We start from the raw sequence: 266,181 nt of genomic DNA, 5'->3' as shown, positions 1-266,181 counted from the left end.
CACATCTTGGAGATTAGTTGTGCTGTATTTTTCCATTTCTGATTAACAAACTGACAAAATGCTATTATAACCCAGGGTACTTGGGAACAGGGTTGTCTGCAAGCCAAGAAAGCAATTATTTGTTCCAAGCTGGCCATCCTAGGTCTCTGTAATATTTTTATGCCTCTCATTGTCATGACTGACAATACTAAGATTACTTTTCAAGACTCCTGCCCACTGAACTTTCCCAGCTAGTACAAGCAGGCCTTTCTGGAAGTACCCCTTGTCAGGGGAAAAAAGAGAAATTTGGTTACTCCCTTGATTTATCAGAACTCATAAATGACCTTTAAAGATAATTTAGTATAAGCCTTACTGGTCATTTACCAGGAAAACAACAAAAGACAGTCTTTATTTTTAGAGTCCGTGTAGTTTTAAGCTCTAAAGGCAGACACACAAGACAACAAAACACTGGATTAGGAGCCCCCTGTGAGCTTAGCCAAGGAAAGACAGAATAGCTCCTTTATGAGTCACAAGGCTGGGTGGGAAAGCCTGAAAAAAACACTTGGAGATGAAGAGCAAAAACTTCAGAGGGCAGACACTTCTGCTTTAATGAATAGAGATCCTCTCCTTTATGATGTCCTTGTACTTTCCTGGCTGTCCTTAACAGAAGTGCAGATGGGGAAGGGGCACTCGGTGTGAGTCTCCACTATTTGATCAAGAACACATCAGAAAGGGAGAACCAGCTTTGGTCTGGCAGCAGGTAGTTGTCATTGGAGACTGAGAGATTGACCTCAGCATACCCCAAATCCTGAAGAAAGCTCTGAGATCATCTCAGATCTCCTCACTTTGCTGCATGTGAATTTATAATGCAGCAGAAGTCACAGAATTTTTTTTTTCCCCCGGCAGGAGATTCTGGTGAACTTTGCACTGTGTTGCTTGTCCCTGACATGTTCAAAGGTAAAATAGTTTAAATCTTCTAGCACCATGCCAAAGATCCCTTCAGAGCTCATGGAAGAGGCAGCTGTAATGACTCTCATTTTGTGATGTCAGCTGTGTCTCCTCTTACATGTGTGCTGGGGAACTGGGTAAGATTTAGCTGGAGCTAGGCTGACATTCTCTGACTTGAAACTGGAAAAACCTGGAACCAAAACCAATGGAGGAAACTGTCCTCCCAGAAATCAGATAAATATTCAAAGTTCTCACTGTCATTGTTGAGTGACCTGTCACTACAGTGGAGTATGAAGGAGCAAAATGTCTTACTGATCAGGCAGATGGAGGAACTGCCTTATTTCTCACATGCTGCTGCAGAGGACAAATCTGACCAGACATAGGTACAAGCAATGAAGAAATAAGGAAGTTTTTACAGTAACACTGTACAGTCAAAAAACTCCAGGCAAGCCCTAAGGGCGCTCATTAGAAAAGAATATACCTCCCTTGGGAAGCTGAAGGTGATCCCCTAAGGGAAGCCTTTCTACAACATGATGGAAAATTTGAGTGATAGGAACAGAGTTCCTGTTCTTCAGCAGAGATGGAAGAACACTTTGGGGCAATCAGAACATAGGCAGAGCATCCATCCAGCACTGATCTCTGCCCAGGCTTGACTGGGAGCAGTTACACAGCTGGAAAAGAGTTGGAAAGCTGGCATTAGGCTCTAGATCCATTAGAAAGGATTAACATAATAATAATAATTTGCAAATTTCCAGCTCAAATCCTGCCCCAGTGTGATCTCCATCAGTGCAGGCTTTGCATCCCTGAGAAATTATCTCAGCTGCAATTGAGAAGACCCAGTCTGCAAACAGCCCTCTCAGGGAAGGTCCTCTGCATGGAATCAGGCAAAGGATTTGTTGGCAGTGGAGGCCCAGGTAGTTTGAACTATTCCCTCCTAGGGCAGGAACTTCCCTTGCAGTGCCAGAGTCACATCCCTGGGAGGACCTGCATCAAGCATCTCTCTGGGTGCTGTGGGCAGGGCAGATGGGAGCAGCATGCCTGGAGATCACAATAAGGTCACAGAACAGATCTCATGACTGGTGCTGGGAGTAACCAAACCATGCAAAGAGCACAAGGCCTTTATAGCCCTGGACTGTTTCACAAGGGCTGAAATCTCTTTTTCTTCCCTTAAGGCTTTCTGGAGTCCCTACTGAAGTCTCCAACAGGCTGTGGTGATTGTCAGACTTGACAGCAGCCTGTGAGAGCTGCACAGGGCCCTGGAAGCAGCCAGCTGGCTCTCCCTGTGGGGCTGGGAGCCAGCACACTTCCAGGGGAGCAGAGCACCTTGCAGAGCTCAGGCTCTTACATTTTCCCCAGGTTAGATGTTTGTATACCCAGAGTGGGAACGTGCAGGTGGACAAGCACTCAGACAAGGAGTGTATTCCTCCTTTCAAGAAAGGGCTGGTTCTCCTAGGGCAGGGCAAGCCCCCAGTGCTGACCAACCAATGCAAACCAGAAGTGCCAGTTTGAAGGGACAATAAACAGGCAGTGAAGCCTGCAAGGAGATACCTGTCTTACCTAACTCATGCCTGACCCACAACATGCAGACAGGAGATACAAACCAGACAGGACTCTTCCTTTTGAAATCAAAACACTCATTTCACGGCACTCCGTGAATTCAGCAGGGAAGAGGCTCTGAACAACCCCTACACACTCTTTAGCAGAGCTGCACCACAGCATCCAGTAACAGTACTTGAACAAGAGAAGATGGACTGTGGATGGGTGATGGGTCAGCATCCACAGACAGACCTCCAGAGTTATCTGCATTCACTTTCTGCTCCCCTTAATTGCCTTGGTGTGTAATGACCTTGCAGGCTGAAAAATCTGGGTGAGGCTCTGTAGTTCACTCACTTTGCAGTGAAATGAAATTATTTACCCAGAGAGAAAATCCTTGGCAATCCTGCCAAAACAGGAAGCAGTTAAATTACTGCAAGAAAAATCAAACCATTTACCACATAGTGTTACAGCTCAGAGAATACTGAAAGTTGGTGCCGCAGGGAGAGGAAGAAGCCTCCCTCCACACACTGGCACAGCATGGAGCGGGGACTGTGTGATGCACCAGGTCAGGAGCAAACACTGCTGAAAAATAAAGATTGTTTCTAACAAGTGCCACTTTAAAGAGGTGGCTGGACTGGCTCCAGTTAATCAATTCCAGCAGGCAGAGCCCAGTTCAAGAGCCAGCCCCAGGGTCTATTGTGCATCCTGCTCACCCCAGCTTCCCGAACTGTTTCAGGTCAGCACTTTCATTGATCTGCTGGGCTTGAACAGCAGGGCTATAAATAAAGAGCCATTGATCAACTATTTAAGTACCCTTTTTACTGAAATAAAGAAAACCCACAAAAATGACCTCAAGATGGGAAAAATCCAAATAAACAAGTTAGTGAATACAAAGATGATCCAAGAGAGCGCTCCCGGGAACACACTTGAGGAGGCTGAAGTGGCTCAGGGAACAGCCGTGCTGGGTGTTGAGTCAGACTCTCCAGTGCTCCTGCGCTGACTCATTCCCCTCCCAGCTGCCACCACACGCTGCTCAGTCCATTCGGCACCAACAGGAGTCACTTGCTCAGAGTTCAAGTGCATCTGATTCACCACGAGCCATCCAGCTTCTGCAGTCCATTGCCATTCCCTGCTCCTATTTCCCCTGGGAAAGGGAAATGTCAAAGAGACACCCCCTTCCCTACTCAAGTCCTTCTGAGTTTTCCCTTCTTACCTCGGCTCCCAGCTCTGGGACAGGAACACAGCTTACCGTTTAGGATCAGAGTAATGTGCAGAGGAAGCTACAAAAGCATCCCCATCTTCCCCTGCTGCTGCCTAGGGAGAAAGTTAGTGGTTTTCTTTTCCCTTCTCCAGACCCAGGCTGAGAATGAGTTGTGTAGCCTGGCTCTTGTAAAAAATGCCTTTCCAGAGGATGATGCTAGGCTCTCCCAAGAACTAGAACAAGAAAGAATTAGGTGTTTGTTAAACACCCTCTAAGAACACAACACTGTCTCTTTCTTGGGCACTTGCTCTTCACAGAGCCTTAGACAGAAGGATCCCACACCTTGCACCTCTGTCAGCCCTAAGTAAGAGCCTTGCTCTTGCAGTTGTCCCTCCCATGGTACCTGCCCCTGTGGCACAGCACTGCTCCATCTGGGATCTAGTGAAAAGCTGTGTTAGGCATACAGGATCCCGTGTCAGGAAGCAGACTTGCTGCATGACCAAGTGCAACTGGGGCACCGGGGACACAAGTCAGTGCAAAGCCTTAACCAGCAGCTGTGCTGCCACATGGCTTCACATCCCAGTCCCACATGCCAGGAGTCCTCTAACCTAAGACACACCACACTGATGCTCAGGAAACCCTTTTCTATTCCCCTTTTTTATTCCCCTTCTCTATTCTGCTCCCACGAATTTCCTGTGTGACATTGAACTGCAAGCTGTGTCTGCACAGCCTTAGGGTGTTGGTTTATCCCTCATCTCTGCTTTTGGCAGTAAAACTGGCTTAAGCTCCTTCCTTCCTCCCATGTCCACAGTGCTGAGGAATGAGCAAACACTGGCACAGGGCAAGAACAAAGAAATACTTTAAAAGCTGTTACATTGCCATGGGGCTCAGGAAGTTACACCCTCATTTTCTTCAGCTGTGAAAGGGGAATATTACAATCTCCTCATGTTAAGTGACATAAGACACGAAGGATGAGGACAAACAGGAAAGATTATGAGATGCTCTGAAGATAATCTTGCCACCTCTTGGATTGGTAAAGATACACTCCATAGCTCTCCTATTTTACCTGGTGAAATTGCTCAAAATTAAAAAAAAATTTTAAAAAAAGCCTATGAAATGTGTTGCAGCTTGACTTTGCACTTGGCAGTGTTAGGAGTGCGCCAGTGAACAGCTACAGCCAGGGGAGGAACTCCATTACTGCCCAAAGACAGCTGAAGGATGAACTGCAATGCTGGTATTTCAGAACAGGCTCCCAGCAAGGGAAGCAAACAACAGCAGATGATAGACAACAGGCAGAGGTACCCAGTGGCCAAAATCAAAGAACAGCTTTTATTGGCCATAATAACCAAGAAACCATTTTCTTCCAATAAACAAAACAACCCCCTAATTCAAACAGTGGTAAATCTTCACTAAGAAACCGAAACACCAACAAACCCCACATAAACTTAACTGTTCCTGTTCATCCTCTGAAGTATTCCTCCTCCTCTTAAAGAAGTTAGCTGTTCTCCTTAACCCTCCTGCACCACCAGAAGTAGGAGAATGGCAAAACTCAGTCATTTAGGACAAGAGAACAAGCACATGGGGAGGCATGAGACTGTCCACTTGAACACATTAAAGAGGCTGTTGGTGTTTGCAAACATCTTACATACAATTACTGGAAGTAGTAAGTTCTGTGTTTCTTGAGATACAAGCATTTTACTACACAAACTATAGTTTTATGTTTGGTTTTTTTTTAATTCCAGGATAACAGGTACAGTTGTGGCCTGTACAGCTTGTTACAACTCAGACACCACTGCAGTTTATCAGTTTACACTTCTCTTTTCAGAAAACTTGGAAGCTAAAAAAACATAAAAATTGGTTACACTGAGCTCTCAAGGCAAATCATCATTTAAAACTCTGCATTTACTCATGCCAGTAAAACAAATGCCAGTAAAACAAACACCAGAGAAAGCAGGTGTCTAAAAAAACCCTGCTCTCCCTGGTAACTGAAATCTTTGTGGAAAGAAAATAAAAAAAAGAGAGGGGATGGGAGATATGGCAGGGTGCAAGACACCAGTTCCAATGGAGGAATTCTCAGGAGTATTTTCACTAATTTCTCAATTAAAGGAGATACATTAACAGAAACCATTAAAAAAGAGATCTGGTTCATAAACAGTTATGCAATTTTTTTCAACTTACGTAAGTGAAAATTTAAGAAACAAAAAGGCAAAAAAAAAAATCAGTGTCTTAAAAAAATCTGATATTTACACACTGTGTTTCTTAAAAGATTCCACGTGTCTGCACTGAGCTGTGTGCTGTGCACACATCTCTGAGGGCGTGTGAGCAGAGACAGCCACAGCACTTCCCAGCCAGAGCAGGGAAGAACACTACAGAACTAATGGGAATCTCAGCTCATGGGAGTTACTAACTACTATTGTTGCTGTGCAGAGAACGGCACCGTGTGTTTGACAGAGGAATTCCACTGGAAACAGAGTCTCCTGTCCTAACCTAGACATGATTTTACAAAACATCTAATGCCTGTACTACACCTTTTGTAAGAAAATAGAGAGCAGCTTTGAGCTGCAGTTCTTCTAAACTACTGTAGGAAGGCTTCTCTAGGTACTTCCTAAATTGGCAACCATCTGAGGTAATCGACGATGCTGTTCAAACGAGCATCCTTCACTTCTCTCCGCCTCCACCAACTGTTGCCTCCTTATTGAGTCCTCTGATCGACAAGTCATAAACCACTTCCTCAATTTTCTTGACATCGTATTTGAGGCCATCGTAGCGTTTCCTCAGGGAGTCATTCTTCAGGTTGAGGAGGCGGAAGCCAGAATCCAGCTCGTTGATAAAGGCTGAGATGCGGAGAGGGCGGGAATAGTCCCCAGCTGTGACACTGTTCACTGCCAGCCTGGCCTGCGAGAGGAAACACCGGAGAACATCAGCACAGCACCCCCCCCACGTCACATCACTGTCCCCATCAGTTACTGTACCAAATGAACCACTTGTGTTCCAGGCAGTCAGATTATTTGTACTTAGATCTAACTCTTTACTGACCATAGTTCTGCATTTTCAATCAAATGACTAATGTAAATCTTAAAAGTATCGCTGAGGAACATGCAGAGAAGCATCTTGCTACAAGTCCAGATCAAGGTGTTGTGTATCATAACTTCCACGAACAACCCAGGAAAGCTAAAAAAACACATTACTTTTGTTTTTAAGGTCAGTTTCAAACCAAATACGTGCACAAGTATCTTTCTTACCAGCTCACTGGCCAGAGTTAATATGCCAGAAAGATAATCTTCAATGTCCAGGTGAAAACCCCGTTCCCGATCAGCTTCAACTGAGACAAAAACAGAGCAGTGATGAGGTGGTGCTGAGCACGAGCAAACCCAGCCACCTTAAATTGCATTTGTTTACTGGAGCTAATTTGAAATATCAAATTTATGAAATATTATTACAAAATAAAAGTCAGCCTTTTCCTGTATGTGATGGAATTACAGCCTCTCCTCAGTTCTCGATTCAGCATCTTGTACATCCTCAACTGTACCTCCAACAGGGTAACTCGATTTACATCTATATACAAGATGTATTTTCCTTACTTTTTTTCAAATCTTTTGCTCTGTGAAGATACAATTCTTTTATGACAAAGAATTTAATCTGTTTTATGCACTTTTTAAATACCAAAAGCAAGAATTCAGAGAAACAAGCTCTCATCTTTGTGTTATTCTTTTGGTGCATTTACACACTTTGAATGAATGACTTTCACTGATGAAGAACTTATTAACAAATAAATACTTTTGTTAACGTTAGGTTTGCCAATTTCCGTCTTCTGAGAATTCGTTCTTTATATAATGAAATCAAATACCAGATAAACTCTGGAACCGATTTCCCGGGAAGAAATGAAGTTCTGCCATTTCCCTGTACCTCTGAAAGCTACAATGTCTAAAAGGTCACAAGCTTTTTCTCTTCAGTTACAACATTAACTTACTCCCAAGTATTTCTGCAACAGCTTCTCGGGTCACCAATGTCTCTGACTCCAGGTAGACTACGAATGCTGCCAGGAACACCAGCCGCTGCAGCACAAACCTCCAGTGCTCATGAAACCTGCAGAAGAAACACCAGATCAGGGTATAAATAATTAATGTTTATTAATGGAACGTTAGACAACAAGCACACATTATGTGTGTGTTTTCTGCCTTTCTGCAGTGCATTTTGCAGTATTTTTGGATTATCAAAATGACACCAGCCAAAAGGCATCTCCTTGGTACTCCAGAACTCCATACCCAGGTTACCATGCCGGATGCTGACATCTGCTCGCCCCTCTCACATGCCTTCTCAGCTCCCACAGTTTTCCAGGTTGTGTTGCCCACAGACAGCCAGGGCTTTCCCTCCCACCCTCCCTCAGCAGATCTGAGCTGACAAGATTCTTATTCTTTGAAATGTTCTTGCCAGGCACTGTCCCCTTCTGGCAGCAGCAGAACGCAAAGGTGACAACTTCATTTAATGTCTGCAGAACCAAAGAGCCATTTCATGACAGATTTAGAGCTCTGCTTGCAGAAACGCCCCAAACCGAACAACTTAACTGAAATTAATGGAGCAGCAAATGCCCTGCTCCCAGATACAAGGGCAGCTCCAGCAGAACACCAACTTCTTAAGTTTCCCTTTTTATTTTTTAAGAAAGTTTCTAGAAAAATAGTTCAATATTGAGTATTTTTAGTGAAAAGGTATAGCGTTTGAGCAAAAGCATTTTTTATCTATGCTGATAAAAACCTTACACTTGTCTACCACAATGTACTTTTCAAAGAGAAAGAAGCATTCAGCCCATAAACCTTTACATTGTTATTCCAAAGCAATGATGACACATGCCCAAGCAATTCCCATATATATCTGTGTCTGGCTGTGTGTGATCCTGCACACCTGTAATACTGATCAGCAGGAAACTTGGTCTTCAAAGACTCCATCTGTGTCCTCACTGTACCAAAGTGCTCACGAGCCTTCTGACACTTCTTTGGGACTGAAAAAGAAACAGCACAGCATTCAGGGAATGAATACATTCAGGAAATGGAAATTTGACAGGCAACAGCAGTTTGTAAAGAGTTTTCCAGTGCAGACAACACTATTTATGCTTCTTTCTTGTCCAAGATAGGTTACTGACACTTGGAATCAATCTGAGAAGTATTCCTGGTCATGGTCACACCATGAGCCACAGAGGTAAAGCAGAAAGACTCCAGAATTCCAGGCTGTCTGACCTGCTCTGGGCATTTGTTTTGAACTTGAGCCAAGATGTCCCAGCAACAGCCAGATCCCAAGCAATGGAACAGCGCTGCACACAGCAGCTGGCCCCAAAGGAAACGCACACACCCCCCAAGCACTGCTGCCAGACAACTCTCACAGTCAAAGGAAAAGCAACTTTTCTTTCTCCACATTAAAATCTTATCCTGTTTTTTTCTAATCCATCTGAGTTTGGTTACATGAGGTGCAACATCCCTTCAGGAAACTGCATTTCCTGCTTTTTACGATGTATTTGAAGAGCCTGGGTTTCAGCCTGTCCAGAGTTACAGCTCTGCAGAGGAACGATCTCTTGTTCCTGTAGTAGCCACTGCCACCTCCCGTTTGCCGACAGAGTTACAGCCCCGCTGCACCTGCAGTGCCAGCGACCGACCAAAGGGCTCAAACCACAGCTTCACTGCAGCCCTTTCACAGATCCTGGTCATGAGCCAAAAAAGGCCAAAGATCAACCTGATAGGCCCTCCTGCATCTTCATGTACAGAAGCCAGGATTATTCACAGAACCTAGATCTAAAAGCTGTGATGGTTTTTACCAAATAAGACACTTAAGTGTGATTATAAAACTTCTTTCACTTAACAAAACATAATTTCTGTTTAAAAAAACAAAGGGAGGGAGCATAAACGCAAAAAAATAAAGAGCTTCAGGAGGCAGAATGTGGATGTGCTCCATGTGGCAGCCAGGATGAAAGAGCTGTGTGAGGCTCACTGAGAGCTACAGGGTTGCCTCAGTCGTGTGAGCCATCATGTGGCTGTGGGGACAGAGTAAGGAACACGTTCACATTTGGCTTCTGCCAAAGGAACCTGTGACAAAAATAAACAATCCTTACTGTAAAGGCTCAGAAAATGCCCAGTGACACACACAACCCCCAAATTCAAACTGTCCTCACACGTCCTCAGGTATCGCCTCTGATGTTCTGCTGTTGTGAGAGCAAAGACACTGAGTTGGCTCTCAGGCTCCGGAGGCCCTGCCTGTCACCCTGACTGGTATCAACAGCAGGATGCAGCACACGCTGCCCTGCCCAGCCTTCTCAGCAGTTCTCCAACTCCATTTGGGACAAGGAGCCAAGGAAGCCTGTGCAAGATGACATTTTCAAAGCCACTGCCTGGTATGAAAAGCTGTCCTCCATCAAACTTCCAATTATCCCGTGGTTCTGCTAACAGAGCTCAGCCCACACCCCTTACCCTTCTCTCTGGTAGGACAGATTCGTCAGCCCAGAGCAAACCCTTTCCCTGTTCCCACTGGCTCTCTGTTGTCTCCTTGAGTTTTCATCACTCCCTCTATTGAGGATGCAGGAATAAACAAAGGATCAACCAGGAGGCTGCAGGAAGAAGTAAATCATCTCCCACTTACAGTGGCACAAGGAGTGAGGAACGACTGGGAAAACAGCTCTAGCTGCAATTCAGGGCAACACAGCTACAGCTGTTACTCTGTCACCTGTGAACTTCAAGTAATTAACAGTATTTTTAGCTTTTAATTATTAGTTTGTATGGTTTATTCTCATTTAAGATTTTTCTAGTTCAATATAGTTTATTAATAGTGTTAATAATTTTCCTTACATCTTGGAATAAATAAGTATAAGGCCAAAAAAATCTTTATGTCACAAAGTACAGCCAGAACTCTGTTGCAATAAGAAAAATCTTCTTTCATAGTTCCAGGAATCATTATTTATCCCCTTTTACTCTACTAAGGAAGAATCATTCTAGTTTCTTAGTAAAAATGCTGTACTGCATCAAACAATGAGATGCTGTAGGAAGCCAAACATACATTTAAGGTACTACAGTGCAGAACTAAAACCATTATCAATCAAAGTGTAGTCTGAATATGTGACAACTGACAGGTGCTATTTATCCCCCAACAATGCTTCTGTTTATTTGCACTACATTATTATGCTTTAAACCTTTATTAATCTAAACGTTTCTTAACTTTCTTTACTATGCTTGTAAATATAACTTGATGACAAATTCACAGGTCTGTTATCACAAGTTAACTCCTGACCTATTAAGCATGAACTCATTATTTTTGCAAGAATTATAAGATGAGGCTTTGGGGGTTTTGCTTGGGGATTTTTTTTTGGTTGGTTGGTTTGTTTTGCATTTTTAGCTGGTTTTGTTCTTTGTTTTTTTCCTTTAACTATTCCAAATCTCTTCTCAGACTCCTCAAGTTACAGGACCAGCTCTCTCCAGGAATTAAAAATCAAGTGAAAATACACCAAGCTGAACATGGGCCTCTACTATCAAATGCTTGAAAATGACTCTGAAGTTGTTACCCACACAATGACCAGGGATTTTCCCAGGTTAGAAAACTGAGTGTCTGCTTGTGTAAATAACCCCTCAGCAGCTCTCATCTCCAGCACTGCCAGGTTTCCCAAGCAGATGGAACTTGCACTTGCCCGCACTGTTGCTCATGGCTAAACACATACCCTCTCCGAGGCCAGAGGAGCCCCAGGCCTCCAGCTCCAGCCCCACTGTGCTGAGGAACCTCTTCAGGCTGAAAACAACCAGTCAGCTCTACACGTGAGCAGAACAGCACCTGGGGAGGCTTGTTCTGTTCCCCTTCACAGGGTGGCGTGCATAAATTCCTTTCAAGAGTTTCCAGCAAAGTCAGAATGGTTGCTTCTTCTCACAAGATATTGACTGGAAAAAACCCAGCTCTTAAATGACATATTTAAGTTTATTCCAGTAGTTTTACCAGTAGGCTGAGAAATGAGGGAACAGAAAGAGCACATCTGACACCTGGGCCTGCAGAGCTGCTCTCCTGGTCTGGAGGAAACGGGCTGGCCCAGAAACATTCTGTCCAACATTCAAAAGCCTGGAACCAGGCTGGTGACAACCCAAACCTCCAAAGATGCAGAACAATTCCTGCTGTCACTCAGACATCAAGGGCAGGTCCTGCTTTTTTGGCCTTTGCAAATTCCTTTCACATTTTGCTGCATTAAGCAAAGTTTATACATGCACACAGAATCTGTTTGGCACAAACCAGATTAATGTGTGTTCCCCCCAATCCCAGTCCATCCTGAATACTCCCGAGTACTCAGGACCACAGCTTTTTGGGGTGTGGGGTGAAGAGATGGAACAGGGACATTGATACAAAGGCCCGACAAGTAATGATAAAACAGTCTATGTGCAAGCCACTTACAGGGAGACCTAAGAGCCAACTCAGCAGCCCAGGACGTGAACACCTGGAAAAGAACACAGTGCTCTGCACCGAGACAGAAAAGCACCAGGCTAGGGAGGGGAGAAAGGGATAGAACGGTGTTCCCTAAGACTGAACAACAGCTTTACTACTTGTGTGGCTTGAAACCTCCCAGCTGCGCCCTCCTCTTCCCAGCAGCCTCCGGGAAGCCCACGCTGGACTCCTCGGGAGAGCCTGGAAGCTGGAAAAGAGTTCCCAGTACAGGGGACCTCCGTGCTCCGAGGGGCACTCCCGCCCCCCGGCTGTTCCCCGCTGCCCGGGGGCGGCGGCGCGGGACTCACTGTGCTGGAAGCCGGGCCCCTGGTGCACGCCCTGCAGCAGCGTCAGGATCTCCCGCGCCGTCTGCTCCAGCGCCTGCACCACCTTCCGGATCTCCTGCGGGCACAGCGCGCCGTCAGCCGAGGCACAGCCCCGTCCCCTCCCGCGCCCGTCCCGCCCGCCCTGGCACCTCTCGGATATCCTGGTCCTGGCCGAGCGCTCCCTGCAGCGCCGCGAACATCTCGCTCACCGACATGATGCCGCCGCTTCCCGCCCACCGGGCCTTCAGTGCCGCTGGCGCGCGGCTGCCCCACGCACCGCCTGACCGCGCCGCGCCGGGTTGCCCCGAGCACCGCCTGAGCGGCCGGAGCAGCCAGGAATGGGCGAAGGGGCGGCTCCGGAGGGTGCCCAGAGAGGGCTGATGGCCCCGGGGGGGCAGCTGGTCGCCCCCAGGGCGGGAGTTTGTCGCCCCGGCGGCGTCTGTGTTTCAGGCCGCCCTCCCGTGCGAGGAGGCCGGGCCTCGTGGGGCTGCGCGAGGGCCCCTCCGCCCCGTTGCTGGGAGACGGCGTCTGGACGCGCGGCGCCGGCGCGAGGGCAGTGACGCACTTCCGGCGGCCGCGCGGAGGCAGCATGGCGGCAGAGGCGGCCATGGCGGCGGAGGCTCCTGCGTCCGCCACGGCCGTGAGGGCGGCGCCGCTCCTGGCGCTGGAGCCGCGGCTGCAGCGCCAGTTCCAGCAGAAGGTGCAGCGGACCCGCACCAAGCGAGCGACCAAGGTGAGCGGGGCGGCGCGGCGGCGGTGCGGTAAGTCCCGGCCCGGGCTGACGCGGTCGCTCTGTGCCTGCAGGAGGAGCTGACGCCGGGCGTGGTGTTCGTGGGGCATCTCCCGCGGGGCCTCTGCGAGCCGCAACTCCGCGAGTACTTCGGGCAGTTCGGGACGGTGACGCGGCTGCGGCTCTCCAGGAGTAAGAAGGTGAGGAGCGGCCGGGCGGCTGCCCCGGGGCTGCGGCCCGTGCAGTGCCGGAATGCGGCGGAGCGCTCGCAGCCGGCTGCCTGAGGCTGGGCCGGGCAGTCTCCGTGACCTCTGGGGCTCCCCCCTTGCCCAGCATGGGCCCTGGGAACGCGCAGAGGCCACAGCGCCCCGAGGCCCTCGGGAGCCCCACGTGGGACGCGGCGGGGCCGTGCCCGGTCGGACCGGCAGGGCCGGGGGCTGTCTCCGACTTGGAAGCGGCTGGGCCGCGGCTCTTGTGGTCCTTTCTTCCGAAAAGAAATTCACTCCAGTGAATTTACAGTGCCTGAGTGCACCAGTTCAACGTACAACGTGAAGTGAGTGCCTCTGTTCTAACTTACTTGTTGTTTTGTATTCGATAAATCTAATTTCTTCTCACTTCTGGGTTTGCTGTCACATTATAAGACTGCTGTATAAGCATGGAACAGCCAAACAGCAGCAAAGCAGGGCAGCTTTGTTTTTTTAACAAGTGTAGATACTGGTGAGCAGTTTGTTTTGTGTGCAAATACGTATTTTACAAATAATGTCATACCAGTTTAGGACTAAATCTGATGCTTTTCGCAATTTCAGTGAGCTTTCTGAAACTACTTGTGGTTAGCTGAGAATGGGCTATGACTTTGGAAGAATAAAATAATTTTAATAGAGCTCTTCAGGTAGCAAAGCATTGTTTCAGGTTTCTGTCTCGTCACTCACAGACTGGAGCCAGCAAAGGCTATGCATTTATGGAGTTTGAGTCTGATGATGTGGCCAAGATTGTTGCAGACACAATGAACAACTACCTGTTTTCTGAGAGACTGCTGAAGTGTAAGTATAAGCTGAATTTTAAGTCCTCAAGCATGCAAAGGAAACTTGTAGTTATTTCAGTTATCTTTTTCAACTGTGCATAGAGTCTTAGGGTTTTTTAATGAAGTTTTGTCCCAAAAATCTCTTCTGCGGGGCTGAGCTTTTCATCACGTGTAAAGAGCATGCTCAGCAGCCTTTTGGTCACTACTGCTGTCTTTTTCTCAGGGCTGATACTGCTCTTAGTGTGATTGTGTAGCATGAAATCTCAGGGTATGGTTGGGTTTGGTGTAGAGGCAAACACAGAGTTCCTTTCATGTGGAAACTCCTTGGCATTTGTACCTGCTGCAGCTGTTGTCTGTGAGGTTTCACATGAGGGGCTTTTTTGATTAAAAGGTTGATTAAATCACTGAGTTTCTCAGACATGGTGACAGTAAAACTTGCTTTGTAAGGGGTTATGAATTACGTGTTGTTGTAAAACAATTTTCTCTGCTCTTTCTGGGTGAAACTCTTAAAGTGTTTCATCCATCCATCCATCCATCCATCCATCCATCCATCCATCCATCCATCTCTCTTACTGGCTGAGGATGCAGTGCCCAGTTCAGTGTTCCTAAATCGCTGCACCAGCACGGTGTTGTAGCCATGAATGGTGTTGTGTGAGCGCCCTTGGCGGGAAGGGGAGCTCTGCTGTAATCCCATGTCTGTCTTTGGTACAGGTCAGTTCATACCTCCCGAAAAGGTCCATGAAAACCTCTTCAAGGACTGTGACAAGATCTTTCGGAAGCCTTCTCAGCCGGCTGTCCGGCGCTACAACAGGATCCGCTCCCTCGTGGAGAAAGCCAGGATGACCAAGCGCCTGCTGCGGAAGGAGAGGCTTCTACGGAAGAAGCTGGCTGAAAAGGGCCTCGAGTATGACTTCCCAGGATTTGTAAGTTTGGTGTTGTTTCGATGAGTGTGTTAAGCAAGGTGTGTTTCTAGGGTTGTGCTGAATACATGGAAATCATGTGTTTTGTGTGGAACTGGCAAAAGCACTGGAGCCCCAGGGAAGCTCATGTATGTTAGGAACTGTATAGAAGCTCCAGGAATTCAGTGGGGTGCTGTGGCTGGGCTGCACTCCCATGTGCCTGTAGAGAAGTAAATAAGTAACAACAGAGGGGAGATGTTCCTTTTCTTCTGTTGGTACAAGCAGTTGGATATTCTGTGGTTTAATACTGGAGTGCAGATCACCAAAGAACAGAGGGGCTTTGCCCAAGCCCTGTGGGAGGCTTTGGCAGGGTAGGGGGTCTGAAAGCAGGTCCCAAGACCAGAACTTCCATCCACAGCCCCTGCATGAGTGCTTGGGTCACGTACTTGAGTTGTAAGCAATTAATGCTGTTTAATGTGGAGTGTTTTTAAAATGCACAGTAGCACCTTTTCTTGTGTTGCTTTGAGTGTTTTTGTTCGAACCAGACCACCTCTGTGTCAGTCAGTTTATTACTTTAAACCTATTTGCTATAGCAAAGACTTCGTAGCTATGAAACAAAGGAACCTGTGAGCTGTTAAGTGTTCGCATCTTCACACAAGCATGTAGTGATCCACCTGATCTGTCTTGCTTCCTAGGCTGCACAGGCACTTGCCAAAAAGAGAAAAAAAGTTAAAACAGCCAAGAAAGCAAAACTGAATGTTTCTTTGAGCAGCCAGGTAAGACGGACCAGTCCTGGTGGTGTCCAGTACCACCATTCACACTGGGGTGGATGTTTAAAGTCTTCAGCTGGCACCTTCATACTGATTTCAGCACACAAAAACCTTGACATTGTTTGCTTGAGAGATGTTTGTGCTAGAAGTAGCTCCTTTGAGATGTATTAACACTCTTGAACCGGGGAGGGTGATTGAATCCTCGTGCTTCTTTCTCCCGTGGGAGCATTCAGCAGCAAAGGCTTCTGCTCAGCACATTGTAACCAGTGCCAGTCCCTCGGTGTGTCAGCCTCTACTCCCTTGAGGCTGGGGGAATGCAGGGTTCTGGGGACAGGCACCTGTACACCCCCTGCACCTGTGCTTTGAACTGACATGATGTGATCTCCTTGACGGAATCCTTCTGTTGGACCATGTTACAGTGCCAGCCTGTTTTGATCAAAAGAAAGTTGAATTGTTAATGTAGTTTAGTGCTGTCTGTCCCCATTTCCATACTCTACTGTCCCTCCTACCCCATGCTCTCCATGCATGGTATTTGGTGTTTTGGAAACAAATCCCAGGGAAAAGTAGCAGTAGAATGAAAGGGAAGTTCAGATCATCAGGACTGAGATTTGGGATACTGACGGTCTAAAAACGCTGTAAGGCTTTAACCTTTCTGTTCTGTTTCATCACTGTTGTGAGTTTGGGGGGGCGGGGGTGTTTGTTTGGGGATTTTTATTATTACTGGATTTGCTTGTGATAATTGGGACGTGGCTGGTTGTGAGGAAGACAGGATAACTTAATACATTCTCTCATCTGAGTTCTGAGGACTTAACTGAGGTAATGAAGCTGGGATGTTTCAGCTCTGCTGTGAACTTGAATGTGGCATTTCTGTATGCCAGGCTCAAGTATACTTTCCCCCCGTCCCTTGCCCTGATTCTCTTCCACTTGACTTTCTTGATGCTTTGAGTCAGGAAATAGAAAGTTTAGAAAGCAAATGTGCATTACAACACGTTAGAAAATGTGAATTAATTTCCATTTGCCGTTCACATACACTTCTTTGAAGGTGACACTTCTGTCCACAGAAATAATGTCTACAAAAGTAGCTAGTTATAAAACTAAAACAATTTCCTGAAGGAGAGCTGGGCTGAGCTGTCTTGCGGTAATACAGGGCCAGTGACAACTTTCTCTGGCAGATGGCTTTGCAGTGAACCCTGTTTTTCTGATCTCTTCAGGATCCTACTCCAGTCTGTACTCCAGCAGTGCTCGAGCGCCGGAAAGCTGCTCAGGTGGATGATGACACGGAGGATGATGAAGTAACTCTCAGGCTTCCCTCTGCCAGTGTTAAGAATGCTGTGCAGAGACCAAAGAAGCAGCCAAGGCAAAGACCAAGCCTGAAGAAACAGAAACAGACTTAAAATTTTTGCGGCTGTAGCCATGTTTTTCTCAACTTAAAAACTATTGAGCTGGAGCTTCTACAGGGTCTGCTGCCCTGGTTTGGTTCATCCTGCCTAGACTGGTTCAGTTTTTCTTAGGCAAGGACTCTGTTCACAAATCCTCTCTCTCTGGTTTAGCCATGAAGGGACCTATGGTCTTCTCTGACTACGAAGATTTTCTTGACTTTGTGCTCACAAGTGCCCATGCTGTGACACAGCTACAGTCGTGCCAAAACCTTCAGTTAATTTTGTAACTCGTGTCTAGTGCTCATTTTTTGAAAAGAAAATGTGAGGCTGTCCATTCAGAGCTTGCTAATGCAAGCAACTGTATCTTAAATTTATAATTAATGACAAGTTATTAAAAAATTTACCATTTTCCAACTTTCTTGGCTCTTGGTAATGGTTGTTCTGTTTAACTGAATGTCTGTGTTTTGTGTGAGTTCTCATATATTCACAGCAATTGAGGCTCTCGAGAAGATGCACCAATAATCAGAGCAGTCTGGGTTCTTCTGCTGGCAGTTCTGTTTGTCACTGCATTTTAGTTTCACTGCCTGCATGAAACAAGGGTATCTTCTGCTCCAGGGGGTGATAAGCACATTGAAATACTGTAATAACCAGGAGTGCAAAGGCAGGTTTTTGTCAGTAGTAGTATGAGTTCAGAGAACTGAGCGTAGCTTTTTGTGATGCATTAAGATTCATTCTTGTTCCAACTGGCTTGTCATTGCAGATGGCAGATATCCAGTCCTGTTTGAACAGGCAGCTTGACTGTGCAGTTAGAATTTGGATTTTAATACAAGTCTGAGATCTGTAGAAATCCCATTTTGGGTTCTGTGCACATACTTAGCCTTCATCTTTTGTTGTCTGAGATTAAACACTCTAATGCTGTTGGCTGCTGGTCAGGCTTGGCAGAAGATTTCAGAGGAAAGCCCAGGTGACAATAACCAGCTAGGTAGGTGGCTGGCACTAACTCCTTGGCTATTTTAAGACTTGAAGTCCTGGCAGAGAAAAATTAATCTAAACCATTGTCCTTGCTGATTCTGATCTGTCTGGCCTGATCACTGGAATAATCGTGGGGTCATAATGACATTGTCTTGGTGACTCATTAGATCATTCTCCTTTGTTGAGGAAGCCACTTGGATGAGTGCATCTCTATGCCAAATGCTTGTCACCTTGGGCAGGCCAGGGAAATCTCTTCACCAACCTTGCCTTTTAATGGAAGTGTTGCTGTGTACATCTGCAGGCTTCCTTCCCTGTGCGTTGTTTCATGAGAAGCAGGCAGTGCTTGCACCCCAAACCCGTGGGAAATACATGCTCAGCCAAGGTTTGAGATATGCATGATCACAATGGTTGGCAGAAATTGCTTACCTGTTTGTATCTGATGTGTAGCTCTGGAAAAACTTCTACCTTGATGTCACACAGCAGAGAGCAGCAGAAAAGAAGCAAAATGCATCTGCCCAGAACAGACAGTTTTCTTTTGGAGTCCGTGTTCCTGACTTTGTGTTGGGCACATAAAGATGGCTGTTGGGTCAGGATGAACCAGAAATGTGGCTGCATTTCTCCTGGTGGGAGCTGCCTCTCCTGACACACGACTCAGCTGTGTGGACATGCTGCAGCACAAGGGTTGCTGGGCTTGTAAGGAAACCCGTCCTCTCCAGGCAGAGTGGAGCGAACGGCTGCACTGGTGTGACTCACGAGTCTCTAACACAGCTTGAGAACACACGAGAAACCTGATACTGATCTTAACCAAAAATGCCCATTTCTGTGCCACAAGTGCTCCTTCCTAGGCTGCCAAATTAAAGCTGCTCTTAAGGAAACTTAGTTTATCTAGAGTAACTTCTCTGGTGCAGTTCCACATTCCCCGAAGCCTGAGCATCTCCATTCCTGTGCTTTCCATTGCAATGCCTTGGCCTGCATTTTGAGCCTGTAGTTGCTTTCTTCCCACTCTGCTTCTGTTGCTGTGCTCCTCTCTGTGCCCAGTGTTCTGCCCCTGCCTGTGTCCACTCACTGCTTTCTTCCATGTTTGACTCAGTGGCTTCTCATGCTGCTTGCAGTGCCAGGGCCGTCCTGTCTGGCTGCATGAGCTCCTGCGTGTCCTGCATGAGGGACTTTGGCTTCTGCAGGTCTCTAGGAAAGGTTTGTGCCTTTAAGCTGAAACCCTGGCTGCTGCTGGCTTTCCAGAGTCACATAGCAGTGCGAGCCTTGATGGGAAGACGTTCAAGAAAACTGTGCTTAACAATAAGGTTGCTTCCTGCCGTAATTTTTCTTTCCTTTCCTTTTGTTTGTTCATCTTCCTTCAATTGAGATCAGCTTAGATGGCAATTCTGAAAAGCAAGGAAGCAAAAGTCTGTGTTGTTGGAGGAAAGCACAGCAATACCTAGGCTACAGCAAGGAACTCTCGGCAGAAGGGCAGCTTTTCTTGGTGATAGTTTCTGTTTTTAGGCTGCCTGTGTTATTAATATACTGCTGTCCAGGGAGATGTACGTAAGCAGAAATTCAGACACCTGATACTTGCCAAACATAGTTTCCATAGCAAGTGGACAGATGTGCTGTGTCATGAGTTATGCCTCAGTCCCTGCACTGATTTTTCTCATCTCTCCAGTCATTTGTTTGTACATCTTGGACAAACACAAACCTCCTGGCCACTGATTTTAGGGCAGGCTCTGAGTTGTTTTTACTGGGATGCTAGGAGTGTTGAGGCTGTGGTTTCAAGGCATGACTTGCAAGTGCTCTGCCTTTCAGTTATGAATGACTTTGTGGAGCTGTTTTGCTGAACACTCATGTATGTGCTACTGCTTTCAAGCTTGAGAAACTTAGGTGCTAGCCAAGCCTGTTAATTTGCACTCATTTATTACAATTTCTCTGTTTTGCAGGAGGGAGCAGGGTTTAAGAGTGTTCACCATTTCCTGGCACATGAAGTACTGGAAGTAAAAGAAGAATGGGGGGGTAGGGAGGGTGGGGGAGAAAAGCAGAATTGGCTGCAAGATAGAGGGGAAAAAGGAATGATGAAACCGATGCTCACCTCTCAAGAAAAAGATACTGGTGAATGTGGCAGGGTTAGACCGCTCAAAATTAAATATGCAGTTTTATGTTTTCCTACTTGTTTTGCCTTTTAGATGTGCTGTGGGATGCCCAGGCTGCACAGAGCATGAGGAGTGTGCTGCCATCACAGTCCAAGTGCTGCTGCTTGCTCATGAGCCAAGTGAAGGAGGAGAGCAGGCTGGGCAAGTGACACTTGCTCTTGCCAGTACCAAGCCTGTTTGTTTGCATATCTGGCTTTGGAAATGGCTGCAGCCCTGGGGGACAAGTTTAAAACCTGTCTGCAAATGGCTCATGGTGCAAGGCAGGACTTGGGCATGGCTCTGAGGGGTGACACGCTCTCCTCTCCAAGTAATGCACCAGCGAGGCAGAGGGGAGCTCCAGCAAATTCCCCCTCTTGCAGCTTTCCCTTCAGAGTGCTGGCGTGTTTGGCTTTCACTTTGCTGTGCGATGCAGCTGGCTGGGGTGGGCTGTGCTTTGTGAGGTGCTGAGCACATCCCTGCCCTGGGCAGGGTGCTGCAGGTGAAAGCTGGGCAAGCAGATAACAGGAGTACAGTGAATGTGATCTCCATTATGTGTTTTCCAGGAATATCCACAAATCCTCTTGGACCAGACTCCTTCATTGTCCAAGGTGTTCAAACACATCCTCTTTTCCTAAAAACATCTAAACTCCAAATTCTTGAAATGTCTAACTCTGGGCACCAATAATGTGCACTTCTTAACCAGAGATATGCTGGAGACGACCCCAGGGTGCTGCTGGAACAGTGGGGAGGCCATTCTGTGTGTCAGGCTGCTGCTGGCACTGCTAATGCAGGCACATCCCTTCCTGCCCAAGGGCAGCAGCTGTCAGAGCAAGCTGAGGAAATGGTTAACTGTATGAGTGAGAATTCCTAAAGTGAAACACTTTATTCCGTGCAGGGTGCAGCAAGGCCTCTCATCACTTCTGCCACCCAGCATTAATTAAGCATATGGCAGGAACAGAGAGATCTTGGCTGTCCTGGGAGGCCTGGAGTAGTTGCACAGCTGTGTGTTTGCGGGCAGTAACCATGTGGCTCTCTTGTGCTGGGAAAGGAAAAGCTACAGAGAAGCTCCTACACAAGTTTTGGCTCCAATCAGGGAAGAAGGTGCTGGTTTATAATTGTCTTCACACTTGTTGTTGAAGAGAGGCAGAACTGTGAGGGCTTTGACACAGCGAGGTAAGTGTCTGCAGTGAGCCACAGGCACTGGGGTCGCTTCCTTTCCCTGTCTGCCCGTTTGATCCATCATGTGGAGTCTGGGGCTTGGCCTGGATTTGAAACTTGTTGTTTTAAAGAACAGGAAGGAAAGAAACTACTAAATCCCATTTTTATGATAGTGACTTTGGAAAGCCCTGTTCTTTTCTGTGTGTTTTTCCAGTGCTGACTGAGAGGAGCCTTGGTGAGCAGGTGCAGACCTGGAAACTGGGCTGCTTGCTCTGCAGTGAGGCATTGCTGCCAGTTTCCCACAAGGGCTTGCACAAACTCCCAGTTTGCTTGTGTACTGGTTTTTTTAAAACAAGCAGGGAAGTGGAGTTACTGCTGTCAGGGTGGCTTCACGAGGCTGAGAGCATTGCAGCATTTTGAGGGTGAAGGCAGGACTTGCCTCTCTGCTGTGCTTGCTCAGTTACTGTTTCTCACACAAGGCAGCTGTGCAGTGGGGAGTGAGCAGGGTCTGTGCCAGCTGTGCAGCAGCAGCAGCAGCAAAGCTGCTTTATCACCTGCAGTATTTTTATTTCTGTTGATGTGAGAGCTGGAAGGGCTTTGGTGTGGTTTTCAGGTGCTGAGCTGCATTTTCAGGTCTGCCTGTTAGAAGAGGGCTGTGTTCATCTGCCCAGAAGTGATGGCAGAGGAAATGTAAGACAAATCTATAAAGTTTTCCTTCAGCTGTCCCACACAAAGACTGATGTTTGTAGTTTATTAACTGGACAATGCTTAAGGTGTGTTCTGTTGAACTATATCCTTAAAAACAAATTCCAGGTTTGGAGCTGCTGGAGCTTTGTGACTGGTCTGGCAGGAGCTATGCAAGTGCAAGGGACTAATTTCAGAGGCAGTATGGATTCCTTCAAGGCAAACCTGTCTGTTGGTGTAATGTTAGTGCAGCCACATCAGATGAATCACAATCTAAGTTTTTATCCTGAGAACTCCTACCTCAGCTTTTCTCCCCCATCAGCTCATAATTTTACAAGATGAAATCCTGCCGTGTTAATATGTAGTACAGAATGAACCAGTTGGTTGTTAAGACTCATTTGGAGTTGGTGATTTGGACAGTTGGGTTTGGGTGGGCTGTTTGCTGTGTTGCCATTAAATGTCAGCCCCCTCATTGCACTCTGTAAGAGCTTCCTTTAATTTCAGTAGAAATCTGCATTTGGGGTGAAGGGTGACCTAATCTTTAAAAGGATCTTAATCCATTTAGCCTCTCTTGCAAAGCTCAGCGTTTTTTCCTTGTCGGGAGCAGACTGCATTCCTAACCTTGATGTGTCACTTTCCAGTTGGCTTAATATTTGGGAGAGGATAAAAAGGAAATGTTTTCAAAGATTGAAAGAACCCGTGCTGGTAAGGTATGCACACGTGTGATGTGCAAGTATAAAAAAAAAAAGGAGATATGAACATAATTGTGTTTGGATGGTGGAAAAAAGATAAAATAGTATCACGGATGACTATAGAGAACAAGCACAGGAAGAGGTAAATCCATTTGAAACAGTGTAAATGGGAAACTAGGAAGGAAGCGGAAATGGGGATGAACTGTTGCTTAATGTGAATTTAAGTGCAAGACAAAAATAGGACTCTTGTAAGTTTGACGTGTAAATGTCTCTTTCCAGAGGCCTGACAGCAGCCAGGAAAAATACAGTCTCTGATGCAAATGTAAGACCTGGTGCCCATGCCTTGGTAAGACCAGAGGTGATCTTCCAAGGCTAAATCTAGCACAGCTCAGAAAGCATGGAAAACTGTTGCCAGTAGCCTGTATTCGGTTTTGGGGGGTTTCAGCTTAGGCTCTGGTCACAAAGCAAAGAATGCCAAAATTAACACTAATTGGTACCTTCCCTGATATTTGGTCAGGGAGAATGAACCATTGCCTGCCTCCCTGGAGGCAGTCACTCCGTGTCAGGGGAAGAAGCCTGTGGGGATGTTGCATGGCTCACAGGACCTTCCTGCCAACGGGAAAGCTCGAATCCAACCCAATTCACACTGCCTGAGGACTACCTGCTTTGTACAGGATGTTTCTCCTTGGGTGGCCAAATGTCTGCAAGGAGTGAACACATGCAGACGTGCCCGTGTGCACACGATGAGCCTTGAAGCCATTTGCTCATTTCCCTTTAATCAAAACCTTCTGCTCTTGTGTTTTCTTTTCTGTTTGGTGACTGAAGCGAAGCTTCATGTGCCTTCACGTGGGAGTTAAGTGGGTCAGTGGGATGCTTTGTTCGTGGCAGCTCTCACGTGGAAAAAGTCCGACGCAAAACGCTGAGGCTTGGCAGGAAAGTGCCAATTAAAGATAGCGGTGCGGGAGCACATTGTGTGAGCTGAAAGTGCTCAAATCTGGGGCTGTGACAACTGTCATGTGCAAAGGAAAGAAAGAGGAATTATTAAATTTCACGTTGATCTGAAGTACTTGTGCTTTCCCTGTTTCAAGTGTTTGTTCTCACACAGTATGGACGAGGAGTTTATTCCCTGTTTCCCAGGTAAGTGAGGGGTAGAAGAGGTGAGTCACATAGGGGGGCCTGTGCCAGAGTGGGATCAGCAGCACTCACAAGTTGGGTACTTGGACTTCACCTCATGTTGGCCCATGGTATTTGTGCCAGCAGCAGTCCAGCCTTCTCCTCAGCATGGCACAAGGCTGTGCAGGTGATGTGGCAGGAGATGTAAGTGCCAGGAGATGGCAAAGGGAGAGATGCACTGCTTCGTCGAGTCAAGTGAAGCTGTTCTCGCCCTTAGCCATGCAAGTATTCAAGCTGGGACAGCACATAAAGGAACTGTGGCTTTCTAAGTCTGCATAGCAGAGTACTCAACTCTAGAGGAGCAACCCAGGGACAGACAAGCTTTGACACTGCTGTCCTCTCTTGTTATGGGCAGCTGCCATCATCATACTGTCATTCATAAATAAAAACATTTCTCCTTGAAGCACCAGGCTCTCAGATTCCTGAGCAGATGTTGTGCAAAAGGGCTCTGAAGGAAAGGGGAAGAGCAGGTCATTCAGGTATAGTCAGTGTTTCTGCTGAAATAGAGCCAGTCCATCCATCTGCTTCTCACTAGTTTTATTGATGTGTTTTTATTTGAAAGAGCAGTGTTGGTAATTGAAAGCTAGACTATCCCTACATTTCGTTATTTTAAAAAGCTTCCCGACTTTGCTTTGCCCTTACTTAGATGTCCATAGTTAAAGTTCATCTCTTTTTTCACCTTGCAGATGGGCTGTGCATTGTTGTGCACGTGTATAAGCACACAGCTCCTTGTGTCCAAGCAGAGCTTTCTCAACAAGCAGGGAACAGTGTGCTTTGCAGGTGGACTGATAGAGAGATACGTGCAGCTTCACTGGGAACAGTATCCTCTCAGGAGACTTTTCCGCTGCACTGGTCTCTTTGTTTTGGAGACAGGTAAGTAAATGGAGATCTTTCAGAAATCAGAGCATAGTAAAAAGTTCCTTTTTTTAGGTATGTTATGGATAAGGGTACTGCCAAATGCCTGCTGTTGAGCCACTGGTAGTGAAGGCCTGGTCAAGCAGTCTCTTATGATGGTAGCAGCTCCTGGGGTTACTTCAATTTCCTTCATTTAGAGAGTCCTCCCTGCACTCCAGGATGAATCCCCAAGGACTGCTTAGCAATAGCACAGTTGTTACCTGACAATAACTTTGGAGAAGCTGAGTTATCCCTGCAGACTGGATTCCATCCAGAAGCTTAGATCTGGTTGCCCTTGGGGTATCCTGCTGTGCCTTCACGGTGGGTCTCCATTGGGAGCTGTCGCAGGCGATGGATGTGCAGGTCTGTCACAGGTGTGCCAGAGCTAATGCAGAGTGATGGCCCTGGGAAAGCTGAGAGGCTGCGCCGAGGAATCGAGAGCAGGATTAAAGAATCCTGAGATTAATGTCAAGAAACCTAAAGGGCAAGAATCAGAACAATGCTTTCACCTCCTACTTTTAAAATATTGGAAGAAAACCTGCAGGTTACAATGTATTTTGTACTTATTTTCCTGATGAAAACGAGGCTTATGTGACCAGTCTATCTGTTCGTTTCTATTCAACTGCCAGGCTAACTCCCTCCTTTTTCCTTCTCGGTGTTTAGGGGGGAGGAAACAATCTCAAGTTTCATGAGCAATGGAAGAGAGAAATAATCATTGCCAGCCTCAGGGGAAGGCAGGAGGGAGGTCGGGCGTGGTGTGATCCCTTGTGATGGAAGGCTGCCCTTCCATCTGCACGCGGATACAGCCCTGGACTAACCCGCCCGTGTCCCCTTGGAGGGGAGTGGCACAGGACACACAAAGGAAGGTAGGGCTGCTGAGAGAGCAGGGCGGATTAGAGGGACAAAGAACAGAGACCTGTGAGAAGCCAGGCATCATTAGTGCTGCTGCTCATGGAGCAATTTGGTTGTCTTAAATATAGGCATAAACTGTTCTAAAAGTCTCTGGAGGGAGCAAGGAAACAGTCATGTAATAACAGGCAAAAAAATCCAAACATTAGAGCTGATTAGGTGACAAATTTGTTTCTGTGTAGAGACTTTACCTGCTTTAAATAAAAATGTGAAGAAAACACATAGAGAAAGACCATGTCCACAATCTGTCAGTTGCACAATGATGAAACTTCTAAGTTTTGTGCAGTTGTTGTCTCCCGAAGTCTTGTAACCAAAGGGAGAATAAAAGCCACATTTTCTGTGCAAGTTTTATCTAGGAGGGGAAAAAAATACTTTAACCTATGCCAGCTGCATTTCTCAGCATTCCTTTACAAAGCTTTAGGCTGCCAAACAGTGACTGTAGAATCACCAGAAGTAAGAATCTGTGAAAAAAGGGCAAACATGTAATTATATCAGAAGGCAGTTTGGGGAGATTTCCAAAGCAAATGCCTCTTTATTGTAATACTGAAGAGAATAAAGTCACAGCTAAAGTGTGATACGCAATAAATAATAAATGTGTGATGCAAAGTTATTGATTTCTTACTGAACTAAACTAAATATTGCTTATCATAATTCACCTAACTTAGAACTATTCAGGTTTTATCTCATTTTCTTGTTCAAAATGAAATGTGAAGGTATTTGGGAACAGAGAGGGAACTGTCTAGACTCTCTGAGAGAACTTTGCCTGTAGTTCTAGCAGATCCAGATGAAGTGGAATGATTGGTCCTTTATTAATGTTCCCATGATCTCTGTCCTCAGAGATCATGTTGCCCTCCAGTTGGGAGAGTGCAAAACAGGAGAAGGGCAAACCACTGGAGGAGTCCTGTTTGCAGAACTGCCCAACCAGGGAGGGAAAACACTCGGCACATGGGTTGTGTTTCCTCTGGGAGCAGATAGAGAGTGAAATGGGGACTGGGTAGCCACAATAGTTGAAGCAGAGCTGTTGTGTCTCTACTGTGGGTAGTAGTGCTTAGCCAGTTAGGGCTCTCAGGAGATTAGCTACTGCCTGGGGGTAAGAACCATGGTAATTTCTAAAGCTGGTTTGTAATCACCTGCTTTCAGTTTACTGAGAGCTGGCATCCTTTTAAGCACTAATATCCCCAGCTTTCTCTTGACATCTGTGCAGCCTGTTCCAGACTTTACACTCAGCCTGTGCCGATGGCTTTACCCAAAGCAGCAGTTAGGTATTGCTGTGGAACCTGATGGCAAAAAAGAACAAACTGGCAAATCTAGGATTATTTGGAGGGGGCTTGCCAAGAGTCATTGCTGTGCCAGAGGCGCGAGCCAAGGAGAAGGGCATTATTATTTCACGAAGTTATTAATGAAAGTCAATCACTTGTTCCGCATACAGCTCTCCCATGTTTTGATGGCTCAGACTCTGTGCTCGTTGGGAGCTGCAGTGTTACGGAGGTCAGCTGCCTTCTGCAGCACAGAGGACGAGGACAGTGGTAGTTTGAGGGGATATGGAGATTCATTCCCCAACCAACAGGAGAAAAGCAGTCATGAGCCCAGGCAACAAGATGGTCAAATACATCTTGGTAAAGAGCTTCTGCACAGGGCATTTGTTTCCCAATCTCACCTCAGTTTTATAGTGGAAGCGCTGGAAATCTTTCCATGAAGGAGAAATAATTAGTTACTTTTAAATGCAGCTTTTTAACTAAGGCTGTACAAAACAGAGAGACATGGAGCACGTCCAGTGGAGGGCAACAAAGATGATTAAGAGATTGGAGCATCTCTGATATGAGAAAAAGCTGAGAGAATTGGGGCTGTTCAGCCTTGAGAAGAGACGACAGAGTGGACCTCATCCGTGTGTATAAGTATCTAAAGGGGGATGCCAAGAGGATGGATCCAGGCTCTGCTCAGTGGTGCCCAGCAACAGAAGAAGCAACGGGCAGAAACTGATGCACAGGAATTTCCACCTGAACAGGAGGAAGAACTTCTTTACTGTGCAGTGACCGCGCACTGGAACAGCTTGTCCAGAGACAGGGTGGAGTTCCCCCCACTCCAGAGCTGTGTGGGCACAATGCTGTGCCATGTGCTCTCGGATGGCCCTGCTGGAGCAGGGAGGTTGGACCAGGTGACCCGCTGTGGTCCCTTCCAGCCTGACGCACTCTGTGGCTCTGTGGAACAGTTTCCCTCCCCGGGGGCTCCCTAAAGGAGGGCAGTGCGCGGCCACGGCCTCACGGCAGCACCGAGCCCTCGCGCTCTCCGCGCGCAGTGCGGGGAATTCCTCTCAAAGCGTTTCGGCCTGGCCGAAGCAGCAGCCGGGGGCGCCGCAGTGCCTGGAGGCCGGTCAGCGGGGACGGGGCCGTGGCATTCCCGGGAACACGCGTGGCATTCCCAGGAACGCGCGTGTCCGCGCTCCCCGGCCCGGCTCCCGGCGGGCGGAGTCGCCATGGCGACCGGGCGCGCGGTAACGGTCCCCGCGCATGCGCACGGCGCGCGCTGACCTCACCGCGGTACCAGCGGCCGCAGGGCGGCGCCGCGCCGGCGCGCGGGGCGGGGCGGGGCGGGGCGGGCGCGGGCGGCGCGTGCGCTCTGGGTCCCCCATTCTTCCCGTGGTCAGCGGGGCGCGCGCGCGGCCATGGAGCGGAGCGGGCGCCGCCGCCGCCGGCACTGAGGGAAGGAGACGCGAGAGGGAGAAGGGAGCGCATCCGCCCGGCCCCCGCCCCGCAGGTACCGCCCGCGCCCGCACCGCGCGGGGGCCGCGGGGAGAAGCGCGGCCGGGGGGGCTTTGTGTGCGGTGCCGCCGCCGCCGGGTGACCGCGGGGAGCGCGGTTCGGGGCGGGGCCGACCCGCCCGCGGCACCGGCCGGGAGGAGCGCGGTGCCGGCTCTTCCAGCGGCGCGGTTCGGGAAGGGCAGGGGAGGGCGGTCCGGCGGGACCCGGGGTGCGGGGGCTGCCGGGGCCTGGCCCGGGGCCGCCCCTCGGCCCCCCCGCCCTGGGGCCGCCGGGCACCGGCCGTGCGGGCGCGGCGGTGCCGGGGCCGTGTCAGAGCGGGGGGTCCCGGTGAGGGTTCCCGCTGGAACGAACAGCTCCGTGAAGGGAGGGAGGTGCGGCCGTGCTGCGCTCAGCGAGCAGCGCGGGGCTTTGCTAACGCTTGAGGCTGCTGTGCTCCCGAAAGCATCGTGTGGTTTGGGTGGGTTCAGCCCTTGCGCTTGGCCCCTTTGTGCACGTGCCGAGCTCTGCTTCGTTTATATCTGGCTGCATTTTTAATGGAAGTTGGGTCGGAACTATGAGTTTGTCCGGAGAGGTGGGTTGGTCATTAGACAAATCGTGCAGAAATGCTTCAGAGGTACTGGATCTGAGTACATAAAATGTAGTTGTGTGTGTTACAGGCCTGTGTGGGCTCTGCTTAAGATATTTTTAATGCTGTACGTCTAAAGATACTGGTGAGGAAGGGAAAGGCTGCCTCCTTCCCCAACACCCTGCACAGCCGCTTGACAAGGTTGTGGGAAACTGAGGTAGGATAACAGGCTCAGGGTTGTCTGGGAAGCCTGTGGTGGAGTAGCACAAAGGCTCCCCAGGTGTGTGGGTTGTTTTGACCAATAGATCTCTCTGCCCCATGTGGACTTATTTCATAAGTCAGTGTTTAGTAAAGGAGACTAGGGTTAAGTAAAGTAGCATGTGCCAAGTCAGTGTTAATAGAGCAGGGATGTGGTTTCCAGCCCAGCACTTGTGCCAGCATCAGAGACAAATAAGTCTTAGTCCAGTCTGCTGCTGAGCAGTGCAGCCCATTTCTCTGCATCTTTTGGGCAGTTGCATCTCTGTTCTGTACTCCTCTTGATGCTGCCTGGGCACTGTTGAAGACAAATCAAAGTATTGTTGCTTGATACCTGGAGACACAGATCCACCATTTAGAGCTTAGGTTAGTTCTTGGAAAGGTTTTGGAAGTGCAGGTATTTGCTTCCATGTGGGATTCTGAATTGGATTTAAGAGGTTTGCAGCTGGAGAGGGGATACATTTGAGAACTTGGAATCGGAGTGAGCTTTCTCTTGAGAAAAGGGCTACACCCAAGTGCAGGATGGAACTGCAGTACTGTCATATTCAGGGTCTTCCTTGTCGTGGCAAAACAGCTTGATGTGTGGAATAAGCCTTTGTGCTGCAGTCCTGGGCTTGGTAAAGTCGAGCCTTTGCTTATTTTCTCTGTTGAACTCTGTCAGTGGGACTGAAGCCTGGAAGTTACGAGAGGGACAGAGGAATGACATGTCACCATGGGCAATTCTCTGTGTATTTCATAGTCTCCCTTGCTTAAATTTGTTTTTAAATTGTTGCCAACATAAATAGATTTTTTTCATACTGATGCCTGCAACATTCCTATGAAGTCCTTAGAATTTGTCAAGCAGCTTCAGAAGTTTCTGTTTCAAGAAGAAAAATGCCATGGAGTTATACACTTCAGCCTTGCTGCACTTAGCTGATAACAAGCGGTGTTAAAAGTGATAGAGCAGCAAGTTTGGAAGTGGAAATGTTTCTCTGGTTCACATGATGTTCCCCAGAAGTACAGCTGGAGAGAGTGCCTGTGATTGAATGAGTTGGTCCTCCATGCATCTTTGAAGTTCTATAGGAATCTTAAATCTATGCTGCAACTTAGGTATTAAGAAAATCGTATATTTAAACAGCAAAAGTCAAACTGAAATGATTTATCTGTTTCTCCCATGTTAATCCTTCTCTATCCATCAGGCAATTTGGTCAGAGCTGTTGGATGTTAGAGGATGAGAGTTGACAGCAAGTCTGGCCACTTCTGTAGTGATTTACAACATCACAGAGGAGGATGAGGGCGATGTCCTCTACAGAGGAGCCCTCAACTACCTTTGTGTCAGGGGCAGGTCAGAAGAAGTTTCAAGAGGCTGGACACAAAATGCTCAGATGGATAAAGTAGTGACCATCCCTGCATGTACCTTACCATTTCAACATCTGTGTGGGTTTTTGTGAGAGGAAAGCTTGTGGACTGCCATTACAGGTCCCTTCTGGCCTCAGATGACTTTGGCTCAGGCTCATGTGTCACCCTGAGCATCTCATTATCTCAGGCCTTGCCTAGACTAGGGCTGGAAATCTTGCTGGCATGCCTGGATGGGGCTTACTGCTGTTCATGCCTCCTTGGCTGGCAGTTGTAATTGAAGCTTCTCCTGGATTCTGACAGCGCCTGCTCACCTTGGAGCAGTGATTGCTAGTGCAGTGGAGAAAATGCTGGCAAGTATGGAAAGGTCTGTCACCCGAGTGAATAAAATAGACTGTCCTTGTCTATTAATTTCTTCAGACTGTGACTTAAGTAAATTCTAATCAGTCTGACTTTGAGGGGTTTGCTTCTTTCCTTGATGGAGGTTGATGTGACAGTGATGTGCAGCTTTACCTTTACCTTGCTGTTTGATGGTGTCCATTTCATGTTGGACTTTGCTCAGTTGCTCCATTTCCATCCCTCTATACAGTGTTGAAGTTTGCATTATGTGTTTCTTTAGAGCTCATTCAGTGGTTTGGATCTTGTCCATTGGACCAACCTGTTACAGGTTCTCAAAGCTGTGTGAAAGCCTGACGTGAGCTGGTTATGAGCTTTGCACAGTGGGATACTGAGGAGCTGAGCACATGCGTGTTCCTTGGCATTCTGCACTGCACTGGTGTCTGGCTCTGTCATACATGGGAGAGTTCACTTTCTCCTCTATTTGGCAGCATTAGCACTCTTACACCTGAAAAAAACCACACGACAAAACCTAAATGAACTGGGTGGAGTTGTAACTGCTCAACTTATAGAAGGGCAACAAATGGGTTTTGTCCAAGAGGCTGCAGGTGCTCCCCAAGAGATTTGATCTCAATTCATGGTTAGTGTTTGAGTTCATCTCGCTTCCTGTTCTGGCCTTTAATCAAATCTCTGCATGTTTGGCTCTGCAAGGAGGGAGATGTCCATTCTGCATCCAGAAACAAGCATGCCAAGTAGGAGCCACAAAATTAATAATTAGACAAGTGTCATCATCATTAGTTTATTGTGAGTGGGAAGATTTAAAAATCTCTAATTTGTTTCCACTGACAGCAAGATAACAGACTAAACAGCCTGACCAGGCCAGTCCCTGATGCAGCGTTTCAGTATTTCAGGATTAATCTGTGGCCCTTTCTTTACATTTTGCTTGTAGATGCTTTAGATTCCAAGATATTTCAGAAAGCCAGATTTAACCAACAGTAATTTGCTGAGGCAGAGATCTGATCAAAATAAAGTCAAATTTTTGACAGGTGTTTCAAAGTGCTGCTGAGCAGAAGGAAGGAATTGCAGATGTGTCTCTGCCTGTTACATGCAGGTGGTTTTGTAGGGCAGAAGTTCTCTTAATTCTTACTAAGGTTCAGCCCAATTCATGGTAGTGTCAAATAAAACCTCTTCTGCTCCTCCCTGTCCTGTGCTTCCTCCACCCACTGTTTTATGTACCTTGAAGTGTCATGGTGGCTTTCTGCACTCCTCTGCAGCCTGTGTTGAGGGATTTCTTTGGCCATCCACTTTGATGCAGTTGCAAGTGCCAGGCTGAGTAGAATCTGCTTAAGCCTTAATGTAAAGGGTAACCCTCCTTCCCCTCTCTGGAGCTGAACTGATTATAGGTGCTGGCTTCTACTCCCCTGTCAGCAGCTGAAATCCTGCTGCTGCTGAGTTCTCTCCTTGGCCAAGAATTTCCATGGCAGCCCTGGAGAACAGGGGTAGGCAAAGACCCCTGTTTTGCCATGCAGAAAACTTGTGCTTAGAGTCACAGAAGAGACATGGGCGTTAGCTGGGGAGCCTGAAGAGAGACCAAGAAAATAACCTTTTTCTAAAACTGTTGACGTGCAAACTGCTGCTGTTGCATTCCACAGCCAGTGTCCCTTGAGGGCTTGCACCCAAGGTTTGATCTTGTGTATTATTTTTGCGTTCCAACCTGTCATTTTACTATTAGCACTTGTCTCTCAAGTACTTCCTTCCAGGGTAGTTCTGGCTTGGACTTCTACACAAAAACTTACTACTGTGTCACTAGCCAGTTAATTATCAGTAAGAATAGCAAGGTCCTGGAGGACTGGAGTAAGAAATTTATGTCAAACACACTGCTCTCTTTAAAATTCAGTTATTCAGATCTTATACCAACGTGTGATGGTGTCAGTTTTTTCTTTTCCCAAGGTGTTCTCTCACCCTCAGTTACCACTGCCACTGGAGACTTGTTTTGCAGTGACTCTGGGGAAGGCACTGAATTCCTACCTTATACCTGCCTGTAAAATAGGAAGGTGGTATCATACTACTTTTTTCTTCAAGTGATGTACACAAAGGAGATGCTTTCCATCTTCAGGACTGCCTGAATTAGTAATCTTAGCCCAAGGGACTTCATCAGTCACAATGCAGAGAGAGATTATACGATTCAGATGTTCTGTGAAGCCACTTGTCCTGCCAGCAAACTGCAAGTGATGATGGGTCACTGCTCTTATTCTCAGTGGTGCTCTACTTCAAACCTTGCTAAGCATTTTACCCACAAAAGTCTATTCTTTTTCTTTTCTTCCCTTGTTGTTTTCCAGATGATCCAGTATTGCTGCTGGATTGTGGAGGAGAGGGTTAGGATGTGACTGAAAGATTTTTGGCCTCACTCCTAGTTGCTGTAGAAAGGGGGCTGATGCCACTTCCATTCTTCTGGATGCCACCACAGCCCCTTGGGGGGAACTTTGCACACCAAGCTGGAAGGTTGTAGTGGTTTGGTCCAAAATACTCATTACTGTTTAATGACTCTCTAGGCATGTAAGAGTTGAAGAATGGGTGTGTCATGGATCTTAGGCAGCTGCTTTGTCAGCTTGTATGCTGTTCAGCTCCACCATGGGGCTCTTCTGGGGTGACGTGGGGGTGTTCGCTCCTCGTCCTTCAAAGCCCCTCGAGATGTCTTCAAAAGTCCTGCCCTTGGTCTCTGGCTCTTTGAAGAATGTGAAGACAAAGAAGATGACCAGGAAAACAAGGAAGATGAAGAAGACATAGGAGCCACATAGTTCCTCTGCATAGGGGAAGAGCATTCCCACCAAGAAATTGGAGGTCCAGTTGGAACAACTGGCCACTGCCATGGCTGCAGGTCGTGGGCCCTGGCAGAAGAGTTCTGCCACAATGAACCAGGGGATAGGGCCAGGGCCAATCTCAAAAAGAGCCACAAAGCCAAAAGTGGCAGCAGTGCTGATGTATCTGATCCAGTCCACGATGTCCTTTAGAGCTAAAGCTACAGTCATAACAGCAGCACGCGCAGCCATGCCAGCCAAACCAGCTAAGTGGAGGGTCCAGCACCCTGCACGCTCCACCAGGAACAGTGACACCACAATATAGAGCCAGTGCTGTATGGTTTGTGTGCCAGGGTCCCACAGTGTCAGAGCTGCAGTCTGCAGGCTCTGAGATAAAGTTAGATCTCTAGAATGAGGGACAGGGAGGATATTTTTATATACATAAACCCAAAACTCGGGTACTATTTACAGAATTAAGTGTCATGATGATAGTCATGTGTCTCTGCTGCCACTGGTCCTATAGGCCCTTAATAAGTTGCTTGTAGTACATTACCTTGGAACCATGAACTGAGATGTCTACAAGAGGGAGTCTGCACAGAGCAGCTCCTGACATTGTATGATTTTGAGCTGCATCTTGATACTTGAACTGTTAAAAAGGAAGGAGACCTTGAAAGCTCATTCTAGACTCGTCCTTGGTCTCAGACAAAGTTAAAACCAAACTAATTTCAGAGAGGGGTTGTATTAGGGAAACAAAAGATGTTAAAGCTCATCTCATTTTCTACTGTACTCTGGAAGGGTTACTCCCCATTCTGCAAAGTGGTTTCGTTAGTGTAGGGTATTGGAGTCACATTGAGTGACCTGCGAGTTGTCTTGATTTGCTTCAGCTTCATTACTGAAGAGATTTTTTTTGAAGATTGTTGCATTGCTGAAATTGGTAGGTCTGTGTGAGGTGTTCAGCTACCCAGGCAGCAGTGTAAACCTTTAGTAGAGGCATAAGAATTTCTATTATCTGAAGCTTATCTCTCGTCTTACCCAGGCTAGGTAATGCAACTTTCACAGGCAGCATCTGGTCTAGAAGGACTGTGTATGGGGGAGAGGGCCACAGTTAGCTTAAGCCCTGGAAATCTTTCAGCTGTCTTCGTTCTAGACATCTGCCTCAGTTTTCCTGATGGCGATGGAGTTGTGCCCTGCTGGAAGTTGCTTACTGTCTGTGCTTGTGAATATGAACCCCTTAAGAGACTCTAGGCAAGTTTGAAGACCAGCCAGTATTTAGCAGAGTCCTAGCAAGCCTTCAGACCTGGCTCTTCTGAGGATGAACTGCTTGCAGCAGTAGAGTTTTACAAACACTGCTTTAGTATGGCCAGTGCTGTGGGAGGAGAAAGAAACCCTCATTTGAAGACCTTCCCAAAAAGAAGCTGCATCCACCTAGGCAGTGCTTTGCTTATCAGCAAGGTTGGACTGAGAAGTGGTGGCACGGGCACTGTCTGAGGACAGTTAAAGTTACTGGATGGGCGTGGAAGAAGTGCATCAAGTGCCTCCAGAGACACTTGGTACAGGGAGATAAGCACCGGGCTGTCCCTCCAGCTAATTAGACAAGCATGAGTTGTCAGTCTGGAAATCTAAGATACCATCTTTGGATTAGGGGGAGGCTTAAGTATAGGGCAACACTAATTACTGATTTAAAACAATCACAGTGATTGTGTAATATTCCCCTGGCACTAGAGAAGCATTATTGCCTACTTATGGATACAGGTGAACAGTGGGGAGAGCCCATCTGTCAGTTGCTGGGTGTTTCCTACAAACTCAGTTTGGCTCCAGAAAAATGTTGCTTTCCTCTTCAAGTAGGACACTTGATGTTATACTTGCCACCTCCTTCTCTCAGAGTTTGAAGAGTATGAACACTTTGAGCTGCTTTGTTCACGGCTGCTTGAACACCCGAGGGAAGAGTAGGTTTGATTGAGTGCATGGTGACTGTAATGCTTTGTAGAGGCCTGACCTCTGGGGAGGGTATAGCTGTACTGGTAGAAGCAAAAATAGAGAAGTGGACAGAGGGCTGAGAACTTCCACCCACCCTTCCTGCAGAGCTGCAGTTTGATACTGCCTTGCTGATGAGATCTCTGCTTAGTCTTTGCGGCACGTGGGTTCCAGGTGCTGTTCTAATATCTCTGAACTTCTTGCCCAAGGGGCTTGGCTGGCAAAGCAAGTTATGTTGTTTACACTGCCCACCTTGCAGAAGTGGTGAACTACTGCAGGTTGGATGCCTGGTTACTTTTATACTTGAAAAAATTGCTCCATGTGGTTAGGATGGAGATCTCCTGAAGGATCAGAGTTCTTTGTTGTGGAAAGTCAAGGTCTGTCGAATATACCTTGAACTAATTTTAAACTGAAGTGACTACACAATTAGGTCCTGAGACCTGTGAAGAAGGAGACTTGTTGGTACAGTTGTGTTGCTGTGTTGTTTCCACAGCTGTTGGGCTACAGCTAACCACATATACAAAAAAAAAAAGGCACCAAAGGAGTGTGGTCATATTTACAGGTTGGTTATAAATTAAGCTTACTGGCTGGAAGTTGAGAGATACCTTCAGGAAGATGACTGGAAAGAGCTGGTTATTGAATGGTGCTGGCTCTTGCCTCCAGTGATTGTGAGTGGCAGCAAGAGGCTTGTCTCTGCATGCTTGTGTCTGGAGCGGTTGTGTTTTGAGCAGTTGTCTGGGGAGGTTATGGACTGCATTGACTTTTTGGCAAATGAAGATGACAGTGAAACATGACAAAGATGATAATCTGATGTCTAGAGCATAAGAGAGTGGAACATCATTTTTAAGGTCAAATAGCAATACTGGAAGAACTCCCAAGGATAGGCAGGACCCTAAGAGAGTAGTAGAGCATTTTTAATGTGCTTCAAGTTCCCTTCCTTGAAAGAAGGAAGGAAATCTTGAAGATGATTCAAAATTTCCTGTAATGTTATCCTAAGATAAAGTCTTACTTGAGAATTGCAAATCATGCACTTTCACTTAGTCTGAGGTCAGTGGTGTTTTCCTAAGTGCTGAAAAAAATCATTGACTTAGGTACCTGGTTTAATATTGCCACAGCATCTTAGGTAACAAGTCTTTCCTTGTTACTGTTTGGATTAATTTATTCTATGTGTTGAGCCAGTTGCTTTACTGTGAATTCTGTCGGTTTTTATGCTGTTATGATGGTAGTATCTAAGCTGAGTAACTTTGGGCTGTTTGGTCTTTGTCAGCTTTCCCCTTTAAATTCATAATTTTGAACTCCAAGGTGGCATTAAACATAAACCTCTTTATAGTGGCTTTCTGCTGGACAGCTATTGATGGAAAATTTGGGTGTTACAAAGCACATTGTTTTGATGGCTCATTAGTGAAACAGAGCTTCTTTTCAGTGACAGAATTGGGGTAGTTTTTTCTCTTGGATTATTTTGTCTACATGTTGAGCCTAGCCTGTCTCTTCAAGGGCAGACTATAAGGCTTGGAGGAGGACTGGAGAAAACCCTTGCTCTGGAACTTACACTGGCAACCCATCTCAAAACTTGGAGGAGCTCCAAACACAGGACCTGTGCCACTGAGTTATTAATTTTGAATTCTGCATGGCTGTTCTTCTGTGGGAAGAGGTTGTACTCAACATCCCAGTCCAACCAAAGCTGTTTATATCTTGTAACACTGGCTACCCGGAAGGTCCAGGAACAGAAGTAGACCACTGGGGCTGAGATTGTGGCTTAGTGTTTTTCAAAGATTGTTATGTGGGGAGCATCTGCCCAGATGATTGCAGACTTGATGGGATGCAGCAGCCATATGCTTCATTGTCTGAGAAGTTAATTTTTTTGTCAGCTTGGGTCTTGTTTTGTTTTTCTCAGGTGTTATTTTTTCCACTTCCTCCTGTGGGGAAGAGGGGAGTCAACAAACTTCCTAACATTGTAGAAAACTTTTTTTTTTTGAGATGTGCTACTTAAACACCTGTTAGCTGGTAGATGCAAGCTACATTGAGCTTTTCCTCTTGGCTTCCTATTACTGTTTTCCTCAGGATTGAAAGATGTTTCTGGCTCTTCTTCCCTCTTTGCATTTGATAGTGGTGCCATAATGTATAGTGCATCTTCTTTAGACTCCTCAAGGTTGTGGACAAATTTGTTCTTCTGTAGTGCACCGTGATTTTTATCCTGTGCCTTCCTTCATGTGTTTAAAAAGCGAGGAGTGTGGAGAGAAATTTGTTTACAATAGTTTGCTTTAAGGATTGCTTCTGTGCTTGTAGGCAGAGACTTCTTCAATGAAAACCACATAGAAGACAGACCTGAAACTTTGAATGCTCCTTTCTCATGGCAGTATGGCCAGCTAATGGTTTCTGGACGTGTTGGGACTTGCCTCTGTGTGATGTTAATAAAAAATGGCTATTCTGTGGTAACTAGCACTCCTTCACACCCTTCTGTAATCTGAATTTTCAAGTTTAAGCAAGTTCTGCATTTCCATTTTAAAAGCAGTTAAGACTTTTTTCACCATATTCTATCCAGTTTAACAGAAGAGTCCCTTTCTGAACATGTGTGCAGCTTCTGGAGTCCGGAAACAAACTCCTCAGCTAACTTGAAGGGTTTCAGCTAGAATGTGGTAGCAGTTTAATACCAGTTCCCTGTCCCTTCTCCAGTAGCTCCGTGCTAGCCAGATGTCCAGTGAAATGCTTCCCTACTATGTGAAAATCCTTCCACTGAATATTTAGACACTGCTGTGTGTAAGACTGTCTCCCGTAACTGGAGTGTCTGCAGCAAAGAGCAAGACCAGCCTGTGCTGGAGGGCAGGGCAGGGGCCAGTATTCAAAGCTGCAGACAGGGAGACCTGGATGAAAACATCTGCTGTGCTTGTACAATTGTGAAGTGGCTCTGGTTTTGTGCCTGTACTGCCATGGGAGTGAGTGCCATGTCATGAACATTTTGGTTGAGGATGGGAAAGCTCAGAGTGCTTCTTTCAGGTTTGGTGCTAAACTGACCCAAGTGAGAAAGTGTAGCATCAGTAGAAACAGCAATAAAAAAGGCAATGCTTCCTTCTAGTTTGGAGTTTTCATTTAGAAAGAAAAAAGGTGTTAAGAGTAGTGATTGGAGGAAGTGTTGACAATTTTAGAATTTAAAATCAAATCCGTCTTGAGGTGACTTGAAACAAAATGGTGGGAGTTTTGAGTGTCCTTGAGATGGTTCAGGTTGGGGTAGGGGTCATAACCAGTAATCTGTCACAGCACTAACTTAAAGCTTGAGGTGCTGTGTGTGCAGTTGCAGCCAAAGCTTCCTTGCTGCTCTGGAGGTGAGTTTTTGCTGGCGAGGAGGGAGCTTAGTGTACAGACAAGAGCAATCCCTTCTGGCTGAGGGTAGGATTTTCCCAGCAGTTGGTTGAGGTGAGCCCATGGGTGTACAGAACCAGTTTTGATCCCAATCAGCCAGCGGGAATTTGAACTGGTTGCCTTGAATGGAGTGACCTGCACTCTGGTGACTCCTGCACAACCAGTGTGGGAAGCTGGGACACATGTGGCAATGCTTGTAGGGTTAGGGAAATGCTTGGAGGTTAAGCCCTCAGAGTTGAATCTAGATGCTGTGCTTGGTGGTGGTAAGATGTGGCCAAAGAGGATGGGGGTGACATAATGAACTGAATAGTCTGCTGTGCAAAGGGTGCTTTTGTTTCCAGGCTGGGGTTCTTATGTGCATCTCGTCTGTGTCAGGTCTACTTTGTTTTATTAAGACTTTTGTGAAGGCTTTATTTGCTCAAACAGAAGGTATTTAGATTTGCTGCCCCAGTGCTTCCAATTAGTGAACTTGTGCCTCCAGCTTCCTTCCAGTTGTTTATTGAACCAGGTGTCTGCTGCACAGTCTCTTCCCTTACTCTGAGCTTGACCTGCTTTCCTCATGTTGGCAGAAAAAGTAGGGCAGATTTCTAGCTTTGAGTATTATTAGCCAGGAAACAAAAAGATGCCCTGGGTTTTTATCACCCCCTTCCTAAAAGAGCTAACCTGTGATGAGGGACTGCTTCAGGAAGCACTATGGTGATGCCAGGAGCCCTGGTCTGTGAGCAGGTGGAGGACAAACCCCTAGTCTGTTCCCTGGCCATCTTGTGGCATTCATTTGGCTGCAGGTGGAGGGACAAAAAAAGTCCCTGATGAAGTCCATGGACAAGAGAGTTTATAGGGTTCAGTTTAACCAGAGCCCAAACACACGGTAATTTCTTTTTTCTTTTTTTTTTTCTTTTGCATAAGCCAAAAGCTTCTGAGGTGATACTGTGCCTCTGAGTGGCAGCAAAGTCTGGCCTGACCTTTCTTGTTGTGGCCTTGGTTGTCAGAACTGTGTTTAGAGTGTGCCAGTGAATGCTCTTTCCTGGAGGTGTGTAGTTGGGATGTAACAGAATTCAGCCTGGAAACAGCTTGAGCACCTAGTTTTTGAAAGCTGATCATTTTACTTTCCTGGAGCCCTGTGTTAGTGCTTTATCTTGCTGACCAGCTGATGACATTGATTGCTGAAGGCCAACAGTCAAAACAGCATCCAGACCTCTTCCTGCTTTCACTTAAAGTAGATAGGTTTTCCTGGTGACCTGTTTAAGGATTTTGTCCCCACCTTTTTGGGTGGATGGTGGCAGTTGCAATAATACTGATTATTAATCAGTAGTTACTTTAGGCCACAATTTTATTGTCTGTCACTAAAACTTCCAGGGACCTGATGGGTAACTGCTATTGTAAAGAATAACCAAAGGTTTTTGTCCTGACCTACCTTGTTTGATTCCTTAAAATAGACCAATGCTGCTTGTATCTGACTTACCACAGCTTCACAGCTGTATATGAATAACCTATTTTGTGACATGCTTTCAGTCTTTTTTTTTTCTTCCAGTCTTAATTTAACCTATAATACTGTTCTTTTTCATTTCTTTCAGAATGGACTGCTGAATTGGGATTTATTGCAGACTCAACTGTACAGTGCTGCTCGTTGCTTCATCTATTACCAGTTATTTAAATTGGACTTTTAATATCCTGCCAGCTGCTGTGCACACACACATGCTGCATTGTTGCCATTCTCAGAATTGCATCTTTGAAACCCAGGCCCTCAGTAACCTTCATCGAAGAAAGAGGCGACCTCCTGCGTACGTTTGTAGAGGGAGATTTTGGCCCTGCTGCCCTCTGGCTTTCTGGCTGGTGCTGTATTTCTGAGACACCATGGAGCCCAGTATGGAGTACTGCTTAGCGCAGGTGCTGCAGAAGGATGTTGGAAAGAGACTTCAGGTTGGCCAGGAATTGATAGATTATTTCTCAGATAAACAGAAGTCAGCTGATCTTGAACATGATCAGACTATGCTGGATAAAATGGTTGATGGACTGGCCACTTCTTGGGTAAATTCCAGCAATTATAAGGTAAGACTTTGTCATGTGGAATGTGATTACTGTCAGATGTTTTGATGTCAAGTGCTACTTGATCTAAATGAAAGCTGTATAGTAGACATTCTATTATACTGTTCTGTAAGCTGGTAATTACACTGAATCAGTGATTGTTGTTCCAAATCTTGGCAGCTGATAGCTGCTATGATATTGAGGACTCAAGGCAGTAAGAATTCAGTAAATGGTGTTTTAAGCACTAGTGGATTTACATTTGGTGTTCATAGATTGTGGTATCTTGGTTTCTTTGTGTACCTTGTTAGCTGGTGGCACTCTTTAATCATGCCAGTAGTTAGCAATGTTGTTGATTTCCTGCCATACTAAAAGATTTATAAAACTGAAAAAAGCATATATAAACTGCACTTGTTTTCACTGTCATTAAACCTTGCTAGACTTCTTTTCCTATTTTCTGTGGGCAACACAGTAGATCAATTGTACTTGGCTCAAGAAAGGTAATGTCTTTGTGAGTCTTCTGTTGAGTTTGATAGTGTTGAGATGAGCTGGTAGGACACGGAACTCCACTGCCTTGTTATCCCTGTCATGTTACTTCATCTCCCCACAGGTTTAGAGAGAAAGTCCTACCACAGCCATGTACTGTGGGAGTGGGGAGGGATTCTCAGCTGTGGCTTGAAAAACTCCTGTCCTGGTCTGTTCATGAGGCTCTCTGTAATAGAGTACTGAAGCTATTATATGGGATGTAACAGTGTTCCTTTTTGATGAGTCCAGAAGAATCTCAGAGTGAAAGTTCCTACAGAGCTGAGCCTGAAGATATTTCACTGAGGGTTGTACTGGAGTTCACACCTGTAGAAGTGAAGGAGAGACTGGCTGTATAGGTTGTAAGTGCTCTGGAGCTCAACATACTCAAATTAATTAAAATTATTTTTGACAGAAGTTATGATTGGGAAGTGGTTGTGAGATTGCAGTGTTCTGCACAACTGCATTTCTTTCTCTTTGTTTTTGTCAACAAGCAGCTGCTGTAGAAGCTGTTTGGCATGTAGGGGAAAAAAACCCCAAACACTAAAAACACGATCACCAAACCACCAAAGCTGATATGGTCTCAATAGAGGATCTGTTCTGGTAACCTTAGAGCACAGGAAGAAATTCTTAGTTTGCTGTTGTGAACAAGCAGTATACATATAATTTTCTGAGAGTATTGCATATTCTTATTGCCCCTTTTCTTGCTAGTTGGTTTTCTCTTACAAACTTCCATGATTCTGGGTAGAAGAGTAACCCAAGCACAGTAAAATTGAAATTGTTACCAAATGTGCTATTTGCATGGATTTCATGAAGTGATGTGAATCACAGAGCTGTGCAGTGCTTTGCAATCCCTGTATCCCACTTAGTTTGCAGAATTTCTATTCAGATAACTTGCTCGTCTTCCCAGTCTTTAGTCTGTTGAACTACACACTTATGATGATCTCTGTGGTATTCCTTTTCCAGTAACAAACTGGTGGCACTTCTGTACTGCAGGGACTCTGTTCCAGAACTCATGCTGCTGAGATGGCTGTTCATTAATGTGTGTGTTCTATAGATAGCATTTGCTGTAATTAATAAGTTCTAGTAAGCATAACAGAGACATGTCTCAGATGTCTAGAGGGTGTTTTCTCAGTGAATGAGTATAATAGGAGATGTGAAGCTTTTGAGTGGGGCAAGCTGACTGTTTGGAGGTCAGTGATGTGGTGAAGTCTACTTCAAGATCCAGCCAAGGCTTAGTGCACCCTCTTATGCCAATCTCTTCCTTTTGTTTTAATGCCTGCATCATCATTGCCTTTTTTCCTGACTGCTTGTGGGGTGTGGTTTGGAAGCTCTGCTTTTTCTGGTGTGACAGAGCACAGGGGAGCTGGTATCTTTGATCCAGTTCATGGATTAGTGTGTCAACTTTAGGAGTGAAAGGCCAAGCATCACTGCTCTAGGATAGCCATCTGGAGAGCTAAACTGCAATGGTCTGGTCACAATGGAAGAAGCTGAAATATTTGTAGTCTGTTCTCACCTCAGTCTCTTAATTTGAAAAGTATCAGCTTAAAACAAAGATTGAGATCTGCATGATTTGAATTTGATTTGATTTGAATTTGAATCTGATTTGAATTTTCCTAATACGTGAGTGATAAAGTGTGTGTTCTCAGAATAAGACTGAGTGTGGATAACAGATCCATTATCTTGGGACAGCATGCAGTTGATTCATGGCTCCTGCCTGTCTAGGACTCCTCTAACTAAACCCTTGTGCTTATATGTTATCACTGAGGAAACATCAGCAAACAGAGAAGTGACATCTCTAAGGCAAACTAGTTCAGTTTGGATTAAAAGGAGCTTGAACTGATGATGAAATTGCACCTTTACAGGAAGGGCTCGAGCAGTGTCCCTCATTGGCATACAAGTTTGATCTGTGTATGTCATGGCCATCACTGACCTTTGTAGGCTTTGCTGTTTTTCTGTACATTGTTTCTATTTTTTCGTGACACTATTTTATGCAGCCCTTGACCTCAACACAATGACTGTAGACAATGGAGTTGTCTTTTTCAAGAGATTCAGGAAGAAATAGAATGAAGGAGGGCAGAGATGCTTTTCTTTGCTTGGTGCTGTCCAAGTCTGTTAAAAACATCATGTGTAAAACATAGTGAGGCTTAACATGCTTCTGATAGCGCTCAGTACTCTGAAACTCCTCTAACAAATGGTCTTGTGACCTGATCACTGGTTCCTCCTTTGTACCAGGCAGCTGCCTTACGTGCAGAAGGCACTTGGATAGTTCAGGATAGTTCAGCTTTTCAAGTCAAGGAAACATAAAGGTGATTATATGAAACAAGGCACTGAGGTCCAGTGCAAAGCCATTTGCATGTTTGTGCTTGCCAGCAGTGTGCTTGAACTGCACCTAACAGCCATTGCAGGCTTGAGTTTTCCCAGCAGTACTTACTGGTGGGTAGAAGACAGACGAATGGGGCAGAGTAAAAAGATGAATTCTCTTTGAGAGCTCTTACTCTTCTTTGGAGCACAGTTGCTTAGAGCAGACAGCCTGTGTGTGGGCACTAGGAGTTTTGGATTACACCAGTGAGGTTGGGCTGGGGAAGGTATAGCAGGATGCTGCAGACCAAAGAGGAATTCTGCCTCTGGTCTGTTTCTTCATTTTGTGCTTTGTTTGCTTGGTCAGTGGTGTTTCAGGATGGTGGTTCTGCTTGACTTATTTCTTTCCCTGATAAGGATACAAGAGAATTATTTTGGTGAGCTTTGAATCTGTGAACAATAACTAAGGCCTGCACAGAGCTGTCTGTCTTGAGACATGAGGCAAAACAGCACAGCAGTGTCAGAGGCTTCAGCCTGCCCTCTCAGGTACACAATCCTATGGCAAGGGGAGAGAGCTGAAATCGTCGGTAATCCCTTGGTGAGCCATCTCGCTTTGAGCTGCTTCTGCAGTATTTAGTAATGCTGATGTTAAGTGTGCAGCATCTCCTGGCTCATCTGTGGCTGATGAGCCTTTCTCAGTACCCAAACCATGGTGTTTCATATTAAGGTGTAATGTAAAGTAATACATACAGGATCTTAAAGTAGTTTTCAATCAGCCTGATACTCTGAGAGGTGAACTGAGAGTGTTCAGCAGTGACCTTCTCTCGCCTGCTTCTCCTCAACAGTATTGGGAAATGAGGTTTCTTGCACGTTTCTTTTCCCTGGGATGTGTTGCCTGTGCTGTTTGAGTTGAGGTTTCCAGTGGAAACAGCCCTTGTTACTGCAGGGTTTTTTTTAGACAAACATCCAAGATTGAACTCGGAGATCGATGGTGACAGAGCCTTCAAGCAGGTCAGGGTCCAACATACTGAAGAGAGATTCTATTCAGTGTTTTCACATGTTGCGGAGTGGTAGGAGAGGCCAGTTTGAAGTGAAACTGGATGGAGGTTTGCAGTAAGGAATTGGATGAAGCTTTGTATTTTTTTCATGCACTTTGGCAAGTAGTGAATTTTGGTTCTGCACTGCTCTCACTGGACAGGGTTTGCTTTCCAAGGAGAGTATCTCACCTCGCATAGGATGGTCCCTTTGTCCCAGTGCTGCTGGGTCTGTGCAAGGCTCTGTGCCCAGTGGCCTGCAGGACTGGGTTTTGCCTCCGAGAGGCAAGTTAGGAACTGACATGGTTAACAGACCCCCAGGTCTGAGGACACATCCACAGCCTCCTGCTGTGCTGGTAGACTCAGTCTGTCAGGGCAGGGCTGTGTCCTGAGCTTTGTTTTTGTTTATGTATGCAGCACTTCAGATTTGATTTGTTTAGCTCCCAGCTCATTTTGTTACTGAGAGAGACATCATGGTCTTTAAAGTAAAATGTGAGATGTTAATGAGAATTTTCTTGATATGGTGAAATATTGCATGGATATTTTATTTCCCCTGACAAAATTCCTAATAGCATTAGAGAAAGCAACCTTCCATTCTGATGTGTTTCTGAATATCAAGCATTACAAGAGCACGTTTCACTGAGCTAAAGAGAAATAAAACTTGCATACATAAATTAGCTGGCTTTCTTAAACTGTGTTTTGAATAATTTTTTTTTGCTTGCTAATTGAAGGGTAGAACAGATGGTGCAGGCTTAGTTTAAAGTGACGTCCATTAGAGTTACTTAAGCTGATGAATGGTTGTTCACTATAAGCATACATTTGTTCTCTATACCATGTTTATTTTGGTTGAAATTCGGTAGAAGAAATCCAGATTTAAGAAATAATTATCATGCATGGTTATGGGCTGATATGATAATTTGGTGAGTGTGTTTTGTTGAGTGTTTAATGCATGGAGGAAAAGGGCTTTACCATCTGGGGAAGAAAGAGAGACTTGTAAAGGGTTTCCAAGCAGCTGCTGTTAGCTGCTGAGTTTTGAGCTGCTGGGGGTGCATGGAGATCAGTAATGTATACATTCATCTAGCACTTTCATCCCTTAAAACCTTTTTACCATGAAGCTGAAATTGCTAATAAAAATGAATTAAATTAGTTTAGAGGCACAAAAGATATGAGAAAGGGACTGTGAAGGAAAAGTGATCTTGAGATCTGGACTTGAGAGTAGAGCCTATTCCTTGCATATGCCCATATTGCAAAAAGTATCTTGGCAGAAACTGCTTTTGATGACTTTCCTTGTGGGGAGAAGAGTTACCTTAGGAAGGAAACTCATTTGGTTTGAACTGCATTTGTGGAGTGTGCCCAGTCCTTATTTTTAGGCTTCTATGCTGGCATGCTCCTAATAGGTGGGTTTTCCTGCCTTAAACTTGTCCAAGAGCAGTGTTTTGGCTTCAGGATATCCAGTTTCCTGTAGGCATTGATGTTAATTCCCAGTCCAGCTGATGAGTTGTTTTCCCTCTGGCTCTAATAGCTGGACCTGCCTTCCCAACACTTTAACTGCTCCGTGTGGTAATTCGATTGGATTATGGTGCAGCTCTTACCTCTGGTACCAACAGTGTGGGCAGTGCCACAGAGGGTGCAGTGGAAAATAGAAGATTGTAGCGGCTGGAGTAGATCAAATTCAGTACTAGCTTCAGACTTTTGTATTCAGGGAAGGGGAAGAACTATGTGCTCTAGCAAGTCAGCATTTAGAATTTCCCTGTGGATTTTTCTTCATACTTAAAAGGTAATAATGACTGGTGTAGCAGGATGGATTGTCCTTTTCTGACTGCAGTGGGAAGAACTGGAGTGGAGCAGTAATGCTTTCTTGTTTTATGCACAAATGTGGATGTGCTACTGATGGCATAAAACAAAAGGTTTGTGAGTCTGAGTGTACCAAAGAACTGCATCTTTCAGTTGTTTACCAAGGTATTACCAAATAAAATATAAATAATGAGAACCTACAGGATCTCAAGGGAGTGTGAAGAGTGAAAACAGTGTTGAAATAATGAGGACAGAAGTTTGTTTCCATAGTGGCACATTTATGCCTAACCTCTTTTCCACTGGCTTTAGAGCTCAATATCCAGAACTCATTCATGAAATGGAGGGGAAAATAACCCCATCCCTGAGAAGAAATGTAGCTTTTGCAAACCGAAGTGTATTTTCTTTGGGTCAGCTCTTTCAGAAGTAGTTGAAACCTGGAACAGAGTCCTCAGGCGTCCCAGAAGTGTCTGCAACACAGCAACCTTACAAACCCTAATGAGATGCTTTAGACCAACCAAGAGTTTCACATACAGTAAAATTCCTCCAACCGTTTTACCTCTCTTGTTCCCACCAAAGCAGCCTAATTGCAACACTTACATGGTGTTTAATTAAAGACAGCTTGATATCCTGTCTTTTGGTAGCTCGTAGTGGATGGTGAGAAATAAATGGAAAAACGGGATACGAAGTAAAAGTCTCCCGTACCTATCACTCTGGGCTTGTAGGGATTTGAGTCCCTGATTTTGTTTGCTGACCAAATTAAGTTCCCATAGGATTTGAGTGCTGGGACTAACAAATGTTGTCTGTGACTGTTTTTTTTTCTTCTTTGTTTGGTGTATCAGTGTGGGGGGTTTTTTGTTTGTTTTTTTGCATTTTTGTGTGTGTAGTTTTGGTTTTTTTGGTGTATGTTCTTTTAGGGGGTGGGGTTTTTTTGTTGGTTTTTTTTTGTTTGTTTGTTTTGTTTTTGTTTGTTTGGGTGTTTTTATTTTATTTTTGTTTTGTTAGGTATGTTTTCTCTTGGGTGTTTGGTAGAGTGACTCCCTCAGCATTGGCAAGGGCAACAGGCTCTAGTTTGGGACTGGGAGTCTGGGTCAACACACAACAGACTGAAGCATTGTGGTTACTAAATTGAGAGGATAAAGCTATTCCTTTAATGCTGGTGTAGTGTTTCATTTGCAGCACTTCAGTGCTTGTCACCAGGGTTTATTAGAGATCTAGCACAGTTAGCCAGCGCTCAGAAAACCTTGGTGTGTATTGCTTCACTGCAGGCTAAGGGTCACAGCTGATGCATTGGTGGAAAAGGCAGATTATTGGGGATTTATTTTCATGGGATAAGGGTGTACTAATGCTATTGTAGAGTGCCTTATTGGGCCCTTCTGTGGCATGTGTTGTACAGTTCTAGTTGCCTGTCTGTAAGGAAGGAATTCAAGCTGGAACAGGTGCAGGGAAGGGCTAGTGGGGTGTGCAGGGTATTGGAGAGCCTGCCTAACCAGAGGAGACTAGAGGCTTGGCTTGTTTAGTTTACAGTATGAAGACTGACAGGGAGTATGACTGCTGTCTATAAATACATCAGACGGGTGACCGTCAGGGAGGGGAAAGAACTCTTAGATTTAAAGGGCAGGGTTAGCACAAGAACGAATGGGTATAAACTGGCTGTGAGTAAATTTAGGCTGCATGTCAGATGAAAGTTGCCTGCAGAAAGATCATTGTAAAATTTGTGGAGCTAAATAGATAAGGACAAGACATTTGGTTTTAGGATAGATCTTGGGATGATTTTGAATAGTTTATGTGCAGTGTAGAGTAACAGGATTATGCACAGTGATAAGGAAGTTTCATTTCAGTCCTTTGTGTGAGAACATGTATGATACTGTGCCTGAAACTGCTTGAAGACTTTAAGTAAAATATTTTAAAGAGTGTACTGGTTTTGGTCCTCAGAAATCCCAGAGTGACTTACAGAGACTGTTCATGTTGTGCCTGTTACCTATGGAGTAAAATTAGCAGTCATTTATATGCATGTGTGACCCACCTCCCTTCTTGTTTAGTAGGTAGCAGGGTGAGTAGGAGTGAATCCTCACTTTCCCTGACATGACCTGAATGGAAGGTTAGTGTCAGTGCTGGATTTACTGGCACGTTGATTTCTTTGCTAGGCTCTAACTTGTTCAGTGGGGTTTTGTTGTTCTCTTGATGCTGAAAGAAATATTCATCAACCCCCAGGGTCCTCCCACCAGCACCAACCTGTTAGCTTCTCCATTAAAAAGTATGCACATTCTTCCATGTCTTCTTTGTGGGATATTCCTTGAAGTTGTCTTAAAAGCTGTTCTTGTCTCACCCTTTGAACTTCCACATGAAAAAATTGTCTACTGAAAAGTCCCACTGTCAGTGGGCTCTAGTTGCCTCTGACTTGGTCTAGTTTTAATTGAGTCATTTTGTAAGCAGGGAAGTTGTATGAAGCCTCATTTCCTTTGACTTTTTCTATGTAGATTTGCTGGTATCTCTTGCTTTGGTTTTCCTCATGCTGAAGTCTGTGTTTTAGTGGAATCTCTTTTGGTTACTGTATTTGTAAGAGCATATCATCTTTGGTATCTCTGTTTTCCCTACCATGTTAGGTTGAAGTTTGGTAAACTTGGCTAAAACTTTGAGAAGTTGGGAAGAAAAAAGAATATACAAATGTTAGATCAGCATTTTAATGATCTCTTCCTTAAAAATGGGACTGAAAAATACCCGATAATACTCTTTTTTTAACATTCCAGTGTGTTCTTAGCATTAAGTGCACCTATGGGATTTTTTTGGAGGACCAGCTCATGGGACCAGGTAGTCTGCTGCAGGGTTACCTCTGTGTTTCAGATATGCATTTCTGGCTCTGGCAGCCCTTCTTTTTCAGCAGGTGCCTTTTGGAACTGAAAGGTAACGTTACCTATATGGCAGTTGGATCAGCTCTTAGGATCACAGGGTAATTCAGGTTGCAAGGGTCTTTGGACTCACCATCTAGTTCCATCCACCATATCAGTGTATACTGTCAAGGCCCTAAAACTTATTTCTTACTTGTTTTTTAGAAGAATTTATCAGTAGGTAAGTGTCCCAGTGTCAGAGGTGCTTACATGAATTGACTCCTGTGTAAATGTTTTTGGGATGCCAGTGATGCCAGCAGTTTTGTGTGCTGAGTCACCCAGGGTACCAGTAACAGTTTAACTGAGACTGAGCACAGTCAGATTTGCCCTCCTGCTTGCCTTGCTCAGAGCTGATGGTTGGAATTGTGCTTTGTGTGAGTCTGTATGAAGCTGCCTTGTGTAATTGTATCCTGTGTGTCGTCTGGTCTGTGGCCATATCATTAAATGCAGGAGGGAACACAGTGGAGACATGTAGTCTCTGAATTTCTCCAAATGAATGTTGCCTTCCACAAATCATTCATTACTTTCTTTCTAGATGAGATCTCTTTTTTTTTAACTAGGCAAAACCTACTGAGTTCCTCATTTGTGCTAAACATGGAACTTTAAAACAAAGCAATATTTGACTATTCAAGAATCGGAGCAAAGACTCCCAGTTATCACACCATGGAGAGCCTCGTAATTTTTTATGGTGTGGCTGGGATTTTAGCCAGAGGAGAAAATGTGTAGGGCTGAATCTGCATTAAGTGTGAGAAGAAAAAGCATTAGTAGCCACAAAAATTTTCTATCCCCAAAAGTAACTCCTGGAGAGAAGTTTGTGGAAATGATGAAAAATTGCACAGTAGAGCCCCATTCTGATGTAGAACCATAGCATGGCTCTAAGGAACCTTAAACATCATCTGGTTCCAGCCCCCCTGCCACTGGATGGGACACCTTCTGCTAGACCAGGGTGCTCAAACCCTCATCCAGCCTGTCCGTGCCCTTTGTGTGGCAGCTCTGCTCCTACAGGCAGGATGTGTGCACACAAGCACAAAGGCTGGCAAGATTTCTTTGGGGTGTGGAAGCATTGTGAGGTGAACTGTGGTGGTACCGCTTTGCCAATGTTAAGAGTGTTTGTGCCAGTCAGCTGGTAGTTGAGAACCTGGTAGCAGCAAATGGGAAACCTAAAGTTGCTTCGATTCAGCATGTTACGAAATTATATTATCTGAGTAATATCTGCATTTACTGTGAAATGTGTATTAGGAATCAGCTCTTTGTGCTAATTTTCTTTGTCTGTTAGAACTATACTCCATTAAAAGACAGCAAGTTTGCCTTGTATTGCCATGACTCTCCATTTGACTAATATCAAGTGACATAGTTGTGTTTGGTCTAATTGGAAATCCTGCTGCAAATGGAGGCATCAGCGCTTGTGCAGTGACATGGAACAAATGTCTGCTTTTAACAGTTTGGGAGGACTTCGTGTCTCCCTGTTGGGAGCTTAGATAAAGGGTCGCCGCTCGTTCAGTGCGGTGCAGAGCTGGACATTAGACTTTTACTGACGTATGCCCATCACCAAAGTTGTCTGATGGAGCCAGACCTGTTAATACTCCAATTTCTGTAATAGCTCTGTAAAGATAGACAGCTCTAGCTTTCACATTGGAATAAAAACTGTACCTGAGTTTTGGAAGGAATTCTGTTTGCTCATAGCTGATGGAGTCCATCCTGATGCACCAAACTGTTTAACCCAATACTCCCTAATAAACTATGTATTTTTGTGTGCTCTCATCTGTTCGGAGTGCTGTGGACAGAATGATCCTTGTGCAGATACTGCAGTACACTCCTAGTTTGGTAAATTAACTCCTTGGAGAAGGCAGTAGTGTACTGTGATTAACTCTGAGATGCTCAGAGGGGCACTGCAGTGTTGTATCCTGAGGCATGAAGGGTGCCATTGCTGTGCTGCTGTTGTGTGCATGGCTGAACTGCTTGACCTCCAAAAGGAATTTCTCACGCAATGATTGGATGTGATATGGAAAGCTGAAACTGTACACAGGTTTTAGGAGGTACATGCTCTTGCAGATTGGAATACTTTGTCTGTCTGGCTTGAGCTTTTCTTCCAGGCCTGTATGGGTAGCTTTCCTGGTTTTCCTGTCTGCCTCTTCTACCTTCTTTCCCTTAGGTCTTTGGAAAGTTGTTACCTGCATAATTTTGCTGGAATGTGAATAAGTTATGTGAGTACGTCTGCTTGTGAAAGACTACTAGCTTCAATCTCCATCAAGACCTGAACGTTCTTGTTGCCTTCAAAGAGCTCTGCTTCTTTCTTCATGTTGGTCAGGTCTCATTCTCTCCTTGCAGTTTCATCTGTTTCCTTCTGGAATTTCCTGTTCTATAAGCCTGCTAAAAGTTAATGAGAACGTTTCCTAAGAGCAGGAGGGCAAGTGTGGAGAAAAGTGCTGTGGTTCTTGTTTGAAAAGTTGCACCTAGAGGTGATGTGTGATGGGAATTGGTATTACAGATGGGTGGGAAGGCAGGATCTTGGACCAAATGACAGTGCTTCGAAGGTGAAGATATGAAACATCAATTTGCAGAACAGCTAGAGAGGGATGGTGGTGTGAAAAGAAGGATCATTCATGAAAAAAGGTATCACTGTAAGATAATTCCCTTACAGCAGTAGTGTTATAAATGGGGCATATATTTGGGAAAGGTGGAAGGGAAAGGATGTGTAACAGCAGAAAGGTGAGCTGCTGAGAACCATGTGAGAACTTCAAGCTGTTTTATGCAGATGGGATAGGCTGGATTTTAGGTCTGCATGAAATACTGCAAGTTTAAACACTTAGTAAATTTAAGAAGTATGTTTCAGATTTCTATCAGGGAGACCTCTTAGTTGAGTACTAGGTACTAACATGGTCTTTTCTCAGCTGTTGATCCTTCATTGTGCTATCACTGAGGTATCTGGGGCTGATGCTAATTGATGGCTCTCTGATTGGCATTTCTGAGTTTTCTGATGGCCATTTTCAGGAGGAAGTAGTGCATGAGAATTATAGCAGAGTGTGCTGAAGCTGGACAAACACTTAAGAACAAGGTGGTAGCTCTGTTACAAAACTAAGTCATGTGAGAGCTGGTGTGAGGGTGGCTTGCTGGCTCTTTGGTCTGTGGAAAGCAGGTTTCTTGTGATGTAGTAGTGAAGCTGTGTAGGTCACATTGGTCCCATGGGCTCCCCAGTTCTTTCAGCTAACGTAAAGGAGGGAAATAAGGTGAAGGGAAAGTTGATCTAGACAGGAGAGCCAGGATAAATTGCTGGAATATGTACTTTATACTCTTTGTGGGTACTCCAGACTTTCATGTGGTGTTTTCTGTGTTTTAACTAGAATCCAAATTTATCACAATTGTTTTGCAGGAGTGTGTTCTATGATTCCAAGATGATAGGTCAAACATCAATATAAGCATATTGGACTAGGCACAAAGGGTGGCTTTGGTGGTCCTGCTGTTTTCATGTTCCCAGTCAAAGGGGCTCATTTGGTGTGGCTACAGCCCTTGAACACTGCTTAGCAAAGGCTGTGCTTTGGATGGGTGAGGCATGGAGTGAGAAAGCATGGGGAGCTGTGCAAGTGTCCATGTCTCAAAGAACCAGTTGTGCAGACAGGTTGATCCTGGCAGTTCAAAAGGCCTGGATAAAGCCCTCTGGGAAATCTGAGCAGAGGGCTCCTGCATGAGCCAGGAGCTTGGAGAAGAAAGGAGCTGCTAATCGGGGAAAAGATGGAGCTGTGGGGAAGGATGAGGTTGGGATAGACTCTGCTTTCCCTGTGGGAAGATAACCAGTGGTGACTCTCGGGTGGTAGTCTGAGAGGAAGAGAGCAGGAGACATTCTGGTGTGTCTTTTTACATTGGGGTAAGGAAAGCATAGGCAAAGAGAAGAGGCCAAGGGCAGGACTTTTAGATGGTGTTCATCAGGGTGGGAGTTGAGCCAGGAAAAACTTCTGGGACGTCAAGTAGATGCCCTGAGCCTGTTTATCTTCCTTCTGTGTTTACTTCATGGCTGTCACCATTGAAGTCTGCCATCTTCAGACTTGGAGGATGGAAATGAAATGTGTTACTGGGGAGTTGTTTTCCAGGGATCAGAGGGGCACTTGTGATAAATTAGAGCAGCAGTTCTGGTAAGTGAATGTGTGCTATGAAATGGCTCTACAGCCAAACTTGGCTGAGGAACAACTAAAACAAAAATGCTCTAATAACTGCATTTTTTAATCAGGAAAGGTGTGGTAATGTTGGGACAATGGGAAGTCTGGAACTTAATTAAGAACCAGATCCTGCTGCCACTGAAGTTGGAGAAACTCAAATTGACTCCAACTGCTGCAATATGCCATGTGCAGACTCTCTGGAGATGGGACATAATTTTGGATGAGCACCACAGCTAATGTGGGGAAGAAGGGGTCTGTTTATTTTTAGTTTTAGCTCTTCAAATGCTGTTAATAACATGCCTGTGTTACTTGTGTGTATGTTAATAAGGATTAATTTACATTTGGATTTTGTTTCTTATGGAGATTTTTTTCTGGGAGACATTCCTTTGAGGCATACCTTCAATAATGGGTAATTGGGGGATAACTAATCTTGTTTAGTCTTTTGTTATAGAAGTCAGAGTTAGTGATTGAAATTTATGATTTGCCACTCCCGCTATTTGAAGCTTTTGAATCTGTATTTCCATGTGATAGTTTCAGTGATTTCTAAGTAAAAACACATTGGTAATTCTTTTTATAGTCAATTATATGTGAATTTATATCAGAAATTTTGGCTTCTGTGCTAGTTACTTTGGTATTGTGTGACTGTGGCATCTTCTAAACCTGCTGTTTTGTATAAAGCTTTTAAACTATAGAAGATGGGGAAAAAAATCTTGGGCTATTATTGTTTTTTTGTACTGCCCTAGGAATGGATATGGGAACAACTCCAGCCCTCTCTGCTTCTTTGCACTCTGGCTGGGGTGCACCACTGTTGAACCTGTGAGCTCTCAGCCATTTGGAACTTGGTTTATTGTTTAGGGAGCTATAAAAGATAACTCGAAGGAAGTGAGGCTGTTGTCTGTGGGCTTGCATTTGGACTGTAGAGATCCACATCCTTATTAGAAAGTATGTAGATCACTGTATGTTTCAGAAGGCTGAAAACTATTGCTTGTGAATTGGGGGTGGGGAATCCTTTTTTGGCAGATGACAAAAATGCTTATGTTTTTCTGCATTTTACAGTGGTGTATGCAAGGTCTGTATCTATAACAAAAAATAAATTGTTGGTCAGAATTCTTAGTTCTGATTTTCTTCCTTTATTTGATTTAAAGATCTTAAATCAGGTTAAACCCTAACGCTGTTCCAGAAGAAATACTTTATTCATAGAAAATAATTGGTTTCAGTGCAGAGGGAACTGCTTGGGATTTCACGAACTGTATTACATAGGATATCAGATTAACTGATCTAATGAGGCCCTCTGCCTCTAAAAATCTGTTAGTGATGCAAATAATGTAGGATAAAGAGATCATAGTTTCTGCTGCCTGTATTCTTTAAAATTATGTAGCTTGATGATAGACAGATATTGCTGTTTTCAATAATTTTTTTGTTCTCTTGTCCTTGCTGTTTCCTTTGCACTTCCTAGATCAGTGTGAGGAGGATGGTTCCGTCTGCTTCCAGACAATGCTTGTTTTGACATCCTAAAATCCGCTCTTGGTTATTTTGGGGGAAATGTGCAATCTCCTTTGACTTGAATAGAATCATTCTAGGTATAAGCGTCTGAGGAGAGCAGCTGATTAACCAACATTACAAGCTGGATTGTGATTTGGAATTAAGGTTTCAGTCACGAGAGCTGTCATTGTCCAGAACATTGGTTGCTTGGGTTCCTGCTGTGTAATCAGTTGGGGGTTGTGTCTTTGTATGGAAAGGGTTACTGTTCTGTAGCAAATACAAGAGCTGAGAGTGAGGTATTTGGAAAAGCTGATCAGCAGATGCTTGGTTGTCCCAGGACCTGTGGTGGTGTCCACATTCTTGCAAGAACTTGAGGGTCCATCCTTCTCCTCTGAGGCTTGGCAGGGAGGAAGATAAGGATTGAACCCACATAGGGCTGAAAGAGGTTCTTTGCCACAAGCATTCTCTTTCTCACTGACAGGTTCAGTGTTTGTGGATGACATGCTTAACCTGCATATGGATATTGTTTTCATCTTTGTGCCTGTTTTGAATCTCTGCTGTTCAGTGCTCATTTTTGGAACAGTTGCATACCTGTGAGATGAATCTTGTTTTTTCCTTTTATCTGGCATGAAAAGATTAAAAGGAAACTTGAAAAGAAGCATGTGTGCTTTTATTTGACTTGCGCAGCTAATTTTCTCCTTAATGCAGTGAGCTTCAACTTGCTGCTGAAAGCAAGTTTGTGCACATGCACCAGGAGTCTGCAAGAGGAGAATTACAGGGAGATAAATGTGCAGTTCCTGGGGAGCTGTAGATCCCGTTTCCTTATGCTCTTTTGTTAGTGATGAGCTGTAGGTGATCTGTCTGCACTGTGGACAGTTGAGCCTCATGTCAGTCTTTGTCGTTTTCAAGGCTTGGTCTCAGGCTGTGGTGGTGGCCCATGCCTTGCATAGTGCCATCTTTCAGCAGGGGCTGTGTTTGTCCAGAGTATTTGGTTTGGAGCATGGACTCCTTCAATAGAGATAATGCTATTTGGTGGCTGATGTCTAAAGCTTTCACTAGAACCAATCTGTATGAAACTTCCTGAAAGTCCTACTTATTAGGAGGAACCTCCCTGCTTCTCCCCTGATCTTGCAAGATCTGATTTAGAAATATTTAGTGCATGTTTTTGCTAAATATACTGTAAGTAGTTGGTTTGGAGGTTCACTGCTCTTCTGATTGGCAGAGTTAATGACATACATATCCTGAAAGTCTTTGATGCTGGATCAAAAGAAAATAAAATGATTTTGGAAGAATGAGATTAATATAAATTTTTAAATTCTGTAGTGCATTTCATCTGAAAGTATCTGGAATTACTTTTCAGACCAACAAAATGGCTAAACCCATCATCGAAGCCTGCTGCTCCTACCTGCCTGAACAATAGACATGGCATAAATGTGTTGCTTTCTGTCAAGAGAATTTGACTGGTTTAAATATTGATGCTATGTTCTTTAGTCACCAGCCGTTCAGGCAGAGATTGTATTTAGTTCCTAGTTCACAGATAAAGTAGCAAGGCAATACTACAGGGAAAATTTGGCAATGGTCTTGCAGTGTACTCTGCCTCCATTCTGCCCTCTGAATGGGAATGAAACTGCTCTGAAGATTTAAGTGTATTTACTGCAACATTGGGTCCATGTGGAGCTGTTCCCCCTCCCCTGATTGCTGCACCAGTAGGTGTGTTAGGTAGCTTGGCTCTGGGGGCACGTTGGTGCTCTGCCCACCACAGCTCTGGCAGTCTAAAGGTTTTTGCTTACCAGACTGTTCTGGAGCTTCCTTGGCCTGCGCTGGTGTGACTGAGCACAGAGCCTGGTGTGCAGTACTGTCACTGGGAGAGGTACAGACCCAGGGTTAGGAATACGTTTGTACCAGCCATGGTGGGAGGGAAACCTCCTCTGTCTGCAGGACTGAAATAGGCTGGCAGGCAAGGTGACTCCATAGGGAAGAGGAAATCCTTGGATATTTTTCATGCTCTTCATTTTCTGCCTTATGTTTCTATGGAGCTGTAAGTCACTCCCCAAAGTATGAAGGCTGCTCCACAAATTCCTGGTGAGAAGGATTCCTCACTGTGTGGAAGAGAGGCTGGGTGAGTTGCTTGCCAGTCTTGGCCCCTTCCATGTAAAAACACAATTAAACTACTGCAGGTGGGTTTTGTGTGTGTGTGAGAAGATCACAGTTACGAGTTAATCTGTCTGTGTTGCTGAATTGTGAGCAGATAAGTGGGAACTGGGTTTCTGCTGGTGTAAAGATTTGCTGGGAAAGCAGGTGCCTTTGCAGGGATTAGCTCCAGGGGAAAAGGTGTTTTCTCTCTTGCTGCTATATGCAGGTGTTCTAGCTAATGCCACATGCAGATGCTTCTCGTTCCAGATTAATGATGCCTTGTTCCCCCAGGTCTCAAGGAGGCTGTTTAAAGGAGGGAGAAGTGTATTGACAGGATTCAGTTGCTGAGTCTGGTCTGTTTGCCCAGTTCCTTAAACCATCACAGTGAATTCACTTGGGAGCCACGGGAAGGGCTTAGTTGCTGCTGAGCTGGCAGCCCTGGCTGCAGGTAATTGCAATTGTGCCTTCAGTAATTTGGGCTCTTGGGAAATGACTGGAGGGCAGAACCTTGCCATTCTCCCCAACCATATTGTATAGTCCAGGTTTGAAAGAAGAAAACTTCTCTTGCAGATCCTTGTCAACCAACCAGTACCGCTTCCAATCTGACCAGTGAAGGAGCTGTGTGGGTTTTGTTTGGTGTCAGTAAGAGGAGAGTGATAGTGGAGAGTGGTTAATAGTGAAGAGCCTGCTACTGACTCAGCTTGCAGCAAACCCTTCTCCCTCCACTGGGTGCTGAGGCTGTAAAAGAGAGGTGGTAGTGTTAAAATCCAGGTTTGCAAACCACAGGTCTGCACCACAACCAAGCTCTTCTGTGCAGGGAGTCAGAATAGTAGTCCGGTGTATTTGCAGGTGGCTCATGGGATGAGGCTTTAGATACCCTGCAGACAGCAGCAGAGTTTTTGGGCTTGTTTCCGTCCTGCTTGTGGTGTTTGCGGCCAGCAAGGAGATGCAGCCCCTGCCTGTAGGAGGTCATGCTCTGCTTAAAGGCTGCAAGAGAAGACACAGTTGCAGCAGCAGTGCAGAATGCCTCAGTTGGAAGTTGGTTGCCCATTTTGTTCAGCTGTGTTCAGGAGAAAGCTCTGGAGAAAATATGTTGAAGAGTTTCAGAGGTTGCATATGAATTTTTAGGAGACCCTAACCACAAGCTAGGCCATATTTTTCCCTGTGGTTTTAGGATTGATAAGCATTGTGATAATGTGATAGGAGTTCTACACATTACTGTGTAAGACTAGCCTGTAGTAACTAATGTGTTTTGGTGGTCTCTGCCTTTATGATATTCAGGCTACCCATAGAAGAAAAAAAATCTGAGATAAGGTTTTAAAATAAAGTTTCTATTTCCAGGTAGTCTGGGCTGTTTAATATCCTCTCTTGTATGAAGAGCAGTGAGTCTGTTTCCAAAGCCTGGGAGCACAAGTTGTGAACCTCACATCTGGGGTCAGTGGAGGGGCAGGGCTTGTGCTTAATACTGGAACTGGGCTGTTCTGGACTTGGATTCAGTATACAGTGTCCAAGTTTATAAAGTCTTCCCTTCTTCTTGAGTCTCTTACCTGTTACTTTGGGAAAATGTTTGTGCTTATTAAATTGAGGATACTGGCCCATTGTAGTGATTTGAAAATGGGGGTGATGTCAAGACCTCTGAAGTTGGGGGAGCATTTCTAACTTAAGATCAGCTTGTTTCTTGTCCCTTCCAGAGCCAACAGCTAAGGAAGATGTGGTGGTTTTTAACTACCTGGTGGTAAGACACTTTCTGTATGGTCTGGGAAATGGTGCAAATTTCTTTTTTAACACAGTTTCATGCAATTTAGTTTGAACTTCTCCCTAATGAGTAAAACACTGCAAGCCTAAAGTAAATTTTCTATTGCTTTGAGTAGCCTAGAGACTTTTTTACAAGGTTTAGCTCACTTAATGTGGCATAAATGGGTTCAATTTAATTGGGAAAGGGCTGGTCTGTGTGTTATTCTGGCTTTGGTAGCAGGTCTTGCAAAGCAGCACAACTGAGTCATACTGATACGGAACCCAAGACAGAGCATGCTGAATATGCTAAGGTTGTTTCTTTTTCATGCAGAGTCCAGTGTGTTTTGTGGAGTTAGGTGTATGGGTGGTTAGAAAGTTGTTCTGAAGAGCCAAAAGTTTGTTAAGACCTATTGATTGCTGTTGAATAATGAATGTCACAAATATGAGGAGTTTTACTGGGTCTTGGAGCAGCTCAGCATGACAGGATCCAAATGTCTCCTTGCATCTTACTTGCGGTGAGGAGAAAGCTCTTTCATGTTCCCTGAGTGAGCACTTCTCTAATCCGTTATTCCAGGAAATCTCATGATGTACATGCTCCATATTTCTCAAAGCTTGGCTCAAAGTAAGTTTTGTCAAGAAGAAAATTGTATTTCTCTGTGTGTGTTTAAGTTGGGGTCATTGGTGTAGAATTTGCTAAGGATCCTCCAGGGGAAGAAAGGATGGATATGGTCTGAGTTTCAGACATAGGAGAGGGAGTCTAAGGTTCACCGTAACCGTTATACACTTCATGGTTGTACATTAATCTTGATTTAAGCCAGTATTGGAGAGTTTATTTACCAGGGTGTCAACCTTACCTTGGGGAGTAACTTGGATTAGGCAGCGTAGTGTATTTCTACAGAGGATTGCTAATAAGAGTCTATCACTCTGCCTTTCATTGTTCATAAAGGATGTGCACTAACTAATAACTTATAATGCTGATAATGTGTTTCTAATGGCAAGGAGGAAATTTGGAGGCTTTGTAGGTATTGTAATATAACGGACTTCAGGAAATAGTCAAATCCAGTTTATTGTTCACAGAAGACAAATGAATGTACCCAGATGTCTTCTGTCAGATATTTATCCAACCTATGCTTAAAATACATCCTTTGAAGATTTCACACTCTCCCAAATTAGTCTGCTCCAGTGCCCCTCTGCTCTGCATGTTTAATTTTCTTTCTAGCTAATCTAAGAGGATTTCTCTTTATCCTTCTCCTGGAGGATATGGGAAAAGATGATCACCACCTTTGTTCAAGTCCATGCTAGCAAAATCTCTTCAATGTGGTTTTCACTACAACTGTTAACATGTGCCAAATGGGGCTGGTAGTTTGTGCCTTGTTCTGCAGTGTGTTGGCAGAGCTTTATCTGTGCTGCTGGATCTGGTGGGATTCTGGGAGGGAGGGCACACCACTCTTTTCATCCCAGAAAGGTGCTAAGTAATTGAAGGGTAGAGAAGAACAAAACTTCTCTGCCTATAGGTAGGTGTGTGTGCTCAGAGGCCTTGCTTATGCCTTCTTTTCATTGAAGGGTCATGTGCCCTTGGAGGTGTAACATCGTCATTATTTAATGACGGTCTAAGGGAATCTTTAGCCATTTTACGGTAGCTGCTCTGGTTTCCAGCTCCAGTTCTATAGCAGTGTCATTAACAAAGAGCTGGGGGGAGATGTGGGATGAAGCTTTAAAGGCATTGTCGTGGGCAGAGATAGTTTTTTGTAATCTCTAGAAAGGCACAGCATGTGGCAGGGAAAAGAGCACGCTGGCAGATGGGGTGAGTACAGCTACAGTCATACCAAGGAAACATTGTTGTGAGGCTTTCATGCTGTGGCAGACAAGTGGGTCACAATGTTGATATGTCACTCTGACTGGGAACTTCTGCTGTGATCAAGAATGTGATTATATGAATTAAGGGCATTTCTGGGAAGGGGACCTGTAGAAGAGGTAGTATTGCTGTGTGCATGGAGAATTTTGCCCTTGGAGACAGAGGGTTCAAGCCAGTCTCCTGTGGATGAACTTGCATGTACAGCCTGAAAAGCAACAGTGGAGAAGAGAAACAGTCTTGGAGGCTGCAGCAGAAATGTCCTGTACAAGTCAGCTGGGCTGTAGTTTCCCTTGGTGGTCACCATGCTTACAGAGCATCCTACAGTCATCTGATGTACATGGCAGAAGTGATGGGTGGTGTTAATGGTGTTTTGGTTTGTGACTGTGTCTATTTAATGCTCGTAGTCTTTCCTGTCCATTCCTTGGTGGAGCTCCCTTTTTTGGTATTCTGGTTAGCTTTGCAGCCTCAGGAAAAGTGTGCCTTTCACGTGCACTGTGGCTGCACTGCAGTGTGCTGCTGTAGTGAGGGCTTGCAAGAAGCAAGCAATGGCTTTTGGGCTTGCCTCGGAAGAAGTTCTTGAGCTGGTGAGCAGAAAACTGGTTTGACTTGTGCTGCTCTTTTCTAACTTGGTGAAGAGAGAGGGCTGTGTCTGTCAGCTCCCTGCTGACCATGGCTGGTGTTGGGATTGCTCTTTGCTCAGTGTGGCTGTGAGGCAGCTGTGGCCCGATCCACATCTCTTGTGTGGGGGAAGAGGTCCTGACCAAAGGCTTTGGAGGGCAGACTTGGGAGACTGATCCTACCTAGATACAACTCCTGTTCTGTGGTGCTCAGAGTCAACTGGGAGTGCACCAGTTCCTTCCTGTAAAGTCAGAGAATTTCTTCAAGTTCTTGCAGAGACAGTGTAGGCTGGAAGGGTGCTGTTTGCATGCATGCTGCTTTATACAGGTGAAAGGAACAATAAAACCAGTGCTGGTGTTGATTACTGTTATATGCCTTCTCAAACCCTCCTAAGGAGGGATTTGGGGTTGCTTTCCATTGCTATTTTTCCTGGGACCTTGTATTTCTTGCTGGGGAGAAGTGATAAAAGGGAGGTGTTAATGATGCTGTATCTTGACTCCTAGTCCTAATTATCTAGTGATCAAAAAGAATTTTATGGAAAAATTCTGTAACTGCATTAACCTGTCCTGCAAAATAAAGTTTTCACTATCTTGTATTATTTAATGAGTCACTTAAACCGTCAAAGCCCATGTAAGGTCAGCACATAATTGGGCAACTCTTCAAAGAGCATGGGATCTCCCTGGTAGACTGAAGTAGCTTAGTGGCTAAAAATCTGGAATTGTTTTTTCCCTATCTGATAGAATTTAGGTGACTTTTTAAGGTCTGAATTAAATCATCAAAAGGAGAGAAACATGCAGTGACTGCTGATTTCTCTGTCCTGTTTCTGGAGAGAATGTGAATGCAGGCAGCTGGCTCAAGGTTCTGGTTTTGTGCTAGTCTCATGGGTCAGAATCTGGCCTGTAGCAGCTAATCCAAATTCCTTACTCCTTTGGCTGATGAAAATGTCAAGATATAGCAGAAACCACTGCAGGGCCTGCATACCTCTTGAAGTTCTTTTTTTAAAAGAAAGAGTTAATGAAGACTCTGTGCTTTGTTTCCTTGTTGCTTTGTGGTTGTGGCATCTTCTTTGATGTATGAATTTGGAGACAAGGAACAGAATGTATATGTGCACACTCAAATTCCCAGTCCTTTGAAAGATGGAGGTGAAATCTCTTTAAATGGTGATGTGTGTGTATGAGTATGTCTGTGTGAATATTTTTTTTTTCCTCCATGTATAGATCTTAGACTGAACTACATTTGTTACTGGACTGCATGCTGGCACAGTCCCAACACTGCAGGCAGATGTATATAGAGAAGCCAAGTAATACTTCTTTCCAACATACAATCCTGCTAGACCTCAGTGTGACAAGTTTATGATAGTAATAATGCTCTGTAGTTCCAGATGAGGATATGAAAACCCATGAAAAACACCACCTTGTATTTCCTGTCTTGCTATGGTGCAGGAAAGTGCTATTAACCTACAGGAGGAAAAGGATGAAGGGCAAGAAGAGGCATAACTGTAGCTGCATCTGCTTCTGAATCAGTTTGTGGTGTTGATTTTGTGGAAGATTTAGCAACTTACTTGCTTGACTTCTCTTACAATGTCTGTTCTTAAGGAAAAGCAGCCACTTGATCTCTAACCTGTACTACAAGCAGTGTTATCTGGAAAGCATATTATGTTTCTTTGTGTTATCCTTGGGCACTGTCATATTTTAAATCCTCTAAATTATATTTTCTAGCCTGACATAGTTACTATCTGTGAAACTCAATCTCCAATTCAGCTGAAATAGCCTCTGTGCTGTAGACTGCAAGAGACTTGCCAGCAGCAATCCCTCCTCCTTCCTGAATCACATTGCCACTGACAGACTGATAGAGAAATAGTAATTGAAGCCTATCGCTGTGTGACTTTGAAGTTTTTACTTTTATCAGATGATGTCAAGTTAAAACCTCCTAGATAAATGAACCAAAAGCCCAATACCATTTCTTAGCTGAAAAGAATGTATCAATTCCTGCTATGACTGGCAGTATTTCACCTCTATGTGTGTGCGTATCTTTCTGCCTTCTTCGTGTTGCAGATCCTTTATTAACTTCATGAAAAACTGTTGAAGCCCAGGATTGTCATGGGTCAGATCTTGTAGCTGGAGTCTTTGGGGGCTACAAATTGTTGCCTGACTTATATTACTGTACCTAGAGAAGGATTAAAAAAATAAAATAAATTTTTCTGTTTCACAGTCTGTCAGCAGGGTCTTACAGGTGGTGACACACAAGCTCATTAAACCTGGTTTTGAATTGACAGAGCCGCTTCTAACTAGAATATATAAAACTGTTGCAGTTTTTAATGACAAGGTGAAGTCAGTTACAGCTGAAGACCTTTATGTTAAGAATCAAATAAACCAAAACACTTTCTCTAGAAATGTGGCATGATTGATCTAATTTGAGCAGTGGAGGAGGCATGGTGTTGAACTAATTGGCCTTTGGAGACAACTTCCCACCTGCATTTATTGGTGAGCCCCATTCTTATGCTAAAAGTAAAGAGTCACTGTTTCATTTAACTCTGTTTGGAGTGTGCAGTAAAGCTGGCTGGGATGGGAGGAAGCAGTCTGGCATCCTTTTCATGCCAGCTTAACAATGGCACACTATCACATCCAGCATTCTGTCTGTCTTCTTTCAGAATTCACAAGACATCTGGTTTTAGAGTTCTGAGAGTGACCAGTCTTTACCATCTGTGTGAAAGTTCTTGCTTTATTTAAAGCAAGAAAATAATACTAATGGGACACTTCAGTTTGGAATAGGTGTCTCAAAGGAAATAATCCACTTCTGAAGTTACAGGAGCTTCCATAACTTCCAACCTGTATGAATAAAAAGATACGGGATGGTGTAGAATGAAGAACTTTCAAAGGTATGGAGGGCACACTTTTAGAGGTATAGTTCCCTCTGGGTGATGCGTATTTCAGTTAGGGCTGGCATCTAATTTGTGCTTTAGAAATCTCCACCAAGCCTCCCTTAAAATCCCTTGGAGACAAAAATAAGTAAACCTACCTTTGAATGTTTGTGTGATGACCACAGGGAACAGCTGAGTCTCAAGTAGTCTGTTCCGTAGCAAATTACAAATATTTCTATGTTTCTTTCATAAAACCTGTTGATTTTAATTAGAAGGAAACATCTGGAAAATTGTTGTTCCTTTTCTTCTCTGAGGTGAAATGTGACTCAAATTCTGCAGGTTGCAGTTACTCTTCTTCAAAATTGCTTTTCAGTGTTGCTTCAAGGTTTTGCAGTGTTGGGGCACTAAACCTCCTCCCTCCCCTGAAACGTGACACAATGCCTTTTACTGAGTTATATTAAATTAGGTTTCTGTATTTTATAAGGATATGCTGTGCTATTAACTGCTTGCATGAATATACAGCATATCCTGTTCAGCAGAAAGCAAGAAGGTTGATCTTGTTAGCAAGTGTCCAGTGAGAACAAACTTGGGAGAAAAAATAACAGAACTACAAAACAAGGCATCAATCTTCTAAAATAATGAAAAGGTTATTTAAACACTTGATTCAGTTCAGGTATTGTTATGTTGAAAATAACGATAAGAGTTGTGAAGGAGAGCAAAATGCAGTGAAAGCATTGTGAAAGGTGAGTAGAGCCTGTCCAGGAGGTACCTGCTTGGTCTGGCTGAGCTCCCCTGGGGTGTCAGCTCTTTGTGTACCTGTGCCGAACCCTGAGTGGCTTCTTTTGTTACACTTACAGCTTCTGTTCCTCTGATCTGTTTCAGCTCTAAAGAGTTCCATTTAAGATAATTAATCCAAGAACTAATGATTTAGTTGAACATTTAATGAATACCTTTCTTGTATTAATCCACAAGAATTTGTGGCAACCTCTTAATGTGAGGGATGCTTGTTTGTGTAGCTGTGGCACTAGAGCATTGATAGGAGCTATTTGCCTGACGTGTTTAAATGTGTTTCTAGAGCTGGATATAGAAGCCAAAATGTATGTGGTTTGTCCCTATAATTTTCCAATTGGTTTTCCACTTGTGCTGTCAGCTGCTCAGATGGCTTGTTCTTTTCCCTTAGGAAAATGCTGGCTCCTTCAGGCAGTGCAGGATTTAGAATTCCCTTCCCTTCAATTGTTTGTAGTTGGGTTTGTTGGGTTGGTTTGGTTCCCCCCCCCCCCCCCCCCCATTTTTTTTTCTGTTTTTGATTTTCGGGGGGATGGAGGATTTGGTTGGTTGTTTCTTTGGGGTTTGTTTTTGTCTGTAAAATGCCTGCAGTTGAATAGGTCTGGAGACTGGATTGCTTCAGCCACAGGAACAGACATGGAACAGGCACTGCTTGATCTGTCTTACCAGTGTCAGCCCATCCATGTGTCCCAAGCTGAACCTTGAACCAGGATTGCCAGGCTGTTCACCTCGCTCTGCTGTGGCTGGGCTTCCCGGGTGCCATTTGCAGGAGTTTTTCATAGGTGTGAGTTTCCAATGTGACTACAGTAGCCAATAAAATCTCTCCAGGCAGATTTTGTTGAAAAATTGTCCCATGGTGACAAGTGTCCCCTCTTTCAGATCTGGAATGTCAGGGGAGTTGGTTAATGAGGCGTGTTTTTTGTATGGAATTGGGTTTTCCAGACAGTTTGTTAGAAAAGTCACAAGTACACAGCTGAGCTGCAGTGGGACTGCACAGCGCTTGGTGCACGTGGTGTTTGCTCCAGAGCTGTTCTGCAGACATTGCCAAGGCAGGAAAACTACCCTTGGTGTGTGCAGGTGTCCTGGATGCTGGATGCTTGTGGATAGGTAGCCTGCCTGAGATTGCAAAGCCTTTTTGGGTTCCTGACCACATGCCAGGCACCCATGTGGCCCAAGGGTGTGCCCTGATTTTAGATGCATTGTGCTTCACTATGCTGTCATATAATGGAGTATCTGCTGGACACAACTAAAAAGGCATCTGTTTTCAGTCTGAGGGAAGAAAACAGATGTTCTCTTCTCTTGTGAGAGCTCACAGTGATGCATCAGCTGTTGCTCCAGATCTCAATGATGACAGCCAAAAAGGCAAAGGGAAAGACACACAGGTCAAAAGGAGTTGAGGAGAGCAGCATTAAATAATTTTTATTTCCTGTGTGTTAAGTGACATGTGGGGTTTGGTTCTGAAACATGTGGAAAGCATTACTCTCTAAGCTAGAATTAGCTTTTAAATGGGCAGGGACAGAATCTTTTTTCATTGGTTTCCTAGACCAGATAGATCAAAGTCTTGGAAGAGATCTAATTGCCAAAAGTTAAAAAATATTAAAAATGATGCCTGAATTGATCAAGAACTGTGCTAAGTAAGACATAGTTGCAAGAGGCATGCACGGGCTACAGAGTGGTTGGAGCTGCTGAGCCAAAAGCTGTGTAAAAAGGTCTGCAGGATGGGTGCTAGGCCTGGGCCAGTGGTGTCACTTCAGTCAAATGTGCCTGTCACTTGCAGGATCAGACAGTGGCTCAAGCAGAGAGTGCACGCTGACAGCTGCCCAGCTTGCAGGTGAGCACTGGTACAGATCTGGTGATGTGAGGTCTGGTTCCACCTGTATGGGAAGGCTCAGGTGAGCAGGTCAGCACTGGGACTGTCTCCTTCTGTGTTCTCGTGGTGCTGTTCTTTCTGGAGTCCTGGTTTTAGCTGGAGTGTAGCACTGATGGCAAGCCGCTGGAAGTTTTCCCTTTAAGTTGTTTGACATGAATTGAAAACCAGCAATTAACAGTACCTTGGAGAGGGAGTAAGAGGGAATGGCAAAAGAAGGAACCGGTGTAGTCAACAGCTTAAGTCAGTAGCTCTCAGTCTTCACTGACCTTATTGAACAGTAAGCTGTGGAAGCATCACACATGCTGTATGGGCTGTGCTGGATCTTGTGGCTGCTGTCAGTGCTGGGTTAGATCTAGCTCACCTGCACCCCTCACTGGTGTAGGAGAGACTGGAAAGTGTTTTAACCCATGTCTTTAAGGGTCATCCTCTGGGCTTTTTCCTATATGGGTCAGAAAGAGTATGGGTAGGATTCTGGCTGAAGTGGTGCCTTCCTTTGTGGAGGCAGCATTCCTTCTTCCCACCTCTTGCCCCTTTTTCTACCTAGCACCCATCTCTTCACTTTCCTGGGCTATTGTGTCTTTCTATGGCTGACAAAGGCATCTTGAACCCTTCTTCTTAGTGGAGTTCTTCATTGTTGTACCATTAGGCTGTTGCTGATTGTGTCTGGAGACACTTCAAAAGGCATAGGACTGCGTGGTACATGCTGAGCAGGCAGTCTGTGCAGGGTGGGAGGTGATGTGAAAGCTTTAGGTCTTAGGGTGTCACCAGAGTTTTACAAAGACTCTGGCTACTGAAAATGCTATTGCATTCTTAATTGCATGTGTTCCTTTCTTCCCAAACAAGACAAGAACAAAGCTTCATTAACTACAACCTAGCAAGAGCTGTCAGCATCTAGCAAGTGTCCTACTCAAGTTGGCTGCTGCCTATTCCTCACCACAGTGGCTGCTCTGCCTCCCTGATTGATCCCCAGCTATTTTCACGTTGCCAGCAGCTGGTGGGACTTGGCTGTGTCTGCACCTCTTTGGTGCCTTCCTCATGAGGCTGTCCATGTGTCCTGTCATCGTTGCATTGCAGTATTGCTGTTCCTCATAAAAGCTGGTGTTGAATGGTGTAATCTGGAAGTGCAGATGTTCAGAAGCTTGGAAACTAGTGATCAAGGAGAGTATCTGGATATTTGAACATCCTCACAGTTCATACTAGACTTTGTGAGCCCTAAGAGAGCAGAAGATTGTCGGTGATTATCTGCTAGGTTGTGTGCTTGCCTTGTTTTTTTTTCCAGATGCTGTCTAAACCCTCAGAAACACTTCTGTTTCAATTTTAAAATATGCTGAGCCTTTCTATTCCTGTAGTGTTAGAGATGGAGTTGGGGTCAGTGCTTCTGTGCTAGGAGCTTTTGAGGTGCTCCAGCTAATATGGTTCTGCCTCCAGGCAGATTCCCAGTGTCATTTCTCACTTGCTCTGTGCACTGTAGCAGCCTTTTGCTGCTAATGGAGGGGAAGGCAAGGTTATTAGCTAAAGCAGCCTGGTCTGTTAATAAGGCACATCACCGTGCTGGCAATTGACTAGTTGCCATAATAAAGGCTTTCCATTTTCCTATGAAAAATGAAACAGAGCAATGCAATGGCCTTTTTCTTTTCCTTGTCATATTTTTTTTGCTTTTCTTTAATAGCACTCATTGTATGAGGCTTCATTATGCCTTGAGCTCTGAGATGCAACTAGTCATTAAAGCTACAAGGATGTAGTGGTCCTGATCCCGGGGCAAGTGCTCACAGAGCTATATTCATTTTTCCTTCCTGGCTGAGGACCTGGCTATAAGTGTAAGTGCTCAGCTGGGGGCAATGGAAATGTACGGAATAGTGGCAATGTTTGTGACTAAGACAGTTAACTGCTTTGTGGTGAGGAACCAGAGGCAATAGCAGTTGGTAGTGCAGGTGTTTTGTTTTGATGTTGTTTCACGTGAAGACACTAAGCATAGAGTGCTGCCATGCAGGTATCCATAGCTGTAAGGTGCTGCGTAAGCAGGACCACCTTTCTGAAATAATGCTGCTGCTGCTGTTTTTCCAGCAGTGTTTGGGGTAATTGAGATGTGAAAGTGTGAAGTAAGTTGTAACTCTGCTTTCAACTGCAAAGTCTCCTGTTGTATTACCATGAGTGCTCCTTCCCTGGAGACTGAGCAGACTGTAGTTTGTGTCAGTGGTGATTTACCTGCTGTGCTGTCTGGAGCTTTGACCTTGCTCACGGCAGAAGAGCCTCCTGTACTCCACAGCAGTGACTCTGCAACTTGTGCTTCCCTCCATGTCCTTTGGAGAGAGCCCAGTGGCTGTTGCTCTTCTCATCATATGCAACCACTCAAGGACCAGTTCAGAATCTTTGCAAAACAGGGTGAACTACTGTTCTTTGGAACTCCCCCCTTCAATTTCCCTGAGCAGAGGCAGAGTAGGGAGCAGTGTGGCTGAGGGCTGACTTGGTCCAGCTCTTTCACCTGGGACATACTTGTCAGCTCTTCTGCAAGCAGATGACCGCATTTTAGGGTGATCGTGTTCTTTTAAGCATCATCCTGTTAGTCTTTGTGGAATTTTTGTAGTGATAACTTTTTGCTCTGTGGTGCATTTCCTTAAATTGCTTTGAATTTCTCATGGGTTCTACCAAATCTCTAGCTTTTAGTTTAAGAGACAACGGAGGGGCTTTTGTTGGTGTTTTTCTGGATCCAGAAGATAGTTACTGGAATGTTTTGCTTTTGCACAGGAAAGGTGCCCTTGTGTCCTTACAGTAGCAGTAAAAATACAGCCCTGTAGTGATCATTTCTGACAACCTTTTCTTAATATCTCCCAACATTTAAATGACCTTAGTTCTCCTGGAATTTATTTCACTGTAGAACTATGCATTTTTTACTGAGTTGCTCATCTGTTACCAGGCTTGTAAATGAAGAAGAACTTTAAATAACCAGGTTTTTGCTTATTTTACAAGTGCTAGTGGTTTCATCAGGTGTTTTGGTTCACGTAATTCCATCAGGGAATTTGAGGATTTTAAAGGTGGTGCCTGTGACAGAATGGGAGGCATCTCATCAATCTAGAGAAAGAACCCAAGAATATATATTTAAAGTTTTCCCCCATTCAGCTCTTTCACCACAGCTTGTAGTCATGCTAGTAAAACCAGTTGTGCTACTGTTGCTGCCTTTTTGTTTGCTGGTGTTGGTTTTGCAAATTGTGTTGTACAAAAAAACCTTACCATCTGTGTAAGGATTGTTGGGCTGGGGAGATGGACTCATGCTTCCAGTGCAGATGTGATCCTGCCTTGGAACATGGAATGTTAACTCTTGGAATGGCAGAATTAGATTGTCTCTTCCAGGGTGGGTGTGGTTATAGTAGTGTACAGGGGGGATACAGCAGTCAGCATTTCAGAAGCTGACTCCATGTTTCTCTCTCTGCCAGGACTTCAGTTACTGCTTGCTGACCCGAAATACCTGACTTCAAAACTAAATTTGCCAGTATCATCTAACTTCAGCTTGGTCTTGAGTGCCCAGTTCAGTTGTGGTGGATGTTTCATGTCACAAGGAATTAGAACTGATCCCTCTTTGACTGATCAGCACTGATCAGACCAGCAGTGATGTGAGCCATCAGTGCTTGCCTCGAGCTTCTCAGTGTGTAATCTGAAGTGTTCTCCTTTTTTCAAAGGTACATTAAATTTACTCAAAGTATGCAAGCACTTCTCCATGTTTTTGCTTATGAATCCAAAAGATTAAGCAAGTGTTCAAAAAAAACCTGGTTGAATACTCCTACGATTCTTTTTATTCGTGTTGAAGTCTTGTCTTCCATTTCCCATCCCTTCTCCAAGAAAAACCTCTCAGACAGACTTCAAAGTGAAATAGCTAATCTGTGTCACCAGTGGTAGTGAGCATGTTGAAACAGCATGAAGCAAGCTGGTGTCACAGCTGGTGTAGAAGCTCTCTCCAGCATTCCCGTTTAGGTCCCAAGCTGCCAGGTGTGGAAGGTTCAGCAGCAGGCCAGCAGAGTGCAGTGACTCTGTGGGGATGTACTGCTCACTGCTGTTTCCCTGCAAGATGGGGGATGAAGGTTCATGCAGCAGCCACCACATCCCTGCTGTGTCATGGTGTGGTGAGTGCAGGGAAGGGCTCGTCTCTCCCCCACCCCGTTCATCCAGGCTGTCAGGGTAGCCTGAGGCTGTGATTCACTTGTGGTCACTTTGTGCTGAATCAGCTGCTGCTGGATTGTGCCGCTTCTTTACCCTTTTTACGGGAGTGTGTTTAGGTGTGTCTTGTTTTAAAATGGATGGACTTACTTGTCTGCCATGCTTGGTGACCACATACTGCCGGAGCAGATGATGGTGGGCTGTCTGCTCTATGATATGGGAAGCTGCCTGCAGGTCTTTCAACTCCACCCAGATATTAAAGGACAGATGCTTTGAGTTGTTTTTGTTGACCTCTGAAAAAAGTACTGTCTGTATTGGGAAAGGCTGTGTTGCATCCTGGGAACTAACAAGAGACTTCTTTACTGGGAGTGATGACCTGGCAGTTGGAGAGAGGCAGGAGAAGGGTTTGCTGACAGCCCTTGTCACCTACAGAAAGTACTCTGAGACAAGACAAAGCAGCAGCAGATGCCAAATGAGCTGAATACTGGGTGGCCCAACTTGCTTTATTGACTGTCTTGGGGAACCTCAGGAGTCAAATGAGCAAAGAGGCAGAGCCTCAGGCTGAGGGCTGTCATTCTCTTTCTCATTCTGAGATCCCTCTTTTGGGGGCCTGTGTAAATAAGGAGGCTAAAAGATCTGTGGTGATGTAAGGCCTGGAATAGCTCTGTAGTTATCAGCACTGCAGCATTATCTGGAATTTTGGATGAAGAGCTGCCCTTCCTGTGCCTTGGTGTGGAGCTATGCCCACCAGCTGGCTTCCCTGGGGGGAGAGGCCTGCTTCGGGATCACAGCAGAGGGGTGGGCTGCTGACAGGGCCCATCACTGCTCCCTGTGTGACAGTCTCCCTGTTCCTGAGGTTCCTCGCGGACCTTGGTGTGTGTTAATTCAGGCAGAGCTTCAGTAACTGTTTCAGCAGTGAACGGGTGGGCTCTTCAGTACAGGCAGTCCAATGCAGCCAGGGCTGGAATTCAATTAATTCTTTGTTTGTTTGCCAGCCATGCCCTCGTTTGTCTGTTATCTGTCTGTAGCGGATCTGTTGACTCTGTCAATCCATACATGATTTCTGCTTTCTACCTCTGACCTTCTGAGGCAGGTGTCACATTGGAGTTGATAAATGAATCCAGCATAGTTGGGAATAAATGAATGAATCCAGCATAGTTGCTCACCCCAGCTGCTGTTCCCTCAATAGCTGTCCAAGCACCACTGTAATCATTGTGCTAATTAACTCTCCATTTTTATAAGGACAACAGCAAAAAGTCGTGCAAGGCTTAGCTCATCCTCCTGGCTTTAATCCCGAGAGTGAGCTGCAGGGTATGTTTGCATTGTGCATGTGTTTCCTTTCATGTTTGAGCGATGAGTTCCCCTCACTCTTCCTGGCTTGCAGGCAGTTTGAAGAAGAGATGGATTCCTTCCTCTCCCGGGATCGAATTTATCCCCGGGGCACATCTCTGTAATTGCAGGCAGCACACTTATCTCTGTGCAGGATGCTGCCGTGATGGGACTCTGATCAGACAGCTGTGAATGGTGACTGGCACTCAGAGTCCCATTGACTTTCCCTAAAAGCATCTCCCAACTGATGAGGATCTGGTGCCCACCCTCTTGCTGGGGCTCTGCTGCCGGACCCCAGCCGGGAGGCTCCCAGTGAGCTGGCAGACGCAGGCAGCGATAGGGCTTAGGGCAGCTGGCTGAGCATTTGTCAATGGTAGATTAAATCCAGTGTGCAAGATGAATGTGAAAATGAAACACGGCTTAATAAAAGCACGAGGAAAATTCTCCTTTGGTGTATGAATAAATGACGTTGAATAAAAAATTGACAGTGTTGAAGGGTCTGTTACTGTGAGGGGAGAAGAATGCAGGAGCTCTGTGGAGCAGGTGAAGTTGTTATGTTGGGAGAAGTTAGGATCCAGGGGCATTTATTTAGGGAGGTTTTTTTCACAGGAGACTTGACGTGGAGTAGCAGGCCGTTTTCCCTGTACACCACGCGTAGTTCCCTGGGTGCTGTGGAGCCGAATTTGGAGTGAATCCATGTGACAAGCTGAAGGTTGTTGGGACTGACCGTTAGTGCGCGAGTAACGTGAGAGGTTAAGCGGAGGGCGGCACAGCGGGTGCCCCGGACGGGCTCTGTTGGATGCAGCGCTCGTTGAAGGAGGGGGAAGTGGGAACGGGAGTGTGTCAGCGGGCGGTGCCGGGAGGCCGGGGGAGCGGTGTCGAGAGACAGCAGCACCGCACGGGTCCCGCAAAGAGCCGTCAGACTGCCCGATTGGGCTCAGGGCGAGCGTTGTTGAAGACGCGCCGCGCATACGCCGCGGTGCGAGGTTCCAAAAATTGCGCCGCGCACGGAGCGGGCGCTGCTGTGTTGTTCAAGGCGTCAGCAGGGCTGCTCTCGCCATACGCTCATTGAGCAGCCTCGCAACCCCCAGATAAGGACGGTTGGCGGCCACTGGGGCGCGCCGCCCGTAGGGGAACGCGAACCGCGCCCGAGGTCCCGGCGAGGGGCGGCGCGCCCCCGGCCCGCCCGCGGCCCGACGCCCGGCTCGGGGGCGCGCACCGCGCTGGGCCCGGCGCGTCCGGGCGGCTCCGGCCCCGCTTTGAGCCCTTTTGGCGGCGGCGGCGGCGCTACCCAGAGTGCTCCGCGCCAACCGGCGCTGATTTGCATAGGGGGCCGGGCCGCCGCGTGGCGGCCGCCGCGACGGAGCGCGCCCTCTGCCGAGCGGCCGCGGCACTGCGGGGCACGGCCCCGGCGGCGCTCCGGGGAGCGCGCAGATAACGCGCGTGTGCGGGTGTCTGTGCTCCCTGCGTGTGCGGGTGTCTGTGCTGTGTGCGGGTGTCTGTGCTCCCTGCGTGTGCGGGTGTCTGTGCTCCCTGCGTGTGCGGGTGTCTGTGCTGTGTGCGGGTGTCTGTGCTCCTGCGTGTGCGGGTGTCTGTGCTCCCTGCGTGTGCGGGTGTCTGTGCTGTGTGCGGGTGTCTGTGCTCCTGCGTGTGCGGGTGTCTGTGCTCCGTGCGGGTGTCTGTGCTCCCTGCGTGTGCGGGTGTCTGTGCTCCTGCGTGTGCGGGTGTCTGTGCTCCGTGCGGGTGTCTGTGCTCCCTGCGTGTGCGGGTGTCTGTGCTCCCTGCGTGTGCGGGTGTCTGTGCTGTGTGCGGGTGTCTGTGCTCCTGCGTGTGCGGGTGTCTGTGCTCCGTGCGGGTGTCTGTGCTCCCTGCGTGTGCGGGTGTCTGTGCTCCCTGCGTGTGCGGGTGTCTGTGCTCCGTGCGGGTGTCTGTGCTCCCTGCGTGTGCGGGTGTCTGTGCTCCTGCGTGTGCGGGGACAGGGAGCACGGATGGGCGCCTGTGCACACAGCTCTGTGTGTACAGCGAATATAGAGAGATATATATACACGTGTGTGCATACACACTTGTGTGTACGTACAGGGAGTATAAATACATGTATGTATGACAGTATTATAGAATATCCTGGGTTGGAAGTGACTCAGAAGGACCATCAACTGCAATTCCTGGCTCTTGCACAGAACAGCCCCAACAATCCCATATGTTCCTGAGAGCCTTGTCCAAACACTCCTTGAGCTCTGGCAGGCTTGGGGCCAGGACCACTGCTGTGGTTGTATGTGTATGTACAGGGAATATATGTCTCTATGTGTGTATATCTGTACACTCGTGTGGATGTACAGGGAGTATTGATATATCTCTGTGTACACTTGTGTGGATGTACAAGGAGCTGGTCTGTGTTGGAACAGCCCCAGTAGCACTGCCTCAGAAGCCTGGCTGTCCCTAATGCTTCCGAGTATTATTAACCTTGGTGCTTATCCAAAAACTTAGGGAGAAATGTCTCATACCAGCACGATCATGGTCCGTAGAGTCTTGCCAAGTGTTTCATATACAGGTTACACAGTACATTCAGTATGTGATGTATCTTTTTCCAGTAAATAAGCATAGTTAATCAGAGTGGGTTTTCTGATCTGCAGCCTGTCATGAAGCTTCTCAAACCAGGTGTCTTTGAATTCCAGTTATGTCATAAAAGTGCTTGGTTTAATTTCTGCCAGTAAATAATTAAGCAATGCTTAGTGCATACCATTTTCTAATTGTAAGTGTAATAATTACAATTAATTAGAATTGCTAGTTGCAGCAAACACTGAAATGGTTTATGCACATCGTTTGTGTACCTTGCACATCTATGCATATGAATGCAGCACTGAGCAGCAATTACAGTTGCAGTGCACTCTTAATTCATTGTCTGTCCTGTGCTTGCAGGTGGTTCTCCTGGGCATTGACATCATCTCTGCACTGGTGTCCCGCTTGCAAGATCGCTTCAAGGCCCAGATTGGCACAGGTGAGGGGTCTCTGTGTAAATGTCACCGTCACTCTGCCAGCACCTGCTCTGGCTGCTGGACACAAAGCTGTCTTCTCCCCAGGAGACCACTTGGGAGGCTCTTGGTGGTTTTCAGGCTCTGCTGAAGGGCAGCAGGGCCAGTGCCTCCATTGGCAGGGGGAAAGGGGGAGAGCAGAGGGGCTCTGCCACTGTTACAGTTTTTTCTGAGGGATTTGAATGTTCCTGTTTTCTTTCCTTAGTGCTGCCAAGTTTGCTTGATAGGCTGGGAGATTCTAAGGACTCAGTGAGGGAGCAGGATCAGACCTTGCTGCTGAAAATCATGGAACAAGCTGCTAACCCTCAGGTATGTTCAACAGCCCTCCACAGCATGAATGACTGGCTGTGTAAAAAAAGGAAACCTTTTTCTGTCAGGTTTTGTCTGCCATTTTTCTGTCTGAAATGGCTTCATCTCCCTACACCTTGTTATAAGATATTTGCTTCACTTGGCAAGGCTGTTGCCTGGCAGGATAACATAGGAGTATGTCAGTGGATTTCCCAAGGATGGGATGGGTACATGTCAGAGTTATTGTCCCAGGTCTTTGGAAGGTACTTGCTTTCTGTAAGTATGAGTATTGTTTTAGGCAATGGGGAGTTACTGTGAAGTCAGCACAAAACAAAGAATTTGATCTAGAAGTATCTTGCTACTTCTTGTCCTGTTCTGCTTGGATGGGTGTAAAGCTTATATTTGAGCTCAGGGGTGGTGTTGTGTATGTCTGCTGGAGGACAGAATCTGCTTCTTACCCCATCTCCTTTTTTCTGTTTTCTGCCTTCCACAGTATGTGTGGGACAGGATGCTAGGAGGATTCAAACACAAGAATTTTCGGACAAGAGAAGGGATTTGCCTCTGCCTTATTGCAACACTCAATGCGTAAGTCAAAACTTTCTGCAAACCTGTGTCGTGTACGTGAGCCTGGTCTGTGATTCATAATGGTGCTTTTTGTTCTTTATTCCCAGATCTGGAGCTCAGAGTTTAACACTGAGTAAGATAGTGCCACATATATGTAACTTACTTGGAGATCCAAACAGCCAGGTGAGCTTTTGCTGTGAGTCATGTCTAAAGGTGGTGCTGGTTGCCTTGTTGGTGAATGAGCTAATTGTGCTGCTGGTGGTGAGCTCTGAACAATGCTGTGCACGCAGAACCCTTGGTTGGTTTTGGAGAGGTATAATTTGAAGTATGTCCAAACCAGCATATCAGTTACTCCAAGGGTTCAGCAGCACAATATGAATCTTCAGGTGAGATGAACAGAAGAGGGAAACCATCGAGGGAAGGGATCTCCTGTGCCTTGGAGCCTGAATACAGGGAGGCTGCAGGGATCTCTCTGGGCTTCAGAGAGAGGAAAACCAGTCTGGGCAGGGAGGGAAAATGGAACCAGTCAGACAGCCAGGCCATGTGCACTGCCAGAAGATGTACAAGGAGGTTTTGAATAGGGGGTGAAGACAATCTGTACCAGGACCTTCAATCAGCGATTGAATGCAAATGAAAATACAAGTGGAATAAAATGTGTTGCTCCTAAGTGCTTTTTGTCTTGTTTGAATTTAGATGCAAGTATGTGGGGTTAGCGAGAAGTGGGAGGTGGGAAATAGGGTTCAAACTCATGTGTAATGTGTGGTAGCAGTTTTTGAATAATGCTGTGACACATATGTGTGACACATACATGATCCAGGTCTGGAGAGGGTGTTCAGCTGGAAGGAGGTGTGGGGTGTCCAGCTGGGGAATGGGTTTATGTTGGCTCTGGGGAGTTGGCCATATTTCCATGGCTGTCAGGGTCTCCCCTTGCTAAGAGGACTGAGAGTGAAGCAGCCTTCCCTTGCTGCTTGGGCCAGTTACTCCAAGAAGTGTCTGAGGAAGTTTAATGTTTAGGGTCCCATGTAGTTCTGAGCTGGGACTAAGCAAGCTGTTACTTTCCAAGGAAATCCTGGGTTTACAGCTTGGACTTTGTCTGACAGGTGCCTTGGTCCTGCCATAGGTGAGCTGTTGAATGAATTGGAAAGTTGGGGAGGGCACTGAGACAGTTTCCCTGAGCGCTGCCTCTTCCTTGTGCGTGGCACAGCTCGTTCTCCTGTATCCAACTGCAGAGGGAAACAAGGCTGATCTCTTTCCCTTTCTCCTGGGTCTGCTCCCTCGTCCCCAGAAAGCCTGTGCCTGAATTGGTCAGACACAAATCCCTGTGACAGTGGCTCTGGGTAAAACAGTGCCTGCCCCGGGGCAGGGGCTGGTCCTGGGCTCCCCTGGAGCTGCTGCTGTGCTGCTGGTGCCTCCTGAGCACTGGGAGGCTTGCTGGGCTCGGTCACTACTGCCCTCTCTTGGAGAGAGAATCGAGGAACAGTTCCAGGTCAAGTCTAGTTTTTTTTCTTTTGTTGTGGATGTAGAAGCTGTGGCATTAGAGCCTTTTCAGAAATAGTGCTTTTGTTGCTTTCAGCTGATGCGATTGAGTAACCTGCTGTGCATCTTGTGTGACAACAGTACTTAAACTCTGGTCATTTTCTCAAAAATAAAATTACTAAAGCTTTGTTACTGCTGTGGTAGACTAAACCAAGTATGATGGTAGGGGCTCCTTGCCTTGCCCAGTATGGGATTTACACAGTCCTGCAGATGTGCCTGTGCTTAACTGTACACACAGAGGCAATCCTTGCTCTGCACAGTCTGGGTTGGCGTCCACGTACTCAGAAATTTGGGGCACCAGAGTCCCCATAGACTGCAGTGTTGGTAGCAAATGGGGCTGATGGGCAGGGAGAGGAGAGGCAGGAGCACCGGGGAAGGGCTGGCGTGAGGGGAGGAGGGGTTTGGAGGCTGGCAGTGGCCAGCTGAGTGGGAAGGCTGCAGAGCAGGAGAATGGGGTGACACGGGTGTGAGTCAAGTGTTGGGGTTTTCTTTGGCTAGGAGGCAGGGGATGTGTGCCTGCCCACATTTGACTCCCACCTACAGGCAGTTCTAGCTTGTGTCCTCAGGATATTCCATGTCTAGTCCTGGGGGCTGTGTGGGGGTAGCTGCTGGGCCATCTTCTGAGAAGCTGTAGTGCACAGCTCTGTAGGTGTTTCTGTAGGCAGAGCAGATAGTTTGTTTACCTTCTCTGCCTGCTGTTTCTAGTGGAGGAGGGGTTTAAGTACAGAGAGGTGACACTTTAATCAGATTTATGTCTCTTGTGTGGTCCGGAGGGAAGGATGTGCTCAGCAATTTCTCGCAAATCAGTTTGGAAAACATGCAAAATTCATGGTGACTCAGGTGATTGATTACTCCTCCCTTCCTCCCTGTTTTGCTGTCAACACAGAAATGTAAGTTTTTAAAGACAGCATTAAAAATCAGTTAATTTTATACTATCCCAGTAATATAAGGTCTCTTTGTGTCTCTATCCTTTTTTCATCCAGTAAATGTACCTGTTGTACACAATGGGAGGAGTTTGGCAAAGGCAGCCAAGCTCCTTCTGTATGAAACCTTTTGTCTTACACCTTCACTGCCTTTTCAATTCAATTAACCTGCTGATACTGTTAACATGTGAAGGGCAGGGTTGGAAGCTCCTTCATGAAGTGTGTGGTAATGTGTATAGGGGCAACTGTTGTTGCTGAGAAATATGCAAATTTAGTTGTCTAAGGTAGGACATATTAGGGATTGATTAATTTAAATTGTAAAGATGTTTGATTTCTCTCATCTCTCACATCCAGGTTCGAGATGCAGCAATAAACAGCCTTGTGGAAATTTACAGACATGTTGGTGAACGTGTAAGGGCTGATCTCAGTAAAAAAGGATTACCCCAGTCTCGGTAAGTTGAGAATGTCCTTAGGTCTTCACTATTTTTGGGCTGCTCTTTATTCCCTTCCTTCCTTCAGAAGACTTCAGGAACTGCATGATTGAACCTTTTCCTGGGATTGTTGTTTGATTTTTTTATTTTTTAATCTGATAAACACTCAGTTTTACTTAATGCAGATGCTGTATCTTTGCCCAAGTATTCCACAGCATCTTGGAAAACCACTAAAATTACTACAGATGTTTAGTTAACTGATTTAAGATTAAGTGAATTAATATTTTTCCTGTATGCTCTGCATATATAGGGAGGAGACACTTCAGAGTAGCCTCTGTTTATGCAACTTAGGCTGTCATAAAGAACAAAAACCCACAGAAAAAATAATCAGTTTTAAGATTTTATGTTAAAAAGGCAGCCCCCCCCCCCCCCCCCCAAAAGACCCAAAAACCAACCAACCAACCAACCAAAAAAATCCCACAAAAACAACAAAAAAACCCCCAAGCCTCAAACTAAAAGCAACAAAACCTGTGTCAAAACCAAAGCCACGTCCCTTTGCTTCTGCCATTTTAGGTGTGTTAAGAAAGCTGCTCTTCATCTTGCCTCCAGTGTTCAGGGCAGAGCATGGTTAGACCTGAGGATGGAGTAGATGGCAGCTTGTCAGTGCTCAGAGGGAAGAGGTGGTTTTGGAGGTGGGCTGCATGCAGGTGGAGGCAGCACTGTTGCTTCCTGTTCTCCAGTGAAAAATAGGAAGGTGTCAGGGCCACAGACAAATGCTGTGTCGAGTTGGTTTTTAGCGGTGTGTTTTGTGGTATTTCTGCAAATAGTTAAGATAGGCAGAGTGGTGATGAACTGGAAATGCATCTACAATTAGCCATATCACATCTTCAGTAGTGTAGTAGTTTCAATTATATCTCAGGTTTTCCTATCAGCTGTTGTGTGTTGATGTTGGGGATTTTTAATTTTAAAATAACTTCCATGCATTGACACTTTCTGCTGACATTTTTGACAGTGCTCCAAATGACCTGAGCGAAGCCAAATTTGTTCTATAACATCATGAGATGTTAGAAGATGGCTGCCCAGGGAAGTGGTGGAATCACCATCCCTGGAAGTGTTCAAAAGCTGTGTGGATGTGGCACTTAAGGACATGGTTTCATAGTGAACGTGGTGGTGCTGGGTTAAAGGTTGGACTCGATGGTCTTAGAGGTCTTTTCCAACCATAGTGATTTTATGATTCTAATATTTCTTAAATTTAAATTCAGTTGTTCATTGCGTATTTCTTTAACTTTCAAACAGGTTGAATGTAATTTTTACAAAATTCGATGAGGTCCAAAAATCTGGAAACATGGTCCAGACATCAGTTGGTGAGTAGAAGTACTTATATTCTCTTTTTGGTGCTTTTAGCAATTTTCAATTGGTGAGGCATTCAAATGGATATATAGCAAGCATTCTGTTAGGGAAAACAAGTATGGTGACTGTTCAGAAATATGCACAGTGCTTTTGCAACAAATAAAATGGGACATTGAATTTATCTCCTGTATTTTTGTAGTATCAGAAGGAGAAGGAAGCATATGTTTTGAGAAGAGAAGGTGGTGCTATAGCCGTCTTCTTTTCCTCTTGAGTTACATTAGGGAAATGCATCTCCTGTTCTCAAGTCCACGTGCATGTAAATTGTTCGTAAGGTAAATAGAATAGTAATTTCAGAGAAGAATTGCCTTTTCAGCTTAATGCCCTAAAAGGCACAGATTGTACACAATAATGCAGCAGTGCTCTGTTTAAAGCTCACATTCTTTGTATTTTGCAGTTCCTAAGTTTGCATATTTTGTATGTTTAGGACTGATAGCCAAAGACCCTTATCAGAGCCTTAATTCTGTCTGTCTTGTCTGACACTAGTATTTTGCTTACTGTAATAACAAGTGTTTATTACTGTGTTTACAGATAAGCTTACGGGCTAGAAAGTAATTTTAATAGGTATCACTCCTTGTTTAAGAATAGATTTTTGAGAGAATTCTTGGTGAGGAAATGCATCTTTCTGCCAACAGTTGAGTAGAGCAGATGAAGAACCTGAGTTCAGTACTGTGGGTTCGTATGAAGCTCACACCCTCTGCAAGGCCAGGAGCAGGGGAAATGACGTTCCCAGTCATTCCCACTATGCTCTTGGAAATCAAGAGAGCGGAGAGGTCTTTGCTCTTTTAAATTGGAAAAAATACCTTTTTCACTTCTGGGCACTATTCTCCTTGCCATAAACATCTTACAACACAGTAAACTTCATCCCTGCAGAAACAATAAAATTAACTGATTTGAAAATCCTGAAGTTATAGTTTTAATTATTCAGAAATGCGATGTATTCTCTTGTATGTTTGGGAATGATGAAGACCTAGTACAGGCTCCTCTGTGGTGGAATGGGTTAAAATTACACCTTTGCATAATATGGGGGTATTTTGTCTCTACAGGTGGATGAGGCTTACAGGGGTAAAAAAAGTGCAGCTGAGAAACAAATGTCCTTGTTCTTTTTTAACAGGTGGGAGGGGAAGTAAATATTTAATCCCTTAGCACACTTGTTTAGGTTCCCAACTTCCAGGTGATTTCTCTGAAACCCTTACTCAAACTGAAAGAGATTTATTGCTGATTCAACTTCTTTGCTTTCCACTTGGCTAGGCTAAGGTGGAATTTTTGTCTTACTAGCAGTGGAATAGAATGGGCTTTCAAAAAAAGATAAAGCAATTTGATGCATCATTGTACTGTGTAGATTGCTGTTATTTGGTGTTTTGAGGAGGCAGACTTGTGATCTGAGATTTATTGCTACATCTAAAGCATCGGTCTGTATCAAATCTACTTTTAGGCTTTATTGAAAATTATTTTTTCTTTTATACCCCTTTGTCACTTTCAATGGAAAATGTATCCTTTTTGTGCATCAAGGTCCTGAGACCCTATGATCCCCGTCTCCTGTCTTTGACTCCATGGACAGGCTTTCAGTACTTCCCAACACAAGTACTCCTGTATTCTTCACTCTGCTTAACCTGATCTTCCGATGTCTCGCTGTTCTCGCTCGTGCCTGGGGCAGGATGCAGTCCCTGGAGTCTGTGTGTGTGCTAGGATTTCTCCGTGGTAGAATCTGCTGTACGGACATTGAGACAAAAAAAGTAGCCTGGGGGAAAGGGAAGAGCGGAGGAGTGCTAAGGGTCAAAGAGAGCAAAGGGTAGGGTTTCTTTTTGTTCTGCCAGAACCTTTTCATCTTCCCTAGAAATGAAAAAGTCTATAGTTGCAGAATTAAATCAGTTCTCATTTGTGAAGATAGTAATGATAACATTACTTACTAGCATCTTTTGTGTGTGTTTGAGGGGAGAGTTTGGTTTCCCTTAGCGCCACAGGCTGGTTTGTTGCTTCTTCCTTGCCCTCCAAGGACAGTACAAATACAGTGTTACATGCTCATCCTATCTCTTGTGTCAACAGCTCTGTGCAACTTTCAGTTTATCTTTTTGAGGTTGTGTCAGCCAGCAAAAGGAGGCTTATCTTTACCCATGGTCACAAGTTTATTATGGCCTAAAGACAAGCTAAATTTGTCAGGTTTCTTGTGTCCCTGACACTTTCTGAACAAAGGTGACACTTTCAGCAGTTGTCAGAGTCACCAGGGAGGATGGTGATAGATATTGCACATGCAAAAGATTTGCCTTTCTCAGGAAATAGTGGAAACAGCTCAGTCTTGTTAACCCTTTGAATCTGGCAGAATGGTTGGATGGGTGAATATGTGAATGTGCTTCTCTTGTGGGTAACCAAAAGGAGGCTGTTGGCTGAAGGGTCATTCATAACTGAGCACAGACTTAAGCTAATGACAATGAGACTTGAAAGTGGTTGTCAAACTTGTCTTATCACAGAACACAGGAGTACTGGGCAGTTGGGACAGCAGCTGTGGCTTCTGCAATAGTGGAACACAGTAAAAACTGGTCTCTTGGCTCTGAGACTACTCTTTGGGATAACAGTTTCCTCTACCAATTCACTGAGTATTCAAGTAAAAAGAAGGAATTGCAGCAATGCTATTTGTATATCAGGAGTACTTTGGAGATTAGTAAGTTGCTGTAAGTTGTTAAAGGTTTCATATCTAATGGTTCCCAAGACACAGATAAACAGAAATCTTACAGAGACTACTAGAAAAGTTGCTTAAAATAATAAGACATTTTCTTAACCCGAAGAAGAAATCTAATGAATCAACTCTAATCGGACTGCGAATTTCAAGTCTCTGAAAATAATTCATCTTTTGTATTTGCTTATCTTTCTCTACCGTGGTCCATTAGTGTTTGTTTGAGTTTATCTTAAATTGTTTGATTTTTTTTTTTTGGCTAGGCTTCGTTTTTATCATTTAGTAACACAAGAATCAAATGCATAGTGGGGTGGGGGAGGTTTGCATAGTAATCTGAAGTGTTTCATTAAGTCAGAGGAGGTTTTGGCATGCCCAAGTGTGCTGCTTGTTGCTAGGCTACCAGCAGCCCTTATAGCTAGAATATGAAGTTAAAATCCATGCTGGATTTCTCGATGATTCTCAGTGCATCTCTGTTTTGTTATGTGGCATATAATTAGTCAGCCTCTTGAAGCAAAAATTATAGTTTTTCCCCCTTTGGGTTTTCAGCAAGCTAATTATTTTCTGTGTAACTGCTTTTGCTAATTATGCAGATGCCTTATTCCCCTGGGACAAATACATTTTCAGCATGAAAGAGCCAGTAATTGCCAGCTAGTCTGCTGCTGTCTTATATTGGCATTGTGTGATGATCTTTAGTTGGATGTGATACAGAGAGAGGCTATTGGACAGACACTCCAAGAAATTCATGCTGCATGGGTTTCCTTGGTATTATCTGGAAGCACCTTAACATAAACTGTACAGATTTTCCATGGATTTGAGTTCCAGAAGAGTTGATAATCAAGTTTCAGTACAGATTAAGAATAAAATAAAATTTCTACTGAAAAATACAGGCTGATAGGAATCGATGACCCAAACCAAAGCTATTAGCGACCAAAATGTTCCAGTGGGTTTTTTTAGCTTTTGATCATTGTGATATCCTAATATGATATTCTTTGATGTAAACCTTCATTTTTTTTATATAAGTCACACAATTTTTGGGAGATGCGTTTATATTTGTGCATGAAGGGATAGTGGTGGTGTTACTATGGACAGGGAGGGCATTGAACTTCGTTGTTGATGCTGAATTTTGACTCAGAAGAAAAAGATTAGGGACAGTGGAGGTGGTAGTGGTCTTGGGCTGGAAGGAAATCAAAGCAGGAGATCTTAAAGCCAGAATTCTGGAGCTGAGATCTCTCCCCCGCGGATACTTGCACAGAGTAAGGTGAGGGGAGGATGCAATTTTGGTAGTTGACTGCATGGGTGTGTGCTCTAAGAGTAAGCAAGTTAATTAAAACAGTGCTAAAATAAAATATGCGATAATTTCAATTACTGAAAATCTATGAAGAAGGAAAATGCTACTTTTCAGTAGATCTACTTCTGTATTTGGGAGGGTGTATAAGACAAATACGCTATTTACTAAATGAATTCTGTTTGTGAAGTTGAGAACTTGGATGCTATTGGATGAAAACTGGAGCTATTTTAGATTCCTGTGTTTTGCTGGTAATAAAGCTGAGTCATTGGAAGCTATTTTGATATTTATTATACAGAGGAAAATCACCCACATTTGCCAAGTAATGCCATGCATCTGAGGGTGGAATATTGTTTGTTTGTCAACACACATCCAAGCAGCAGAATTGCAGACGGGAAGGAGGGACAACTGTCTGGGATAACAGAAATATTTTGAACCAATAAATGCTGCACTGTGCTTTTTTGCATTTATACCTCCTTGTATAATTTAATTTCCATTATGGCTTGCTCTCTATTAATACAGTTTTCAAGTTGAAATAGGAAGTGAAGTAGAAAATTGATTTCATTGGCTCAGCATTTTTAGGGCATGAAAAAAGCAAGTAAATGCCTCTTCACCTGTGTGGGAGCTGTGAGAGCAGTAATGTCTGAGTGATATTTGAATGAACACCATTAACCGATAGTACATCCTTGTGGAAGGTGGAAATGGACAAGAGGAGCTCTACTCCCTTTCTAACAGCTTTGTAAATAAGCATATTGCTGAAATTCTCAAGTGTAGAAGGGGAGGGGTGTGAGCAAACAGGCACAGGGGGGCACATAGAGCTCAGATGAATGCTGAACAGGCTTTTATTTTGGAGGAGACATGGCAGTCGCCTGCTAGGTCACACAGCAAAGTGGTGTAGGAGGGTGGCGAGTTTGCTGGTGGTTAAATTGCTGAGAGACATGTACTGAGAGACATGTACTGTGGGGCTGCTCCCGAGCACAGTGCCCTTCCCCAGCAGCTCCCCAGCACTGCAGAGAATGACTACCGGGAAAGGTAGGTGCTAATGAATGTGCCACAGGGATGGATGTGTTTATTTGTTAGTGTCTGAGTATTGACTGCTCCGTTTCTTTCTAACGGTGTGAAGAGACTGAAGCAATCTTGCAGTAAAAGTGGAACTTCAGAAAAATAGTCTGCAAGCATCTGTAGCCTGGTGTCATCAAGCTCAGTTTAAGATTCTATAAAATATGATAAATGATCTGTTCGATGGGATAAGGGAAGAGGGTATGTGCATATATAAGAGACCAGAACAGGCTGAGAGAGGTGAAGGACATGAATTTTCAGAAACCCTTGCTGGTCTGTGTTGTTTTTGAGTGATCATTGAGACTTCCATTTCCTAACTGCTTCCTTTTGCAGCATCACTTGGGAAGATTATTTAAATTGGTTGTGAGTACTTTTGAATTAGCATGAAATCACAGTTCCAAGAATGTGCCAAATAGAGACATCACTTTTTTTTTTAACTTGTATTTTTGTGTTGTAACTGCGTTTCTGTAACAGAAAGGATATCTGTGGTAGTCGGTGATGCTGGGGGGGACTAGGTGAAATGGAAAGGCAGAGGAGCTCTGTATCCCTTCACCTGTGAAGAATTAATTTACAGGAGAGAAGCATATATTGTATTTATTTTTGCTACATAAGAAGCCTGTGCTTTTCATCTGAGCTTTCAGAGATGATTTCTGTTACCCATCTTTGCAAAAACTGCATTTACTTTCTTCCCCTTTTTCTCTCGATTCAGTGTACCTGTTGTCTTTCTGAAATCCTTACTATACTGTGGATGTAGTAGACTAATTTTAGGAAGTCTGAGTAGGTCAGTATCTGAATTTTATAGACCTTGATTTTGTATTGGTATTTATTGTCTGAAGGTGTGAGTTAATTGGCAGCTCTTTTTGTAAGAGAACATGGAAGTCTCCTGAGCAAATTGAATGCTGTGTAATGAATACTGCATACTACAGTATGTGCCATTTCTATGGACAGATCTTTATTTTAACCTTTTAGAACATTGTTTTCCAAGGCAATTACTGCATGTATTTTCAGAGGAAGCATGTGTGTGGTGTTCCTTGTTCACCATCAGTAAATGCCTCCCAATGCCAGGAAATAAATACGGAAACCTGTCTGGGCTGGTTCTCCTCCTCCTCCTCCTCATGAACTGCATCACCTGTCAGTGGATAGTGTCACCGTGTACAGCTGAGAGACCTTTGCACTCTGGCTCCTCCTGTCCAGGTCAAAAGAGGACTTGAGAATAATCCATGATTTTTCTAAAGCTGGAATTGTGTTGAATAATTAATGTACTTCATTGCTTATTAAAGAAAACAAGCATGTATTTGTTGTTGTCAATGAAGCATGATGATTTCATCATGCTGGGAACTTCTCAGCTTTAAAAGATCAGCTGGTGGAATGAAGAGCCTGGGGCAGTAGTCCAGCTGGTCTTATCAGCTGAGAAATGTCTGACCTCCAGGCCGCTGTTGGTTGTCCGAACTGTCACAGCAGCAAATGTCAGAAGAAAAGTAAGTGTGTAATTTGTTAGTGTATTGTGAATTCAGGATTGAATCCAAAGTACCTTGACCCAGGATTTCCTTGCAAAGAAGACCAGAGTTACTCTGGTTGTGTGTGTTTCATCATCTCCCCTAAGCCTGATGGTTTTATATGAACACACAAACGCTCTTTTGCCAAAGCTTTGGTGTATGTAAGCAGAACCACTTTACTACCAGCACCACTAACAGACGTGTAAAATACAGGCTAAAGGAGTGGGCAGCTAAAGGATGAAATGCTGCTGTTTAGTGTGGGCTTCATGAGTAGAAGATGAACATGCACCATTCCATTACTACTGATGGAAGTTAAATGCATGAATGTCCTGCACTTCTGGAGATGAATTTCTTCATGCAGGGCCTATTCTCTTCTTCCCCATTGGTAAAGTATCATGTAGATCTGAGCGACCCCAGTGGTTGCCTCAGAGAACACATGCATCTTAGAACACATTGCAAGGATTAATTTACAGTCCAGTGTTCATAAAGAATTAGAATGAAAAATCCTACACCCTTCCCTCCCATGGAAACTGCAGTAACATCTGGTACAGCTGCGGAGGTGGTCACAGTTCAGGAATGCTTAGTAGTTGCTGTTTTCTCTGCTATGGTCTTTTCCTTCAAATTCTTTCATGTGTTTTTGTGTCAGGCTGGTTTCACCTCTAAAACAAAGCCTTAAATTTGCAGTGGTCATTGTCTTTAAAACCTCTGCACCAGTTTCCTGGTATCTTCTGTGCTGTTTTTCCCAGCTGGCTGGCTCTCCTTTGTACATGTTCTGTTAGAAGCAGCTTGGGACTAAAGCTGGAGCAGTATTAACTCCAATGACATTTCTACATGAAAGGACTAACTAAATCTTATGGTTTTGATTGCTTAGCTTTGTCATTTATGGTACCCAGAATCTTCCAGGGGCAAGTTTATTAGTAGGATGGTTCATACACATGCCCGTGCACACACACATTGATCACTGTGAATATAGCAGTGATTTTAAGTCAGCCTTTTAATTCTCAGCAATTCTCTGAGAGATGGGACTACAAGTTATTCAAATATCCTAGAGGAAGACTGAGGGCAATCTGGTGTGAGTAGAAACTATTCCATAGTTGTATACTGTGCAGATTCATGAAGTTTATTTGGGTTGTGTTTGTGTTTCACACATACTGATTTCAACACTTGTTGGGGGTGCACAGTAGAGTACTTCAGTGAGCACAAGTGAATGTATCACAAGCTTTCTGCTGCTATGAAAATAATCACAAAATTGTTCTTGACATAGAAGTCCTTGCCTGAGGCTTGCAAATAGTTCAGTTTCCAAGAAAGTGGTAGAGGAGTAGGTGTCTTTCTTTCTCCTTTCTCTATGCTGGCTGGGTGCTGGGTTCTGGAGAGTAGTCTCCTAATAACTACTTTTAAATGAATGAATGCTCTGGGCTGTTATTATATAGAAACACTGTCCCAGTTAGAATTCAATTGCTGTCCTTAATCAGCAGCCTCAGTGGTGCCCCAAAGACTGCTTGGGGAAGAGATTAAATTTCTTGCACCTCTTGTGGAGCACTTTGATGAATTCCTGTGCTGCTGCTCTTGTTCACTTGATGAGATTTGTTTTCAGGTTGAGCGTGTAACAAGTGGACTGCGTTTAGCGGCTGTAATTAGCAGCCTCTGAGGAAAGCAGTCACTCTATGGTAATTGGTGAAATACAGGATAGGATTTTATGGGCAATAGAAGTACATGGAATGTGTATTTCTCCTACCAGCAACAAAGAACATCCCTGTCCTTGTATATTGTAACCACAGTAGCTGCAGCTTCCATAACTGTGAGGTTTTATTAAAGTGTCTAGACTGAAGAGCCCCTGGTTGATTTCTAAAGATCCTGAGACCAAATGCTTGGAGGCTTGAACATCTTGTACCTAGTTACTTTTCATTTTCAGATCATTGACCTTAGGCTGGATGAGATCAGACTGCTGAGTCCATTTCTGAGGAAGACTTATTAATACAGATGGTATATCCAGTTTTAACATGCAGTGATAGAACAAAACCTGCCATTACAGCTATGTGAGTTGGGGGCACGAAGAGGAGCTTTTTCAAAATGCAGGAGTGGACAAGTGTGGGTCTGTTACTCCAGTGGGAAGTACAGTGAAGGCATTGTCTGTACTTGGCCCTGGTCTGGCATTACACTGCCTTCCTCCTCCGTTATGTTTGGCTGAAGTAGTTTGTTTGTAGCTCAGATACAGTGATGTGAAATAGAACAAAACTGAGCTATAATAAGTAAATGCATCCTATTTTTGTAGTATTAAGACAGCAAATGCTGCATAATGGCTGCGTTTCTTCTGCCTGCTGAAGGAATTAATTCTGCCCTGCTGCTCTGTCAAAAGAATCCTTTTGTTGCATTGTGCAAAGCAGTTTGAGTCTCTTTTTTTGTTTATTCCCCTGAAGCCCCAAAGCTGCAGACAGCCCTGAATAATCCTGGCTAGGTTTACACCCCACATGTAGCCTGCAGGGATCTCACTGCAGACAAATCTTCATGAGGAAAGCTGCTAATGGCTGCTGCTTTGCAGTTGGCCTTCAGAGTCAAGCCAGGTGAATTTTATCACAAAGAACGCACCTCAGAGGAAGAGAGAAATACCTTTGTTCACTGTAAAGTGTCACCTGCTTTTTTCAAGCATGACAAAACCTATAGCAACCACATTTCCAGAGCTGCTCCCTTTACTGTCACAGACCTCCCTTGCCTTCCCTCAGAGCTTGTCAGTGCCCCACAAAATCCCTTAGATGCTTGACATGGATGTTTCTGGTATTAGATGCAGATGCTGATGTCTAAGGAATATGAAGCGTATTTGGGCTTCATTGCAGACAAATGCTTGAATGCAGAGGTAGAAGAGTGAAATTTACACTATTTTTTTACTCCAGATATGCTCCATTTGATACTAATGAATTCTTTATAATGATTTCAATGGGAAATGAACAGGCCCCTATGAAAATTGCTGGTAGACTATGTTGTAAACAGCCTTGTTATGAGTATTTTAGGCATGACTGCTCCTGGCCTTCCAGAGGGAAGGGGGAGATAGAAGTTTTAGGTATGAAACAGTGTTGGCACTGCTTCTGCTAGTGTTTATGCAGTTGGCAGCATTGGTGCTGCCTTCACCCCCATTTAATGAGACTGTTCCCTTTGGCTGTGGTGTGGGTAGAGGAAAGATGTATACATCTTTAAGAAATGCCTGTCTTCCACATACATATCTCCTGAGTAATGGGACTCCTGTCTAGTGGAGCGCTGGCTCATAATAAGACCTGACATTTCTAATTAGGGCTGCTTTATGAAGAATGGGTACTAACTCTGTTCTCCATCATTTATGGTTCTTCCCCTGAGCTCCCCCAGCTCCTGCTGGGATCAGGGGCAATCCTGGAGGCAGACCTGGGGAGACAGGGCTGGGCACGCCTCTTCCTGCTGCAGCTCTGCCAGTGCACTTCAACTCCGATTTATGCTCCTGCTGTTTGAGCTCTGTGCTGGGCAGGAGCTGAATCTGCAGAGGGTTCTAATCACATGGAGCTTCTGTGATGTGGAGGGACAATCATTCTCCTTTTCATTGGAGAAATAAGATCTGATCCCAAGCTTCCACAGGCAAAATACGTATGCACCACCATAGTGAAGCTTATTCTCTGCTCCCTCCCCCTTAAGAAGCTCCATACTTGTCTCTAGTGCTTTCCTTAGATGTCTTTTTTTTTTTCTTTCTTTCCTTTTTTTCTTTTTGATGTGTGCACTGGATTTTGTCTCACTGCAGTGGGATTTCTCCAAAGACTCTGTATTGGGTCTTTGTATGCACATTGTGCTCCTTGCTTGCTGCTTCCCTTCATGTTGCTCCCTGAAGCCTATTTATTATCGTGGGCTCTAAAGCAGTCTTGTCCCTATTTTTATCCTGTTTCTTGTTTGTAGCAGCATAGTATGAGGAGCTCTGTTCACTATGCCTGAAAGTGTGGGGGGTGTGGCAGGATACTGGGGCCCTGGGAGCTTTGTGCCAGAGGTGGACTGTGCCAGGTCCTGTGTCTTTTGTATAAACCAGGCCAGGCACTCCATCAACTGCAGCAGGATGTTCCCTTTAGGGCCTCCAGTGTGAGCACGTGATGTTTGGTCCTTTCCACAGCTTCTTCCCAGGAAAGCTGGATCACAGAGCCATCTGAAACAGCATGTTTTACATGCCCTAAAAATGGTAAATAGCTCCAGGTAGAGATGAGAATGTACCTGAACTGTGTTTGATGGCACTCTGCACCCTTGGCCAGCAATGGTCTGACCCAGTGTTTGAAAGCAGGTGATCTCTGCTCCCTAATGGCATGGAAGGGGTTTCTGTGAAACTACACACAGGGCAAATGCCAGTAAAAAGCTGTGATGAGCAGTTCATCTTTTAAATTTTGGGCTTGAATCTTGACTTTCCTGTACCTATAGTGCATAGACCACTAATTCCAGAAAACCTCTGAATTAGAAGTAAGATTTTTTTTCATTGAGGGATTTTCAGTTGGTCTTAATGCAGGTTCCAGTAATCCACGAACTAGAGGGACTGAGAGGACAGCCCTATGCTTGGGGGTTTTTCCCATGAGTTGGTATTTTTCTGCACTTTGAAGATAGTAAGTGAAGCACTGGAAGAGGTTGCCTAGAGGATCTTCATCTGTGGAGGTTTTTAAAATTAGTCTGGATGCGGCCTCGAGCAATACAACTTTGTCAGCCCTGCTTTTGGAAGGAGATTGGGTCACTTGACCTTCAGAGGTCCCTTTTTACCTAAATTATGCCATTATTTCATTTTCCTCCTATAGGAGGCAGTAGTTACGGAAGATCTTCAAATTGGTTCAGTGTTTTTTTTACTGAGTACTTTCTAGCTGTGTGTTTGTCAGTAAGCTGAAGGCAAGGTTTGCCAGTGTCATTTGAGATTGTGTCTGTCATCCAGCACTTCAGTTTATCAAGGGTGGTAACAGGGCTAAAGGCAGAAGAGAATGTGACCTCAGCTAACAGCACAACCTGATGTCAGCATGAAAAGGCTGCAAGCCACAACAGAGGCACTTCTATAAATGGCAGCCTGTATCATTTAATGCACATCCTCTGCTGATTTGGTGTTATGCTAGAATGGGTGATAAAGCTTCACTTTAGTTTTATTGGTCTGTCATCAGTGTGACTGTCAAGTTGCAAATGGGCATTTTCAGTGAAGCATTAAGATGCAGATTGATCTTTGATTTTAATATTAAGAATTTAAAGCTTGATATTTAAATGTGGATATATCCTAATTGTTTATCAGAAGAGCAGTTTGCTACAAATTAGTAGTTGAGCTGTAATTTGTTCCATTTAATCTTCATGCTGTTCTTCAAAGTACTATTATTAGTAGTCTTTTGAACCTTTACTTGTAATGATAAACTTTATTTTGCAGATAGAGCTCTGTATTCCTCTTTCCTATGTAGACAACCTAAATACTTCTTGCAACTCAGGATGTTTTAATGCATTTTCTTCATCTCAGTAAAGTTTTTTACTTTCTTTCCTTATAATATTTGGAAAAGGAAGCTAAGTAAGCCTGGTTCAAATGCAATCTAGATGACTAAGAACCAACTCCCACCTCAACAAACCCACCCCTGTTCCAGGCAGGAATTATCAGTGGTTCTTTGTGTCAGTGGGAGGGGGTTTTCAGATGAATTAGAAGGACCCTGTTCCAAATATTTAAAAACTAAACACAAAATTACTATAAAAAAAGAGGAACTGGAAGTTCTCCAGCCCATTTTCTTGGTTCTGCTTTTCAGTGAAGACTTCATCAATTCAGTCTCCAGGTTGTAAAGAGGAGGGAGTGCATAGTGGGGACCCTTGAAGCTTTGCATGGAAAAAGAGGCAAGGCAAAGAGTTTGAATTTATGCTAATTGAAGCATTGACTTCTAATGGGCGTGCTTATGTAAAGGTGTTATTGAAATTCATTCCTCCCAGTTAAAAAAACCTGATCTTACTTGCTTTCAATCTCTGAGCAAAACTAAAAGTGAATCTATAGTTGTCTGCTACGTGCTGTGCTTCACGTGTGCCAGTTCCTCTGTTTGCTAATTCTTCTTTAAGTGAAGGCAAGCACAGATGGTTGTTAAAGAGAACCAGATGATTTGCCAGCATGGTGGTGTGTTTGCAGGAGTGGGACTTGGACAGGCCTAAGGCTGATTTGTTATCATTGCTTTGAGTTTGAAATTTTAATTTAGAAAGTTGAAACTCCTAAGTTTTGCCACCATCTTTAGTTTGTGGTGTGGTTCATTTATGCATTTTTCAATTCTAGCAAGATGCTTGTTGACCTTTCAGTCATTTTTGTTAAGCCATGCTTGTTACCTGTTGAGCCTAAACGAGAATGGGACATGAATCAGACATGAACAGACAAGTTCTTGTAGGACGTGCATTAATTCCGTAAGAGACTTAGGGGTTCCTTTCTCCGTAGTGCCAGGAGGCAAAGTTTTTCTCATCCCTTCTCAGACTCTTCAGACTAAGTCATGCCAGGAGACTTTCACCAGAGGAGCAGCATGAGTGTAATTTCATCTTTTTAGCTCAACTGACATAGTTTAGCTGGACTGAAAGCCCCTTGGGTGCTTGTTAGTATGCAGGCTAATGGTTCAAAGCTTGCTTCCCTGGCTGGCTTGTGGCTTCTAAGCATGGATTCAGTGTTTGATAGCATCCAGGGAGCTGATAGGATGTACACTATATCCAATGAACCAGGATGCTGCTGGTCACTGATTGCTGCAGGCTGCCACAGTAGTACAAATAGTAAATAGCTGTTGTATAACTGAGACATTTAATTCCAGTCTGGGCAAAATAGTAATTCTTGCTACTTGAAATTAAGATAAGTGATCTGTAATGGAGGTGAGCAGTTCAGGTGGCTCAAGCTGGTTAATGGTGTGAACTTCAGATGAACCAGGCTGATTCTCTCTCATGTTTTGGGAGGCCTCAAATCTTTTCTCTCTGAATAAACTGATACCTGGTAAAGCAGTTGGCCACATACGAAGAATAATCATGCCTAGACAGAAATCTCTTACTTCTATAGTACCTGCAAGTTTCCAGGACCTTCAGCACTCCTGCTTGTGAAAAGACTGAAGTGGTCAAGCTGTGACTGGTACTTGCCTTCTCTGGAAATGTTGAAGGTTTATGTACATTTGAGCATAGAATTTGGGTTTAGGGATTTGATAAGACATTATTTTCCCCTACATTTTATTCCTATTTCTTCTGAATTTTGTTTGCATCTGGAGGCAGGGTGCTGTGAGCTGCTCGCTTGCCCCTTGTGTTTGGTTTTCAGTAACAGCTGCTGACAGATGGCATTGCCCTGTGAGCATTCCCTGTTATTTGTGTTAAACAAGTCAGCAGCAGCCTATATTGCCTGCTAAAAATTACTGAATTGGGTGGAGAAAGATTTATGTGGCTTTTTCTTCTTCAACTTGGTCTGCTTGACATTTTCTCATGTGCTACTACTGATACACTTCTTTGTTTTCTTTATGTTATAGTCAACTGTTCATGCAAATTTTTTTAATGTTCTTACTGGTTCTTCAGATAGTCTAAGCAATGCCTGGAAACACCTGCTAATAAAAAAAACTTGCTAATTTGGTGCTCATATCTGCCTCTGCTTTCACACCTCCTCTGTGCTATTACCACTTCCATACCTGATAGTGTTTAAGTCAGGGAGTTTGGGAGCATTTTTCAATGTGTCAACAGATAGTAATACTGCCTGTCAAAGCAAGTATTAACACTTAGTCACACGGAGCATAACACATGGTCACTCCTGCTTCTGATTTGTGAAAATGTAAAGCAAAGGCGTAAGAGGGAATCTGACTATTGATCTTTAGCAGTATTATAATTTTAAAAGAAATTTACTTGTGCACCAAGATCCTTTTACTTGGTGAATGAATAAATAGAAATAGTGAGTCTTAGCTCTCAAAGAGTTTTTACAACTGGTTTGAGTGTGCCTTGGGACAGGTGTATTTGCAGGCCTGTGAGTCACTGTAAAAGCCCCAGAGTTGAAGGTTCAGAAATGAAACTCGCAGATTAAGCCTGTAACCAGTTGTTATCATTTGAAGATGGGTTTCAGTGTCTCTTCCAGCTCGTGGAAGGAAGGTGTTGGTGTCACCTGGAATCCTGATGTTGCTACATAATTAATAAACACAAACCACCAGATATTTGTTACTTGTATATAATACAAGTGCATAGCTTTGCACATATGAGTGGGAAGCTGTTGTGAAACGAATGATGTAGAGGAACCATTAGATTTTATTCTAACACACATTTCATTTTTAACAACTTAGTCCCATTTTTAAAATTCTCTCCGTTCATGTGTCTGAAATGAAATGTATTTAAAATAAAACATTTTAATTCTTTGCCATGTGTTATTTTCTTTAGTTCCTGCTCTGGAATGTAAATTCCGGGTGTGTCTGGATACCTTACAGCCCATGAGAGACAAAGTACCTTTAATAACCTTGAACTTAGCCTTTTTTTGCTACGCAGTACACAGATGTATTACAGAGCGTTGTCATTTGAGTGAGGACTGGCAGGAGGGGGTTCACTGGATGAGCTCGCCCTTACAAAGAAAAATCATCTATTTTGCCTCTTGTGAAAGAGTAATGGGGCTCTTCTGCACCTCCTCTGAGTCATGCCTTTTCTCCTGTACAAGAATGTGAAGTGAGTGGAAGATGACAACAAAATGATCTAAAAATGAAGACTTAGTAAAATGGGGATATAAGAAATCATGCAAATGTGAGGAACCATCATACTCTGATTTCAAAGGTGCTTCAAAGAGCTTTCCTTCCCTCAGCTCTTGCCACCTCTATGACCTGATAGCAGCTACTTGTGTTGGGCTCATGATCTTCATAGCAAACTTAGAAAACAAATTTCTTCTTCCCTGTCATCACTTACAGTAAACCTGGGTTCAGGGAAAGATTTCATCAGCACTACTGCACTGTAAAAGGCCCAATAAGTACTTGAAGATCATTATCTCAACCTGGGTACCTGTTGCAGAGTTTCCAAAATAGAATGTCTCAGACTTCATCCCTATTTTAATTTGTTGAATTACCTTGAAAGAAGCCTGTTTAGGGTTAAAGCAATCTATTAATTTCTGGTTTTACTCCCGATTAAGATTTTTTGCTCAAATGTTGTGCTACTTGCTTTTGCAGTTGGTTGCCCATGTGCTCTCTTCTATTCCTAACTGGTAGGATATTACAATAATATGGATCCATTTTATCTTTATTTCTGTCTGTTCTCCCACACCCCCTGAATACAGAGGTCTGTGTCCTGTAAGTCCTAGAGAGCAGGTGGACCTAAAAGTCTTCCTGCATTACGGTACATGCCATAACTGAACAGGAGGAAAGTCTAAGTTGGTCATCCTTGAATCACGCTAGATAGTTATGCTAGGCTTTGAACTTGTGTCTAGCAACTTACAAAATACCACCCAAGAAGCCATTGTTAGTGGGAATATTAGGCATTTAAATTAGCTCTTGGGTTGATACTGTTTTAGTAATATTTTATTTTGACATCAAGCTGTGGGGAGTGACTTTATAGTAATGCGGAATAAGGAATCATGACTTCAGTCACTAGGAAGTATTTAATTGAATTACTGGACTGAAAGGGATGCCTGACTCTTGCTTTTTGAGTGTGATGTGAGTTGCTCTGACAAGTAAGAAGATGCATATGCACCAGTTCCTGGGATGGCTCACAAAGCACACAGTGTGTGAACTCCTGTAATATGTGTTTTGTGAGGATTCCTGTATTCCCTTCTCTACTCACTATCCCTCCTTCTCTGTGTGTTGTAGAAATTTAATCTCTACCGCTCCTCTGTACTTTCCAGAGCTATTTCCATCTCCCCAAACTGTAACTCAGGCAATGTGCATCAAGTATCATAATAAGCTCTGGTTACTTAGATTTTGTCTGTGCTGGGTAATGCGTGTTTCAGGGAAGTAGTGAAAATCCTTGTAAGTTTTAAGGTTAATTAGTTTAAGCTTTAGAGTGAATTGTATATCCTAGAACTGAAATAAGAGTAGGAACTGTTCATCTCAACGTGTATTTATACTCATCTTTGCAATTTAACTAAGCAGAAACACGGTGTAGTGGAGTCTGTGGTTCTCCTGGTGACTTCTATGTTTATATCATAGGCAGCCTGCTGAAAAGGGGACAGCTTGCTTCTAGGAGCTGAGCCTTTACAAGGACTGCACTTTACAGCTTGCAGTTTAGGAATAAAGTGTAAATGTTATATATGAAGGGACGTGGCTCTCTACAGCATAGACAAATCAGTGCAAGGGGGAAGAAGTTGCTATCTAATTTGTCCATTTGAATTATCATTGCAGTCATCTTTCAGGGTCACAGATGTACAAAGTCACTGTGCCAGCCAGACTTGCCTTAGGGAAAAGGGAGATCTCAAGCTCGTAGAAAATGGTTCCTTGTATTAATAAAGTGTTGTCTTCTTTTTAGTTTTGACTTGTTGACTTCTTTAAGTCTTGCATGGAGGCAGCAAGTGTGCCTGTCTGAAACCAGAAATCTATATAGATGGAAATCAGTTGGGTTTAGGTATCCTGTGATGATAATGATTTCAGTAACTTTTCCGAATAAGGAGGGACTTATACCAGCAGTGCTCACTACTGTGTCTCAATCTTGTTCCACATCAGCTTCTCTAAGTTGGCAGAATCACCTCTGAGAAGGTGTCAGTGCTAAGGAGAGATGAGTGATTTTGACTTTTTTTTTCCCCAGTAGTTGTGAAAATGGCTGTGCCAGGCTTTTTATGCAATCAGCATTCCCAGCTTTTGCATGGGAACCTCCTTGGTTTTTAAGGTCTCCAATTCCATTTAGGTCAGCATTTGTTTTGTAAAGTCTTTAATGAGTAGATCCAGAGTAAGATGTTTAGCTGGGTTGTGATTAGTCTTTGTATTCTTTGTGCTAAATGTGAATGATTCTGCTTGGCTTAATTTTCTTTCTTTAGGGCTAAGTTAAATTATATTACCTTACACTTGGCATAGCTTAATAGCATCTCAAGGGCTGTTACTTTGGCTCAGCTGGTGTCTTATAACTTGTTAAGCAGCAATAATTTGATCATGCGTCTGAGTCCTGAGGCAAAGTTGTCCTTCGTTTTCACTTGACAGACTTTGCCCTTGAACCAGGGGAGACCTTCTGCTTGCTTGTAAATGTTTATTCAGAGCTTCCACCACCTCTTACCAAGTTTTGAACTTGATTAAAACTAAGAGATTAAGGTCAAAACTAGTCTGCCCTTAGTCCCCGTGTTTAGTTCTTCTTATGGATAAGTTAGAGTCAAGTGGTACAGGAGATACAGCAGAGAAACTGGTAAAGTTCAGGTCAGATTCACTGAGATTTTACTGGTCTGCCACAACACATTTTTTCAATTTGAATTTCCTATTTGATCCTGACATACTGTTATTTGATGCAGAAAGTAGCTTTATGTGGGAAAACTGATTTCTTTCATCGTTCTTTCTTGGATAGAACAGCTGTGGAAGTCTTCTACTGTGCGTACAGTATGTGGGAAGAACACAGGATGGTTACTAAAGAAGTCAACCAACTGTGGTATCAGAATCAATTATTAAGTCCAACTTTCAGCCATGGCACAGATGGTTTTGGATGGCTGGACAACAGGCTTAAGTTTTACCTAGATGCAGGGACCTGAGGATGGTTGAAAAAGGGTGCTGAGCTATGGGGAGAAAGTGAACAGCAGCACTGACTGAGGCCAGATAAAAATGGGTCGGGCAGGATTGTGTTAGATAAGGACATAACTACTTGTTTCTTTAACTACCCTTTTTCTTTAAAAAGAAAAGGAGGAGGATATTAGTGCTTTTTTTTAATAAAGTCTGAATAATAGTAATTATTTTTATCCGTGCTATGACTGCATTATTTATATTGCAAGCACTTTGGGAAAGACGCTTTCTTCTTTGTAGCACATTAGAGTTCCCCTGCTTGCTCGGAGTTTCATGTTGCCTCTGAAATATGAATATCAAATTTTATAGGCTGAAGTAATTAATGACAAAAGGCAGGAACATTTCAGCAATGTCTTGACTCTACCTTTTTATCTGCTTTTCTCCCTCTGAGTATGACTGCTCTATTTGCTGTACCTAATGGTGATTTTTTATAGGGAAGAACGTGGATAAAGGAGCATAGGTCTACCTTTTGTTTTGAAGGTGTTGGGGAGTGGAGGAAACAAGCTTCAGGAAAACAGAAGCTGTGCTCAGTGTTAGTATCTTATAAGCTGTGACATGTTTTTGGCTTTGGTGCATTTTTCCCATGACTTTTTTCCTTGAGCCCATGGTTTTCTTAAATTGAGGCTCTGAAGGAGGGGTGAAGAAGGCCCAAGAAATGGATGTATCTCAGGAATTGGAGTTTTCCACTTGTAAATCAGGCATTCAGACTGTGCTTATATTTGAAGCTCTATTAAATATCAGTCTGGTTTTTTTAGGTTTTGTTAGCCAACCATGTGGAAGCCATGTCCTATACTGAAGTATCTATCAAATAGGCAATTTAGTACATCAAATTGATGTACTAAAACCTCTCCATGCTCAGTTGAAAACCATACAGAAGAAAATCTGAGATAATAGCAACTTTAAAAAAAAAAAAAAAAAATCCTACAAAGTTCTGCATGCTCTTGGATTCACCTCCATCCCAAATGTATGGAGCTGGAAGCAGAATTTAGCCTAATGTGATGGTGATTAAATAAAGGAAATCTTATACTCTGATACATCATGTGCTCTAATTCTGATTTTTCTGCATGACCTGGAATCATCTTCCTCATGTGTACTTGGCCTTTGTTTCCATCGCATCAAAAAACTGGAACTAATCCTGTCTAGATAATACACAAATCTGTGCAGAGTAGTATTGTAAGTTATTGCCAGTGAACACCCATTCTAAAAATTACTGAAAAAGCATTTTTTCACTAAAAGTAAAACCTGTCCTATATTATCTACTGTTTTCTGGTTTTGCATCTTAAAACCATTTTCTATGCTACCTTTGAAGTCACTGGTCTTGAGTGATCATAATAAATACAGTAAGATTTTTCTGCAATGATCCTGAGAAAAGTGAGATGCTAGCTTTTCATTTACTGTGTTTATTCTCTTTCGAGACGCTGGGGATAAAAACCAAATGAGCTTGATTGTCAGGAAACCATTGCTTCCCTCTGCTTGTGTCTGCCAAAAGGAGCGTGGTGTGAGTGGGGAATAGGTATTTCTCACCAGCTCTAAGGGGTTGCTGCTCTAAGATCTGGCTGTGGTCGAATATCCTCGTGTAGATACCGCAGAAGCTGGCATGGGCTGCAAACATCTGCACGGGTGTACTGGTGCTGAAGCATGGTTTGTAAGATCCTGTGTGCATGCAGCTTATCAACGGCTCTGCTTGCTCTCAGGGAGCTGAATTGAAGTGGTGGCGAGGCTAGAATCTTCCTGAGTCCTACTTTTATTAGTTAGGAGTAGGCAGAAACTCGTGCTTTTTAGTGCATCAGGAGAGTGCTGCAGCAGCCAGACGGTGCTGCTGAATACTCCAGAGAAGCGTCAGCATCAATCTGGTTTCCCATCCCTTTCCTTTGCTGACAACTGCAGTGGATGCTCTGGATATCACAGAGCCAACTCTTTAACTTAGTAGCCATTGTGACAAGAGCCCAGAGGCATGTCAGACCACTGTTTGGTAACCATTTCTAGCTATAGAGCATAGCCTGGATCATAAAATTCAACTTTAAATTATTCTTAAATGAACAAAACTTGTCTGTACATTTTTCTTGTATATGTGTCTTCACAGTCTGTAGTAATACGCATCTTTATAAAGATGAAGCATTTATTTATGGTACAAATTCCTGGTCATCATGCTGGTCATGCCTACTTTACTAGTTGATAATCTTTCTCGAAAGGCATGTGGGCTGGGGAAGTGTTGCTCCCTAGTTTCCCTTCTGTGGTTTTCCTTTTGTCTCAACCTCCTGCCGTCTTGGACATTCTTATCTCACGATTATTGCCCACTGAGCATCTGACAGTATTTTAAATGGTCATCTAATTAAAGTATATTAATTATGCATCAGGCCGGGCATGCTGGGTTGGAGTTGCTGATGTGTGATGTGTGTAACACCGTACAGTTTTTGCCAATGTAGTACCCGTGTTCTTGCATTAGCCCTTAACCAGGCAGAGAGCCTTGGGACAGAAGGCTCCTCTTTTCTGTGGCTGTACAGGCTGTAGGTTGACAGCCTCATTTTTTCCTTCATTGTTCAGGGATAACTGCACCTGTTTTGTTTCTTGGCTCAGAGGTGGCTGCTTGGAGAGTTTAGGATGCCCCACCATCTCGTAGGAGGGGCTATAAGAGGTGCTGGGCGACCTGTCTCTGTTAATGATTGTAAATAAACCTAAATGAAGGTACTGGAAAGGGTGGGTTCTGCAGCTTCCCCAGGTCCCTCCAGCACATCTTACTGTCTTAACTTCACCGACCCAGCCATCCTCTGAGACTTAACCTGAAAGGAAACAAGGCTGCAGCGTGGCGTTTTTATCTCCTTGTAGATATTTCTAGAAAGCTTTCTGCTGAAGGACTTATGTGCAGTAGCAGGCTTTGCAGGATGTTCTGTGGTGGCTGGAAGTGGGATCTGCAGCATTTCTGCCCCCCCAAATGTGCTCTGTGTAACTGGAGGCAATAAGATGCCTTTGCCTTTTTTTGTAACAGCTCTTTGTCCTAAAAATGTCAGGATGCTCTTTCCTTCTGAACACAGCTCTGCATGCTCCTTGTCAGTATTTACACCTCAGTGTTCTGTGTGTGTAGAGAATGAGGATCCCTTCAAGAAGTGATAAGTGATAACAGTAGAAACTGTAATTTCCTTGTGTTGACAATGATGACTGTTGGGGCAGTCAGCATCGAGGTGAGCTACACTGGTCATAATTGCCCGAGGAGGCAGAAGGATCTGTGCAGGGAATGCCATTTGGGGAGTGCAGGCTGGAGAAGTGCCTCACCCTATGATGTCATGGCAGCAGATGGTGCAAATAGCTGGAAATCTGGACCTGGGCTGTGGGGCTGGAGTCACTTGCCCTGCCTGCACATGGGGCTCCTGCCTTTCGCTGGTGAAAATCACTGTCCATTTGAAGGCTTCACATTGGTGGTATGCCTGATAATTAACTTACATAGGGTATAGGCAGTCCAGGTAAGACAAAATATCACCTCTCGATTCCACAGGTATCTCCTTGATCCTTCGGGTTTTGGCAAATAAGCCCCAGGCCACCGCCAGCAGGTGTCTCCCTGGGAGCTTGGTTTAGTCTTGGTTGCTGTTTTCCTGTAGCAGTACTGGGCACCAACCCTGGGAAATACAGAGAACTCAATTTCAGGTGTGGCTAAGCTTCAAGCAACCTGTCAATAACAACTAAATTAAAGAGTATTTTTTACTAATATGTTGTGATGTGATTTCTACTTTTCCCAAGCCATTTGCAAATATCCTTTTTTGAATATGCATATAGCAGTTTTGAAGATAATATTGGGAAAATAAAAAAACGTTTGTGGCACTGCTTGCATCTTTAGTAGGAGGAAGAGAAAGGGATCTGTACAAAAAACTGGTCAGGAATTAGAGCTTAATCTAGGTCCTGGCAATGCCCTGAAGTCTTCTCACCCTTGAGAATGTCCCTCAGCTCTGTTTCAGTTTACTCACACATTAAAATAACAAAAAATACTTCTTGCTCTTGTGGAATGGCTCTGCCTTTTACTCACATTTACATAATTTTTAGAGCAAATACTGTGCAAAGCTGATCACAGACCCGGTAAAGGAGGCTGTTGCCTCGGGTGCTTGTCGTATGGATGGCCAGCAGCTGGGTGATGCTGATGCCCACTTTGCCTGCTACCTGCATCCTGACATTTGCTTGCTGCAAACACAGGGAGTCCAGGCTGTTGCCATAAGTTTTCCAGCAAATGCAGAGATGGAGGTGAGAGCAGGGAGGGGAAAGGTTCATTGATTGCTCTGTAACCTGACACATCCCTGCCATGTGTGCATATAGAAGTGGCACCTGAGGGAGCTCCTGTGCCTCTGCAGAATGGAATTTTCTGTCTTGTGAATGAAGGCAGAAGAATTCACTTTATTTTATATAATTATTTGCATAAATAATTAAACTTCAGTAAGGATGAGGCAAAATCTTAACATTGGCACTGCAGTGCAGCACAGAGGATTAATATTAAAGTGGAAAACAGTGTGGTTTATTGGCAGTTCAGGTATGAACAGAATGCTGTGACTACGGGCTAATTCCCGCAGCTCTGTAAAAAGGTGTTTTCTGACTCTGAAAGATCTCCATGAGCCATCCTGCATCAACAGCCTTTCTCCTTGATTGGTATCTCTAGGGCTCAGGGACCCACTTTGTGTCTTTTATCTCTGAAGTTTATGCTAATGAGAGCGCTGTCAGGAGGGATTAATAATGCCGTGCAATTTAAAGGGTATTTTCAAGGGTCCTGAGCAAAACTGGGGTAGCACCCCCAAGGACAGTCAGCAGGGAAAGCCACGGCAGTGAAACACAAAAACAATACCTTGGTGTGGAGTGTGTTACAGGCTCTGAAATAGCTGGGATGTTTGTGAAGGCTTCGGAGATGTATGGACAGCCTGGCAGGGAATGGAGGGTAGGTGTCTCGCAGGGCATAATGACAAACCTCTGGGCGACCACAGGGGTAAGTGCAGGGCAGGGAAAACCTGGTTTTGCTCTTTAAATTGAAATTTTATGTAAATCCATGGGCTTTCGGGGTGGGTGTGTTTTTCCAAGGTATGCACTGTGGATTTCCTGATGCTCTTGAGGTCTGGGGGAAGGCAGTGTGGCTGGCTGGAAAAAGCACTGTGGGAATATTGTATTTCCAAGGATTACTTTGAGGAAAGCAAATCCTTATCTCTATCTCTTCTCCACTTTGATTTTGCCCTATGTACATGTCTGCGTCTGTCTCTCAATTACTGAATTTTTTAAAATCAGTATGGGGTAAAGGTTGTGTCTGTGCAGCTCCTAGCACACGGGTGTTTGATTCTTGTTCAGGTGTCTGTATGGACCATGGTAAAGTAATTGGTGAAACTTATAAGTCCTAGCTCTTAATGAATTTCAGTTTTTGTTGCTTTTGTGAATTCTTTTGGCTGTTTGAGCTGGTGCTCTTTCACTCAGTATCGTAGCTATTACATTGTCTCCTCTTGATTTTTAATTTAATAAAGCTTGTAGGAGTGTAACATTTGTACCACCACTTTTCTACATCGACTTAAAGCTAATGGAAACTTTCATATGGCTGAAAACTAAGTGACAGTTTCCCTAACTCTTACAAACTCCCATTTCCAGGCATGTTAGCTTCATGAACAGGAGTTTCTAAAAACTTCGTGTGCTGTGTTCTTAGCTGTGCTAATGCTCATATGCTATTAGAGAAGGCATGCTATGGCTTGTTGATGTGATGGCATTACTACTGTCAACATTACAGTTTAAAAAGTTGTATTTTGAAGTAAACAGGTTCATTAAATCCTTTTTATTTGTCTCTTGTTTTCAAGTCTTGAAAGCTCCTGTTCTCAGTCATCCCCACAGCCATGTGTCATGGCTACATCTTGAAGCCATCTGATTCCAGGATTGAAAATGTTCATGTCCCTCAGAAAAGTAACTAAAATCATCATGAGTTGCATGATTTCAGATCAGTCTTCTGCAGGACGATTTTGTTTGACTTACCAGGCCAGTCCCTGAGAACAGATTTTGAATGTTGCCAGGGCTATTACTTATTCTTGCAGATTGAATTGGAATTTACTTTCCATATGCTTATTGTGTCTGCCTAGACTGGTGTTGGATGTGGTCAGGTCGAAGTGTACAACAATTTCCTCATACCAGTTTGGTAAAGTTAATTTTATCATACTGGTATGGGTTTAATAAATACAGGATTATTCTTCACTAACAGAAATGTGCTTTTTAATGATTTCTACTGCCTAAAAGTTGTTGTGCTTACAGAGGGATGGCAGGCATGAATACTGTGAAATTGCTGTAGTTGGGTGCTTGGGACTAAGCAGAACAACTGCCTATGTAAATACAAAGTATTTTAAGCAGAAGACAATTCCACGTGCTACTTCTTCAAGGATTCTTCTTTTCCTTTGTGATAGGAAAGTTGAAGACCTATTAGGTTCATTAGCTTGTGATTAGACAGAATGAGGCAGCAGCCAAGATGATGAGTGTCTCCTTTCCTGGCTAAGGAGGGAAAACTGAAGCATTTGGGATTAAGGAAAAGCACGTGGTGTTACAAGAATTATTAAAGCAAAAAGCATTTTGCACTTACCTGGCCTGACATTCTTGGCCTGGGTCTCTAAGGACCCCCTTACCTGTGGCTGATGTACATTGACTAGATTTGCATTGTTGAAACCTTATTCAGAAAAACTCCCACCCATAATGATGCAGATTCTAATTTAAATAGTGTGGTATATAGGGTGAGATAAGAGAAAAAAGCCAAGGTACTGGGTGATATTCATGCCCTTGTTGTTGCTCAGCCCTTGAAGCAGTTCCTGCTGAAGTCAGGTTTTCAGAACTCCACTTTAAAGCCAGTTGTGAAGGATGATGAGACGGTTCAGCAAATAGTGCCAGAAGGCAGCAGCTGGGATGGGCTGGGACTGGAGCTGGTGACTGGGTTGACCTGGGATAACTGGATATGATGGGAGAGAGGGGGGCAGGTGGCATTGGGGGGGCTGACCAGGGTCACTGAGCCCAAGTGGGCAGCATTTAAAGGCTCAAAACACTGCCTGGTGTGGAGGGTGGGAAGGAGGAGCTGTGTCTGGGGCCAGGGGAGAGCAGCTGGGACATTGGGAGATGGCCAAGCAAGAAACCTTAATGACGTGCTGTGCCCGTGTGTACTTCTGCTGGTAGCTGCGACTCCTTTGTTTTTAAACATTTAATCCTGCTGAGGAGCATATGCACAGTCCTTTATCTCTAGTGGGTTATAGACTCATTTTCCTGGAGAAACCTCTACAATGCTTATGTGGGAGTTGGACAGGCTTGCAGGTAAGCCGTGCATGGGTTTCATGTGTGCTAATGGGAAGAGGCATTTAACCTCAGCTGAAGCTGTCTCCCTTGGACACCCACAGAGGGTGACAACAGAACTCACAGCTGGAAATGGGGGTGCCAGATGCTGCCCTGGGGGGAGGGCATGAACTGAGATATTAAAGGGGTGTCTGTCTCAAAAATATGGTCCAGTGCTCATGGACTTGTGTCTGGCAGAAAGGAGTAAAGAGGAACACACCCTGTTTTCTTTGCATTAGTAGTTTTGCTGGTGTGTGTTCTGGGCTTTTAAAGGGCTCTCAGATCTTCAGGGAGCTGGGCTTTGCCCACCTAGTAGGGGTTGAGCGTGGAATTTGGAAATGCTGTAATGTATGTCAGCTTTAGCAGCTACCTGCCTGCTCCTGGTGGAGCATGCCATAGGGAGGGTGAGGAGGCAGGTTCCTCTGGTGTCATCCACTTTCATCTGCACCCAAAAGGGGGATTCTTCTGAGATTGATGCAGGTGATGTATGTAAGAAGTACCCATCTGCACTGATGCTTGGAAATGGAACAGATGAGGAGTGGGCACAGTGGGCCTAGGACAAGTTTAGGCCTTTGCACAGTCTAATCTGAAGACCATAGCGGGGCATTTTTGTTAGGAACAGATATGATGGAAAGCTTTTTTCCCAGTCTGTCGTCACTGTGGAATAGCTGTCTTCTCTAAAGCTTACAGACAAATAACTAAAAGATTTGGATCTGACACCCTAAAGTTTTTAAAAGCCAGAAAGCATCTTTTTTCATTGGAAAGGACATTTGAGACTCTGTTTTAAAAGGTCCCAGGCTGGTGGTGCAGGCAAGGGAAGTGCTGGCCCTTGTTTACTGTGGTTTCTGAATAGCTAGTGCAGCCTCTTCTCCCCACTTTCACCTTGCCCAGACCTGAAGGGGTTACGTTTTAAAATGAATAATGACTGAATTTATTCGTCATGGACAAATGATGACAGCTGTTGAGATGCTCCTGTTAGCGCTTCCCAGGGGATAAAGTCAGGCTGGTTCCTAGTGCAAGCCAGCCGAGCCAGGCAGACTCAGCTCATCTTCATCCTGGATTATTTGTCCTGGGTTCCCCTCACTAATAGGGAATTTCCTCCCTAGAAGTGAACCAAAGTTTCCTGGGCTGAAATGGGTGTTGATAAGAATCATGCAGATCTGCAGCCATAGAGAGAGGACAGAGGCCATGGCTGTTTAAATCCACGTGTGAAGACAGCATGCTTAATGAATCCGAGGGGCAATGATTGATTATGTTCTGGACTGAAAGCCGCGGCGCTCCGTGAAGCACTCTTACATCTGGGCACGCTATGGAAAATATGAAGGAATGTTGAGGAAGCTTATTTGCAGAAGGATATGTACTTGTAAGCAATTTTTTTTTTCTTCTTAAATAATGTAAAGGAATTGAAAAACGTAAAGCAGATTGTCTTCTCTCTTTCTCTGAGACAGCAGAGTGGCGAGCAGACAAAGGCCTCTTTTATAGGGGCATGTCTTTGACAGAGAGTACTCTAAGGTCCTTATAAATGAGCACTGGGGGTGTCTTGGGATGGGAGAACATCAATGGTTATTTAATGTTAGAACAGGGCACCGATTCCGCTTCAGTGCACCTCAGCTGGTGTCCTGAGAGTTACACCCATGCTGAATTTGGCATTTGCAGATACGCTGAAAAATACGATCCCAGTTCAAATGATTATTATGAGCAGGAATCAATGGGTGGCAAAAAGAAAGGGGTGGGGGGTTTTAACAATAATGTATAATAGCTTGGTTTTCTGTTCTTTTCTGTACTCCCATGTTCAGGTTCCTTTCTGTTCTTTGTTTCTCTTTCTGTTCTGCACACGTGCTGCTGGCAGACTTGATGTGCAGTTCTGGTGTTGTCATTCTGCACTGCTCAGATGAGAAAATGCTGTTGGGTTATTGAAGGGATATTCTGGTTTGATAAATACATAGTGCTTAGTTTGCAGACTTAATGAACAGGAAGATGTGATTATAATCCAGTCATTCCCAGAACTGTGGGTGGACTGGTTGGATTTTTGGAGTGTTGTATTTTTGCTAATGCTCAGAAAAGCCTGTTTTAGAAAGAAATGATAGTCTGTTTAGTTGCTAAAATGCTACAGGAGTGCAATGCTTTTAATATCTGGATTTTTTTAGTTTTGATTTATTTATTATATGAAATAGCAAACCACACCCTCTTCTCCTTTCAGAGGGCTGAGGCTTTAAAAATGCATATAGAAGAGGAAGTGAGTTAACTAAGGCCGCATGTAGATAGCCTGAAATGCAGCTGATGGAGGATTTTATTACCTGATGAGAAAGGTTATGAGCTAGTAAAAGTATCTTTTGTTTCAAATATGACTGACTTTCTCCTGGCTGTTAAGACACATATGGCAAATAATAGTTTGCTAAATATTTACATAGGAGCTTTTAAAATAAGTGCAACTGGGACAAGTTTGGCTTAGAAGTTTTTGAATTGAATGGCTGTGGAAGTCTTTCTGAATCACTTAAACCTCTTCCTAGAGGCTTCAGAGATTACACATTTTAAAGTCTATTTTGATCTGCCCTGACCTTGGTGCAACTCACACAAAATAGTGGTTTTTGAAATAATTCGTGTTTGAACTAGACTGTGTCTTTTGGGGAAAAAAAAAATTCAATTTTGATTTTTAAGAACTGCCTGTGGTAGAATTCACTGGGTGACACACCTTGTAACTCAACAGTGTCAGCCCTGTGATTATCGTAAAAAATGGGGGGGGGAGCAGGGGGGTAGAGAGGAAAAAAAAAGGCAACTCAGAATTTAATTTGTTTTTAACCTCCAGCCAGTTGCCTTGCTGTATATTCTTCTGTTAGGTGAGAAACAGTATTAATAAATCATGTTGGAAAACTGCGTTAATAAATCTTCAGTAGCTGTGTTAACACAGGATATAATCAAACAACTTATTAGGAGTCTGGCTAGACTAAACAATCTCTTGCAGAGAATTTTCATTTAATTGAATTAAAAACATATTTTCTAATCCTTTAATCATTCTCTTGATTGTTCCCTGAGCTCTTTTCAAATTATTTTTGAATTACATATGTCGGAGCAAGACTGGTGTCAATAGGGAGGCAGCACGGTCTCCATGGCTGCCTTCAGGCACTGTGTTAAAGAGACAGCCCACATCCTAATTGTGGCTTATATTCTCTTTAGCTGTGTGACCTGAAATTTATCTAAGTTAAAGTTCTTGTGTTCATTTTTGCCTTGTTCACTTTTACCTGAGCAACAGCACAAGTACCAGTTATTATTTTACCTCTTTCCTTTAGAGCTGCTTTTTTTTTCCTAGCCCTTTCCCATACCCCAAGACATCTCGAACATCAGAATCAAGGGGAGAGATGTCCTTTTCCACCTTTTTAAACTTTTTGATGCTTCTGTGTACCTGCCATGTCAGTGTTGTGCTGTCATTGGAGTATGGCATCGTGTGCAGAGCTGCATACTAAAAATGGGGTGTGTAGGTTTTTAGATGATCTGTGAAAGTTCTCCTGTGTCCAGCTGCTAATAAGCCAGTGCCACTTAGGGCAGAGAAAAATGAAGGTGGTTGGACTGGGAACAAAACAGGCTTTTCCTTCTGTTCTTTTGCCTCCCCTAGAATATGCCTATACTGTTACCAAGTTATTTTTTTACTTTCAGAAAACTCAGCCTGTATTGAATTTCACTCATTAGTGTCTAGCTAGGAGCTTGTATTTGTTACTAGATGTTCCAGGATGCTTTCCTGAGCAGGGATGGATTAAACCACCTGCTTGACGTTTTGCCAAGTGAAAATTGTGAAGGAAATGTTCCTAATCGGGTGGAGAGTAGGTGTGTACCTCAGGCTGTTGGAGAGGGATGGACATGAAGCAGCTCTCAAATCTTGAATGGAATGTTTGTGTTGAGAGGCCGAGTGATGGGGGCTGAACTGGCTTTCTGGCCTCAATAATTACATGTTCCATCTATATCAACTGCCCAACTGCTTTGTCACCTTTCAGCCTAAGGCTGTTTTTTCAAGTGAATTAGCTAATCTGTGTAAAACTGCAACATAAGCAGTCCTTTGGAATTGAAGTGACCTTGACTGAGAATACAAGTGGCGGTAATTCATTTTAAGTTAATTTGTGTTTGCGTTTGGTGGTAGAGGCTAAAGTTGGATGTACACAGAAGGTTCTATAAGGTTTAATGCACCTTATATTTACGTTTTTATGAATTTGAGGAAACTTCTTGTATTTCCTTATAAGGAATCTCTGGTGTTAATTAAAGAGTTTAAGGGGATTTGTAGCTCCAGATGAGTCTGTGATTAATGGTCTGTGATTTATCAACATCATGGGTGCTGCCTTGTGAACTTTTCTGGGTTATCCTGTTTATCCTTGGTCTGGTTCAGGCAGTTGGCAGATGTGTGACAGGGCAGCCTCTCCTGCCTGGTCCCCTCCACATTTGGATCTTGGATTTGCTTGTGGTCTTACTTTCACTACAGTCCATGTCAAAAGAGCTCTTGGAGGCATGAACGTGAGAGTCTGTCAACACCCCAAGTGTTATCTGGGGCTTGCATCTTTCTGCTGTAGATTTGAAGTTCGTTTCTTTCATCTGAATGCATTAATTGAAAGAGTTTATAACACAGTGGCTGCAATAGTGAATTCAGGCTTGGGTTCAGTGAGCTGGTGGTATTCCATGACTAACTGGATTTCCAGCATGAGGATGCTGCTGAGATGAGGGCTGGCAGAGCAGGCTGGAAAATGTAGCATGTTTGTCGTAACACGGGCGTGTTCCTTGGGACATCCCTTTGCTTCATTGGACTTACAGCTGAGTGTGGTTTTCGGCAGATAAAATTTTTGATGATGAAGACTCCGTGGATGGGAACAGACCTTCCTCAGCCAGCTCCTCTACATCTTCAAAGGCTCCTGCAAATTCACGCAGAGTTGGGATGGGCACTACCCGCAGACTTGGCTCTGCAGCTCTGGGCTCCAAGTCTTCAAGTAAGCCAATAGCCTGTATGAATTGATGTGTCTGTGAAGTATGTACAGTGTTTATATTGAGCTTGTTGCAAGCACTTCCAGACTGGCCCCCAGAATCCAGTAACAAATTTTTCCCTATGCAATCATTGTGTTTGTGTTGTCTGCATGCCACAACCAAAGTCTGGTAGGATGAATCTCTAAACAATCCCCACATACCTGTAATTTATTTTGCATTTTGTGAGAGGTTGCACCTGTGTGGTTGTGCACTGAGGGCTATGAGTAAATCGTGTTGGTGCTCCCGTGTGTAGATTTTTGCCTTTGTAGTTGCAGCTCTATCTGAACTGAAGCTGCTTATAGCTACACGCTAAACTTCAGCCCTTGCAGTCTAAACCTAGCACATTGGCTTTCTTCTGAGACCTTTGGGCATTGCTGGTAATGAAGGTGCAGAAAGAAAACAGAACAGTCATTCTGAATGTGAGCAATAATTCTACATGTAGTTCTAATTCTATATGTGTCCTAGGGAAATGGAGAAAGTTCCCTATATCAGATAGTCTCTAATCTGATTAGTATTCCAGAGACTATTTATCTTCCTTATCATTCGTCTGTTTGTGCACCTGTCAGATCTCCACCTTCATCTATTATAGATGGGATTAAATCCTTTAAAATAAAATCTCCCATATAATTAAAGTAAGTATTTCCTTTCATCTTTCAGACTGTGTCCCCTAACTGTTGAGTGACTACTGTAATGACTTCCCTAATGTGCCCTCTGTGCCTATGAGTTGAAGGAAGCCATGAATGTCTAGCCAGTGCCTGGCATTGAATTTCCCTGCCTCTGCTTTCATTACATCTGCAGCACTCAGAGGCTGCATGGGTAGTGAACTTTCTCCTGATTAAGTGCCTTGATAGCTGGTGGTTTCTTAATTGATTCTGTTGTTGATAACAAGATTGAAACGACTTTTTCATTTGTGTGTCAGCAGCCAAAGAGGGAGCAGGTGCTGTGGATGAAGAAGACTTCATTAAGGCATTTGAAGATGTCCCAACAGTTCAGGTAAGTAGAATTACATGTTAAACCACACTGTACTAAAAATCAGAAGGTGGATACAGGATCTCATGCTAATCACTGGCAAATTGTGCTTCATTGTAATGTTAGCAAATCTTTAAGGGGAAAGCAGGTTAGAAGTTGAAGGGAGGCAAGTTTTAAATGGTGGTGTGTGCCAGTAGTTTGTGTGAAACCCTCTGGGAACTGAAAGCAGTCAAGGTGACTTGTGTCTCAGGGATTGCTGCTGTTTGTGTGACAACTGGACTATGCATGTTTGCTGATTTAGCTGGATAGCTGAGATGCATCCCGTATCCCCTTTCCTTCACTGGAGCTTTATAGTTGGGACAGCTGAACAGCACATGTGTCCACTCATGATCTTCTGTAGGTTTTGACTAATATAGCCAGCAGTAACTGCAGGAATGCTGCTTAAAATTATGAAACTATAGAAAAATAATGAAAGATGATCCTTTAATCATTTTGTGATAATTTTTAAATTTTTGGTTGCAGGCAGTGGGTGTAAATTCTGTGCATTATGCAAAGCCAGTTGTGTCCAAGGCTAGCACATGATGTTTAAGCATTGAGGAGCAAAGGACAGAATGTAGTTGGGAAGTGATCTGATTTTATGGAGTAAATCCTGCATTACAGTGCTACTCTGTATTTCAATCTGTAGATTTATTCCAGCCGGGATCTTGAGGAATCCATAAACAAGATCAGAGAGATCCTATCAGATGATAAACATGACTGGGAACAGAGAGTTTCTGCGGTAAGTAATGAATTTAGATAGGATCTCTATTAATATAAGCTTTTTCTGTGCTGAGCTTAACCCCACTGAGGGTACTGAGAGAACCTCAGACTAAGGCTGGAATGTAGTTTTAGTGGTGAGCACCTGTTATGTTCCCCCAAACTTGAGGGAAATTTATGAGAGTGAATTTAAGCCACATTTGTGAGGGAAATTACTATTTAATATACAAGAGTCTGTTGAGACAGCATCAGGTTGAACTAGAAGTCATGCAGCAAATCCAGATGCAAAGCTAGAAATTTGCTAACAGGTGCTAAAATCAAAATGTCAAGTCTTATTCAGAATATCTTAAAACTTACCTGATAAGGCAGAAAATTACTTTGCTTACAGAGAACTTACTTATACTTCTGCAAAAGGAGGTGTAAAATAATTCAGCAAGAATTTACACACTTAAGTTTTGAATAAATAAATGACTGTGGGAAGTGTGAAAGTGGAAAATTGGATGTTATATGCATGTCAAGGCCGAGTTTTATTTACTGAGGTGAGCTGTGTTTTCCTGATGTAAATAGATGCATGGTCTTGTCTACACAGTAGACTTTCATCACTGGTGTTGTAGCTTTGCCATGTCTGTCAAACCCTGTATTACAGATCTGAGTGGCAGACTGGGCTGATTCAGCTTGCTTCTGTTTAATTTTATTTCTGTACTGAGTACCAGGGGGCTGAAATTGAGGCCATATGCAGATATATTGGTGCACGGGAGGGCCTGTGAAGGTGTCAGAGGATTTTCTGTAGGAAGAGATGGTGGTTCCTGTAATATGAATAGGAAATTTCCCATTTTGTTGGGGTCAAGGTTCCACTTCTGTTAGAGCCAGATAACTGTTTTAATGAAGTCAATGGACACATTCTGGATATAAGTCGGTATTACTCAGGCCTGAATGTGAACCATGCCCTTTAAGTCTAGGTATCTTTTAAACACAAGAGTCAGCTGTGAGATTACCTAAACATTACAAGCTGTAATAAAGATTACTAAATATTTACAAGCTGTTGTAAATAGGGGAACAAAGGGGAATGTTTAAGGTACCTTTTGGTTTAAAAAATAATGTTTGGGTTATTAACGATACAGTTTGAGTAGCTGTATGCAACACTTCTGGATTTCTGTAAGTTAGAAAGGGTGTTTAGCTTATTGTACTCAGTATGCTAACTAACTATGGGTTGAATATAAGATAGGTAATAATAAAATTGGACATCAAGAATCAAGTTCCTCAATGTGTATTGAGGAATAATTGCACAAGTAACCTGGAACCAGGTATTGGTCCTGAACATAACTGTCCGTATATTTACTGCTCATTAACAGTCACTGATTTCTTTTATGCTCCTAACAGTTGAAAAAGATCCGCTCCTTACTTTTGGCTGGAGCTGCAGAATATGATAACTTCTTCCAACACTTAAGACTTTTGGATGGAGCATTTAAATTATCTGCTAAAGACCTGCGGTCTCAAGTCGTACGAGAGGCTTGTATCACATTGGGGTAAGTTTATTTTCTACATGTACTTGAAATGTGGTACAGAAGAAAAGGAACAGGCACTGGTTAAAACACAATTGGGATGCAGCTTGTGCTGCTAGTGCTATATAGGTAAAGGTAGAACATGATTTTTCTGCATCTCTTTCAAACCCCATCCATGTAGGCCACTAATTGTAATTGTGCCGAGCTGTGTCCTGAGAACTAAACAATGCTGGTGTGGGATACACAGAATGAATGAGCAAGCCATGCCTTCATGCACAAGTAGGGCAACATTGAACAATAAAGCTGAAAATGTTTGTTTTGTTGTAGTTTGTATGGAGCTAGTTTTTATTTCTGATGATCTATCCTTTGTGAAATACCTCAAGAAAAAGGGTGCTACAGTGTTTCTGACTTTTTTTTTTTTTTAAGTTTGTGCATATTTAGGCAAAATAGGGAGCTTCAGAGAAGTTGAAATATAAACTAACAAAAAATACTCTATCAACTTGATCCCATTTGTGTGATAATAAATTTTTAGCTGTGCTAGTTACTTTATTTTATGCTGACCTTACTGTTCCTCACGGTTCAGATGAGTATAGAACAAAAGTTTGAAATGAAAGGAAAGGAACTGTTTTTTGAAACATGGTGTTATCTGTCCTTTGGAGTTGGAGAGGAGGAGACAGTTGCAAAGATTGAGATGTCAGATGTGCTTATGTCAGATGTTCTGTACAAGTCTGACTTGCTTAATCTTCAGCTCACTTACCAGCATGACTTCATTCTGTTTTTCAGACATCTGTCATCAGTTCTGGGAAACAAGTTTGACCATGGGGCAGAAGCCATCATGCCAACAATTTTTAATCTAATTCCAAATAGTGCCAAAGTCATGGCCACTTCTGGTGTTGTAGCAGTTAGATTAATCATTCGAGTAAGTATACCTCAAAAGAGAACAGTGTTATAATTTCCAAATACTGCAGTGTTTCTGATGAAAAATGAGTGCTGCTGCAATGAAAATTAGATTAAGTGCCTAATCTACTTTTCTGATAGTGCTGGGCTTGGCTGTCTCAGATGTTGTGCAGCCTTGTGCAGATGATGCTCGTTAAGTTCTGCCAAAATAGTAGGAGAAATGTTTCTTTTTGCAGGGCAAGATATTTCCATCTGTCTAAGAGCTGAGCAAACGTTTTTCTTTGAAAGGGTTTTAGACCAGCCTTGCAGCACAGACTCATCTTCTTAATTATGCTCTAAAATACCTCACAGACTGTCCATGTTTCCCAAAACTATTAGTTCCTGGTGGTGACATCTGCCTAGTGATTCATTGGGTAAGCTGTAGGTAGCCTGATGTCTCTCAGGGTGTCTCCACTGGCAGTTTAGATCCTCCTGCAGTGACTTCAGCTCCTTGACTCACTAGAAAGTGTCATTATAGAAGAAAATCAAGTATCTGTTAAGTATTTTAGCTGATAAATCGTAAAATACTGTCCATATCTGTTAGTGTTCCTTTATCTAGCAGTTCTGTTTTTAAGAATTGAACAACAGTAAGGATCTGCATACTGAGCTCAGGTGGCTTAAGGAGATGGTTTTTCATTCTATGGAATTGTTGTGTAAAGATTTCTTCCTGTTCTTGTTTGTTTCCTTCCAGCACACGCACATCCCTCGGTTAATACCCATCATAACCAGTAATTGTACCTCCAAGTCTGTTGCAGTTAGAAGGTGAGAATTCAGTTTGTCTTTACTGGTTTTTAGTAGTAAATAGGTTCATGTGTGCTTTCTGAAAATGTGAGTGTATTTTTTCTTATTCGTGAGAAGGGTTGAAACACACACTTACTTCTTATAACATGAATCTCATTCTCCTCCATGATTTGAGTTCAAATTCAAAGTCAGCTATTCTGTATAAACTGCATTACTGCAAAGAGGAAAAGGCATTTTTCCACAAAGGCTTTTAAATTACTAATCCTCGTCCTTACATATTGTTATAACAACATATTATTTTGGCATTTTTGCAGACACGTTCCTATTCCCCACTGCTACCTGTTATAGTGACTTGTTTTCTTAGAGCCAGTAAATCAGTCTTATGTGAAAGCATCATCTGGAAGGGAAGTTGGACTGCATGGTCTAATGGTCCTGTCTGCACTTAAAATCTAAGTGCTTCAGCCCACTACCTCACTGGGAGACACTTGCCTCCTCCATATACATTAACTGGTTCTCTTTGAGTTAGACAAAAGGAAGGGCTTTGTGGTTGCTGCATTTGGTGACAAACCTTAAACACATTTCAGCACACTTGTGCCTTAAGATTCTTGAAGTGAGGAAGGGAGATTAAAGTTGGAAAGGTAAAGGTCTGTCCCCACATGAAGCTAACTGTGAGGTTTCTGTGTGAAGCCTGGACTAACAGGGACAGAGTATTGGTGTGAATCTTCTGGGCCTATATCTTGTTTGATAAAAAAGGAAGCTTCTGGGATCGTTTCATATCAATCCATCTCTTCAGGCTTCTGTATAGTGAGCTGCCTCCAGTTAATACTTCAGACTGTTTATTAATGGTGTTGTTAGAGCATTTTTATTGGGGTCAACACTGAATTTTGATGTCCCAAAAAGCTTCCTAAGCAAAGATGGCTGTTGTTTACGAGTCAGGTATGGCAAAGCCAGTGTGCCCCTGTTAACTTAAACCTAGCATTTCTCTCTTCTCAGGCGCTGCTTTGAGTTTTTAGACTTGCTATTGCAGGAGTGGCAAACACACTCCTTAGAAAGGTAAGTTCTGAATACAGGTGAGTTTGTTCTCTCCTACTTATCTGGGCAGGTTAATTCTGGAGAAAGGATCATTTAGGACACAAGATTATATTATGTAGCTGTAGCAGAGGTATTTTTGCCACCAAAAAAAGCGTGTGTGCACATACACCATTTGTTCTGTAGTTCTGTCAGAGTTTGGTGAGTGTGTCTCCTATGCTAGCCTTGGAAAACGTGGCTGAGTAAATCCCTGAACTCAATAATTTTTGTTTAACAATTTTTTTTTTTTCCTTTTGCATCCTGAAGTGAGATGATGAGGTGAAGTCTGCTGTGTCTTATCAGGAGCTTCTGAGGCTTCTACATTACTTCACACTAATGACCAGTTAAAGTAATTGTGCGAGGAGAGACTGGGACACAATTTCTGTACCCCTAGACTGCACCATATTATTTAATGCTTAGGAGAGTGTTCTTGAATCCAGGCAGTTTGGATAGCTAAGTACAGACCTATGAAGAATGCTGCTTGCTGTTTCCTAGACAGCAGTGTGGGTGAAATAAAACTGATTTGTAAGAATAAATAAATAAAGGTCATAAAGGATCCTTGATGATAATGAAAGGATGTGGTGAACTGTTTGTTCTCAGACACCAAGGCAAAATCAAATTAGTCATTTGTTTACAATCGTGGCACATCTTTCTGAACTGCTGGATAATATTTTCTTTCTTTTTTCAGACACATATCAGTGTTAGCTGAAACAATAAAGAAGGGAATTCATGATGCAGACTCTGAAGCCAGGATAGAGGCAAGAAAGTAAGTGGAAGCTGTTGTTGGTGTCTCTTCTTCCTCCCCTTCTTTTTCCCTGTTTTGTGAGTCAGTACTGTTGTATGGTGTCATAGGTTGAGACAAAAATCCAGACGAGATACATTCTCCTAACTTGTCCGTTGGTGGAAAAAAGAGGGGCCAAGGGCTGACCATTCTCTACAGTTTCCTGAGGAGGGGAAACAGAGAGGGAGGTGCTAATCCTTTCTTCCTGCGATCCAGTGGTAGACATATGGGAATGCTTTAAAACTCTGTCAGGGAAGTTCTGACTGGATGTCAGGAAGCATTTCTCTACCAAGAGGGTGGTCAAACACCAGAACAGGATTCCTGGAAAGGTGGTCAATGCCCTGAACCTGTCAGTGTTTCAGGGGAATTTGAACAATGGCCTTAACAACAGGCTTTGACTTGTGATCAGCTCTGGATTGGTCAGGCAGCTGGACTAGATGTTCCTTGCAGGTCCTATCCAGCTGAAAGAGTCTGTTCTATTGTTATTTGCTACTCTTGAAATAAAAGTCCTTGTGCTAGTACACTGCTAAATGGTATCCTAAATTAAGGCAGTATTTTATGACATTGAAATTTTTTTTTGTGTTTATCTATAAGAAATTTTAATATTTGCAGTTGATTTTATTCTGTTGAAAGTCTTATGCATTTCCATTAATATGATCATACTTATGGTAGTATGCTGGTATACCAGGATCATGCTCTTCTGAACAGAACACTACAGGAACATTTTTCTGCAGAAAGAGAATGATGTAAAACATGAAAACAATGAACAATAAATTTTATTAATCTAAATGCTGTGTTATAAGCAATGGTGTTTCACAGTAGGACTGCTTAAATCCTTTTGAAAGGCAGCATGTCCATCACTGAAAATTACAGTAGTCACTGAGACTTCACAGCAGGTGACTTGTTAAGCTGAATAGACAGCAAGGAGAATGGCATGGGACTTCAGAGAGCATGCTTAATTCTCTCTTCCCATGTTTATTAAATAGCAGTGTGGCTGATTATGAGACAGAAATTTGTTTTCTTCTTGTGATGTGAGAATGCATGTGGCTTCTCTGAGGACTGGCTGTCACACACAAACAGCTCTTGACTCATTTGAGCTAATGATCTTGCTCTTAAACTGCCCATTAGTTGCCCCCTGAAAAGTACTGAGAGTCTTCATCTCCTTTGTGCTGAGAGTGAATGGTGTTTAGCCATCAGCCAGGAGGTTTGGACCGTAGAGGAATTCTTCCCTCATCTTAAAATACTCTTTTTATTTTCAACATGGCACTGATTTGAAGTCCACGTGAGCATCTCTTTCCCTTTCCTTGTTTCTTTCCAAAAAGACAGTCACAAGCCTCAGCTCAGTACAGAGGCTTGTCTCTAACAAGCAGCTCTCCAAGAATGCTGCAAACTTAAGGAAGAAAACAGCAGCTGGTGCTTTCCTGAATCAGGCCCATGCATTCTGCCTTTGGCATGTTTTTGAAGTAGCTACTGCACACCCCGTCCCAAACTAGTGTCAGTCTGGTGGGCCTGCAGTCTCCTGTCTACAGTAGACAGCTGGAGGGATGAGGGTTTCTTCCCTAATAAAGCTTTGTTAGCTACTTGTGCTTTTACAATAAATGCACCAAATTGTTCTTTCATTTGGTTTGTCTTTTTGCGCAGCTGTTTGAGCAATACAATGGTTGAAGAAGTGGTTTGTCTTAAATGGTGCAGGGCAGTAGGTGGCTGAAATGACTGGTCTGACAAGCCCACTAATGGTGATAGTGAGAAGGGCTCTGGCTGTGCCTTTGTGCCACAGCCCCCTAAAATACGACAAGGGCGTGTTCACAGTGCTGTGCCTTGTTTCCAGATGCTACTGGGGTTTCCACAGTCACTTCAGCCGAGAGGCAGAGCATTTGTACCACACCTTGGAGTCTTCCTACCAGAAGGCCCTGCAGTCGCATTTGAAGAACTCTGACAGCATCGTGTCCTTGCCACAGTCAGATCGCTCCTCCTCCAGCTCCCAGGAGAGTCTCAAGTAAGGCTTTCTGTGTCACTACCTCTCCATTTACACAACTGCTGACAGACAGCCCCATTGAATTGAAGGGGGCCATCACACTGCTTTGTCTCATCTGGTCATTACTTGGACTCTACACTTGCTTACTCCAAAATATATATATGTTTTGGGTTTTTTACCTAACACTGCATGAAAATAAATGCCAGCAAAACCCTGTACTGGCTTTAAAATACAATCGTTATCTTGACTCCATAAATAATTTTCTAGGAAGCTATTTGTGCTCAGCAGATACTGTTAGTTGTGCTTTTCAGGTGCTTAAAACAGTGCTTAGATTGAAGTTCTGCGTTTAGCATTAATCCTAGAGGTGTAAGTCTGTCTCTTTCCAGACAAAAGAAAAAAAATGACTAAATTAAACTTGAGTTGTAAGTGCAAAGTCAGTATGTAACTCTTCTGCTGAATGTATGTATTTTAGCTACTCTCAGATATGCAGTCAACTTAGACTCCAAATGTCTGTGATTTATGTGTAAGACCTATATGAAAAATATCCGTAACTTACTGGTATAACTTTTTAAATCCACAAAAAGTGTTCTTAAAAATCTCTTTTTGCACAAATAATGAAAATACTAATTTATTTCTTAATACTTTTATAAATAATTTCATGGTGGTGCTGTATTTATTCTTAAACAACAAGCTTTGGTAGTTTATTCCTGCATATAAATAATTTCCTATTAACTTAATTGTGTACTGAGGGAACAGAATTGTACTGCTCTTGATGACTGTGGAATATAACTTTTGTTCTAATAAATGTTTGTTTTGACTTCCAGCCGTCCACTGTCTGCCAAAAGAAGTCCTACTGGAAGTACAACATCTAGAGGTGAGAACAGGAGCTGAAAAATGTGCTCAGGTGTTGCCAAGGAAGTGTGGCATTGTGATATGCAAAAACCAACTTTGATCACAGTTTACTGCTCCCTAAAATGGCAGCTCAGGATGTAGAAATTTTAATTACTTTTGGGTTTTACACCGTATTCTGTGCATCAGCTGCTGATAAAATAATGCTTTTAAAAGAAGTTAGTAAATCAGTAATTTCTTACACCTGAAGGGAAGCAAAAAAAGCCTTGAAAATTGTTGCCAAGGTATGTTTAGGTTTGTAATAGTCTGAATAAACTGCTGCTGATGCTAAGACATGCAGCTACATAGTCTAATAGTGCCTTCAGTTTTACAGTTTTTTGTTATTTATACTCCGTGGTTTCATCACTTACTGGAGGTGTCTGCACGCAAGTCCTACAGTGTTAAATTCCATCTCATTGCTAATCTGGTTTTTTTTGTCAGATGGAATATTTAGCTTTTCTGTCCTAAGTAAATGCATACAATAATCTAAATAATACATTTTAATATAGAATGTAACAAACAAAACTTTATTAGTAGAAGATAAGCTGCCTTTTACACCTGACCAAGGTTGGGTTCTGGCTGGTTTGTCTGTAACTACAACCTGTTGAGACCTTTGATTCAAGGACATGTTGCTGTGTAACCTACTTGACTGTGCGCACAAATGCATGTTTGCTTGCAGCCGAGTAGCCAAGCTTCATGCTTAAGAGGGTGAGCATCAACAAGTGATGGGAACAACGATCCTTATGAGAAGATGAGGTGTTGGGAAGGAAGTTATTAGAACCTGGACTGAAGGACCTGCAGGTCTGTTTTGACCAGCAAATCTCACAAGCCAGTGATGGCTACTGTGGTTGAACTTTCCCATCTAGATTCTGTTAGAAATTTCTTTTTACTGGCCTGACAGCCTTTTTGATCTTATCATTTGGGCTTGTGTCTGATAAAGTTCTTAGAAGTAGCATCAGGGCAACATTGATGAAATATCTTTGCAGGCAGTGTGGGGAAGCCCACATTGCCCTGATAAAGCATTCTTAGTTGAGGTATTTCAGTGCCAGCAGTGAGTGTTAAAAATAGTACTTTAAACTGCTTGTCAGGCTCTTTGAAGCACACAGCTCAAAAAATTAATCTTCTTTATTCTGGATCTCCCACTCCCATCTGCAGCATCTACAGTAAGTACAAAATCTGTGTCAACACCAGGATCTCTGCAGCGATCCCGCAGTGACGTCGATGTGAATGCAGCAGCTAGTGCCAAGTCAAAAGTGACGTCTTCTGGAGCATCCACCCCCTTCAGTTCTGCTGCAGCCTTGCCCCCAGGGTCATACGCATCACTAGGTAAATCTACATGTTCTACTCTTGCAGTTAGAGTTCTTTAGTAGCAGAAAGTGCCTCCCAGTTTTATTGGAATAATATACTCTGCCTACAAGAATGTACCTCTGAGATAGTTACCAGCTCTCCAGGATCGGTGTGTGATCTCTTGCCTTTTGGGATTAAGGAAAAAAAATACAACAGAACTGACTTGAAGCAACATTTTTGAATTGTGTAATAATCTGCGTCTCACTCGTCTTTCTGGGGAAGAGCAGAACATACTGTGGTTCTGGGACATTGCTGAGGACAATGCTACTCAATTCCTTTTGACATGTTTCCCTGTCTCTCTTCCTTCTTTTCCTTCCCTCCTTTCCTGAAACTGGTTTTCCATTAAGTGTTTTATGCTTTGAATAGTACATCTTAGTTGAGTTTGCTCCCTTTCTGTTTCACAAAAGAGAAAGATACAGAAACAAAAGGGAGGTTGGCTTTGCCATGTCACCAGGCAGGATATAAGTATCTGTTCCTTATGCTGACTCTTTGGATTATAGCCACATGTCACATTATTCCCTCAGAGCATTGTATGTCACCTTCAGATGTCTCAGGGTTTCTTAAAACAGACTTTGCATTGCATCTTTCTCTCCTGGAGTTGCCATCAAAGGAGTCACAGAGGAGGAAATGCAAGACAGTGATTGACACCGTATTTGCTGAGCTTCATCTTGGTTGTGAGCAGAGCTGATCATCTGAGCTCATTTCTCATTCTGCTGGTTTCACACTAATCCAATTCCAGACTTGTTATCGATTTACCCTTACAACAGGGAAGAAACTCAAGGGTCTGTGGTCTTGATTTAATCTGTGTATATGGTCTTCACTGAGTCACTTGAGGAGTTTCTTCTTCTTAATGTAGGGCATTTGCTCTTTAATCTGTTAAAATGTAAGTGGTGAATTACGTAGGGATGGTTTTTATGGATTCCTTTTTTGGACAGGTTTCTTTCATATCTGAAATATTTTACCTTGACTTAGATATGTTGGTTGTATTCAGTGCAGAAGTTGAATTCTTATCCTGATTTAAATTGTTCATACTTGGTTCAAGATATAGGTACATTGCAGTGGAAGTGTAATTATGGAATGTGAAGTTGATAGTGGGCTTACAGATGCAGCCACTTTTGAGTTGTGCTGCACTCTGGCTTCAGTGGCTAAACTGGCTTCAAACAGTCTTATGTCACAAGAAAGAACGAAGAGGGAGGAAGTATCTACTGAAAACTTACTTGGTCCTTGAAGCTGAGAGACTGGATCCAGTGTCAGTCGTGTTCTTAAGCCAGGCTGTAGGAAAAAAGCAGCAAATTTGTGCTCAGTGATGCAAACATGGCTGCTCCTGAAGGATCCTGCTTCCTTTTTAGCTAGTAGGGACATTTATCACCTGCACGTTCCCATGAGAGAAGTGGTGAGGCAAACAACGAAAATGGAGTTGGGCAAAGGTTGGTTGTTGCAGGAGAGAAATCCTGCAAGTGTTTTCTTCTGATACATCAAGGTTTGATTTGCTGCTTGGTCAAACTTCTTTCATTTCTTTAATTGTATTAATTTTTTTTGCATATTTATGTAGCTAATATATAGTGCCCACTTCTGTTGATGTTACTGATTTTTCCCTATTAACCCTTTCCTTATTTTTCTTTAATTTGCCTAAAGATGGTACTACCAGTAAAACCGAGGGTAAGCAGTCTCTCTGTGTAACTGAGGTGTGTCCACAGTCGTACTACCCTACCTGGTCTCTGTTCTCAAAGTGTTACCTGGTTCTCATCCATGTTCACTGGTGACCTGCATGAAGTGTTGCATGGTTGTCCTGCTCATTTTGATGCCATGGGGTATTTTTCACTTTCTCTTTGAGCTCCTCCCTGCTAATAACCATTAGTCTGCTTTTATGACTCTGGTCACTAAGTTGTTATGTGGGTTTTCTTTATTTAAAAGCACTGCTTCTGGTTGAAGGTGACCCATGTACAGACTAAAAAAAACCCCAACAATAACCAAAAAACTCCCAAACAACGCAAGGCTTGTGATTTCTTTTCTCCTTGATGTGTAAAGGTTTTCTGTGTTTTTCCATCCAAAGCTCAGGCCACAACTGCCAAATGCTTTCGGGAAGAGACTGGGCAGTGAGAGAATTGAATGAGATGATCACATGGCAGAAAAATGAGGACAGTAAACAATGATCTCTAGGGAAGGAATATTCAGTCAACCTCTTTAAACCTGAGCTCTCTCTTTTTGTTGTTAACTGTCTGAGTGAGAAGGCTTACACCAAAGACAGTTGGAGGGAAGACTTTTTTTACTAGAACACTGAGCCTACTAGTTTGGGAAGGATCCCAGTCTGTTTTTCTGGCTCATTGTCAAAACTTGTTCTTTATTTCTTATTTCTTCAGCAAAAAAAAGATCACTGGGAAGTCACTTTTTCTGAGGTAGACAGGAGTTGAAAACAAGAATGTTTTCTACACGGAATGAAGATACCACACTCTCCAGCAAAGCCTTTTTTTTCCCAGTGCAAGTCTCTTTTCAAGGGATCTATTACTGTCCTGTGGGACTGTGCTCGTATCTTTGATAGCTGCTTGTATTTGGCTGTGGTGGTCTGAGAAGTGCCACTGTGCTGTTGTGACATCTGTGTTATTTTCCTTACTATTAGTGATGCGTTATTATTTAGGGGGAAAGGTCTCTACCATTTTTGGAAATGGTACTTAAGTGTTAAGAGATGAACTGACCTCTGCATCTTGAGAAGGAAGTATTTGTGCTTTGTGATCTGTCAGTGATAAGGAGTATGAAGTTGGCCTGAAACCTGTATTTCTGAATCAGTACTGAGTTAGATGAAAATTCCAAGTTATTGTAATAACAGAGCTTTTGTTTGTTTGTTTGTTTTAATGGTTGACCTTTTCTCTTCTTTCTTTCTTTCTTCTTAGTTCTCAAACCTATCTATTTTGGCCTACATTTGAAATGTTGAAGGTTTAGAGTTTTATATGAAATACCATATGCAGCTTTCAATCCTCTCCTTGGCTATAATAATGTTTGGAGAGGCCTGTTACAACAGCTGCCCTGTGGAATACCTCTATTTTTAGTTTATTAAATACTTTATTGTCATGATGCAAAAGGGTGGGTGTTTTATTTGGTTATTGTTTTCGATTCAGTTACATTAGGAGCAGATTGGATTTGGTAAAAATCTGTGATGAGAGCCAGCAAGTTGCTTGGGGCAGGGAAGATTAAGCTGAACTTTCAGAAAGTGAGTTTGCTATCCCCTAAGTCTTAAATACCAAGTCTTATATCTTCTTTTTGCCATATGATTCTCTCTTTTTTGAGAAGGAAGATCAGGGAGAATTAAAACTACACAGTACACTATAGCCAGAGTACTTCAAGAATGAGTTTAATCACTGTTTGAAACTCTTCATCTTTGTTTTCCTTTGAGATAGGTCAGGGAAAAAAACCCTTTATTCAGGATTCACTGTGTCCTACACTGAATGATGAAGCTGAGTAAGGTCTTCTGCCAACTCTGTGATCTTGCAGGTTGAGTCAGGAACTACAGGGAAGACAAAACTTTGTATTCTTGACATCAGTGTAAAAATTTAAGAGGGTGGGGGAAGAGAAAAACATCCTCTTGCTCTGGAAACAGAAGGAAACAGAACATAGAGCAGAAACGTCATCTACGCTTTTGCCCCAGTGGTTTGTTTTGGTTTTTTGCAGGTCACCAGTAAGTAATTTAAGAGAAAATTCCTGTGTCTTTTTGTGTGGTTCAGCTTGACATTAAATCTGCAGTCTGGTTCCCATCATGGCTTTCTGTATCTACATTGTAAAATTCTGCTCATTCCCCTCAGCTTGGAGCCAGCATTGTGTGGACTTGGCAGTTCCCATCTGCTTTGCCCTTGGCTCTCCTCAGTGGTTTGGTTTGGAGTCAGGCAGCTCAAACAAAGGAGCAAGATGGAGTAGGTGATGCCAGTGGCAAGAATGCCAACTAAGAGCTGAGTATCAGCCCTTTGGTTTTAAGTGTGACATCCCAGTTGGCAAATGCTGTTGAAATGCACTTCCTTATGGAAGGGTAGGTGAGTCTGTATGCCAGTGAGGTTTGTGCAGGTCTTCATGCAGTGCACAGGTGTGCCTTGATTGCCCAGACCCTTCATGTATGGGGATCTCTTGAACTGCATTAAGGGCTTTATGCACAGAAAGCTCAAAAGAGAGAAACCATTATAGTCTTGATGTTCACAGCTAGTGCTAGGGAGGTGGCATTTGTGCCATGTTTGTTATACCTGATTAAAGGGAAACCTTAGAAAAGTTTCTGATTATTTTATCATGAAATGGCTTTTCAAGGAATATTTTAAAAGGGTGCATAATGCTGACTTTCAGTCAAGAAGAATGGTTCAAAGCATTTCTGCTACCTTTTTTCAAAGCAAGCATAAAGTCAAGCCCTTCAGACAAGCCTTTCTCCAAAGGGGCGAGCACAAATGCTAGTTTGACCTGAAACTGGCAGGTTTAAAACAAAATCAGCAGTTTGCAGTCATTGGCACAATTTTTAATATTCACCAGAAAGGCAATAAAATGGGGTTTGTTACAGTTTTCAGATGACTTAGGCTCAGGTGGACACCTTGAGTGCATTATCAAAGGCTTTGGGAGCAACACAAGTTTAAAGAAATCGCCATTCCTGTTTTCTTCTCTGCCTTAAAGCTCTCCCCTGTCCTTAAGGGCAAGACTTGATTCAAAGTGATGACTGACAGTGGAACCTTACATGGAACTGCTCAGGTAGTAGGTTTCTTACTCCTCTTGGTCCATCCCTTTGCAAGTGCTGAGTTGATTTGGCTGTGTTTGTTTGTGTAGGGCAAAGTGGACTGTTGTTCACTGAGCCCTCTGCCTTGGAGGGAGATCTCGTGTAAAACCCAGAGGCAACCACAGCCTGATGGTTTCCAGTAAGGATCAAGTGCTTCTCATGGAAAATCATGGTGCAGAGTCAGGTCTTTCTAACATTGGAGAAGTGCTAGATATGCATGGAAGCCATTCTGATGGTAGTTATAAAAAGTTTTTTAAAGATTATCTATAAAGCATGTTTTTAATTGATCACTGTGTGTCTTCCATGTCCATTTGTCAATTAGCAGTGGTACAGCTAGGGCTAGAGGCTCTTTCAGGAATGTTTTTCTCCAAATGGGATGAAAACCCCAGTGCTGGGTAACCTAAATGCATTAACCTGGTTCCTGGAGAGACCATCATCGTCCCAGTGCATCCATGTATAACTTTTGTGGTTGTAGGTGTCCCTATTCACAGCATGGAACTGATTAAACTGAGTTGTGGAGCTGTTATATAATGTTTCTAGACTCTTTGAAAACCATTTTCTTCAGTGTAATACACAGAGTGTCATAAAGCCTATGACTGTTCTGAGTGCTGGGGGTGGGGATGCTGCAGTATCCACCCAGAGAGCTCAGAACAACCTGCCAGGTGAAGCCTCTTGTAAAGCCAAATGTTATCATAGAATCTTCCTTTGTTGTTCCTTTTCTAAAAAAAATCCCAAAATAACCTTTCTAGGTTTAGGCATTTGTTAGACATTTCAGGGTTGATTCTGAACCATTGTTGTGAAAATGACAATAACTTTAAAAAATACAACTAAAACCTCCTAAAAAATCCAGAAGTGGTTTCTTAATACAAAGCATTTATGTGGAGTCTTTGAAAGTCTTTTCTGTACCAACAGCAATGTGTCACATGTCATATTTAGATCAAGGGCTTTTTTATGGAAATACTTTTATGGTTTTTGGAAACTAGTTGGGGCAGTCTTTATCTGTTCATTTGCTGTGCTGTTGTTGTTAGGATGCAGTAATGCTTTTAGAAGCAGCAGAAAAATAATGGTTATGAAATATGGATTGCTACATCTGTAGTTTGAGCTAGATATGGAGACAAACCCACTTGAAAACAAAGAAGTTTTGGGAGGGGAGGTGTTTGCTTGAATTTAGTAACAGCAAAAAAATCTAAATAACTTCCTTGATATGCTGTTTCCAGTTCTGCTTGAAATTAGTTTTTCTGTCTGGGTTAGAGTGATAGAGATAAAGCCACACACATAGTCCTATGTGCAAATAACTCTTGGATGTGAGTGCAGACTCTTGTTTGCAAACAAAATTCCTGGGGGAATGTAGAAGACACGTTTTGGTTGTATGGATTAACTACTATATATGCATGCTGTACTTGGTATAATATATATTAAAAATCCATTTGCGCAATGCAAATCCAGTGCAGTGTTAGTTCAAATGCTCGTCAGCATTTTTAAAAGGATGAGAAAACCAGTGTCAGTTTTGGGACTCTGAACAGCTTCTCCTCTCACATTGTTCTCTCTGACACCCAACAGGCCTAAATCAGTGTGCAGATGTACCAGTCCAAAAGGAAGCAGAATTTTGTTCCTGGTCATTCATTCATTCATTCAGAAACTGCTGAAGTTGGTAGGAATCTGTCCACCAGCCCTCAGGGGTTTCAAAATAGGGCTGAGTTCTCAGTTTCCAATCTTGCTGATAATCACATGTCAATTAAGTTTGATGTGTTAGTTCAGTTTTATTTTTTTAAAGCCTCTAGAATTGGTTTCAGAAGCTAATCTCAGCTAATCTCTTTATATATTCTTTTAGGCTTTGTATTTCTTAAGGTGGAAGAGTGACACATGCCAGTTTTCCCTTTCTTAGTCACCTACTGATGAAGATGCAAGAAAAAATAAAAAAAAGCTTTTTGTAGATGCAGAAAAATCCAGGAAATTCTGAGGATCTTAAGGGGCCTTTGTGTAAGAGGAGTAGACATCAGTCCCTTCTCACCCATTTGTGGCCCACACACATCACTAAATGTGTCTTCCGGTACTGCCTGTTACTGTGTGTAGTGTTGAATTTCAGTTTGATTTCCCCCTAGCACTGCCTGCAATGCCAAGGCCTCCCATTGGCCTTCTGGAAGGATGTAAAGGAATTGCATTACTGGTTTCCAAGACTGGTCAGGTTTAACTACTTGTCCTACTATGATGCCCTCCTGATAGAAGTGAAGGGAAGCCTTGAGGCTTGTGAGAGGAGAGCGATGTCTGTCTGCCTCTTTCCCCATGCCCGCCTGCCTTGGAGCCAGCCTGTGTCAGGCTTTGGGTCCATTCCTTGTTAGCAAGTGGCAGAGTGGCTCTGCTCATCTGTGTGTAGCTGTGCCAGGCTTGCATGAGGTGGGATCAGGCTGGCAGAGAGCTCTAGAGCTGCCTCTGGTGGTGCATCAGGCTGACCCTTTGTAAGGGGCAAGAATGCCCTAGAGGAGAGGAATCTGCAGCCTTGCTCGTGGTAAAGGAGACATCAGCAGCCAGTTTTATGGCTGTTGGACCCACTTGGGTGTGCTCAGAGTTTGTTCAGCTGAGCCAGTGGCTAAAAAGCTTTGTTTGTTTTATGTTGATGGTTCCTTCTGTGTCTTGTCTATAAACAATCGTTTGAAGGTACATACCTGTACTTTGCCTACTGAGCTGTTTTAAAACTAGGTGCTGGTGGAGGGTTTGAAGTAGAACTGTCTTGTAGGCTTTTCCCCTTGCAAACAAATTTACCCTTTTTTCTCAAAGTTAGGCATCTCCTTGTCACTGTGTCTAGCAGAAGCTTGCAGAACATGTTATGAATATTTTGAGAGCTCAGAGAAGGAACACAGCTCCCAATCACTCCGTCTGGGCTACTTGCCATTGTCTTGTCCTGCGTGTGTGCCTTCTGTGAAGTGGGTTTTTTTGGGTCAGAAGTGTGTGTCTCCCTGTTCATATTTCTCTGTATGCTTATGGAGGAGACTGAGGGGAGGAGATGAGTATCTGTAACCAGTGGGTGCAGTTGTCTAGACTCTTCTCTTACCTGTGGTGGGTTTTTTCCCTTCGTTATTGTGCCTGAAACTTGAAGTCATCCTCTGAATGCAGGATAGCACTGGCATGGGTCCTGAGAAAAAAACTTCAGATTTGGCTAAGAACTGACGTGTTGAAAAGTGTTGGTAGAGGCTTTCTTTGTGTTACTCTTAATTACCATTTCTTTCCCGTTAACTAGAGACAGATAATTGAAGCTTAGCACTGGAAAGAACATGCTGTAGGAAACAGCCCTGCCCCGGGAAGGTGATGAGCCGATGACCCTGTAAGCTTTCCTAGCTCAAATTTCTTTGGCTTTTTCATGAGGAAAGGACAGAACAAGGACCAAGAACACTTTGAGACTTTATATCCATTCTCTGCTTAAATAAAGAGAAGGCAAACAGAATCTGTTTTCCTCTTCACTGATTGTGTTAAATAGGGCTCTCCATTACAAGTAAAGTTACACTGATCTCTGGATAAATGTGAGGGATCTGTAAACAGCAGGAAAAATTCAATGAGCCTGAAATAAAAGTGTGATCAGACTACGTTGACAGACTGTCACAGGAGTGCATGCCAGCCTGCGCAGGTGGAGCAGGATATAAAGCACCAGACAGCTAGCTGGAAATCCCAGTGATGGAATTTGGGAGGGCATCTGTTACATCTGTCTCTGAAAGGGTGATCACCTTGTCAGAAAGTAATAATTTGATACAGGAAGCTGCATTTAGGAGAGCTGAAATTTTTTGTTGTTGATCCTCTGTAAAGAAGCTACTATAGAACAAGGAGCAAAGGCTATAGAGAGGTAATATTTTTAAATTAAACTGGCTGATAGCATTACAGAAAGCAAAGAAGTTTTTGGACTCATGGACCGTGGCTGTTTCTACTCCCTCCCCTGCATCTCAGCCAGCCTCATGAAAGGTGTTGCCTCTCCCAGTAAATTTCTTTTGTACACTGGGTAATTGTGTGTATAGTGTGTTAGATGCTGCTGCTGCCTTTATAAGAAACTTGTTAACAGTCTTTTTGTCTTTGCATTCCTGCAGGTCGGATTCGTACCAGGAGACAGAGCTCTGGCAGTGCCACAAGCGTCACCTCAACCCCTGCTGATACTCGAGGCCGCAGCCGGGCTAAAGTAGTTTCCCAGTCCCAGCGTAAGAACTGCTTTATTCCTGGGGGAGCAGAGCAAAGAGTTATTAATATGTTTCTCTTGAATTACAGTAGCATCAGCAGAGAATTGGGCTCACTTTGGACACGTAATAAAACGGATCCCCACCTAGCCAGTGTGTGCTCCTGCTGAGAAACAGGGCCCCAAATCTGAGTGCTTAGTTGCTGCCTTTTTTTACCAGTCGTGCAGCAGAATTTCATGTCGCTGTGATGTGTAGCTCTAAATAACTGGCACTGGGTCCTGCTGAGACACCCCCTGTGCCTGTAGCTGACTGCTTGCCCTGCCAAGCTTCTCCTGCTTATGTGACACTATTTCTGTATGTGTGAACACGTGAGCTGTCTAAAATTAATGGGGTTTGGCATAGTTGAAAATAGGACATTACCTATTTTTTGTAGATATGAGAAAAAGGTTTCTGTTTTGATTCACATGACACATCTGCGCTCTCTGGCTTCCTGGCAAGGCATGGTTTTCTCCTAGGAGCCACACATATGGTGCTGGTGCATATTTGTCATGTGTATCTGGGGAGAATTTTGTCACTCAGATTTTAAAAAAGAACCGGAGGGAGGGAGAAACTCCCTGTTATGAGGACCTCAGCCTTGTGAATAGAAGATTGGGTTTGTGGAAGGACCTGTCTGTTCTGAGGACTTGTCTTGCTATGTACCCCTATTTGAGAGCCCTTCTCTGTTCATTCTTTCATTGCTTTGCTCTGTCATGCTGGAGGGATGAAAAAGCAGTTTATAGCCTTGTGTTAGGCTGGGAGAACTGCAGAAAGACATAGTGTATTGAGCATGGGGCCAAATGGAAATCTTTACATTGAGGTCATAAGGATATATTTGGGCTTTGGGATGCTAATGTAAATTGATTTCTTCAGTGTTGAACCTAAAACTGATCCAAGGCCAGAAGTGTCCTTTTTTCCCTAAACTTAGTTTGGGGAAAAATGGTCAGACCAGATGAGACAAGTCTCAGAAGTATTTAAAGAATAGTTAAACATTCTTTAAAGGTTTCAAAGATTATGGATCTAATATTACTATAGAATGCCTTATGAAGATTTAGGATGGTCATATCTGGACCTGCTGCCTTGGTCTAGTTTGCTGAGTTTCCAGCCTAGCCCAACCAGATGTGATCTTTGTCCTTACACCAAACGTTGCATGGAATAATTTATGAAATCAAATATAATGAGTTGGTCACAGAACCAAATTCTCCATGCCCACACAGTGAATAACCATGTTGTAATTTCGCAGACTGGGTTGGGGTGCAATTTAGAGCAGAATTTGGGTCTTGGTGTCTTGGTTGACATTTTGCTGAGAAGCTGGTCAACCTTGGGAAGTTTAGTTGCATCTGCACATTAACTCACTGCATTCTGCAGAGGCTTTAGGAGTGACATGTTTGTAAATAAATCTGTCTGTATTGTGTATAGCACAAATCGCATGCTGAACGCTGTATTGTCTTGCTGTCTTTTAATCCACTTTTTGCCTGTCCCTTGGTCTGCCCTCATAATCAAGGATCCAGATCAGCTAATCCTGCTGGTGGTAAGAAACGTTTTCCCTTTCTTGCTTTTTCACGTTATTTCCTTCACATTTTTTAACTGCTAAGCTTTTAGCTTCCCTCATTCTCTCCTAACTGTAAGACTTAAAAAGCATTTTCTTGAAGTCATAAATAAAAATGTGTATGGCAGGTGATTTTGCTTTCTCCCTGTAGTCAAACATGGTGAGTGTACACTCTGATGTTGAAGCTGGCTCACTGCTGCAGCTCAAACCCCGGGGCTGAATTCTTCTCTCAGTTACTTCAGTATGTCCCTGCTGACATCAGTGAGGTGACTTTTAGATCGTGGTGCTGTGTGGAAGACTGGCACCTGTCACTTTGGGGTGGGGAGAATGGAGCCAGTACCACATACAATATTGGAGTATATTTGATTGGTTCAGAATGGCTCTGGCCAAGAAATTGGAGGGGGCAAGTAGGTTAAAATAATACATGTGCTATGGTATTGTTTATGAGACTAATAGAGTTGCATATCTTCTTAAATTAAGACAGAAGAACAGTCTTGAACTCCTACTAGTTGTAATAGTATCTGGAAATGAAATTTTTGTGAGATGTGTAGATGCATTTCAGAAAGAAATCAGCACAAATATTGGTTCAAAATGTGAGCTTGCCTGAGTATGTTCTTGCAACCTTTTCAAATATACTTTTCTTGGCTGTTTCAGCAAGTAAATTGAATGTCAGAAATTGCAACAGCAGATTTTCAGGGACTGACATACCTGAAGAAAAAAAAAAAGTCAGTCTATTACTCTTACAGTTATTTATGATTGCCTTTAATCTAGCATTACTTAATTTTCAAGCGACTTACCAAATGAAGACTCACAGCAATAAAAAAAAGTGTTAGTCATCTCATTGAGTTAGCCAGCAAGAGTGTTTCAGATAGAAATATCTACTGCAGCTGGCATGTAAATATGAAGATAAATCTTGGTTAGTAGATTCTCTTGCAAACAAATGGCTTAGAAGAAATGCGAAGTTGCCATGGACTATTCAAAGAGACAAGGAAAAATAAAACAGGCCAACTATTCAACTTGCTAAAAATTTTCATCATCTGAAAAATAGCTTAGGTTTAACCAGCCAGACCTAAGTAAGCCAGCATCTCTACAAATGTGAGAGGCTCATGTGATTTACCCATTATTGTGCTGATCTGTTCAGATGTGGTGGATTTTTTTGTTTTCCTTCCCTGAATTATTGCAGAAAAGCAATGCCACCACTGCAGTGTATCACAAAGCTGCCTGAGCTGCTTTGCAGCACGTGACCTGTGCCAGAAGCACTGCAGCACAGCTCTGCACACAGCCTGGTTGGTGTTGCTTTGTGAGGAGGTGAGGCAGGCTGGGAATCCCTTGCAGCTGCAGCAAGGCTGCTCCAGCACCTCCACAAGCTCTGCTAAAGCCAGCTGGGGTGTTCATACGCTGCAGTGTCTGCTTTGGGCTTGATCTCTGTGGGCAGCACAGAGTTGCTGATGTCAGTGTTCATTGTCCACAGGCTTTCCTCAGTCTTGTTGAAGGCTTGTAGGGAACACTCCCATTAGTTTTCTGAGCGATTTGGATTAAATTCTTACATAGAGCTGATTGTGTTCCAGTTTTGCTGTCAGTGTGTTTAAAATCTTGGGGGGGGGTTTAATTGTTTTTTCCTTATTTCTGGTTCTCTTCTAGCTGGTAGCCGGTCTAGTTCTCCGGGTAAGCTCTTAGGAAGCTCCTATGGTGGTGGCCTGAGCAGTGGAACATCCAGAGTCCAGGCAGTGCCATCATCCTCAGAGAAGCGCAGCAAGATTCCTCGGAGCCAGGGATGCAGTCGGGAGACGAGTCCCAACAGAATAGGCCTAGGTAAGAACAGTCACTGCAGTGACAGGCTGGCCAGCCTGCTTGAAGGAGGGGCTTTCCTGCTGATGAGGAAACTGTTCATGTTACTGTTATTCTGCTGAGGTTTTCAGCTGACAAGTTAATGTGATTGTGGTTTATAGGAGAGTAATTTTAATTTTCCAGGTTGAGTTCATGGTTTCAAAGTAAGCCTAAAGATGTCATGATGTGTTTTCTGTTTGAAATTCAACATGAGCAATGTTATTAGATCAGGAAGCAGGAACAATTGTTGTGAATAACCATCACAGCAAAAAGACCTCATGTAAGCTTAGTCCTAAAATGAGTTGAGCAGTCTTCACAGTCACTTGGAATTAAGGGCAAAAAGCACCTTCTTGGATTATTTTAGAAAATTTGCATCTTAAATGGTTTGCTTCTCTCATCCTTAATATCCTGGAGCCATGTTCTTAGACCATGTTTTAGAGGTATGCATTAACTGTTCTGCTTTTGATACTCTTCTCTCAGTGACTGTTATGTAAATATTCTGTAATAGTTTCTATTTTCAAATTTTTCAGCAGACTTTTTTTTTAAGTCAGGTGAGTAAATATCATATATATAAAATTTTGTGTATCTGAGTTGAAGTGAAAAGGTATTCAATGTGCTGTCTGAACACTTTCATTTTTTAGTAGAAATTATTTTATAGGTTTGAAGCTAATGTAGAAGAACATTTTAAATGATATTAATACTAAATTGTTTTTTATGTCCAAGGCTTCACTAGTAGATTGAAATTTATTGAAATTATAGCCTTACTGTTGGCAATTAAATTTATACCTATTGCCTTAGCAATAGTTTTATGTTTTACATTTGAGCTGCATTTTTTTTAGAGGAGGTTGTAATAAAGAAGTATTTTATTCATTCTTTCCAGTATACTGAAATGAATTTAAAGCACCTGAGTGTATATGCCGTTATGATTCATAAAAAACACTGCATATTCATTGTGACTGCTTTTCCAAATTGTGTTCTTCTCATGTCTGATCTATTTTATGGCCTCTATATGAATACATTGTGCTTTTCTGTTCGTTGCTTTTAAAATGTAAAGCCTCCCAAATACTAGAGAGAATCGTTCTGCTATCACTGTGTAGAAGGGCATTGATTTTTAGGAGGAAGCAAAGAATGGTGGATGGTACCATGAAACATGCTTAAACTGATCATCATGTTGTGTGGTCTGATTTGAAACATTCTTGTGCACCTGAAGGGAAATTGCCTTGTGTGAAATCCTCACTCTTGGGTTTCCTGCTTTCAGGTACATTACAGGAGCCTTGAATTCTTTTGAAAGAGTAATTTGTATCTCATTTCTCTGATGTGCTCCCTGAGAACACAATCAGTGCTTGTTCTTTGAGAGTGGGAGAGAGCTCTGACATGTATCAGATGTGTGGCTTTCACCCATTTCCGCCAGGTTGATGGACACAGCCAGGGTTGAGCTGTTATGGGAACAGGAGTGTCTGACACTTTCCTGTTCAGCTGCAGAAATTCTGTCTATTTATTGGATCCTGAAAGTTGTGATACTGACCCAGATGGAGATAGCTTTTGAGCTGTCAGCTGTATACCATTGTATTTATTCCTTTGTAACATAGTAGCTAACAGTATTTTATGCTTTCTTATTGTGTTGCTTCAGTCTCTGTATTTCTTTGATATTTTATTTTGTTTGTTCATTTCATTAAATAGACTCCCACTCACCTTGATTCCAAATACAGAAACCATCCACTGGAGTTTTTCAGGCTCTCCTGGGGCAGTAGCAATAATAGAGCCCTTTGCATGTGGATGCCTGTTAGGATCAGTAGCTTGCTGCTAGCTTTTATTTCCATGATGACATGACTACAGGTATCCATAAAGCAGATTCCTTCTGTGTGCTGGGAACCTTGATAAGTTATGTTGTTTTCCCAGAGGCAGCACAACAAAGCACATTCAGCCTGCTGAGGTCTTGTGGGGTCACCTATATGGCTCTGCTTGTGACACTTCAGTATTAAGCTTGCCTCTGCTGTCTGCTCAGTGAGATTGGCTAGTGATGATACCCTGTTGGGAAGGAGGAGTACAGTGCACTTAATTCTGAGCTTTTCTTTGGGCCCTTTGAAGGAGATCATCTGCTCAAACGGGTGATGTCCATTTTCCATGGATTGAAAATTATCAGCCTGAAGTTAATTCTGTTGAATGCTCTGCAGATTGTGTGGCACAGCTGGATCTGAAAGAAGTGACAGATTCAAGGTAGCCATTCTCCAGAAAGTGGTGAAGGCACAGCTGTCAGTTTCATGCAGCAGCACTCTTTCTGGTTGGGATTATGCTGTGCATGTTTACTGGAGATCTGAAGGCAGTTCTTGACTTGCCTTGACTGGGTGTTCCCCACTGCAGAGCTTTCCTTTGGCTGTTTGGCAGAATTTCAAACTCTTTAAAATGCTGGTATTGATGTAAGAAAGTCTCTGCTGATTTTTAGTCTCCACTTAAGAATCATTAGAATTCACACCCTAATGAAATACAAGTTTCTTCCAAGTGGTAGACTGGTAAACAGGGGCACTTTCATGTTCTGCTGGTGATATTTGCATCTGTTGAGTTCCACTGGCGTAAGACAGCTTAATAGTGTGTTTTAATAATGGTGTGAGCCATGTCCAAGTGCTCTGACTTTCCAGATGAAATTGGTAAAACTTAGTTGTACAGTACACATTAGAAAGTTGGAATGTTACTGAAAACAACCCGTCCTTATCCTGTCCTAGACTTTCTCACAGCAGAGCTGGCTGCGGACACACTGTCTACTTTCATGCTGCCTACTCCTCTTAATCCATTTTGCTACTCATTCACTTGATTTCTGTCCAGCTTTTGGGGGTTTAGAATTCTCAAATTGAGACTTGTGTCTGTTCTCTCTGCTTTTGCTCCCTGTGCTGCAGAGACAGGCTGTCACAGTGTGAGACACTTACTTAAATGACAACACTGCTGGCCTTTACTGCTGGCAGTGTCTAAAGGAAATAGTCTGAGTAGCTGATACAAAATCTTCTCTACACAACACAGTGGTGAAAGTGTGAGGCAGGTGCCTGGGAGTCCACAACAGACTCATCCTTCAGTTCCTTTCAATCAATTTCTTTTTCTTGATTTTCTTTTGTATCCAGTAACATACAACCCTTTTATTTGACCATTAATCCTGAAGTACCCAGTGTTTGGTTTGTGCAGTCAGTATTATGCTTCATGTGTAGCATTGTCCTACTACTGTGTCCTCATGCAGTTAAAGTGCATTTTCGTCATCCTTCATGCTGCTGCTGTTAGCTGGTATGGAAGGAGAATCTATTGTGTGCATCCATCAATTTTTTTAATCATTCACATCTCTCCCTCTCTAAAGAGCCTTTACTGGTTTTAGTAGGGTTGTATTATAGAAAAGATGGGCAGATCATTTCTGCATAAGAGAAATGACTGCTTGTGCAAACCTGATGTTAAGGCTGCCATTATTTACATCTAAGCATGAGGCCCAAGAATGAGAAGTTTGCTTGTAGACAGTCTGCAATTTCAAGCCAAGTATTTGTGTGAAGAACTTCAGTGTTACTTTTACCTGTAGTTCACCTGTAAGCTTTTTCCCTTGTACATCTGAGATGCGATTATTGTACTCATGGACCCTAATTTCATCCAGTTCTTATAATTTAGTCTGTCTTATTTATTGTAAGACCATCTAACCCCGTACCATGAGACATTATGGTGATCTAATCAGCTTGGTTAATAGCTCATCTTGCATTGTCTGACATCAGAGGTCAACCATCAGAACCATTAATTCTTCTGAGAGATGCGAACTGGGTTTTGCAAAACTGGGAGGGATTTGACAAAGCAAAAATCTGGCAGAAGTCTCTATTTGAATTTTAAAGTCTAAATATGAAGGTTTCTATTTTGTTCTGTACTGTTTTGCTTGAAGGATGCTAATATATCCAGTGTATGTGAGAGCACTGAAGCCCTGTAGAGGAATTTCATCTTGAGTCTAGGCTTTTAAGTTCTGTATACAAACCAATGGAGATTTATAAGAATATATATATATATTCTGAAGCATGCAAATTACATTATTTTTATAAATATGAGGATACAGTCAAAGTGTTAGCACGTTCATGTTATGCATATGTACCTCTGCTGTGTTCTCATCAAAGCTGGTAGATTAGGTTTTATTCTGTGCCTGAGAAAATTCCTTAACAGCAATTCCTGAACACTTGAAATATGCTACTACTTTTTCAAAACAGCAAGGGAAATGCCTCTTGTCATTAAATTCTCCTGACAATTAACTGCTGGTTTTTGCCCTGAGAAAATACTGTATTCTTTACCAGGCATAAAGCTTGCTAAATAGCTTTCTGCAAACATTTTAAAAGCACATACGGTCTCAAACGTCTGCAAGCGTGTAGGGTTTTGTCAAACTAAAGAATATAGTTTAAAGCTCCCCTGAAGTGTGCATATATCTCAATCAGTATGCACATAAAACCATAAAGATAAGTTTTTAGAAATGTCTGAAGAGCAGAAGTTAGCTTCTGTTAAATATCTGAAGCTACTGTTCTATTAAAATTCAAATCACTTTTTAACCTGTCTTTCAGGTATTCAGGTTCTTAATGTTTTTCCCAGTATCTTTCATTGGAGAAAGATATCTCTGCAAGTCTATGCATACACCTTCTTTTTTCCTTAGGATATTTGTTCAAAAAACTATGTTGTGAAAGGCAAATCTATGTAAAAATAGATTTTGGTATTATGATTACTTTAAAAAAATTTTCATCTGCTATTTTGTTCCAGAAGGGTGTTTCTTTTATAATTAAGGAAGAAATATTCCGGAAGGGTTTCTTTCAACCTCATCTGTTTTGCAACAGTAGAGCTTCCCTAAATGATTGAAGATTCCTGCTCTACTTGAATAACAAAACTTGGATTGCTTAAGAAAAAAGCAGACTGTCAGCCAGACATTAATGCTGCTGAAATTTCACATCACAAACACAGCTCAGCATGTAAGGTAGTTGGTTTGTAAAGAGCCTGAGCAAGCTGCTGCAAATTGTAATTACTAATGTAATAATTACCATAACTAACAGAAATGTGACTTGACTTTGAGCTTTCTGTCCTCATTAAACTTGTTCACCTTCTCTGAAACTCTCCATGCTGCATGCTAGCACGGAGCAGTCGTATCCCCCGACCCAGCATGAGTCAGGGGTGCAGTCGTGATACCAGCCGTGAGAGCAGTCGAGATACAAGCCCTGCTCGGGGCTTCCCTCCACTTGGTGAGTACATGTAGGTGTTGGAGCTTTAAGGGTCAATTTTTTTTTTCCTTTTTCCCTTGTGATTGCCCTTTCAAGACACTGCTAGGTGGAATGAGCTCTTTTCTGTCCTCTGGATTCCTGACACTCCCCGTTTCCAACCCCATTTTTTTTCCACCCTCTGTTTTCTTCTGCATGCTTCAATTCTGGTTTTCAGCATTTCACTGTTAGCAGGGAAATAGCTTAGTTTCAACTTTAGCAATTTTTAGTTTCATTTGAATCAGCTTGTATGGGGCTGCTGTGCTTCGCTTAATAACACTGATGGAAATCTGTGGGAGGGCAAGCCTGGATTTTCTAGGTCACAGTGAAGTAGTTTTGTAGCATCATAGCCTGTTGTTGAGTGACTCTCAATTGTTTATGATTCAGTTTTCTTACAGCTAAGTATAGTTACAGTATGTAATTTCTATCCTAAATGCTCCAGTGGAGATAGCAACTCTCTTTTTGTAGAGGTTTTACAGGACAGTCAATCATCAATTAAGTTGCATATGCTGTTTTGTAGGCAACTTTGTCAGGCAGCCTAAAACCATGGAAAGACTGAGATTTTAAAGGAGCATCATTAAAGTGCAGCTTAAGTGTACAGTACAAATAGAAAATCTCATTACACTTACCATATGCAGAAGTTTTTCTGCACAATGCTGAATACAGCAAGATAGTTAATGTTTCTGATCAAATACCATATCATATATTCAACCAAATACATTACTTGTTGTATCAAAACTTGTCATCTCAGACATGAAATACAGTTGATCTCCAGGCCCTTTTCATTTATGTAGTAGTTTAATGAAGAATGCTGTTACAGGATCTCTTTTGCACGTAGTGACAAAATACAGTTACATGATGTAGTGTGTAAATGGAACGTAGCATTAATTAATATTGGAGAAACTTTTGGGTTCAAAGACTTCATTATATTGAGCTATAAAATAATCTGTTTACATTAATATCTCAACTTTTGGTGAAAAGTGGAAGGAGTTCACCCTCACATTCATAACTTGGTTCATAGCTCTTTAAGATAAATAGATTAACTTTTTATTGATTTAATGAAGCTGATTTCATACCAGAGCTAGAAAAAGACAGTAGATCCACAACTGTATCTTATTTTTATGGTTAACCTGCCTAGCTTCAATTTTGGATGAAGCTTTTTTCCTCCAGCCAGAGTATATAAGCAGGCTGGATTTCAGTGTTAACTCGTCAGTGTTTTATGTCACTGTGCTGTGTTTTGTTTATTTTATTGAAAATACAGTAGTTGAAGTCTTGAGCCCTTATTCTGAAAAGCAAATGCAGTGTATTAGAACCATGGATGGTGTGAGCTTTGTAGACTCCCACCAGTGCTGAGTACGACTCTTACACTGACTGTAAAATCTTAGTTACAGATGTGTTTTAACAAACTGTGAGGAGAATGTCTTCTCATTTTAGTTCATGATATTTATTTACCTGAAGAGTAATGCATTTCTAGAAATACATTGTTATTAGGTCATAAAGGTTATGTGGGGAGGAAATATCAATGTAACAACAGTAACCCAATGTAGTTGTTATCCTATTACCTTTTTCTTGTGTTTTCATTGAAATACTTTAAGCTCAAATACATTCATGAACTTGTTAATTATGTAGTGTGTAATTCATATCAAAGAAATTTTTATATGTCAATTTAAGCCAAAACAGTGTGGTTCTCTTACAGTATTTTTAGAACCCAGTTAATCTTGCAATAATGCAAAGGTAATTTAATCCTGCTGTGCATGGTCTGGTTTTGCTTATAAAGATTAACTTGTATATTTGTGAATTGTACTCAGAGTAGCTGTATGTAAATGACAAGGTTCTTGCATTTAAGGGTATTATGGTCAGAGTCAGCACTGACATCCTTACCTTGTAAATGTTGGTTTGCAGCTTGTTTTGGGGCTGCTGTGCAGGTATGCATGTCTGTGTGTCAAGAGTCCTGCTTCCTAAGTTAGTAAAAACACTCAAGAGTGAGTCTATACTCAGCCTCTTTGCAGAGATGTGGGGTTTTTTTATTTTTTAGTTATTCTTTTTTCTCCCTGGGCCTTGGTCTTGCCCAGTGGTGTCCGCAGGGGCACAGTCGATGGCTTGGGAGAAAGCAGTTGTGACCTACGAACCTTAATTGTGAGATTCAGTCCATAATCCTGCACTTATCATGCAAATCTTTCATGAGTTTACTTATGATGTCAGTGGGATTGTTCTCTTGAATAAGTGCATGTGTTCTCCATGGTCAAAGATCACATTGCATATTCTGTATAGCTTTTACTGAAGTTCTCCAAGTTAAAAAGACCACAAAATTTTATTTTTCTCACTTTGCTGATTTCTATTTCATTATATTAGTATTTGTGTTTATGAATGCTTTGCCTTAAACAGAAGACTTTCTGCTGCACACTTATGTGCATAATTGACAAAGCCTATTTGTATTGTAAGGTGATTCTGCTTTATTTTTTCAGTTTCTTGACAGTACTAGTTATGATGCTAAAGCAACAAGGCCTTCAGTGAGTCTGTGGTGATGAATTGCTTAAATGAACAGTCGGTTTCTTGGGTCAGTTGCTTTGAGCTGGTGAGCATGTCATTGCTAGACATAGGGAAAACTTCTTTAGAAAGACAAAATTTCTGTAATTTGGAAATGACTGGGCCCATTTTTCATTTACTTTCGTAAAAAACTTACTCGTATGCTGAATCCAAGAACTGAAAACCTCTCCAAAGGCGTTTTGTGATTGATGTGCTGCTAACAACTGGGAATTGGGAGCTATATTTGGCTTAGGCTCCTCTGCTACTGTGTGTGCTCCGTTGCTTTTAACAATTTGTATACATGTGTCATTCTGGATAGGTGTGTGATGTGCATATTCTCGTTAGCTGTGCATGTACATACTGAGGTTCAAGAAACATGTATGCAAAATTTGTTAAAAGCAAGAGACCTTTGGAAGTAGCAACACCTGCAATATGTGTGTACGTGTGTTTACTTGGAAAAGAAACCAACCCGAGGACCTCTGCAGTGGTTGGTGACCTCCCTGTATGACTCTTTCTACTTACGTGGTTACGCATTCTCTTTGTTAACGTTGGTTTTATTATGCATAGGCTAGAATGTTGTGGAAAAATACCTGCAAGCACAATTCGTAACCATTCCTCATGGCTTCACTTTGGGGTTTAGATCAGACACATCTAAACCCTTCTCTGTAGTTACGTGCTCCACGTTCTCGTGACGGCTGCCTGCCAGACCTGCGGGTCTGGAACGTGGCTGATGTGCATCAGGGTGTTTTTGCTGAGCTGCACCCGGTGTGGGACTGCTCCAAATGAGTTTTGTCATGCATCGTGTTTATGCTCACGAGGGGAAGGGGGAAGCTACAGGTGGAGGCGTCGCTGTGGGGCTTGCACTGTACCTGTTACGCATCCACATACAACGCCATTCCCTGTCACTATGAAACACCCTTGCCGGTAGCGGTCACACGCATCCCCTTTGGATTGTGGCGTTTTCTGTCTCAGGTTCAGTGTGTGTTAATCCTGTGGGTGTTGCCATTCCTTCTACTTGCAGCTTCTCGACGTCATTCCAGGTCCACTAGTGCTCTCTCCACTGCTGATTCTGTTGGGCAGTCAGGTGAACAAGCGCTAACTGCATGAATCCGCTTCTTATACGTAGTCTTGTTTTACACCATCTTAACATTTGCCATCGTGTGCATCAGCCAGCACTCAGCATGTGCTTCTCACCACTGCGGGGCTTTCTGTTCTGGTTTTGTTCAATGTGGCTTTTTGTTTTGAGTTTCATTTATTGGATGTTTTTAATTTTATGTATTTTAGGAACATTGTGAACAGTGTTTAAACAAAGGGTGATCCAGGGCTTTCTCAATTCTCCTGTAAATTGGATCAGTTGTGCAGCATGGGCTAAATCCTGACTGATGCAGAGTACTTGCAAATTCTGTTTCCTCTTTAGCAATGTAGCACTTTCCAGTGCCTAGGAGTCCCAATGGGTTTCACCCCATTTATTACTAAATATTTTGGACTCCTGTCTCTGTTAATGAAAGTTCTTTGTGGGATCCCCTCTAAAATACACAAGAGCAGCAAAAATTAAGCACGTGATGAGCTTTCAAGATGAACTTTGGAGCATAACACATGCTGATCCATCGTTCATGTAATTCTGAAGGCCTTGTCCAAAGTACATGGAAGTTTCTGAAAAAAAAAAAAAAAATCCCTTAATTTCACTGGGCTTTGCATGAGGTGACTGAGGGTTACATGTAATGAGAATGCAGATTCCAGTTGCTTCTGTCCCACCACTGTACTGGATTTGCAGTTATAGAGAACCTATAATTCCTTTTGAAATAAGGATGTTTTACTGGGAATCTTAAAAAGAATTGAATGAGGGCTGTTAGCTTTGGGACAACAGAGACTTAATTGTGGGGACAAAGATAATGTAGAAGATGAGGGCTTCAGTGTTTCCTTGGAGGCTAAAATTGTGCAAGGAATTTACTGAAAATTATTTCGTTAACACCCTTCAAACAGGGAGTGAGAAATACTCTGTTTCTCATGAGTCTACTTAAATGGCTACTATTTAGCTAAAACACAAAACATTTCTCGACAGAAATTATGCAAGCTGATTTGACTGGTATTTTTCAAATAACGATTTGAATTTGTATTTAACCAAAATAATTAAAAATACCTAAAATAGCTCAGTTGTAATACAGATTTAAGCTTTGTTTGCTTTTGGCTTCCTGAGATAGTCACTTCATCTGTGGCTCCTGTGGTTTGGTACAAAGCATAATCAAATTTTGTATGGTTACCTGTGTACTACAGAAGGCCAAAATCTTCTGAAAAATAGCAAAAAGTAGGATTAATAATGGTGTTTGCAAATTTTCACCAAGTTTGTAGCAAGTATAATGAATCTAGCCAGGGAGACAAGGGAATGTGGCCAGAGCATAATCCACAGATTTCTTGCCCAGTAAGATTGGGCTTGGCTGTACTGGTTATTCCTGGAGCCAGATGTGTTCCCAGCCCCACATCAGAGGTACATTGAGGTCTCTCCTATGGTCTTATTTCTGCACCTAAGTATGGCAGCAGTGTCTTGGGGAGAAGCCCAGACTAACCTGGGTGTTGTGAATTTAAAAATCACTGAACAAAGTGGTTTAGAAGATTTCTGATAGCCATTGAGATAGAAGCCAGCATGCCACACTGTACTTAATGTGTTGAAAAAGCTCAGTTTTGTTTCTTTATGCTGGGCATTTAAACTGATCTACAATTGAATTACTTTGTCATTTTGTTCTTCATTAAAAAAAAAAAACCAAAACAACTATCTTCCCTTTTCTAATGTTCTAAATTTATTTGAAAACAAATGACAGTGGTATTTTTCATGCTATGTAGTTTCAAAAGTTAAAGCCAAATTCTCATCTCAGTAACACTTGAGTAATGTAATTGAGTTGGATTTAAATATAAAACCAAGACCAGAATTTACCTCAACATTTACAGCCCTTGTACTGTACCAGATCTCATTTACACTTAGGAAAATGCTTGTCTTCTGTACAGCTTTATAGTGTATATATTTCTGTAGTGGTGACTTTAGTTTCAATCAGACCTAATGCATTATCATCTCTGTGCTTCTGTTAAGGGTGCACAGATTTTTCCATTTTAGGAATAAAGCACTATTCCATCTTCATATTTGAAGTGATTCTTCAACCCAAGTGCATTAAAAAAGGGGATAGTAATAACACATACAACTTTTATTTCTTTGTGAAATGTCATGATTTGATTACTTTTTGGCAGTAGTTCTAAGAAGTTTGTTTATTTTTTTTTCCTTTGTAATGTGTTTTGTAGAAAATGTGCTTTTGTTGTAAATCAGAAATGTCTTGTCTGGGTATGTAACTCTAAGAAACATTAAATTTTGACAGATATCACTTCTGTTTGAAGTAAATACTAGTCTGCAGGGGGTTTTTTCTTTTCAAAATACTTCAGATTTTAAAAATCTTCCCTGTTTCCCCACAGTAGCTTAATCTCGAATAAAGCTTTGTAATTAGGACAGTAGAACTGGCCGACTTCAATCTCTGATTTAAATTATGCATGTCAGTGTGAGCTAATCCCTGAAAGATTTTTCAGTGCAGTAGGTTCATAAAGAAGAAAGCAATGAAATTTTGTGATATGCAGTTTTTTTCCCCAAAAACACATTAAGCTGCTGAATACCATGTTTGGCCTCAGTTTTGAGCAAATCTGTGATACAGTTCAGCAGTATTTTTCCACTGTTAAATTAAAATTAAAAGACCTGTGTGACTTGACCTCTCTCTCCTGCTGCTTGATGTGGATCAGCTGAAGGTCTCTTAGATGGGTTCATGCAGCTTGATCCATGCTCCACTGAATTTGCTGGCAAAACTCCTGTTGGCATGTGTGGGTACAGGGACAGAGGTGTAACCATATGTTCCAGGAGGGATATTCTAAGTCCTTCATGAGCAAACACAAGCCCACAATGAAAGAAAAACTTGGAATGTCATACCCAATCTTTCTGCTTGTGGACCAGAGCCAGGATCCCAGTATCTGGTATCTGATCTGCCCCCCTCTGGAGGGAGGGCTGCAAGAACCTGGCCTGTGATACTTAAGTTACTGATTCTGTCATATCTCTGCTAGTAGACCTTTCTGCATTTGGCTTTGCTAAAGAAACTAATTTCAGTAACTTTTTTGGTAGACTGGGCAAATGATAAAGTAAACTAATTGATGTTAGGAGTGTAAGTGGCATTTTAGACTCAATGCCATTGCTTTGGATGCTACTGAGAGCTTTGCCATCAAATTCAAAGGGAAAAAATTGATATTGTCTACTCAAAACCAGTTTTGATATAGAGCTCTGGAATAAACTGCTTCTCAAGAGCAGTACTAAACAGAAATTGGAGTCACTTCACAAGTGAGTTATAACTTTATTTTTATACCGTAAAGGTGTAGGAATATATTTCACTGGTTAATCAAGCCTTGAGACATAAAATAGGCTAATCTGGTGCTGCTAGTCTCACATCCCTGCCTGAGAGAAAAGGCTGCAGGATAGATGAGTGCTCGGGTACTTACATGTTCTGACACTGGGCATGGTGCTGTCTCTCTGAAGTTAATGAGAGGCTTTCTCTTGATTTCTGAGACTGCCAGATTGGGATGGGCATGTCTGTCTCTGATATTAAAATAAAATTTTGAGACAACTGAGTAAAAAGAAAATAGATACCCTGATTCCCAGCTTAAAATAAATAAATGCAAAGTTGCCCTAAGGATCCAAAATTGCCTCTTAACGCCCAACAAACAGTAGTTTATTTCTCAGCCTTATGGCAGACTCTCTGGAGCTCTGGGTAAAAGGGTGTTTGATGGAAAAGCACTGTAAGTTCCCAGAGTCCGTGGGGAGAACTGCTCGGGCACCTGATCAGGATTCCAAATGAATGTGAATTCATTTAACAATCCCTTTCACTGTTGTCTTTTGTGCAGACCGGTTTGGACTTGGACAGCCAGGCAGGATGCCTGCTTCCGTGAATGCCATGCGAGTCCTGAGCACCAGCACAGATCTGGAGGCTGCTGTGGCCGATGCACTGGTAAGAGGAAAAATTCAAAATGCTTCCAACACCGGAAAGTGGCTTAAAGTTACCTGTACGTATGTTCTCCTCTTTCTAAATAGCTTTGTTCTGATGGTGCCAGTGGCTGATGCTGTAGAGTTAGCTTCTGCTGTTTTCACCTTGGGTATACTGGCAGCAGTATGTTTTTCCTGATTCATGTCAGTTCTCTGCAGCTGTTGTCAGACAGACTGCCGTGGCTTGGTGCTACAGCTGCAGGGTGGGTTGAATCAGCTGTTTGCCTTTCACTTGGCTGGCAGAGGATGTGCACAGCACTGTGACGGTGCTCGGCACTCACGGGGTTGGAGATTTCCATCAGTCCTATTACCTGCATGAAGATTTTGTCAGAAAAACAGTGTTCTGTGTTAGTGTTAATTTCTGATCAGGTTTCAGCAAGAAATGAGAACTTCACAAGTTTCTGCCCTGTGTTATTTGCACCTGGGTAGATACTCAGAGAGCTCATAACTTGGCATGCATGGAATCTGTGCCATCTCATGCACTTAAGTTGTAAGTTGAAGTGTATTTGTCTAGTTTGTTGCTAATACTTTCAAACATTCACTGCTTTTCCTAGTAAATTTTATGTCACTTTAAAAAATGTTATTGTCCTGTATAATCTTATTGTACTATGGTATCTCTTGGCTAGAACCCAGAAAGTGTCTTCTGCTCTTCAGAACACACATGTTAAGCCTTTGTATGTATCTCAAATATTTGGGGGAGAGAGGATGTGTAGAGGCAGGAGAAATTATTGTAGCGTGTTAGCTGGGTACCCATGGGTCTTCTCCAGCTCTAGACCTGAACGAGGGAAGGATTTCCTGATGTATCTTGAGACAGATCTCTCAGAATCTGTCTCAGGTGCATTTTAAGGAGGATGAACTATGTCACCAGTGTTTGTGGTAGATGACCTTTCTCCATTTCATAGTTCACTTTCCCCAAGGATGGCTAATATTTTCCTTTTTCTGTCTGATTATCACCCAGCTCATGGCACCTATTAGAGTACTTCTGGAAAAATTGCCCCTTTTACAAAATTTACCTTTCAAAACAAAGAGAGTATTTGTGAACAAAGAAAGGAGGAGCAGTATATAATGGATGCCACTATTGCATTTAGTGGGCTGAATCACTAGTGAGCATTTTTATTACCAAATGTAACAGCCTGTGAGCCGATTTCTGCTCTCAGCACCTCAAATTTGCTACCAGAGCAGTTCAGGACGTAATTACAGACAATGGTTTGCCTGTGTAAATGAAATCAGGCTTCATCCCTGCATATGAGCAGCTGCTGAATGCAGGTTTCTTAAGGGAGGAGAGTGTCACAGTGTTTCAATTGACTGCTGAGCCCTAAGATTTCTTTGGGTGTGACTTAATCTTCAGCTAGATTTACACAGTGCTCTTTTAAATATTCTGTCTTTGAAGTTAAATAACACTAAACTGAAATGTTAAAATTTTGAAGGATTGAACACTTAAAAGGGAAATACTTAAGCCTAGCTGCAAGCTAGCTGGTGCTGCTGACTTGGTTGATCAATCTGACTTTGTACGGCTTCAGGAGATGCAACGCAGTCTTGTTGGTCCATTCTTTCCCATCACCCCAGTTTTCTCTTTTTCTTCATTGCCTTCTGACAACAGGCAATTTACAAAGCCTGTGCAGGCTCCTTTTGAGAGAGTGTTGTGATGCCAGCTTTTACCCAGTAGCCTTGTTTTCAGAGAATTGTCTTTTCCATGTAGTAAGAAAAAAGAACTTCTCCAAAGAGGGTTTCAGCCAAATTCTCAATTGAAACAAAACATGGTGGGTCATTCTGTGACCTCTACTCCCTCTGTACAATTCCAGTTGCATCCACTTCTTCTGTTTGAGCTGGACTTGGCCTAAACCCACGGTGTCTATACTGGGAATCAGTGCTCGGATCTGTCAGAAGAGCTCAAAGGGTGATGGAAACTTTGCTGTTAAGTAAGGCCTTTAAGCCAGTGGTGCCAACCAGGGGGTCTTAAAAGAAGCTAATCTTCAAAACAGTGTGGTGTAAGAACTGTGGGTTGAAAGAGAACTTGGCAAGTGAAGTTGATTAAATGTGCTGTACTGAAGATAGCGGCTTCCTCGTATCAGAATTTCTTTGCAACACTCTAAAATGAAACGTTGCTAGTAATATGTGGGGAAAGAAATCATTACCAAAATCTCTGGTACCTTTCATTGCAGATTTCTGAAAAGTAAACAAAGAGGTGCTGAATATAGATCTGTTCCTAAAAAAGTTTTCAACTGATATTCTCACTTCCAAGCTTCCTAAGGGAAATCATGGGCAGTATGACTAGTGCAGCAGTTAGGAGATAAAGTCAGGCATTATTATACCCACTTTTACTTTGCAAAAACTGTATTTTTTTTTTAATTTGCTAAGACACATTTGCTATACGTTTTTGTTGCAAAAACAAACCCTACATAAGCTTCTGACATAATTCTCTATGCTTTTTCCCACCCTTCAATATTTTCCTGCCTACAGCTGTTAGGAGACTCCAGGAGCAAGGTACTAGTGCTTTCTTGACTTTTTATTTCTACTTTTCAACTCTCCCCACCCTGTTGCTAACGCCCATGATACTGCACGTGAGTTAATTTCTATGCTTCAATCCTCCAGTCCTAGTGGAAGCAAAACTCTGCTGGCTTCACAAGTCCAAGACCTGCAGGACTGGACACTGGAAGGAATTCTATAGAAACACTTCAGAATATAGATGATCTTTTTCTGATACATTATCTTGTCAACCCTGTTCTGTTAAGGTTTATTTAAGAGTTTGTTTTGCTGCCATAATTATGCTACTATTCTTTCTGTAAGGATCAAGGCTGTCAAAGATGTACCTAAGGGAATTAGGTCCTCTAATGCCATGCTATGGAAATGACTCCCTTAGCAGCCTCTGGAAAGAATCCTAGCCCAAACTAAAAGTGAAATTGCCATCTCCTATACTCAGTGCATTTCTAGAGTCACTTCAGTATCAATATTAAAGTGACTGGGCATGCCAGCACTGATTCTTTCAGCTATTTCTTCCTTATCTTTGTTTTTTTTTCTTTAAAGTAGAGGTTGTATCATCATAGCATCTGTAACAATGGAACTGACCATTATTGCCAATAGAACATTTCTTGTATTTAATTTAATTTAATTTAATTTAATTAGCAGTAACTTAATTCTCCTGGGCATGAATATCTTGCTTTCATGCTGGGCAAGGCAGGCCCTCTTCCCCTTAGTCACTCAGTCTCATTGAAATCAGTGAGGTCTGTCTTGCTCTACTGTGAGAGGTAAGCAGGCAGTGCATGGTGACATCTTTAAAACACTTCAGTCACTGTAACAGTAGCACTAATCTTCCTTTTAGTGATTGCAAATAGAATGTTTTTCTGTTGGCATCGATGTAACTATATATAACTTGGTAAGTCCGAGTTTCCCCTTTTCCAGAAAAAGCCAGTGAGAAGAAGATACGAGCCCTATGGGATGTATTCGGATGACGATGCCAACAGTGATGCATCCAGCGCTTGCTCGGAGCGCTCCTATGGCTCCAGGAACGGGGGCATTCCACACTACCTGCGGCAGACTGAAGATGTGGCTGAGGTTCTGAACCACTGCGCCAGCTCCAACTGGTCTGAAAGGAAAGAAGGGCTCATAGGTCTTCAGAATTTACTGAAAAGCCAACGGACACTGAGGTGACTTCATAGTTTTCTGGTGTCAGTAATTCATGAGGGGTGGCTACAGCCAGAAGCCAGTATTATTTAACTGCCTTATGGAGACAGGTAGTGTCTTCATGGCTGTGAAGGCTTTGTCTCCACAATGTGGGATTGCAGTTAACTTTTGGAAAGGTTTCTGCTGTGTCATCAGGGTAATTTGTGGCAGTAATGTAGAAAGGGCTCAGGTAAGCATGCTGTCTTCTCTTAGCCTTCATCCATCTCATGAAGACCTCCAATGGTAGGTGCTTGTTGCAGCACAGTGAGATTTCCCACAGTGGTGCTATTGTAAACATGCTCAAGGGGTGGTGCCATTTTTACATTAGTCTGTTTGAACCTTCAATATTTTTTTCCCATGGCAATTTAGTTGATGAAGCAAACACTGTACTTACTCTAAAATGACTCGGGGTGTGGGTTTCAAAGCTGAGATCAGACGATGCTGGCATTGGCTGTACTTTGATTCTTTATGAAGGCTGTGTTAGGTGCAATTATATATCCTGTTTAGAACTCTTGAAAAATTTTATATCAGAAACCTGTGTCCTATAAATGGTGTAGTGTATAATGTAGAGGGAAGTTTCTTAGGGCAGTGAAACTTTGCATGTGGTAGGAGAGGAAGACCTTTTTCCCTTCTTGAGAACCGTAAAACCCCTTCAAACACCTTTGGCACATCACACATTAAAAGAGGTCTTAGAATTACCCAGTAGATCCCAGAATTATCCAATAGTCATGTGGAAATTCCCTGTGGCCACAGGTCATATTAACTAGACAACTGGCTCAGACATTTCACCCTTAGTTTATGGAGAAAATGTTTGAAACAAGCTGTTTATCTCTTGGCTCCTTTGAAGATAACATTCACAAATAGCTGTGACAATTTTATTTTCCTGTTATGAATAGTATGTATTTAAATTATAGCCAAGTTTGTAAGTGTTTGTTGTATGGTTTAGAGCCTCCCTGCTTGGGTTTGTGCAATTGTTTCCATTTTAAAAGGGCTTCACACTGGCTGAAAATATTTGATGGTTCATGCTAACAGTCTGAATGAAAATGTACTGAGAGCAGGCCTGAAACAGTTGCTTTCTTGCCTTCATAAAAATATTCTAGCACTTCACATGATGTGATACAGGCCTTAAATGCGAAGTGCTCCACATTTTTAAAATGGGTAGTTGGAGTCTCTAGATCAGAGATGCTTTTTGATGTAGTCTATTTCTGAGTCTCTTAAAAGACACTACCACCATGTGTGCTGTCTTTTTTCTTTCTCTTTAACGAACTGTCTGGAAAAACTGTGGCACCTCATTACTTGTATGAAAAACTTAGGTGAGATTTTGATTTTGCCACAAAAGTGTGTGAGGATTATAAACAAGGTTTGGAGTGGTGCTGGGGATAGTTGCAAGGGAGGAAGTGCTGAGAAGTTTTGGTGATGGGCTGTTTATCCAGGTCAGTAGCTCATAGCAAAAATGCTGGTGGAATTAAACTCTTGATTTCAACCCTGCTGGTTGTAGTGCTTGAACTCTGCTGTCCCTCCACCAGTCCCTCAAACTAGAAAGTTGTCTTAGCTTTAATCCTGAATAATTCTTAAACCTGTCCCAGAAACTACACCTCTGCACAGTTATTTTTTTAATTTGATACTGGGTTTAGTTCTCTATATTTCATTTTGGTTTTCTTTTGATCTGCTTCCTCCTTGGTTCAGAGTTGATTTGGTGCCTGTTCTGATGATTAGATTTTATCATCCTGTTTGTTCCCACGGCATCTTAAGAACATCATCAAGGTCATTAGTCCAAGGGGCAAGTCTTGTCTTCTAATTAAACCTGATACCTTCTGTTGTGGTATAACACATTAATAAAAGGCAGTGATGTGGCTAGGTTTTCTTTAGTATTCCGAACTGGAAGATGGCTGATCCTGTATTAGCTGGGATTTGCATATCCAGAGATGTGCATGCAAAGTGGAGTGGCACTTACCCATCCTCTTTGTTTCCTACAGCTTCATGCGGCCCTACTTTTTTAAGGGCTCTCCCCATAAGGTCTTCTAAATAAAACAAGGCAAATGAGTCCCTTAAGGAAATGTTCTTCTACTGCCTGTTGCAGTTTAGTACTTGCATTGTTACCTTAGGTCTGAGAGCTTTTAGAAACAGACGTACTTATACTTGCTGACTTTATATAACGTTTGTCCAGAAAGAAAATTCATTAGCACAATAAATAGGGTTTCATTCAGAGAGCTGCAATCTGCATGATATCAGGAGAGTATTGTAGTCATTTTGAGCCTGTGCAGCCTCTCCCTGAATTAAGCTGGCAGTTTTCTGTGATGTTTTTACAAAGACTTTTCCTTCCCTACCAGACTCTTAAACCCATTGGTTTTGTGCCCTTTTAAAATTTAATCAGCCTTTCATGCATAGATTTATTGGGAAAAAAAAAAAGTCCTGTGTTACTTAGAAGCAATAAAACATAAAATATCTGTAGACTACTGCCATATTCTGGCCTGTTTGAAGATTATCTTTAGAAAGAGAGAAGTTGGTGGATTGTAGAATTAGTGCTGGTCTGGAAATACATTACCTATAGTCAAAATCTTCAGTAACTCTTCTCTGAGCAGTCAGTACTCATTTCACTAGTTGCTCTGGTTTCATTGTAATTGTGAAAAATGCCTAGTTGCATCTGTAGTATGCAGGAAATGTAACTTGACTGCCTTGCTCTGTTTTTGTTTGCACCATAAACAAGAAGAGCTTTTGTATTTTTTGCCAGTTTGCCTTGCAGGAAAGCTAAGACTTTTATTTTCAATACATTGCAGATAAGAGCTTTGGCACCAAATGTTTCTGCATTTGACTTTAACTCAGTATCTCATGCATCATTCTTTTTTCCCCACTGCCATAAAAAGAGCACTGCTGAGCACCTAATAATCTTTTGCTAATAGGAACTTAGATTGTTCCCTGATGTAATTATCTTCTGATTTAAGAGATTGCCATTTGTTAATCTGTCTTCCATTTCTATATATTTGTCTCCTCAATGTGCCTTCTGTCAGACTTTGGAGTCAGTTCTGATCTGTTAATAGTCTGTGATTGTAGACTGATACTACTGAAGCAACTGGGAATTTAAACCAAAATATTTAATTAGTATATAACCAGAAACTTCTGATTTTACTTGAAAATTTGAAATCCTTGACACAAAGGAGACTTGAAAAATCTATTCTTAAACTGAAAAAGATGCATAATTCAGTGATTCAGCGACCTTGACCCAGGCAGAAACTTAGTGCCTCCCAAACATGCACATTTTCAAGTTGTCTTCTGTGGTACAGAATATAGAAGAAAATAAAAGCAGCAGGAAATACAAGTGTGTAGCTTAAGATTTAAAAAAATAAATGTTTATTAGATTCTTAATGTAAAACTGGTGATCCCAGCAGTTAAACTGGAGTGCCAGTAAAGGCTTTGCCTAGATATACAAAGTGTTCAGAAGTGTGACTGAAGTAACATTTAAATAAAGAAGGTTAGTTCTTTCAGCTGTTAATATTTATTAGCTGCTTTTTTTTCTTGCTGCAGCAAAAACTTTGGCATTAATGTTGTGTTTTATTTATGTATTTTAGCCGAGTCGAGTTAAAAAGGCTGTGTGAAATATTTACTCGCATGTTTGCTGACCCTCACAGCAAGGTAAGATCACAAAAGCCTTGGCTCACTCTCCTACATTACCATGTGTACACATTTGACCCTGTTCCAAGATGAGTGGTTTGTATTTCTACCCCTGCCATCTGCCAGGGAAAACTGGCATTTATAAATCTCCTTGGCTTTCATTTGTTTTACAAGGAGGGGATGTGTTTCGGTCTCTCTTATGTTGGTAGGAACTGGTTACTCCATGCTTCCTGAGGAGCAGCCTAATGCCTTTCAGAGGTCACCTCCTGGAGTGAAAAGTTCAGTTTGATTTGCACTTCTCTGGGGTGTATTTTTGGTGATACACAGGGAAGAGTGGTCCATGATGGGTCATGAGCATCCCAGCCACTGGGGTTTGTGTGTTGTATACACCTGGGACCAGATGTCTCGCCAAGATACTATTCTGAATCTCATAATTATGATCTTAAATATAGCTACTTTGCCTTCTTTATAACACTGACCTTTGAAGTTAAAGGCTGTGGCATGAATTTACAGACATTTCTTAAGGAGAAGTGGGCCACAGAATGGGGAGGTAGGGCTCATAGGCATGTTCAGAACCAGTGGCTTTCTATTAACAGCTAAGGGGCAGCAGGGAGAAAGGAATAGAGAAATTCATGCCCTTTTCTGAGTTTTGCTAGTTGGGGAAAACCAGTTTAAAAGATCTGCAGTTGGGTTAAATGCAGGTTGAGAAAGAATAAGTTGTATAAATCTTTGTACTTCAAGACCTCTTGGTAAAACAGTTTTAATAAATGATTGTCAGGTGGAAATTCCATGGGCAGGCAGAGTAGCCTGTCACAGGTCTTGCTCAAAATGTGCATTTTTGACCTTAATTATACTGTAGACCAGCTGTCCCGTAGGTCTCACCAAACGTGTAGTACCTACCTGTAAGTTCTTAATATTTTGGTTCCCCAAGGTATGTGTAGTGGAAAGGATGGAGGTGTAATTATTTGCTTGCAAAATATCTCCAATTTTTGAGTAAGGTGGGAGTTTATTGCACACTGGGCTCAAATATGTCCTTTGTGGCAGCAGTGATCTGTCATCTGCACTGCTTTTATAGAATTACTGATACAAACTCATTAGCTGTGGTGTTAAACACATGTAGCTTTGTTCATATAAATGTATATAAACATATGTTACTTTCTTGACTGAGGAGACTGAATCTGATCCAAGGTATATAATGTTTTAAGTAACTCTGCTGAGAAGAGATTGTGTTTTAAGAAAATGTAAACTTTCAATGAATGTGTCTCTTATCTGTTGAGAAACTGCATCCTTGATCACTCTGTGTGCTAACGAGTGGTTTGTTTTGTTGCATGGCCTGCTTTGCCGTGGAATTCACAACAGAGAGTAAGTGTTTCCTACCCCCTTCCTTCATTCGTTACATGTGGTATTTTAATACAACACATTTTAGATGTCTTGTGTGATCTTTTTTTCCAGAGCAATGTAGTCACTAAAATCATTCATTCATGAAACTTTTATAACAAAATCATCCTGAAACTCAGACTGTAAACCCCCCTCCCCTTTGAATATTTTTATTTTAAGAACTGTATTTCTTTCTTTGACACTTGTTTTGTTTATAGGTCTTCAGCATGTTTCTGGAAACCCTGGTTGATTTCATCATCATTCATAAAGATGACTTGCAGGATTGGCTTTTTGTTCTCCTGACCCAGTTGCTGAAGAAAATGGGAGCAGATTTGTTGGGGTCTGTGCAGGCAAAAGTTCAAAAAGCTCTGGATGTCACCAGGTAGAGTACTCAGATGGCAAGTGTTGTGGAGATTTTTTCAGGATTACAGGAGGGCATAAACATTTTAGAAATCCAGCAGTGCTGTGTATTTTGAGGGTTCAACCTTGATGAATATAAGAATAAAGGAGAACAAAGTTATGTCACAGTATTTCAAGTATTGAATTAAAATGGCCTGTCTCTCTTCTAAATAAGTAACTTCAAAAAATAAATGTAAAAATATATAACTGATTAATGTTAGGGTTTTGTGGGGTGTTTTCTCAGAAATCAGGTTTTTTTGATAGACAGGTACCAAAAAAATTGCAATATTCAGAATATGAAAGGTGCTTTACCACAAAGTTCAGCACCGCTTCCATGTTCAAACACAAATAACAGGATAAGATCTTGAATGCTACTGCAGTGCTCACACCAGTTCTGCACTCCATGTCCTTTTCAAAGGATATCCTGCACAGGACACTATTACAATAATGTTCAGCTCGTTCTAGAAATAGGTTAATTAAAAAAGAGAAGAAAAAGTAGTAATAATCTAGGAGAAAATAGAATAAAGTAGGAAAAAAGAGGAGAGAGTTCAAAACCAGGTATGAACCCTAAGGACAAGATAAACCAAGCTGCTTCTAGAGATAAGGAAACAAAGCAGAGTCTGAAACGTAAAGGAATGGACTGGTGTGCCAAAAGCTGAAGAAGTATACAGAGAGTAAAGTAACAGTGTGTAAAGATACTGATTTAGCAGTTTTCTCCAGTATTGTGTCAGTAATTAGCTAATCCTTAAGTTTAGAGTTCCTCTTATTGATAGTAAAGTTACCAAGGGGAAAAAAGCATGTTGAAATCCTTTTTGTAAGCTTTAAGGTATTGAGTTAATTTAGCTTATGTTGCATTATGTTTTTGCCTTTGTTTTCTTTGGACAGGGATTCTTTTCCATTTGATCAGCAATTTAACATTTTGATGAGGTTTATTGTAGATCAGACCCAGACACCAAACCTGAAGGTCAGTATCAAAAGCCATTTCACTGAAGCATCAACATGCTTGTCTTAGCTTGTCATGTCAGGCATACCATAAGGCACAGAACTCATGAGAAGATAATTATTTGCAATATGTGCATGATACAGAAATTATATTGGCAACTTTGAGACATCCATGTCACAGGAATACTTCTCCCCCACCATGTGACAAATTCTTGCCAATCTGTAGTGGTATCTGTTCCTATGGGAAAAATGCATCTTTGCCAGCTCCTGAGCTTCACAAATCCCTTTTCATTTCTCAGGTGAAAGTTGCTATCCTGAAGTATATTGAGTCCTTGGCAAGACAGATGGATCCAACAGACTTTGTGAACTCCAGTGAGACAAGACTTGCTGTATCTAGAATTATAACTTGGACAACAGAACCAAAGAGCTCAGATGTGAGAAAGGTAAGCCAGGACAATGAAGTATTTGCAGTAATTATCGCTGTTCAGAAAGGAGAAAAGAAGCAACAAATCTGTCATAAAGGTAATGAGAAGTTCAGTGATTAGACTCTAACTTAAAAAAGCCCTGATTTTGCATACCTCACTGTCCAAACAAAACTGTCAATTCAGTCCACACACAGTTCTAAAGCATGTTTTCATAATTTTTTTCCTTTCATAATTTTTGTGTGCCTTTTAACTATTATTACCATACAAAAAGAGATCATAGTTTGAAAATGTGCTTTTTCTTGAGCATTCTGGAAATATCTCTAGGTTTGTTTGTTGTTTAGGTGAAGGGTTTGTGCTTTGTAGACTGAAAGCTAGCAAAATTCAGTGTTATAATGTTGTTAAAAGAAAGTAAACAAATCAGTAAGCTGCCAGGGGCTCTCAACCCTTCTCTTTTAAGTGCTGTGTGTTTATCTCTGCCTGGAAAAACTGACACAATTAGGTCAGGCCTGGGTAATAGTTACCTTGTTCTTTATCTTGCTCTAGATGCAAGTGTCAGGCAAGCTAAAATAGGACAGGTAGTGATACTCATCTCTGCCAAGAGACAAGCAAGGCTTAGTTTTATGTAGCTGGCATCTGTAACACAATTTAAAGTTACCTTCTATTTCCAGTAGGAGTTAAAGGCTTTGAGATCTACTTGGATTTAAAAAAAAAACCAACCAAATTTTAATAATTCCAGAATGTAAAAATTCTATGAGAACTTAACACTGTATGCACATAAAATGTTGACTTAATACTAGAATAACATACCATTTTATAACTTCAGAAATACTAAAATTACTTTTATTTGATTCTGATAAAAAGATTGCTGGGTATCAAATATGCTGCCACACACGTGTGCAGCATTACCCAGCAGCTTGAAGGAAGGCTTCAAAGAAGCTGTTTGGGTGTGTGCTGTTTGCTTGCTCGCATACAGATGATTGGTTCTGGGGCAAAAAGGAACATCCTGTTTTCTGAAGACTTTCTACAGGGATTATTCACAGCACTGTAACTGAAACTTGCTTCTGTGTGATAGTCTCAGGAATAAAGGGGTACTTTAAATTCTGGACTTGGATCTGGAATATGGATTTGCATTTTAATGTTTCTGTGTCCAAAGTCAGAAAGAATTGATCAGGCAAAGCTGCTGCTTCTGTGTTACAGTTCAGGTGGATCTCAAGCAGTTTACTCTGCTGCTGGGCTGTGAGGGGAAGTTCTGATTATTTTAAGTAGAAATATGCATTGAAAAGCAAAATCTCTGCATATTGCTCAGCAGGAGAAACATTCCACCATTAGAGGTCATCATTGCTGCGTGCAAAGGGAGCAGAGCAAAGTATGCTGCAGCTGAAAAATTGGACGCTTGCTGTTCCCTGTGGGCTGTGGGGAGCAGGTGCTCACTGTGGTGTCCATCCTTCTGTCTGTTCCAATGGCTTGCACAGCTCTGGCAAAAACTTCCAGCAAGCTCTGCCTGGGCAGTACTTGGGCAAGTGCCTTGGGGCTGACAAGAGATTACTGAATCAAAATGTCTTTTTATTAAACCTGCATGTGACTTGGATTTGCCTTCACTGCCTGTAGTTTTCAAATAAATTATTACACAGTTCAGCTAAGTTAGGCTACTAAAAACAAATGCACAGGTGATCTTTATTTCATCATACCGTTGCTGTACTCTGATTTTATTAAGAACATAGTACAAACCAGAGGCTTTAGAAGAAACAGTGAAGCAAAGGATTTATAAGCAATCATTGGCTATTATCTCTGTCAGGACTGTAGTTAACAGACTAATAAATTCATTATGCAATAGTGAATTGGATTATCAAGAGCCAATCCAGGCAGGTGAAATGTTCTGAAGAACACAATTGAGTATTGCCGTGCTTTTTTTGAGAATATAACTTGGGAAAAAAAAAAGCAGTACCTTTTGAATATCAAGATGATTCATTTAAGCATCAGAAGATTCCACCCTTGTGGAAGGTACTATGGTCGCCTTCAGGATCTGAGGTTTTTTAAATGCAAAGCAGACCATGCCTTGTAAACACTGTGACAACCTGAAAATGGAGATGGCAGTGGAGATTACTGGGAAGGAGAAGAATTCAGTTTTGTCTTCAGGTGATTGAATACCACAAGAGGCCTGTAAAAAGTGTAAAAATAGGTAGGTTTTCAGTAGAATCTGGGCTTAAGACTACCACTGTAATCAACTCACTCCTGCAAGCTGTCAAGAGTGCACATCATTCTTGGTACTGAAGGCTCCTGGGTGGTGTAGTCCAATCCACAGGTATGACTGTGGCTGACTTGGTGGAACAGTGATGCTGCTGATCAGCTACTCGTGGAGGCGGGGACTCTTTCCCCCAAGAGATGTAGTCCCACAGCCAATATCCTCCTCACCCAAGTCTGAGTTACTGAATTCTACCGTAATGCAGGTAGCATCTGTGTGTGGTGGCCATGCTGTTCTGTCTGGGGTTTGAGCAGAGGCAGATAAAACAAAGTTCCTCACACTGGTGATCTCTCTCACCAGTGGGGAAGGCATGTGGCTGTTGTGTGCACGTGGTAATTAGTCATGCAGATCTGATCCTGTGATAGCAGTCAAGGTGTCTGTTCAAGAAATTGATTATATTTTCAGTCTATACTGAGGTTATCCTTTTGTTAGTGATCATCTGTCCATTACTGCTATTTACTGTGTGATGGTTGTAGAGGTCCCAGCCACATAGTGTTAAGGCACTGTGGAAAAATAGAACAAAAAATGTCATTTAGCCCAAAAACCTTTTCAAACCGAATGCTACAGCTTTATTAATTACTTTATGTATTCTTGTGACAACACTTAAGTACACTTAATGGGCACACTTAACCAATCTGACGTGACTTGGAACTACAGCTCAAGTTTTGTAGCCAGTGAAATCAGAAAAAGTCAAAGGAAATGCTGTTTTGCATAGAACAATTTATGGTCCTGTATGGAATGACGCCTGTAGTTAAACATAAGCTCTGTTATCACAAGGAAAATGTGATGTACTATGAGAAACATGCAGTTGATACTAAAGAGTGTGTCATTGACAAAATGTCGTGATTCCCTCTCAGGGCAGAAACCATTTAAACTGCTGATAGTAGCCATGAACTGTGTACAGTTAAACTTACTGTCAAGCTTTAGGTTTAAAATAAGGTGATCTGCAGTGTGTTATGGGTAAATATTTGTCTTGTTTTAAAGATTGTTAGTACTTGTGGGTGTTTACCCTGCATTCGGCTTAAGGTTTACTTCCTGCAAGCAGTGCTGGAAGAAAGGGGAGGGCATTTGCCCTCCATGCTGAACAAAAGCCACAGGGTAGGAGCAGGTCCTGCAGTGCTGCCTGGAGACCTGGATGGGATGTGTTTCCAGTGTGAGGAGAGCACCTGTTGGTGATGCTTGCACATGCAGCCAGCTCATGGCTTTTTCCCCAAGCAGAGCTTACCAGTGGGCAGGGCACAGATCAGGCTTTCAGATAACTGAGCTGTGATTTCAACTGCAGTAGTATCTAGCCTTGTATGAGGTACTTGACTTTCCTCTGCACTGATTTATTCCCCTCTGTAGCAGGGTGTTAATTCTGACTTTCCTCTGGAAATTGTTTGATTTGATGAAATAATTATACAAAAGCCAGTTAATTGCCACAGAGAAAAGTAACACAATAGCAATGCTAATACTGTGATGACTGGTCTGTGAGGACATTATAAGTCAGTAACTTCACCATTTTATTAGTAATACTGCCAGCAAAGTTGTTGTGTAATCCTTACGTAGGTAAAATGCTTATTGAATTTGGATGACAGGCATGGGCTCTGTGTGGGAAAATACTTTGATCTTGGAAAAGAGCCATCAGTTTGAGAATGGAAATTAGAATAAGGCTTCTCATTTGACTCTGGCCAAAGCCTACAGAAGCCTCCTGTCCAAGGCTTGTCTGAATGGAAACTTTTATTTAACATAAGTGCCCAGAATTTGTGGGTATGGAATCAGCTGTGAGGGCACACAGGATCTTAATGTTTAGGAGGACCTTGTACTGAGGCTGAAGGGGAATGAGGCCGCCTGAGGTGAAGGCCAGTGACAATTCTTACCATCTTGTCAATCAGCCTAGGTCTGGTCTTAATGATAAATAACAAGATCTGTATTGCCTGATTGGTATTTGGAGTACTAATCTTGGAGCAGAAGAAATTTTTTCCTTTTTTTCAAATATCCTGACTGGCTTCTCTATTGATGAGACATTCCTACAGTGGTTTTATTTTACAAGCCTGAAGGCATTTTTACATGTTATGGGCAGCCTTATGTCACATGTACATCATGTTCTACCTTCCACTTATGTAACTGGGAAAACTTTTTCTTTCAACTGCCTCACTTGTCACTGCAAGCTGCCCTTGAATACAGACAGTTGGATGGGTTTTGGTAAGAAACTAGAACCACTGCAATGAATCAAAAAGCCCAGGAGGGTGCTTGTGTTGGTCTAATTTTCATGAAGATGAAGCCCCCCTGGGAGTATCTTGGGGAAGGCCCTCCTTGGATTGGTACCACTGGTTTTCAGGTGATGTGTAGGGATAGCCAAAGAAAATTACTTTGGGATCATTTTTTTTTTCACGAAAACTGATTGAGAAACAGTTTCTGAATTATGCAGAAGGTGAAGATTTCAGAGAGAAAGCTGCAGGCCAGCAGACTCTTCATAAGCTGAAGCAGGCAATGAAAACGTAATTAATTCTTTAACTAGTAATCCTCAAGGTAATTTCTTGAGAAATATTGATATTGTCACTTTGGTAAGGAAATCCTGTCTATCAGTAAAGCCTAGATAGAGCAACTTTGGATAAAATATTGCTGTGATATCTGTAAGAGGAGGACTAGTGAGAGGAAAGCAAACACTTTTAAGGAAAGGAAATTAAGCTCCTTTGCATGGTGATGCCATGTAACCTCTAAAATCTCTTCAAAGTTTTAATTTTCCATCTAGCATCAGGCTGATTTCTGCAACTCTAGGACAGATGTGTCACTGTAAGAGCACTCCCAAAGCCTCTTAGTGAGCTGAAATGGCATTTTGCTGATCTTTGCTGGTGTTGAGCAATAAACGCTGTTGGTCATGGCCTGTTGCAGTAGCAGTGGCAAAGAGGACATTTGCAGAAATGCTTTTGAATGGCAAATTGTTTTAGCCAAAAAATATTCCTAAAGAAGTCAAACTCAGTCTAAATGCCCAGAGGAACTTCTGTCTGGCACTTAAAACATAGTGTTAGGAAAAATAGTGTAATACATCAAAAATGGCACCTGGTGGACTGTAGTGCTTACTTGATTTAAAGCTATTACAACAAAAAGGATCTCTGTGTCCTAGCTGTGTTTCCAAAATAGTATCCCTCATTTTCTGTTTGTTTTGAATTTGATGCTACAGAGCTATGAGAGCCCAAATGTTTTTAGTGTACTCAGTGTAAGGAAAATGGTTTTCACCCAGTGTTAGTGGCCAGAAAATCATGGTGTGCTTGCTGGAAGCATGGTGCTGGGGTAGATTTCCTTAAAACAAGTCCCTCCACTTTATATAGCCCTCTAGTATGCTTTGAGCTGAAAGCAGTTTGAATATAAGCACATACTCTGTTTGCTAGAGGAGCTAGTGTGTGGTAATATGAGAGAAGAAATAGCTTCACAGGGTGTGTGTACTCACACGTATATTATGTGTATGTGCGCAGTATGTTTGTGTGTACGTGCCATTGTATAAACACACACACACACCCCCCTACACAGGTATAGGTGATGTATCTGCTTTGAAAATCAGGTCTAGAGGTGATGTTTACGTGATGCATTGCAGAGCTGTTTGGAGTGTGACAGATAATCCTGCCATACTTCCTCTAGCATTTTGAAACTCCGTGCAGATTAAAGTGCGTGTTTTCATTACAAACCGTATGACTTCAGTAGCTCTTCTTTCTTAGTTTATATGTGGGAACTTTTGCCTGAGAATTCAGACTTCTGTCATGCCAGGTGTACAAGAAAAATTTCTCAGTTGTTAATGAAGTGTAACCTTTGTTTCTAGTCCTGAAACCTGCTTTTGCAACAACTGTCACTTCATAATGAGCAAAGTTGCTCATGGCAGCCTTCATCAGCTTGATTTCTGGGGTAATGTCTGGTTTTCAAGAAATAATGTACATTTTGCCATGGTCTTTTCTGTGCCTAGGTCATCAGTCAGCAGCGCACATGAATCGTAATCTGCTATAGAAAAGTAATCCAAACATGTGGTGATTTGGTGCTGCATCTTTTTTGCTGTCACTTTTCTGAGATGCCTTTGACACTTGTAATGCAACCATCTCTGACTTGTAAAAGGCTTTCATGATGCATTAAGTGTGTACTGTGTAAAACACAATAGCAACATGGATTTAATCTGTTTCTGTATTTAAATCTGTTAAACAAATTCTTTCTTTTCAGGATGTGGATGTGAACAGCATATTCTAATACAAGTGTTTTGGGAAAACTGTGTGTTTAAAAACTTGTACTCAAGCTAACGTGCTTGGATTATGTATAAACTGCTAAAGCCATTGTGCTTCATATTGCCATCTGTGTCTGTGTTGTGGATGTCCTTGCTCATCTGATTCTAGGCCTGAAAAAGGAACAAGCAGGAGGTTTGGTTCACTAGATAGTTTGTTAGTTCAGTGGCAGCTCATACTTAATTGTCTGCTGGAAAGTACACTGAAGTAACACTTGTTTAGAGCTTGCAAACTCTCAGTAGATGTGAATAACTCACTTAACATCAGCCACTCACTGGAGAATTGAAGCCGTGTGCCAGTGTGTGCTAATGCAAGCTGCCTAATGTGCAAATGCTGCCTCTTGATCTCAGTGGATCTCTATTTGATCTGCAGTTTAGTATCATTCAAAGTGACGTGGGAGAGAGCTTCTCTGCCCCATTGTGTCCTAAGTTATTAAAAACCACATTTGCCTTAGACTGGATGGTGAAGTGTGTGATGCATTCAGAATATGATTGTGTTTGTCAAAAGTGAGTAGATGTTACTGAGGTTCTTCCCCAGACTGATCACGTGATAAAAGGCATTTATAGGCCGTGTTGGTCCATCAGACTGATGTCCAGACTGGGGACAGGAGTTTGCAAGTTCAACTGTAACTTACTCTGAACTTAGAGATATCTGTGAGGGCAGGTGCCGGGAGATGCACCTATTCCCCCATTCCTGGCTGGCCAGATGCAAGTGCCACCTCAGTTCAGCAAGGCCTAGGCTCTGCACCTCAGCAGATGTTTTCAAGTGATTGTGGAGGCCACCAGGAGGTTGCCACAGCAATGCCTTGTAGAAGAACTAAGGGATGATCTGTAAGCCTGAGAGCTGTGGCTGAATTTAATATTTAATTTTTAATTTTAATTTAATTTCCGCTGCCCTCTGCTGAAAGAAGTGCTCTTCTGATGACATCAAATAATGCTTTTTGTTACTTGAAATGAAGCAAGAAATTGATCAGAATTCTTCTGCAAAAAGATAGCATGTGTACTGTTTAGGTGATTGAGTTGAAATCTGTTTTCTTTGAATAATATCAACTTTCCTGTTTGTCAAACCCAGACGATGCATAGTTGGGTGGGTGAGGATTTGCCAGCTAGGACAACTACAGCCTCCTCAGGGCCTGGTGAAGGAAACTTGGAAGAGAAATGTAAACAGGTAGACTGAAAGCCTTGTGCACTAATCACACTAATAGTGTTTGCAGTCTCAACTCAACTGTCTAGCTGTGCAAAGAGACCTGGACTGGGAGCCTGAAAAAAGTGTGTCTGTCTGAAGTGATTTTTGGCTTTGATGTGTTTTTCTGTTAACTGTCTTGTTGTAGTTCCTCATAAAGGATCAGGGTACAAAGTCCCCTCCGTTTATGGGGCTGCCTGTGTTGGGAGCCCATCACCAATAAATGTTTGAGTAAATTGGGAACTGCCTTCACGTAGGCAGGCAACTAGCTGCTTATTCTGCTTGGTCCACTGGACCAGCAGTAGCAGCAGCAATCATAAGGCACTTTATTAACCTTAGGTCACTGACCACATTTCCTTTCTAAAATCAATGTATTTTTCCACTTAGCCTTGATCTTTTTGCTTAATAAGCCCAAACAATTTCAAAGAGACTTTCTTGTAATTCAGCCAAGTTGAAAAGGTTACAGCTTTTGATAAATCTGACTATCATCCACCATCTAGGTAAAAACAAAAAACAGATATTGCTAAAGCATTTGTGTCCCTTTAGCAGCTGACACTGTTGGACAGCAGGAATTGCAGTGACCTAAGTGTGCAGCTTTGGGAGCTGCCACTGGCTGGTGGAACCTGATCCCTCACTGCATTGTGATAAGGAAAATAATGAAGTTACATAAGCAATCCTTTGTAAATGATTCAAGAATCTGACACTGAGCCAGACCCCCTCTCTAGCACAGTCGGGCTCTGAAGTGACTGGAGTTTCTCCAGCTCAAGCCAGCAGAGAATGGCTTCATTAAGGTTAGATAATCTGTAGGGTCTACGTTATATGTCACTGAAGGAGATGGATTAGTGTTCTGTACTAATGGTACAGGGACACAAAGGCAAGGGAAAATTCAGATATTACTTTCTTCAAACTATATATCATCAAGCATGAGTGCATGGAGAATGTTTGTGCATTGTGTACAGAAACAAGGTTTTTTTATTGCTTGTTAAATTTATTTACTCTGACAGTAATCTAGTGAAACAAGATTTTCAGAAGATGTCGAGAAATTCGGAGATTATGAAAATGTCTCTGATTTGTCACAAGCTGAAAATCCACAGATTCAAAATTCTTTTTAACATTATCTGTAGAAGTTATCCTTTGATTAGGTTAAAGTATGCTAGGTAAGTGAAACTTAGAGGGTTATCAAGTGTGTCCAGATCTAACTATTAAGACAGATGTGGAAATGCTGCTCCTGATGCTCTTCATTACTGAAATAAAATTATTGGTACTAGAAATGGGAAGTATTGCAGGAGTGAGACTTGGAGCATGTTACAAATGTGATTTCAAGCTAGCATGGATCTTCCAGCTTTTGAAGCCAGTAAGTAACAGTGTTCATCTTATGGTAGTAGGGACCAAGACCTTTGTGTGTTAAATATTGGGTAGGAAATTATGGGTGCACTTCCAAATAATGGCTTTTGCCTGAAATAAACTTGGAAGTGAAGTTGGATGGCTGAGGACGATTTAGAAAGAGCACAGACAGGGTTTTACCCATGTAACTCCAGTGTTGCCTTTGAGACTTTTACTGGAGCACCATTCTCAGGATGTAGTAGTCCTTGGCTTTATTTCAAAAGGCATAAACTATAGGTCTGTTTTCTTTGAGGCCACAAAAGATTGTGAGCACTGGGAGCTACTGTTCAGCACTTCATTCAAAGCCCAATGACTATTTACAGGCGATAGGGAAGCTGCTGAAGAGCACTGGGTACACAGAATACTGGCAGCCACTCCTAAAGACAAGCTGTATTTTGTGCAAAGAGGGAGGGCAGACGTAGTTCTGTTTTTATTAAAGTCTAAGTGCAAAAGTGGAACAAAACTGTAGTGATCTCTGAGACCTGAAACTTCTCTCAGCTACTCCTGTAGGACAATGTCTGTGGTATTAGTGTTTGTGGTGGAGCTTTGATGAAGGTTTTGCTCAGATTTGTGAGATGCATCTGGAACATCTCTGTCATACAAGAAAGGTCCTTCCAGAATGTCCCATCGTAAAGTGTGTGTGTGCTCTTGCACCTGGTTGCCCTACTTACTTAGGAGGTCTCCAAGGATGGACTTTATTTCTAAGCCATCAGTGGGAGATTCGTGGGACAAAGGTATCGGAAATCCTTTCACACCTTGGGCAGCTCCTAACTTACCAGTTGATAACTCCAGATATTCTAATCTCTAAGCAATCTCTCAGTCTGGGAACCTTGTTGATCAATTTTCATGGGGTTTGGTTTGGGGTTTTTTTGCGGTTTTGGGGTTTTTGGGTTTCTTTGTTTTTAATCTCGATGAATGTGAGATCTGCTTGTTCTGACATGGAGGATCTGCATGTCCACTCCTAACCATCGAGGATGCGCATGCTGTTCACCAGCGGGAATGTACTCTGGCATGACTTGTCACTTTGCATTCACTGAAACTTGCTGTTCCTTGTTCTGAGATCTCTTGTGTGCAGTAATATTTTTATTACAGAAAATACTGTGCTGGTGAAAACTTAAAAGTTCTTGGATCAAAATGGACAGAAATACACTTCCTTGTTGGATACCAGGCAGGCTTCATGGCAGAGTTGCCCAAAACTTCAGGTCAGAGGAGAGTAGACTATGGAATTGAGAAAGCCACAGGGAAAATTATCTCCCCGCTTCTATCATCCTTAGATCTTTATAATAGAGTGAATAATGACATACTGTGTTTCTGTTCAAGTCAGTGAGAGTTTTGGCAGGAGAGGCAGCATGATCCATCTGGAATGAAGTCTGAAGACCTTGTTTGCTGCAGTCCTTGGAAGCTCATTGAGTGCTGTGGGTTCCTTTGTTGGCCAAATGAAAAGGATGACACTGACCAAACTTTCATAGACGGAAAATGTTTTTCTATACAAAGCTGTGCTAGTTGCTGCTGATGGCAGAAGAAAACAGTATAGCTTGAGTTGCAGTTTGCACACTGAAACAATGAGGTACTGTGATTCCCCTCCATTATGAAAGGTTCTTGTGTACTCAAGTTCATCATCTGTGAAGAATTCCACTCCATAGGGAATTGCAGATACACTTAATTATGGCACAGTATGTTTGTGAACACATTATTTACTAAAAAATCCTTCTTTAAATTGATGAGAACATTGAATGTACATTTATCCCCACAGCAGGGAATTACATTTACACCCTTTTCAAAGTTGTTTTTCATTTTTAGGAGATTTTAGAAAGTTCCTGAAAGGGTCAAACACAAGCATCTGCTCTTCCTAAGCATGTGTGTATGCTTTTCCAAAATAAGAGCGTGTGTAGCTTTGCTGCTTAACTTTGTGAGCCCAAGCCACTGCTTTGTGTCCAGATACATATTCTGGAAGTTGATGTGTCAATGGCTACACGCCCCTTGGAGAAGGTGCTGCTGCAGACCATCAGAGGTCATTCATCAGTGCTTCATTTTTATTGTTCTATTTATCAATGTTTGTATGTTTGTATACTTTCAAAGTAAAGTCTGGGAAAAACCCCATAGAATTGGTGCATCCATGCAGGTTGGATGCTACTGGGGAAGTCTAGTTAGGAACATGTGATGTTAATTACTTTTTCAGGTCTGCACACTGTGATTTATTCTGCTTCCATTCCCATTTGATTCCATTGTCTTAGTTCAGGATATGCAGAGCTGTATGTTTGCTAATGGATATGGGGAGATCCTGTTCTGGCAGCAGTTCTCTGAGGCAGATAAAGCAAACCCTGTCCACTAAAATTAGTGGTAGAATTCTCAATTGTTTCAGTGGCACCTCAGTTTCACTTACTAAATTTAGGAAATCTGGTGGGGTTTAGCCTGTCCATGGATGAGAGAATGGTGGTTCTTACCATCCTCATAGATCTTCTACTTCAGATGGAGTCTTGAATTGCTGAAACAGCCTCAGTGGGGTTAAGATTTACAAGGAGAGGTGGATTATCTATTTGATGAAACAAACTTAGGATCCCTAGGAGGAGGAGAGGTTGGGTGGGAAGAGAACTAGTCCCACTCACACATAAAAAGCACAGGAATGACAAATTGCAGTCCTAGAGTCTTCATACTTATTTGAACTTCTAGTTTTATTTGTTCTCAGTAAATCTTTGCAGTAACCTGTTCAATTGAAATATGTGCTGGACAGGCCAATGGTAAAAGTTTCTCACTAGTTGTGAATAGCTGTACACTTCACATCTGGGCAAATAATTATATAAATGCAAAAATATATTTAAGCTTTAAGAACTAAAAAAATTAACTATTGCTATTATAATACATTACAAAGAACATTTCAAAGATTTGTCTGGTAGAGGAGTCTTCTTTTTGAGTGAAACACACATCATTTACTGTAAGGTTCACTACTATGAGAATGCATGCTCTTTTCAAAGAATAAAAACTGATGGTCTCTTCTTTCTTCCTCTTTTCAGGCAGCACAAATAGTCCTGATTTCTCTCTTTGAACTGAACACCCCTGAGTTTACCATGTTACTTGGTGCCTTGCCAAAAACATTCCAGGATGGTGCTACCAAGCTCCTGCACAACCACCTCAAGAACTCCAGTAACACCAGTGTGGTGAGAGGCCCTTGTCCTTGCAAACAGCAGAGCCCCAAAGACAGCAGCTCATTGATAAGCTGTTGCAGATGTTCAGTTTGAATTATCTGTAACTGTTGTCTTGAAGCAATGTGGCAACAGAGGCTTTTGTTTGATGTTGCTTTTAATAGGGACCATTAAAATAAAAAACTGAGTTATTTTAAAATTTAATACAGTCCTAACCAGAAGAAATTAAAAAATTACTGAAAAGTGCATTAAAATTGGTGGGGTTTGTGCTTTCAAGTTGGTGGTGCTTTTGAAAGTCCTGCCAGTAATGACTTTTTTGGCTAAAACAGATCCTGATACCACAGATTTTCTGGGCTTATGACTATTATTGAGATCAGTTTAATAACAGATACATTGTCTTTTAAGGAGTTTGCAGGATCTTTAATGTGACCTACAAGGTCACCTCTGTCTATGCCTATTACCTGATGTTCTGCTTTTCTATGAAGCTCTTACATACTTTTATTTCACTGAAGGAATATGTTAGTAGAAGATTTAAATAGGAAATTTCTTTCCCTTCCCAGAGCAGCAAGGATTAGGGAACTTTTATTCTTTTTAATGTGGAAATCTTGTGAACTTGCTGGAATTTGAACCCCCCTATCTTTGCACTTTAACAGGGCCGAGTAGAATTTAGGCTAAGCTAGAACTGCAGTGTTAGGCTTCCAGGCAAATGGTCTGGAATCTCTAATACTTTTGACTGTATGTGAAAAGTGTCAGAATTGAGAGCAATTTCTACTCATTTTGCTGTGGTATAAAAAATTGTGCAGACCAGTGGAAAAATGATAAGTTAGACTGCTTACTTATGCTCCTAACAAGCATAATCAGAATGCTTTAGACAATGTGGAAAATAGCTGTGTAATTAGAATGCTAAGTTTCCAGGGTAATGGTGAGCATATTTTGGAGCCTTGCAAATCTTGTTTGAGAAGCTGGATAGCTGGATTGATGAACCATTTCTCTGGCAATATTTGCAGGCTGTACATGCTGTGTATTGAAATTTGCAGGTACTGTGGTTGTACAGAAGTGCACATACACTTGCTTTATCCTCAGAATCGTATCTTCAGGAGCACATTAAAGACTAGATGAACCATGGCTGCAGATTTTTAGGTCAAGAGGCATAATCAAAACTGCACTAAGCTTGTCTAGAGCAAACAGAGGCAATGTTTGGACCTGTTGTTGTACTCCTGTCTGTGCATTGCAACACGTTGCTAATCCCTGTCTTCCTGCTTCTGTGTTAGGGTTCTCCCAGCAATACCCTTGGTCGGACTCCTTCCCGGCACTCCAGCAGCAGAACCAGCCCCTTAACTTCACCTACCAACTGTTCCCATGGTGGACTGTCTCCAAGGTAATGTGGCAGGCTAATTAAACCCCTTGCAAAATACTAAAGGATTTCAACACCGAGTGTGCGTTTGCAGAATATGACTCACTTTGAAAGCAAAAACAAGACAAAAAGTTTACAGTAGATTTCTGCAAAGAAGCAGTGTTTGAACATGATAATATGTGGTTGGTGATTGACTTCAGTGTTCCAGTCCTCATGCTATCTGTGTAATCTTTAATGTCTTTTCTTATCATGTTAGTTTTCTTTCATGGCCTTCTTCAGAATTACATTTATGGGTAATAAATAAAGGTAATATTAATTGGCAGCATAAGAAATAAGGTCTTGTTGAGACTGCATATGTCACAAAGTCTGTGATCACTGTCAGAACAGGAGTTTCAGGTTGTGCCTATTTTTTAGGTGTGGACTTGAGATCAGTAATTCCTCTGACTGTAGTACAGTGCTTGTGCTGCTGAGAGAAGTGCTGCATCTCCTGTTCCCCTCTTATTCTTTGTGAGGATGCAGGACAAGCAGAGGTGGTGACTGCGTTTCAGTGCTGAATACCTCCCAAATTGCTCACTTGGCTGCTCACCAGCAGAGTAGTGGCCTGGTCTTTTGGGCAGCAGGTCTATTGCAACCAGGTGTTTTGCTGAAGCTGCAGGTGCTACCCTAGAATATATTGGTCCACTCCAAAATCTTGTATTCAGCCAGCATGGACTCTTGGATGCTGGGAATGTGGATGTTTTGCACCATTAAAACTTAGAGCAGGAGAGATGACATTGTAAACAGTATCTTCTGGGACCGCAGAAATATTGGAGGAAAGTATCAAGCTCTTACCTGGACGAGATCTGATTCATGCTGGGAAAGCTTAAATTTGCTGCCCTTGTCTGCCTGTCCTCTTCATGACATTTCTTGTGGAAGAAATGTAAGGAAGGAACCATGTTGGGTGAGGACTGCAGTTCATTGTGCAGTGTAGCAGTTTACACTGAAATCTGTGATCTGCGTTTGTTGCTTGCAAATCTCTCTCTGAAGGGGTGCTTAGACACGTGAGTTCCAGTGTGTCAGGGAAAGTACAGGCCTTTAGCATTTAATGAAGAATTGTACTAATTCCAGCAGCATAAGAACCATTGGGGTTTCCTGAGAAAATTTTGGATATCTAGATACATTTTTGCAACTTCTAAATCTGCTGTAATTCCAAACTAAAAGACGAGTTTGCAAGCCAAGGTCGAGTTGCCTATTACGAGTTTTTTCCACAAAGGTTTCATTAAGAAATTAAGTGGTAGAGTTTCAGGGGAATGGTTCCAACTATGTTGCTTCCTTTTTGACTAACTTGAGCATTGTTGCCCTGCTGATTTCTGTCATGGGAAATTATTAACTGTGTCTCCTTGTGGTTATGTTGTGGTTTTGTTGGCCGTGTTTGCATGTGGCACTTATTTTATAATTCCACAACCTTTTACCATGCTTTTTGGGTTTTGCCATTGGGACACGACTGTTTATTGCCACTTCACTCACTGTTTTCTATTTGTCTTTGCTTTCTTCTCACCTCTTGATGTCAGGAGGCAAATATCAAAGTATTGATTAATCCAGTGTACATTGTTGCTGTTGTTTTCTAGAATTTTGGGTTTAGAAACTGAAGGGGTTTCTTCCCCATGTGATTTATTCTCAAGCATTAGTTAGAGAGGCCATGTAAGAGCATTCTGCCGTGGATGCAGTCGGCCAGGAATTTCCTTTAGAAAACAATCATTCCTTCCATTTTCTGTAGAGTTCTTGGGGGTGTTTATTCAAAAATTTAGGTGTCTTCAAGAAGCATGTCCTGCTTCCTTGATGGATTTAGTTATTCAGGAGTGATGTTTAAAAGTTACTCTTCAGTGATAGGTAAAGGTGGAAGCTGCTATGAAAGCCCTTTAAAATATTTGGAGGGGAGAAGTTGTACTTTTTTGTGGTGAGTGACCTCTGAGCAGTTACAGTATCTGCAGATTTTTGCCATTTGTAGAAAAGGCAGTGGCAAATACTGCAAATTAGAGGCAGTAGCTTCTGATGCTCTGCTGGGCTGCATCCTCCTTGAAAATGTCTTGTGCAGCACAGTTTGGGCATGGTCCTGATTTAAAGGGAGAATGTAGTTCTGGTTGTCCTTCTTTCAGAGAAAAGGCTTTGAAAGATGTGCTAACAGATTGTAGTAAGTAGGGTAGGCTGCAGTATTACATTTTTTGGTATAGGTGCTTCAGTGTCATGTTTCCATTTCAAATGCTTGTTGTTTGCTATTCAGCATTGGTGTGAAATATCACTTTTCTCTCCACAAACTTGGAACATAAGCACAGCCAGGTCATTCTGATAGCAGTGTAAAGGATGAAGATTCCCAGTTTCTTTGTGTACCTCTCCTCCAAAAGTGGGCTTGGCTTTACATTTTCATGGGGCCTACCATCAAAGGTTTGTAGTCAGGTTGTGTATTCCCATTGCCTCCTGGGGTGCTCCATGTCCAGGCCCTGCTTACCTTGTGCCTGCCTGTGTCTTGTGCAGGCAGTCTGAGTGCAGTCAGTGGAAGGGTTATCTCCAGTTCTTAATGCCAGCTTTGGTTTTGAAGAATATGCTTTCCTTTTATTTTTTTTCTTGATGCATGGATTGGAGTGAAAACCAGAGGCATACATGTCTTTGGAGCTGCGATATGTGTGGAAAGGATGTTTGGGTCCTGTAGGAATATGAAAATGCTGCTAAGCTGCTCTCCCATATTATTAATGGTTTGTGGACAATAGCCTCAACATTAATCAGCAAGGTTTCATTGATACAGATTTACTGTATTATGTATGTATTCCAGATGACTGATCTTTTGGGGGGTGTGTGTATGTATGTATTTATGTGTACATGTATTTGGGTTCTCTGGATAGATTTTGAATGTTTTGGTTGAACTGGACTCTGCAAGCAGCTGCTTTGCCTATCCAGATGATAGCATCTACTTAAGTATCCCCTGAAGTCGTCTGCAGGACCTTCAGGATGGTAGCATGCTTTCAGGGTCTTGGACAGAGTCTTTTCTCCTGCCTTCATTACTCCCTCCGGTTCTGCTGCATGGTCACTATAACATATCCACTACATCTGTGAGTTACTTCTGCATTTGTATCTGCTTTTTTTTTTTTTTTCCCCTTAACAGTTTTAGTTTTTGGTGAGAGGAGTTATGGAAGAAAGATGTTTCTTCTGAAAAAGAAAAGCAGGGAAGGGCACTTGGGAAGACTGAAAATAATAGGAAAAAAAACCCCAGACTTAAGACTGAAAGAGAGGAATGTTTCCTAGGCAAAGCACAGATGAATGGCTTGAGTTTGTGCTGGACAGAGAAAATCTTCTGAGATCTAATAAATTACGTTGTAGTACAGAAAGGAAAACACTAAGTTGTAAAGTCCTTTGGTGTTAGTATACTCTTCTGAATGGTAGATCAACTTCTGTAAACTTAAATGTCACATTCAGGTTGGAAACTTTCACCTAGAATTTTGTAGGAGTACTTGAAGGAATAGTGAATGAATGCATTTGGGATGGGTTTCTGCAATTATTAGTAACCCAGAAGCCTGTGTGTAGTTTCAATTATTAAAAACAAATAAACAAAAATCACCTAAAATTTAAAAAAAAAATTTAGTCCTTCAAAGCTCTTTAGAGGAAATACATCAGAATAAAAGGCTAACAATTCTATCTGGCTATGTAAGTTTACATGCTTGCTATTTCACTGATAATAGAAAATACCATTAAAAACAAAATTTGACACTTTCAGTATTAAGTTGAGCAAGCAAAGGCACGGAAACAGAATTAAAATAAGCCACCCACTTTATGCAATAAGGACAAGCTTGTATTGTTTGGTGGCCCGTGTTCAGGTAGGTGAGACCTGAGCTGTGAGACTTCTGATCAGCAGTCTGGGAGTCTGGGGTATTTACATGATTATAGTGGCATGTAATAGCTGTGGGATTTGATTGATGGTTAATGAGTGAAATTCTTGATACTGCTCTTCAGAGGAGTTTTTTAACTGGCTTTGCTGCTGTTTGCACTGGAGCAATTCTTGACTTGTTTGTCACTTCTGATCTTAAAGTTTCTTTCACCTGCACATATACAAATACAACTATCCAAGACAAAGTGCTGAAATGTAATAGAAACAAAGTGTTGTTGTGAATACTCCATCAGCTCAAGCATTTATTCTCATTTAGAAGGTGATTTTTAAAATCCATGTACCATAATGGGAAAAGGACAGAAGCAGAGGTTAGACAAATTGACAAAGGGATGGATGTCTCAACCCAAAGGCACAGGGTCAAACAGTAACTCAAAGGGGCTGTGAAAGTTTAAGGAGAGATCTGGATCAACTCGGAGGCTGGTTTTACCCAGTCGTTCCAGCTTTGTCTGCTGAGACCTGGGCCAAGTCCCCATGATGCATTTACACTCTAGACTGACTTTCACTTGCTGCATATTTGGGTTCCGTTTGAATCTGGTGAAACAGGATCAGATCCTAAGCCTTGCAAAGGTTTTCTGGTTGTGTAGGGCCTGATTGCAGGCTTTTATAGAGGCACCAGGAGACAAACTTTACAAGCTACCTTCAGGTGTCTGATAAAAAAATAAACTCCAATTTTCCTTTCTTCCAGGGAAATCCTGTTGCTTAGAAATACCTGCTTAGAGTTTGAATACACATGCGGCCAGGGATTGTTTGCGTAGAACATTATAAATAGAGTTGTTTATAGAGGCTATATCCATTTGTAAAATCTGCTGGTTAGTACAAGCAGGGGCTGGATTTTTTGTTAATCATATTATGTTAGGAATAAAAATGGAAATGAATACTAAAGGCCAAAACAATGACTTGTGAGGCTCAACGGAGTATTCTTGTTTAATTTTGTTTCTATTAATTTTTTTCTCTCTCCAAGGCAGCATGACAGCACTAAGCCACTCAGATTATAGTTTCTTTTTTTTTTTTCCTCCCTCTCCTTTCTCTGTTTTTTCTCTCTTTTGTTTCTCCTCTGGTCACGGCAGTCGGCTCTGGGGTTGGAGTGCAGACGGGCTGTCGAAGCACCCCCCTCCCCTTTCTCAGCCTAACTCCATCCCCACTGCTCCTTCCCACAAGACTTTCAGACGCTCTTACTCTCCCAGGTAACAAGCTACCTGTTAAACCAAGTTGTCTGAGGTGTCACAGTATTATTTCCCTTTCACACTGTGGGATTTGTTCAAATGTGGGATTTGCAGAGGCTTTGGTTGGAAAAGGAGAAGAGATGATGATAGCTTTCAGAGAGCAGGAGTGTTGGGCAGCCACTTGCTCGCTGCTTGGGGAAGATGCAGCATGCAAGGGGGGATAAAAAAAAGTGGATTTTTCCAGACTCTTGCACCCATTCAAGAAGATGGCAGGGAAGATGTTTCACAGTTGGTTTCCAATGCAGAACACAGTTGCTGAGCACTTTTGGCAGGTGCTGGTTGCATTATGATACCACGGGCAGGATCTTTCAATTTGGCTGCACTGTGCATGTGGCACTTGAGTACCTCCAGATGGACACATACAGCTCAGGAGTGACTTCACATAGAGCTTTGCTTGTATAATGTGATTGTGGAACATCTTGGAAATTTGTAGTATTGAAATTAAAATTGTCCTTACCACAAGATTTTATCAGTCACAGTTTCGACACCTATTCCTTGTCCTGTGCCCTCACATTTTGTTCCAGTCTGCATACAGATCTTGGATCAATATACTGGACTAAAGCTGTATGCTGGTTTTAATAAAAAAACCCAACCTGAATACAAATTTAATTTGTCAGATCTCTGTTAAATTCCTTAGATTTTTTTAAGTTTAAACCCTGAGAAGAGACTATCTGTAAATGTGGTTTCTCGTGACTTAGACTTAGTCCTTCCTACCTGAGGAAGGACTATGTATAACCTTTCCTTAAAGCAAAAAGTTCCTAATGAAAAACTATTGAAAGAAAAGCAAAGAATTTTTTCTTTGAGGGCTCAAAATTTGAGAAGCTGTGACATCTGAGAGAGAAAATAGAATACAATAGTAGTTACCTCTGTGAATACCTGCAGAATTAAAAACTTTAGATTAATGTTCTGACTCTGCCAGGACACTGTGGAGATATCTATGGAGGAGATCCATGTTGATTTTTTGGAATAAAACTAGTTGAGCGTGTTTTTTCTGTCCTTTTTTTTTTTTTTGATCTGAAACCAGATAATAAGGTTTGGAATAATGTAATGTATATTCCAGCCCAGAGCCTGAAAGTGCAAGGATGTGAGTTACTGTGTACTGCTTGAAGACACAAAACTGTGGATTACTTACACATAGTTTGGATTGGAAACTGAGTAACAATTTATGGAAGTAAAATGTATTTTATGCCAGACTGGAAAACTGCCAAATTGTATCTTGGTAAACTTACAGACAGCTGCATTGGTTTTGTGCAGCAGATGGAAAATAATGTTGTGACATCCCTAAACACTGCTCATCTCTACTCACTTCTTACTCATCCTGTGCCTTTCCTCTAGTTTTCTGCATGGGTCATAATTATTTTTTTCCCTTTTGTGCCTTTTTTTTTTTCCCCTGAAAGGTGAGTGTAGTTCCATTTTACTTTTATTCCCCCCCCCCATTGTGTTGTCTGTGAAGTATTCCAGTGCACATACTGTCAGTAGAGACGTGTGTTCACATTGTAGAATTTTCATTCATGTAGAGCACAGCCATAATGTGACCTCCTACACAGGCTTACTCCTGACATATGAAATAACTGGATTCTTTAGATTTTTATTAAAATGTGGGTTTGTGCTTTGACAAATGCATCAGATTGGTGGCACTGAGAAATTGCTTTAGTCCTTTAGCACTGAAGAGTCTGTATTCTGATTGTTCTTTGGTAACAGTGTAGAGCAAAATTCATCCCTGAGGAAAGAAGTGGTGATTTCAGCAGAAGGTTTATTGTCAGTATTATATCTGTGATTATTTCTTGGGTTTTTTGCCATGGATTTAATTGTGTGACCTTTGGTAAGTCATGTCATCTCTTGGTGTGAGTACACAGGTAGTGTCACAAGTATACACCTTTTCAAATGGTGATTCCATTGCCCACTTCAATGTTGTGTGAAAAACCCTTTAAGATCTATGAATTAAATGTGCTTGAGCTCCAAACGTAGATTTTTGAGGTTGTATGAAACAAAGATTTTTCTATTCCTGGGTGGTACTTCTGAAGAACCTAAAAACTGCCTTCGCATCTGTCTGGAAAGCCAACACAGTGCAGTAGTGTTGTTCAGCTGTCTCAAAAGCCCTGGATACTTCGACATCTATAGGTTCATGAACAGCTTTTGTTTCCTGATCTTGGTCTGTTCTTTAAGTGGTTTCTTGCTCTCCCTGACCTGCCAGACACTGTTTGGGGCGTTGTTCTTTGGTTTCTTTGCCAAAATACACGGTGCTGATGCTTGTGTGAGTGTAGTGCGAGCGCGTTGCTTGGGAGCCAGGGATTATGGCTATTTTCAGTGTTTTAATCCCAAAGGAATTGGGCAGCACCAATCTTATCGTCTGTCTGAAGTTCCCAAGTTTCTTCCAGATAAAAAGCTGTGGTTCTAGATATTTAATAGATATTTAATATCCTACTTTTAGTTCCATTGAAAATAACAGCTGTGTACCCAGAATTCAGAAGGGATTTTCTTGTTTGTTTGTTTGGGTTTTTCCCCCACCCACCTCATAGGGAATCTTTCTTTTGTAGAAAAGGAACACAACTCTGTCCAGCCATCTGCCTCCAAGCCCAGCCTGTCATCCTTCCCAAAGTGTTATGAAATAGTAATTCACCACTGTAGGGAGCCACTTCTTGCCATTTATTGACAAACAACTTGATGTAAATGTCTGATTCAGTCTATTTGCTTCTGGCTCTGCTGAGATCCGAGACTCTGCCAGAAATTGTTCTCTGGTGCTGGATCTATTAATTTAGTGATTGTCATGCAAACTCAACTTCTCCTAGATAGAGCAAAACCCTGCCAATAATGCCTCTTTATTTTCTCCAAGCTTGTAGGAACTTCTCTTTAGCCAGATCTTTTAATATCATCTGCCCTTGTATGCAAGGCATTTTATCATGGGACTTAATTTTGGATAACTCCTCAAGGAATCCCAAAACTTTTGAGGATTTATGTTGCTGAGAAATTTCTGAGGAACAAATAGATTGCAGGAAAGTGTCAGATTTGAGTGAGAGAATTCCCAAACTTAGGGCCAAACTGAAATGCTTTTTTTATCAAGGCACTGTGTCAGTGAGTTAGGTTTTACTACTTTATAAATTAAAATGGGCCATGTTAGACTAAGGTTTATGTCAAGATACATTTTCCTTTCCATTTAAATCTGTCATAGTTTAATATATTATTAAACTTAAATTTCACTGATTTCATTTCCATCAGCTGTCACAACCCTTTGAGTTCTCATAGTGATTGATATTATTTTCCTTTTTAAATACACTGCCATGCTGTGGATAGGGTTTTTTTGTTTACAGAAGGTAGCGCACTTACTGAATGTAAGAAACAATGGACCTGTTTTCCCTTCACTTACAGCAGTGTTTCTCCTTGTTTTAGCCCTGTTTGAGGGAAACTCAGACCCGAACTCTGCTTTGATTCCATCCATGTTGTGTTACCAGTCACTGTTAGTAAGGGTACTCCGAACCATCTGTCTCCAGCTTGTTTTTGTTAACAGTCAGAAGCGGATTCCAATTTCATTTGTAACATTTCATATACGTTTGGTCTTTAGTATGCTGGATTATGACACGGAGAACCTAAACTCTGATGAAATCTACAGCTCTCTTCGTGGAGTCACGGAAGCGATTGAGAAATTTAGCTTTCGTAGTCAAGAGGACCTGAATGAGCCAATCAAACGTGATGGAAAGAAAGACTGTGACATTGTAAGTATTCCATTGATTAATGTTCCCACATAGATGAAATTTTAAAACGTTTTGATCAATTTAAAACATTGTGATCAAACCTGTCTGTGGATTGCTAGTGTACAAAATCTAGTTTTTCCTGCTGTATTCTTATAGGCGTCTTCTGCGTATTGGTTGTTAGCTTCTTATACCTTAATTACGGGGTTTCAGTGACTGTTTCCCGTGGCTCCCTTTGAACTCTGGCCTCCTGTGGAATGTGCTCACTGGGCTTCTGTGGGATTCCCATGTAGGATGGAAACAGTCTAGTGTTCCTCCGGTTCGGCATGGCTCAGTGGTGGCTTTTGCATGGAGTGTGCGTAGTCAGGTCTGTAGTGGGAAGTGTTAGTTCTTAAAATGCATGAATGGTTTCCTTCACAGGCTTAGGACCTGTGATCACTGCCAAGTGCACGGCTCATATGGTATCTTATGCTGCAAGAGTGGTTACAGAAACTGTGATCATGAGATTTTTTTGAGCAGGTATAGTCGTGTGAAAGAAAGAGGTAGTAATCGAAGTTTTACTTAAGTGGTATGTATAAATAATACATGTAAATAATTCTGTGCCTCTTCCTATTGGTGGGTGAACTCCAGAAATGCTACAGTTTGCATAGAATTTTGAACATACCTTTTTTTCTCTGCTTGATCCGCCAGGTATCTCGAGATGGTGGCCTTGCTCTCCCTACCGGTGATGTCCGTGGAAGCAGTGACATTGTGGAAGGTGGAAGGATGGCTCTGGATAACAAAACCTCCCTCCTGAACACCCAGCCTCCCCGCGCCTTTTCAGGGCCCCGTGCTCGGGAATACAACCCCTATCCTTACGCTGACACAATCAACACTTACGACAAGACTGCACTGAAGGAAGCAGTGTTCGATGACGACATGGATCAGCTTCGGGATGGTTTGTGTCAGCTCACCTCGTAGCACTGCAGGCAGCTTGCTGCCTTTCTGGTGTATTTGTGTACGGGTAGTGCTCTCAGATACGTGCCTGCCTGTGCATGTGTTGTGTATTACTTTGCATCTGAGCCAAGGCTTGGTATGAAATACCCTTTGTTCTCGTGTCCCAGCAGAACCTCATCTGTGGCTATTGAGAAAAAATATTATACTGTGGTTTTGATTCTTGTTTGCCTGGGGTTTCCTGCAAACTAGTCCCTTAAGCACCACATGCATCTGTAGGGACACTGCTTTGGGACCTTCCCCTCTTCATGGCTGAAACGCCTCACTCAACAGCTTGTTGTTATTGAGTGTTTGACTTCATTTAAGTGCTGCTACACATCAGCTTTATTCTTTTGCAGTACACTGATGAGTCACTGTACTTTAATCTAAAGGTCATACATGTGACCACTGGTTTTGGGTGTGTGTCTGGGAAAAACCATGGCAGTTCTCATCTTGTAGAAGTAATTGTTGGAACTGGAAGAAGTCCAATTGTCATCTCTTCCTGATTCATTAGAAGCCATGTGCAGATGCATGAGCCATGCTATGAACTCAGGTTAAATTATGGGCTAGTCCAATTCTGTTGCTTGCTTGACTGAGGCCACCTGGAATTTGATGCATTTTTGGGGGGCCCCTTGTTACATGCACCTTATTTTGTAGAAGGTTAGCAATCTTGGCACCTTTGATCTTTTCCCCATTTCTCCAAATGATTTGCTGCCATTTGTCCTAGAAGTACCCATTGACCATTCGGATTTGGTGGCTGATCTTCTGAAAGAGCTCTCCAACCACAACGAGCGGGTGGAGGAGCGGAAAGGAGCTCTCCTGGAATTGCTAAAGATCACAAGGGAAGATAATCTTGGAGTTTGGGAGGAGCATTTCAAAACCATTCTGCTCTTGCTGCTGGAAACGCTTGGAGACAAAGATGTGAGATGTAGATTTTGTCTTAACTCTCCTGTACATTGCTTCATCTTGGGTAATATTTCCTACACACCAGTTTAAATGAAACCTGCCACTCATCAGTGATACTGCGCTGCTCATTTTTTCTTTTGAAGGTTGGCAACTCTAGTTTTCACTCAGTTCAGTGATGAGTTTTAAGTTACTCCAAAGTGTTCAAGTTTTTCTCCTGCCCTCCAGAGTGTTACTAATAAATAGCTAGGAAATTAAACTAGAAGCAGAAAAGAAGTTCTAGTCTTCTAAAAAACTATCAAGACTTCAGTAGTTGTTCTCTTCTGAGTTAGGATAAAGTTACAAGCTCTTACCTATATTATACCCATTCCCAACAAGGAGAATAAAGGCATTCTAGAATAAATTAATTTTCTTTTTCTCTGCGTGGTTTAAAGACCCCAGGGTATTAGATCTTATGGGGTGGGTCTCTGTCTCTTACAAAATGTCATCAAGAACAAGCTGCTTTTATAGGAAATCTTGTTTTGAAATGTTAAAGAAAGCTGTGTTATTATCACAGCTTTATGTTTGGTAGTTGATCAAAGTGGTAATTTACAGGCTAGGCTTTTTTCCATTCGGGGATATTTGTTCAGCTTGCAGCACAATGATATTTGGTAAAGGCTCAACACCCCGCTGCACCTTCACATCAGAGCCATGCTCCATCTGAACAGTACAATATTGAGGCTTCAAAGCACTCACAGTTCTTTTTTTTTGTTTCATCTGATTCAAAAATCTATTGTATTTCTTACACTCCTTGTAAAATATATGGCACACTCAGAAATGTTAATTCTGAAGCAGGGTAGGTGGCTGACATATTCTCAGTCATTGTTCTTAGTTTAAGCATGAACTGCTCTAGTTCTACATGTTTAATCATAGCACCATCAGACAAGTATCAGAAGATCTGGTGACTTTGTCTTAAATACATGTGATTTGTGCTACTGTATGAATTTTGCAGATGAATAGCAAAGCGCATATTTTAAAGGCAGAGTATGAAGTAGAGTAAGTATTCCTCTGCTGAAACAATTGAATCTATTTGGAGTGGCCACAGGTCAAAAATTTAATGTAAATTATGAAATTGAAACAGGTGTTATAAACCCCTTCTGCTCATGATCTTTTGATATGAAGAATGAAGACACAGGTCAGTGTTGACTACAGTAACTTAAATCCTTGAAAGTAATTTCCATAGGAGTTACAAGAAGGGTCAGTCTTATTGCATTAGTATATGAGAAACAGCTCTGTGACATGGATGGAGCCCAGTTTGATACCTTCCAAGCTGAGCAAAAGAGGAAGGGCAAAACATAAATGATCTGACCTTCTTTGTAGATTCATGTAATGCAGATGTCCTCCTGTGAGTACAAATTTGTACTTCATTGCCGAAAGTACGGAATTTAACAAAGTAGTTATTCTGATTCTTGTATATGTGAGAACAGTCATTTTATGTGGCTTTTTGTGCACAAGCAAGCAAGGCGCCCAATTCTGAATTTGTTACATTGATTCCACTGCTCACTCCACTGGGGCTGGTGGTGTAGGGAGCCGTGAGAATTCCTGGTGAGCCACGAGAATTCACTTCAAACTACAATTTTGAGAAGCAACTTTTTCTAATGTCTATTTTTCTTGACACAGCATTCGATAAGAGCCCTGGCACTGCGAGTTCTGAGGGAGATCCTACGGAACCAGCCGGCGAGGTTTAAGAATTATGCGGAGTTGACTATCATGAAAACACTGGAAGCACATAAGGATTCCCACAAGGAGGTGAGTGACTGTTTCATCATTGCTGCTGGGAAAGCAATATGGACCTGCTGAAGAAATGTAGCACCTGTGAGTCTTAACAGGCAAACATGTTGTGCCATCTTGGCAGTAGAACAAATCAGTATTAAGTCTCCTGAGTATGAAGAGACAGGATTTTTACATGCTGAAACAGTGAGGAAGAAAGTTGAGACTGTCAGAGCTGTTTATGTGGACTTAGAGCTGTCTGGAGTGGCACACCATTGTTTGTTAATTTCCCAGGATTTCCCTGCTCGTTCTGGGAGAGACTGAGACACTGTAGGAAAAAAGTGCATGTTTAATTATTTTTTAGAGCGTGCTGGGGGCACTGTGCTGCCTCTGTCTGTACAGGTAAGAATACAAAATGTACTGGAGAACACAAAGGCCATGTTCAAGCAGAATTGTGTGTGAAAATTGAATGGTGAAATTGGGCCATGCTGGAGAGCTGGGGACTGGTGAGTAACAGAAGAAAACGGACAAAAAGGCCATGCTACAGCAGCAGAGAAAGAAGCAAAGGGAAGGGTGAATTGCATTTTTCTTTTTATGAGAGAATTTGTATACAAAACTGAAAGTATTCTGAAGTAAAGCAAGAATAAAGAGGCATGATAACATTTTAGGTAGATTAATTCAAATTACATTTAAAGTTAATCTTTGTAGCTTGATTTCCAGGTTGGGTCTTTTAAGCTACCTTGTGCATGTCACAAGTTAGAACTAAACCTTCTGGAAAGTGCTACCAGAATTTATCTATCAGTCTGTGATGGCTTTGTTACCAAAGTCCTTCATTTGAAACCTAAGGCATTTATTCTTCTCTGCAACAGGGTTGTCCTAAATTCCCTAAATTTATAAATAAAATTTATAAATATATAAAGTTTTAGGCGTCTCTGTCTGAAGAGATTTGGCCATGAAAAGGGTGATTATAATAGACCAGACTGCTCCAGAGCATTGGGTGACTGACACAAGGTTATTTTAGCTGTGAGTAGCAGAAGCTGTACTGTTTGAAAATGAAAACAGCAAGCCAAAAAACGCTCTCAGGGAAAGAAACTAACAGTCTGGATTTCTCTGAAATGCAAAAGTAGATGTTTAATGCTTTAGTGAATGAGGGCCACCCTACTCTGCCTACCTTCCTCTTCTTGATATAGAGCCATTGCACCCCTGTCATTTTCAGTTCAGAGTAGTAAGAAGCAGTTGTAAATTGATTTTCTGATAAAGCAGTTAGACAAAACATTATGTTCAGAAGGAGTGCCTTTTATTGGCAAGTTTTCCTGCTTGCATGCTTCTCAGCTCACGTTGACTCGGTGCCCTTTGTATTTTTTGTCTAAAAATCCTCCAAAACTAATGTTTCTAGCAAGACTTTACCCAATTGTCCCTGGCATTGTTTTTAATGCCCGTCAGAATTCACTGTACTTGTGGGACTGCTAAGAACAATGTTGAAAACACCATGCTTTATGCCTCTGTGTTCCTGTGGTGTGGAAAGGTTCTTCAGGCTTTGCATGAGGTGCCTCCCAAGGAAAAGCAGAAAAAGATAAACCAGGAATGAGAGGGAGGGGTTCTGGCACTTCTTTACAGAATAATTGAGCTGTATTGCTCTCAGCAAGTAGCTGCTGTGCTGCACGTTTGATTTGCCACAGTTTTATACAGCATCTTCATAATGAGACATCAGTAGCTGCAGTGGGATCTTTGGGTGACAGCTGTCACAGCAGGACACTGCAGGTATGTTCCTGTTTTGCCATCTGTTGTGTGTGCACAGCTGTATTAAGTGGGGGCACTGGTTCTGGATTTTTCATTCTGTGTATGAGTATTTTCTGATCCCTGTGTAAATGAGGCTTTCAGAACCATGATGCAGCCCAGGAAAGGCATCATCTGTCTATCATTAGTTTGAGAATATCAGCATTCCTGAAGTTAAGAAAGGTACCTGCACTTGAGTATCCACATGAGCTAGGCTAAATATATACCTGGGAATATGCTCAAAGTATTTTTACCTGTAGTTGGGACTTGCTGATTCAGTTAAGCCTGTAAAAAATTAACTGAGAATGCATTTGGGCAAGGCCTGGTTGGTCAAACTCATAGCCTAGAGCCAGAAGGTCACAAATTCCCTTCCCGCGGTGGCCCTCCAGCTCACTCCCACTGCTGACTTCACAGCACTGCTCTATCCAGGAGGGCAGGAGGAGGTGCCCTTTGACTGGATCCCACTGAGCAGGAGATTAAGTGAGGATTCACTAGTTTGTGCGCAAAGGGCACTTTCAAAGGATAGCTGAAGAGGGAAAGGAAGTTCTGAGCACTCTTCTACAGTTTTCTTTACACTGTATCAGAGCAATATTAGAGGGAGTGGTGCACTGTCCCTAAACTGCATAAAATCAAATCTTCCTCTACACTCTAAGAACTATTTCAAGAATAGCTGGTATACAATTTAGTTGGGAAAGGGTTAATCTTTGTGTCAGTGATGTCCTGATAAGATGTCACTCCAGTTTGTTATGTTTCTGGGCTGCTTCTGCCTTGTAGCAGAAGACAGCAGTGATCCTTGGTTATGGTTTGATAATTTGGTGTCCAACAGGCTGTATAAGTTAGGAGAAAATGTCTGTTTTGAGCAAGCTGGATCTGTTTCAGTCTTTCTTACCTGAGTTTCCCCTTCAGCACAGGGACTGCTAATTGCTCCAAGCTATTGCTCACATTTTCAATTATATGTGACTCACCGAGACTCAATCTTAAAGTGACCAAGCAAAGGAAATTTGAAGAGGAGGACAGTGCAGAACTGTTAAGGTTGGGTACAGTGTCCAAGAAGTCATAGTAAGAGGCAGTTCTTTGGAAATCGGGAAGGTTTGTTTGTCTATCCAAATTCCAATATTGCTGTTGTTCAGCATGGCCAGGAGACATCAAATGACGAAACATGTTCACCAACCAGCAGATGTCACCCCCTCCCCCAACTTAGTGCTGATATCTAGTTAAAGTTTATTTGTTTTTAAACAAGAAAAGGTCTGTGATTTTATTCCAGATTACATAGTTGGAAGTATGAAACCGGTGTTAGCACAGTTAGGTATTTTGGGAAGCCTGGATAATTGGCTGTTTTTCCAAGTCCAAGCAAGTGTCTTGAGACAGTTGGATCTTTGCCATGGCTAAAAATCCTCTGCCTCCTTCTGCTGGAGGCAAGGTCTGGGATCAGAGCAGCACAACTGAGAGCACCACATTTCCCCCCAGGGAAACAGGAGAGGAAAAGTTGGTACATGGAGCTGGAGACTGAGTCACACCTTGTTGTGAGTGCAAATGCAGGGGATTGGCAAAGCACAGACCTCAGTGGCAGATTGAAATTAACATAACCCTAGGCTACAGACTAGAAGACACTGGGTTGGATTCATGTTTAGTTTGCGTTTTCTAACTTTGTTCTGTTTTTATACTGTTTGTAGTACAAGAGTCTGTTCAATGCTGTTGGTGTAATGGGGTGATGTGAGGAGTCAAGCCTGCTTCAGTCATAACTGGAAACGTTTAAGGGGGTTGACATGTAAATGCCTTTCACTTACTTTTGGAGCATTAGAACATAATTGAAGTTGTGGATGATATTAAATCTTGTTGATTTTTATCAGTCTTTGTTTGGAGTTATTTGGAAGAGAACCATCTTTCTGTTGCCAATTAGTTAATATTAACTCATTTGTTCCAGTGTACTTACTCACCCATAACTAAGGAGAGATGCTGCTTGCTGACCCAACATCACTGATAAGATGTTGCTTCAGATTCATGCCAGCAAAATGAGGATAATTTCTTATTATTGAATATTTTAAACCAGAAAATATCTTGGAAATCAGCTGCAGAGTGAGAAATCATAGGACAGCTGATTCCCTGCTTCTGTTTCTGGCACAAAGGCTATAGACTCAACTGATGTGTGTTTTCTGTGTGTAAGGAAAGGAGCCTGTGCCATATCTTAGATATCTAATTTCTGTATTTTATGATCTAGAAGGTCCATAAGCATAATTGGGATGCTTATTGTACATTATTGTGCACTCTTTTTCATAAGCCTCTAAAAGAGGGAGAAGAAGAACCAAGAAATCAGTTATCCATTAGCTGTAGATAATTTTTATTATCTTGCTGAGGTGCTTTTAGATTGGCCTCTGACATTTACATATTTTAACTGTCCTCTGATGATGGCATGATCTGTGTGGGTTTCTACAAAAAGAAAAGCACTAAAAGATCATAGTCTTGAAGATTGATTGTTACCTAGTCCATGCTGGAAGCTACCAAGTGTTCCAACTGGGCAGTCATTGATGTTTCATAATACACATTTATGTGCTTCTTCTATTTCCCAACACATTTCAAATATTTAGTGCCCAGGAGAAGCACTCTAATCTACTTAATCTCTGAATCCCTTATAAAAATCACACTGCTTTTTCATCTGCTGAGCACTCCCCATTGCTGAATCCACTTCCTGCTTTGAAACCAAGTCCGTAATTGTTTGTTCCTGTCTGGATCAGACTGTAAAGCCTTCAGGGATAGCAGTTTGCCTGACTAGGTACTGGTAAACCTCCATCCCCTCCAAGTTAGATTATACAGGCTTTAAGTAACCACCTCTAGATGGCAAAAATTGGCTCAAAAGCACAGCCACATGCCTTGTAAGCCTGAAAGCAAAACCTTGTTCTTCTGCCTCATAACCTTCTCTGGTGCTCTGCGTGTTTCACAATGATGTACAAAGCCTCTGGGCTTTCAGAGGGGCTTTGCCTGCACTGCCTCATCCTCTACAACCTTCTTGAGAGACGCTGTTAACTAGCAATTGTGGCAAAGTACTCCAGCTTAAGCTCCTGTGGGAAGCTCTCACCCAGGAGTGCAGGTGGTGCTTTGCTGAGATCCCTGCATGTTACACTGATGGCCTGTGTAGCCTATGAACCTGGCATGTTCTGCCTTAGGTGAGTCAGGACATATTTTTCTTTCCTTATTTGCCAGTACTTTGTGTCTCTTTAAAGCAGAAATGAAACTATCAAAACTCGTAAGCTGGTTGCTGCAGCCATCAGGCAGCAAGCAACATCTTAATGCATGGAGTGTAATAGCTGAGCAAAAGAAATTGAGTGGAAGAGATGGAGTCTGAGTTCTGGCTGTCTTTAAGTGAACAGGATGCTGTGGCTGCAGTGCACTGTGAACCAGGTAAACCAGTGGGAATTGTCATCCAAAGTTTGTCCAGAAAATTTTGTAGAACTTTTATGATTCCAATGTGCTTTTCTATTAAAAGACAAGGATGTGTGACCAGTCACTGTCTTGATCTTGACACTGTTCCTAATACTGCATGTCAGCATATCCCCTCCCACTGAAATCAGGAAGCAATTCCCATGCATATTCCTGGGACTACCTAACCTGTTACTTTGAAGTTTACTCCTTGGTAGCATTAAGGAAGACACTGCTAGAGGTGATCAGCTTTCTGGGTGCTACACCTCGCTGGCTTTGCACATGTGAATATGGCTCCTTCCCTGAAGCAAACTGGGTGGAAGTATGAAAACTTGCCTTTTGTGAGACTCACTAGAAAGTCTCATGCATCACAAATGTCTTTCAAGGAACCCACCAGCACACACAGCTTATGTTATGCCAGCAGAAGTCAGGCTGAATCTAGTCTCCAGTGTGTAGAGCATAAGGTAAGCCTTTGGAAAGGAGAAAAACCTGCTGCTTTAAGGACAAGAGTTATCTCTTAGATCTGCATTCCTGGGCTGCCTGCCCTGTGTTGAATGATGTCAAACTATCCAGTTCAAGCCATGGTTTGCTCTAAGCTTTTACTGGGAGGTAAAATCATGTTTGTGACATACCTTACACACATCTTAGTGTCTGTGCTTTTAAAGAACTGCAGGCTTTCTGTAGTCTTGCACATCTTGCTTCATAACCGCCCTTTTGAACCTGCTGCATCCAGCAGCCATCATTGTTTGATGGCTTTTCTAGTTTTCTTATGTATCTCTGAGATTCCTGAGAATAATTGTATTAGGTCAGACAAAAATCTTGCTTCACTTGATACCCTATCTGACTGACTAGCAAGAAGCAAGCATACAATGGTGCTTTCCTGTGAATATTCTCCCTCCTTCCAGCTGTCTTAAAGCCTTTCCATGTGAATGGTTCTGCCTGCTTCCCTCTGTGTGTTGGCTTTTTTTTTTCCCCTTTGGTTAACTTGTCTAACTTCTAATCCTCTTGTGACAGCAAGCTCCCCAGTCTGAGCACGTAGCAAACAGCACCCTTTCATTTTCTTGGGCTTAAAGGATAGATTACATAGACACTACTTATTGTGGTGTCACTGCTAGTACGAGCCATTCCTGTCACTTCCCAATGTGTATCTGCTGATCTTGCCTTCAAAGGTAGGAGGAAGACCTGTTCCTTGATCCTGTTCATTTCTCCCACTCCTTTTAAGGTTGTTTCACTCTGCTGGTCAGGTTAAAGCCCTGATTAAAAAAGATACTTGATTTTTTGATATTGTAAGCTACATACAATTTGCAAGGTACTAGCGTTGTGCCTCATGGCAAAATGTCTTTGCTAAACTCTATTACAATTGCATGTTCTTGTTACCAAATGACCTTGCAGGTTGTATCTTTTGATAATACTCTTCCCTCCATTTGGGAATGCTGCTGATTTCTCTGGCAGTGCCAGGTGAGAGGGACTCTGAGCCAGTTGGGTAAATACTGAGAGCCCCTCATGGGATGCAGAGTCTGTCTGGGTGGCTGAATGGTTTTTTTCGCCAAAGCTAGGAGGAAGGACAAGGCTGGTACTTGCATTGCAGAATGGTGGCATTTGGCTTCCTGGGCCAGCAGGGATGAGTTTGTCTCTTTGGCTCACTGTCAGCTGGTATTGCCCTACCCCTTCCTACACCCTGTCAGCTGCCGGTGCTTCCCCGGGGAGCCAGGAGCTGTTACCTGCAGAGGCTCTCATCCAAGCAAGCATGTAAGCACATGCTGGAATCCCATGGATGTCAGTGAGACTGGAGCATGTTATTAATCACACACTCAGGGGGTTTGCTGAAGTGTGGCTGAGATGCAGGCCTTGTCCGCCAGATGTGCTCGTGGGAGGCTTGGAAGTCTCCCCCGTGTTGCCACATTTACAAGCTCCTATCGTGCTGGACATGTGTAATATACATCTTTCTGTGTTCAGGGGCAAGGCACTGCAGGGAGAAGGGATGTGAAATAGCCAGCCACTGCCTAAATGTAGCCACATCTGTGCTAGAACTAGGCAGCAGTGCTGAAAGCAGGACTGTCAGGGGCATAAATAATTCCTGTTCCTGCAAAACTTCCCTTGCTTACCTTTTGATGGGCAAAATATGTGTGACCTTTGTTGCTGTTGAACCCTTGCTTATTTTTGTGAAAAATTATGACTGTGTTTTAATGCTCCTTTTGCTTGGAATTGGTTTATGGGCTTTTTGTCTTGTGCACTTGCTTCATATCTTCAACTTTATAGGCATAGTAAACTGTGTGCAAACAGGATATGGAGCTGAAACCCAGACAGAATATTCATTGAATTTTTCACCTACTGCTTTTTTTTTTTTTTTATGGTAGTGTGTTTGAGATCAGAGTCTAGCCATAGGTTTATACTAAAATATTGTTGCTTTTTTATCAAGTAGGATAGCAAGAGGATCTAAGGTTTAATTTTTTTTTTCAATTTTCTTTTAGTGTGTTGTGATATGTGCAGGCTTTTCTTTCTGAGAGTGTCTGAAAACACTTCCCAACAGTGTTTGGCATTGCTGCAGAACAAAATCCCAAGTGGCCTGTGTCCAAATAGTAATATTTGGGGTTTTTTAGCTAGTGGCTTGCTAGTGAATAGTTAAATTGATGGTAAAGTATCAGGGCCCTCTGTAAGTTCATGCTTTCCATCCTTTGTGGAAAGCAGATGTCAGAAACTGCAGTGCCAGGAAGTGGATTCCTTTAGAGACTTTCTGGGAGCTCCCGACTTAATCCACTCCAGCAATTCCACTCTGTGCTATCAAAGCCTGGCATTAGGCTTCCCTTAAGTACTCGGGTGTTTCTTCCTTTCCCAGCAAAATCACACAGTGCTGGCTCCTAAGTTAGTACTAACTTACGTGGAAAAATATTAACTTTCATGCTTCTCATGTGTGAAATTGAAGAGAAATTAGCAAAAAAATAGCTAGAAGAGGAAAAACTTGCTGTAAGTGGGAAAGCAAGCATTCTGTTTTGCATGGCTACTCATTCACAGATTTTTCAGGAAGAATTTTTTTTTAATATTGACCACATTGTGGATTGCCATTCATTTTGGAATATGTTTTAATGTTTTAATTAAATGCTGAGAAAGGCTTGAAATAAATGGAGCACTTGGACAGCTTTTCTTCTGTAAATAGGGCACTGGTACAGAAGCAGTCCAAAATCTCAGATTGCTTCATCATCCTGCCCATATCTTGCCTGCATGCAATATTTGTGCTGTGTGAAGTGTCTGAGATCACATTCACTGTTGGATCTGCTGTAGAGAATGCCAAAAGCCAAGTGGATGAGTTCTGCTATTTCCTGGGTATACAAGTGTCTCGTGCCATTCCTGTTTCAGGGAGGTAGCTGTCAGCATGAGCAGAAGATTAATGTTAGCAGCATGGCTGTGATGCTAAGACTGTGGGTGAAGCAGGCTTTGTAGGTGAAGATGATCCCTTCTGGTCACTATTAATTGCTGTTATCCTAAAAGTCAGTTCAACCCTGAGTTTGATACCATCACAGTATGTGGGAGAGGAGAACAAGGCAAATTCAGCAGCCATGGCTTCAGTCTTAAGTGACAGGAGACCTATAGTTTGATTTATTTGCTGTTTTGCAGATTGCCTGGGACAGATTTCCTAGTGCTGGTTTCAAAGTATTGACTTCAGACAACGCCAGGCAGTTCAGTTTAGGAGGAGGTAGAGAACTGGTGTTGGACACCTGAACCTCCCACACAACCAGGAAAGAGGGGGTGCTTTAATGCTCCTGGACTCAGTTAGGGACTGCCTGGGACTAGCTGGAAGATCCAAATGTGAGGATCTGAGAACGGTTCTTTCTCCTTAAAGCTGAGGTGTTGGATTTAAGTCTGCCTATGGGGGCATCTCTGTCTACTCAGGATTTACCCTCCCTTTAAAGTAAGCCCTGAGAAGAGGGGAGTGAGAGAAGATGGGGAAAAGTATCCTCCATCTTTTGTGTTTTAGCAAGAACATGAGGAGCAAAAAGTGTGTTATTTGTGGCCAGGAAGAGTGCAGCCAAGAGGAAGCTTGATTTTGTTGCCTGGCAATTAGCACAGACACTTGAAAAAAGAAAACCTGCCTTCCCATCCTGTTCTTTTTTATCCAATTACTGCCGAATGTAAAATTAATAAATTCTCTTGGGAGGAGAGACCAGATTTGGGTCTTTCTTCTTTGAACTAGCTGTCCTACCTGCTGGGGAAGAGTGAAAGTTGTGAATCTGCCTTCCCTCAGGGTAGGAGTTGAATTTAGCATCATCCTTGCTTTGTGTGATTGCTTTAGAGTGTGGGCTTGCTGCAGAGGGTGGGCGCTACTGCTGTTTCCACTTGTTCTTCCTCCCGTTTTGTATGATGATCCCAGTGCTGCCTTGATGGGTTAGACGTGTTGAGAGCACAGCTGCCTGGTCAGGGACAGCCTAAAGCTGCAACAGGGCCATTCGTGGTAATGGTTAAGGAGATACATTTTACAAGTCTAAGCTGGTGGGTTTGGGTTCTTTGACAGGGGCTGGAGAGATGTCATCCTCTCGCTCCTCTGGGATGGGAGTGGCTGGCTGTCTTGGGTGACAGGTGATTTTTTCAAACTAGCCACAGCTCTGACACAGTTATGTTAGGCAGGATGGACTTCTTGCCACTGGCTGGAACAAAGATGTCACTGGAGGCAGAGGATGTGAATTCTCAGAGTCAATTGCCCCTCGACAGAGCCTCCTGCAGATCTGTTAATGAACATCCCCAAGCATTTCCTGGCAGTCATTCCTAGCACACACCAGTGGTGTTGGCTGTCAGGTTTGACCTCATTAACATAAGGGTTTGCTCTACTTTCATTTCAGGTCGTCAGAGCTGCTGAAGAAGCTGCTTCCACCCTGGCGAGTTCCATCCACCCCGAGCAGTGCATCAAGGTGCTTTGCCCCATCATTCAGACTGCAGATTATCCAATTAACTTAGCTGCCATCAAAATGCAAACGAAAGTCATCGAGAGGATTTCCAAGGAATCGTTGCATCAGCTCCTACCCGATATCATTCCTGGGTTGTTACAGGTACAGAAGCCCATGTCACTGCTCCTGAGCACAAGGCACCATTCATTTGTGAGATCTGTGCCCTAAAGGGAGAATGATGGATCCTCTGGGGCCAGATTTTGGTATATGAAACGATTTAATTTTTGGTAAAATAAAATTTTTATATGTGAGTTTTTGACCCTTTTAGTGTTAAGGAAAGGAAGACTCAGGTTCTTATATGTATGTTCCACAACTGGATGCCTTTTTCTGACTCCTAAATAAGCCAGTAGCAGCCATGTAATGAGCTTGAGGGTAGGAGTTAGCCACATTTTATACTGTGTCTATACATCTTGTAGTCTCCTTTAATTCTGCTGAGCTGCTCTGTGCTTTGATGGTACTTTGCACTTGAATTTGAATCCCAGCAGGCAGGTTGCTCCTTTCCTTTTTTCTCTCTGAAATTAGAACCAAACTACTTGCTGACTTCATTCAGCCTCTTTCATAACCCTCTCGGGCTGGGTGAGGAGCTGTGTTTTTGCAAGTGCTAAGGCTTGGTTGTACACTGTGGATTTAGCTTTGAGCACTGGCTGTAGCAGTCTTGTCTTTTGGTCCCCTGCACGAGCAGCTGGCCGTGCTGGGATGGAGCTGCAAACAAGAAGGAAATACATGAAGTAGCAGTGAGAGAGGAGAAAAAAATGTATGTGTTTACTGGGGAGAAACTGTGACAGGAACAGATCAGTCAGAGTGAAAGGGGGAGATGTGTTTGGGTGGGTAAGACTTCCATGGAGAACTGGGATAACGAGGCCTCCTCACTTGTGAGCATAAAACATTGGAAGGACAAGAGCAAAGTCAGAAACTCCCCTTATGCATCCTAGCATTCATCCCAATTTTGTAGTGTCAGTTCTTGCAATTCTTAAATCTCAACTTCTGGGAGTTGGACAATTCTGTATTGATCTAAACTTTTGTTGTAAAATGGTTTTAGCCATTGCTGTTGGAGACAACAATCTGAACAATGAAGCTTCAATGCACTGGAAGTCTGGGAGCAGCATGCCTTTAAAAAGGCAGTTTTATTTGTCTTCTTTAATTACTTCCATGTCTTTAAATGATTCTTGTTTCAGAGCCTAGTTTGCCTGAGATATTTCCTTACCTTAGAAACTCAGTAACTGAAGAAATCTGCTCCTTACATTTGGGAAGTATTTTGGGATCCTGGCTGAAGGAGTGTGTGTGGAGACAATCACCTTTGTGCTTGTTTACCACACTGAGGGCCCTGGCAGAGTGGTGAGGAGGCGAGGAGTGTCAGCAGCAGTGTGAGCACAAGTGTGCAGCTCAACAGCCAGGCTCTCCATGAACAGATGGATATCTCCATGGAAGAACAGGGCTTGGCAGGGGAGAGTTGTGGTGCTTGCCCTGGTCCTGATGAGGAGGCTCAGCCTTTTCTCCACCTTGATCCTCAACAGCTTGGTGTTTCTCAGAGCTCACCGAGGTCTCGTGCCCTCCTAGCTCAGTGCTTTGTGGAATTGCAGACTGTCATTTTGGGCTGTATCAGCCCTGCAGCTGGAACAGCCCCAGCTGTGCTGCATCCCTCCTCTGGCTTTCCTGGCAGAGGTCATTCTGCATCCAGAGGAGCAGCATCCCACAGGCTGAAGTGATGTCTGCCTTTCTCATGGGGTGGGATGGCTGCTGAGTGATAAATCTCTGCCTGAGTTTGGGACTGGTGTCACCAGCTGCTAAGTGACCTGGTGGCTAGTTTGAGCTCTGCCCAAGCTGCCAGAGATCAGCATACATACAGGGGTCTTTCAGTATGTTCTTTCCTGTGGTATTTCCTACTTGGTAGGCAAGCTGCCCTCCGAGGAGTCCTGACCGTTCAGGATAGTTCATGGTCATCTGAACTGGACACAGAAGTGTGTGTACCTGATAGAATCCCGAGCTCGTGTTAGGGAACTGTGTTGTTATCTAATGCTATAAATAACTAGATATTAATAACTTGTAACATGGCAGTAATAACAGAAGGAACAGATAGGGTGATTGTATTCTCTTGCTCTTTGAGTAGTCAGGTTGCAAACTGTTATGTTAAGCACAGGGTTTTTTATTGATCTCTTAGGTCAGCCTCATTTGCAAAATGTACTTCAGCTCTGTAGTGTATTGCTGAGGAAGGGTGTTGGGGAGTGCTGTTTGTCTTCTGACCTTTTCCTCTCATTTCCAGGGCTATGATAACACGGAGAGCAGTGTCCGAAAAGCCAGTGTATTTTGCCTAGTGGCTATTTATTCAGTAATTGGAGAAGAACTGAAACCTCATCTCGCACAACTCACAGGAAGCAAGGTACAAGAATAATGTGTCTCAGGTGTTTTGGTGTAGTGCAAGCCATTCTGCTGGCTTTTACTAGCAGCAAGAGCAGTGTCTTCACTGTAGCTCGGGGTCAAGTTCCCTGAACTCTATTAAATCCTGTCTCACCCTGACAAATACCACTGGAGCAGCACAGCACTTGCTCAGCAGTGTGAGCATTTGAAATATCACTAAGAAAATTTTGATGGTGTTCAGAGATCGGTTTCGTGATGCATTTGATCCTGTGTAACTGCAAGCTGCTTCTGAGCAGGTCCTTCCCGCTCCAGCCATGTTTGCTTTGCTCCTTTGGCATTAGATCCAGAGGTGATTGTGCAGTGAGCTGGATCAGCTGGCTGCTCTGGCTGAAAACCAGATCTGCAATACAAATTAAATAGCTTTCAGTCTGCTCTGTGGCTGCACAGGCACTCTTGTGCAGAGAGTGATGGGAATGCATGGCGATGGTGGGAGAGCAGGTCCTCTCATCAGCAAGTTCTGATTAGGGCTGGTAGAAATGCAGGTAGAGCTTCACCCTTAATAGCAGGGCACACGTGTCCCTTCTGGGACAACAGCAAGCTCAAGTGCCCCTTCAATGGACTTTGTACCCTGGAGTCACACTAGCTGCAAAACTCAAATTCTGACCTGATGCTGCAAGTGAATCCAAGCCCTTAGTTCAGCTCTGTCCTTCAGACGAGAATTTTGTGTTGGTTTTTGATTGCTTTTCAGAGCTGCTCAATAAGCCACCACAAATTTTTTTTCTGCTGTTTTAAGTCTTCATACCCAAGATTTCCGTGCAATTTTAAGATGAATTCTGCGGTTTTTTGTTTCTGAAACAGATCTGTGCATGTGAATAGCTACTTAGTTCAGAGGGCTTCATGCTGTCATTTTGAAGCAATAATTTCTGTCATGGTTAAGGAAGTGTGGTATAGGCCAAAACAACTTAAGACTGAAGGCACTTGGACTTTATTTCTGTGTTGTCCTGTCAATAAACAAATTACAATTGTGCCTCCAAATTGCTCTGCAAAGAGGACAGCTGAGTGTGCTGAGGTTTACCTCTTTATATTTGGGATGTTAGGAAATCCCCATATAAAATGTTGTAGAGGCTTTATTATCCCAGTATCCTTGGTGCCACAAACATACTCCACCACATCACTAACTATTAACATGTAAGTCATTCTTCTGGGTTTACGCAGAGTGCGTGCATTTTTAAAGTTAAATGTAAACATGAGTCATGACAGGATCTGGAGTTAAGGTGGCAAGGAGGAAAAAGAGAACAAACCCATGCAAGGGAAGTATATAGTCATAACAACTGCAGTTGCACTAGAGGTACCACGTTAGTGAAGATATAATGTCATTGAAAAAGAACATTCTATAAAGCAGGGAAAGTTCAGGGTGTTTCCTACGACAGGGACCCATGGCTCTTGGATCACCAGTGTGCCTGCAGCCCTGCTGACCTCTGTGGGAATCCTGCTTGACCTGATCCGGCTGCAGGATTGAGGTCTGGGAACTGATGGCTGCTGAAGTGAAATGCAAGAGGCTTTTCTAAATCCCGTTAAGTCTGCCTGTGACTTCAGTGGGACTGGGCACAGCCTCTTGTCTCTGTTCTGAAATATGGTCAGTTTTGCTTTTGCTTTTCCTCCAGAGTGCCCAGTGTCCACTCACCCCAAAATTAGCTCACCACAGAATGCGAGTTTTTACACTGGCAGTCAACTTTTGCCCACCTGTTTTTTTCTGGCATCTTCTCCTGATCTTTCTTTCTTTCTTTCTTTCAGATGAAGCTACTAAACTTGTATATAAAGAGGGCCCAGACCACCAACAGCAACAGCAGCTCCTCTTCAGATGTTTCAACGCACAGTTAATGGAGATCTGTGGACATGTGTAGACTTAGAAGCAATCAACGGTGCCTCTCAGAGACCTTTCTGCTACTCTTCACTGGCACGCTCCATCAGCTTAAGGAAGCCATGCAGATATTTATTGCAATCAGTATTTTAGTCCCTTAAAAGCTTTTACGTAGAATCTTACTGGTATTGAATGTAAAGGAAGCAAGGTCTGTGTCGCAGTCTTCATTAAAAGTGAACATCAGAAAGCCGTACTTAAACATATTTGTATAGCCTGCTGAAATCTCAGAAATATGTTTAGGTTAGCATTCTAACCCTGAGTCCAAGAACCTGGACACATGTAAAAGTCAAACAAATCTTGTTGGTTTAGTTCATACCCAGTTTTGGTTTCTGTGTGCTAGTTATCTGCTCTCTCCCCCCACTCATTCTGACTGGGTCCTCCTCTTCTTTCAAGTCTTGTGTTCCTGTTTCGTAGTCCCTGTTGCAGCTTGCCTAACTTGCAGGGCTCTCCATGAGGAGATCTTTGCAGAAGTGGCTGTGATTCCAGCCTCAGATGCTTTAATACTGAGAGATACCAAGTGAGTAATGAAAGCGTAGGTTCTTTTTAAACATCTGAGTTTTGTACATAGTTCTGACAGACCCCAGATGGGCTGATCTCTCTGTAACTGCTCTTCAGACAGCTGTGCTATGCATAACAGCTGGGCACTTGCTCTTTTCATTGACTTTGTAAATACTTCTCCCCTCTCAACCCATTTGGCTCTTTCATATGTTCAAAAGACTCTCCTGGTTACCTGTTACTCCCCAAAGGGAACCTGAGACCCAATTCTGGGACCGATGTCTGCAAATAGGATGGTGGAGTTGGGTGGGTGGGGTTGGGTTAGGCTCTCAGTGTGTCAGTGGCTGGGCAGTGGGAGCTGGCAGAGCTGTACCTCAGTGCCAGCTGTTTTCCTTGAAATCTGTAGCATCAAAGGGCTGATCTTCTGCTCTGACTGATCCACTGATGCTGGATGGCTTTGTCCCCACAACTTCTTTGCACTTGGGGCAAAATGTTCATCCCAGAGGACAGAAAGGGTGTCTGAATCTGAACAGAAATACCACATGGAAGCACCTCTGAGCCAGCTGGGATGGTGCTGGTTGCCTGCCACAGCCCCTCCTGTTCCTGAAGACCCTGCAGTGCTGTTAACTGCCTTTAGAAACCTTCTTTGTGGCCATCTCCACACACAGGCCTGCTGAGTGCTCTGCATTTCAGAAGAGTGGGGGTCCCTCACTGGGCACTGCTGGCAGCAGGGTGCTCCGGGTGGGGGTGCAGCAGGGAAAACCCTTTTGCAGCCTAATAACGCAGACCAGGTCAGAGGCAAACCAGCAGCAATCAAATACCCCACAGCACCGCTCTTCCCTCTGTTTGCAAAGGGGGAGCTCCCCCTGGCTCTGCCTGTAACCAGGGAAGGCAGGACCTCACTAATTAACATGCTGTGTTTGGCCCTGGGCGGGATCCTGGCTGATGGGCATGCCCACCCCAAACCTTGCCATGGATCACAGCTGGGGTTTTGCTCCCAGTGCCAGTGACGCAAGAGGACCGCGGGCCTGCAGCTTATGGCTGCAGCTGTGCTGATGGATGTGTGTTCCCTGGCTGCTCTCAATGCCTTGGAGTCTCTCCAGCTTCCTCCATCTCCCCTTTGGGGAGCTGAAGGGACACCTTGGGAACATACTGAGAACATGAGACTCCGTTACTGCGGCAGGGGAGGGTAAAGCCCCTTCCATCAGTTACCCCTGTGTGTTTCAGCCCCACCCCTGAGGAGCTAAGCTGGGAGCTGATGCTAGGTGCCAGCTTTTCTCCCAGTCCTCATCTCAAGAGAGATTGGGGCTGGTGGGGGACTGTGTGGCACTGGGCTGCAAAGCTTGTTGGTCCCTTTCCCTGCTCACATGAGAGCAGAGGAGGTGATTTGCTCCTGGTATGTGTGCAGGCTTTTGCTGGCTGCAGGGCTAGTTCCCTGATCTTTCCCAGCTAGTAATGCTAGGGCAGGAGAAACTCTGTGCTTTCCTGGGTGTTGTGGGATTCCCCCAGGGTCTTTCCACGGGCTCAGAAAAGCCATCCTCACTACAGGGGATATTGGCTGCTCCATGGTTCGTGTCTGCCTTTCTGTGGACCATTTCTTTTCCACATCTTTTGGTATGCTTATTAGAATGCTCTTTTTAAATTTTTTTGAATGATTCAAATTTGATTTTAGCACAAATTTATTTTTCCTTTTGAGGAAATACTCAGCTGACTTGTTGGCAGCAGTTAAGCTGTCTTGTTTGAACTTTTAGTAGCGGGCTAGGGTTTTTTTGGGGTGTTGGGTTTTTTTTTTTTTTTTTTTTTGTTTGGTTTTTTTTTGTTTTTTTCTAATTGTACTCTTTAACTGCTTAGTATTTATGCCTGTCTTTCTCCCCATCTCAGTTCAGCATCTTCTGTTCCAGTTCTAGGGTTCAGAAGGTCAGCATAGCTGACCAGGTGGTATTAGTCCCTCCCAGCTGTGATGGAGCTTGGTCCATCATCATTTGCTGTTGGTTGGTTTTGATTTTGTTTTTTTCCATTGAATGGCACACTGTAGCAAATCTCCAGGAATTGAATTCCTTCTCAAATGATTTTATATGTTTTATAAAATCCTGTTGGTATGCACTGAGAGTGAACACACTGTAATGTCCCTGACACCTCAGTCGGGGTCAAAGCTCATCCTTGAAAAGGCGCCTGCGGCCAGCCTGCGCTTCCCGAGGCCACTGGCACACCCGGGGCTGCAAAGGGTAGAATCAGGCCTTACTTTCTGAATCAGATTCAGTTCTGTTTGTCAACAGATGCTCATTAATGTGCTACTTAATTCCACTGCATGAGTCGAGGACTGTCCATCCTTTGAGTACTCTAGGATATGTTCTACCTGTACACAGTAGGAGCATTCTGCTTAGGTATTTATAAATCATCGCAGATAATGTACATAGTAGGGTTGTTTAGTATGTTGAACATGACCCAGTTTTTATTTTGTGTTTCCTTTGAAGTACTCAAAGGGCTAGCTCTGAATGTCACCTCTCTGATCTCCAGTTTTGGCTTCAACAAGCTGTACAATCATCTTGTTTTCCCTTCAGCGAGCATAAAGGTCTCTCTGGCTACAAATCAGTGTCCACACACGCTTGCAGAGGAAGGTCTGCGTGCTGCAGTGCCTCACTGCACCGGTGAAGCTTGTGTTCACCTTCTCCTGGCAGTAGCCACCTACTGCAGCTGCCTTTTCTTTTCTTGCTGCCCATTATGCAGGGCTTCAATTTTTCGTACTTTAAAAAAAAAAAAAAGGGAAAAAGAAAAAAAGAAAAAGAAAAAAAAGTGTATTTTCTTTGCCCACCATGCTTTAAAAATCTGAATGAGAGAAAACTCTCAGCAGACAGCAGCTCTTGGCTGCAAGGTTGCCGAAATCTCAGATGTGGATGTTTTTTCTGCCATTGGCTGCACCAGTGCTCCATGGGCATGGGCAAATCCCAGCCCCATCTGCCCCACAGGTCTACGTACTGTAGTTCTCATGTAGTTCAGAAATACCGAGGCATGTGGCTTTCTTAAGGTACACTATGTGTGCTTGCCTGGATTACAATACAATACGAGACTGTCTTTTTAATTGCTTATTACTAGCTTACCAATAACCTGTATAAGTAATGTAACTTGCATCTTTGTCATCAGAACCTTTTCTCCCCACCCCTTTATTTATCAAGCATAATATTACATATTAAGGGACAGGAAAATAGACCTTTGTAGTATACAGCAGGACGTTGCTAACAATGTTTTAGATGGGAAGTGAAAAACGCTCTGAAAAATGCCAGCCATGAGAAATGACTTTGTTGGCACCGTGTTCATGCGCATGTATTTTTTTCTATTTTTTCCGCTTTTGTCATGTTACATCCATATCTGTATTTATATCTTATTTGTTTCACTTTTGAGTGTATCATGGCAATTGTACAGATGTTTTTTGTTAACATTTACGTGATAGAATTTGCTAAAAAAAATTAAAATAAAACCTTTTGAGTTTGCCCTAGAGTAAGTGGAAGTTGGGTTTCTTCCTGGGGGAGAAACATCCAAGTAACTAATTGTCCAACACAGCTCCTTACTCCAACCTGTGCTTGTAAATGATTTGGTCTTACTTGACTCAGTTGTGTTGATGGTCGTGCAAAGTCACGTAACTCAAGGAGGAAGGGCTGCAAGGATATCTGTGGTGTTGAGAGAGGGGTGATGAAGTGTTTGGGGAATTGAAGGAGTGCGGGGAGCTGCACAGGTCTCTGTGCCTGGTACCAAATGACAACTTGAATTTGAATTGTCTGGGCAGCCTGAGCACTCAAGCATTTGTGTGTTTTCCTGTGGGAATAATAGCTCATCACAATTTAAAAACCTGTAGTGAAGCTGTGCTCTACACTCAGGAAGTGAGTCCCCTAAGGTATGATTTTTACCTCAAATACCTTGTGGTGGGAGCAAGGAAGCCAGGAGTGCACGAGAGGTTCAGGTTTTGTAGGGGAAGCTTTTGGTGTGAATATTCCTAGGCAGAAGAATATATGGAGAGTGTCACAGAGCATTAACAGCAGCCCTGGCACTCCTGGCTGTCACCAAGCCCTGCCCATGCCAGCCCAGGGACCCTTCTGCATCGAGATTCGGGGGCTGGGCTGGGAGCAAGGGGCAGTGATGGCTCTCCCTGCTGCAGATGGACCGTCTTGCCCCTGTGATGACAGGGTCTTTTTTGACTCTGCTGTGTGTCAGAACAGTAGGAGGGAAGGTCCACCCTTGCCCAGTGACCCTGGCTTCTTCCCAGAGCACTTTCCATGTATCTTCTCAAGCAGTGCCAGGTATCTGGGGTTATAAGAAAGGGAAGAGAGAAGGAATAGAGTAGTACCTCATCTGGGCCTTGTAGAACTCCAGGTGCTGACCTAAATTACCCTTAGAGTCCTGAGGGGGTTGGAAAAGCTCTGAAGGCTGAGGCATTGCAAATGTCGTATTAGAAAGCCCAAGCTGCAAAGCTGGATTTTACTGACATGCTTGAAATGGTCAGTCCTTGCAAAACACATTGTGGGAGCTGAGGAGAGGGACATCCCACAGATGCAGAAATTGGTCATTCTGGCAGTTTGTGCAAGACTCATGCAGAGGAGTGTGCATGGCTGGAGGTCTCCCTGCCCTCTGGAGCACCAGGCAGCTTGGGTTGGATTGGAGGAGGCTGGGCACATGCCTACTCCATCTCCAGAGTGGCTCTCCATAACCTGTGACTGGGTTTTTCCAAGTCCTCATGCTGTTGCTCAGGTTATAAGGGAGAAGGTCATGATGGAGCTGTGTCTGGCTCCTCACCAAGCACAGCCAGATGCAGAGCTCCTCTTGGAGAAGTTGTCTTCTCCCAGCACTGGCTTGTGCCTCCAGGCACTCCCTGCCCAGATCTGACCATGGCTGTTCTCTGTGGAAGACACACAAATAAAGGCCTTGGTGCCAAGACTTGCACATTTGGGGGTGCCAGCATGGGCCACCCCACTTTGCTACAGGAGGAGCATGGCAGAAGGTGAAAGTTTTATGGGATGCAATTGAAATACAGGAGCAGAAGGAAATAGTCTCCTGGCTCCTTCTGCAACAAGGGACTTGTGGGTGATGTGATGGTTGTCTTGGCCACAGCAATCACAAAATGATGGAGCTTCAGAGGAGTAAGGAGGGGAGTCAGCAGAACAACTGCCTTGGGCTTCCAGAGGGCAGATTTGGCTTCTTCAGGAGACCAACTGACAGAGTCCCTTGGGAGGCAGTTCTGAAGGGCAAAGGAGTCCAGGAAGGCTGGACATTCTTCAAGAAGGAAAATCTTACAGGCACAGGAGCAGGCTGTCCCCATGTGCCAAGAAAAGAGCCAGTGGGGATATTGCCTGGCCTGGCTTGGTGGAACTTTGGGCTGGAGCTCAGGAAAAAGAGGAGAGTTTGTGACCTTTGAAAGAAGGAGCAGCAACTCAGGAGGACTACAGGACTACAGGGATGTCATGAGGTTATGCAGGGAGAAAATTAGAGGGGCTGAATCCCAGCTAGAACTTAATCTGGCTACTGCTGTAAAGGAAAAAAAGCAATTAACAGCCAGAGGGAGAATCCCCATCCTTTATTGGATGCATGGGAAATAAAGTGACAAAGGCTGAGATACTTAATGCATGAAGCAGATCCTCCTGAGTGCCATCATGAGGCATGTGCAGGACAATCAGGGGACCAGTCCCAGCCATCACTGGTTTGTGAAAGGCAGGTCCTGCTTGACTGACCTGATCTTCTGTGACAAGGTGACCCGCTGAGTGCATGAGGGGAGCGCTGTGGATGTTTTCTACCTGGACTTCAGTAAAGCCTTTGATACCATTTCCCACAGCATCTCCTGAGGATACTGGTTGCTCATGGCTTGGACATGTTCACTCTTTGCTGGGTTAAAAACTGGCTGGATGGCCAGGCCCAGAGAGGTGGTGAATGGAGTCAAATCCAATTGGCAGCTGGTCACCAGTGGTGTTCTTCAGGACTCAGTGCTGGGGTCAGTTCTGTTAATGTCTTTATCAATGATCTGGATGAGGGGATCAAGTGCACCTTCAGTTCACGGATGATGCCATGTTGGGCAGGAGTGTTGCTACTGGATGGCAGGAAGGCTCTGCACGTGGATCTGGACAGACTTGATCCATGGGCTGAGTACAGTTGTATGAGGTTCAATAAGGTGAAGTGTCAGATCCAGCCCTTGGGTCACAACAATCCCAGGCAGTGCCACAGGCTGGGGCAGAGTGGCTGGAAAGGTGCCCATTGGAAAAGGACCTGGGTGCTGGCTGACAGCTGCTGAACATGAGCCAGCTGTGCCCAGGTGTCCAGGAAGGCCAGTGGCACCTGGCCTGTACCAGCAATAGTGTGGCCAGCAGGACTGGGGCAGGGATTGCCCCTCTGTACTCAGCACTGGTGAGGCTGCACCTCAAATGCTGTGTTTTGGGCCCCTCCCTACAGGAGGGACATTGAGGTGCTGGAGCGTGTCCAGAGAAGGGAAATGGAGCTATGGAAGGGTGTGGAACATAAATACTACAGGGAGTGGCTGAAGGAGCTGGGGGTGTTCACTCTGGAGAAAAAGTCTCAGGGGACACCTTATCACTCTCTACAACCATCTGAAAGAAGTTGTAGTGAGGTGTTCTCTCCTCCCAAGTAACAAATGATAGGAAAATGGCCTCAGGTTTCACTAGGGGAGGTTTAGATTAGATATGAGGAAAAAAAATCATGGAAAGATTTGTCAGGCTTTGGAACAGACTGTCCAGGAAAGTGGCTGAGTCACCATCTGTAGAGGTATTTAAAAGATGTAGATGTGTCACTTACGGACACGATTTTGTGGTGAACTTGGCAGTGCTGGGTTAGCAGCTGGACTTGGTGACCTTAGGGGTCTTTTCCAACCTTAAACCATTCTATGGATTTTCATGTGTTCTTTAGGATGAGACAGCAGCACAGGAGAGTGTTTATTGATTCACTTGAAAGTATCTGTCCCTTTTATCCCCTTTGTGGTTAAGTCCCCGTCCTCAGCCACATGACTGCTTCACAGATGGAGAATGAGGAATGGCTGTAATCCGTTCTTTAGAGGGTTTTGCTGAGCACACCCCTGTGGACAGGATTGGAGTTGCTACAGCCATTAAAGGTAGCTAGCAGATTCCTGGCAAGTGTGAAGACTTGCTGGAAGCACTTGCAGCCCATTCTCAGTTCATTTCTCTGTCCTGAAGAGTCTGAGCTGCTGCTGCTTCTTCCCTCTGCAATCCCCCTCAAATGATTTTGTGATCCCTTCCCTCCCACTAAGGGGTGTGCCAAGGAGTGGGTCAGGACATGTCAGCAGAGTTGTACTCCTGCACCAGGTAGGTGTCTTACCTCAATTTTCTCCACTTAAAGAATTTAAATACCCTGAGAAAGTCCAGGTCAGTTGATCAGTGGTAACTTAGGTTAAATAATTCCACCGCCTCTGATTGTGCAACCCAACTTCTTGCTTGTGCAACCCTCATTTACCCTCTCCGAGCAAATATTGCACAGCCCTCTCTTCCCTTCACCAACCCAACACATTTTTCGTGCTTTGCCTTTTCATGCACTTCCATGAAGTATGGAAAGGGCCCACCCCAGCGAGTGCACTCCAGCCCTGGCAGGAGCCTGCTGGGAGAAGGCTCAGGGAAATGGATGTAACACTGACTTCAGGGAGAAGGCAGACCATAAACCACCATCCCCTGCTCTGGGGGGAAAAAAGAGTCCTGCAAAGCTTTAGGGAGGCTGCTGGGGCAGCAGGGGCATTGAAATCGACCCAAGCATGAGACTGGAATGGAGAGGGTCTCTCAGAGATTGGATGGCTGTGTGCTTGTATAAGTCCAGAGAAAGGCCACCTCTCATTGTGAGCCCCAGTCATGGATCCATTTGTGGACAACACGGGATTACAGCTGGTATGTGCATGTAAAACGGGCTGCAGAAGGTTGGTTCAGAGCGGGGTCAGCATTTGAGTGCCCAGCTGTGCATGGCTTTCCTCTGCCGGGAGGATGGGAGGACAGTGACACCCACTGCAGCCATTGTGTCCCCTGGACCACTGCAGCACAGGAGATGCTCACGTTTCAGGTTCTCCCTGGGGATCTGACTGCAGCCAAAGGCTTGGGAAGTATTGGCCTGTTAGTCCCAGGGCCCTTACACAACATTACTCCATTCTCCATGCTGCTTTGTCATAACTTGGCATGTACTGAAACAGGCCCAGCAGAGCCACCACTTCCCAAACCCCAGCTATTTACGTCCAGACTCGAGTGCCAGCCCATTAACCAGGAGCCAGGGACTCCTCTCGCTGCACAGCTCAGGGACAGTGGGAGTGGGCGCTTGTCCCTTGGGGCAGGCGGGATGCACGGGATGACGCTCATGGGGTTCAACCCACTGAGGGACCCGGGGCCACAGGGCTCAGCAGAGACAGTGCTGGGGCACAAGGAAAGGCAGGAGCTTGTTTGGGAGTGGAGGAGACTGGGAGCAGCCGTGCGGGCAGCGGAGGGACGGCGAAGGCAGTGTAAACCAGACCGAGCTAGCGGGGCTGGGGGATTACAGGGTGCCAGGGAAGCTGCTCACAAACACATCGGGGACAAAGCAGCCCTCCAGAGCTGAGGGGTAATGAGTAATTAATGAAGAGAGGGATGAAATTCATAATGACTCAAAAATGTCCGAGATAATGAACTCCTTTCCTTTAAATCCACCTTTAACAAGAAAGCTAAGGGAAAGGATTTAGATCAATTAAGAAGTAAAGAAAGGCAATCTTGTAAAAATAGCTATTGACACAAGCAAGTGGGGGAACGGCTGAAAAGTCTTGCCATGGCAGCGTATAAAACAACGGTGTATGGCATAAAGACACCCATAAGTGACACCAGGTAGAGTAACAGCCAAGAGGGAGCTTCAGAATACATTTAACAAATCCCTGCAAATGTGGAGGGGGCTGTGAAGCATCTGAGCTCTGGGGAGACCATGGTGGGGAGCAGCAGGGGGCAGGGGCCGTGTGCACTCCTGCGGGAGGCAGCAGCCCTGTGGGAGCATCAGCAACCACTCCTGGGCAAGGGATACACAGTGGCCTTCGAAGGGATGGCTGCAATTACCTTCAAATTTACCGAAGCCTAGGGGGCTGGAAACATTGGAGCTGCCCCTAAAACATGTTCATTACCGCCCTCTTAGAAGAAATATTTTTGTCTCTCTCTGTCTGCCATGCAGCAGGATACTTCTTTTCCTTGTCTGGTGACCCAACTTCCTAACACCCATAACTCCACCTCTCTCCCCACTGCCTTGCTGAGGAATGACCCCTGTAAGCTCCATTGTGCCTGGACCTGTCTCCTGCCCCCTCTACAGGTGCCCTGGCGCAGGGTCCCGCTTCCCCTGTTCCAGAATGCTCCCTCCCGGCACAGGCTGGGCTGGCTCAGCATCTCTGGATGGGCTGGTGCTTGGGACCAGAAGGGTTAAACGGATGTCCCTGTCACAGGGGCAGTTTCTTGACTGCCGCTCTATAAATAGGAGCTGGGTTTCTAATCTGCTTGCCACTCGTTTCCACTCCCTGCCAGTTTTTTCCTGCTTTTTCCTGCAAGGAGGTACCTGCAACTGCTACAGTCTACAGCCCTGCAGCCACTGCTGTCAGAGGAAGAGGAGCAGCCGAGTCCTTCCCGATGAGATTCATGTGTCAGTCCTGCTCTAGCCCATCCTCGGTAGCAGACACACAACAAAAAAAAAAAAAAAAGGAAAAAAAAAAGAAAGGAAGGAAAATAAGCCCCGCCCTGGCAGGGACTCAGGATCCTCGTCCGTCCTGGGAGTCTCCAGCCCAGTTTGACTTCCTGCCTTGCCCCTCCAGAGCCGCCTCGGAGCCATCCCCTTTTAGGACAGGTGAAGCCCTGGTTCAAGCACTGCAAGCTGATGTGGAAGATACAGTTCAGCTCCCCGGGTAAAAATCCCTCTTGGAGAGGGAGCAGGGAGTGGGAGCTGACAGCATTTTTGGTCTCTCTGCAAGTCTCCAACCTGCTGGCTACCCCCAAGCCTGCATCCCCTGCCCTATCTCCTCCATCTCTCCAACAACAAGAACAACTCCATCCCTGCTGAGCAACAGGCTGTAAATCCTTGCCAGGACTTGTTGGAACAAGGGACTGGGGGTTTGCAGAGAAGGTCTGTGAAGAAAAGCTGGCTTCTCACTGGGGAAGACATGGGCAGGTTGGAGGGAGGCCAGAGATTAGCAAGGACATGATGACTCCCAGCAAGCTTGACCTGGGCTGGATAACAGGCAACAGAAGGGGGGCTCAGGGAGACATGAGAGCAGCCCTCAAATATGCAAGAGGCAAAAGCACGGGGGGGTTAATCTCTTCTCTGGATAGGGCAAGATATTTTGGGCTTAGCAAGAAAACTTTAGATGAGGAAAACGTAACAGTCAGAGTAATAAAGTTAACTTGTTTCCAGGCCTAGTTTTGACAAAGGGATGATGTGATCAAGCATGTGAAAGAACAGAATCCTCCTGTTATCTTGACCTGTTGCACGTCAGTCCACTTAATCTGAAAACTCAGCTTAGACAAGCTTCTCTGTTGATAGACAAGGAATAGACTGGAGGGGAAGTGGCCAAAAAGTGGGGCAGTTCACTGCATGTCTCCTCCCGAGCAGTGTCCACGCAGCCAGGTCAGGTGTGTGTCCCAGGGGCCTTTCCCTGTGTGCCCCCTCGAGCTTCATTGCTGCTGACAGACAGACAGACTCTTTCCAAGGCTGCTGACTCACTGAAATGGAAATGTTCTACCAGAAAATGCTGAGTTTGATAAAATTGCTAAGGAATCCTGCTGGCTTCCCTGACAGCTTGGCTCCATGCCCTGCATTTGGAGTAGCTGCTGGGAGGGAGGTTGGTCTTTGCAGCCAAAGAAATGTGATGCTCAGGGCTCCCAGGGTGATGGCTCTGCTGAGGCTCTGGACAGGCTGTGCCAAGCCAGGGCACCCTGGTGGCATCTTCAGCTTCATGTCCTGCAGCACTCTGCCTTGCAGCTGCCCCTTGTGCTTCTTGTGCCATGGGGTGTCTTCCATGGAACATGTCTGGTTTCAAACCCCAAACTAAGCTTTTTTTTCTCAAACATCTTGCCCCCCCACTTGCACCCCAGCACCTCTTGCCCTGGGAGGACAGAGAACACCCACCCAAAGTGACAGTGGTTTTAATTTAGTCCCTGTCTTGCAAAAGACCAGCTCTTCTGGCCAACAGTAAGAAATAAATGGAGGTGGTTATTTGCCTTGTAGAGCCAATCCAGGTAAGCAGAAAGCTCCACTTGCTTTTGCATTCCATTGATGATGGAGAAGCACCTCCAGTCTGACCCAGTTTGGCTCCCAGCAGCCTCAGCCCTCAGAGCCTCCCCAGAGGTGGGACTGAAGTTTTGGCCACCCTCTGCCTCGCTCAGCTGTGCCCTCTCAGCACTGTCATGGGTGTTCCTGGAACCAAAAAGGGCTCCTTTTGCTGTTCACCACTTCCCACCACTTCTTGTTGCAGCTCCTTGTTTTATACTTGGCTGCAGATGGTCCCTGCTAAAGGACCATGGTGGGATCTGTCTCTGAAAGTTTAATGCAGCTTTTTTAAGAAGTCCCTGCAGGTTTTCCTTTCCAATGAGCTTCTTCATCATGCTGGTAAGCCAAAACTGCTCTTGCCCGCTGGGGGCTGAGAGCCAGGAGATGGCATCCTTCACCTCTGCTGCGGAGAGGAGCCTGTGCTCTAACCTCGGCTGCTCCTGCGTGGTCAGCAATAGGTGACGGATCCAGGCTTTCCTCTGGGACAAACCCTTGCTAGTGGGAGGTGGGGACAGGACAATCCTTTTTGTTCTGAGCCAGAAGCTGAAATCCAGCCTGTGCCAGAGGTAAACCAATGCTTGGAGCAACTGGGAGTGCTGCAAAGGGATCCTTGAAAGGGATCTTGGTTTAATCCATGGTACCTCTGCAATCAGGGCAGAGGGCCTTGGCTCTCCAGGAAGTTCCCTGCGAGCTGTCAGGGTCACTGTGGGGAAGGGATGAAAGCTTCACTGCAATGGGCTCCAAAAAGCCAAATCCCTGTGAGCTGCCCTGCTCCTGCCATGCAGCATGGGAGCCAGAGGCCCTTCTCATCCCCCTGGGACCTGTCTGCAGCTTGGAGCACTCCCTGGAGGGCATCCCGAGGATGTGGGAATGTCCTTGCAGTAGCATTTTGCCCTGCAATCATTACCAGCGTGTGGCTTCCCGCTCTGTTTTGGCTTTTGGCAATCACCGTGTTTTGGGCAAGAGCTAAACATTAACTTAGATTTGTACTTAATAACTTGGTGGTGTGTTTGGAACTCAGTGCAGAGGGAGGAGACATGCTCCACCCCCTTCCCCTGGCCTTGCCGAAGGTTTAGGGATGCCAAAGCAAGAGAGTCACTGAGTGCACACCATCAGTCACTGAGCACACACCTATGCTTGGCTGAAGGCATAGTCAGGTATCCACCAAGTCTTGTTTTCATCCACCAAAAACCTTTGATTTCCACGATTACCATAACTAGGAGGACCTTACTGATTTGAAAGCAGAGTGAATAACCTTCTCAGCAGAAATCAAAGCCCCGGAGGGGACCGGTATGTACAGGAATGGCATTAACAACTAATCCCCTCTAATCCAAGATGACATTCTTATCACATGAGGGCATAAAATGTAATTAGACTTATATAGTGCTATCTCCAGAGCACTAAGCAAATATTAACCAATCCATCTTCCCAGTGCTCCTGTGGGGACAGCCCAGTTGCCCTGGATGTAGGTGGGGAAACAGGCATGGGATGGTGCACTAACAGGGCCCCTTTCAGGAGAAGGCCCTGCAAACTGTGCATCCAGAAAAAAAAAGTTAGCAAAGCAATTTACAGTCACTGGGAGATCTTTTGGGGACATGGGGCACATCTTCCTTCAAGGCTCCTGTTATCAAGGGGATGGTGAGTTTTTTCTCTTCTGCTGTTTCTCTGCACTTCCAGGATCCCGCCACAGCTATTACATATCTGCAGGGAGTTAAAACACATGCTCAGACATGGGCTGCCTCTTATTGTTGAAACACAGTTAAATTATATCCAACCATTCCTTCAACTCTGTTTGTGTTAGGGTTTGTTTTCTGACCTTATGTCCCAGCTTCCCCCCACCTCATGGATGCTGCAGAAAGCACCTTTGCCAGGGGGAGTCTCCCCTTCCCTTGGCTCTCTGAGGTTAACTGGCCCCAAGATGGGAAATGCAACTGATGGTCCCTGCCGGTGTGGGATGACGCCACTTCCCTTGGGACTAAAGCCAGCGTGCAGGCTGTGCAATCTGAAGTGAGCACTGCCATCCCTTGGTGCCAAGGGTACCTGGCAGTGGGCAGGGAGCTCTGCCTCAGCCCTGCCTGGACAAGGCCTTCCAATGGGCTGTGGTTTTTTTTGCTTTAGAGCCTGATTCCCTTGGAGCAGTGGGACCATTTGCAGCAGCAGGGGATGTGATCCTCTTATCAGTGTTGGTTAGCCTTGGGTGCCCTTGACAAAGAGCTGCTTGTGATGGAGGAAGACACTTAAAAACAGCCACTGCATTTCTCAAGGCCTTGGGATAAGATTATTTTTCTTGGGCTGGCAATGGTCTCTGCTTTAAAAGTAGTTGGATGCAATTGAGTGTGAAGTACAAATTCCTCGACCAGTCTCTAAAATCAAAGACACCCACAAAAAGGCCACTGGCATTTGAAGGACAGAAAATTGAATAGGCCCCTCTTTGGTGATGTTGTTTCCTTGACTTGAAGACATCACCCTTGAAGCTCTGTCCCAACACACACTTATCAGAAGGCCTGGGAAGAGCTGTGCACTGCAGGGTGAGGGAAGACAGTTGCTGTGTCCTCTGGGTGCTCCCCCACTCTGGGTCACCTCTCCCCACTGAGAGCTGCTCCCACACCCTTCAGGAACCAGTCAGTGAAGTTTTGTTTTATTTTCCCTTAGGATATTGGGAGTAAATGAAACAAAACTGTTTCATGTGTTTGTTTGCTTTATTAATAAGGTTCCAGATTTTCTGGACTAGAAAAGAAGATGCTGTATGCACAAAATGTCAGCAAACTTTGACAGGCACAAGGAGGGAAGGAATGCCATCGAGGCAGGAAGATATAGAAGTGGTTCATGGAAAGCTGTTTAGACACTGGTCTCTTTGGAGTTAAGACCATGCTATACAATCAGTGGTATTCATACCTCACTAGGCTGAGAGCAGAATCCATCCCCAGCCCTCCCTTGGCTTCTTCCCTCCCTGCTCCCCACACTGTGCTGGCACCACCACTCCACACTGGGATTCAGATCCTGGGACTGATCCATCTGAGAGGCAAACTGAAGACCAAAAAAAAGCCATTTCTTCTCTCTTGAAGAAAGAACAACTCCCAGAGGGAGCTGCTCGCCTCCTGGCACAGGTGAGAGGAGAGGTGCAGCACTCCTGCAGTGGGTGGGTGGAAGTGCGTGGAGAGGCAGTGCAGCTCTCAGGGCAGGACTATGTCACCCCAGAACCCACTAGGGACACCTCAGTTGCTGAGAAGTGGGTGCCACAGCAGGTTTCTGCCCGCTGAGGAGCTGCTGCTAACTCTGTGTTTAGGGTGGCCAAAAATCCCTGTGCTAAGAGGTTGCCTTCCAGCCATGAGGGAGTTAAAACCCACAAATGCCCAAATGTTAGCATGCTGCAGAGTAGGGAGCAATCTGTGCCCTTTTAGAAAACTCACCTGACACTTCTTTTCTAGCTTTATTGTGCTGCCAGTGAACTGCTGGAACATGTGTGACTTGGCCAATCTGTCCTCTAAAAGCCATTGAAAATGTTCCCTTTCCTTGCCCGAGGGCCCCTGGCTCCAGAGTCGAAGGGTTTCCTCCCTCTGCTTCTGGAGCTCAGGCTGCCCAGATTAAATAATGTATTGAAAAATTCCATAGCAGCTTCCGACCTCAATGAATAGCATATTCAAGGCTACTGGAAGGCTCTTGCCTTTATGTAGTTCAATGGTTTTCAACCATTATTTTTATGTCCAGTAGAGATGGGAATCCCCCAAAAGTCACATCTATAGCCAGCTGGCCTGTGAAGTGCAATCACTCTCCACTGGAGAGGAAATAACACCAGGAGCAATCTGGGCCCTTGCAGGGTCTCCAGGTCACTGTTTGAAGCCTGCTGCAGCATGACCCCCTCATCAGGAGGAGCCACGGGATTGCATCTGCAGTTTCTGGCATCTAAATCCCCACAGGTGAGGGGCTGCAGAGCAAAAGTCCTCTGGTCACATTTACCCATGCCCAGCTGGGTTGGGCTGGACCTAGCAGAGATACACTGTCAGGCTGGACCCAGCAAACAAGGACAGCCCACAGGCTGGAACAAAGCCTCAGACCATCAGAGGGGTGATAGCAGGAGAAGAAGTTACCCTTACTAAAAGCACATTTCTTTTCACTGAAAGCTCATAGTCTGATTGCTCCCAACTCCCTGCTGCTGAGCTGGGATAACACCTGGTGTGCTGCCCACAGCCTTCACCAAGAGACATCTCCCCACATCATTGTGTTACTTACTGTTTGATTCCTAGATTTGGGCAGTTAGCAAGCTGCTCAAGGAGGCCATCCCTCCCCTTTTGTAAATATTATCACAATGTGGCTTTTTCTCTGGAATTCCCCATGGATTCCAAGTCACGCTGTACACTGGCACCAATGGTAGGGACAGTTCTTCAATGCAGTTCATGCTTGGATTGCTGAATTATAACCTTGTAATTTTACTCACTGCTAAGGTTAGGACAGTCCAAACAAGAAACCTGCAGGAAGAAGAACTCTAGAATAATTTATTTTATGCTTTTGAAGAAAAAAAGGAGAGAAGGCAGGTATAATGATAAAATCAAAATGCTAGCCACTTCAAATAAATGGAAACTATTGAAAAGCAGCTATGATGAAAAATCTGACTGCTTGACACTACTAAGTAGATGATGTCACTTTGGTTTTATTCTATTTATTTATCATTAAAAAATGGTGCTGTCTCACCATTAATAATCTCCATGACTGCTACTGCTCACACCAGGTGTTATGAGCTGGACATTGCTGGATGCACTCAGCTTCCCCTTCAGTGTTACCACCTTGCTTCTGTTTGTGTCAAGAAAAGACCCTTCCCAAGAGATGTTTATAAATTGTGACCAAGTTTCTTAACCTTGTTTTGATAAATGAAAGCAGGTGTTTGGCAGGATTCATCTGATTCATCTCCAGTGTTTATAGCACTGGGATCTCACTGGCACAATCCAGGGAATTCAGGTGCCTTGCACCCTATCCTAAACAAATATTTATATTAAGTCAAATAAGAAAGGCAGAGCTACACTAAAACTACTATCAACCTTATCCTATTGCACACTAGTATTCATAATTTTTACATCTTTAGTCTATATACAATAGCTTGTCTTCAAGACCACAAATTTCTTTTACGATGGGCAACATGTATCTATAGCACAAAGCTCTTGATTGAATCATTCTGTGGTAAGACAGTTGTTTAGCTGATGCCTTATAAACAGACGTGTCAGGAGTGGTTATCCCATTCCCTGCTCAGGGTCAGCTAAGAGCAAATCCACAATGTATTTCAGTGTCAGAGGAACCCATATCCTGGGATGAACCAGAAAAACTGTTTTATGGACAGAGTAAGGTTGTATTTATATGAATATGTGCAGAGGTTGGGTAGTAATTTTGTGTCTTCCTGGTTCTAGAGAGGGGAATTAAGATGGTTTGTGTGTTAGACTTTTTAATCTCAGTTAATTGATTGCCAATTCATCTGAGGCAGTTAATGATGTGGAGAAGCTGATGGGATGTCTGTCTCAGGACATAATCATTTCTGTCATTCCTTCCTTGAGCTGAAACTAAATGTTCATTAATTGGCACTGATTGATTAAAGTAGAACAATAGAAAAACTTCCTCTGAAAGTCTGTGCTTGTCTTTGCTGTGAAATACGGGAGTGCTTCTAGGCTGAGACAAAATCCTGCTGAAGACAACAGTTTCTGCTTGCTACAGTGAGCTTTGATTATATCCTTGGTATCTGTTGTCTCTTTAGTCCAACAGCTGTTTGACAGTCAGACCTAGAGGAGGCAAGAAAGAAAGGGCTTGCTTTTGCCATGCTGTAGCCAGCAGTACTGAATACTGTGCATCTGAACTGTCGCTGACCTCCCCCAACTACATCATGGGAAAAGCCAAAATAATGACCCCCCAGGAGGGCTGTGCACTGAGGTTAGTTACTGCACTATGAAAACAAACCCACAAAAGTCTTCTTTTTGCAAGTGAAGATGTGCTTTGGTCACTGGGATTGTCCTGTTTGAGGGTATTCATCACTGTTTGTGCCCTCAGATGCTATCCCATTCCTCTCTGGGAAGTCTTTATCCACAATACAAGGGTACCTCAGTGGGCAGATGATTTGTATATTAAAGAGACTTGAAATTGGCAATTTATCTTAAAAGATTTGGAAACAACAGTGTCTTAAACCACTGCCCTGTGTTGTGTGGGAATGTGCCAAAATTGTCACATTTCTATTGGTCTCACTAAGTTATTGTAAAGTCATATCAATGTACCCACTGTTATGTGGAAAATAAAGTCTCTAGTTCAGATATTAGGATATTAGGAAAAGTTTCTTCACCCAGAGGGTGGTTGGGCACTGGAACAGGCTTCCCAGGGAAGTGGTCACAGCACCAAGCCTGGCAGAGTTCAAGAAGTGTTTGGACAATGTCCTCAGGCACATGCTGTGACTCTTGGGGTGTCCTGTGCAGGAACAGGAGTTGGACTCGATGATCCTTGTGGGTCCCTTCCAACACAGGATATTCTGTGATTCTTCTTCCACCTGCACATTTTTGACATTTCTGTAACTCCACTACTTTTTGTAAAAAATTCTTAAATTTATCCCTGGATGTGTAAGAAGAAAGTGAAATCACAGACTTCAGTATTGCATATCCTACCTGGAAAGAGATGGCTTCTCCCTGGTCCTACTGTATGGCTGCTAAGGAGAGCTAGACTGGGACTTATCACCCTGGCATTTATTCACACATCCATCATGTTGTGGTGATGTCAGTTTGCCCTTAAGTTTCCTGCAATGTAAGATGACTTTTTCGTTACCTAATGGTGATGGGATATTTGCACGTGTAAGGTGCATCCACACTCTGTGCCATCCTATGAAGTTAATACAAATGTATTAACTCGTCAATACAAATGTGTTAACTTGCCCCACAGGACTTGCAGAGACAAGAGATGACACCTTGTATAAGCAGGAAATCCAGGATATCCTGAGGGAGAAAGGAATATTGAGGAAATAAATGCATTTGTAACCAGAAGTAGAGATCACTCTCCACTCACCTCACCTTACCTTACCTTGAAGGGAACTTGGGAGGCTTCATTATTTGACTTGAGAATTGCTGTGCAAACACAATAAAAAAGAGTCTTAGAATTTGTTTATAAAAATTAAGGGAATAACATGTTATTAGAATAATTGTACAAATTACTGTCATTGCAAAATTGCTTTTATGTACAAATATTCCAGTTGGGAATAATTACAGTCAGACTACATGTAGCTAATAAAAGAAAACCACAGTCCCTTTTCCAGTCTATCTTCTTCTTAGTTATGAATTTGTTGTGTGAATCATCTAACTAGAGCATTTCTATAAGAAAAACCTCATTTGATGGAAGCTTTACTTTGAAGCAAAGAACAAATATAATAATAATAATAATGGCCAATGTTTTCTTGTATTTTGTATTTTCTTGTATTTTTTGTATTTTTAAGCATAGTGTTTGTGAAGGACTAGTGATCTTGTAGCTGTAAGTTGTGATTCTGGTGAGGTACTAAGCATTCTCTGAGGGACTATTGAAAGGTGTTTTGAGTACATGAAGAATCTTAAATTGTTTTCCTCTCCAGGAATTTAAAATGTCTCTAAAATCTTCCAGGGGAAATGAAAGACTGTATTTCATGCTTCATGCTGTCCTACAACAGATAAATGCCCTGGGGTGGAGCATTTGAGTTCTTTCTACATGCTCAACTGTGTCTAATAATTATCCTGGAATTTTTTCATGGCTGAGGAGTTTACATTGGAGAGGATGTGTCTACTTGACACTGTTACTTTGCCAGCTCCAGATTATAATAAAGCCTTTCCTCTAGAGTTAAAAATAACCACTTTTCAGCTGGCTTTTGCACAGAAGTCTCACTGAGGCAGGACAGCCAATGCAGTAGAACAGCACGCAGACCTTTTACCATGAGTCTCTTCGGGAAGTGCGAAGCTGTGGACATCACACATGTGCTAGGGCATTACATGTGAGGTAAAGACCTGGACATTGCCTTGAGCAGGAAGGGGACTGTGCAGCATGTACACTAAAACCTGTGTCAGGACCACAGTACCCCTTGCAGGATTTCATAGACTTGTTGAAATGTTGGTGGGAAGTGACCTCTGAATGTCTCTAATCTAAACTCCTCCTCAAAACAGGGCTGGAGCCTACACTGGATTGCATCAACCATGGCTCTGCTGCTGCCATCTTGAACACCTCCAAGTGTGGAGACACCACAGCCTGTCTGGTAGCCTGTCCCAGTCCTCTGGTACAGAAGTTTTTGTTAATGCTCAGTTTAATCTCCAAGTGACAGCTTGTGGACGTTACCTTGATCACTGCTGCTAATGAGAAGTGCTTGACTTCATCATCTTTTTTAATGCCTATGCATAGTGGGCTGCTATTAGGACCTGTCTTGACCTCATCATCCTCAGATCCAGCAAGCGTAATGCCTCCAAGCTCTCCTCACAGGAGAAGTGCTCTGTGCCCCGAGTGTTTCAGCAGTTCACCTGCTGGATCCTGTCCAAATTCCCTACCTTGAACAGGAGGCTCAAACAGGTGCAGTTCCACCAGCACCAAGGAGAAGGGGTGATAGCTTTCCTTGATCTCATGCATTATGAGGAATGGTTTGCCTCGTTTGTGGCAAGGGGGAACTGTTGTTTCATATTTAATCTTTCAAGGTAACACATGGGTCCCCCTCAGTAGGGCTGCTCTGCAGGCAGTTGGTTCCCAGCCTGAACTGACGCATGGGGTTATTCCAGCTTGGTGCTGTGCTTTGCATGGCTCTGCAAAACTCAGGGAGGTTTCTCTTGGCCTCAAGTTTCCCAGGGTCCCACTGATCAAAGCACTGGTGCTCAGTCTGTCAACCACCCCACCCAGTTTGGTGGTGCCTGCAAATCTCCAGAGGGAGTCTTCTGCCTCTTGTTCAGACTTTTAGGACTCCTTTTCCATGAGTAGAGAGGACCACAACCTTGGTCTGTGGGATCTATGGACTGACTAGACATCTTCTGGCACCTCTTCTGCTTTCCCACACCCACCCCTGGCAAAGCTGGCTAACGCAGCCAGTTCCGGCTGCAGCCCGGCTCCTGGCCTCTCCTTTCCCTGCTCTCCTCTCCCTGCATGTGCTGACACCAGTGTTTGGGGCAGGGTGGCAGACCAGGCTGGTGGGCGGATGTGGGATACATGCAGCCATCACAGATATTTTTGTCCCAGCTACAATTTTTCAGCTGTGAAGCAAAGCTTCCTCAGGCAGTGGAGCTGTGAGCAGAGCTGGGCTGTTGTCAGCTCTGAGTGATGATGCTTCACCTCCTGCCACTGCTCCCCACAAAGCACCAGGCAGTGACGGTCCCCCCTGCTCTGCCACCCCGGTGTGTGTGAGGCTGTGACGTATTCACACCTCTCCAGCCAGGACAGGAGCACAGCACAGACGGTGACCTCGGGCAGAGGGACTGTAACTAACCCCCAGATGGGTTCTGGGCACAGCTGTTTGCAGAGTCAGTGTCTGCTGCTGGCCAAAAAGAACATTACTTTTTTTTCTGCTGTTGCTCTTTCCTGTATTTTTTTTTTCTTTTTTAAAGTCATGTGCTGCTTTCCTACTTGTGCTGCTGGCTCCGGAGGTCTCTCTTGCAGCAATGTAAACACGGCTACTGTGTGTCCCCATGATTGCAGCCTGTAGCTCACAATGAGACAGCCAATGCCAATAGATGTATAATGAGCATTTAAAAAGCACTTATTTTGTCATCCAATCATCCATCTTCCTCATTGTGTAAATATTTTTTGTTTCCACAACAAAATTACTTTAAAAGGAATGTTCACCAGGAAGAAAGAAAATTTTGATTCTGGTGATAAAATCAGGACAGTCAAAATGATTAATATGACATTGGGGAGAGCTCACAAATGAGGCTTAATTTCTGTGACAAAAAGACCTCGTGGATACACCAGGTCTGTGTTGTGCCTGGAAATTTAGTGGCAGCTGGAAATTTGATGGTGACCTCTGATAAGTGAGAAAATGGTGAGGGTTTTAATGAATGACTTGAATAAGAAAATAATCCAGTTTGTGTGGTATTCTTCCTGATATTTGCTTTGCTATTAAGTTCAGTTAATGTGGTTCTTATTGTGTCATGATGAGTGTGTTGACAGCACATCACGACATATGAGCATCGGGGCAGTTTGACTGTCAGGGAAGGGGATACATTGCTTCACACTCACGAGGTAGAGCAGGGAGGTGACTGTAATAAGATGGCATTTGGAAGCCTTTGGCAGGAGACGTCAGAGATCGTAAAGATAGAAAGAGTCCTGGTGAGCTTCTTTGCCCTCCTCTGTCACACTAGCCACAGGACCTAAATGAATTCCTTTCTATACAACTTTTTTTCTTTCTTTTTTTCCCTTTTTTTTTCTTTCTTTTTTTTTTTTTTTTTTTTTTTGGTGAGAAAAAATCAGTCTGTAATTATATCTAGAAAATGGGGATGGTGGAAGGTGGCTTTAACCAAGAAGTTTGGGAAAGTTACACTCATGGTTGATTACATTCATTGCAGTCTGTTCTTAGTCTCGCTTTATTAACTTGCAGTGTTTATTCTGTGGCTCTTGTATCTTTGCTGTGAGGTTTAGGAGCATTGCTTATGAAATGTTGATTTTCCATGTGAGTATTTATAGACTATGTTTGAGTCACCTGTTAATCTTCCTCTTGTAAAACCAAAATAAGCTCTGTGTTTCTGTCAGTATAATGCACAGTTTCAAGACCTTGTTCATTCTCAGTTTTTCCAGTTCACTGTTCTCCTTCTTGGCTGTAACACCATGACTACATTCATACTCCTGCTGGTAGCCACTGCCCAGAGCTTCAGTAGAGGGCAATGGGAACCCATCTAGGATGGTTTCCATCTGAAAAGTGGACCAGCATGGAATAGATCAGGAAACCTTGAGGATCAGTGGGCTACCTGTGAGAGCCTGTACTTTCCATTGGAAGAAGTCCCAAACCCTGTCAAAGGCAAAGCAATGCTTTTTTACTTAGAGCAATAAGGGCTGTATAAAAGCTGTTCCTTTCTTCATTCATAATACTGCAGTTGATTAAAACCTCAGGTTTCCAGTCCTTTTTAGTTTCTGGTACCTTCATTGTTTTCCAGGGAAAGTTGAGCAAATTAGCCAGTCACAGCCCAGTCAGTTTTCTTGGTTATCTTGCAGAGCCTCCTTCAATACAACTCCCCCAAGGATCCCCAAGTCAAAGGCTGGAAACCTGTGAGCTAAAATACACAGGAAGGCAACACAAAAGGCACATGCTGACTATTTTTCCTAAGAGCATATTCAGTGCTTGGGTGACCATCTCAGTAAGTCTCTGAAGATCATTTCAGACCCCTGCAGTTCGTCCAGGTTCTATGGTCTGTGCATCAGGAGGGAGGTGGAGTAATCCCTGAATAACCTTGACTAATGCCATAATGAACTAATGGCAGTTTTTGGAAGCTCTTCAATACAGTATAATCACCCTTGATCCTTTAAGTTTATCTGGCGCTTTGTAAACACAAAATTGCTTAACTGATACAGAACATCCTGCTAGACTTTCCAGAAGCAACTCAGATATTTGTGATGGAAGTCATAAAGGTATAGAGATGCTTTGTTTCTTTTCAGTTTCGTGGGAGTTAAGTGTTTCACTTCTTTTACAGATCGGTAGCCATCTCTACAGTGTTATCATGCTCACATCCCTTTAGCCCCTTGGCTAATGGGAACACTGCTCTTCCAGAGCAGAAAGGGAACTGAATATGTGACTGTATCTCAGTCACTTCACTGCAAATTCTACTAGTTTGGCTCCAGGTGCCAAAAAGCTGATCAAAACCTCTCGACTCTTCAGTGAAGCAGATGAAAGATGTTTCCCACTCAGTGCTTAGCTAAAGGGATTGCAACGAACAGTGAAGCAGCAGAATGAACTTTTGGACTGAACTCACAGGCACAATACTTGGGTTTCCAGGTACAAACATCCACAGGAAAAGATACTTATTTTTAAAATACCTTTTTTCAACACAAAAAGTATCCCAAGGTCCCTTCACAGCATTACCTCAAGTAGAAAAATCCATCAAACAAAATATTCAATCAATCCCTTTTAATCATATGATCAAAGTATTTTACCATAGCATATTGGACAAGTATCTAAAATGAGAGATGAAGAGCAATCAGCACAACAAAGAAATTACTTTTATCTGGGAGGGAATAGGGAGGTTTGGGTGAGAAAGCTGTGGTGGAGAAGTCTTCTTCACTGAGGGGCTGTGTTCAGGTAAGAGGAAGAGCAGGTGCTGGGAGCCCCAGAGGGGGGCAGAGGATGATTTGGCCTATGTGATGTGGCGGGTTCTGAAGGTCAGGAGAAGGTATTTGATGCTGTGGTACAAACTTCTGCACTGGGGAAGGAGCAGCAGTTAGACCAGGAGATGACTGAGATTTCTTTCAGGAGATGTAGACAAGGAACAAAGAAGTATTTTTCTTCATCAGATTTGGCTTAGAAAGGAATGGGAAGGACAGGAACATTTAGAAGACAGAGCTGCTGCCAGAGTTTCTGTAAAATTAATAAGTAGATCTCACCTTATTTTCTACATTCATCAACAGGCCAGAGAGGAAACGTGTGGGATTATTTTAAAGTAATTTTCACTCCAACATATGTACTTTCTAGAAAGATAGTAAAGAAAATATATCATGCCAGACTTGATGGGATCCTTTGTTTCGTGAAATGTGGCCATTTACTTTTACACTGGACTTCATATTTCCCCAGTAGGTGCAGCAAACTACTCAAACTGTGGAAGGATATTTACTGTTTAGAGAAGTCCTTGCACAGCTCAGCAAACTTTGCTTTGTTTCTCTGTCCAAGAGCTATATATAGTCTTTGCTTAATCAAGGTCTCAGATGTTGTGTGAGCAGAGCTAAATATTTTCAAGAGTACAAAAAAGATAACTCCAGCCATTTTGCTTTGCTAGAAACAGTGTTTGTCTAACTGTGTAGTAACCAAGGAAAGAGAAATTACCGTAAAGGCACATTGATTTGTGCTGTTTCTTAGTCTGAAACTAACTGAGACAAGCAGATATAAACTATGCATCTTAAAAACTTTTAGACTCATAACATTTCTGTAAAGCTGCTTAATTACCTTTCAGGCTACCTTGTTCTTTACCTCAAGATACGGAAAACCAATGCCTATAGTTATACTGCATATGACTCTATCGGGCTTGACTTATGATTTATAAATGCTATGACAATAGCAATATTCTATAGTCATGGGAGGAGAATAGAAAATTCATCTGTCTGAAAAAACTCATCTGACAGTGAATGCCAACAACTACCCTGAGTAAAGTGCCTTTTTCTCAGCTGAAATTTGACCAGGAACCTCAGGGATAGGAAGCCCTCTCCTGAAAAACTGATTGAAAGGTGTTTAGTGACTCAGAGTAATTAAGGGTCTGTTTCCATTTCTGCTGGTGCATAGACAATAGGAAATGACCAAACGGGGAGCCCCTCTACCCTTTGTTCCCCATCTCCGAACTATCAGACCAGAGGAGGATTGGTGGGACAGTAAGGTGCCCTGAGAGCAGGGGGTTAGGAAAATGACAGCTATGGGCAGCTTTGTGGGTGAGGATCAGGATCTGCTATTTGAAATGGAAAAGAAACAGATTTCTCCGTACTATGTGGGGGAGTTGAGACAGAAAAGACAGGAGGGTTTTGAATGGGTTAGTGGCGAGTTTAGACTCTGATGCTGTTCTCTCGTTCATGCACCTCCTCTGGCAAACTTTGCCTCTTGCCCTCTCACTTGGAAAATACCTCCTGACACAAAGCTTGCATTAACATGAGGCGCAGGGCAGTGTAAGAGACAGCACTGAGCCAAAGCCATCAGCTGTCGTTCAGTTAAAGAAAACAGGGAACCTGAGGAACCTGAGCAGGGCTTTCACACTGGTATCGGATTGAGTGGCTCGGTTTAAAACTCAGACAGCTCAGAGGCCACGCAGCAGCTCCAGCACAGCCAGGGCTCGCCCGGAGCCGCCCCGGCATTGCCCACGGCCCCTCACGGCCCGCTCCGGGCCAGGCCCTTCCCTCGGGGCCGGCGCTCCGCCCCGGGGACGCGCGGCCCGTGCCCGCCGGGGGCCGGGGCTGGCGCTGGGGCGGGCTGGGGGAGGTCTCGCCCGGCTGCGGCGCCCCGGCCCGGCCAACCCGCGCCCGCCGGGGCTGAGCCATAAAAGCGCCGGGAGCCGCCGGGGCCGCGAGTCCAGCTGGCGGTAGCCGTGCCCGGCATCTCCGCGGTGGGCAGCGCGGCCGCCGCTCCGCAGCGCAGGGACCGCCGCCGGCCGCCCCCAAGATGCTGTTTTGGCACACGCAGCCGGAGCACTACAACCAGCACTCGACCGGCAGCTACCTGCGGTGAGTCCCGGGCGGCGACAGCCCTGACACGGGGTGGGTGTTTGGTCGGGTGCCCCCCGTCCCGCGGCCGCCCGCCCGCCCGCTAGGTGCCCCGGCGGCACTGCCGGTGCCCCGCCGCGCCGCCCGGGGTTAGTGCCGCTCCCTCTGTCTGAGAGACCTCTTTCCTTTTTTCCTTTCTCTTTTTCCTTCTTTATTTTTTTAGCGCCTCGTTAGATAGCTCTCTGCAGAGTTACTTTATTGCTTGTGCCGGGTTTCCTCTTCTCCGAGCTGGGGTAGCGCAGCTCCAAGGGAGGAGGTGCAGCAGCGGCGGAGCGCTGTCAAAAGTCTGCGGAAAACTCCTGTTGGCAAATTATGAAGGCACCCAGTTTTCTGGGGATGGGATTTCTTTCTCTGCTTTTTGGGGACGATGTGTGAAAAGCGCAGAATTTAACTTTCTGAACTTGCCTAAACCAGCTTTTTCCTGCCTCCGCACAGTTGCGTTTAATTAAATGTGCCTAATTTAAGTACAAGGGCTTCTAAACAATAGTCTGTGACATGTGTAGCACAAACCCGTGTTTCCTCCCTCCAAATGATGTCAAAGCAGGCAACTTTGGGAGTTCCCTTTTTGCTGGGTGCTTGTGAATTATTTGCTTTCTGAAGATGTAAAGGCCAGCTGTCAGCTGGTGTCGATTGCTGGAGTGGGATTTTGCTGAATTGTGGCAGTGGAGAACCTGGCTGTGGCCCAAGAACCCTGACTTTCAAATGTACCCCCAAATAACCACTCTTGAGAGAACATTGAGTTTGTCTGGGGAAGCACTTCGAATGCAGATAATGCTTCCCTTTCAAGGAGACATGCTATCTTGAGTATTCCTGCTGCCTATCAGTGTACTTGCAAAGGAATTTTATTTTGGACTAAATAATAATCTCCCATTATCAAATGATACAATACTGGGAGATTCTTGACTTCTGACAGCTTTTCCACTTCTTCATATAAGATTCTTCATCTCCTCCCTCTATGTCAATAACTCAGTTTCACAACATGTATGTGGCAAAAGTCTTGTTCCCTCTTGCTTTGCGCTTGCAAATCTGATTAGTTTAGGACAGCGAAAATGGTAGTAAGCAGAGGAGCATCAGCACTGGTTCTTGTGCATATTTTCCATTAGAGAGTGTTTATGGTGCTCAAGCTGCTTCCTTAACTCCATGGATTTGTAGCAGGAGTGCTACAAGATCATCAGGTCTGGGTGAGGCTTGACTCCGCAATTTAAATTCTGTTTAATGGGCCAGAAAACACATTAGCTTATTTTTGCTGGCTTGATGCTAGCTGGGGGATAAAGGATACCTGTTCTGTCAGGAAGGCTGCTGGTATGGAGTTGACCTGTTGGTGTTTTAGGAACAAGCTTCTGCTTTAGTGAGCATCTGCCTCCGTGACCATGGTGGGTTTGATCTGGGATTAAAATCCCTACATCACTTTTATGGCAACAATGCCCTCAGGTGTTTCAGGGAAGGTTGGTTGAACAAAACCTTTGGTTTTTTATGTAGAGATGGCTATTTCTGGCTGATTCATTTTCCATGAGAATGTGTCAAGACATGCATTTCTAACGGGCATTTTTCTGCTGAGCAGTGGCTTTCTGAAGTCTTTCCATGCCCCTTGTACTGACTGCACAAGAAATTGAAATAGTACAATACTTGAAGTTGCTGTAAGAAAAGTTTGTATAAGTTATATTTTGCAGAGATCAAGAGCTTTCTGTGTATCTGAGACATCCGTGTAAGTTCTGCTGTACCTCGGTGGTATTTGTAGCTAGAGCAAGATTATTCTACAGAAGAATTCTTGTAAATCTTCATTCATTTTTTATGAAAACCCAGTACGTGTTTTACTCTCTGTTCTGTCAGCTGACTGAACTCTCAAATAGCTTTCTCTTTCCCAGGTATGCAAACTAACTGTTATTTAAGATCAGAACTGTATATCTTTAGCATAAGGGTGAAACTTGGGGGAGTTTTCAGGAGTTAAGCTTTTTTTTTTTTTTTTTAAAGGATAGTAGCTGTTGTAAAACCCTGTTTTCCCCTAAACTTGATTTGCAACTCTTGAGTGAAGAGTTGAATAAATATTGTGATGGCTTATATACTTAAAAATTCTTTTGACCTCATTCTGAGTTCCAAACACTTGTAATAGGGCCGAATGTTTAAGAAGGTCTTGACCCAAAGCAACAGTACCACAGGCCAATAGTTGAAATGCTCTAGGAATAAAAATGCGATTGACTTGTGTGGCTTTGTTGGAGCTTTAATATGGTGAAGCTTTCCAGAAACCGGGTCATGGATTCCTCCATGCTTACAGCCTTCAGCGATCAGACAGCTGTGCTGGCAGGTGTAGGGGTGCAAAGAGCCTGATGTGAAATATGGTATTTAAATTTTGACTTCCCCTTGCCCACATTTCCTCAGCTGTTTCAGGTGAGTAGGTGTACAAATTCCTCACCCCTAATTGTTAAATCCTGGCCGGATTTTGTGCACTGTTTCTGCCGAACTGCAGAAGTTTTTGGGTGCCGGAGTTTTTGACCTGTTTCATCCGTAAAGTCACAGGCATTCCAAGGGCATTGTGCAGATGAGCGGGTTAGGAGCAAATGTTGGCATCTGGGCTGAGTGAGATGACTCCGGAGCAGGATCAGATCCTGCATGTGTGTGGAGCAATGCTGTCTATTTCAGAAATCTACTGCAGGCATTTCTGTCACTTCATTACTGTAGTAAATCATCACTAAGGAAAAAAACCCTCTCTGTGGCAGCAGTTAGGCAAGAGCTGTGATTATGTCAGTAATGCCAGGAAGCAAATGGGGCTGGATGCCTTCGAGTGGGTGATAATATGGAGGGCGTGGGGTTGGAAGAGAGAATGGAAACAGAGATGGGTGTTTCTTTTCTCCTGCCTGCATCTGAAATGGCACAGTTTGCTGTCTGGCATTGTTTCCCCATAAATAGGAGTACCTGTGTTTGAACCCGGCACTTGAGCAGTTTACTCTAAACTGCTGCACTGTTTCACTGATGACGTGGGTAGCCTTCAAGGTTTTGGGTGCTATGAGTGGATCATTAACTGAACAGGCAAGGAAAAAATTCTTAATGCCCTTTTCAGGGTGCATGCTGGATGGCTTTTCTTAAAGCATTTTGTATATGGGATTGTCAAAAGGAGCAGAACTGCAGCCTGTGTAAAGGGAATCTCGAGTCTTCACACATCTGGAAGAAATAGAGGAGAAAAAGAATCACTTTGAATTGTCACCGTGTTCAACATAACCCTCCTAATTCGGAAGGGTATTAATGTTTTAAGTAGGTGGACACAATAATCAGCAACGCTAGTGGCATAGGAAAGGCTAATGTGGTTCTTCAGTATGAGACAGGCTGAGATAAGGATGCTTATTCCTGACATCTCATTTTGTACTGATCAACTGATCATTTGTTGAGCTCTCAGCCTTGCTAATACCAGTTCTGCTTGGGGATTAGTGTGGGTTGGGATCAGTCTGGGACTAAATCAGCAGGCAGGTCAGTATCAACATTTTGTAAAGAAGTGGGAACTGGGGCTGTGTTCAGTCCTAGTGAAGCTGCTGCCACACACCTGTGTGTGCATTTACGAAGGTAGTCCAGTGCTGACTTAAGAGCTGTGTGATTCCTTGGGTCGAGGTTTATTAGAATTCAGGGAGGTATTATGAGTAAATTAATCCAGCAGTTCATGCCATCATTTACCTAAACATCTCCTTTTTACACCAGAGCTGTGTCTGCTTCTCACCCGTGGCTGCTACTTGAAGACATTTTATTAATCTGACATTCAGCTGTCAAAGTGCCCTTTCTTGCATTTTTTTTTTTTCCTGAAAGGCTTTCATCTGGGAACCTGAGAATTCTTAATCAAATGTACATCCACAAGGATGAAGAATCTATTTTTGATGGTTTTTTTCCTCATCAAGAAGACTGCTTAATTGAAAAGTAAATCTGATTTATTTCTTAAAAACTTACCATAATTCTCAGACGTACTCTGTTTCGCCAGTGCTATGTTCTTTTGTGTGCAGTGCTGATATCTTAGAGGCAGAAGTTGCCTGGTTACATTAAACAGACCAAATTCTTCCTCTTTTAGCCATTTTAACCCAGTGTTTCTCCAGAGACCACTCCCATTATCTCAGATCATGAGAACCAAATGCAGATTGAAGCTGGGGCAGTCTTTGCTCTTTGCAACTGACTGTGTATGAACTGTATGTTGCAGAGATGTCCTTGCGCTGCCGATCTTCAAGCAGGAAGAACCGCAGCTGTCTCCTGAGAACGATGCCAAACTGCCACCCTTTCAGTATGTCCTCTGCACAGCCACCTCACCTGCCGTGAAACTGCATGAGGAAACCCTGACCTACCTCAACCAAGGTAGGGTTTGCAGTACACTGAAGGAGAGGGTATTTCCTGGAACATTTAATGAGATTTTATCCCATACTTTGCCTTACGGGGAGGGCAGTGGGATGGGAGAAGAGGGATAGAAGTGGGGAAGGGGGGTGGAGGAAAGGAGGAATATTTAATTTTCCATATTTAGATACCAGATTATCAACTATTCTAAAATAATGAAGTATGACTGATTTAACTGTTGACTTAAAGCAGTGTTATAGCTTACACAGGTTCCTGTGGCAAAGTACTGGCTTGATCTCAGACAGCTTAAGGTGCAGCCTCCTGCCTTCATCTCACAAAGCCAGACTGATGAAGCAGATGGGCCAGCTTGGACTGGGGAGGGCTCTTACCGCTGCAAGTCCCCTGGCACTGCTGGAGGGCATAGCCAGAGGATGAATTAGCAGGTATCCAGAGGCTGCTCTGAGGGCTGGGCAGTGACATCTCTCCCACAGGCAGGCTGGTGTGGCTCTGCTCAGTGCCTAACTTGACAAGTTGCCAGAGTTCAGTGCAGCAAGGTCCTTTATCACTGACCTCACAGACTAGTTCATACTCCTGGATAAACAAGCACTGTGTTTCTCTGTGTTCTCTTCTTTTTCCCCCTTTGGCAGCATTTATGCAGGCACATCTGTGGTTGGTGTTTGGCTGTCACTTTGCAGCACCTCCTGTGTGTGGGTCTTGAGGGGATCAGACCTCTCCATGTACAAATTATGCTAAAACACACTTAGGCTCATTTTCTGCCAGGCTGCAAAAAAGGGCCTAACAACAAGCTGAAGGCTGTCTGCTGTCTTGCTGAGATCCTCTTCTGCCTCAGGATACTGCCTCAGCTCTTTGAGCTTCATGCACTGAGTAGGATGCTCCCTTGGGTGGGTACCTCCCTGGGTAGATTTCTCTTAATGCTGGTAGGTGTTGGAGCCCTGACCTCCCTTGGTCTCTGACCTCAGGTGCATCTGGCTGCTGGATCTGTGCTGGTAGCTGGTAGACCCATAGAACCCCCACAGAAAGATCAGTGAAGTACTGCAGGCTCTACCCAAGGAGCCAGGTATTTCCTGTCACATAAGCTGGCACCGTTGTGTCTCTCAGGATCAAAAGATGCTTGGGATATGCGACTGTGTCATCTCAGTTTATCCCTCGAAACACAGCAGATCCCAGGAGGTGGCAATAGGGTGTATCAATTGTGAGATTTAGATGAATCTTCCTATGAAACACAATTCTTTCCTGTATTGGAATAAAAGATTTTTTTTTAATGAAAATCTGTTGACGGCCAAATATTTTAGCATACATGAAGCAGTGCAAACTTTTTTACTTTGGCAGTGGAAAAAGTTAGACAACTCTTATCACAATACCATGAGTTTTTAAAAAAAACCTGTGTGACCACATTTTCCTTTGCAAAATAAGATTTTTACTGCCTTTTAGATAGATGTCGTGCTGTGTTAGGCTTTGTCCTGCTTACTATTGCAAGGAGTTGTCTACTGCTACATCTTGACACTGCTTCCTGCTTCCTTGGCATTTCTTGGATATCATCCCTTTCATCCCTCAAGGTGGGGTGTGTCTTTGCAGAATACACCCTGAAGAACGTGAAGCTGGGCCGGCCTGGAAGAGCAAAGTGGGGGTGAGGCTGGTGGGAGCTGTGCAGAGGGGCAGGGCTGGGAAGCTGGAGTGTCTAGTTTCTGTTAGTGGGTTATTGGTGAGAACATTGCCATGGGTTAAAAAGGGATGAGGACTGAAAGGCTCTGTCAGAAAATTAACCTCCGTAGTAAAGTTGTGTTCTGTGGGCTTGAGGAGGTGTGTGAAGGGGACCTTGAGGCAGCTGAGGTTTCTGAAACCAATACTTGTGGCACAGCAGAGGAACTGGCTGACTCCAAAGCACTGGACCCAGCTGCAATGCCACAGCCATCTCATTGAAGCAGTTTAAGACCATTCCCTACACCTTATCACCTTGTGCTGGCTGTAAGCAAAGGGACACCTCTTGCACCTTAACCTCTCTGTGTTTTATCATAGATTGGCCAAGAACTGTTACATAAAACTTCCCTTCTTGAGTGTTGTGATGGATTACTTTAGCAAATGGGTAACTTCATTAATGAATGTCCCTCTGGCCCTGCCTGTGTGTCAGTCATGGCTGGCTTGTAGTAAGGGAGATACAAAGACACACTGGCTGTCCTAGCACCAACAAAGCAATTCACATCTGGCGTGGTTAATTTCCCAAATTGTGAGTAAAGGGTTTGGGTTTTCTGCTTGCTGGGTGATTCTTGCAACTTGCTGTTCAAATGTTCCTTCTTGACTTTAGCTCTTTGCCACTCAGTAACTGACCTTTTGTCACTGTGAAGCAGCTCTGCTTCCTGCCCTCCACACATTCTCCACACATGACTTGCTCAGTGGTGGTGAATGGACCAGCTCAGGAATGTCCATATACAGAACTGCATGGAAGAAAGGTCAGGGCTGACAGAGCTGTGGGCTATGGAAACCTGGAAGTACTAGATAGCAAATTGAAAAGGCCAAGTTGCATAGCAGAGATAGAAGAGGAATTAGTGGAGAGTTTCATGTGATATCTGAAAGGATTTCACATGGGCTAGGAAGGAGGACTGGTCCAGTGGCTGTGTTTGTGTACAGCTGGAAGAGGGTTCTGGACTTGTGGAGCATAGTGGCTTTTCTTGAGCCTTGCTTCTTGCAGGATAGACCTAGAGGGATGGTCAGTGGTGTTGGAGGAAGAGATCTTTGGTCTGGGGTCTCCACAAGGACGGTGGCTGAGAGGACTCTGGAGCTGGAAACCAGAGACCAGTGTTTTCACTAAGGAGCAGGGGAAGTATTTGTGAGGGAGCATAATGGAGTGAGCTTAGCTGTAGTGTTAAGTTGACTTGGGGACATTCAGCAGTGGCAGAGTCCCAAGTTTGTCTGCTCCAGTTTGAAACCATGAGTGCTCTCTGGCCACAGCTCTAGAACCAGTCTGTAAATGAGGTAACTAGAGTCAAATCTGTTGCTTGGATTCCAAAGACTGAGTCATTACACTTGTCTTTCCTGATCTCTTTCCCCCCTGCCTTCCCACATTCCTTGGGAAACTGGAGCCAAATTGAACACAGTCTTAGTTTGCTGATCCTTAGGGCAGTTCCTTCATTAAGAGTTCTTTACTGGAACTCAGAAAGATTACTCATCTGATGGGACAAAGTATAGGCTTATTAGTATGGTGTCTCAATACCACTCCACCTTCAGTCAGTGAAACTGGTAAAGGTGCTGTCCTTGCACTGGAAGCTGCTGCTGGCATTGCTCTTTTGGCCAGGGATCACATCTGTCAACAGAACTACACTGTCCAGAAGTCTGCAGCAGAAACATCCTAACGTTTCTGGAACTAGCCTGCCTTTTAGCACTATTTCGGTGTCTCTTGTGGATAGGGATTTTCAGACAAACAATCAACCAGCAACCATATTACAAACCACTGCTTCAGCAAGACAGCTTGATGCAGTGCATATTCCATGGTCTGCAGTCATATGGGGTGTGGTTTGACCATGGCTGGTTGAAACCAGTTTCAAACATGGACAGAAATTGAAGCAATGAAAGGTGGTTCCAGAAATTGCAGCAGGAGGAATGTGGAGGAAACAAGCACTGTGTATAGTAGATCTGAATGCTAATAAATGTGAGGAAATAAAGTCATTCTGTTAAAAAACAAAATGCCAAAAATCACAAAAACCTGAAAGTCATTGCCCAAGGGAATTAGCTTGTAGTGCCAGAACCACATGTGGACTGTGAGCTGTTCAAGTCATGATTTTGTTTCATGACCAGCATTGGGTTGGCTCAGAACCTCAGATGTTAATTACTTCACCTAGAGGGAGGTTAAGTTTGGTGGCAGAGGGTCACTGAGAGCAGGCTGTGTGAGAAATCCAGCCCAGTCCCCTAGTGGTACTTCAGAGTAACTTGCCGTCATCTGCCTGTAAAGTTTTCCTGGGCTCTGTTCAGCTCTCCCAGTCTGCAGTGTGTGACTTGTGGTTCTTGGCCATGCAGACATTTTAGTGTACGGCTGGATGGGGTTTGGAAGGCTGGACACCTCTGCTTCATGGTGTCTTCCAGGAGTCAGCCTTAGTGCCAGTCCTAGATGGTTCAGAAAACAAACAAGCCAAAAGCCCAAACCATGAGGGAGAACCCCTAACATCTGAGAGAATTTGTGATACTGAGAGTGTTGCTGTAGAGGTGCATTAGCTCATAAACCTATAGATGGATTTAGTTTGAGTCTGGGTCACACCTAAACAAAAGCCCTGAATTTCAACCCCAGGGTGCCAAGGCATATATCCAGGTCCAAGATACATATGCATAAACTGGTACATTTTAAATGGTGCTGCATTTAAAATCTGTTGGGTGTTGTCCTGCCTCAGCTCAACTGTAGATATGCTCTGATTGCTTCTCCAAAGAAAGGTGCAGGAAGCACTGGGCAAGGAACAGCTGAAGAGGACTCTTTGGAGTGCATTGCTAATTGTTTGGGTAGGAGATGGAATTGCTTACAGCAGAAGGCAAAAGAGAACCTTTGCCTCCCTTAAAAAGTCTAAAGTTCAAATTTGGTTGTCTAATCTTCTATAGCCAGAGAACCCAGTTTTAAACACTGAGATTTACAGTAAATGAAAAAAGCTGTTTTATATTGACGTTAACTCCTACGTAATTGAGTTTTTATGGGGTCACAACTGCCTGGATGTTTGTACTTTTCCTGGAACAATTCTTTATTTGCCTAAATGAAGTGTAGAGAAGAATGAGTGACCAGCTCTGGCTGGGTGTGCTTCTGGTTTAATTATAGCTCTGTTTATGAGGATATTTTTGCTTTGTCCTGTGCTATGAACTGCCTCTTTTCCGGACAGTAACTTCCATCACTGACCAGGCCCTGGGCATGTGTAGAAGCTCTGCTGCTGGTGGACATGTCGACAAATGCTCCACCCTTGCCTGAGATCACAGACACAGCAGTGCCTTTGTGTCATTGAGACTTTGAGTACCAGGTGCTCCCTGGTGCCTGCCTACCCACCCATGCATCCTTGTTCTCTAATCGTTGTGGGGTGCCATACTGCTCCTTGACCCCTTTCCAGTCTGTTCTTGGGTTTGAATGGCTTAAAAAATGAAATGGCTAACAAAGCTAATTTGTCTTTCCCATTTCTGAAAGTGGCTTTTGGTGTTTTTGGTTCTTGTGGTGCACTTGATCTTTGGAGAAGGAATTTGTCTCCTGCCTGACTTTGAAGACAGCTCTGAGTAGGTTCTGGTGTCTCAGCTGAAGCCATTAATTGTGCTAGAAGCAATTTCCCCATATGTTTGGCAGCTCTGTCTTCACTTGGCAGCCCAGGATAAACAACCCTCTCTCCAAACCACACCATCCCAAAGCTGACTATGAATCTTGCTTCAGATGACAGGGCACCTCTGCGTAAGTAGAGCATCTGACTTCTGTTGTCCCTAGGAAGCTAGAATCTCAGTTGTCTTTTAACCAAGAGGCTGTTTTCTATTCTTTTTGTAATCCTTTCTTCTGTTGCTAACATCTGGATGAAATTCAAGTGGGATTGTGAACTTGCTAGATTGTAGCCTGTGCACAACTCCTACTGGAAGCCCCTAGAATGCATTTTGTTCTCCCATAAATCTTCCAATATCTGTGAAAAAAGGGAGTGCTCAGAAGTTCCTCAGAGTGTAGTAAGAAGTATGAAAATACCGGGAAGGCTTTTTCCTTCTAGTCCACATAATTTTTTTACTTTATCCCATTATCCATATCTATTTGAGATTCCTTTAATTATGACAGAGAATTTTTTGCCTGTGATTTTACAGGATTTGATGTTTGTGTGAATGTTACTGTCAATGTGTAGAAATTTTCCAATTAGCTTCCTCTAATCTGTAGTCCTAAAAGACCACATTTTAGGTAGCAGTCAGAAGCTTGAGAAATACTGTAAGTTTGACATGATTAGCTGTTTTTGTAGGAGTAAGACACATTTTTTTAAGAGAATATACTTTTTATTTTCCTAAAGAGGTATGGAAAAGAGCAATTTTTTTTCTCCCATTTGCTTCCTACCAAGGATTTATTATGTGTCCCTGATACTAGACAGCAAGCACTGGAGCGTGAGATTCTTCCTGTCCCAGCTTGGTGCCATGTTTGTGACCAGTGTGGAAGGTACAGTCAGCTTTGATCCCATCTCCTTCCCTGCCCTGTGTAGGCACTGGGTGAGCAGCCACAGGTGGGAGTGGGACTTGCTTCTTCCAGTTTCCTATTGCAGAAATGTGAAGGAAGGGATTTAACCTGAGGGCATCTAAGGGAGCTGCTATGTGGGGTCAGGAGTCATACTCCGCTCTTCTGCATCCCTTGTCAGCACCCTCACCCAGGACCATTCTTTTTAGTTATCTGAAACTCAAGTAAATATTACACACAAAGCTACTCTTACAGAGCTATAAAACCTGTTGTCCAAATTGACTTAAAACAGGTTGAAACCAGAAGAAGCCTGTATTTTTTACTTACACAGAGAGGGCTGAGATTTTCTGAGCTGGACAGATGTGACTAAGATAATCCTGAGTGTTTCGAGTACATGCTAGAGAAGTGGAAATACAGGAAGAAATTATTTTCACAGGGTACTTCTTTTTTCAGCTTTCCATTGGAGGTCCATAATTTCTTCACTGATTAATTTGTATTAAAAATCAAAGTTTATAACATGGTTTAGATTAGGTGAGATCAAGTGGATGAAGACTATGCAAAAGAAACCCAAGTGCACAGAGTGAAGTTAGCAACTAGAAGTGTTTGTGTCTGCTGGCTTGTTTTGTGTCCTTGATTCAAAGTGAGACTGTAGGCTTTGGGGATTTAAATGCATCTCCCTCTCTTCTGAGTGGAAACCATTGTAAATGAGGGTTATTTCTGTTAGTGCCTGTTAGCAACGAAGTGTCACCACTGTAGAACAGACCATCTTCAGAAGTCTGTGGAGAGTAGGACTCAGACAAATGTTCATATAGTAAATGAGCAGTGAAATTTTCCTGCAGCCAGCTTGGCTCTGAGGCAGCTCTTTGGCTTTCCCACAAGAAAGAGGTAGGGAAGGAGAAAAAGGGGGGGCAAAGAAATCCCCTTGAGTTGGGGGCACATTGTAAAAGGAGGAAAAACATAAAAACGACATGATGACAGTGAAGCTCTGTGGTATGGTGGTAGAATTAGTAGTTGAATTGGTGTGCAGTGTTCCTGTAGTGTTGCTGCCCTGTTGGTAGGGGCAAGCAGGGCAGGAACCCTTGGTGTTGAACTCCTGGGTACCAAAACAAGTGGAGCTAAGGGGACTTTGTGCAAGGGGAGAGGCAGGAGGCAGGCAAAGGGCCAGACTGTCAACGCTAAAGCAAGGCACGTGTAAATTGTGGTTCTGATTGCCACAGTACAAGCAAATTCGGAAGGAGACCCCACAAAAGCGTTAATGAGCATTGGTCATGACTGGGCAGCTCAGTGTAGATACAATCTGGACACTGAACACCAGAAACCAGGAAGATACTGCAAGGAAGAAAGGGCTGGCTGTATTAACCCTGCTCCATCTCTGGGTGCTGTGCTGAAGGTGGGATGTGGGGCTAGATGAGCCTGCAGTGTTAGAATGACTCTTACGTTCCTTTTGCATTTCCTGGCTCACAGCTTGTCCTCCTTTGCAGGATTTCCATGTTCCTAGCATAGAGGGAACTTCCAGGGTGGCCTATTGTGTAGCTGGTGAATTCATAATATCCACTGGATAAACATCTACAGCATCTTGTCAAATGAGACTGCAGCAAGCAACTGCAGAATATCCGCTGTCATTTGTGGTTCAGGGATTTAGGGTTCTGCTTTTGCTTCTTGTCCTGCAGCGTGTCCGCGCATGAGACGCTTGAGCAAGTCTTATGTTAGTTTTTATTTTTGCTTACGACTGGCTAAAAAGGTGTGTGTCATCAAGCATGCAAGTTCACATGCCAGCTCTGCTACTCTTGTCTGTTTACCCTGAAGGTTCATTAATCTTTCTTGTCAGAAAAATCTTGTGTGTGCCTGATGCCCTGAATAGTTGTGCTTGGCTGTTTCAAAGGCGTTCCTCCTGCCTGCTGGATGTGCTTTGGTTTGGTATGATAAATGCTTGCTGCTTTTTTTTTCCCTCCCCCTCCTTCTGCATGGTGCGTTTGACTGTCAGCATTCCTTTGCCTTTATCTGTGCACTCTTTAGGATGTCCATATAAAGTTGCTAAATGGTATTTTTATTGGCCAACTTGGCTTAATAATCAAACAGTTTCCAGGCTGGTTCTGTCTAGTGCTGTGTGGATTCATTCTGAGAAAGAGGACTATCTGTTGGGTGTTTGTTTTTTTTTTCCCCCTTTCCTACAGACTTTTGTTGAGGATATTGCTGATTCAAAGGTTAGAGTTTAATTAATTTCTGGAAAGGCTACTTTGTTAGATTAAGTAAGGCCTGAGTCATATCAGCCTTGAACATCAGCATCCTAATTGGAAATTAGTGTATCGTATCGGTATATTGTGCAGGAAACCACAAAATGCACAGTGCAAGTGGCCCTTGAAATGTAACACGAAAACAAAGAAAAGCAAGCAGGATATTGTGGTTGTGTAGTAAATAATATTTGAGCAAAATGTAACTTTGAGCTTGAAATGGTGATAATCTTTTGTAATCAGAAATTACCTAAAATTTCTGATGGCTGTCTAAATTTCATGGAAATCAGTAAGCTGTTAAACATGTACCTTTTGAGCAGGTAAAATCCTTCCTGTGTTGAACTAAATTATTCTTCCACTGTAGTAAGTGGTTGACTTTCAGTTCTTCTGTCTCCACCTTAAGTGGTCATGCCCACATTTAATGTGTGTTAATTACCAAAGACAATGAAGTTAAAAAAAGTAAGCAGCCTATAAATCCTCCCTCAGATAGGTGGAATTGCTTCATGAATTGCAAACCAGGAACTCTCTGGACCTGGGTGGTTGCTACTTTACTGGGTACTACTTTGTTTGTAAAGCAAGTTGCTCAGACTGTAGCCTAGGAGGAGATTACATAAATTTGCTGTTGCCCAGAGAATGTCTGTTTAAAATAGAAATTACAGTGTATCATCACTCGCCCGGGTTTTTATTGGTGCCCCTGAAGCTTTCAATGAAGTTGGGAGACGAACTGCATCTCAAGAATTTGCTGTGGTTTTCTGAATATTTATTACTGTCCTGCTCTCTGCCTGAGGTAGGGAAGAATGGTTGTGGTGACACAGACGTGCAGGAGGCTGCTGCAGCCTCAGCTGTGCTGGGGATGGCTTGCAAAGTGTCCCCTTCATTTCAGGTAATGACAGAGGTGCTTTAGGTGCCCCTGTGCATGTGTCCAGTACCACACCTGACCAGAGACCAGGCTGGTCATCGACTTTGAGGTGATCTCAATCCTGTGTTGCCTGTGATGGTGCAGCTGTGGCCAGTGTTGAGAGCATGGTAGGAAAAGGGTTTCAGCAAGTTGCTGGCCTTTAGCCCCATCATCCTGCTGAAGGGGACTGATCTAAAACAGCACTGCTGCTCTCCACTGCCACAATTGTTTTTTCAGGCTCTTTTTTCCATCTGAGCCCCATTCTTCCATTGTCAGCTGAGGACAAGATACTTGCCCTGGTCTTGGACCTGGGCTATTCAATCAAATAACTGCAGAGTCTAAGCATTGGTACCCTCTGCCCCTGTCTCCAGCTTCACCACCAAGTATTGACTTGAAAAGTTGCAGTCTGACCTGTATTAATCTGTATTTCCATCTGAGACAAATGGAAAAACTCATTATGGGGGAGTATTTCAGCTGTATGTTTTGGGCGTAGCTAGTTGTAGTCTGTCTTGAGAACTGGAAATGCAGATTGTTTTAGTCTCACAGACATGTTTCTTTACAGTTTTGGGTACCTGACTAAGAATGATCTGTTACTGATTTAATTTTAGCGGAAAATTGTCAGCGTGTGCCTGCTAGTGCTGGTGAGTCAGTGATGCAGGATTCATAAATGATCTGTGGATCAGAGCCTTGTGTGACTTCTTTGCCCTCTTTAACGCCAGGGGGAGTTCAGCTTTCTTCAGGTTAGGTTGCTGTTATTTGCGCTATTTTACAGAGGGACTTCGTTTTCCAACACCCAAGTGGTCATTCTTTAGGGCCTTTTTTCCCTGCAGTAATAATTGCAGGGTGGAGATTGTAATTCACCATTTCAGGAGTTTCGCTGGTAGCGATGGTGGAAAATACAGGGTGAACAAAGTTTGGAAGTTATTTTTCAAGGACAGAGTATAATCCAAGCAGTTTGGTGCTATAAAAGTACAAGTATCTGAATGCTGTCCATGCTAATAAATTCTGGGTACCATGAGCCACAAAGCAATGAATTTGCTGGAAAGCTTTAAGGAGAATAAACTAAAAATCAGTACCAGAAGATGGATATATAAGGGAACTTTGAGGAATTAGGACCAAATTCTCACTGACAAGAGTTTCACAGAGAGGGGAAAAAGCCGCATGTTTTCTGAAGCTTGGCTGGGAGCAGTCTTGTTGGATAATCGTGTAGCAACTCAAGTTAAACATTCAGAGTTCAAGGGGAAAGCAGTTAGCATAAAATACCATTTTGATTGAGGTTTTTCATGGAATAAATTGCGTTCCAGGGCTTCCATCAGATGACCCATATATCTTTCATCAAAGCATTTTATTTCCTCTTTGGCTTTCTGTTTAATATTAACTCTGTCTACACTGCAGTTTCTTTTTCACTGGTCTGCAGGATCTGTTTCTGACTCCCTCCAAGGTGAGTCACTCCTGTCAGAAGGAGATGTGAGGTGCCCACTACCTGCCAGGCTGCAGTTCTGTCCCTATCCCATGCAGTGGATCGGAGATGGCACGCTGCAGAGTTTTTGAGTGCTTGATGCTAGTTTGAAAGGAACGTGGGTGATGTTTTTATGCCCATTGTTTTCTTTTGTCTCATTGTAACTGCAGATAAGCAGATCAGGCTGACCAAAGAGCAAGAGTGTATCAGTGCACAAAGGTGTCCCAAAAATCTGCTTATTCCTGAGATATTTGCTGAGTGGCTGACAGTGCTTCTAGTTTGACCATTGCCTTCCTGCATAGCACAGCTTATACCACTACATTTCACTGTCCCTGTTACCTCCATCTGAGTAGTTAGATGTGTTTTACTGTTTTTTGCTCTCAAAACCTAAATTAATTTTATGTAATGATTAATTAGCCTCATATTTGCATGGGAATGAGCTGTAAGTTCAAGAGATGCTTGGCTGTGTAAATGGGTTCAAGATTATGAACTGTATCACAGTATAGTGTGATAGGTGTGTAGTGTATAGGTGAAGTGTATCTTCAGACTGAATCACTGAGCAGCCAAGTGCTTTGTACAACATGGATAAACATGTACAGCACATACAAGTATGTAGTACAGCAGATGTGGCACTTAGGGACATGTTTTAATGGTGGACATGGTTAATGGTTGGATTTGATGGTCTTAAGGGTCTTTTCTATCATTCTGAGAGAAAACCCAATTTGTTAACCTGACCCTGATCATTTTTATACTAATGTAGCAGTATTGATTATGTACATATCTCTAAAAGTAGTCAGGTGAACAATAGTAACATGTGTCAGTGGGAACATTAGAAAGTCTTGTGAGTTAAAGTGTGGAAGACCTCAATTTCAGGACTGTGGTTTACAAAATCCAGTTTTGTTGTCCAGCAGTCTTCAAAGGCAGGTCACTGTTGTAATTTTGTTTTACTTACATGCCAAGAGATGGGTAAAGATCTATGCATGTTTCCATGCTTATTTTGGTACTACATATGATTTATTCTCTGCTTTCCCCATGCCCTAAGTCACTTGCTGGATTCAAGGGTCATTTCCTGTTTGCAGAACTCCTACTAACATCAGTAGAACTGTTGTGCAAACATTTGGAGCTTCAATATGGCCTCTCTTGTCCTTCCTTTTTTTTTTCTTTTCTTATCTGCCAGCCAGCTGAATAAGCACAGATATCTCTGTGCTCTGTGGATATGGTCTGTACTAACATGGGTGGGATTCTCAAAAGGTGCTCTACCTTTCTGACACATCTGCTGTCATACGTCTTCCATTTCTAAATCCAGATCCAAAAATTTAGCATTTTTGTCTCTGCTGGTAGAAGCTGCTTAGAGGGAGATAGATCTGCTTTGTAGTTTTCTGTTGGGCCAGTTCTGCAGAGATGCTGGTTGAGCCAGAAAATCCAAGCTGCTCTCCTCTTGGGTGCTTGCCTTGTCATACCCTGTGCATTTTTCAGAAAAAGGGGGGATAGCAAGATGAACAAAAAAAGCTAACTATAAGGTACACATATGATCCGTTAATCCTAATGATCTATATCCTGCCTTGGTACTGGCTGCAGGTTTATTGTAAAGACTTGGTGTTGTACAATGAGCTTTTGTACTGTCTTAGTCATTTCTGTGCATAAGATATTGAGACATCAGTCTCCTTTGTCTGCTGTCAGCCTCAGAGAGATGTTATTTTATAAACCAATTAGCTGAATTCTGTTGAATTGACTAAATTCCTTATGTGAGGGTGGTGGTGGGGTGGTGGAGTTTGAGTTCCCTTCCCGGAACTGGTCCTTGCACATGCTGTAATACCCGTTGCTCCCTCCACACGTCTGAAGAATATTTATGCCCTTGGCAGTGACTTTCCAGGCCTTATGGAACAAATTTTGGTTTTGTGGTTCACCAAAACACCTTACAGGCCTGACTGCTCTGTGAAGAAGGCAAGATTTTCCCCAGTTGCCATCCTCTGCAGGATCATTCCTGGACCTGTTGTGCCAGCACCTCTTCACACAACCATTGCTTTGGTAGGATTGCTTTAGCAGAAGTGACAGACAAAGGCAGTGCTGTTACAGCTGTGTGACATGGGGGGACAGCTGCTTTAAACACCCTGATGACTTTCTGGAGGGTGACCAGAAAACCATAGCAGCCCCAGGAGATAACTATAATTGATGCCCTAATGGAGAGCTTTTAGCTGCTGAAAGGCAAACCTTCCCCTCAGATTTCTGCTGTGCTTTAGTGCCTATCGATTACTGGGGCAAATGCATTATGTTAGCAAAAATAAGCTTTCCCTGATCAAACGTATGCTTTATCAGCCACGTAAATGCCAGCATGACTCTCTCATTGCTACAACATATTAAACACCTTGGAAATGTTTCCTTAAACTCTAGGTCAGTCTTATGAAATCCGTCTACTTGAGAATAGGAAATTGGGAGAGTTTCAAGATTTAAACACAAAATATGTAAAGGTAAGGAGAAATATAGATTTCTTTTCTTCCTGCTACTACATACAGCCTTTAATGAAGGGCCTGACCTTGCTCCCACTGAGACAATGGAAAACACTTTGCCATTGTTTTTAGTGGGAGCAGGGGTGATGGAGTTGTTGAGTGACAGTTTCACGGGACTATGCAGCTTGGCTTTTCAGGGCTTCAGGGGAACCTTTATTCTGTTTGTGATCATGACCCCAGAGTTTCACTATGAATGCTGGATTCAGGGGAATCCCAAAGTTCAGTGGTGAACATAGTCAAAGCTGTGGAGAGGCAGACTTGTCTCCCTACTCAATCCCAGCAACATGCCTGGGTTGTTACGTGACAAATGGAGGGCCCAGGTGTTTACACTGTTCTGCCAGGCAGATTCTGCATAGCTCCAGTTTACTTTGGTAATGGGCTTAATCATGAACATATAGAATTTGATCATTTGGTTTGGGGCACTTCTTCTTGTTGTTTCCTCCACTGCCAAAACAGTTCAAATTCAAAAACTTTGGTCTGGACCCTGGTTCTGGATCCAACCTTCAATTCTTGGCTGTTCCGCCTCAGGATATCCTTTGACAAGTGGGAACTAGTTGCAAAATTTGGATCCCAATTTGGATTTCAAATGTTGTCCAAGTCTAGGCCATTCTCTATTTGTCTTCTGGCCCATTTCAGGTAGTATGTGGATTTGGATTCCAATTTTGCAGGTGTTCCCACTGTGGCTTGTTTGCATCTTGAAGCTAGGGTTTGATTTGGGCATTTCTCAGGTTCACTGGCAAAAATTGCTCACTCATTTGATACGGAAGTCCCCAGCAGGAGTGTGAGCTTGAGAAACTGGGATGTTAGGGGTCATTAGCTCATGTAAGCGTAGCACTCTGAATATACAAAAGGCTCTATTAGTTAGGAGTACTTAGGACTTGTCTGCCCTGGGGATTGCCCTTATTCCAGCCTTTTTTCTCCAGTTTTTGGCATGGCTGCACCATTGCAGACCAGCCTGCTGTTACGGATGCTTTCCCACTCTACCCTTGTTTAACTGCTCTGGGGCAAATCCAGTGACTGGCTCTTAACGGCTGGAATCAAGTTTAATTCCCGCTGACAAGGTGTCTGGACATGTCAGCTCCACTGGTGCAGGGACAGGTGAGCTGGCTTCCACATTTGCAAATCAGAATGGGATATACTGGGGTTGGGACATGGTACAGACACATTAAATTTTACCCCCATATGAGCCCTTTTGGGTGTTGAGGCAGTATATATGGTGATGTTTCCATGCCATGACACCTAAGATTAGGTGGACATTGCTATAGTGCTTCCAGAGTGAATCCCAGAAAGCTGTCCAGGGCTGTGTTTCTCCTCCAAGATGTGCCCTGTGAAGGGGGAAGTGTGTTTTTCTCTCTCAGGGGTCCCATAGGAATTTGATACACATGGTGATGGGTCTCTTAGGTGGACCCTTCTACTGTCCTAATGAATGGGGGTGAGAAACATAACAGATCAGCTTTTGCTTCTACTCTGGAAAACCAAAGTCATCTCGAGAGAGGATTCTGGATCACACTGTTCATATTGCTGTCTTTTTTTAACAGAGCATAATTCGTGTAGTTTTCCACGACCGCCGCCTGCAGTACACAGAGCATCAGCAGCTCGAGGGCTGGAGGTGGAGTCGCCCTGGGGACCGCATCCTTGATATAGGTGAGGCTCTTTCATTGTGGCACCTCTGCAGTGTTGGGAAGATGAGTGGTGTATGGAGTGTTTGCATTTGTGTTTAGGTTTTTTATGAATCCTGTATGTATCTTTGGGAGGGAAGGAGATCTAGCACTATAGGTCCCAAGTAGAGATGTCTTTGGTGGCTTTGCTTTCACATGCATCTTGTGATTGTATGGAAATGCTTTCTCTTCTTCAATTTAATATTTTTAAAATTTTAGGGGTTTTCTTCTACAGATATCCCGCTGTCAGTTGGTATCTTGGATCCCAGGGCTAGCCCAACCCAGTTGAACACTGTTGAATTTCTCTGGGATCCATCAAAGAGGGCTTCAGCATTCATTCAGGTAAGAGATAAGTCATATTTCTGTGGTAAATACAGTGGTTAGATAAGTTTTAAAGACCTGGGGAGTCAAAATAGCCAGTACATGAAGAAGAGAGAAGGATGATAATGATAATTACTAACTCATGTGACAGTCATGTGTAATTAATTTGTAGGATACTCACTAAATCAATTTGCTAGCTACTTGTTAGTGCTGGAGTACTACCTGCTACTGCCAGGATCTTCCTTAAAAAAATACTCAGACACTGGTATTGCTTTCTAAGCATAGGTTTTGTCTTGAGAAAACTGTTCATAACCTGTTAGTTTTGCTTGCTTTCCTCTTTCATGACTGTTTCACATTCTGAGCATCAGCTGTCTTTAATCTGAATGAGGAATTTACCTAACTCAAAGGATGCTTTCCCTGATGCCCTGTTTCTTTCTGAGCTGGTTGTTCTCCTGATTATTTTGTCCAAAGGAACAGAAATGAAAACATATGAACTCTTCTGCCTCTTAGTTTTTTGTGAGGAGGCAAAACCTCATGTTCAGTCAGTATCTGAAATTCAGATTTGCACAGGTTCCAACTGTCTCCAGAGATGAGCACAGCTTCTCTCTTGCCAGGTACATTGCATCAGCACAGAGTTTACTCCACGGAAACACGGAGGAGAGAAAGGGGTGCCCTTCCGGGTGCAAATCGACACCTTTAAGCAGAATGAAAATGGTGAATACACAGAACACCTGCATTCTGCAAGCTGCCAGATCAAAGTGTTCAAGGTATGAGGTAGTTTTGGCTCTGTCATCAACTAGGTTAAGGCACAGAAACATGCAGAGATTTCAGATTGTGTAGGAGTGATGCAAATACTGGAGTAAAAGAACAGGCTTTTGACTGGGTATGCTTAAGATCTTAAACAGGACTTCAGTGCCGAAGGTGGCATAAACACTGACCTACACAGCAATTCTAGTTGAAATACTGCACCAAGACTTGTGCCAGTCCGTTGTGCCTCAAACACTACAAAAATACTGAGATATATAGAGTATCCACTGCGTTTTGATGCTCCTAGGCAATCAAGATATTAGGGCATCTTCAGTTTCTTTGATTGAATTCTCCACAAACAATGAAATTTTATCGTGGAGATCTTAAATACCTTGTCGTTGTTGTTGCAGCAGAGTTTGCCACCATGATACCTGGAGGAGAAAAAGATTCAGACAGAAAGCATCTCAAAGCTCCTAATCTGGGCATAGAAGACCTATAGCTACTTAACAACAAACTCTCCATAGGCCTGTTTTCTCAAAGGATCTGCTGCTCCAGCTTTGTTCCTGGAGCAGTGTCTTTCCTGTTTCTGGAAAGATGGTGCAAATGCCAGTTGAAGTGCATAACTTACAGTCTGAAATAGTTGGAATCACATCTCAGGACTGTGGTCAGCCTATTTTAGAATTGCAGTAGGTGTTAGTGGTGGATGTACAGAAACAGTAGAGATGCTTGATTAATTCTTTTGTCGAGAAAATGCAGATCTGATCTTGTTTCATATGTAGAATTGCTGTAAATCTTGAGGAGACTTTTGTGAACAGATTAGATAAATCTGTTGGCCTCTGTCTCCAAATTTGTAATACTTGGCATAAGGCAGAGCCTGTGCTTGTACTTATAGCCTAAAGGAGCAGACAGAAAACAGAAGACTGACAGGGAAAAAATGGAAAAGAAGACCACCCAAGAGAAGGAGAAGTATCAGCCTTCCTATGAGACAACTATTCTGACAGAGGTAAAGTGTTTTAGACACATCATACTATATCATGTTGGGAGATAAATTTAAAAGAAGACAGCATCTGAGCCATGGAGTTTGTCTTGTGGAGACATGTATGCTCAGATCTGAGTGAAACAGAGTGGAGTGAAATTATAAAATGACTCTCACTGTTGAAATTTATGAAAGATGCCAAAGTTTCTTGTGTTTTGGGGTATAAAACAACCCTTAGCAGCCTTGCTTTAAAAAAAAAAACAACAACTTTCTCCATTTTCACTGTGCTCCTGGGCACTTGTCATGGCCCTCAGATGCCAGCTGTATGAAAATACAGTTGTCTGTATTTTTTTCAGAACTACTTGGCAAAAGTTCATGTTGGAGATGGGGCATTAAGCAGATGAATAGACTGTCTGATTAAATTAATAATTTGTTTTTCTGTTATTGTGCCTATGAAGCTGCTGTTACATGCAAAATCTGAGAAGATTCTGGGTTATTCTCTGGGAATATCTTGTGTCTTATATTCTGATGCATCTGGTGTAGAGTTGTATGTGCTTCTGCCCCCCCCCGTCATTACTAAGATATTTGTATAAACTCACCATAAACAGGACTCAAGAAAGGGATTCAGAAGTGTTGTTCAGTCTCCCTATGGGAATGTCCTGTTGTTTGATTTAGTTCTTTCTTTTTTTTTGGACCAGCTTGCTGGACTTCCAAAAATGATGTTAATTATTCTTTATTTAAATCGACTTCCTGTTTGTGAGATCCAGTCTCTCCCACTCAATTTTCCTCATGTTGCCAGGAGCAACCAGCGTGTTTTCTGATTGATAGACCTGATTCTACTGAGCTGGCAGATGCCAGACTCTCCCCATGAGCTCTGATGCACTTTGACATATTGCATGGGGAAATACGGGTTGCCAAAGAGTTAAATATTTGCTGGTGCTTGTGGAGATGATAAAATATTTGCTAGTGTTTGTGGAGATGATAAAGCTCCAAAGCTACACTTGCTGTCTTTTTATCGTTGCAAGCAAGGCCCCTACAGAGCATTTTCTTGAGCTCTTGGTGGTGGGGGATTCAACAGGGCTAGATTTCTTCTGCTGATTACTGTGGCTTAAATTCAGAACAGAGTCACCAATTCTAGCTGGGTTTGGTTTTACGCTACTGTCATGGAATGTGGAGTCTGACCTATATTTGTGAAGGCTTTTAGTATCTTTGTGTCTGTCTGTCTATCTTAAATTTTCTCCATTTAATACCCATTTATGACTTGAGCTGTTTGACTAATGGCCAGAGATTTCAGCAGGCTGGTTCACATTCTGCTCCTTCGCGGGTGTAAACCTGAAGCAATGCCACTGGAGCATTTTTGTCACTCTTGCCTGGATTTAATTAGGGATTTATAATTGAGACCAGGGGTATTTCTGTATCAATGCTGCCTTCAGTCTGAGTTGACTTACTGGCGTTGCTCTGACTTACAGCTGTGCACACTTTGGCCCAGTGTTATTTGGGGACAGGCTTTGTGAAATGGGAGAAAGAAATGTGGAATGCACAACTGGAATCAATCTGGCCCCCTGACAGCCCGCTTGGAGAGCAGTGCAGAAAATCCATGGCCCATCTCCTCCTCTCAGCAGGAATGATGAGCTGAAGCTAGTGGCGTGGCAACAGCATGAATGTGGTATTAGAGGAGAATCGAAGCCTTTATTTCCATCCTTATGAAAGTTTCCCTGCTGTCTTTCTTCCAACAGTGCTCTCCCTGGCCAGATGTGCCTTATCAAATGAACAATGCTCCATCTCCAAGCTACAACAGTTCTCCCAACAGCTTCAACCTCGGAGATGGGTATGTAACAAATACATGCTTTATCTTTCCTGTTGGTATCGTAGCCTTTGTGTGTCCATGCATTTCATACCCTGGAAGAAGTAGTTAAGGACCACCACCCTTTCTAGGAAGGGGAAGGTATTTCCCAAGGTCTTTAAGACCTTCCATCCAGGAATTCCCTGTAATTCAGAGTACTGTTGGTATGTGCACTGTTTATGTGGTGGCTGGAAGGTGAGCATCAGAGGGCCTCCAGAGCAATTCCTGGTGAGAACACACCACACCCTGTACCTGCAATCCCCAGTATCCTCTCACAAGTGTGTTAGAGGCTTTCAGCACCTCTTCAGAGTTGCTATTTCTTCCTTACGGTCTGTTTTGAGGGTAGTTTGGGGTACTGAATTCCCAGGCGAATGAGATGTAAAGAAATCCTGTTTGGGTCAAAATAGCCTGGGTTTTGAGAAGTCCTTTAAGAACAAAGGACTAATGAAGGCATGTTTAATTCATTAAATAGCCATCATAAAGAGACAGCTCTAGTCATCCTGAAATGCTCAAGATAACTGGTGTCAGAAAGGTACAGCAGTGTCCCTCAGTACTTCTGAGTCCTCCCTGCTACATACTTTCCCTTAGGAATTTGGTGAAGGCCTTTTTCTTTTATTAGGACTCTACCATCTTGTTGCCTTCCCACACAACTTAATTAGCAATCCATGTTGTATCACTAATTTTCAATGAGTCCCCTCAACCTATGAAAAAGGGCAAACACTGAAATTACAAAATTGTGTTAGTAGAGAGATCTGCTGAGCATTTTCTTCCTTTGGTAAAATCCCTGACATGTTTAGGAGTCCTGTCTGTGTTTAGGAGAATTTAGTAGAAATGTGGTTTTGCATAATTTATGGCACTTGACTATGTTTAAGAGAACACCAGGGTTGAATTATAAGGTCCTTTTTTCGATTTTTATAAAGAATTATTATTAGATGGTGGGTTTAGTTAGGATATTTCTGGCTCATAGAAATTTTGAGTTCAGCCACCCTGTAGGTTACAATTTTCTTGCTTAGATGATGTCACATTAGTGAGTCAGCCATATGGAAAAGTTTGATTGAGGTCAGTAAACCTCAGTTTTTCTCTCAGTTGTTGAGGAGGACCTCAACTGACCAGCAAAAGACTCAGGTAGAGAGGGGTTTTTTTATTCTTGTTCCAGATTTTGGACACCTTTATAAAAATCTGATAGAGGAAAAAAAGCCAAGTTGGATGTAACTTGTGAAAGTTGAGTCAAGTAAGGAGGGGGAAGAGGACGGACACTGCAATGTAAAATTTAAAATAATGTATTTTTTTTTCTCTTCCAACTTTATATAATTTCTTTTAGCAACAGTTCTCCAACCCACCAAATGGAGCTCCTGCCTCCCAGCAATGATGTAAGTACTTGAGATCATGTTAATGTGGTGCTTTTCTCTTTTAGGACACTGGTGAACAGTTCATTTCAAGACCTTCTTATTCTTTTTGCAATGTAGCATCTCCTTCCTTCTGCTTCTATTCAAGATGCCCAGCAGTGGCTTCATCGTAATAGGTTCTCTCCATTCTGTAGACTCTTCTCAAGTTTTTCGGGTGAGTTTAAACAGTCCAATTACTTTGGTTTTTTTTTCTCTTCTGTAAGTGCAGCTCATGTAGCATCTGCTGCTGGCCACTTTTGATGGGACACCTGGTCTGATCCAGTGTGGTTGTTCTTTTGTTCTTAGGTTAGTTACCGCCTGTCAAAACAGTTTGTAGACATATAGAGTAAGTAAAAATGGAAGAGAATACATTAAGATGGAAAGGACTTCCCAAGTTCATTAAGTGCAACCTTGAAGCAAGTCCAGGGCCTTGTGCAGTTGCCTTTGAGTATCTCCAAGGCTGGAAATTCCACAGTCTCTCTAAAAAATCTCCTAAAATACTTAACTGTTCTCTTTTCTTATATCTAATCAACATTTCATCTTCTGTCTGCTGCCTCTCACCCTGTCCCTGTGCACCTTTAAGAAGCATCTGGCAGCTTCACTGTACCCTCCCATTAAGTAGTTATACACACCAGTAAGATGGTGGAAGGGGCAGTTAGAGGTGTTGAAACCATGAGGAGGCTCTCTGACTTGCAATATGATGAAATAACCCAGTGAATGTGACAGTTACAGTAAACTGGGTCATTTAATGGCCAGAGCGAAATAGCTAGCTTGTTCCTGAGTTGTCTGGAATATTTTCCAGTGAAGCACTGTTCTTTTGGCAGCTTCCAGCTTTGTTTCACAATGATTGATTTGAGGTGCACACCTCTCTGAATTTGAAGCTTCTCTGTGTAAATCTGTCTGGTTTAGCTTTGTGGATTCTCTACCCCCTCTACCCCTGCCCTTTTCTGCTGCCCATACATATTTGGAAGCTAAGATTTGCTTAACTTCTGAAGAAAAATTAATTTGAAATATGTAGGTGCCGACTTACTGAAGATGTCCAAAGAAGATTTTGTTCAAATCTGTGGGCCTGCTGATGGAATTCGGCTCTTTAATGCAATTAAAGGAAGGTTTGTACTATTTCCTTCCTGTTTTTTTGTTATGATAGCATCCCTTGATAATTTCAGTGTTAACTGGAAGTTAATCCTGAAGCTGTAGCATTTAGACTTCCTTTTAATACTTCAAAGAGGTTCTCTCAGGGACTGGAGATCACAACGATATTCAAATCCAAGCACAGCTCAGAAATCTTGCCAAAACGAAGCAGCATAATGTGGGTCTCCAGTGGTTTATTTGCTACCAGCTGATAGCTTACATCCATTTCATGAGGGACACAGCCTACAATACCTTATGTTGCATCTCTATCAGAGGTAACAATAAAAAAAACAAACCCCTGGAGCCTCAAATGACTCATAAACTTACTTTCATTGCAATAACCTCATAAATTCTGAGCAGGATTTAAATCAGTAGAGGCAGGTACAATGAACTGCTTAGCAAGTGCTGTAAACTGTTTATGCTTATCTGATCTTGAAAGATTAAGGTACTCTGTATCACCTCCCAGGAGTCTCTTGCTGGACATCCTAAGCCATCTAGTCACCAGCTTCAAGACTATCCCTTAGTTTGTTATTTTTGGACAGCCTGAATGGCTTCATCTCTTACTGTTTGATAGCTGACTTGGAACAATTTTAGATCTACTAAATAACTTACTACTGTTTTTGATTAATCCATAGAAACGTAAGGCCCAAGATGACAATTTATGTCTGTCAAGAACCAGAGCAAAACAGGTCTCATCTCCACCAAAAACGAGAAAATGGAGATGGAAGTCTTTGTGGTAAGTTCTTATGTATGGTCTTTGTGAAACACTTACCTGGTGAGAATGCTGCTTCCTGCCTGAGCTCCTGTGTGGGACAGCTTGGTGTCCCGAGTGTTTGAAGGGGTCCTGTTTATCCCAGTTCTGCCTCTTTGGTTATGGTTTCATGGCTACAGGTTACAGGTGGCACCATCTGCCTGCGGAACAGACCCAGCTTACAAGTTATCTGCAGAATGCCACAGCAAAATCTCTATTCAGTTCTTTGTAGGGACAGTAGCATTAAAAACTACCCTTCCATCCACAATTTTCTTTAGATTATGTCTTGTTTGAAAAAATTCAGGGAAATGGAAGGTTGGTATGTCTTAAAGTGAGGTTCTAATTCTTGAAAGTTCAAAATTTTTGGGAACTTGTCATCCCTCACAACACAGTGTACAATCAGATGAGAATAGAGATTGTCCTTAAATCTTGCACTTAGTAATAAACAGGCACAGCTTTCCTACCTGGTAGATATAATTTGGATTGTATTTCCAGAACAGTATTGTCATCTGTGTTGTTACCTTACACACTGTATGTTTTAGTTTGTGCCAGTGGATGGCATCTAATAAAATACTGCTTCTGTGTGACATAGCGTGTGTTTTACTATTCGACTGATTTTTTTTTTTTTTTTTAAACTTCAAAATCAGTAAAAGAAGGTTATCCAAAAATGTTAGCAGCTTTATGAGAAGGCCGTTTTAGTGCCCCATGATGCAAGTTGTCATTAGTCCCCATGTTTTCCTCTGGGTAAAAGCTGTGTGTGCTTTAATTGCCTGCTGCATAAAAATAGTGGGTATTTTTCTGCAAATCATCAAGCCAGATATTTTGGGGGATGCTTTGAAATACTAAGCTTGTTAATTCCATTTGAACCTTCATCTTAAACCCGTTTGGTTGTTGATGCTGAGCCATGTCTTGGTGCCATCTGTATTTGCTGTCTTGTAACTGCACTCCAATTGTTGCAGTGTATCATGCAATCTTCTTAGAAGAACTGACCACGCTGGAATTAATGGAGAAGATTGCAAACTTGTACAGCGTTTCTCCACAGCAGATAAATCGGATCTACCGGCAGGGACCCACAGGGATCCATGTATTAGTGAGCAATGAGGTGAGGGGGCTAAAGGGATTACATCTTTGTTATAGATGTAACACTTGTCTGACTTCTTGAAGTTAGAATGAGCTTTCAAATTATGGAATGCATCTTCAAGGGAGAATTGCAAAGCCACTAATCCCAACAAGTTAAAGTAAATACTTGGAGTGAATCAGCCATGTGCAGCATTGATTTCGGTGTGCTTTCAAGACCTTTGCTTTGTAAAAGATGCTGAGGTTCTTGGGTTTTTTTAAGCAAAACAAAACACAGCAAAATTGGTCATTTATTGCTCTCTCCAACTACCTGAAAAGAGGTTGTGGCAATGTGGGGCTCGGTCTCTTCTCCCAAGTAACAAATGTCAGGATGAGAGGAAATGGCCTCAAGTTGCACCAGGAAAAGTTTAGATTGGGTATTAGGAAAAATTTGTTTATTGAAAGGGTTATTAAGCATTGGAACGGACTGCTCACCACCCATGGGCGTGTTTAAAAGTCATGTAGTTGTGGCACTTGGGAACATGGTTTTGTGTGGGACTTGCTGGTGCTAGGTCAATGTTCATGCATGACAATCGTAGACATTTTTTCCAACCTAAATGATTCTATGAATTTCTTTTCATTTTGGCTACTTACACAAATTTTGAAGTGAGGATCTAAAGTAAGAGCTTTTAAAATTAAATAGGTAAGTTCCCAAAGAAGGTAAGTTTTAAAATCTGTAGGGCAATTAGTTTTACATCTTGGCCCATGATTCCAGGCACTGGGTCTGTCACTATATACACTATATGCACACTATAATTTATGGACCTCTGCTACTGTTTGTGTCCCATTATATGATGCCTTAATTTAGTCCATTCCATTAACTTGCAGGTTAACAGTAAGTTGCCCTTCTTCCTCTTTTCCCCCTACTAAATTACTTACTCATTCATGCACCAGAATCACTTAAGGAGCCTCATTTATAAGAAGCATTGTTAAAACAAATGAAGCAGAGCATAGGTCTCAACTGGAGCCTAAATTCAAGGCTGTAATGCTTATTCCTGAAGTCTCCTTGCTATTCCAGCCTGATTAAATCTGAAACTTTGATGCTTTATGGATGCAAAATGCTTGAAGGCAACTCTTGTTAGAGGAATTGCATGAACCAGCTTGGGTATAAGGCTTTAAGTATTTGTTTAAGTCAATTATTAACAAGGTCTATTGCTTTTTAAATATTTTTTTCTTGTTCTAGTACTATAGTGGCAAGAGTGTGGCACTCTGTGAATGTACTTCATGCATCATTAGGAAAAGGCACACGGACTGGCCAGAGAAGTTTGATTTGAAGGAGTAGGGGCTGGATGTTAAGTCCAAAAGAGTATATAGGGAGATTAGTCTAAGTTGAAAAGGGTATTTTAATGTGAGAACTTACAGCTGAAAAATGCCCTACTTCAATGATATTCTGGAGCTAGGAGAAAGCTTTTTCTCTAAGCTGGATTTCATGAGCTGATCAGAGAGGTTCTGGTCACACTGCCCTTCTCTGAAGTTGTGTCCAGCATTTGCCTCAACTGTATGAGACACCTCCTGAAGGTAATTCACCTCCTCTGTCCCACATTGCTACTCCAAGATGGGAGGAAGCATTGACTAAGGATGAACCTTAAATGGGCTTTTCTTATTGGATCTGAAGTGATTTCAATCTCTTTATTTAAAGGTGTCACTGGAACCTGCACCTGTTCTGAAAATCTAGTTGTTTCTCATTAATAACTGAAATGGCTTTAGGTTCTAGTCTTTCTTCCCATGATTGGCCTTGCGTCCAGTAACAATTTCACTATGATTCCTGTTCTTTGACAAAATACAAGCAGGTAAATGATTCCTGCAAGCACAGCATCTGTATTAATGTCTGGTCAATAGCCAGATGGATGCTGCTGAGGTGGCATTTCAGTAGCAACTCCTTTATTCAGCAGGGAGTCCATTCCTTGGGGTTTACCATCTCCAGGTATTCTTTAAATGCCAGTGTAAGTTCAGCTGAGCTCCATCGTTTAGCTGAACATGTAATTACCACTGTTGGAATTTTAGGAAAGGGACAACCTTCATCCAGTCTAAACTACTACAGCTTCACTGAAAGCAACAAAGAGCATGATGTTTAATAGAATAATTGGAGTGGTATAAGAACCTTCAGGATCAAGAGCTGTAAAGAGGCTGGTAAAGTGCTGAATAAGCTAGATCAGTTTCAGGCAAGCTTATTTAGTATGAGCTTCCCTTAAACACACTAGCAACTGCAAGGACCTTAATTAATCAGTGATGTATGTTAATAATCTCATGGGCAGGGTTACTCAGGACTGTGTAGGACTAGACTCCAAATACTGTTTGATACCTCTCCTCTAAGTCTATACTGGCATTGAAAGAAATGTGAATTTAATTGCTAAAAATATGTTGTGTTGGCTTTTTTCCTTCTGCCCTTCAGATGGTGCAAAACTTCCAAGATGAATCTTGTTTTGTTATCAGCACATTAAAAGGTGTGTATTGCTGCTGCTATTACCTGCTGCTCTGAAGATAATTCCTCCTTTCAATTGCACTAAACGTTATCACAAACTCAATGCTGTTATCCTGAAAAGATAAGTAATCTAACCTAGTGCAAGTCAAGGTGTTGGCTAGACTGTGATAGACTGATTGATCAATGCTTTACTCTGTTACACTGTTACAAAAATTTCGTAAGTCCATTGACACCACTGACGTAAATGAGCAGAAAACCTTGGAGTAAAATGATAAAATATGACAGTATATAGGGTTCTTTATATAAATTATTTGACTTAGATGTTCAACATTGGTTTTCATGAGTGGGTTGTGAAACAAGCATACAAACTAGAAAGAAAATTCAAAGTTCTGTATTTCTGGTGTTTCCTAAAAGCAATATAAATATGCTTTGCATTTCTTTGTTACAGCTGAAAGCAATGATGGCTACCACATCATTTTAAAATGACCGTGCTGCACACAGAGACTTTAACAGCCTAAAATTTAGTGCCTCACTGAGATTGCTACAACCTAGACTGGAAACATGAAGAACCTTCTGGATAAATGTTCCTGTGAACTAAGAATTACCAAACAGCTTAAGAAAAAACTTGCTTTTACAGATAGAAATTTTTGGTGGTGTGTGATTTTGGTGGGTTTGGTTTTTTTGTTTGTTTGGTTTGGTTTTGTTTTGGTTCTTTTGTTTTTTTGAAGCTGGAGCTGAGAACATCCTCAAAGCTTGTACATGTTTCTTCCTCCCTCCCTTCCTCTTCAGTCTTAAAAGTTGTAGAGGTTTCTGCTTATTACTTAGAAACATCTGCCTTGTACTAAAGGGAAATGAAAGATAAACAAATCCCAATTCTCTTGACCCTCATGTTTGGGTGAGTTGATTTACTTACAGTTCTGAGTGTTCTCTTGCTTTTAACACATTACCCTGATGCTGATGGACATGGACTCCCCAAGGCTCCTCTTGTATGCTTTGAGGTGGAAGGCTTGGGGCTACATCCCAAAACAGATTGGGCAATGCAGAGGATGGGTTTGGTGCCTAACCTTCACTTGAAGTGTCAACTCTGGAATCCCGCACTTAGCTGTTCTCCACCTGCAGATGTGCTCAAAGTCCAGAGACCTTGGTCCCTCCTGACAGACCTTCTGTAGTACCAATCCAACTGAACAGTTTTGGGGGGGTTCAAGGGAGGACAGATAACCTGAGGCAAGCAGTTCAGTACCATATTATTATCTTTAGCTTTAGAGTAGTCTCTGTGAATGGAGCATATGAAGGTTTTCTGAGGAAGTGTTTTGAACATTCAAAGCTCTAGTGCTCACGACAAATTCATACTATGGATTTATTCTACTCTACAAAGTAGTGAGTAGCTGCTATCTTTACTGTAACTGGGAATTAGATGTTTTAATCTTAATGGATTTTTATCCTGTTACTGAAGTAAAACTGAGTTTTGATAAAGACCAGGTAACAGATCATCTTAGTTGCTGCTTCTTACATTCTGGCTCTTTCACTCTTGACTCCTGTTTTCAATATCTGTAACTATGATCATCTCCACCCTCCCTTGGTCTTTTGGGACTCCATGCAGGCTCCATTAAAGAAGTGGCTTCCATTGAAGTCAAAGGCAAACTGGATCACACCTTTCTTGCGTGGATGAAATCATTTCAGTTTTGACAGCTAAATAATAAGGCTGTTTCCCCAAACTGAGTGTCCGTATACCATCAAAATCTGATTCTTGAACATTTCATTTCATCCTGAACTGACAGGGAAAGCTGAAATACCAAACATTTTCCTGGAATGGAAATTTTTCAAAAAATGAGAAATTGTTAGCTGGAAAACACTGAATAAAATGTTCCAGCCTTTTGAAATGGAAACATTTAATTAAATCCATTTGGCCCTTTAAAGCAGCATCAGTTTGGGCTACTGTTGCAGCCCTCAGAAACTGTCATTCAAGTGCCCTGCGCGCTGTGTCTCCCTTGGGGCTGAGCTCTTTGGCTGAATTACAGATCCCATGATGCTCCTACCCTGGGTTAGTCAAACAGGGAATGCGTCATGAGGGCTGGAGAGGTGCCCAGGGAAAGAGGGGGCCATGGAGCTCTTGAATTACAGCTCCCAGCTGAGACTAGAGGAATTCGGATAGACACGGACTGATATTTCTCTGACAAAAGTTATGTGTTTCAAGTTTTCCCAACAGAAATAAACAGCAAAATATTGAGAAAAGCAACCTTTTTTTCATTAAAAGCATCAAGTTTTGCGCAAAAAACCCCACCCATCCCCACTGATTTTTTTTTTTTTTTTTTATTTTTTTACACCGAAAATAATACTAGAATAGAAAAATTGTGTTACAATGGGAAAACCTTCAGCCAACTCTGCTAATTGAGCAGCAGTGCCTACTTAGGCACGATCTTGCTCAACTGGCTGTCCTGGATCCTCCATGAATTGTAGGCATCCAAAAAGAATACCTAGGCTTTGGGACATGGTTCCTCCCTCTGAAATGAAGGAATTGAGGCTTCTTCGTTGAGGACCAGGCTGTGTAGGTGAGGAGGAGCTCCTGGCTGTGGAATCCAGGTTGTGGCCACACAGTTAGAGCTGCCTTCCAAGACAGTAATGAATTCCAGATGCCTTTGTGAGTAGGTGGGACCAGTGTGCCCCTGTGTACCAGGAGCTGCTTGATTTATTTTGTAGAAGGTGCTTTGGAAGATGGATGTTGGCTGTGGTTTTTCATCGTGTTCTGTAATACTGTCCCAGTGCATGGTATGGCTGTTGTGGGCATGCAGCTCAGGTGAATCTGACCTCATGAGAAGGTTCAAAATGGACCTTGAAGTTGCCAGGAGTGTAGCCTGTATCATATCCACTTCGATGTGATAGGCCTGTAGCTGAGGGGACACAGCAATACTGATACACAGTAGAGTGAAGAAAGGATAGAGGTGGTTTTGTTGCCAGAGCTAGGGACTGAGAACTGTTTGCTTATTTTAAAAAGTCTAACTTCTTGAGTCTTTAAAAAACAACTTTGCCCATGAGGAATTATATGTCAAAGTCCTCATAGTGTTTCAGTAGCACTTGCTTGATCAATTTTGAACCAAGAGAAGTCTGTTAAAGCTTTGCTGTATTTAGATTTTAAAAAATAAAATAATTTTACTGATGTGAGGATGAATTTGACAATATATCTTGCTTTCATGCTCTAAAATGGTATACCAGAGTAAACAATCCCAGAGACTATAAATAGTTTTCAATGGGTGGGTGCTACTGTTTTGTCTGTTTGAGCCTGTTGTAAAGCCGTACAGCTTTGGGGTGTGTAATACCTACACTTATTTGACAGAGTAGTTCTAGTCCTTGTTGAACCTCTGTAGTCCCAGCAGGAATTTGGAGGTTTGTGGTTAAGTAACACACACCCATGAAGACACAGCACAGCTGGTTTGGGGTCCAGGAGACTGCTGAGTTACTTCAGCTTAGAATCATAGACTATCTCGAGTTGAAAGGGACCCATAAGGATCACTGAGTCCAATGCCCTGGTCTTTATAGGAGTACCTAAAACTGATCTCTGTGACTAAGAGTGTCATGAGTGTCAGCCAGAGCATCCCAGGGGAGCCTGTCCCAGTGACCACCCTCCCAGTGAAGAACCCTTCTCCAGTGTCCAGTCTGAAATTGCCCTGATTCAGCTTTGTTCCATTCCCTCGCATCCTGTCACTGGTCACCAGAGAGAGATCAGCACTTCCCCTCCACTGCTGCCCTTGAGAAAGGGGCAAAGAGAGAAAGACAGACTTGTCTCACCTGTGTGTCAGGTAATTCTTGACTCTCCTTGGATCTGCCATCTGTGGAGGGACTTGTTTGACCTGTTTGTGGAAGTGGCAGCCTCCAGAAGGAAGCTTTTGTTTCCTCAAGACTGGAGGAAGCACAAGTGTTTAGTCTGGGATAGATACCTAAAATCTAGATAGACTAAAGGCAAGGGAGGTGAGTAGCTCCCACTCATCTAAATAGCATTTACTTTGTTCTTAAGTGCCTGTTAGACTTATTTTTACTTTGTTGTTGTTGTTGTTGCTCTTGCTTTTTAAAAAGTAAGAAAACCTGCTCAAAGTGATTTAAATGAGACTTTTTTCAGCTATATGTGAAATTTGTACAGCAGAACTTTATAAGGACTGGAGCTTAGGATAACAGTGAGTAACATGGTTTCCCAAACTGTCCAGCTTTTCAGTTGTATATATGATGACAGCCACTATAAGTGGGCTTGCTGGGGATGAAAAGGCAGAATCATTGTGTGATTAATACCAATGTGACTCCAGCCAATACTGCAAAGTATAAACTTGACTTCTTGTCAGATCTGTACTGTCTGTTTGAAATTTCCTAAATTGTGGCATTTTCTCTATCAACTGAGTAAAATGATACAGATCAGTTAATACGACCTTGGTGATGTCCTGAAAACTCACAGTAATGCCCACGATACACAACTGCAGGGCAGGGAGAGGGCAAATGATCTGGTGATAAAAATTTGGCCATCTGACTGGGGTAGCAGGACTGGTGCTATTAAAATTAAATCTCCTGTTCTTTCTACTGGCCCTGCATGGTTAACTGGCTAAAATAGAAATGATCCTTCAATATGGAAAATACTGGAGTTCTCATTGTCTTAGTGTGAAATTTGATGGGCTGAAGTTTCAAGACTTGGAGGTGGTAAAAGGATTCTTGCATTTGAGAAACCCTGAATGGCACTCTCCTTATAATGTAACATAAACATATATATGCATATATATACATATATATCCACATACATACTGTACTGTATCAACACATATTTGTGCTGAGTACATGTGTTCTTTGGTTTTGACTGGTACTCTGCTTTGTTCAGTTGCAGTTCAATGTAAAAGACTCTGGTTGATCAAGCTTCAAAACCCAGCCATTGCTTGGGTAGAAATGTAAAAGTCCATAGTAGCAACTAGGTGATTTGGACACGGTACATTGGAATGATGTAGATTTGATGAATTTTTGATGAATTTGCGATATAAATCCCAGGCCTTGGTGAAGATGAGCATATTCTTTCACTGACACTGCAGTTCTACATTGCAGCTTCTGAAAATTAGTTAGAGTAACAGAGAATAGATTGCCCAATGTTTTGTGAACCAGTAAGGCTACTCCATAAGCAGAACAACCATATGATGACTTTTCCTAGCTCAATGTTGTATTGCTTAAGCATTGGCTGTAATTCTAACAATCATCTGGTGAATGACTGAAACAGGTTTTTTTGTCTGTGTCTGTTGGGGTTTTTTGACTTCTCAAAGAAATGCTTGTATTCAGACTGTAGCTTCTCTTTCTCTTACAGTTATGAAATGGTTTAACTTTATGCTAGTCATAGAAATACTTTCTTAAGATTATAATGGTTGACAGCACAGGGTACTCAGAGTGGGGAGTGTTTCGCTTTCATCATCACTACTGTGGGTGAATAGGAGAAGGCAGACTGGAGGTGTGTCTAACATCCTTGGCTCTCTCTAACAAAAGGGTTAAGCTAGTGCCTAATTTTTTGTGCATTTTTGATTTGTACCTTTTTTTTTTTTTTGCCATTCCCTCAAAATTTTGCTCCCTGGCGGGGTATGCATTGGTGACCAGATGGTGTACCCAACTTTTTAAAGTAGCCTGCTGTTGTCCCCGTTTGCTTGGGGTGAGTGTTTATCTTTCAAAGGGGAGTTAGCTCTCTTCACTGACAGTGCAGCTGTTAGAGGCAGGCAGTGCTGGCCACAAAGTTGGCATCATGGGCAAGGGTGAGTGGAGGTGGATCGATGGGAGGCTGAGGCGTACCAGTTGTGAGTAAATACTGCCACACTCTTCGTCTTTTCCTATGTTGGTTTTTGGGTTTTTTTGTACATGAATAAATAAAAAAAGCATATTTTGCACTGGCTCTTGTACTGTTGTGCAGAAGAAATCCGTATCTAGAATCTGTGCTCCAGTCAAAATGCAAATAAATCTGTTTGTAAGAAGCACGGGTTTGGTCTCTGTTTATTTGGTGCGGTTGGGCACAGGAGAGCCTTGGCATCAGCTGCTGCTCAGTGTGCAGCTGCAAGGGGCTGGGTGCCCTCTCAGGGTGAGGGGAAGAGCAGAGTTTGCAAAGTGCTGGCCAGAGAATGTCAGCTGCAGCCAAATGTCCTGCAGCATTTTCTTCGAGTTGGGACTGTCTTCATTTCCCCACAGCACAATGCAGTGACCAGTTTGTGTTTAATCCAGGTCAAGGCACCAGGAGAAATGCCTCATTCTTGGAGAGGCTGTGACAATGGGCATATGCTTTCCTGCAGGCACCAGCTGTGTCAGATGGCAGCTGGCTTTGGTCTTGCAATGCTCAGAAGGCACAGTGGTTCAGAGCCTGGTCCTCACTGACATCAGAGATGAGCAGAGTCCCTCAGAGCAATGCTCTGTCCCATTAAGCAGCTGTGAGACACATGGTGGCAGTGAGGTTTGGATGTGAAGCATTCACAGTGGTTTGGCTGGAAGAACTCCAGTATCCTCTAAGGTTTAAACCATAGATCTAGTAACTTCGTAGTCAGGAAATGAGCAGATGTTCGTTCAGTGTCATTTTCCAGTTGGAGAAGGTGGAGCCCAGTTTGGAGATAGTATCTTCCAGCAGCCAAACTTCATCTCAAGGCAAAGTATGGATAGATGTACAACCAGTGTAAGGGTGCTCCTTAATCTGAATTCATCTCATAAGCAGTTTCAGCTCCTTTCCTGTGCTGAAGAAGTACTTTAATCACAAAATAAGAAAGTGCAGCTTGGGCCTGTATATATATCTGTTCATATGCAAAGTACAAGGGCACAGACACTGCTCCTAGATAAAGGTAGATGAGAATTTAGTATTTTTCCCTCCTGGTCACTCAGGCATCCCTGAGAAGAGGAAAGGGACCATCTACCCCAGTTTCTATTAGCTTAAAATTCCTCTGGAGGCAGAAATTCAGCCATCTGAGGCCTGACACTGTAGTCAGCTGCTCCGTGCATGGTCAGGCGCCATTGTGCCCCACAGGGCTGCTGGGTTTAACATGGCTTCAGTGTAGGTTCAAATCCACTTCCAGGCTGCAGCCAGGGATCTGTGTGGGTTGTGCCATGAGGGCACATGCTGGTAGGCTCTTGAGGGTTCAAGGCTGGCATTTGAGTTCTCCAGGGCTGTCCGGAGGGTGCTAAGTTTGGGGGGGTTACTGGCAGCAAGGGCTTGGTGACTTGGTGGCTGTATGAGCCCTGCCAGCTGCAGGGGCCATCCCTGGGGCTTTTGGGAGCAGAGGGTGAATCCCACTCACTGCGAAGTGGGAGTGCCAGGGGAGTATCACGTGTATGGATAGTTCCCACCAAACTCTACACAACATTATCCCTCTTCTTCTGTAAGCTTGACCCATGTGCTGGCAGGGGTTGGTCAATGCAGAAAGGAACACTGGGAAGATTTTTACCTAATAAAGAGGGTTCAAGGACAGGGAAAGTGGTGATGCTGCACAATTTAATTTCTATGGGAGACACATGTAAACAACCTCAGAACAGACCCAGAAGTTAGCAGCAACTGTAGGACTGAACAGGAACTCTTAAGAGCTTTTAATGAGCGAGGAAAAACAAGACCTAGGACTGGAGCTGTTTAGTCAAAGCATTGGCATACTCTCATCTAAATCCTCAACAGCAAGTAAACATTTTAAAATTAATTTTCTAATTCACAAAACAATGCAGTCTCTCAGTTAATTAGATTAGTCACAACTATGCACCTGGCAAAGAAATAACACCTGTCATACTCTTTCTGTGAAGAAGCTAAATGCTTCCAGGCTTACCTGAGTAGGAAAGATTTGACACTGCAATAAATTAAATTGTTGAGGGGGTTTTTTAGTATATTACAGCAGAGGATGGTTGTCCTGATAAAACTGGAGCTTCAGCCAAGTGTTGTCTCCCCTGCTCCCCAGAGATGTGTGGTCCAGGGAGGCAGGGCTGTCCCATCCTATCCCATCCTAAATCTTCTATTTTTGTCTGTTGCAAACAGTGCCACTATCCATTTTGCTGTCTAGAAAAGCCTCAGTTCTGATTTATCTGATATTAAGTAATAAGCAAGTATGATGCAGCTGGAAAAAAAGTTTGATTAGCAAGAATCCAAAATTAGCTGAGCACATTAGTGCACTGAGAAATAATTTTTCCAATGGTGAAAATTTAAATGCTGAAGACTATGCTTTAGAGAGGAGACATGCTAGAAATATTATGTTGGATAGACTTAAAAAAAAAGTGCAATGCTGAGAGGAATTCCTCCTTGAAAATATTTTCAAAGCCTAGTATCTCCCAGAAGAAAGAGTTCCTGGATGGGTTGGCACCACTTTGGGGATTAAGATCTCCATGATCTCAATAGTGTAACCTGTGGTAGTAAAATAAGGGGAAAGTTAAGTAAGAAGATGAACACATGACTCAGGGCAGGTAGGAAATTGTGGCTGAGGGTGCATGGCCAGAGCATCCCAGAAAGGAAACCCAGCACAAAGGCATGGAGGCCACATACGCTGAGCCAAGTGCGTGCTGCTGCACAGCTGTCCTGAGGACAAAGACATTGTCCCAGACAAAATTATTCCAGAGCCGCCCACAGTTTCCCTTTCCCATCAGATTTACCTCGTTTCACAGCAGAGCCCATGTGGCCACAGCTCTTGTTTCTCCAGCAGCCATAGTTATTTACTGTCACATGCATGGCTTGAAAGAAACAAGGAAAGACATGTATCCCCAAATGAAAACATGGGGATAAATTTGGTCATTATTGAAGTGATTACTAGGGAAAAAAAAGGAGACACATTCTTCTTTTTTTCTAAAGCTTTGGTTCCCTTTTGGTTCTTCCAGTCCCTGCCGATGGCTTTGCAGTTTTCAATTCTCAAACAGTTGCATTTTCAATCTAATTGTGGTGATGATTGTGGTCACCTGCTGGCCAGCTACACGAGCAAAGTAATTGCAAAAATGAGTCTGTGGATTCTTGGAGACTCCCACTTTAAAACAGTGAAACAGTTTTTTCTCTCTCATGAACATCACCAAGTGGTGTTAATCTGTTACTTTTCAGGCTCCCATGCCCACAGGTGATGACTATCTTAGTCTCTCTCTGTGAAAATGTCCTTAAAGTTACATTTTAGAGCAAAGCACCTGAGCCCCAGTGGTGCAAAGAGCAGTATGAGGAGCCTGAACTGAGAACCTGGGCCAAAGAAACTTACGTGTTTGTCAGGGCTTAGGGGCTATGGAGAAGAACTAGCCTGACACTTGCGTATAAGATGAAATCCTCGTGTCATTGCAGTATTGTGGAACCCAGAAAACCCCAAACCATCCCATTCCTGGTACATTCCTGACTGGTTGTCACCAATCTTGGTTAAACTAATTCGTGTGGAGGTGATTTCAGGTTGAATAAGGGAATAAATATAAGGCACCTAAATTTAGAAAAGAAATTATGCATTATGCACCCACTAAGCACTGGAAGAATGGTAAGAACTTAAACACCATAGTATCACTCAGCCACATGTCTGTTGTCTGCAGTGTCTGTTGAGACACTAAACCCCATCCCACCAAGAGTGTCAAAGCCACACTACCGGGCTCCTTTTTCAGGTGTTTTGCTTGTCAGCTTGTGCTGGTTTGGACAAATTTGGAGGAAAATATCCTCTGATAGAAGGCAGGTTACAACCAGCCCTCCCCCACCAGGTTCGGGAAAAAAAGACATTTTCCTCTGAGGAAAGTGAAGGAGATAAAAAACTATTAAACAAACACACAGGAAAAGGATAATAATGCTAAATAATAAAACCTCTTGCTGTGGAGAGAAACCTGGGAAGACTTCAGCGTCCTTCTGTAGATGTGGTCTCTCTCCTCCTCCTTGGAGCTGGGTCAGTGTGGGCCCACCTCTGGGGCCTTGGTGGAAAATTCTCCCGATCTGTTCTGATGCTGAAACAGTCCAGAAGAGAAGAAGGGAAAAACCAAAGTCCCAGGAAAACAAAGTTCAACTCTCCGTCTCCCTCCCTAGAAAAGGAGCCGAAACTGGCTGAAAGGCAAGAAAGGTGCTTCCCCTGCTCTTGCTGCTGCAGCAGGATGCAGAGGAGTGTGTATGTGTGTCCCTGAACAACTGCTTTGAAAAGTTCTCTCGGTTTTGTCTCTCCCCCCTCTCAGGCTCAGTTTAAAGGCACAGAAAGGCACAAGATTAATTTCTGGGCATAGAGCAATAGGGGATACACATCATAAGGTCACCCCAAGACACACCTTCAGCGGGGTGCCAGGTGGGTGGAGGGTAAGGAAGCCTTCTGTTAGTAAGTGCTGAGGAAGAAATTGAGGGCCCTTAATTAAGAATGACACTTTTTTACCTACCCATTTGACTTTTTGGGAGATCTTACGAGGAAGCCAGGGCTAGAAATTCTCTTTCTCCCAAAGCTGGGAGGATATCCTGGGAGGTGCAGATGAGCCAGCAAGTGTTCCTGGGAGTTTTAGTTTCCCAGATTGGCCCAGGGTGGGATCAGCCTTACTAGCTCAGAGACAAGGAACCCTCCTTGCACCTGGTCAGTCGACCTGGCTTTATAAACCAAATCATTCCCTTCCTCAGTGGCTGTAGGAGAGGCAGTGCTGGGGTGGGAGTAGGGGATTCATCTCGGGTGAGTGGCTGAAGAGCCTGAACTTGCGTGTTGTTAACAGCTCGTGTGCACTGTGCTTCTTGCTGGACTTTATTATTGAATCATGAAATTGTTTGATTGGAAGGGACCTTTAAATGTTATCTACTCCCACCCCCCTCCTGTGAGCAGGGACATCTTCACATAAATCAGGTTGCTCAGAGATGTATCCAACCTGACCTTGAATGTTTCCTGGAACGGGCTTCCATCACCTCCCCGGGCAGCCTGTTCCAGTGTCTTACCACCCTCCTTGTAAAAAACTGTTGCAGTGGGGATCCTGCAACACGCATATATCAAACCAGGAGTCCCGTGGAAAGGAAATATATACGGACAGACAGATTCTTGCTAGCTGTTTCAGAGATGTTTATTTCTCCAGCCGCATGGCCGGAGCTCTGCCCAGGAACTGTTCCAGTCACGGGACCAAGGGTCCTTCTGCCCGCGCAGGGAACACAAACCAACCAATGGGAACGAGGCTGAGCAGGGACAGGGAAGCCCCGTGTCTGTGCCCTCAGGGCCCCTCTCCCAGGGCTCCATGGCAGGGGAGGGACCCCAACACCTCACCCGTTTTATTTTAATAAAAGGAGAATGAAAACAACTGGATAAACATAACAAGAACAGTTTCAAAACAAAACAAGCCACCCTCCTGAGTCTTTAAATGTCCAAACAGATTCTGTGGAACATCTTAGGGCTGACAGAAGGGAGACAGAACTCTCTGAGCATGCTTTGTGGGGAAACTGAGGCAGGAGAGGGTTTAACTTCTTCCCTCCCCCTTTTCATCCCCCACTCGGCATTGGAAAGGGATTTTTGGGGAAACAATTGGCAAAAGCATGGTTTTGTGAGGGAAACCATGGATGAAAAAACGGATTGGGAATACACTGGGGGTAACAGGACATAGGGTAAAAGGGAAAGGTGGGATTAGGAAAGGGAAACTGTAGGGGGGGCTTACAATGGAGATACTGTCTAACATGACTACGATTTTTTGCATATATACTGCCTTTTACAGGAACACCATCAGGCCCAGTGACCTGCGATGCTTGTAACCCTTTTCTCCCTAGTACAATATTAAATTCCACCACTTCTCCATCTCCCAAGCTTGGGATCCATTTTTCAGGGTTATTCTTTTTAATAGCAGTTCTATGCACAAATATGTCTTGCTGGTTGTCATACCTTGTTATAAAACCATAATTTTGCTTAACATTATACCATTTTACTATCCCTAAGGTCTTAGTTGCTATGATCTT

General features: G+C 43.2%; 5 protein-coding genes, 1 long non-coding RNA gene and 1 other non-coding gene across 50 annotated transcripts; 3 read left to right on the top strand and 4 right to left on the bottom strand.

Moving 5' to 3' along the window:
• Positions 1-4,974: 4,974 nt before the first annotated feature.
• On the bottom strand, positions 4,975-12,715 carry TSN (translin). Of its 3 annotated transcripts, none has more exons than XM_048310359.1 (8): positions 12,576-12,715; positions 12,409-12,502; positions 12,217-12,308; positions 12,071-12,113; positions 8,564-8,660; positions 7,635-7,750; positions 6,907-6,986; positions 4,975-6,559 (listed from the first exon to the last, which is right to left on the bottom strand). In XM_048310359.1, exons 1-8 carry the CDS (start codon positions 12,639-12,641, stop codon positions 6,323-6,325), a joined length of 825 nt encoding a protein of 274 aa, XP_048166316.1. In that variant the 5' UTR covers positions 12,642-12,715; the 3' UTR covers positions 4,975-6,322. The 3 variants fall into 3 exon arrangements, with proteins under 3 accessions (XP_048166316.1, XP_048166317.1, XP_048166318.1); XM_048310360.1 differs by having other exon boundaries at positions 12,220-12,308; XM_048310361.1 differs by lacking the exons at positions 12,071-12,113; positions 12,217-12,308 and having other exon boundaries at positions 12,576-12,707.
• A 291-nt stretch (positions 12,716-13,006) lies between these two features.
• On the top strand, positions 13,007-17,640 carry NIFK (nucleolar protein interacting with the FHA domain of MKI67). Its single transcript, XM_048310357.1, is given in 7 exon segments — positions 13,007-13,159; positions 13,231-13,356; positions 14,088-14,196; positions 14,889-15,100; positions 15,772-15,852; positions 17,058-17,202; positions 17,205-17,640. Coding segments are annotated over 7 exon segments (870 nt in total). The 5' UTR covers positions 13,007-13,015; the 3' UTR covers positions 17,258-17,640.
• A 10,808-nt stretch (positions 17,641-28,448) lies between these two features.
• CLASP1 (cytoplasmic linker associated protein 1) lies at positions 28,449-202,262 on the top strand. Of its 42 annotated transcripts, none has more exons than XM_048310272.1 (44): positions 28,449-28,581; positions 40,781-41,255; positions 75,648-75,726; positions 75,966-76,069; positions 76,542-76,633; positions 76,720-76,795; positions 79,426-79,523; positions 80,799-80,866; positions 111,185-111,337; positions 112,294-112,364; positions 113,026-113,118; positions 114,477-114,622; positions 115,382-115,517; positions 116,226-116,296; positions 117,269-117,328; positions 118,032-118,109; positions 119,953-120,120; positions 120,924-120,973; positions 122,143-122,313; positions 123,970-123,993; positions 131,143-131,250; positions 132,767-132,793; positions 134,453-134,623; positions 135,169-135,189; positions 139,756-139,863; positions 143,426-143,488; positions 147,325-147,428; positions 149,924-149,947; positions 150,863-151,107; positions 154,690-154,753; positions 156,092-156,094; positions 156,328-156,491; positions 157,394-157,472; positions 157,750-157,893; positions 169,938-170,081; positions 171,338-171,444; positions 176,404-176,520; positions 180,119-180,269; positions 180,936-181,182; positions 181,945-182,138; positions 183,780-183,908; positions 193,892-194,098; positions 196,257-196,373; positions 198,146-202,262. In XM_048310272.1, exons 2-44 carry the CDS (start codon positions 41,061-41,063, stop codon positions 198,230-198,232), a joined length of 4,758 nt encoding a protein of 1,585 aa, XP_048166229.1. In that variant the 5' UTR covers positions 28,449-28,581; positions 40,781-41,060; the 3' UTR covers positions 198,233-202,262. The 42 variants fall into 42 exon arrangements, with proteins under 42 accessions (XP_048166229.1, XP_048166231.1, XP_048166230.1 ...); XM_048310274.1 differs by having other exon boundaries at positions 112,291-112,364; positions 135,172-135,189; XM_048310273.1 differs by having other exon boundaries at positions 112,291-112,364; positions 181,948-182,138.
• LOC125328973 (solute carrier family 2, facilitated glucose transporter member 3-like) lies at positions 33,631-34,156 on the bottom strand. Its single transcript, XM_048310316.1, has one exon. The coding sequence runs from the start codon at positions 34,125-34,127 to the stop codon at positions 33,666-33,668; it is 462 nt and encodes a 153-aa protein (XP_048166273.1). The 5' UTR covers positions 34,128-34,156; the 3' UTR covers positions 33,631-33,665.
• Positions 73,717-73,833, bottom strand: LOC125329027. The gene has a single exon (XR_007205020.1). It is a non-coding gene; the product is annotated as a U4atac minor spliceosomal RNA (small nuclear RNA).
• LOC125328974 lies at positions 159,517-180,993 on the bottom strand. Its single transcript, XR_007204990.1, has 2 exons — positions 180,910-180,993; positions 159,517-160,620 (listed from the first exon to the last, which is right to left on the bottom strand). It is a non-coding gene; the product is annotated as an uncharacterized LOC125328974 (long non-coding RNA).
• Positions 202,263-224,210: 21,948 nt separating the features above from the next.
• On the top strand, positions 224,211-260,299 carry TFCP2L1 (transcription factor CP2 like 1). The gene is made up of 15 exons (XM_048309805.1): positions 224,211-224,372; positions 228,583-228,734; positions 241,859-241,935; positions 243,513-243,618; positions 243,868-243,974; positions 244,568-244,720; positions 245,593-245,703; positions 247,413-247,504; positions 248,841-248,889; positions 248,986-249,079; positions 249,923-250,013; positions 250,671-250,771; positions 251,746-251,888; positions 254,295-254,346; positions 254,773-260,299. The coding sequence occupies exons 1-15, from the start codon at positions 224,311-224,313 to the stop codon at positions 254,808-254,810; spliced, it is 1,428 nt and encodes a 475-aa protein (XP_048165762.1). The 5' UTR covers positions 224,211-224,310; the 3' UTR covers positions 254,811-260,299.
• Positions 260,300-266,181: the final 5,882 nt, after the last annotated feature.

The sequence above is a fragment of the Corvus hawaiiensis genome, chromosome 7 (genome assembly GCF_020740725.1).
Source record: "Corvus hawaiiensis isolate bCorHaw1 chromosome 7, bCorHaw1.pri.cur, whole genome shotgun sequence".
NCBI lineage: Eukaryota > Metazoa > Chordata > Aves > Passeriformes > Corvidae > Corvus > Corvus hawaiiensis.
The sequence above is the reverse complement of the archived record's forward strand: the minus strand, read 5'-3'. Positions and strand labels throughout refer to the sequence as shown.

Excerpts from the sequence above, each read along its gene's own strand:
- CLASP1 (XM_048310271.1), top strand. The coding sequence starts at position 41,061 with ATGGAGCCCAGTATGGAGTACTGCTTAGCGCAGGTGCTGCAGAAGGAT. Across the intron at positions 114,623-115,381 it reads GAGGCTTGTATCACATTGGG|ACATCTGTCATCAGTTCTGG; the intron begins GTAAGTTTATTT and ends TCTGTTTTTCAG. Across the intron at positions 123,994-131,142 it reads TACTACCAGTAAAACCGAGG|GTCGGATTCGTACCAGGAGA; the intron begins GTAAGCAGTCTC and ends GCATTCCTGCAG.
- TSN (XM_048310359.1), bottom strand. The coding sequence starts at position 12,641 with ATGTCGGTGAGCGAGATGTTCGCGGCGCTGCAGGGAGCGCTCGGCCAG. Across the intron at positions 12,309-12,408 it reads GGGGCCCGGCTTCCAGCACA|CTTCCAGGCTCTCCCGAGGA; the intron begins GTGAGTCCCGCG and ends ACTCTTTTCCAG. Across the intron at positions 6,987-7,634 it reads TGTTGCAGAAATACTTGGGA|TTGAAGCTGATCGGGAACGG; the intron begins GTAAGTTAATGT and ends TTTTTGTCTCAG.
- TFCP2L1 (XM_048309805.1), top strand. The coding sequence starts at position 224,311 with ATGCTGTTTTGGCACACGCAGCCGGAGCACTACAACCAGCACTCGACC. Across the intron at positions 224,373-228,582 it reads TCGACCGGCAGCTACCTGCG|AGATGTCCTTGCGCTGCCGA; the intron begins GTGAGTCCCGGG and ends TGTATGTTGCAG. Across the intron at positions 251,889-254,294 it reads ATGTATTAGTGAGCAATGAG|ATGGTGCAAAACTTCCAAGA; the intron begins GTGAGGGGGCTA and ends TCTGCCCTTCAG.
- LOC125328973 (XM_048310316.1), bottom strand. The coding sequence starts at position 34,127 with ATGGCTGCGCGTGCTGCTGTTATGACTGTAGCTTTAGCTCTAAAGGAC.